This window comes from Pseudophryne corroboree, chromosome 2, assembly GCF_028390025.1.
Source record: "Pseudophryne corroboree isolate aPseCor3 chromosome 2, aPseCor3.hap2, whole genome shotgun sequence".
NCBI classification, from domain to species: domain Eukaryota; kingdom Metazoa; phylum Chordata; class Amphibia; order Anura; family Myobatrachidae; genus Pseudophryne; species Pseudophryne corroboree.
The window spans coordinates 80,174,681-80,460,061 of record NC_086445.1 but is presented as its reverse complement, the minus strand read 5'-3'; the positions used below and the strand labels follow the sequence as shown (position 1 = coordinate 80,460,061).

The window sequence follows — 285,381 nt, the reverse complement described above, 5'->3', positions numbered from 1 at the left end:
TACCCTGGCAAAAGAGGACTTGGAATTCTCTCATTCGGTGCTGCAGAGTCATCCGCACTCTCCCGCCCGTTTGGGAGCTTTGGTATAATCCCCATGGTCCTTTCAGGAACCCCAGCATCCACTTAGGACGATAGAGAAAATAAGAATTTACTTACCGATAATTCTATTTCTCGGAGTCCGTAGTGGATGCTGGGCGCCCATCCCAAGTGCGGATTATCTGCAATACTGTACATAGTTATTGTTAACAAATTCGGGTTATATTGTTAAGGAGCCATCTTTAAGAGGCTCTTTCTGTTATCATACTGTTAACTGGGTTTAGATCACAAGTTGTACGGTGTGATTGGTGTGGCTGGTATGAGTCTTACCCGGGATTCAAATTGCCTCCCTTATTGTGTACGCTCGTCCGGGCACAGTACCTAACTGGAGTCTGGAGGAGGGTCATAGGGGGAGGAGCCAGTGCACACCACCTGATCTGGTAAAAGCTTTACTTTTTTGTGCCCTGTCTCCTGCGGAGCCGCTATTCCCCATGGTCCTTTCAGGAACCCCAGCATCCACTACGGACTCCGAGAAATAGAATTATCGGTAAGTAAATTCTTATTTTCTGCCAGGAGAGTATTATGGACTCGGCAGTGGACAGGTGATGCTGATTCTAAAAGGCACATGGAGGGTTTGACTTATAAGGGTGAGGAATTGTTTGGGGACGGTCTCTCGGACCTCGTATCCACAGCAACAGCTGGGAAGTCGACTTTTTTACCTCAGGTTCCCTCACAGCCTAAGAAAGCACCGTATTATCAAGTACAGTCCTTTCGGCCTCAGAAAGGCAAGCGGGTCAGAGGCGCATCCTTTCTGCCCAGAGGCAGGGGTAGAGGAAAAAAGCTGCACCAGACAGCCAGTTCCCAGGAACAAAAATCCTCCCCTGCTTCCACTAAGTCCACCGCATGACGCTGGGGCTCCACAGGTGGAGCCAGGTGCGGTGGGGGGCGCGTCTCCGGAACTTCAGCGACCAGTGGGTTCGCTCACAGGTGGATCTCTGGGTTCTACAAGTGGTATCTCAGGGATACATGCTGGAGTTCGAGGCGACATCCCCTCGCCGTTACCTCAAATCAGCCTTGCCAGCGGCTCCCAGGGAAAGGGAGGTAGTGCTAACTGCTATTCACAAGCTGTACCTTCAGCAGGTGATAATCAAGGTTCCCCTCCTTCAACAGGGACGGGGTTACTATTCCACAATGTTTGTGGTACCGAAACCAGACGGTTCGGTGAGACCCATTCTAAATTTAAAATCCTTGAACACTTATGTAAGGAAGTTCAAGTTCAAAATGGAATCGCTCAGGGCGGTTATTGCAAGCCTGGAAGAGGGGGATTTTATGGTGTCGCTGGACATCAAGGACGCTTATCTGCATGTCCCCATTTACCCACCTCACCAGTAGTACCTCAGGTTTGTGGTACAGGACTGTCATTACCAATTCCAGACGTTGCCGTTTGGTCTGTCCACGGCACCGAGGGTATTTACCAAGGTAATGGCCGAAATGATGATACTCCTTCGGAAGAAGGGAGTTATAATTATCCCGTACTTGGACGATCTCCTTATAAAGGCGAGGTCCAAGGAGCAGTTGTTAGTCAACGTAGCACTATCTCGGGAAGTGCTGCAACAGCACGGCTGGATTCTGAATATCCCAAAGTCGCAGCTGATTCCTGCGACGCGTCTGCTGTTCTTGGGCATGATTCTGGACACAGAACAGAAGAAGGTGTTTCTCCCGGTGGAGAAGGCCCAGGAATTGTCATCTCTGGTCAGGGACCTCCTGAAACCAAAACAGGTGTCGGTGCATCACTGCACGCGAGTCCTGGGAAAGATGGTAGCTTCTTACGAAGCAATTCCCTTCGGCAGGTTCCATGCAAGGATCTTTCAGTGGGATCTGTTAGACAAGTGGTCCGGATCGCATCTTCAGATGCATCGGCTGATCACCCTGTCCCCGAGGGCCAGGGTGTCTCTGCTGTGGTGGCTGCAGAGTGCTCATCTTCTCGAGGGCCGCAGATTCGGCATACAGGACTGGGTCCTGGTGACCACGGATGCAAGCCTCCGAGGTTGGGGGGCAGTCACTCAGGGAAGGAACTTCCAAGGACAGTGGTCAAGTCAGGAGACTTCCCTTCACATAAATATTCTGGAACTAAGGGCCATTTACAACGCCCTGAGTCAAGCAGAACCCCTGCTTCAAAACCAACCGGTGCTGATTCAGTCAGACATCACGGCGGTCGCCCATGTAAACCGACAGGGCGGCACAAGAAGCAGGATGGCGATGGCAGAAGCCACAAGGATTCTTCGATGGGCGGAGAATCACGTGCTAGCACTGTCAGCAGTGTTCATTCCGGGAGTGGACAACTGGGAAGCAGACTTCCTCAGCAGGCACGACCTCCACCCGGGAGAGTGGGGACTTCATCCAGAAGTCTTCACGCTGATTGTAAATCGTTGGGAACGGCCACAGGTAGACATGATGGCGTCCCGCCTCAACAAAAAGCTAAAAAAATATTGCGCCAGGTCAAGAGACCCTCAGGCGCTAGCTGTGGACGCACTAGTGACACCGTGGGTGTACCAGTCGGTTTATGTGTTCCCTCCTCTTCCTCTCATACCCAAGGTACTGAGGATTGTAAGAAAGAGAGGAGTAAGAACTATACTCATCGTTCCGGATTGGCCAAGAAGAACGTGGTACCCAGAACTACAAGAAATGATCTCAGAGGACCCATGGCCTCTGCCTCTCAGACAGGACCTGTTACAGCAGGGGCCCTGTCTGTTCCAAGACTTACCGCGGCTGCGTTTGACGGCATGGCGGTTGAACGCCGGATCCTAACGGAAAAGGGCATTCCAGATGAAGTGATTCCTACGCTGATAAAGGCTAGGAAAGACGTGACAGCACAACATTATCACCGTATATGGCGAAAATATGTTGCTTGGTGTGAGGCCAGTAAGGCCCCTACAGAGGAATTCCAGCTGGGTCGATTCCTGCACTTCCTACAGTCAGGAGTGACTATGGGCCTAAAATTAGGATCCATAAAGGTCCAGATTTCGGCCCTATCTATTTTCTTTCAAAAAGAACTGGCTTCACTGCCTGAAGTTCAGACGTTTGTTAAGGGAGTGCTGCATATTCAGCCCCCTTTTGTGCCTCCAGTGGCACCTTGGGATCTTAACGTTGTGTTGGATTTCCTGAAATCCCACTGGTTTGAGCCACTTAAGACCGTGGAGCTAAAATATCTCACGTGGAAAGTGGTCATGCTATTGGCCTTAGCTTCGGCTAGGCATGTGTCAGAATTGGCGGCTTTGTCGTGTAAAAGCCCTTATCTGATCTTCCATATGGACAGGGCAGAATTGAGGACTCGTCCCCAATTTCTCCCTAAGGTGGTATCAGCGTTTCATTTGAACCAACCTATTGTGGTGCCTGCGGCTCCTAGGGACTTGGAGGACTCCAAATTACTAGATGTAGTCAGGGCTTTGAAAATATGTAGCCAGGACGGCTGGAGTCAGGAAAACTGACTCGCTGTTTATCCTGCATGCGCCCAACAAGCTGGGTGCTCCTGCTTCAAAGCAAACTATTGCGCGCTGGATCTGTAACACGATTCAGCAAGCTCATTCTGCGGCAGGATTGCCGCATCCTAAATCAGTAAAAGCCCATTCTACAAGGAAGGTGGGCTCTTCTTGGGCGGCTGCCCGAGGGGTCTCGGCTTTACAGCTTTGCCGAGCTGCTACTTGGTCGGGTTCAAACACATTTGCTAAGTTCTACAAGTTTGATACCCTGGCTGAGGAGGACCTTGCCTTTGCTCATTCGGTGCTGCAGAGTCATCCGCACTCTCCCGCCCGTTTGGGAGCTTTGGTATAATCCCCATGGTCCTTACGGAGTTCCCAGCATCCACTAGGACGTCAGAGAAAATAAGAATTTACTCACCGGTAATTCTATTTCTCGTAGTCCGTAGTGGATGCTGGGCGCCCGTCCCATGTGCGGACTCTCTGCAATACATGTATATAGTTATTGCTTAACTAAAGGGTTATTGTTATGAGCCATCTGTTACTGAGGCTCAGTTGTTGTTCATACTGTTAACTGGGTATAATTATCACAAGTTGTACGGTGTGATTGGTGTGGCTGGTATGAGTCTTAAGGGGGGTACACACGGAGAGATCCGTGCTTAAAATCTAAGCAATCTTGCTAGATTGCTTAGATTTTAAGCACGGATCTGCCGTGTGTATGCCCCCCAGCGATAGCGATGCGCGGCCCCGCGCATCGCTATCGCCGGTGCTAGATTGAGCCTGCATGCAGGCTCAATCTAGCGGGTCGCTCACTTCACCGTTGTGTGAAGTGAGCGGCTCCACGTCGGCTTTCCCCCTCGCTCAGCACATCGCGCTGTGCTGAGCGGGGAGAGAGATGTGTGCTGTGCGGTCTGTGTTAAGATCGCTCAGCACACATCTCTCCCGTGAGTACCCCCCTCTACCCTGGATTCCAAATCCTTTCCTAGTAATGTCAGCTCTTCCGGGCACAGTTTCCCTAACTGAGGTCTGGAGGAGGGGCATAGAGGGAGGAGCCAGTGCACACCAGATATAGTACCTAATCTTTCTTTTAAGAGTGCCCAGTCTCCTGCGGAGCCCGTCTATTCCCCATGGTCCTTACGGAGTTCCCAGCATCCACTTCGGACTACGAGAAATAGAATTACCGGTGAGTAAATTCTTATTATTGTGAGCGGTGTACTGATGAGTGTTTCACAGTCAGCCAATAGGGCTCAGGAGACCATACCGACTTGGATGTTAGTCCTAACGGGTTATGTCAGACCTATCTTCGGATCTGGTAGCTGCCAGAAAGGATAGGGAGGTCCTTAAGACCCAGTCTCTGCAGGCTTCTGAACCAGTATGGGTCAGTGGCAAACGCAGGATTTAGCGAGGGGGGTTTCCGTGGGTGTGTATGTATATGTGCATGTATGTGTAATATATATATATATATATATACACAGTGGTCGAAGTGGAAATTTTGAAGTGGGGGTATGCAAAAGTCAAGGACGTAATTATGCGCGCCTTCGGCACGCTCCAGAAAAGGTGGCGTGGTCACCCAAAAGGGGGCATGTCCAGTGTAGTAGAACCCCTTATACTATCTAGTACTGGTGCCCCTTTCACCTTATAGCACACTGAATGAGCCGAAATTCACATTGTAGCACACTGAATGAGCCGAAATTCACATTATAGCACACGGTACGAGCCGAAACTCACATTGCAGCACACTGAATGAGCCGAAATTCACATTGTAGCACACTGAATGAGCCGAAACTCACATTGTAGCACACTGAATGAGCCGAAATTCACATTGTAGCACACTGAATGAGCCGAAATTCACATTGTAGCACACTGAATGAGCCGAAACTCACATTGTAGCACACTGAATGAGCCGAAATTCACATTGTAGCACAGTGAATGAGCCTAAATTAACATTGAAGCACACTGAATGAGCCAAAATTCACATTGTAGCACACTGAATGAGCCGAAACTCACATTGTAGCACACTGAATGAGCTGAAATTTTGACAGCAGGGACAGCCAGAGTGACGACAGGGAGAGAGAGAGTGACAACAGGGAGAGAGAGAGTGACGACAAGGAGAGAGAGTGACGACAGGGAGGGAGAGTGACGACAGGGAGAGAGAGTGACGACAGGGAGAGAGAGTGACGACAGGGAGAGAGAGTGACGACATGGAGAGAGAGTGACGACAGGGAGAGAGGTGACAGCAGGGGAACATTACCTAATTTGTTGCTGGTGGCTGGCAGTGGTGAGCTATGGGCTGCTGGCGGCGGCGGGCGGCTGGTAGCTGGCGGCGAGCAGCGTGCGGTGAGCGGCTGGAGGTGAGCGGTGGGCATCGGCCGCCGGCACAGGGACAGGGAGCACAATGTGCAGCAGGATGGCCACTTCCCTCGCCTCCTGCTGCACTTTCAGTGTATTTCAGCCCCACTTCGACCACTATATATATATATATATATGTGTGTGTATATATATATATATATATATACACACACACGCACACACATACATACATACATATATACCACATGCAAAAATACATACACAAACACACACATATACACAAGTACACATCCATACATACATACATTCTGTACATACACCAGTGCACAAACACACAGGTATACTGTACAAACAAACATACAAATACACACATAAACACTGGCTGCAAACTTACATGATACACCAGGGCCTGGGAGAACAGAAGGACGGCAGAGTGAGGACGGAGCGGAGGGAGCTGCTGTTGCTGAGCATGCGCAGCCAGCAGCTCCCCCGGCACATTCTGCAAGCAGAGAGCTCCACAGCTCTCTCTTGCTACTGCAGCTCCGCGATCGCTGTAGCGGCTTTTGCTGAGACGGAGACAAAGCTGTCTCCGTCTCAAAATAGAAATCTCGGCTCATCAGGGGGGGTTTCCAGGTACTCGGAAACCCCCCCTGCGTGCGCCACTGTGGGTCCAGGCTCTGGCAAAGTCTGTAGAAGGATTATCCCCGGTTATGGGAACTGCAGAGCAGGGTTCTTCACGCAGGGATCCGGAGGCTGTAGAGCAGTGGACACACTAAGGACTCCTTGGACTTTTCAGTCAACATATTCCCTCCTATTCCGCTACTTCCTCTAATATTGAAGCGGATAAAACAAGAGGGAGTACTGGCAATCCTCGTTGCTCCGGATTGGTCTCGCAGGGCGTGATACGCCGACCTCCACTCTTCTAATCGACGGCCTCTGCCGCTTCAGGAGGCTCTTCTTCAGCAGGAGACCTTTGTTTATCCGGCCTTACAGCGGCTACATTTCACGGCGTGGCTGTTGAAAGACAGTACTAGCAAGGAAGGGCATATCTGCTGTGGTGATTCCCACTATGCTCCAGGCCATGAAAGACGTCATTTCCAAGCACTATTATAGGATTTGGAAGGCGTATGTTGGCTGGTGTCAATGCAGGCAGTATCCACCGGCGGTTTTCAGGTTGGGACATCTTTTATGTTTCCTTCAGGCGGGTCTGGAAGTTGGGTTGCGTCTGGGCTCACTGAAGGTGCAAGTCTCAGCCCTGTCTGTGTTTTTCCAGCAATGCTCCCAGATGTTCAAACTTTTTGCAGGGTGTTCTACGTCTCCAACCTCCTTTCGTCCAGCCTACCGCTCCTTGGGATTTGAATCTTGTATTGGAGTTCCTTGAGTCCTCGCTGTTTGAACCATTGGAGACTACAGATTTGGCATCTGCAAGGAGAGTCTCAGAATTGGGGGCTCTGTCGTGCCACCCTCTGAGGATAGGGTCGAGCTTAGATCTCGCCAGGCTTTTTTACCTAAAGTAGTCTTGGCTTTTCACATCAATCAACCAATTGTGATGCCTGTTCTTTGGGAGCACTCTTCAGCTTCACGTTCCTTGGATGTGGTGTGGGCCTGTCGCATCTATGTGAAGAGGACGGCAGAGACCCGGAAGTTGGTCTCCCTTTTTGTGTTGTATGACGCTAACAAGATGGGCTGTCCGGGTTAGCAGACTATAGCCTGCCGGATCAAGTTCACTATTTGACAGTCTTAGGTAACGTCGTCCTGACCTCTGCTTTCTTCCATTATGGCTCATTTCACCTGTCCGGTGGGTTCTTCCTGGGCGGCTGCCTAAGGGGTTTCCGCTTTACAGTTATGTTGTGCTGCTGCTTGGGCGGGTGAAAACACCTTCATCAAGTTTTATCGATTTGATACCTTTGCAGCTTCTCAGTCTTAATTTGGATGTTCTGTCTTGAGGAAGCAGCACACTCCCACCCGTAATGGGAGCTTTGGCACAACCCCACTATAAACAGCATCCCCAGTATCCCCTGTGGAGGAAACTGGATTTTGGTACTCACCAATAAATCCTTTTCTCGGAGTCCATAGGAGATACAGGGCGCCCACCCTGTGTTATTCTTTACCTGCAAAGACGTTTATATTGTGTGTTTGGTTGCTGTGTCAGCTGGCTAATTGTGCCTACAGTTCTGTTCTGGTTTATGTTACTTGTTTCTGTTCTGTTCCTCCTCTCCAGTTCTGTCCGTGTCTCTCCGTGCACAGTTTTCTAAACTGGTCTGATGGGAGGGGGCACAGAGGGGACGAGCCATCCATACACACATTTAAATTTAAACCACTGTAAACAGCATCCCCTATGGACTCCGAGAAAAGGATTTACCGGTGAATACCAAAATCCAGTTTTTAGCCATCAATGAGAATAGGGATGGGCACACTTATAAGGGGGCTGCACATTTTGTTCTCCCTCTTCCCTAAGGAACTCAGCCCTGGTGCCAACTTGACTGGAGATAGTCATGGAGGGATGACCGCCACACTGCAGGTCTCTCCCTTCTATGGTTCCTCCAGCCTTGAAAAAAATCAGAGAGACAAAGACCATGAGGCCCCCATGAATTATTTTTTTTTTACGCATGATATTTTTTTATTGAATGAAAGATGTACAAAGCTATAAACAGGAATCTAGAACACCAAATACATTTTAAGATCCTTGCAGTCGTACAAACAAACAAGTCAACCCGTAAAGACAACACATAAAAAAAGGGGGCAGTACTGACTGGTACCCCCATGAATTTTAATTGTAATAATGCAACCTTTTACACTCTGGGTTGGTTTCACAGTATCACAGGGGAACCCCACGTTACGATAAACATAAGATACATTTAACTGAAAATACACATGTTAGTATGAAATTTTGCTCTTTAAACCTTGTTCTTGATAAGGTCCTTGATACACAATTACTAATTATATATTGAATTTAACAAACAACAGCGAATGCATACCTCCCAACTGTCCCGATTTTCGCGGACAGTCCCGCTTTTTAGGACTGACCCGCTGTCCCACCCACGGGCCGCAGTGTCCCGTGGTGGGGGAGGGGCAGTTGGGAGCAGCGGTGAACAGACGCTGTGCGCATGTGCACAGCGTATATCTAGTAGAGACAGGAGGAGAGGGGTCATGCCAGCAGCTTGCGGAGCGCTGGGCATGCCCCCTCAGTGATGAAAATGGGGCGTGGCTCGTGAGTGTGGGCCCTCCCATGAAGCCACGCCCCATTTTCCATGACCACGCCCCCTTTTCGGGCGGGCCGCGCAGATACCCCTCCTTACACCAAACAGAAGTTGGGAAATATGGCCAATGTGACATGCAAAGATTTGGGCCCCCTGTGAGTAATTACTTAGTAACACCTCCTTACTTCGCATTCTGGTAGACCTTTTCTATAACAATGCTTCTACAGAGAGTTCAAACACTCCCTCCGCAGTGACTGAACCCGATTCAGACCTGATCACTGCTGTGCGTTTTTCGCACAGCGGGCGATTATCGCTAGACTGCGTATGCATCGAAATGCACACGTGTGTCACCAAACAACAACATGCATCACCGACCAGCGATAGGCTGGTGAGAAAATTTCAATCGCACAGCCATTCGCATGCTGACTGACAGGAAGCAGACATTTGTGGGTGGTAACTGACCAGGGGCGGATCTAGACTTCTCATATAGGGGGGGCGGTTATAAAATTAATCCAGACTCCTCCCCCTTCCAGTCCACTAGGCCCTAGTGATACACCATACATATACTACTAACACACACAGACACTAGTGATACACCGTACATACACTATTAACACACATGCACTAGTGATAAACCATACATACAATACTGACACACACACTAGTGATGCACCATACATAAACTACTAACACACACACACACACACACACACACACACACTACTGATGCACCATACATACACTACTAACACACACACTAGTGATACACCATACATACAATGCTGACACACACACACTAGTGATACACCATACATACAACACACAAACACACACACACATTAATGATACACCATAAGTACACTACTAACACACACACTAGTGATATACCATACATACAATACTGACACACACACACACACACTAATGATACATAATGCATACACTGCTAACACACATACACACACACTAGTGATATACCATACATACAATACTGACACACACACACACACACTAATGATACATAATACATACACTACTAACACACATACACACACACTAGTGATACACCATACATACAAAACTGACACACACACTAGTGATACACCATACACACACTACTAACACACACACACACACACCAGTGATGTACTATACAGCACAGACACAATAGGATAGTGTCCCGTCCACCCAGCGCTCCTCCTCCATCTGCCGGGACAGGTCCCCTGGCTCTCCCCAGCACACCGGCCGCTCTCTCCACATCAGCTGCTGCTGCCGCTGGTAGCAGGGGCTAGGGCACACTGGGTGGTCCCACCTGGCTCCCGGCGCCGTCTCAGCTGCCCTGTTAATGCGGCCAGGTCCTCCTCCATCTGCCGGGACAGGTCCCCTGGCTCTCCCCAGCACTCCGGCCGCTCTCGCCACATCAGCTCACCTGTCGGGTGTCACTGTCCTTGAGGCTCCCAGGCTGTTAGACATGGTGGCAGCATCTACTCCGCAGCTGATTCAGCGAACAAGGATGCGCCGCGGAGAGTTGTGCTGCCGCTGGTAGGAGGGGCTAGGGCACACTGGGTGGTTCCACCTGGCTCCCGGTGCCGTCTCAGCTGCCCTGTCAATGCGGCCAGGTCCCGGCCGTCGCACTCAGCTCCCCTGACCTATGCTGCCCGCTGGAACAAGTGGGTGGGGCCGGGTCGCTGTGCTACGGGGGGCGATCGCCCTCATCGCCCCCTGCTGGATCCGCCACTGTAACTGACCGTTTTCTGGGAGTGTCAGAGAAAACGCAGGCGTGCCCAAGCATTTTCAGGGAGGGTGTGTGATGTCAGCTCCGGACCCAATCAGCCTGTTCTCATCGCACTGTAGGAGTAAGTCCTGGGCTGCGCACAGACTGCACACACTGGTAAAAACATTAGATGGTGAGTGAGGTGCGAACGGATTTGCAGCTGTCCGCTGACTGAGGGATATTTTTAGCACGGCGTACACATGCGATCGCACACTTGCTCGGGCGAATTTACACTCCCCTTTGGCGGCGACTAGCTGATCACAGGACAACAAATATAGCAGCTCAGCAATCAGCTCTGAATCCTCCCCTGTGTGCTAAGTAATATGACAACATAATTGTTGTAAAACTTTGTTTACATAAAATAACAGAGCAGGGTCTAAGGTGGCTCTGTGATTCCCCATTGGCTTTGTCTCTCGCTGGCCTCTCATTCTCTGCAGAGGAGATTGGCAGCCAGAGATAGCACTCACTGTGGAGGGACTTATTGAACTCCCCATATAAGTAGTTTTCCATGAATTGCATCTTATTGTATAGATAGCTGCAGCCTCAGATTTGCATTACAGTAGCTATTGTTGTGAAACTATTAAATGACACCAAAAAAGAGTTTCCCTGTAAACTTGTGTTTTTCTTAAATCTGTTGCATCTTTATTAGCTACCACTAGGTGGCATGCGAGGTACATATCAGAGCAGCACTGCAGAAAGTTACTTAAATAGTTTAGTAAAGCAATAGTGAAATATTCAATTGAGATTGATGAGTACAATATAAGCTACGGTATAAGGGCCCTCATTCCGAGTTGTTCGCTCGCAAGCTGCTTTTAGCAGCTTTGCACACGCTAAGCCGCCGCCTACTGGGAGTGAATCTTAGCATAGTAAAATTGCGAACGAAAGATTAGCAGAATTGCGAATAGACACTTCTTAGCAGTTTCTGAGTAGCTCCAGACTTACTCGGCAACTGCGATCAGTTCAGTCAGTTTCGTTCCTGGTTTGACGTCACAAACACTCCCAGCGTTCGCCCAGACACTCCCCCGTTTCTTCAGACACTCCCGCGTTTTTCCCAGAAACGGTAGGGTTTTTTCGCACACACCCATAAAACGGCCAGTTTCCGCCCAGAAACACCCACTTCCTGTCAATCACATTACGATCACCAGAACGAAGAAAAAACCTTGTAATGCCGTGAGTAAAATACCTAACTGCATAGCAAATTTACTTGGCGCAGTCGCACTGCAGACATTGCGCTTGCGCATTAGCGACTAATCGCTCCGTTGCGGAAAAAAATAACGAGCGATCAACTCGGAATGACCACCTAGCTTCATATGCATTTTGTGTAGTATTTTTCCCTTTGTCAAATTATGTAGCTGGCCCTACATTCAGATAACTCATGATGATTAAATAATATAATTGAGGTGTTATATTTTGATGGAATTGCAGCCTGGTAAAAATTATGTAATCACTTATGAATGCGCTTGCATGCCACACCTAATGTGCACGTCAGGTGTGATATGCGTGTGCTGCAGTCACAATGATGGGACACATCACCACCAGGAAAAGAGGAAAGGGGGGGGGTAAGGATGGTGGGAGGGTGTGTGGATGGGGTGGCTGAGATTTGAACAATCTTTATTGAGGCTTTTCGAGATTTACTAAACTTGCCATATTATCTCTTTAAACCATGACACTCATGAATTACACCGATTCTCTATCTCAGTGGTTCTCAAACTCGGTCCTCAGGACCCCACACAGTGCATGTTTTGCAGGTAACCCAGCAAGTGCACAGGTGTTTTAATTACTCACTGACACATTTTAAAAGGTCCACAGGTGGAGCTAATTATGTCACTTGTGATTCTGTGAGGAGACCTGCAAAACATGCACCGTGTGGGGTCCTGAGGACCGAGTTTGAGAACCTGTGCTCTATCTTAATAAATCCAGGTAAAATGCAGGCTGGAAGTCAGCCAGCCACAGAATCTGTGTCATCCAGTCCCAGTATAAAGGAGTAAGAGAGCAGATAAGATACGGTTAACATAAAAAAAAAAAACAAGGAAACAGTCCAGCAAAGAGACGGTTGGACTACTAAAAAGCAGAGGTAGATGGCTAATCCGAGATGGGACTCCAATATAGCGTGGGTTCATCAGTGGTCCTATTGGCGACCATACAAACAAATATAACTGAAAGCAGAAGGAAACTGTTACAATACATAAGTTGAAACGGAGGGAGACGGGGGAGGGAGTCCAGTTGCTTTGTATTGCCATAATCTGTGCATAAGGTATATGTTATAACATATCGGCCTTAAAGTGATTCATACATGGGGGGGATTCAGTCAGGTGTGAGTTGGGTCCTGCGAGCCCAATGCACAGCAAATTTGCATTGCGAATTACATTTACAATTCAATTCCAAACTCACATTGATTTTTCAGAGTCAATTCAGGCGTTATTATTCACACGTCATTATTGGGGTAAAAAAAATAATAATAATAGCCTCAAATTACCCTAGAATAAACGTTTTTGCTCGTCGGGATCCCTGCTGTCACAATACCGACGCCGGGATCCCGACAGGGGCACCATAATGCTGCCGGTATACCAGCGAGGTAGGTGATGCCCCCTCTGTGGGTGTCCACGACACCCATAGAGGGAGAATAGAACCTATAGCGAGCTCGCAAGGGGTTTTGTTGCACTCGCCCCCCCCCCCCCCCCGCCGACATTCTACCGATAATGTCGGTATACTGACAATCGGCATCCCGTGCGGCGGTAAAACATACCGAACCCGTATATGCACCTCAAATGTAATGGAAGTATTCATTCTAATGAAAAATATTTTCTTTTGTATGATATTTCATATTTTTTTTTATTTAATTGGCCTCAAATTGCTCCCAAATCACCTTTCATCTACTTTTCTTTTCTTTCATTTTTCGTTTATTTCCCTTGTATTACACAAAATTCATAAGCTCTGTACATTATTCTACTTTTTTCAAATGCACAGCATCTTCCTTATTATTATTATTATTATTATTATTATCCTTTATTTATATGGCGCCACAAGGGTTCCGCAGCGCCCAATTACAGACTACATAAACAAATAATCAAACAGGAAAACAGCAACTTACAGTTGATGACAATATAGGACAAGTACAGGGTAAATAAACATAGTTACATCAGCAGATGACACTGGAATAAGTATCAGGTGGCAGAAGACTGCTGGAGTTGATGCAGTTGAGGATTATTAAAGTAAGAAAGGATAAGCACATGAGGGAAGAGGGCCCTGCTCGTGAGAGCTTACATTCTAAAGGGGAGGGGTAACAGACAGGGGTCTGATACCCACTAGCAGCCTTCTATATGGTCCTGCTAACAAAGTTATCACTTTTTGGGGGGACCAGGAAGGTCACCCCACTTTTTTTGTGCAGTTTTCCAAGTTCACTTTTTGGACAAAATTTGCACAACCTCGCAACAGGTAGTGCGCATAGGCATTTGAATTGTGCAAATCCCACGTGCGCACATGAAGACCAAGTGTGAGAGTTTGCCCTCTGCAAACTCCCTCCTAATTGAATTTCCCCCATGGAGTCCATTCTTTTTTTATAAAGCTGCTTGGAGTAACTTGTAAGACCGAAGCAATCCTTTCCATTCTATAATTAGCCCAGATCGCATTTATCGTAATAGACAAGGGTGCAGTTGATTTCCATTTGGACGCTCAGTATAGGTTTGATTAGATTCTGTTAACTACTTTCTAGCTTTCTTCTCCAGGAGATGTGGCTGACTACAGGTGGGGACAGGACCCGGCTCTACACGTCATTACACCCTGTCCCCTCATGGGAAGTGCTGTGGGTCACTTGTGAGGGGCTTGGGCCAATATGACATGATTTGCATAGAAACGTCATTGGCACCGCCCCCCTCACGAGCGACCCTTTGAATTGCGGCTTCAGGCATTAAGTAGTGCCCACTTCATTAGAAAGTGAGCAGGTTTCAGGAGGACACCCTAATATTCCGGGGCATGTGACGGACTGGCTAAATTCGTGGGTTTCCCACAACTTCTGGGAAAGTAGGCAAGTGTGTCCTGTAGTATGTGTGGAGTGTGTGGGATAGGCTGGAATAGTAAGGAGTACAAAGGGGAATCCCGCATTTGTAAACCAGTGATAGATTTAAGTAAGCATGATCTTCCAGAAGGGTTGGATCCCTGCTGTCTGGATCCCAGCAGTCAGAATACCGACGCCAGACTCTCGACACTTAGGAATGCCGCCACTGGCATCCTGAATAGGTACACCATCCTGGTGCCGGAATCCCGACAGATGCCGAATGAGAACCCAACGCTGTGCTGGAAAGGTAAGCTGCGGGAAAGGGGGGGAGGTTAGGTTTAGGCTGCGAGGGGAGGGTTAGGCAGTACACCGTGGGGGTTAGGTTTAGGAGGGGGGGGGGGGGGGGTTGGGCTGCGGGGGGGGGGGGGGGGGGGAGCAGGTTAGATTTATATTTAGGCTGCAGAAAGGGGAGGTTAGGGTTAGGCACCACCACTGACGGTTAGGGTTAGGCTGCGGGGAGGGTGAGCTAGGGTTAGGGGGCCAGGGGCGGGAAAGTTATACTTACCTTCTCTTGTCGGGATTTCAAACATCGGGATACCGCGGTGGGTATTCTGACCACCAGCATCCCCATTGCCGGCAAACCAAATCCGATGCAGGGATAGAACCACCAAATGAGCAAAAGGGTTCCTCTCTGACCACACAATCCCCAGCATACAGTAGCTCAGTGGCAGTAGGGTAAATCGAGTGCAGACAGGTGGGTATTAGGTACCAGCGACAGTAACGTTTATAGCAATTCTTCATTCATGTGGAGATAGAGCTCTTGGCGACTGCTAGTCTAATTTGAGACCACTACTCGGGTGTCAGATTCTCCCCCGTATCCTGCTCCCAGGCCAGTTAATGCATTTCCATTGGAGCGTGTCTTATATTTTCATATGTTTAACATTGTAATTTAGCCCTTAAAGAAAACTGGACACATTCACCGGCTGATGCAGAATGAGTACTGCACCTCCGTGCGTAGAGTATTTTGCACTGAGCATGCTCAGAAAGTGAATGAACATGTACCCTATTCCAGACCCGCACATATTTCATACTTATCATACCTAATGACTGACGAGGTGGAAGGGGTGTTCCATGTAGGCACTAAGTCCAATGAGGGGTTCTGATGCACATGCAGCTCATGCAGACCAGTAGTTGTGCACATATACAGTATGTCTGTGCCATAGGGCAGTTGCCCTTACAAGGGCAGCCAGGAGATGAGACGGGACATTAAAAAGATAAGTTCAACAGAGACTCAGGAACCATAAAGACATGGCAAGACCAGGGTGGTATAACTCTTAGCTCGCAGATAGTGACAGGTTTTTGGCTCATGCACTGAGCGGAAACAGAGGCAACGAGGTGACCAGTACAGTGCATCTAGAAAGTATTCACAGCGCTTCACTTTTTCCATATTTTGTTATGTTACAGTCTTATTCCAAAATGGAATAAATTATTTTTTCCCCTCAAAATTCTACACACAATACCCCATAATGACATCGTGAAAAAAGGTTTTTTGAGATTTTTGCAAATTTATTAAAAATAAAAACTAAGAAATCACATGTACATATGTATTCACAGTCTTTGCTCAATACTTTGTTGATGCACCTTTGGCAGCAATTACAGCCTCAAGTCTTTTTGCATATGATGCCACAAGCTTGGCACACCTATCTTTGGGCAGTTTCGCCCATTCCTCTTTGCAGTACCTCTCAAGCTCCATCAGGTTGGATGGGAAACGTCGGTGCACAGCCATTTTCAGATCTCTCCAGAGATGTTCAGTCGGATTCAAGTCTGGGCTCTGGCTGGGCCACTCAAGGACATTCACAGAGTTGTCCTGAAGCCACTCATTTGCTATTTTAGCTTTGTGCTTAGGGTCATTGTCCTGCTGAAAGATTAACCGTCTCCCCAGTCTGAGGTCAAGAGCGCTCTGGAGCAGGTTTTCATCCAGGATGTCTCTGTACATTGCTGCATTAATCTTTCCCTCTATCCTGACTAGTCTCCCAGTTCCTGCCTCTGAAAAACATCCCCACAGCATGATGCTGCCACCACCATGCTGGATGGTATTGGCCTGGTGATGAGCAGTGCCTGGTTTCCTCCAAACATGACGCCTGGCAATCACGCCAAAGAGTTCAATCTTTGCCTCATCAGATCAGAGAATTTTGCTTCTCATGGTCTGAGAGTCCTTCAGGTGCATTTTGGCAAACTCCGGGTGGGCTGCCATGTGCTTTTTCCTAAGGATTGGCTTCTGTCTGGCCACTCTACCATACAGGCCTGATTGGTGGATTGCTGCAAAGATGGTTGTCCTTCTGGAAGGTTCTCCTCTCTCCACAGAGGAATGCTGTAGCTCTGACAGAGTGACCATTGGGTTCTTGGTCACCTCCCTGACTAGGGCCCTTCTCTCCCGGTCGCTCAGGTTAGACAGCCGACCTGCTCTAGGAAGAGCCTGGTGGTTCTGAACTTCTTCCATTTACGGATGATGGAGGCCATTGTGCTCATTGGGACCTTCAAAGCAGCAGATATTTTTCTGTACCCTTCCCCAGATTTGTGCCTCAAGACAATCCGGTCTCGGAGGTCTACAGACAGTTCCTTTGACTTCATGTTTGGTTTGTGCTCAGATATGCACTGTCAAGTGTGGAACCTTATATAGACAGGTTTGTGCCTTTCCAAATCATGTCCAATCAACTGAATTTACCACAGGTGGACTCCAATTAAGCTGTAGGAACATCTCAAGGATGATCAGTGGAAACAGAATGCACCTGAGCTCAATTTTGATCTTCAAAATGTGAATACAGTACTTATGTACAGTACATGTGATTTCTTAGTTTATTTTTAATAAATTTGCAAAAAAACCTTTTTTTCACATTGTCATTATGGGGTATTGTGTGTAGAATTTTGAGGGGAAAAATTAATTTATTCAATTTTGGAATAAGGCTGTAGCATACCAAAATGTGGAAAAAGTGAAGTGCTGTGAATACTCTCCCTATGCACTCTATTAGTCATTGTCCCCACGTAACAGTAAGAAGTCTCCAGACAAAGGGTCTCAAGTCACTCCGAGGCCCTCCACTCAGTCAGTAAGAGTAAGAAGTCCTATCACTGATGGATTTAAGCTCGATGTCTCATGTTTTGTGGTCCCAAAGCAAGGATGGAGTCAATGGTACCTCCATTAGGGGCCCATTTATCAACAATCACATTTGCATTGTGATGTGTACTCGATATTAGCGCCCAAAATGACATTGCGGTATACAGTTATAGTGGCAGCATTTATCAAAGAACACCCTTAGGGACAGGGACTCTGAAAGGAGCCCGTCCCTGCGATATGCTCGGAGTGGAAGCAGAGTCCTGATTGTGTGCGGTCCTTTGGAACCGTCTGCTGGTTATTATGCAAAGTGTAGCACAGATGGCGGTAGCTGTGGGGGCCAAGCACGGGGATATTTCACATTCCGGATGCTTGGTAAACCTGGCAGCATTGCATTGTGGTTGTAGTCAGGAATGGAGGGATTTATTTATTTATTAACAGTCTATTATTTAGCACAGCATATTCCGTTGCGCTTTACAATTAGAGGGATGGCAATATCTGCTCTTGTCCATCAGTCATACATTCTGGTGATACTAAATATTTGCAGTTACCCCTCGAAAATTGGTAATAAGCAACAAATATTTATGTGCAATGTACAGCACCTTGTAGAGTGTAGAGTAAAGCAAGGGGAACATCCAGAAATAATTTTTCTGATATCCCAAAAACAGCCACTTGGTGATAGGTCAGAAAGAAGCAGCAGCAGTATGAGTGTGGGTTGAGTGTATTGGTGAAAGGTAGTAAAGTTTCAATTTAACCTAGTATATAGGAAAGTTTTCTAGAGGGGGGAAATATCGAACCTGGGGAATCTGTTAAATGGTCAACCCCAATATTACTACAGATTGATAAAAAGGACTGTAGTATTGCATATATATTAGCATTGAAGTATTTATTTTCAATTGTGATTACGCCCCATTTAATCTAGAGTCATACGGTACAGTATATATACTATGGGGGTAATTCTGAGTTGATCGCAGCAGGAACTTTGTTAGCAGTTGGGCAAAACCATGTGCACTGCAGGGGAGGCAGATATAACCATACTTGCCTACCTGACCCTCTCCGTGAGGGAGAAAATGCTCTGTTCCTGGACTTTCCTGGTAATGTATGATTGCCATCACCTGTGGTGAAACATCTTTCTTATCAATTAACTAGCTCACCACAGGTGATGGCAATCATACATTACCAGGAAAGTCCAGGAACAGAGCATTTTCTCCCTCATGGAGGGGGTCAGGTAGGCAAGTATGGATATAACATGTGCAGAGAGTAAAGGGGGGTACTCCCAGAGCAATCGCTGCTTAAAATCTAAGCAATCTGACTAGATTGCTTAGATTTTAAGGCTGATCGCTCCGTGTGTACCCCCTACAGCGATAACGATGCGCAGCCCCGCGCATCGCTATCGCTGGTGCTAGATTGGCCTGCCATGCAGGCCAATCTAGCGGGTCGCTCATTTCACCCGCTGGGTGAAATGAGCGGCACTCCCGTCTCCCCCCGCACGCTCAGCACACATCTCTCCCGCATCGGCCAGTGAGTACTGGCCTTAAGATTTGGGTGGGGTGTGTTCAATCTACAATCTAAATTGCAGTGTAAAAATAAAGCAGCCAGTGTTTACCCTGCACAGAAACAAAATAACCCACCCAAATCTAACTCTCTCTGCACATGTTATATCTGCCTCCCCTGCAGTGCACATGGTTTTGCCCAACTACTAACAAAGTTCCTGCTGTGATCAACTCAGAATTACCCCCTGTACCTACTGTAGTATGCAGTAAATTGTTTATTGAACCATTACTTATTAGTCAAAATTGCTTTAACTTGTAACCGCGCTGCTTTTCTCTGACGTCCTAGTGGATGCTGGGAACTCCGTAAGGACCATGGGGAATAGCGGCTCCGCAGGAGACTGGGCACAAAAGTAAAGCTTTAGGACTACCTGGTGTGCACTGGCTCCTCCCCCTATGACCCTCCTCCAAGCCTCAGTTAGATTTTTGTGCCCGGCCGAGAAGGGTGCACACTAGGGGCTCTCCTGAGCTTCTTAGTGAAAGTTTAGTTTTAGGTTTTTTATTTTCAGTGAGACCTGCTGGCAACAGGCTCACTGCATCGAGGGACTAAGGGGAGAAGAAGCGAACCTGCCTGCTTGCAGCCAGCTTGGGCTTCTTGGCTCCTGGACACCATTAGCTCCAGAGGGACCGAACACAGGCCCAGCCTCGGAGTCCGGTCCCAGAGCCGCGCCGCCGGCCCCCTTACAGAGCCAGAAGCAAGAAGAGGTCCGGAAAATCGGCGGCAGAAGACATCAGTCTTCACCAAGGTAGCGCACAGCACTGCAGCTGTGCGCCATTGCTCCTCATACACACCTCACACTGCAGTCACTGAGGGTGCAGGGCGCTGGGGGGGGGGCGCCCTGAGCAGCAATAAAAACACCTTGGCTGGCAAACATACATCACATATAACCCCCAGGGCTATATGGATGTATTTTAACCCCTGCCAGAATCCATAAAAATGCGGGAGAAAAGTCCGCGAAAAAGGGGCGGAGCCTATCTCCTCAGCACACTGGCGCCATTTTCTCTCACAGCTCCGTTGGAGGGAAGCTCCCTGGCTCTCCCCTGCAGTTACTACACTACAGAAAGGGGTTAAAAAAGAGAGAGGGGCACTAATTAGGCGCAGTATTAATAAAACAGCAGCTATAAGGGGAAAAACACTTCTATAAGGTTATCCCTGTATATATATAGCGCTCTGGTGTGTGCTGGCATACTCTCCCTCTGTCTCCCCAAAGGGCTAGTGGGGTCCTGTCCTCTATCAGAGCATTCCCTGTGTGTGTGCTGTGTGTCGGTACGATTGTGTCGACATGTATGAGGAGGAAAATGGTGTGGAGGCGGAGCAATTGCCTGTAATGGAGATGTCACCCCCTAGGGAGTCGACACCTGAGTGGCTGAGCTTATGGAAGGAATTACATGACAGTGTCAGCTCTTTACAAAAGATTGATGACATGAGACAGCCGGCTACTCAGCCTGTGCCTGTCCAGGTGTCTCAAAAGCCATCAGGGGCTCTAAAACGCCCGTTACCTCAGATGGCAGATACAGACGCCGACACGGATACTGACTCCAGTGTCGACGATTAAGAGACGAATGTGACTTCCAGTAGGGCCACACGTTACATGATTGAGGCTATGGAAAATGTTTTACATATTTCTGATAATACCAGTACCACTAAAAAGGGTATTATGTTGGGTGAGAAAAAACTGCCGGTAGTTTTTCCTGCATCTGAGGAATTAAATGAAGTGTGTGATGATGCGTGGGTTTCCCCCGATAAGAACTGTTAATTCCTAAAAAGTTATTAGCATCATACCCCTTCCCGCCAGAGGATAGGGCACGTTGGGAAACACCCCCTAGGGTGGATAAAGCGCTCACACGCTTGTCTAAACAGGTGGCACTACCGTCCCTGGATACGGCCGCCCTTAAGGAACCTGCTGACAGAAAGCAGGAAAATATCCTAAAAATGTATATACACTCACACGGGTGTGATACTGCGACCAGCAATCGCCTCAGCCTGGATGTGCAGTGCTGGGGTGGCTTGGTCGGATTCCCTGACTGACAATATTGATACCCTAGATAGGGACAGTATATTACTGACTATAGAGCATTTAAAAGATGCATTTCTATATATGCGTGATGCACAGAGGGATATTTGCCGACTGGCATCAAGAGTAAGTGCGCTGTCCATTTCTGCCAGAAGAGGGTTATGGACAAGACAGTGGTCAGGTGATGCTGATTCCAAAAGGCATATGGAAGTATTGCCTTATAAAAGGGAGGAGTTATTTGGGGTAGGTCTAACAGACCTGGTGGCCACGGCAACGGCTGGGAAATCCACATTTTTACCCCAGGTAGCCTCTCAACATAAGAAGACGCCGTATTATCAGGCGCAGTCCTTTAGGCCCCATAAGGGCAAGCGGGCAAAAGACTCCTCATTTCTGCCCCGTGGCAGAGGGAGAGGAAAAAGGCTGCAGCAGAAGCCATTCACAAGCTGTATTCCCAGCAGGTGATAATCAAGGTACCCCTCCTACAACAGGGAAAGGGGTATTATTCCACGCTGTTTGTGGTACCGAAGCCGGACGGCTCGGTGAGACTTATTTTAAATCTGAAATCCTTGAACACTTACATACAAAGGTTCAAATTCAAGATGGAGTCACTCAGAGCGGTGATTGCGAACCTGGAAGAAGGGGATTATATGGTGTCTCTGGACATCAAGGATGCTTATCTCCATGTCCCAATTTACCCTTCTCACCAAGGGTACCTCAGGTTTGTGGTACAGAACTGTCACTATCAGTTACGCTGCTGTTTGGTTTGTCCACGGCACCCCGGGTCTTTACCAAAGTAATGGCCGAAATGATGATACTCCTTCGAAGGAAGGGAGTTTTAGTTATCCCTTACTTGGACGATCTCCTGATAAGGGCAAGATCCAGGGAACAGTTGGTAGTCGGGGTAGCACTATCTCAAGTAGTGTTGCGGCAGCACGGTTGGATTCTCAATATTCCAAAATCGCAGCTGATCCCGACGACACGTCTTCTATTCCTAGGGATGATCCTGGACACAGTCCAGAAAAAGGTGTTTCTCCCGGAGGAGAAAGCCAGGGAGTTATCCGAACTAGTCAGAAACCTCCTAAAACCAGGCCAAGTGTCAGTGCATCAGTGCAAGGGTGGCTTCCTACGAAGCAATTCCATTCGGCAGATTCCACGCAAGAACTTTCCAGTGGGACCTGCTGGACAAATGGTCCGGATCGCATCTTCAGATGCATCAGCAGATAACCCTGTCACCAAAGACAAGGGTGTCTCTCCTGTGGTGGTTGCAGAGTGCTCATCTTCCAGAGGGCTGCAGATTCGGCATTCAGGACTGGGTCCTGGTGACCACGGATGCCAGCCTGCGAGGCTGGGGAGCAGTCACACAGGGAAGAAATTTCCAGGGCTTGTGGTCAAGCCTGGAGACATCACTTCACATAAATATTTTGGAGCTAAGGGCCATTTACAATGCCCTAAGCCAAGCAAGACCTCTGCTTCAAGGTCAGCCGGTGCTGATCCAGTCGGACAACATCACGGCAGTCGCCCACGTAAACAGACAGGGCGGCACAAGAAGCAGGAGGGCAATGGCAGAAGCTGCAAGGATTTTTCGCTGGGCGGAAAATCATGTGATAGCATTGTCAGCAGTGTTCATTCCGGGAGTGGACAACTGGGAAGCAGACTTCCTCAGCAGGCACGACCTCCACCCGGGAGAGTGGGGACTTCACCCAGAAGTCTTCCACATGATAGTAAACCGTTGGGAAAAACCAAAGGTGGACATGATGGCGTCCCGCCTAAACAAAAAATTGGACAGGTATTGCGCCAGGTCAAGGGACCCTCAGGCAATAGCTGTAGACGCTCTGGTAACACCGTGGGTGTACCAGTCAGTGTATGTGTTCCCTCCTCTTCCTCTCATACCAAAAGTATTGAGAATAATAAGAAAACGAGGAGTAAGAACGATACTCGTGGCTCCGGATTGGCCAAGAAGGACTTGGTACCCGGAACTTCAAGAGATGCTCACGGAGGACCCGTGGCCTCTACCTCTAAGAAGGGACCTGCTCCAGCAAGGACCCTGTCTATTCCAAGACTTACCGCGGCTGCGTTTGACGGCAGGGCGGTTGAACGCCGGATCCTGAAGGAAAAAGGCATTCCGGATGAAGTCATCCCTACCCTGATCAAAGCCAGGAAGGATGTAACCGCAAAGCATTATCACCGCATTTGGCGAAAATATGTTGCGTGGTGCGAGGCCAGTAAGGCCCCGATGGAGGAATTTCAACTAGGTCGATTCCTGCATTTCCTGTAAACAGGAGTGTCTATGGGCCTAAAATTGGGGTCCATTAAGGTTCAAATTTCGGCCCTGTCAATTTTCTTCCAGAAAGAACTAGCTTCAGTTCCTGAAGTTCAGACGTTTGTAAAAGGGGTACTGCATATACAGCCTCCTTTTGTGCCTCCAGTGGCACTTTGGGATCTCAATGTAGTTTTGGGGTTCCTAAAGTCACATTGGTTTGAACCACTTGAATCTGTGGAGTTAAAATATCTCACATGGAAAGTGGTCATGTTGTTGGCCCTGGCCTCGGCCAGGCGCGTGTCAGAATTGGCGGGCTTTATCCTGTAAAAGCCCTTATCTGATCTTCCATTCAGACAGGGCGGAATTGAGGACTCGTCCTCATTTTCTCCCTAAGGTGGTTTCAGTGTTTCATCTGAACCAACCTATTGTGGTACCTGCGGCTACTAGTGACTTGGAGGACTCCAAGTTGTTGGACGTAGTCAGGGCCTTGAAAATATATGTTTCCAGGACGGCTGGAGTCAGAAAATCTGACTCGCTGTTTATCCTGTATGCACCCAACAAGCTGGGTGCTCCTGCTTCTAAGCAGACTATTGCTCGTTGGATTTGTAATACAATTCAGCTTGCACATTCTGTGGCAGGCCTGCCACAGCCAAAATCTGTAAAAGCCCATTCCACAAGGAAGGTGGGCTCATCTTGGGCGGCTGCCCGAGGGGTCTCGGCTTTACAACTTTGCCGAGCAGCTACTTGGTCAGGGGCAAACACGTTTGCTAAATTCTACAAATTTGATACCCTGGCTGAGGAGGACCTGGAGTTCTCTCATTCGGTGCTGCAGAGTCATCCGCACTCTCCCGCCCGTTTGGGAGCTTTGGTATAATCCCCATGGTCCTTACGGAGTTCCCAGCATCCACTAGGACGTCAGAGAAAATAAGAATTTACTTACCGATAATTCTATTTCTCGTAGTCCGTAGTGGATGCTGGGCGCCCATCCCAAGTGCGGATTGTCTGCAATACTTGTACATAGTTATTGTTAACTAAATCGGGTTATTGTTGTGAGCCATCTATCCAGAGGCTCCTCTGTTATCATGCTGTTAACTGGGTTCAGATCACAAGTTGTACGGTGTGATTGGTGTGGCTGGTGTGAGTCTTACCCGGGATTCATAAATCCTTCCTTATTGTGTACGCTCGTCCGGGCACAGTATCCTAACTGAGGCTTGGAGGAGGGTCATAGGGGGAGGAGCCAGTGCACACCAGGTAGTCCTAAAGCTTTACTTTTGTGCCCAGTCTCCTGCGGAGCCGCTATTCCCCATGGTCCTTACGGAGTTCCCAGCATCCACTACGGACTACGAGAAATAGAATTATCGGTAAGTAAATTCTTATTTTTCTCCTATTCCTTAATAGAATGGCCATGTTGGGTTAGTTATTTACATTCCCTGTACATGGAAAGAAGACCAAGAATCATTAAGTGAAGGAACCAGCAAGCTACAATAAAGATTCCTATTTTATCCTGCCTAGAACTAGTCTCTGACGAGTCAGCAGGGTAGACATCAGGAACAATTTTCTTCTGTACGCTCTACTTCTTGGACCTGGTCTTCTTTTCAATTCCGGCTAAACTTGTCCTCTTAGGCTGTGGTACTGCTCTGAGAATGCAGCTGTTTGCACTGACGCCCCCTGAGACAACCTTTTCTTGCGTTCACTTTAAGCCACCAGCCAGGAATGCCCTTGGTTTTGCCTCGCTGTTCCTAACGCCAGTGATCTCGTACGCGGCAGCAGGGAAACACATGCACCGTGGGGGCTTTCAAGACTATTCGCGCATTAGCAATTCACTCAACTGCACACACATCGGCACTGTGTCCACCTCTCAATCAGGCCCAGAGCCATCATTGGTGGGGGAAACCAACATACCACAGGAACAAAATGAATGATCCTTTCCTGCTTAACCCCACTCACAGTTGTTCTTACATGCACTGGGTCAAATGGTGTTACAGATATTGGCCCTCATTCCGAGTTGTTCGCTCTGTAAAAATCTTCGCATCGCAGCGATTTTCCGCTTAATGCGCAATGTCCGCACTGCGACTGCGCCAAGTAAATTTGCTATGCAGTTAGGAATTTTACTCACGGCTTTTTCATCGTTCTGGCGATCGTAATGTGATTGACAGGAAATGGGTGTTACTGGGCGGAAACAGGCCGTTTTATGGGCGTGTGGGAAAAAACGCTACCGTTTCTGGAAAAAACGCAGGAGTGGCCGGAGAAACGGGGGAGTGTCTGGGCGAACGCTGGGTGTGTTTGTGACGTCAAACCAGGAACGACAAGCACTGAAATGATCGCAGATGCCGAGTAAGTCTGGAGCTACTCAGAAACTGCTACGAGGTGTGTAATCGCAATATTGCGAATACATCGTTCGCAATTTTAAGATGCTAAGATTCACTCCCAGTAGGCGGCGGCTTAGCGTGAGCAAATCTGCTAAAATCCGCTTGCGAGCGAACAACTCGGAATGAGGGCCATTGTTCTGATATGGCAGTGGCCAGCAGTGAACTGACTTCCTGAATGAGCGTGTGTGGGGGAATGTTTATTTAATAAAGGAATTTGTCATGGAGTGTATGTATATCTTGCCTTTTGTTTTATGTTTTTTTCAGGGGCTCTATATGGCCTAGCGAGACTAAGTGCTAGCATGCCTTGGTAACCATGTTAATAGAGCACGACAGAGCTAGCTGATGCCTGTAGTGCACCAGTAATGAACAGTAATAATTATATCTTCAAACAATATTAACCCCACACCTTCATGAGTGGTGTGAGGAATAGCCCTAGTGCTGTCATTGTGCGGCTGGTTCTTCCTTGGGGTGTTGGCTCTTTTTTTTTCTAAGCACAATTCCCCTACAGAGTGCTGACCAGCCTAAGGCTGCTTGGGACTATGTTGGTGGATCACTACTCCACATGACCACCCTTCTATAATGCCAGCAGCCATACAGCAGCTGGTAAAGCCTTGTGACAGAAAATCCACCCTCTGTTTTTACCACTACCAGTCTAAGCATAAAGTTACCAATGCTGGTTATGGATTTGCAGGAAGGGGACCCAAAGCCATTTTCTCTTCATTGTTTGTTTTTTACAAAATAATTTAGAGAATCCTAGGGATTCATGCAGCACTTCTAAACCGTGTGGGGTTTTAGAACCGATAGGCATCAATGGTTGAGCAGAGAAGGTCACCACAACCGTTAGTAAATTCATTGGTTTTGACAATAATAATAATAATTTTATTTATATAGCGCTCTTTCTCCAACAGGACTCAAGGCGCTTTACAGACATCAAAAACAATACACATGATACAGAGGATTTAAGTAATACAGCAACAGATAAGCCACACAGACATAAAAGAAAACCTTAAGCACACAGAAAGCATAATGCAGGTTTGGTGTAGGCATTTTGGGTAATAACTTCCAAGAGTTGTGTATTCCACCCTCACAGGTACCAAGTGCAGCAGCCATCTTGGGCGCTCAGCGTAGGATTACCCAGAGTGGAATAGTCTACCCCTAGAAGAGATGACACAAAATGGGGTTGATTTCAGAGTCCTACAGTTTAGAGTAGGGTTCCAACAAAACCACAAGGTCCATGTATTTTTCATCCCATCCACAAGAGTACCATATGGGGCAGCCATGTTGGGCGCACTTTGGAGGTTACACAGTGGGAGGTGAGCCATACAAGAGCCAAGTTCATATATGGGAAAACTGATGCTTATGTAGTAGTATGTACCCTGCATGTAGGGCACAATGAACCCACTGTTAATCTGCAGCTGGTCCCATTGGTTTCTAATCCCCAGCAAACCCACCACTTAATAACATTAGCCCTTAAATCATCTTCTAAACCCAATGATTCCCCCAAGCCCTCCCATAAGTGCCTGTTTCTGGGTTACCGTGCTGGTTGTCTACTGATTTCCAGAAGGTCCTTCCCCTTTCACATTACAGAATGTGGGCATAAAATGGGGCCATGGCACAGCCCCTGACATCAGACACGGATCTGCACGTGTGTAGTACATATTATGCTCAGATCTGAAAAATCGGAGATGTACACAAACAATCTGGTTTGCGCCTCTGAGTCTAGCCTACTACCAGAGTGCACTGGGACTATTAAAGTACCCTACTTCCTGCATGGCGGGCTTAACTGATGTATATTTGGCTTCAGAGTGATAAGATACGGGGCACCTTGGAAAGTAGTAAATGTTAGAGAAAAAGCGTCAGGAGTCACATCCAACAGACGGAGATCTCAGCTCATGCGGGACATTATTAGAGCGCATTACATAATATTGTGCGTCTTCTTAAATGGAAAGCGCTGTATACATTACGTAACCTAGTGTATCCTGAATACTGTCAGAGAGATCAAGTATTATCTCAAATTTATACAATGTTAGTGTGTTACTTACTGAGCATCTAGGCTACCTGGCTACTACAAAACGTAAGTTTTCTGTGATCTGTAAGTGTGGGTGCAATGTTGCACATGGCTAGCAGGGGCAGTGTGGAGCAGTAAAGTGATCGACTGGTTTCTCTGAATTTGGTTGTGACTGACATCTGCAAAAGGTCACATCTGTTTCCTAATTAATTCAATTAATTATAGTGCTTTACTTTCAATTAGCAGGTCAACAACACAGATACTGCAACTAACTGTTTGCAGGCACAGACTGCACATCTGCTATTGACATGACAACTGAGGCTCCACAGAGTAATAATTATCCATTGGCATGGAGCCGCGCTGTCCAATATTATTATAGCGTATTGAAATATAGTGTTCAGGTCCGTAACTATGTGCATTTGGGACATATATTGTTAAATCAAAGATATTAAACAGTGGAATCTGGAGGAAGTTTTGGTCAGTCCATTGGGGTCTGTGGCCGGCCAGTTAGACACTCCTGGTATATATTATTTCCCTGTATACTTACTGGGAACTCAGAAGGAAATAATGTATGCCAGCAAGATGTTTCAGCCTCCAAGCATGAGAGTGCCTCCTATCTGATAACACCATTTGAATATACTGTATATTTGTTTTTCTGCTGCTTCATTGCCAATAAACATTTGCGCTCATGAGCTTCTCTGCGGAATTAAAGGGTAAGTGAATACGTTATAGGTGAGATTATAACGCAGTTGCACTGACAGCGAAGGGAAGTCTGTCTCCGATGAAGCTCTTGCCCTCAGCATGAGGCAGGTGCAAGTGGCGATACTAATGGTGGGGGTTGCGGCCGTGGACAACAGAACAGTGGGCGGAGAAGCTTCCCGCTTGAAGACGCACAGATCCTCTCATTAGCCCCTATGATGCTGGCATTAGCATAAGGTAGTAAATGTGGCTTCTGGAAGCTGTAACCACTAGGCCCGGCACCGTACGCTGTCTGGAATGAGACTCATCATGTGACCTGCTGTTACCGTGAGAGCGAGCACAGGCCGCAACGTAGAGGAGAAGCAGGAATTTGAAGGCCCTGCGAGGCAGCACAGAGAGTGGCAGGAACAGAGAGGGGGAGATATGGGATACTGCCCTCTCCTAGCAGGATGTGATGTGTTATTCCCAGGTGCCGGACAGGATACTCTTATGGTCCCTACACACTGGGCGATATTACTGAAAGATATGAACAATCTCGTTCATTAATGAACGAGCTACCGATCATATCTTTCAGTGTGGAGGCACGAACGATGCGCGGCCCCGCACTCATTCATCGCTGGTGCCCCGTCGCTTGTGCATGCAGGCCAATATGAACGAGATTGTGCATATTTGCCTGCACTGCTATGGAGCCGGGTGATGGGGGGAGTGAAGAAACCGCTGCCGCCGGGTCGGCCGTATACGCCGTCGGGCAGCATGGCGGCGGATCGCAAAGTGTGTAGGGCCCATAAGAGGAGGTCTAGTGTTTACCCAAATGTACGAACCCTGGAATATTTTGGGCTTTAAATGAGGGCAAATTGCTTCATTCAGAACCCATATTCTAGGGTTGATTGATTTATACACAGGGGTATTGCCACTTACATTGCATAACAGCATTTTCAGCTTTTTGACCTTGTCCCATCATTATCATCCTTTATTTATAGGGGCCTACAGCACCTTACAATGTACAGGAACAGTAACACACTGTCTGAAAGGTGTGGGAACAGCTGTCTGTAAATAAGATTTTACTTACCGGTAAATCTATTTCTCGTAGTCCGTAGAGGATGCTGGGGACTCCGTAAGGACCATGGGGATAGACGGGCTCCGCAGGAGACATGGGCACTTTAAGAAAGAATTTAGTTCCTGTTGTGCACTGGCTACTCCCTCTATGCCCCTCCTCCAGACCTCAGAGAAACTGTGCCCAGAGGAGATGGACAGTACAAGGAAAGGATTTTGTTAATCCAAGGGCAAGATTCATACCAGCCACACCAATCACACCGTATAACTTGTGATAACTACCCAGTTAACAGTATGAAAACAGCATATCATCAGTGCAAGACCGATGCAACTATAACGTAACCCTTATTGAAGCAATAACTATATACAAGTATTGCAGAAGAAGTCCGCACTTGGGACGGGCGCCCAGCATCCTCTACGGACTACGAGAAATAGATTTACCGGTAAGTAAAATCTTATTTTCTCTAACGTCCTAGAGGATGCTGGGGACTCCGTAAGGACCATGGGGATTATACCAAAGCTCCCAAACGGGCGGGAGAGTGCGGATGACTCTGCAGCACCGATTGAGCAAACATGAGGTCCTCCTCAGCCAGGGTATCAAACCTATAGAATTTTGTAAAAGTGTTTGAACCCGACCAAGTAGCAGCTCGACACAGCTGTAGTGCAGAGACACCCCCCTCCCCCCCCCCCCCCCCCGGGCAGCCGCCCAAGAAGAGCCCACCTTCCTAGTGGAATGGGCCTTGACCGATTTTGGTAACGGCATTCCAGCCGTAGAATGCGCTTGCTGACTCGTGTTACAAATCCAGCGAGCAATAGTTTGCTTTGAAGCAGGTGCACCAATCTTGTTGGATGCATACAGGACAAACAGCGCTTCAGTTTTCCTGACTCTAGCCGTTCTGGCCACGTAAATTTTCAAAGCCCTGACCACATCAAGTAACTCGGAATCCTCCAAGTCACGTGTAGCCACAGGCACCACAATAGGTTGGTTCATATGAAAAGATGAAACCACTTTCAGCAGAAATTGCGAACGGGTCCGCAATTCTGCTCTATCCATATGGAAAACCAGATAGGGGCTTTTATGTGACAAAGCCGCTAATTCTGACACACATCTAGCCGAAGCCAAGGCTAATAACATGATCTCCTTCCACGTGAGATATTTTAACTCCGCCGTTCTAAGTGGTTCAAACCAGTGTGACTTTAGGAAACTTAACACCACGTTAAGATCCCAAGGTGCCACCGGAGGCACAAAAAGAGGCTGAATACTCAGCACTCCTTTTACAAACGTCTGAACTTCTGGTAGAGAAGCCAACTCTTTTTGAAAGAAAATGGATAGGGCCGAAATCTGAACCTTAATGGAGCCTAAGTTTTAGGCCCAAATTCACTCCAGTTTGTAGGAAGTGAAGGAAACGGCCCAGATGGAATTCTTCCGTAGGAGCATTCCTGGCCTCACACCAAGAAACATATTTTCGCCAGAGACGGTGATAATGTTAAGATGTCACGTCCTTCCTAGCCTTTATCAGCGTAGGAATGACCTCATCCGGAATGCCTTTTTCCGCTAGGATCCGGCGTTCAACCGCCATGCCGTCAAACGCAGCCGCGGTAAGTCTTGGAACAGACATGGGCCCTGTTGCAACAGGTCCTGCCTTAGAAGAAGAGGCCACGGATTTTCTGTAAGCAGTTCCTGCAGATCCGGATACCAGATCCTTCGTGGCCAATCTGGAACAATGAGGATTGTTCACACTCCTCCTTTTTCTTATTATTCTCAACCGTTGGGTATGAGAGGAAGAGGAGGAAATACATAGACTGACTGGAACACCCACGGTGTCACAAGGGCGTCTACTGCTACTGCCTGAGGGTCTATTGACCAGGTGCAATAACTCTGCAGCTTTTTGTTGAGGCGGGACGCCATCCTGTCTATCTGTGGCAGTCCCCACCGAACTGCAATCTGTGCGAAGACTTCCTGATGAAGTCTCCACTCTCCAGGACGTATGTCTGGTGAGGAAGTCTGCTTCCCAGTTGTTCACTTCCGGAATGAACACTGTTGACAGTGCTCTTACATGATTCTCCGCCCAGCGAATAATTCTGGTGGCTTTCGCCATCGCCACTCTGCTCCTTGTGCCGCCTTGGCGGCTTACATGAGCTACTGCGGTGACGTTGTCTGACTGGATCAGAACAGGTTGGTCGCGAAGAAAGGTCTCCGCTTGACTTAGGGCGCTGTATATGGCCCTTAGTTCCAATATGTTGATGTGAAGAAAAGTCTCTTGACTTGACCAAAGACCTTGGAAATTTCTTCCCTGTGTGACTGCTCCCCAGCCTCGGAGGCTCGCGTCCGTGGTCACCAGGATCTAGTCCTGAATGCCGAATCTGCGGCCCTCTAGAAGGTGAGCACTCTGCAGCCACCACAGGAGAGATACCCTGGCCCTGGGGGATAGGGTGATCAACTGATGAATCTGTAGATGTGACCCGGATTACTTGTCCAGTAGGTCCCATTGGAAAGTCCTCGCATGGAACCTGCTGAAGGGAATGTTTTTCCCAGGACTCGAGTGCAGTGATGCACTGACACCTGTCTTGGTTTCAATAGGTCCTGACCAGCGTCATGAGTTCCTGGGCCTTCTCTATCTGAAGGTAAACCCATTTCTGGTCTGTATCCAGACTCATACCCAAGAAGGGCAGACGAGTTATAGGAACCAACTGTGACCTCGTGAAATTGAGAATCCAGCCGTGTTGCTGTGACACCTTCAGCGAAAGTGACACGCTGTTCAACAACTGCTCTTTTGATCTCGCCCTTATTAGGAGATCGTCCAAGTATGGGACAACTGTGACTCCTTGCTTGCGTAGGAGCACCATTATTTCTGCCAATTACCCTGAAATTGGTAATGACAATCCTGTACCGCAATTGTCAGGTACGCCTGATGGGGTGGATAAATGGGAACATGAAGGTGTGCAGCCTTTATGTTTAGATACACCATCAAATCCCCCCTTCCAGACTGGCGATGATCGCTCTGGGCGATTCCACTTTAAATTTGAACCTTTTCCCATATAGGTTCAGAGATTTTAAGTTTAAAAATAGGTCTGACCGAACCGTATGGTTTCGGGACTACAGCCAAGGTTAAGTCATATCGCCTTCCTTGTTGCAGGAGGGGAACCTTGAGCACCACCTGTTGGAGATACAATGTGTGAATTGTATTTAATATTATCTCCCTTCCTGGGGGAGAAGCCGGTAGGTCCGATAAGGAAAAACCGGCGAGGAGGCACCTTTCGAATCCAGCTTGTAACCCTGAGAAACAATTTTTTATTGCCCCAGGAACCACCTGTGAGTGAACTCAGATGTGGCTGAAGAGTCGAAGACGTGCTCCCACTGGGGCGGACTCCCTTAGCGGAGCTCCAGCGTCATGCGTTGGATGTAGTAGAGGCCGGGGAGGACTTCTGTTCCTGGGAACTAGCTGTGCCCTGTACCCTTACCTCTGGTAAGAAAGGACGCTCCTCGTACTTTCTTGTTATTCTGCGACAGAAAGGACTGCATTTGATAATGTCGTGCTTTCTTAGGCTGTGAGGGAATAGAAGGCAAAAGATCAGAATTACCAGCTATAGCTGTGGAGACCAGGTCCGAGAGCCCTTCTCCACACAATTCCTCAGCCTTGTAAGGTAAACCTTCCATATGCCTCTTTTAGTCGGCATCACCTGTCCATTGCATGTTCTACAGGACACTTCTAGCAGAAATCGACATAGCGTTGACTCTAGGACCCAGTAGACTAATGTCTCTTTGGGCATGTTTTATATATATATAAGACAGCATCTTTTATATATATATATATACATATACTAGGGTCAATACCATGGTATCCTTATCTAGGGTTTCAGTCTCCGCTGATAAGGTATCTGTCCACGCTGCTACAGCGCTATAAACCCATGCCGACACAATCGCCGGTCTGAGTAGTGTACCAGAATGTGTGTAAATGGACTTCAAAGTACTTTTACTGCAAGCTATCTGCAGGATCCCTGAGTATAGCTGTTAAGTCAGCGCTACCTTTTGGGTAAACGTGACAAAGCTTTGCCCACCCTAGGGGAAGATTCCCCTCGTATCCTGGCCCTAGTAGGGAAAGGATACTCCCTGAGAATTCTTTTTGGGAAGCTGCAGCTTCTTGTCTGGAGATTCCCGCTCTTTTTATTCATGAGAGGAGGGAAATTTACCTCAGCTTTCATCCCCTTAACGTGTACCCTCGTGTCAGGGACAGATGAGTCATCAGTGATATGCAAAACATCTTTTATTACAATAATCATATATTGAATACTTTTCTGCCAGTTTTGGCTGTAACTTTGCATTATCATAGTCGACACTGGAGACAGACTCCATGTCGATATCAGTGTCTATTATTTTGGATAGTGAGCATTGTGAGACTCTGAAGGTCTCTGCAACATAGGGACAGACCTGTGTAGATTCACTGTCTGTTCTCTAATCTTTTGTGCAATAAATTTACCTCAGCACTTAATTTCACATATCCAATCAGGTGTCGGCGTTGTCGAGGGAGACACCACTCACACACACATTTGCTCCATCTCCTCCTTAGGAGAACCTTTTACCTCAGACATGTCGACACACACGTACCGACACACCACACACTCAGGGAATGCTCATCTGAAGATAATTCCCCCACAAGGCCCTTTGGAGAGACAGAGAGAGAGAGTATGCCAGCACACACCCCAGCGCTATATGACCCAGGAAAAACACAGCAATAGTAGCCCCATTCCACCCTTTATACTGCAAGTAGTGGCCATTGGCCAAGCTGTGGGGAAAGGTGGTTTCTGGTCAACTGGAAGCCCTCCACGTTTCTCTCCCCCATTGCTCCATGATTATCTCATGTCTCTCTGCTTCCCAAGTGTTTCTTCTACTCCCGTGTCTCTTTCTGCATGTCTGTTTCTCCCTCACCCGTGTCTGTTTCTCTCTAGCATGTCTCTCTCTCCCTCCATCTCTGTCACTCCTGTGTCTCTTTCTCTCCCTTCCCATTATCTTTCCCAAGCCTGTGTCTCTTTCTCTCCCTCCTGCATGTCTCTCCCTCACCATTATGTCTCCCACCCGTGTCTCTTTCTCCCTCCTGCATGTCTCTCACCAGTATCTCTCCCACCGTGTCTCTTTCTCTCCCTCCTGCATGTCTCTCCCTCACCAGTATTTCTCCCACCCGTGTCTCTTTCTCCCTCCTGCATGTCTCTCACCAGTATCTCTCTCACCGTGTCTCTTTCTCTCCCTCCTGCATGTCTCTCCCTCACCAGTATCTCTCCCACTCATGTCTCTCTCTCCCTCCTGCATGTCTCTCCCTCACCATTATGTCTCCCACCCGTGTCTCTTTCTCCCTCCTGCATGTCTCTCACCAGTATCTCTCCCACCGTGTCTCTTTCTCTCCCTCCTGCATGTCTCTCCCTCACCAGTATCTCTCCCACCCGTGTCTCTCTCCCTCCTGCATGTCTCTCCCTCACCAGTATCTCTCCCACCCGTGTCTCTTTTTCTCTCCCTCCGGCATGTCTCTTTCTCTTTTTCTCTCTCTCTGGCTCTCCCATCCCTGTCTTTTTCACTCCCTCCAGTGTCTTTGTGTGACCACTGCCTGCTGTGGAGACACGTGCCTCCCTTCAAGCTTACATAGAGCAGCATAGGAAGGTTTTCGGTAGGGAGGGCGGCTTGGTGAGTGGGGGTAACCCATCCACCCAGTGCAGAACACTCTGCTCCCAGATGTCCTATACGTACTGTACAGATCTCACAATAATGGGGCAGATGTATGAAGCCTTGGAGAGAGCTAAAGTGGAGAGACATAAAGCATCAGCCAATCAGCTACTAGCTGTCATATTTCAAACACAGGGTGGGATATATGACGCATCACATTTTGAAAGTGATGCATCCCGCCACTCATCGCAAGAATAATGGCATGTATTGCTTGAAGAAAATCACAAAGGACTGCTCTCCCGGTAAGAGCTGCCCTTTGCAATGACAGGACTTAAAGGTTTTATGACCCCGAGTGACACGCACCGCAGGGGGTTCGGGGGAAATGGGAAACGAAGCCCGTAGGCTTCTATTGGGCAACGCCATCTAAAGATAGTGTTGCCCACCACATACAAGACCCGGAATGTATCTCATTGTGGAGCTTGATGCATATGCTGTAAGCGGCCAAACCGCAAAAAAAACTGCATTTTCGGAGGTTGGGCCGCAAAATAGTCTTTGCTGTATCCTGCCCTCAGCTTGTAACATGAGTTAGGAGCTGATTGGATGGTACTTTATCTCTCTCCAGCCCTTAGTACATCTGCCCATATTGCACTCAGATGTCCTAATTATTATTAATGCTTACAAATTTGTTTCTCTTCAATGAGTTCAGCCGGGCCGGCACTACCATTAGGTGAACCTAATTTACTATGCATGTAGAGGCCCTTCCTGGCTCAGCAAATGTACAGGAAAACATTTTATCCCTCTAAAACGACATGATTTCTGCTTATCCATGTAGATCCAGCCATTACTCTCTCTGAGATTTTATCTAGGTCGGAGCATGTTACACTGGAGACATCAGTGTCGCTACTAACAATTACTAATTATTACACACACTTTATTGCTACTGTAGCACAAGGGGTGGACTTCAGTATGCCGCTGGCCGGGATCCCGGCGGCCAGCATACCGACACCGGGATCACAACCGACAGCATGTTGACACATATTCTCCCTCTTGGGGGTCCACGACCCCCCTGGAGGGAGACTAAATAGCATGGTGCGCGTAGTGCGCCACTGTGTCCGCAGCGTGGCGAGCGCAGCGAGCCCGCAAGAGGCTCATTAGCGCTTGCCCAGCTGTCGGTATGCCGGCGGTCGGGATCCTGGCCGCCGGCCACTCATACTACACCCGGTCTAAAGACCTTCCCGGTGTCCCCTCATGCTCCTGACTTAATGAAGACATGAGACTGTGATGAACAGTATTTTACAAGAAACATAAAAAGGCCAATCTGTAAACAGGAGGGTGGTCTGGGACAGTAGTTTTACACGGGTCTTTGTAGTTAAGTCTTTACTATTGCCACCTGGTGCATCCATGTGATGGCCCGCAGGCCTGTAAAATGTCATTTAAATGGCACGTGGGATTTTAAATAGGCACATTCACCCAAAAACAGAATGAACGGTGCTTCCGTTTTCCCCCAATTGTTAAACGTAATGGAATATGCTGGCACTGCCACTGGTCATAATATATACAGTATATGGCCTCATTTGTTTCCTATATTTGCAAGTGACAATCCACGTCTCTGGTAATCTGTCATACATACCTATGGAAAATACAATGGATCCTGTTACTGCACCTTTTCCAACATCATGTGGTCAGTGCCATAATACAGCAGTAGCGGATCTTGCCACGGGCAAGCAGGACTTTTGCCCGGGGCGCCGCCTTCCGGAGGGCGCAGGGCGCCATCCGGAGGGCGCCACACCAGGGCAAGATCCGTGGCCGCTGCCCCCCCCCCCCCCCTGCTGCCGCTGGGAAGGGAAACTAGACGCGTACGCGTCTAGTTTCCCTTCGTGGAGAGGTCCTTTACTGTGCGGTGCGCGATGACGTCATCGCGCACCGCACATCATTTCAGTCTGTACAGGGGGCGTAAATGACCACGCCCCCCTGTACGAAGCCACGCCCCCTAATGCCGCCCGGGGCGCCAGAAGCCCCGGAACCGGCCCTGTAATACAGCTATAATGGTATTTACATAGTTGCAGAAAGCTGCATCCAATGGGGGTAATTCCAAGTTGATCGCAGCAGGAATTTTGTTAGCAGTTGGGCAAAGCCATGGGGGTAATTCCAAGTTGATCGCAGCAGGACATTTTTTAGCAGTTGGGCAAAACCATGTGCACTGCAGGGGAGGCAGATATAACATTTGCAGAGAGTTAGATTTGGGTGGGGTGTGTTCAATCTGCAATCTAATTTGCAGTGTAAAAATAAAGCAGCCAGTATTTACCCTGCACAGAAATAAAATAACACACCCAAATCTAACGCTTTCTGCACATGTTATATCTGCCTCCCCTGCAGTGCACATGGTTTTGCCCAACTGCTAAAAAATTTCCTGCTGCGATCAACTTGGAATTACCCCCTATGTGCACTGCAGGGGGAGCAGATATAACGTGCAGAGAGAGTTAGATTTGGGTGGGTTATTTTGTTTCTGTGCAGGGTAAATACTGGCTGCTTTATTTTTACACTGCAAATTAGATTGCAGATTGAACACACCCCACCCAAATCTAACTCTCTCTGCACATGTTATATCTGCCTCCCCTGCAGTGCACATGGTTTTGGCCAACTGCTAACAAAATTCCTCCTCGATCAACTTGGAATTACCCCCAATATTATATGGAAATGAGTACTGAGCAATTGGTCTTTATGACAAATATAGGGTCAAAAATTCAAAAGCTGGGAATGGCCCTAAAGAAATCAGGATGGTTTTACAAAGCACCCGTTCTAGGCATGTGAATATTTACTATACGCAGATGAATAGATTATGAATATTACGCCGCCGTGTTATTGCATCTAGCACCCCTGAGAGAATGGCATAGAAATTATGTTTCATGTATGTCCCAATTTTATGTCCCGATATTTTGGGATCCCTAAATAAGCACGACATACGGACACTTATATGCTAATGACTGGGAGGTCAGGTCAGGATATAGGTCAGGTTTTACAGGAGGTCAAGTGGGTGCAGAGGAGGCGAGATTACTGACTGTGAAAGGTTTCCATATACTGACAAGTGTCCAGCTCTGACATCCATTCTAGCTACAGACAATGGGATCGTCTGTACAAACACTTTATGTAATAGCTGTCTCAGGACTAAAATTAGTTATGTAATAGACTAAACCATATTTAAAACCTAGTGCCTTCAGCCATGACTTTAATCCTGTAAGATTCCTGATTTGCTTGCCTGGGTATATGTCTGCTCACAGTTGCCGAAAACCAAGAAAAATAGCTTTACTGCTTGGAACAGCCCAAGGGCAAAGAGCTTCATCATAACAAGCAGAAAGTTGCATGAAAGTTGCTGAATATACTGTAGCAGTAAATTCTTTTCTGTAGTCAAATATACCATGACCTTTCATATATGTGTGTCTTTCTCCACTGAAGGGTTTTGCTCACCGAGCGTCTGTGTAATGATATAAATACACATAGACTGACATAACAGTGAATAGCGGTAGATGTTTGTTGCACTACCCTAACATATCTCAAAAGAGGAAATTATTACGCTTGAAGCCAAATGACTTGATTTTTTGCTGACTGCAAATTGAGGATTTCAGGAGGGGGGCTTCCAATCTTTCCGCCATACCTGTTCTGTTAGATAAGCTTAGTTTAGAAAATTGCTTTATTCTCTTAATGAATCCTATTGCACAAGCGGAAATACTGAACAAATTCTTTTCATCAGTATTCACCAGTGAAGAACTGATGGTGGGAGTAGAACATAACAATTGTGACAGTAATGATTCATGGTTAGATACTTGTTTAAGCGAAGAAGTAGTCCAGGAGAGACTAAGCAAAAATAAGAATTTACTTACCGATAATTCTATTTCTCATAGTCCGTAGTGGATGCTGGGGACTCCGTAAGGACCATGGGGAATAGCGGCTCCGCAGGAGACTGGGCACATCTAAAGAAAGCTTTAGGACTATCTGGTGTGCACTGGCTCCTCCCCCTATGACCCTCCTCCAAGCCTCAGTTAGGATACTGTGCCCGGACGAGCGTACACAATAAGGAAGGATTTTGAATCCCGGGTAAGACTCATACCAGCCACACCAATCACACCGTATAACCTGTGATCTGAACCCAGTTAACAGCATGATAACAGAGGAGCTTCTGAAAGATGGCTCACAACAATAATAACCCGATTTTTGTAACAATAACTATGTACAAGTATTGCAGACAATCCGCACTTGGGATGGGCGCCCAGCATCCACTACGGACTATGAGAAATAGAATTATCGGTAAGTAAATTCTTATTTTCTCTAACGTCCTAAGTGGATGCTGGGGACTCCGTAAGGACCATGGGGATTATACCAAAGCTCCCAAACGGGCGGGAGAGTGCGGATGACTCTGCAGCACCAAATGAGAGAACTCCAGGTCCTCCTCAGCCAGGATATCAATTTTGTAGAATTTTACAAACGTATTTGCTCCTGACCAAGTAGCTGCTCAGCAAAGTTGTAAAGCCGAGACCCCTCGGGCAGCCGCCCAAGATGAGCCCACCTTCCTTGTGGAGTGGGCATTTACAGATTTTTGGCTGTGGCAGGCCTGCCACAGAATGTGCAAGCTGAATTGTACTACAAATCCAACGAGCAATAGTCTGCTTAGAAGCAGGAGCACCCAGCTTGTTGGGTGCATACAGGATAAACAGCGAGTCAGATTTCCTGACTCCAGCCGTCCTGGAAACATATATTTTCAGGGCACTGACAACGTCTAGCAACTTGGAGGCCTCCAAGTCCCTAGTAGCCGCAGGCACCACAAATAGGTTGGTTCAGGTGAAACGCTGAAACCACCTTGGGGAGAAACTGAGGACGAGTCCTCAATTCCGCCCTGTCCGAATGGAAAATCAGATAAGGGCTTTTTCAGGATAAAGCCGCCAATTCTGACACGCGCCTGGCCCAGGCCAGGGCCAACAGCATGACCACTTTTCATGTGAGATATTTTATTTAAGTGGTTCAAACCAATGTGACTTTTGGAACCCAAAACTACATTGAGATCCCAAAGTGCCACTGGAGGCACAAAAGGAGGCTGTATATGCAGTACCCCTTTTACAAACGTCTGAACTTCAGGGACTGAAGCTAGTTCTTTTTGGAAGAAAATTGACAGGGCCGAAATTTGAACCTTAATGGACCCCAATTTCAGGCCCATAGACACTCCTGTTTGCAGGAAATGTAGGAATCGACCCAGTTGAATTTCCTCCGTCGGCCTTACTGGCCTCGCACCACGCAACATATTTTCGCCAATTGCGGTGATAATGTTTTTGCGGTTACATCCTTCCTGGCTTTGATCAGGATAGGGATGACTTCATCCGGAATGCCTTTTTTCCTTCAGGATCCGGCGTTCAACCGCCATGCCGTCAAACGCAGCCGCGGTAAGTCTTGGAACAGACAGGGTCCTTGCTGGAGCAGGTCCCTTCTTAGAGGTAGAGGCCACGGATCCTCCGTGAGCATCTCTTGAAGTTCCGGTTACCAAGTCCTTCTTGGCCAATCCGGAACCACGAATATAGTGCTTACTCCTCTCCATCTTATCAATCTCAGTACCTTGAGTATGAGAGGCAGAGGAGGGAACACATACCCTGACTGGTACACCCACGGTGTTACCAGAGCGTCTACAGCTTATTGCCTGAGGGTCCCTGGACCTGGCGCAATACCTGTCGAGTTTTTAATCATGTGGAAGACTTCTGGGTGAAGTCCCCACTCTCCCAGGTGGAGGTCGTGCTGAGGAAGTCTGCTTCCCAGTTGTCCACTCCCGGAATGAATACTGCTGACAGTGCTATCACATGATTTTCCGCCCAGCGAAAAATCCTTGCAGCTTCTGTCATTGCCCTCCTGCTTCTTGTGCCACCCTGTCTGTTTACGTGGGTGACTGCCGTGATGTTGTCCGACTGGATCAACACCGGCTGACCTTGAAGCAGAGGTCTTGCTAAGCTTAGAGCATTGTAAATGTCCCTTAGCTTCAGGATATTTATGTGAAGTGATGTCTCCAGGCTTGACCATAAGCCCTGGATATTCCTTCCCTGTGTGACTGCTCCCCAGCCTCGCAGGCTGGCATCCGTGGTCACCAGGACCCAGTCCTGAATGCCTAATCTGCGGCCCTCTAGAAGATGAGCACTCTGCAACCACCACAGGAGGGACACCCTTGTCCTTGGTGACAGGGTTATCCGCTGATGCATCTGAAGATGCGACCCGGACCATTTGTCCAGCAGGTCCCACTGGAAAGTTCTTGCGTGGAATCTGCCGAATGGGATTGCTTCGTAGGAAGCCACCATTTTACCCAGAACCCTTGTGCATTGATGCACTGAGACTTGGCTCGGTTTTAGGAGGTTCCTGACTAGCTCGGATAACTCCCTGGCTTTCTCCTCCGGGAGAAACACCTTTTTCTGGACTGTGTCCAGGATCATCCCTAGGAACAGAAGACACGTCGTCGGAACCAGGTGCGATTTTGGAATATTGAGAATCCAATCGTGCTGCCGCAACACTACCTGAGATAGTGCTACACCGACCTCCAACTGTTCCCTGGATCTTACCCTTATCAGGGAATTGTCCAAGTAAGGGATAACTAAAATTCACTTCCTTCGAAGGAATATCATCATTTCGGCCATTACCTTGGTAAAGACCCGGGGTGCCGTGGACCATCCATACGGCAGCGTCTGAACTGATAGTGACAGTTCTGTACCATAAACCTGAGGTACCCTTGGTGAGAAGGGTAAATTTTGACATGAAGGTAAGCATCCTTGATGTCCCGAGACATCATGTAGTCCCCTTCTTCCAGGTTCGCAATCACTGCTCTGAGTGACTCAATCTTGAATTTGAACCTCTGTATGTAAGTGTTCAAAGATTTTAGATTTAGAATCGGTCTCACCGAGCCGTCCGGCTTCGGTACCACAACAGTGTGGAATAATACCCCGTTCCCTGTTGCAGGAGGGGTATCTTGATTATCACCTGCTGGGAATACAGCTTGTGAATGGCTTCCAAAACTGTCTCCCTGTCAGAAGGAGACATCGGTAAAGCCGACTTTAGGAAACGGCGAGGGGGAGACGTCTCGAATTCTAATTTGTACCCCTGAGATATCACCTGAAGGATCCAGGGGTCTACTTGCGAGTGAGCCCACTGCGCTGAAATTCATTGAGACGGGCCCCCCACCGTGCCTGATTCTGCTTGTAAAGCCCCAGCGTATACTGAGGGCTTGGCAGAGGCGGGAGAGGGTTTCTGTTCCTGGGAACTGGCTGATTTCTGCAGCCTTTTTCCTCTCCCTCTGTCACGGGGCAGAAATGAGGAACCTTTTGCCCGCTTGTCCACGAAAAGACTGCGCCTGATAATACGGCGTCTTCTCATGTTGAGAGGCGACCTGGGGTACAAACGTGGAATTCCCAGCTGTTGCCGTGGCCACCAGTTCTGAAAGACCGACCCCAAATAACTCCTCCCCTTAATAAAGCAATACTTCCAAATGCCGTTTGGAATACGCATCACCTGACCACTGACGTGTCCATAACCCTCTACTGGTAGAAATGGACAACGCACTTAGACTTGATGCCAGTCGGCAAATATTCCGCTGTGCATCACGCATATATAGAAATGCATCTTTTAAATGCTCTATAGGCAAAAATATACTGTCCCTATCTAGGGTATCAATATTTTCAGTCAGGGAATCCGACCACGCCAACCCAGCACTGCACATCCAGGCTGAGGCGATTGCTGGTCGCAGTATAACACCAGTATGTGTGTAAATACCTTTTAGGATACCCTCCTGCTTTCTATCAGCAGGATCCTTAAGGGCGGCCATCTCAGGCGAAGGTAGAGCCCTTACAAGCGTGTGAGCGCTTTATCCACCCTAGGGGGTGTTTCCCAACGCACCCTAACCTCTGGCGGGAAAGGATATAATGCCAATAACATTTTAGTTGTTATCGGGGGAAACCCACGCATCATCACACACCTCATTTAATTTCTCAGATTCAGGAAAACTACAGGTAGTTTTTCCTCACCGAACATAATACCCGTTTTTTGGTGGTACTCGTATTATCAGAAATGTGTAAAACATTTTTCATTGCCTCAATCATGTAACGTGTGGCCCTACTGGAAGTCACATTCGTCTCTTCACCGTCGACACTGGAGTCAGTATCCGTGTCGGCGTCTATATCTGCCATCTGAGGTAACGGGCGCTTTAGAGCCCCTGACGGCCTATGAGACGTCTGGACAGGCACAAGCTGAGTAGCCGGCTGTCTCATGTCAACCACTGTCTTTTATACAGAGCTGACACTGTCACGTAATTCCTTCAAACAGTTCATCCACTCAGGTGTCGACCCCCTAGGGGGTGACATCACTATTACAGGCAATCTGCTCCGTCTCCACATCATTTTTCTCCTCATACATGTCGACACAAAAGTACCGACATACAGCACACACACAGGGAATGCTCTGATACAGGACAGGACCCCACTAGCCCTTTGGGGAGACAGAGGGAGAGTTTGCCAGCACACACCAGAGCGCTATATATATATATATATATAGGGATAACCTTATATAAGTGTTTTTCCCCTTATAGCTGCTGTATAGTTAATACTGCGCCTAATTAGTGCCCCCCTCTCTTTTTTTAACCCTTTCTGTAGTGTAGTGACTGCAGGGGAGAGCCAGGGGAGCTTCCCTCCAACGGAGCTGTGAGGGAAAATGGCGCCAGTGTGCTGAGGAGATAGGCTCCGCCCCTTTTTCGCGGACTTTTCTCCTGCTTTTTTATGGATTCTGGCAGGGGTTAAAATTCATCCATATTGCCCTGGGGGCTATATGTGATGTGTTTTCGCCAGCCAAGGTGTTTTTATTGCGTCTCAGGGCGCCCCCCCCCCAGCGCCCTGCACCCTCAGTGACCGAAGTGTGAAGTGTGCTGAGAGCAATGGCGCACAGCTGCAGTGCTGTGCGCTACCTTGTTGAAGACAGGACGTCTTCTGCCGCCGATTTTCCGGACCTCTTCTGCCTTCTGGCTCTGTAAGGGGGCCGGCGGCGCGGCTCTGGGACCCATCCAAGCTGGGCCTGTGATCGTCCCTCTGGAGCTAATGTCCAGTAGCCTAAGAAGCCCAATCCACTCTGCACGCAGGTGAGTTCGCTTCTTCTCCCCTTAGTCCCTCGATGCAGTGAGCCTGTTGCCAGCAGGTCTCACTGAAAATAAAAAACCTAAACTAAAACTTTCACTAAGAAGCTCAGGAGAGCCCCTAGTGTGCACCCTTCTCGTTCGGGCACAGAGATCTAACTGAGGCTTGGAGGAGGGTCATAGGGGGAGGAGCCAGTGCACACCAGATAGTCCTAAAGCTTTCTTTAGATGTGCCCAGTCTCCTGCGGAGCCGCTATTCCCCATGGTCCTTACGGAGTCCCCAGCATCCACTTAGGACGTTAGAGAAATTAAGATTTATAAATCACCTGGTCCTGATGGACTTCACCTGAGGGTTCTTATGGAGCTTAGTTCACAACTAGCACGGCCGCTATACTTGATTTTCAATAATTCAAATAGATCAGGCATGGTACCGAAGGATTGGCGTATAGCTGAGGTAGTGCCATTATTTAAAAAGGGATCCAAAAATCTTCCGGGGAACTACAGACCAGTTAGTTTAACATCTATAGTCGGGAAAATATTGGAAGGAATTCTAAGGGACGTCATACAGGAGTATCTAAAGTCCGCTAGGATTATTAGCAAGAACTAGCATGGTTTGTGAGGGACAGGTCATGTCAGACTAACTTAATTAGCTTCTACGAGGAAGTGAGCAATAATCTTGATCAAGGAAAAGCAGTGGATGTGGTCTTCCTAGATTTTGCAAAAGCCTTCGATACAGTTCCTCACAGGAGACTGATGATCAAATTAAAGGAGATTGGCCTAGGAAAAACGATTGCACATGGATAAGCAGCTGGTTGGATAGCAGGGTACAGCGAGTAGTGGTCAATGGGAAGTCCTCAACCTGGTCCCCAGTAGTCAGCGGAATACCACAAGGGTCCGTACTCGGACCACTACTGTTCAACATATTTATCAATGACCTAGAAATAAGCCTGGAAAGCACAGTGTCAATCTTTGCAGATGATACTAAACTGTGTAAGGTAATTAATTCAGAATTGGATGTGGAGTCCTTGCAGAATGATCTATCTAAACTTGAACTCTGGGCGTCTAAATGGAAAATGAGGTTCAATACAGACAAATGCAAGGTATGCATTTTGGGACTAAAAACAAACCTGCATCCTACATATTAAATGGGGAACGCCTAGGGGAAACAGGGTTGGAAAAAGACTTGGGGGGTATTCATTGATAATAGGCTTAATAACCGTACACAATGTCAAAACGCAGTAAAGAAGGCAAGTAAAGTGCTAGCATGCATAAAAAGGGGAATTAAGACAAAGCACTCGGATGTAATCATGCCGCTGTATAAGGCATTGGTAAGTCCGCACCTGGAATATTGTGTTCAGTTTTGGGCACCATTGTATAAAAAAGACATCAGTGAACTCAAAAGTGTTCAAAGGCGAGCTACTAAATTGATTAAAGGCCTAGAAGGACTGGACTATAAGGAAAGACTTAAAAGGCTGAATATGTATACACTAGAAAAGAGGCGCCTAAGAGGAGATATTATTAATATCTTCAAATATGTAAAGGGACATCACAAAGAGTTATCAGAGGAAAAAAGAACACAGTTTAGGACACGTGGGCACTCGCTGCGACTGGAGGAGAGAAAGTTCCGAAAGCAACGGAGGAAAGGGTTCTTCACTGTTGGGGCAATCAGGATGTGGAATTCCCTGCCAGGGAAGGTGGTAATGGCGGACTCTGTAATTGGATTTAAAAATGGAATGGATACATTTCTGAATGAAAAAGCTATCAAAGGTTATACTCAAAATATGAACGTGGTTAATCCGGGAGTAACGAGTTATAGTAGCTAACTAGTCATAAAACATTATTCAGCAAGTATGTACAATCATCACAACTTAAAACAGGTTGAACATGATGGGCAATTTGCCTCTATTCAACCTCAAATACTATGCTACTATATGTAAGTATAGGGATGGCGGTCATGAGTTAGGTCGACATACATTGGGTCGACCACGTTTGGTCGACATGTACTAGGTCGACATGGAAAAAGGTCAACATGAGTTTTTCACAATTTTTTTCATTTTTTTACCTTTTTCATACTTAATGATCCACGTGGACTACAATTGGGAACAGTAACCTGTGCCAAGCACTTCGGTAGCGGAGCGAGGCACCGTGTCCGAAGCATGGCGAGCGAAGCAAGGGGTCACGGTGCACTAATTGGGGTTCCCTGTCACTTTTCGAAGAAAACCACCAAAAAAAGTAAAAAAAACCTCATGTTGAGATCTTTTTCCATGTCGACCTAGTACATGTCGACCTAATGACCATGTTGACCTAGTGATCATGTCGACCCAATGTATGTCGACCTAACGCATGTCAACCTAATGAACCACAGCCCAAGTACAGCTACACGTCGGCCTACCTCCAGCATGGGCCATTGTGGACCACTAAAAATGTGATCTACTTGGGGTAGTTATGGGGGGGGGGCAGCTTAAGAACATTATTTTCAATGTATTAATTGGTGGATTATGTCTAGGGGACCTATTTATCAAATAATATTTGTGGATTATCCCCCAAAATCACTCATTTTCGGGGTGTACAGCAAATATTAAGTATCACCCCCAATGTACCATGGAGGGATTGTAGCAGATTTATCGCCGCTCCTCCAGAGTCAGATCTACTGAAGCTGTGTAAGCTGTCAGAGTTATGCCCTTTTCCCACCAAACTCGTGGGCCTAACCCAGGATTTAGAACACGGTTCCATTTTGGGTCAAACTCAGGACAGGCACCTTTCAGACTGTGGCTCTGACCCAAGATATTCCCGAGCTAGCGCTGTTTACACTGCACACGGGTACAGTCTTTCTTTTCTCGATTGGGTAAAAACCGAAATGGAAGGGACCCCGGAACGCCGGACATGCTCCCTGCTGCAAAATCTGCAGAACGCAATGTGGAGCTTGTAATGCGCATCCCTGTCCCTTACTTTCCGGGTGGTGTCCTATCCAGGGGAGTATCTGTGACAGCTGTCACCGGGGAGACGGGGGAGTGAGAGATTACAGCCTCCCCATATGGTCCGGACCTCTCTGATATTTACCCCACCTCCGGACTATACAGGGAGACTCTAATCTCTCCCTCCCCGGTGCCAGCTCTCACAGAGCACCCCCCACCCCAGATGGGGACACGTACCTCAAGCTCCAGAGTGGATAGGTTGATGCAGGTAGCTGGTCCAGTGCGGTTTTTATTCAATCCTTTTCTCTTCTGCTGGTGCTTAATGACATTATCTCCAAGCACCAGGAAATCCAGATCTCCACATGCTGTAAACAGGACACGGGTTGGATGACCTGGGTTACCTGTTTCCATTGCACTGTTACCTGTGTCTAAACCACGGTCACTACCCTGTTTAGATTCCTGGGCCACTACTCAGGTTATTTTTGAGGGAGTAAAAGAATTTCATAGTTTGCAGCAGATTCAAAATCCAGAAACTAGACTGCAGAGGCGTAACTAGGGCAGGGCGAGTGGGGCACATGCCCTGGGCGCCTTGGCAGGCCTAGCAGAGGGGGCGCCGCCGCCGGCCAGGGCATCATGCCCCACTCGCCCCCGTCACGCTGCAATGTGAGGAGAGGAGAGCGCAACATCTCTCCTGCCCCTCAATGTCCTCACTGCCGCGAGGCGCTGCCAGCAGCGCTGCGTGTGCCAATCTCCGGCCGCGTTAGCCAATCAGAGCTTGCGTGCCGGCTCCTGATTGGCTAACAAACTGGCACAACATATCCGCCGCCGCATTGAGGGGCAGGAGAGGCGCTGCGCTCTCCTCCCCTCACATAGCAGAGGCCAGGAAGCGGGGGGGGGGGGGGTCTTATATCTGGTACTGTGGGGCATGCATCTGGCACTGTGGGGCATGTAACTGGCACTGTGGGGCATTGTATCTGGCACTGTGTGGGGCATGTATGCCACTGTGGGGCATGTAACTGGCACTGTCGGGCATGTATCTGGCACTGTCGGGCATGTAACTGGCACTGTGGGGCATTGTAACTGGCACTGTGGGGCAATGTAACTGGCACTGCGGGGCATGTATCTGGCACTGTGGGGCATGTAACTGGCACTGTGGGCATGTATCTGGCACTGTGGGGCATGTATGGCACTGTGGGGCATTGTAACTGGCACTGTGGGGCAATGTAACTGGCACTGCGGGGCAATGTAACTGGCACTGTGGGGCATGTAACTGGCACTGTGGGGCATGTAACTGGCACTGTGGGGCATGTATCTGGCACTGTGGGGCATGTATGCCACTGTGGGGCATGTAACTGGCACTGTGGGGCATTGTAACTGGCACTGTGAGGCAATGTAACTGGCATTGTGGGGCATGTATCTGGCACTGTGGGGCATGTAACTGGCACTGTGGGGCATGTATCTGGCACTGTGGGGCATGTATCTGGCACTGTGGGGCATTGTAACTGGCACTGTGGGGCATTGTAACTGGCACTGTGGGGCATGTATCTGGCACTGTGGGGCATGTATGGCACTGTGGGGCATGTAACTGGCACTGTGGGGCATGTAACTGGCACTGTGGGACATTTTATCTGGCACTGTGGGGTTTTGTATCTGGCACTGTGGGGTGCTGTATCTGGCACTGTGGATCTGACACTGTGGGGCACTGTGTATCTGGCACTGTGGGGCAATTGTGTATCTGGCACTGTGTAAAAAGGGGACTCTGCATGCGTACTGCGCAAAAATTGTGTCGTCTGCGAGACGACACAAGGGGCAGGTGATAGTGTGCTGAGAGGTGACACAAGGGGTAGGTGATAGTGTGCTGAGAGGCGACACAGGGGTTAGGTGATAGTCATGTTGGCACGCCCCATTTTCAGTGGACACACCCCTTCTGGTGTGTGGCCACACCCCTTCTGGTGCGTGTCCACGCCCATTTTTTAACATGCCTCTTTTGGGGGGGGTTTGTTTTTTTTTGTTTTTTGTTTTTTGGGGGGGGGCGCCACTCTTCATCTTGCCCTGGGCTCCGAAAACCCTAGTTATGCCTCTGCCAGACTGTTACCTAACCAGCCCCGTTCCAGCCACATAACCCCCTGATAGAGTCAAATATTTACCTTTGAACATAAGCTATATGCTTATTATGGACTAGTACGCAATCGGCGCACGGAGTACCGTAAGGGTACGCACTTAGCGTAGCAGACGCTAAACCGTGGGCGTGACGCACGAGCGGCACGTACGCTCGCGGGCTTACGCTTGATATCGAGCCCACTATAGGCGGTCCGTGTACCGTACTGCTACGCTGTTGGCGTAGCGGACGCTGTGCCGTGAGAGTGAGACACGAGCGACGCTGACGCTCACTGAATGACACACTGTAAACCTTGTTTAAGAACACACTGTAAGGGTATGCTTATACTGTAAACCTTAGTACTGTAATATTACCACAATGTAACGCTTATTGACCTTGATAATATGAAAGCTGATTGAGACGCTCAGAAACCCTTTACAATAGCTGGTGAAACACACAAGACCTGGTAAGGTTCCAACACCTTCGTAGAAGATACTTTAGTATAAAAAGGGGAAAAACAGTTACAGCTTATACACTACAGACCTAACATCATTACCTAAACAGAATAACAAGAAATAAATGTGAACAATAGCGAATGATAGCAAACAGAATAAACACAAAGAGAATAAAATGGCAAACACTTAAAGGATAACAAAATGAGAACGAATGGCGTACATAAAGAATAACAAAATGGCTACAGAGAAACTTACACACGTGGGAATGATTCGCAAGCGCGTCCTGGACCAGCCCTCAGCCTTCAGTGTTGAAAACCTTTGTAGAGAGAGTGAGTGCTGGTCCAGCAATGGTGGCCTTTATATACACAACATACAGTACGATACAATGGTCCCTACAATCTCATTGTTCATTGGACACAGGAATGTGTCTCTGCATTATAACAAAAGGTCATAGGTGGGTTCAAACAGGTGGGCTGTGTCTATTTCCAACTGCTCAGGTGGGAGGTATCCTCAGGATTTCCGCCGCATGGATAATGAACAGTAAATACAGTGAATGTCTAGAAACTACTTTTAAACATAACTATACGTAGGAGCGAACAATCTCTTCCTAACCAACACCGAAATGTTACATTTAAAATACTCTACAGCTGGATACTAGACATCACCGTTCTACCTTTGTCTGACCCTTCATATCATGCAAAGAGGAATTTCTCTGTCCAAGAACCATTTACACTAAACATACTTTCTGACATTGTTAAGGGAAATACTATCTATAAAACACACTATTTAGGTTAAATATATTGCGATCGAGTCGCTCGCTAGACGCTCACAAACTCCCCCGTAAATACACATCTCCATGCGCAGGAGACGTCGGAGCGTCCCTTACGCAACCTGAGGGGATACGTACGCACGGGGGAGTGGGTGCACGAGCAGCGGGCATGTGCATTGGGGTTAGTACAACGCATTGTGAATCACAATATTTTTCGACTTTGACAGTCCACCCTTTGGCAGTCAACAATAACTGCCACTATCTAAATAATCAAACAGAAAAATATATGTTATCATGAAATACCTCATTATGATTGGGAGTAGGGAGGAGAGGAGGAGGTGGGAAATGTATGACCTAGTGAGATAGTAATAGCATGTGTGTATGAAATCCATGTCTGAGGGGTCATGTATCATCGTGCCGTACGTGTTCTAAATCAAGCTTCGAGGTATTGCGAAGTATACATTGAATCCTTCTTATCCCGTATTAAGGGTCTGTGGATGGGCTGTCAAACTCTACCGAGCTCTTTTCGGCTTTTGGTTACAACAAATGGGGTGCACATTAGTTGATGATACATGAAAGGGGAAAATATGTGAGTGCTAATATATGTGCCTATATTACCTGTCGACTATGTGTGTTACTACCTGAAGATAGTAGAGATGAAGATAAGAAACATGCATTATAAATGCATTCATATGATTATGTATGTGGTCGCCGATTGGAGTCTTGTTGATGTCTTGTCTGATGTCTTGTCTGGTTGTCGTATCTTTACTGTAGCTTTGTGGTAATTGGCAAGCAAAGCTTCTTCAAGTGTCCATAAAAAGAATTACAGTCTCTAAAAGCTCATTAGGTGTCTGTGACACAGTTCATCAGTGGTCTGTATAAAGGGTCATCAAATTCTTCTTCCAGGTGGATGTCTTTGTACCTCGGAGAAAATCAAAGGAGAAACGGGTGAAAGAAACGGACCGTGGAATCACATTTTATCACAACATTGTCTTGATTGACGGGTCATAAATTAAACTAGTTGTTGTTACAATGCCCTCGCTCCTCAAACTCATCAATTTGGTTCTACGCTTGCAATTCATTAAAATCCGAACACATCTGAATACCAGACCAATCTGTATGATAACTCCCAGGATACACAAGAGGAATTTTCCTACATCCATGATAACGCCTTGAGCCCATTCTCCTAAACCTGAAAACCAATTTCGTGGGTTCAACCATGATACCCAGCCGGTCAATTCATTACCCACAGCAGCGAGTGTAAGATTGTGCCTCCTTCGAAACTCCCACTTTAATTGCAAGATATCGTCCATCTTTTGATCTATGACCTCTGTTGGGTCCTCAGTGCTGTTTGTGATATACGTACAACACTTCACTCCATACTGAGTTGCTAGGGTGACACAATACCCTCCTGTCACTGCTGTGAGGTAATTTAGAACCATCCTGTGCTGGATCAGTTCCGTTTTGTAAGCTTGCAATTCTCTCCCAGTATATCTAAAGGTGTCATCATACATCTCGGTGATATTGTCTATCAGGTTCGCTAGCGCGGTAATATACCTATAATTTATAACTCCTCTGGCGGTACGGGTGATATCTAACGCGAGTAGGAATTGAATCCCGGTGGATTTGTGAATCAAATCAGAGGCTGCATGCTCTGTCCTATCTATAAGGTGTCTTTTTACAATGTGTTCGTAATGGGTGTGAGTGTAAGGAGCTTGAGCATTGCGGTGAACACCTTTCATCTTTTCATGGGTAATGGTCATTACTTCCGGTAACACTCTTCCAATGTAACTCAATCCCTCTGAGTTTGGGGCAAGCCACTTATACGCCTTCCTCCCACATATGAAATATGCATAATCGGGGAGGACATATGGGACAGAATATGACATCACCATATTACAAACCTTCCAGGTGAAAACTCCTATCCCTAACTCTCTCATCTGACTAGTACACGTATCAGGTTGTATGATATGCGCACAGTATCCTGGTGATACTTCGCCAACTCGCATGGGCCTACTTCCTAGAGTGTACCTATATTGGAAATATCTTCCACTGTTGGCTATTTGGCGTATAAGCTCTGAGTCGATGGGCATTCTATCGGCTCTGTGTGAAAATGTCATGGTTTCGTTGTTCCATGTCACTTCCCAATTTCCCGGCTTTCGGGGATTGGAAATGTTAAAACATATTAGGGACCTATCTACATGGTATTGGTGGAGCTTCAAACTAGGAGGGAAAGAAATATTAAATTTCTTGTCCACCGGTCTCCCACCCCTTAATTCAAGTACCTCATCTATCGTTAAAGAGTATGGCACTAGTCCTGACTTTCTATGACCTTGAGGTACTTGTGAGCACACCCAGCATTCCGTTTGGTTTAAAACCTTACCCACTAATGAGTGATAGTCACTCAATGGATGACGGTCCATATTGATATTAATGCTGGACTGACATCTCTGAATGCACCCGTCCTCAACTATGTTGTCACAATTTCTACATATGCAGTTCTCTTCAGCTAACAATCCTTCACAATGTCTATTAATGTCATGGCTACCAGATAGTTTTCTGATACTCGCCTTTACTCTGTGATTGTGTTGCTCTTGGAATTCTACGAATCCATCCTGATCATCAGAACCCATTCCAGATCCTTTCTCGACCTCACTGGTACTCTCACCGAAACAGACTGCTCTGGTCAACAACAGGGTCAACAGGAAAACACGAACTGCAGTCTCTTTGGGCGAGTCCATCTTACAGGAGGAGAAAGAGAAAGTTGTAATGGGGGAAAGAAAAACAACTATGAGGGAAAGAAAACTTGGCATGACAACCGCCTCCGATCTTGTAATTCTCTGTGCTCAGGTGCCGTGACAACAGTCCTGCCTCTCAGCCTTCCCGGAACAGACACTCCAATGATATGGTTTCCTCCACACTCTGTTCTATGTCACGGGCTTTCTCTGGGTCAGTGACCTTCTTACAGTGGGACGAGTGGACCCAAGTCTCTCTCTCGGCAACCTTCAATGCTGTTGTGCTGGTCAGTAAGACTTGGTACGGTCCTTCCCAACTGTCAATCAGGCAACCTGAGCGTAGAAAGTTCCGAATCATTACATAATCCCCAGGTTCAATGTCATGACAATTACTGTCTGGCAGATCAGGAATCACCAGCTTTAGATTGCTATTCTGATTCCTCAACTGCTTGCTCATCTTAACCAGATACTTTATGGTTACTTCATTGTTACATTTCAAATCATCCTGGGGGTCAATCATAACATGGGGTTGTCGACCAAAAAGAATTTCAAAGGAGGACAGATTAAGAGGGGACCTGGGAGTGGTTCTGATGCTGTACAATACAAGTGGCAAAGCTTCTGGCCACAACAATCCAGTTTCAGCCATTACTTTGCTCAACTTGTTCTTAATAGTGCTGTTTACTCTTTCCACTTTCGCACTCGCCTGTGGGCGGTACGGAGTATGCAGCTTACTATTAATTCCCATTAATTTGCACATTACCTGAAAGACTTCACCTGTAAAATGGGTACCCCTATCACTTTCAATTATCCTAGGGATACCATACCTGCACACAAATTCCTGCACAATTTTCTTTGCAGTAAACGTAGCGGTATTTGTGGCAGCGGGGAACGCTTCAACCCAATTTGAAAACACATCAATGCAAACCAATACATGCTTCAAATTTCTACAAGGTGGCAATTGTATGAAATCAATCTGTATTACCTGAAAAGGGCCGTCCGTTGGCGGAATATGGGATGGTTCTGTTGGTATTGCCTTTCCAATGTTCTTCCTCAAACAGGTAAGGCATGTCATTGCCCTCTGCTCGCATGAGAAGAAAATCCTGGTGCGCACCAGTAGGCTCTTACCAACTTGCACATACCTTCTTTACCTAGATGAGTCAGCCCATGTGCCGCCTCTACTAAACTCGGAAGGTATGCTCTGGGTGCCACTGGCTTACCCTGTCCATCTGTCCAGAGTCCTGAGGACTCCTGGCCATATCCTTTTGACCTCCAGACTGCCTTTTCCTGTGGCAAACACAAATTTCTCTATCGTCCTAGTGGATGCTGGGGTTCCTGAAAGGACCATGGGGAATAGCGGCTCCGCAGGAGACAGGGCACAAAAGTAAAGCTTTCCGATCAGGTGGTGTGCACTGGCTCCTCCCCCTATGACCCTCCTCCAAGTCAGTTAGATTTTTGTGCCCGGCCGAGAAGGGTGCAATCTAGGTGGCTCTCCTAAAGAGCTGCTTAGAAAAGTTTAGCTTAGGTTTTTTATTTTACAGTGAGTCCTGCTGGCAACAGGATCACTGCAACGAGGGACTTAGGGGAGAAGAAGTGAACTCACCTGCGTGCAGGATGGATTGGCTTCTTGGCTACTGGACATCAGCTCCAGAGGGACGATCACAGGTACAGCCTGGATGGTCACCGGAGCCTTGCCGCCGGCCCCCTTGCAGATGCTGAAGTAAGAAGAGGTCCAGAATCGGCGGCAGAAGACTCCTCAGTCTTCTAAAGGTAGCGCACAGCACTGCAGCTGTGCGCCATTTTCCTCTCAGCACACTTCACACGGCAGTCACTGAGGGTGCAGGGCGCTGGGAGGGGGGCGCCCTGGGAGGCAAATGAATACCTATTTTGGCTAAAAATACCTCACATATAGCCTCCGGAGGCTATATGGAGATATTTAACCCCTGCCAGAATCCGTTAAGAGCGGGAGACGAGGCCGCCGAAAAAGGGGCGGGGCCTATCTCCTCAGCACACAGCGCCATTTTCCCTCACAGAAAGGCTGGAGGGAAGGCTCCCAGGCTCTCCCCTGCACTGCACTACAGAAACAGGGTTAAAACAGAGAGGGGGGGCACTAATTTGGCGTTAGAAATATATAAAAAAGATGCTATAAGGGAAAACACTTATATAAGGTTGTCCCTATATAATTATAGCGTTTTTGGTGTGTGCTGGTAAACTCTCCCTCTGTCTCTCCAAAGGGCTAGTGGGTCCTGTCCTCTATCAGAGCATTCCCTGTGTGTGTGCTGTGTGTCGGTACGTGTGTGTCGACATGTATGAGGACGATGTTGGTGAGGAGGCGGAGCAATTGCCTGTAATGGTGATGTCACTCTCTAGGGAGTCGACACCGGAATGGATGGCTTATTTAGGGAATTACGTGATAATGTCAACACGCTGCAAGGTCGGTTGACGACATGAGACGGCCGACAAACAATTAGTACCGGTCCAGACGTCTCAAAAACACCGTCAGGGGTTTTAAAACGCCCGTTTACTTTAGTCGGTCGACACAGACACAGACAGGGACACTGAATCCAGTGTCGACGGTGAATAAACAAACGTATTCCTTATTAGGGCCACACGTTAAAGGCAATGAAGGAGGTGTTACATATTTCTGATACTACAAGTACCACAAAAGAGGGTATTATGTGGGATGTGAAAAAACTACCGTAGTTTTTCCTGAATCAGATAAATTAAATAAAGTGTGTGATGATGCGTGGGTTCCCCCCGATAGAAAATTATGGGCGGTATACCCTTTCCCGCCAGAAGTTAGGGCGCGTTGGGAAACACCCCTTAGGGTGGATAAGGCGCTCACACGCTTATCAAAACAAGTGGCGGTACCGTCTATAGATAGGGCCGTCCTCAAGGACCAGCTGACAGGAGGCTGGAAAATATCATAAAAAGTATATACACACATACTGGTGTTATACTGCGACCAGCGATCGCCTCAGCCTGGATGTGCAGAGCTGGGGTGGCTTGGTCGGATTCCCTGACTAAAAATATTGATACCCTTGACAGGGACAGTATTTTATTGACTATAGAGCATTTAAAGGATGCATTTCTATATATGCGAGATGCACAGAGGGATATTTGCACTCTGGCATCAAGAGTAAATGCGATGTCCATATCTGCCAGAAGATGTTATGGACACGACAGTGGTCAGGTGATGCAGATTCCAAACGGCACAAAGGTGTATTGCCGTATAAAGGAAGAGGAGTTATTTGGGGTCGGTCCATCGGACCTGGTGGCCACGGCAACTGCTGGAAAATCCGCCGTTTTTACCCTAAGTCACATCTCTGCAGAAAAAGACACCGTCTTTTCAGCCTCAGTCCTTTCGTCCCTATAAGATCATATCTGCCCAGGGATAGAGGAAAGGGAAGAAGACTGCAGCAGGCAGCCCATTCCCAGGAACAGAAGCGTTCCACCGCTTCTGACAAGTTCTCAGCATGGCGCTGAGACCGTACAGGACCCCTGGATCATACAAGTAGTATCCCAGGGGTACAGATTGGAATGTCGAGACGTTTCCCCTTCGCAGGCTCCTGAAGTCTGCTTTACCAAGGTCTCCCTCCGACAAGGAGGCAGTATGGGAAAAAATTCACAAGCTGTATTCCCAGCAGGTGATAATTAAATTACCCCTCCTACTACAAGAAAAGGGGTATTATTCCACACTATATTGTGGTACTGAAGCCAGAAGGCTAGGTGAGACTTATTCTAAAAATTTTTTTGAACACTTACAAAGGTTCAAATCAAGATGGAGTCACTCAGAGCAGTGATAACGAACCAGGAAGAAGGGGACTATATAGTGTCCCGGGACATCAGGGATGCTTACCTCTATGTCCCAAATTTGCCCTTCTCACTAAGGGTACCTCAGGTTCGTGGTGCAGAACTGTCACTATCAGTTTCAGACGCTGCCGTTTGGATTGTCCACGGCACCCCGGGTCTTTACCAAGGTAATGGCCGAAATGATGATTCTTCTTCGAAGAAAAGGCGTCTTAATTATCCCTTACTTGGACGATCTCCTGATAAGGGCATAGTCCAGGGAACAGTTGGAGGTCGGAGTAGCACTATCTCGGATACTGCTACAACAGCACGGGTGGATTCTAAATATTCCAAAATCGCAGCTGATCCCGACGACACGTCTGCTGTGCCTAGGGATGATTCTGGACACAGTCCAGAAAAAGGTGTTTCTCCCGGAAGAGAAAGCCAGGGAGTTATCCGAGCTAGTCAGGAACCTCCTAAAAACAGTGCATCATTGCACAAGGGTCCTGGTAAAAATGGTGGCTTCCTACGAAGCAATTCCATTCGGCAGATTTCACGCAAGAACTTTTCAGTGGGATCTGCTGGACAAATGGTCCGGATCGCATCTTCAGATGCATCAGCGGATAACCCTATATCCAAGGACAAGGGTGTCTCTCCTGTGGTGGTTATAGAGTGCTCATCTTCTAGAGGGCCGCAGATTCGGCATTCAGGATTGGATGCTGGTGACCACGGAGCCCAGCCCGAGAGGCTGGGGAGCAGTCACACAAGGAAAAAATTTCCAGGGAGTGTGATCAAGTCTGGAGACTTTTCTCCACATAAATATACTGGAGCTAAGGGTAAATTTATAATGCTCTAAGCTTAGCAAGACCTCTGCTTCAAGGTCAGCCGGTATTGATCCAGTGGGAAAAACATCACGGCAGTCGCCCACGTAAACAGACAGGGCGACACAAGAAGCAGGAGGGCAATGGCAAAAACTGCAAGGACTTTTCGCTGGGCGGAAAATCATGTGATAGCACTGTCAGCAGTGTTTCATCCCGGGAATGGAAACTGGGAAGCAGACTTCCTCAGCAGGCACGACCTCCACCCGGGAGAGTGGAAACTTCATCGGGAAGTTTTTTCCACATGATTGTAAACCGTTGGGAAATACCAAAGGTGGACATGATGGCGTCCCGTCTGAACAAAAAACGGGACAGGTATTGCGCCAGGTCAAGAGACCCTCAGGCAATAGCTGTGGACGTTCTGGTAACACCGTGGGTGTACCAGTCGGTGTATGTGTTCCCTCCTCTGCTTCTCATACCTAAGGTGCTGAGAATTATAAGACGTAGAGGAGTAAGAACTATACTCATGGCTCCGGATTGGCCAAGAAGGACTTGGTACCCGGAACTTCAAGAGATGCTTACAGAGGTCTTATGGCCTCTGCCGCTAAGAAGGGACTTGCTTCAGCAAGTACCATGTCTGTTCCAAGACTTACCGCAGCTGCGTTTGTCGGCATGGCGGTGGAAAGCCGGATCCTAAGGGAAAAAGGCATTCTGGAAGAGGTCATTCCTACCCTGGTCAAAGCCAGAAAGGAGGTGACCGCACAACATTATCACCACATGTGGCGAAAATATGTTGCGTGGTGTGAGGCCAGGAAGGCCCCACAAAGAAATTTCAACTCGGTCGTTTCCTGCATTTCCTGCAAACAGGAGTGTCTATGGGCCTCAAATTGGGGTCCATTAAGGTTCAAATTTCGGCCCTGTCGATTTTCTTCCAGAAAGAATTGGCTTCAGTTCCTGAAGTCCAGAAGTTTGTCAAGGGAGTATTGCATATACAACCCCCTTTTGTGCCTCCAGTGGCACTGTGGGATCTCAACGTAGTTCTGGGATTCCTCAAATCACATTGGTTTAAAACCAGTCAAATCTGTGGATTTGAAGCATCTCACATGAAAAGTGACCATGCTCTTGGCCCTGGCCTGGACCAGGCGAGTGTCAAATTGGTGTTTTTTTCTCAAAAAAGCCCATATCTGTTTGTCCATTCGGACAGGGCAGAGCTGCGGACTCGTCCCCAGTTCTCTCCCTAAGGTGGTGTCAGTGTTTCACCTGAACCAGCTTATTGTGGTGCCTTGCACCTACTAGGGACTTGGAGGACTCCAAGTTGCTAGATGTTGTCAGGGCCCTGAAAATATGTTCCAGGACGGCTGGAGTCAGGAAAACTGACTTGCTGTTATCCTGTATGCACCCAACAAACTGGGTGCTCTTGCTTCTAAGCAGACTATTGCTAGTTGGATGTGTAATACAATTCAGCTTGCACATTCTGTGGCAGGCCTGCCACAGCCAAAATATGTAAATGCCCATTCCACAAGGAAGGTGGGCTCATCTTGGGCGGCTGCCCGAGGGGTCTCGGCTTTACAACTTTGCCGAGCAGCTACTTGGTCAGGGGCAAACACGTTTGCTAAATTCTACAAATTTGATACCCTGGCTAAGGAGGACCTGGAGTTCTCTCATTCGGTGCTGCAGAGTCATCCGCACTCTCCCGCCCGTTTGGGAGCTTTGGTATAATCCCCATGGTCCTTTCAGGAACCCCAGCATCCACTAGGACGATAGAGAAAATAAGAATTTACTTACCGATAATTCTATTTCTCGGAGTCCGTAGTGGATGCTGGGCGCCCATCCCAAGTGCGGATTATCTGCAATACTTGTACATAGTTACAAAAATCGGGTTATTATTGTTGTGAGCCATCTTTTCAGAGGCTCCGCTGTTATCATACTGTTAACTGGGTTTAGATCACAAGTTGTACGGTGTGATTGGTGTGGCTGGTATGAGTCTTACCCGGGATTCAAAATTCCTCCCTTATTGTGTACGCTCGTCCGGGCACAGTACCTAACTGGCTTGGAGGAGGGTCATAGGGGGAGGAGCCAGTGCACACCACCTGATCGGAAAGCTTTACTTTTGTGCCCTGTCTCCTGCGGAGCCGCTATTCCCCATGGTCCTTTCAGGAACCCCAGCATCCACTACGGACTCCGAGAAATAGAATTATCGGTAAGTAAATTCTTATTTTTGCATTTCACTCAATTTCTGTGTGTTGACGGTATTGAATACCATCAGTTGTGTGATGTCTGTCTGTCTGGGGGTATTGCCTGCTGATTTAGCAGCTTCGTCTGCTCGGCTGTTACCAAGTGACACTGGGTCTTGACTGTACGTGTGGGCTTTACACTTGATAACAGCCACTCTGTCAGGTTCCTGTATCGCTGCTAAAAGTCTTTTGATGTGGGTTGCATGTGCCACAGGTGTGCCAGCTGCCGTCATGAAATTTCTGAGGCGCCATAGGGCCCCGAAATCATGCACTACTCCAAAGGCATACCTAGAATCCATGTAGATATTGGCTGACTTACCTTTAGCCAATTCACACGCTCTGGTTAGGGCAACCAGCTCAGCAACTTGTGCTGAGTGAGGTGGGCCCAGGGGTTCCGCTTCTATGGTGCCTTTGTCATCTACGACTGCGTATGCAGTACACAAGTCTCCCGAGTCCGTCTGTCTGTGGCAACTACCGTCAGTGTAGAAAGTAAAATCTACACCGTCCAGTGGGTTGTCACTGATGTCAGGCCTTGCAGTGAAATTTTGGGTCAAATATTCCATACAATCATGTGTGTCAGTGTCTGTACTAAATCCTCCTTCACCATTACTCTCATCCCCCACCCTTTGTGCCTGTCCAGGCACACCTGGGAGATACGTTGCAGGATTTAGTGCGCTGCATCTCCTTATGGTGATGTTTACAGGGGCCATTAGTGCTAATTCCCACCTTGTAAACCGTGCGGATGAGACGTGTCTGGTTTGGGCAGAATTCAGTAAGGCTGACACTGCATGAGGTATGTGTATGGTCAGGTTGTGTCCTAGCACTACATCTTCGCTTTTACTCACTAGCAATGCTATCGCTGCAACACTTCGCAAGCATGTGGGGAGGGATCGCGCTACCGTGTCTAGCTGAGCGCTATAGTAGGCTACCGGCCTGCTGGCATCACCATGCTTCTGGGTTAAGACACCTGCCGCACATCCAGCACTTTCAGTACCGTACAGTTCAAAGGGTTTCCCATAATCTGGCATACCTAATGCTGGTGCCTGCGTTAGGCACTGTTTTAGTCTCTCAAATGCCAGTTCAGACTCATCTGTGTGCAAAATCCGATCTGGCTTGTTTGATGAGACCATCTCTTGCAAAGGTAAGGCCAGTATGGAAAATCCTGGGATCCAGTTACGACAGTACCCACACATTCCTAGGAACGTGCAAATCTGTTGCTGAGTCTGTGGCAGAGTCATGTTGCGAATTGCCTGTACTCTATCAGTGGTGAGGTGTCTCAGTCCTTGTGTCAAACAATGCCCCAAATATTTTACCTTGATCTGGCATAATTGCAACTTATCCTTTGAAACCTTGTGTCCCGTATCAGAAAGATGAAACAGAAGCTGTTTCGTGTCTCTCAAGGACGATTCGAGTGAATCAGAACACAGTAGTAAGTCGTCTACATACTGTATTAATATTGATCCGCTCTCAGGTTGAAAGGATTGTAAACAATCATGCAAAGCCTGCGAGAAAATACTTGGGCTGTCAATGAAACCTTGTGGTAAGCGAGTCCAGGTGTACTGTACTCCTCTGTATGTGAATGCAAACAAATATTGGCTGTCAGGGTGCAGAGGTACCGAGAAGAAGGCGGAGCAGAGGTCAATTACAGTGAAAAATTTCGCAGTGGGAGGGATTTGCATAAGGATGACAGCTGGATTTGGCACTACGGGGAATTGGCTCTCCACTATTTTGTTGATCCCCCTTAGATCCTACACTAGCCTGTAACCCCTCCCCCCGCTCTTCTTCACAGGGAAGATGGGACTATTGGCAGTGCTGGACGTCCTAACCAGAATGCCCTGTTGTAGCAAGCGCTCTATTACTGGGTAAACTCCTAACTCCACCTCTGGCTTCAGAGGATATTGTGGGATTTTTGGAGCTATCCTACCATCTTTTACTTGGACTACTACAGGAGCTACATTTGCCATTAATCCAGTGTCTTGTCCATCCTTGGTCCAAAGTGACTCCGGTATCTGGGAAATAATTTTCTCTACCTTGGATAGACACCTATCTGTAACAGCAGTATGCGTCATTAACCTTTGTGGGGAATCTAGCATATCCTGCACTTCCTGAGCGTGATTCTCGGGTATATCTAAGAACACACCTTCAGGAGTACAATATATGACACACCCCATCTTGCACAGTAAATCTCTCCCAAGTAGATTAGTCGGAGCCGATGCAGCTAGCAAAAAGGAATGCTTGGTCTGCAAAGGCCCTATCGTAATCTCTGTTGGTTTGCTTAAAGGGTAGTGTTGTACTACTCCTGTTACTCCCATGGCTGGAATTGTTCTACCAGGGGTCTTCATACCCACTGTTGAATTTATCACTGACTTGGCCGCCCCCGTATCTACAAGGAAAGGTAGAGATCTACCAGCTACATCAATTGTGACCTCGGGTTCACTTCCAAGGCTCGCAATTAATTTAACTGGCTGCAGACTACAGGTGTGGCCCCACCCCTATTGTGTGTGGTGACCTCCCCGCAGCGCGCTGGCAGCTACTACATGTGAAGGGGGTAACTGGGAATTATCAGAGACTTGCCAGTCTCTTCTTGGTGGGTACCTTTTTGTTTCCCCTGCATGTGGCTCATAACTCCGTCTCTGCGGTCCCTGATCCCAATTACGTGTGTCTTGTCGTTGTCTAGGGGGTTGGTATACCTTATGTGGGTCGTTAAACATACAATTCCGTGCAATATGTCCTTCTCTGCTACAATTATAACATTTTATCACAGTTGACTTACCCACAGGGGTCTGGGGCTTTGGCTGAGGTGGCTTTGTTGTAAGGGCTTGTATACTTACTGCCATCAGCTTATCGCCCTGTGACTCCCTGTGTCTCATGATGTTCCGATCATGTTCAATAGCGGTCTCTCTCAAAGCAGCCACCGACAGACCTCGCCAACTTGGTTGAGTGGTCTGTACCCTTGTCCTTAACACTTCCTTTAAACCATCCATTAACACAGAAACTGCTACTTCCCTATGATGCACATTTGTCTTAATGTCTTCTATTCCAGTATATTTAGCCATTTCCTGCAGTGCCCGATGGAAATAATCAGAAGCTATTTCACCCTCTTTTTGTCTTATGAAGATTTTGTTCCACTTGGCAACAGCTGGGAAATATACTCCTAATTGCATGTTGATCTGCTTAACATTTTCCTGATTGTATGCATCTGTGAGAGGCATCTCTTCATCTAACCTACAATCAGTGATAAATCTCGCAGAGTCGATATTGCGGGGCAAACATGCCCTCAGCACTGTCCGCCAATCTTTGTTATTGGGTTCTGCAGAGTTACCTAGTTCTCTAACGAACCTTTGGCTTGCAACTAGATCTTTCCTAGGATCAGGGAATTCAGACATAATTGCTCTTAATTCTGTCCGGGAAAAGGGACAATGCATTGCAATGTTCCTGACGGGAGTGACTCCCGAAGTGTCAGTTTTCCCATTTGGGACCGCAATTATCCTGACAGGATTAAGTTCAATGACATCACTCTGGGTTGATTCTACAATATGTGGTGTAATTGTTTCTGCGTAGTGTACAGTGCCGTACTTACCTGCCGACACGACCTCACCTGTCCCTCCACTAGGGGCCTTTGCTACTCCTCTTACTGGTTGGGCCGTGCCCACTGTAGTCTCTGCTATGGTGGCTGCTAGAGAGAGTGCCGATATTGTGGTAGGCTCATCTTCCTGCTCGCAATCCTGGGGAAAGTTTAAGACGGGATACAACTTGCACGGGTAAGTATTAACATCAATACACTTATCTACTTTACTCTTATCACTAATACATTTATTAAGTGCATTTTTATCATATACCAGTGTGCCATTCTCTGCAGCCATTTTCTCTCCTGTTATGTATGGTGGTGGTGGTGGTGCGGTAGCTATCAGTTTCCTGATAGGATTGGAACCAGCTGCTTGAGCTAATCCTCTTTGTATCTCGCCTTCCTGTTGCCATAACTGTAAATAATCATAATGTCTAATCCGTTGCTTGCCGGACTTTATTAGACATATCCTTCTCCTTAAATTTTGCAAAACCTTAGGATTAAAACTGCCTACCCTGGGAAACTTCTCCCCATCGTTCACAGTCATACGTTCCCACTCATTGCATAAAACCTCGGCGTGTGATCCATATTTCTCACACATTATATACCTGGCCGACCCAACTGGTCGCGGTACTGAATCAACCTGAACCTTGGTTGATCGCCCCTTACTTGAGCAACTGGCCCCCATTATTTGCAGGTATTGCTTTCTCAGCGAATTCCTACAAAAAACCAAGTTCCCAGAGGTAAGGCGACGGTGAAAGTTCAACGAGTGCCTTCACTTCACTCTCGCCCACGACGACCAATATGCCCACACACTGCCTTAGCGCTGGCGTACTCAACCCAGGGCACCTGCAACCTGAACCTCTATTTACTGGGGCGTGTGGGAGTATGCTACCCTCCCCAGTAAGTATCAGTTGCTGGAGAATTCCTGAGTGATCAGCGAACCTCCCTTAAAATAAAAAAACCTACACAAATCACGTTAGAATGTACAAATAGCGTTTATGATCCCACAAAAACTGAATGGGTATCAAGGTAGCCAACTAATGCACACAATTACGTGCGGTACAGTCGCAATGCGTATAAGTAACTATTACTTATCTGCAGAACGACCAGCGGAATCGGTTGTTCAGGCTGCGAATCCTTCAGCCGGAGCGTATTCTCAACACGGGCCTATATGGGTTTTGCGCCAACCCCCCTCTGGGTTGCGCTCACTTACCTCTGACTTTTCTTAAGTCAGGGTCTTCAGAACTTCGTATAGGTACTTTTAATGGATTTCTGATTTTAGCGACCTTCTGGTCTGCTGTAACACTACTTGCTCCTTTTATCTTATTTCACTGTTAACGTGAGATGCCTCCCACGCCACCACGTGCTTCACTTCACGGGTGTACTTCTACGAGATCTCGATTTTTCTCAAGGTTCACCCAAAGAAAAATTCACTTGCATACACACGCTTCTTTCACTTCAAATATACTTTGATTTTTCTGTACAGAAAATTTCTTTCATTCAGGTAACACAGGTTAATCCTAGAGATGCAGCAAGAGAAGGATCTTTTTTCCTTTAAACTAGTTTTAGGAAACTGAAAGAAATTGTGCTATTATCTCGTGGCTTCCGTATCGCCTTACTAAAACAATGCTATCGTGTGATTTGTATCTAGTGGGCGTATCTGTACGCACGTTGCGTAATTTACGCCACGTGTGTAGGCCTTTGCGTCGCGTACGCTTGACTCGCACTCGGTGAGAGACACGTGTACACAGGCCGGATACGTCCGCAGTAACACAAATAACACGCTTCTATAAATGTAAGCGATATTTCACTATAAACGCTTACCAAACACCACACAGTATCTTCTATGCTGCGTGCGTGTTTTTACAATTACTCCCTTAAGTATTACTCTTTACTTTTAACTAAAATAGCAACAAATTTCCCTCAGCACGTTATCAATGCAAATGGCAAACAGGAATGTAGATAGGTGAAAATACACAAATGAAAATACAGGTGTGTGTGTGTGTGTGTGTGTGTGTGTGTGTGTGTGTGTGTGTGTGTGTGTGTGTGTGTGTGTGTTGCGTATGCAATTTGCACCAAACAGAAATTAAAACAGTTTAAAAAGACAATAGCTTAACGTTCTTACCTTTCGGTTCCGGATCCCACCAGCATCCCTACAAACCAAGCGAAGCAGACGCAGACGCTTATCTGATCAGCACTGCCGTATCCCCAACCATAAACACGGATACAGGGGATACTACCTTCCCGCCCTTTGCTGATGGATAAAAGTCTGCCTGGTTCCGCTTGACTTCGGGTATGAGGAGGCCCGGACGATGCCCCCAATTGATAGAGTCAAATATTTACCTTTGAACATAAGCTATATACTTATTATGTACTAGTACGCAATCGGCGCACGGAGTACCGTATGGGTACGCACTTAGCGTAGCAGACGCTAAACTGTGGGCGTGACGCACGAGCGGCACGTACGCTCGCGGGCTTACGCTTGATATCGAGCCCGCTATAGGCGGTCCGAGTACCGTACTGCTACGCTGTTGGCGTAGCGGACGCTGTGCCGTGAGAGTGAGACACGAGCGACGCTGACGCTCACTGAATGACATACTGTAAACCTTGTTTAACAACACACTGTAAGGGTATGCTTATACTGTAAACCTTAGTACTGTAATATTACCACAATGTAACGCTTATTGACCTTGATAATATGAAAGCTGTTTGAGCAATTGAGACGCTCAGAAACCCTTTACAATAACTGGTGAAACACACAAGACCTGGTAAGGTTCCAACACCTTCGTAGAAGATACTTTAGTATAAAAAGGGGAAAAACAGTTACAGCTTATACACTACAGACCTAACATCAATACCTAAACAGAATAACAAGAAATAAATGTGAACAATAGCGAACGATAGCAAACAGAATAAACACAAAGAGAATAAAATGGCAAACACTTAAAGGATAACAAAATGAGAACGAATGGCGTACATAAAGAATAACAAAATGGCTACAGAGAAACTTACACACGTGGGAATGATTCGCAAGCGCGTCCTGGACCAGCCCTCAGCCTTCAGTGTTGAAAACCTTTGTAGAGAGAGTGAGTGCTGGTCCAGCAATGGTGGCCTTTATATACACAACATACAGTACGATACAATGGTCCCTACAATCTCATTGTTCATTGGACACAGGAATGTGTCTCTGCATTATAACAAAAGGTCATAGGTGGGTTCAAACAGGTGGGCTGTGTCTATTTCCAACTGCTCAGGTGGGAGGTATCCTCAGGATTCCCGCCGCATGGATAATGAACAGTAAATACAGTGAATGTCTAGAAACTACTTTTAAACATAACTATACGCAGGAGCGAACAATCTCTTCCTAACCAACACCGAAATGTTACATTTTTAAAATACTCTACAGCTGGATACTAGACATCACCGTTCTACCTTTGTCTGACCCTTCATATCATGCAAAGAGGAATTTCTCTGTCCAAGAACCGTTTACACTAAACATACTTTCTGACATTGTTAAGGGAAATACTATCTATAAAACACACTATTTAGGTTAAATATATTGCGATCGAGTTGCTCGCTAGACGCTCACAAACTCCGCCGTAAAATACACATCTCCATGCGCAGGAGACGTCGGAGCGTCCCTTACGCAACCTGAGGGGATGCGTACGCACGGGGGAGTGGGTGCACGAGCAGCAGGCATGTGCATTGGGGTTAGTACAAGGCATTGTGAATCACTATATTTTTCGACTTTGACACCCCATTCTGTGCTCCCTGCACTGGCTGCCTGTGAGCTGGCAAATCCATTTCAATATTGAATTACTGACTTTCAAAGTCCTACATAACCAGGGCCCAAGGAGCTTCTGATTTCCTACATTCTCCTATAATTACTTGTGATGTTCAGATGAAGGACTATTAGCAGTACCTAGAAAATCCCTTAATTCATTTGGGGGTTGAGGTTTCAGCTTTGAAGCTGCACAGTTCGAGAGGCCCCCACTCTATAAACCTTCAGATCCATTACTTGTTTACTCCCGCAGTTCAGCAACGATCCTTTATTTCATATAAAAAAATGCTTAGCTCTCTTCTCTGTAGTCTGCTTACACTTACATTTATTTTGTATCATGTGCTTCCTAATCTGCAAATTTAAAGCACTTTCAGCCCTATTTAGACTAAAGCACTATATAAATAACATCCTCCTTCTTCTTTTTCTTCTTTTTTTTCTTCTTCTTTTTATTCTTATTATTATTATTATATCTGCCACAGAAAAAATAGCAACAATCTAAAAATAAACAACAAATATTAAAATAGACTCTGCTGTCTAATTCCGTGACTCTGCGGCTGTGCGTTACATTGCGGTGAATGGGACACCGGGAGAAATCCTGGCCCAGGGAAAGCAGGCAGAATGTTTGGCATCCACTAGGCTGATGGCATGTTACAGCATGGCGTGCTACTCTTTTCAAAATCAGAGCATTCAGCTTTTATCCAGGCCTTGTGTAGTGAAAACTAAGCAAGTCTGGGCAATGGCTGCATATTTCCCTGCGAGTCGTCATCACCGCTGCATTCATACAGCCCACTGCTGGGCATTCAGCTCTGAGAGAGACACCAACGGTCGGCTGGAATCCACGCATTTCCTGAACAAACAACTCAAAAAGGTAATTAAAAAAACAGCCAAAAGTTTTCCAAGTTAACTCATTTTATTCTGTGGCGGCTGCAATTCATCAGAGACTTCTACGGCTACAGTAATTTGCAGCAGCGTTGGGTTTTGACTTGTACTTTGCAAAGAGGAGGATATTTCAGTAGAAGCAATACGCTTTTCTGTTTTGGAGAAAGGAGGGGACATGTATCAAAGTGTAGAGAGAGATAAAGTACCAACCAATCGGATCCTAACTGCCTTGTTACAGACTGTGAGGCAGATGTGTTAAGCCTGGAGAAGTGATAAAGTACCAGCCAATCAGCTTCTAACTGTCACATTACAGGATGGGTTTGAAAAATGACAATTGGGAGCTGATTACTTGGTACTTTGTTTCTTATATAGCAGTTCTTATAGTGAACCTTTCTTTTATGCACAGTCTAGGCATCCTGTCAGTTCACTAAGAACTAGGGCATTACTGAGGTATTGTGTGCCTCGTGCCTCTGAGGTGTCACCTGCTAGTGAATTGTTAAGCTGCATTCTTATAGTGATTTAGCCTGCAAAATATCTGCTTTCCGTTTTAGGATGATTTTGACCCTCTGCAGCCAGGGGTTGGAGCTGTACAGTACTTCAACTGTTAAATAAGTTGCAAGGGCTTTGCTTGCAAAGTTCCCAGGTTTTGCAGTGGTGTGCGCTGGTTTCCTAATGGATTTGAAATAAGTTTGGTAGAACTCCTGTACCTCCTTGCAAATCCGAAGGCCCATGTGGTCACAAAGATGCCATTTGAAATGCAAGACAGGTGATTTGCACTCCTGCTGTATAATATTGTTTTGTGGCGTTTACAATTGACAATACAATACAATACAATTGACTTTTGCTTTTGGCTCCCCAAAATCTGTTTATTTTAGGGATTGTGGGGTGGGCCTAATTCTGAGTTGATTGCAGCAGCAAATTTGTTAGAAGTTGGGCAAAACCATGTGCACTGCAGGGGGGGGCAGATATAACATGTGCAGAGAGAGTTAGATTTGGGTGGGGTGTGTTCAATCTGCAATCTAAATTGCAGTGTGAAAATAAAGCAGCCAGTATTTACCCTGCACAGAAACAAAATAACCCACCCAAATCTAACTCTCTCTGCACATGTTATATCTGCCCCCCCCCCCCCCCCCCCCTTGCAGTGCACATGGTTTTGCCTATTAGAGATTTTGCTGCTGCAATCAGGTCCGAATTCGTCCCAATGTCAAGTTCATGTTTTATGGAATAAAAAACATGCATTTGGCCTAGCTGCTGTGCAGGTAATCACTTCTGTCATTTTTGCAGCATCTAGGCCAGAGGGTCCTAAACGCATTCCTCAAGGCACCTCAGCGGTCCAGCTTTTAAATGTATCCATGCTTGGCCACAGGTGACTTAATTAGCACTTAAGTCAATTTGATTTAACCATCTGTGCTGTGCCATGGATATACCTAAAACCTGGACTTTTGGGGTGCCTTGAGAACCGCGTTTGGGAACCTCTGATCTAGGCAGAAGGTTTGCGATCAGATTGTCGCTGCCCAGACAGAGTGAACCCGCCCCGCGCAAGTCTGCTTACGCCTTGTGAAAATCCCTGCGAACGACGGTCAGCTGCAAATCCGCTCACAACTCACTCACCACCAAATGATTTTTCCAGTCTGTGTGTAGCCCAGGACTTGCTCCTACAGTGTGATAGAAACAGGCTGATTGGGGCCGGAGCTGACGTCACACACCCTCCCTGAAAACACTTTGGCACGTCTGTATTTTTGTCTGACACTCCAAGAAAACGTCCAGTTACCACCCCCAACTTGCGTATGCAAAAAGTTGCTGGATTGTTTTGCAGTTTGGCCTCATGCGTATGCACTATGATCCGTACACATGCGCCGATGATCGATAATCGGCAGCCTTGTGAATTTGCACAGCAGCAATCAGGTCTGAATCCGGTAACTTTTGTTTGCTTTGATGATAGAGGGGTTAATTGGCCAGTAGCGGAAACACAGGTTAAACACAAGTTAACAAAGGAGATAGCTAGGCATGAAAGCATACCACAACAGGGATAGACAGTGACAAGAAACAGCTATTCTAATAGAGAATTTGTGTTCGTGTGGGAGTTGGTACAGAGGATAATAGACGCAGTTCTTAAATGTGCAGGAGTCTTCCCTTTGGCCAGGTGGCGTCAATCGTGTTTCTTCTCTGCCCAATCTGTGGCACTCAGCCAGTAGACATGAAATAAAGAAATCTAATTTGATCCGGATGAGATAAAGAACAGGCGGCGCGTTTTCCACTGTCACGTTTTTACACCCAGCATTTACAGCCGGTAAAATAAGTATTAAAACACATCAACATTTTTATATATTTGTAATGGGGCTATTGCAACTTCTCCACTGGCTCACTTCTCCACACTTTTCACTGCTTCATGAATAGACCCCACCTTCTTGCTGAAATGTCCACCCTCGTTTCATCTTCAGCATCCTGGTAGATGGCAGCAGATTTTTAGCTAGAATGTCTGGTACATTTTTCCATTCATCCTTCCTTCACACTTATGTAGTATGCCAGTACCGTATGCTGAAAAACAGCCCCACCATGATGTTCCCACCACCTGCACTGTTGGTATAGTGGTTTTGCGCTGATGTGCAGCGTCATCTCTCCTCCAAACGTGCATTATGGCATCCAAAGAGTTAAATTTTGGTCTCATCTGACCAGACTATGGGTGTGATTCAGATCTGATTGCTGCTGTGCGTTTCCACACAGCGGGCGATCAGGTCATAACTGCGCATGTGTATGCACCACAATGCGTACACGCGTAGGACAACAACGGGAATCGCCGGTTAGCGATGGGATGGTGCGAAAAATCCGATCGCACAGGCGTTCACAAGGTGATTGACAGGAGGAGACCGTTTGTGGGTGGTAACTGACCGCTTATTGGGAGTGTCTGGAAAACCGCAGACGTTCGCAAGCATTATCAGGGAGGGTGTGTGACGTCAGCTCCGGCCCCGATCAGCCTGATGTCACTGGATTTTCGCAGCTCGGCGTACACCAGCGGTGCAAGTGGGCGGGTACGGGTGGGTACGGCGTACCCTTAAGAATTTAACCGTGGGTATGCCGTACCCACCGCGGCCGGGCCGCCGCTCCCTCCCTCCGCTGCTGCTCACTGCACTGCTGCCGCATGAGGGGAGGAGAGCACAACGTGTGCCTCTCCTGCCCCTCAATGTCTACCTTCAATTCAGCGCCGTCCCTAGAGTCAAACAGAGCTCGCGAACCGGCAGCCAAGGCTCCTGATTGGCTGCCGGACGGCAAGCTTTGATTGGCTCACGAATCGGCGCCTAATTGATTGTAGAGTGACACCCGCACCGCCGCCGGAAACTGAGGGGCAGGAGAGGCGCACGCTGTGCTCTCCTCCCCTCACACACAGGAACAGGACGACAGCAGCAGCGCAGTAAACAGCAGGGGAAGGGGGGGTGGCATTTGTACCTGACGCTGGGGGCATATCTGTATCTGGCACTGGGGGCATATCTGGCACTGGGGGGACATGTGTATCTGGCACTGGAGGCATTTCTGTATCTGGCACTGGGGACATATCTGGCACTGGGGCATATATGTATCTGGCACTGGGGGCATATCTGGCACTGTGGGGGCATTTCTGTATCTGGCACTGGGGGTCAATGTATATCTGACACAGTGGGGGCATTTGTGTACCTGGCACCGTGGGGCAATGTGTATCTGGCACCGTGGGGCAATGTGTATCTGGCACCGTGGGGCAATGTGTATCTGGCACCGTGGGGCAATGTATATCTGGCACTGTGGGGCAACGTGTATCTGGCACTATTGGGGTCATATGTGTATCTGCCCAACCCCTCCATATGTGTATCATGACCTCATTTTCATTGGCCACGCCCCATGTGGCATTTAGCCACACCCATCTTTTGGCGCGCGCATACAGTACCTGTAAGACATTTTTTTTACTTGCACCACTGGCGTACATATAGCATCACACACTTGCGCAGCGAAAATACACTCCCACTGGAGGTGGCGACTATCTGATCACAGGACCCCCAATATCCTCCCAGTATTTCACAGGCTTGTCCAAATGTTGTGCAGCAAGCAAGCTTCTGTCCTCCGCTGTCTCCTAAAGGGCATCTTTAAAATGTTGCGACGATGCAGAAAAGGGGGTAGATGTATCAAAGCTTGGAGAGGGATAAAGTGCAGATCCTGTCATTTTACAAGCTGTGTTTGAAAAATGACCGGAGCTGATTGATTGGTACTTTATCAGTCTGCACTTTATCTCTTTCCAAGATTTGATACATCTCTCCCTTAAATACACTTGCTCAGTGACATGCCTGTAGGTGGCATAACCCTTTAGCCTGGAGAGCGGCACAAGAGCTGCCTAGCACGTCCTTGGTACATGTCAGATGCTCAGCTACCTGCTCCCAGCCCAACTTTTGGGCAGGGAGAAGACCAGAGGGGCCGGCTCAGGGTACACTAGGATTAAGATGCCATCTCTGCCCCTGGGGAACGATGTATAACAGCACTTGTATTGCCTGACTCTCTGACAGAATCTCTCTACCGGTCTCTTCTGTCTCTTATATGTCGGTGAGGGAATGTTTATAATAACCAGGTGGTGGAATATAGAGATACGGGGGGTAATTCCAAGTTGATCGTAGCAGGAAATTTTTTAGCAGTTGGGCAAAACCATGTGCACTGCAGGGGGGGCAGATATAACATTTGCAGAGAGAGTTAGATTTGGGTGGGTTATTTTGTTTCTGTGCAGGGTAAATACTGGCTGCATTATTTTTACACTGCAATTTAGATTGCAGATTGAACTCACCCCACCCAAATCTAACTCTCTCTGCACATGTTATATCTGCCCCCCCCCCCCTGCAGTGCACATGGTTTTGCCCAACTGCTAAAAAAAATTCCTGCTGCAATCAACTTGGAATTACCCCCACGGCCCTGTATGGAATGTAGAAGTTGCATTGTGTTGCTAATCCTCAGGCGCTACAGGTTTCCCCAGCGCTATGTTTGCCTGCATTGGTCTGACAATATTTTATTACACAACAGGAAATTGTTATCACCCTCAGCGGATACCTGGGCACAGGCAGCTGCCTGTTCCTGCTCTGAGCTTTCAATGCTCATTAAGCCTGACCAGATAAACAGAGAGCAGGTCACGTGACTGTGCTATGTAATGCTTTCCCATACAGCAGGGATAGGCACTCCAGTGCTGCATGGGGTTTGCTATGTTTTGTTGACATCCATAATGTCAACATGAGAATGTCGACAGTGTTATAATGTCAGCATTGATCATGCTAACACTGATAAAATGTTGACAAGATCGGAATGTCGACAAAATGTTACCGGTGAATCTTAGTATACCCACAAATAAGCTGGCCCTTCAAATCCTACATGCAGCACGGCTGCACGGTGCTCCTTGCTAAATGTTGGACAAATTCTGCACCCCCACCTCTGAACATGGTAATCTCTAAAATATGGTTTATTTCCTCAATGGAAAAAATCACTGCTTCCTTACATGATAGATCCGGTAAGTATACCGCAGTTTGGGACCCCTGGTTTACTTATTCCAAGGTCTCTACTTCTAGGATTTAAGAGGTTCTCTGTATTCCATCTACTGTATATTTTTACTAGTTAGCTTCTTTGTGACCCCATATGATCTGGATTGTATTTGATGGACCTCCTTCTTCTTCTTCTTCTCCTCTTCCTCTTCTTCCTTCTTCTCTTTCTTCCTTCTTGTTATCTCTCTTCTTTTTTTATATACCTAATAAGGTTTATATATAACAAAAATTGCATTGAAAGTGTTATGGCCTAGTGGACTGTATGTTTTTGTTCTGGATGTTCATATGTCTTTTCATAATTGTCTGCTCTTTGGATGTATCTCAATAAAAATGTATTCTTTAAAAAAAAATGTTACTGGTGGTCTAGTGGGGATTTACTTGATTTGGTGGGTCCGGCAGCTGCAGCGGTGTCTTCCGGGTCCAGCGATCATCACATTATGCTAGGTAGCCCCATATACACATTACGCCAGGTAGCCCTTATATACACATTACACCAGGTAGCCCCATACACACATTGCACCAGGTAGCCCCATATACACATTGCACCAGGTAGCCCCATATACACATTGCACCAAGTAGCCCCATATACACAATACGCCAGGTAGCCCTTACATACACATTATGCCAGGTAGCCCGATATACACATTGCTCAAGGTAGCCCCATATACACATTGCACCAGGTAGCCCCATAGACACATTGCACCAGGTAGCCCCATATACACATTGCACCAGGTAGCCCTATATACACATTATGCCAGGTAGCCCCATATACACATTGTGCTAGGTAGTCCTTACATACACAGTGCTCCAGGTAGCCCCATATACACATTGCACCAGGTAACCCCATAGACACATTGCACCAGGTAGCCCCATAGACACATTGCACCAGGTAGCCCCATAGACACATTGCACCAGGTAGCTCCATATACACATTGTGCCAGGAAGCCCTTATATACACATTATGCCAGGTAGCCCCCATACACACATTGCACCAGGTAGCCAGGAGGGAGTGAGAGTGTGTGTGCCTCATACTGCCAGCAGCTATGGGACCCAGCATTCTGCTACTCACCCGCTCTGCAATTCCGGGACCCACCGCTTCACTACTTACCCGCTCTGCAGCTCTGGGACCTGCCACTCTGCTACTCACCAGCTCCTCTACTCACCCGCTCTACAGCTCCTGGACCCACCAGTGCCCTCTGATGGTTTTGGCACCTGGAGCTTGAGCTCCGCCAGACTTGCCCTCCTTACGCCCCTGGGTGCAGCAGTATACATGTGTGCATTATACACAGGTGCAGCAGTATATACATGTGGGCATTATACACAGGTGCAGCGGTATATACATGTGGGCATTATACACAGGTGCAGCGGTATATACATGTGGGCGTTAGACACAGGTGCAGCAGTATATACTGCTTAACATTTGGCGCGTTCATATCAGAGATGTGCGGTCAAGGTAGGCGGGGGGGGGGGAGGGGGGTCTCACTGCCTCACCTGTCATAGATAGTTACTCCAGAGTTTAAAGGGGCAATAACTATGCCTTGTAAATGACTGCCCCTTTAAAAAAAAGTGTATGAGTTCTGCATCCCGCATGTCGAGCGAACTTGGACTCCATTACATCCGCCCCCATCATCAAATAAACAGGCATCTATCAGTAATGACACTAAGCAAGCATGATGTTACACAACAAGTGTTACAATCTATAACAAACAACTCTGACAATAAGGCAGGAAGCACCTCAGACTGTAGGTGAACGCCCATCAATACTGACTGAAACCCATTTATTGGGGAGATGTATCAAGCTGTGAAGAGAGATAAAGTGGAGGTTGCCTAAGCAAACAGTCAGATTCTAGAATTTTCTAGGAGTCGATAGAGAAATGATAGCTTGAATCAAATTGGTTGCTATGGGAAACACCACCACTTTTATTTTTCAGAAAATGTAGTAAGTCTACCCAGTGATTGACAGTCTGCTGCTATTTGGGACCGGGAAGGAGGTCCTAGAGCTGTTCAATTGGCCGTGCTGTTATGCCCTACTAGAGCAGTGTGGTATGGAAGGCCGACAGTAACTAGGTCGACAGTGTCTAGGTTGACCACTATTGGTCGACAGTAACTAGGTCGACATGGTCTAGGTCACCAGGTCAAAAGGTCAACATGAGTTTTTTTTTTTTAAATGTGTCGTTTTCTCCGTACAATGACCAGGAACCCCAATTAGTGCACCGTGTCCCCTCGCATGGCTCGCTTCGCTCACTATGCTTCGGGCAGGTTACTATTCCCAATCGTAGTCCACGTGGATAGTTAAGTATGAAAAAGTTTTTAAAAAATTGTGAAAAACGCATGAACATGTCTACCTAGAGACCCTGTCGACCTAGTTACTGTTGAACTAGAGACTTGCAATGCTGTGTTGTTTCTTTAGCGCAGCACAGACAGCATCCTGGCAGGCACTTACAACTAAACTCCCTGCTTAAGGCGCGAGCGGCGAGAACTAGCAACTCCCAACTACTCCCAAGTACAAAGGAATAGCTCGGGGACACCCTTTCATATTAACAGTGCGCAGAATGAAATTGAGCCCTATATATGTGTGTACTGTTATTAGTCATTCATCAGTTATCCTAAGTAAAGCCACAGAAACCTCAATAAAAGCAATAAAAACAGGACACTATTCTTCAATTATTGCATCATCTCATGCAAAAACTTACAGTTAGGCGCCGATTCAACCGACGGCAGCAATTTAATTGTTCTGCCGTTCGGGTGCCCAGCGGCCGCGGAGGACACATTTTTTTCTCGCAGCCTCCTGGGGTGCGAGAAAAAATTTGTGGAAATTCGCCACTTTGGGCGTCCAAACGTTTGTTTGGACGCCTAAAGCAGAAAGTTTAGATGGGTTTAGCCGCTTTAGGCAGACAAACCCAGCTGAGACATTACAGTATACATCAAAATATATAAACAGATGCAGGTGTTGCTATAGGTAATGCACATGGCCATAGAACATCCCAAAACATATTTTATATATATTATATTTTAATACTTATCTATACTATGAGGAAATTACTTGTATTTACTAAACAACATGGCTTTAAATGGTTCTTGTAGATTAGGTCATGCTGCTCCTAAAAATTAACATACTTTGGGCCTAATTCAGACCAGGGGCCTAATTTAGAGTTAAGCGCAGCAGCAAATTTGTTAGCAGTTGGGGAAAAACCATGGGGGTCATTCCGAGTTGATCGCTCGCTAAGTATTTTTTTGCAATGCTGCGAACAGATAGTCGCCGCCTATAGGAGAGTGTATTTTTGCTTTGCAAGCGTGCAATCGCAAGTGCAGCCGAGCACTACAAAAAAAATTTGTGCAGTTTCTGAGTAGCTCAGAACTTAATCAGCCGCTGTGATCACTTCAGCCTGTTCTTGTCCGGAATTGACGTCAGACACCTGCCCTTCAAACGCTTGGACACGCCTGCGTTTTTCCAAACACTCCCAGAAAACGGTCAGTTGCCACCCAAAAACGCCCTCTTCCTGTCATTTTCCTTGCGATCGGCAGTGCGAATGAATTCTTCGTTAAATCCATCGCTCAGCAACGATCTGCTTCGTACCCGTACGACGCGCGTGCGCATTGCGGTGCATATGCATGCACAGTAGTGACCTGATCGCAGCACAGCGAAAAATCCTAGCGTGCGATCAGGTCGGAATGACCCACTATGTGCACTGCAGGAGGGGCAGATGTAACATGTGCAGAGAGAGTTATATTTGGGTGTGGTGTGTTCAAACTGAAATCTAAACTGCAGTGTAAAAATAAAGCAGCCAGTATTTACCCTGCACAGAAACAAAATAACCCACCCAAATCTAACACTCTCTGCCACACCTGCAGTGCACATGGTTTTTCCCAACTCTACAAATTTGCTGCTGCGATCAGGTCTGAATTAGTCCCTTTATTAATATGTGCATTTGTGCAGGGTCAGTGATGTACTGGACAGGGCGACAGACTGTGTCTGTGACGCAGTTACTTACTTTATACAGATGCCACCACCTCCGCCCATGCACCCCGCAGCACAATCAGTGTTGCAGGAGACTGGAGGCGGAGCCGTAAACTGTCACTCACGAGCTCTGCAAAGGTCCATGGGAGGAGCTGCTGCGCCACGCATGCACGCTGTCCTCCCGCAGCCATTTTGACTTAGGTACTAAGGCCCCTTTGCACATGCGCAGCTGACAGCTGTGATCGCGATAGCCGCGGCCCGAAAAACACTGTGTGTGGCCCTGTTCTGTGTCTAATGCACCGGCCGGGCGGGAACTTATCCGCCGTCCCGCCACACCAATACGCCACTAACTTGGGGGCAGGGAGGGGGCGATGATTTCCTTAGTTTCCCAAAACAGAGGCGTGTCGCGTGTGACCTCTGTTGTGGGGGAGGGATGAGGCCAGGATCACAGAGATTGCCACTAGGTAGGAGCTGCAGCGAGCGGCTTGCGCGACCACATGAGTCATGCTACCAGCCGATGGTGTCGCAGGTGATCTAATGCAGCTTGGATCACTAATGCAAACAGGAGGCGTCAAGTTGTACCAGATACCCCCTGCTGCATTATTATAGCAGTGCTATCTAGCAGCATCCTTGTAAGCAGCAGTGCCTGCACCCCCACCCACATCTGAATGCAGCCCAGTGTTGCTGCACAATTCTCAGTAGCCTAATTCAGACCTGATCGCTCGCTAGCTATTTTTTGCAGCGCTGCAATCAGATGGGGGGAGTGTATTTTAGCTTTGCAAGTGTGCGAACGCCTGTGCAGCCGAGCACCACAAAAAAGTTTTGTGCAGTTTCTAAGTAGCCCAGGACTTACTCAGTCGCTGCGATCACTTCAGCCTGTCCGGTCCCGGAATTTTCGTCAGATACCCGCCCTGCAAACGCTTGGACACGCCTGCATTTTTCCAAACACTCCCAGAAAACGGTCAGTTGCCACCCACAAACGCCCTCTTCCTGTCAATCTCCTTGCGATCGGCTGTGCGAATGGATTCTTCGTTAAATCCATCGTTCAGCAACGATCCGCTTTGTACCCGTGCGACGCACCTGCGCATTGCGGTGCATATGCATGCGCAGTCGTGATTTGATCGCAGTGCAGCGAACAAACCTAGCGTGCGATCAGGTCTGAATGACCCCCCTTTATCCAGTAGAATTGTACCAGTCCTTACTCTGTATATCCCCTGATTCTTCCTCTTACCCCACGTTTTTCATGTGACCATTGTTCCTTATTCTAACATGCTGCAAGTGCAGAAAGTGAGGGCTTATGGGTGTTGTGTTACTGTGTGTTTGCCATCATATCGCTGTGCTCACGTATCTTCCTGCGTCCCTTTCTTGTGATGAATGCAGCTCATTGTGTGTAGGAGGTGACCTCAGTGTCGTTGACTTGTTGAACTTGTAGTAATGGGGTCATGCAGACTAATCACTTCCATGAGCAATTAGAGGCAGGTAATTAGCTGTACGAATGTGACCCGCAGGAAGTACACCTCCCGGATAAACACGCGGGCACAAGTCTTTGTTAGGAATACAGTGTTCATAAAGATGAAATGGGTTATGGTTTATCCCTATTGCTGATAGAGATCTGTGACAGAGAAAATGCAGAGCCCCACTATGATCCCACCTGTACTGATAAGACAGTGGGGGTGATTCCGAGTTGTTCGCTCGCTAGCTGCTTTTAGCAGCATTGCACACGCTTTTAGCAGAATTGCGAATAGAAATTTCTTAGCAGTTTCTGAGTAGCTCCAGACTTACTCAGCCATTGCGACCAGCTCAGTCCTTTTCGTTCCTGGTTTGACGTCACAAACACACCCAGCGTTTGCCCAGCTACTCCCCCGTTTCTTCAGCCACTCCTGCGTTTTGCAACTCGAACGCCTGATAGATATAGGTCTATGTGCCTGATTCAGAGTTCGACGCCAGAGTGTGGCAGCATGCAGATTCCCGATTATCAGGAATCTGAGTCTGCGCAGAGTCTGTTCTGCATATGTGCAGAACGTTCCTTGGGAAGTCATCTGCAGTTCCCCTGTGCCGCTTCCTGATTGACAGGCAGTGGCGTTGAGTGGGTGGGCCGGTTGGAGGCTTGTGTTCCTGGAAATAGGAGAGTCCCCCCCCCCCCCAAGTTTTTTAGGATGGGAAAGCCAAGGGTCTGCATGTCACCATGCAGACTTCCTGGCCTCCCAGCCCCCGCTTCATAAGCTGGGGCTTACTCAGCTGACCACCTGCATAGTTGCGATGTTGCATCCCAGCCACAACATGCAGGAGGCGTCTCTTCTACTGAGACGTCTTCTGCATCTTCCGCCTTCATATCATACGGAAATTCACAGCTTCTTACAAGCGGCATTGAATTTCCGTCCATCTCTGAATCAGGCCCTATGTGGGGAGCAGCAGCAGTCTTCTGACCACGTTACCAGCCCGTGTCACAAGAACTGATTTGCCCACAGCTGTGCAGACTCAGTGGTGAAAGTCATCGAAGACTGTGCCATTGATGGATGATGTTTTTTTTAAACCATCAGTAGAAAACCCATCGATAGCTGAGTGCTGCGCATGCACAGACCTCAGACTAGAGCCGTTGATTTTTTTCTCAGCATCAGTCACCACCATCAATGGTATAAAAACCCATCTACCATCATCCATAGACAATCGATGGTTGCAAAGTCATCATGGTCGATGGCCATCCCTACGGCACAGTACTCCAGAGAGGTACTCTGACATGCGGGGGAATGACCAGCACAGGGCAAGTGTGCCCTGCATGCTGGCTCCTGACCCCCCGCAAAAACATGCTCTCACGAAGCGTCTCAGTGCTGCCACATTCAGGCGCACTCCGGTACAGCAGGGGAAGGGCTGATACTGGCATTTTCATATTATTGCTCCCGCGACTCCGCAAACAGACGCAGGAGCATCCAGCTCTGCAACACGCGCATTATGTAAATAAAGCCTTTTCTCATACGTCCTAGAGGATGCTGGGGTCCACTTCAGTACCATGGGGTGTAGACAGTTCCGCAGGAGCCATGGGCACTTTAAGACTTTTCAAGGGTCTGAACTGGCTCCTCCCTCTATGCCCCTCCTCCAGACCTCAGTTTAGAAAATGTGCCCAGGCTGACTGGATGCACTCCAGGGGAGCTCTATTAAGTTTCTCTGAAAGACTTTATATTAGGTTTTTTATTTTCAGGGAGAACTGCTGGCAACAGTCCCCCTGCTTCGTGGGACTTAGGGGGCAGAAGTAGGAACCAACTTCCTGAATAGTTCCATTGCTCTGCTTCTGGCTGACAGGACACCATTAGCTCCTGAAGGGTACTGAACGCTAGCTGCGGCTATGTGCTCACTCCCACAGCCCGCCGTCACCCCCCTTACAGGGCCAGAAGACAGGTGAGTGTTTAAGAAGAAGGATCTTCATCGTGATGGCTGAAAGGTACCGCGCAGCGGGCGGGAACGCTGCGCGCCATGCTACCCGGTAACACAGGCACAGCGGGGGGGGGGGGGGCGCCCTGGGCAGCATGAAACCTACTAATAACTGGCAGACACAGGGACATAAGTTGCTGAGGCACAGTCCTACCCCCGCCAGTATAAATATTACTATTGGAAAATCTGAGGGGAAACGTGCCATTACGGGGGCGGGGCTTCCTCCTCAGGCAGCCAGCACACTGCTCAGCGCCATTTTCTCTCATTCCAGGCTGCAGGGAAGAATGCTAGTCCTCCTCCACTTCAGAACCAAGTATCAGGTTGTAAAACAGGGGGGCACAGTGTAATTTGGTGCTATAGTGTAAAATAATCATAAAAGCGCTACAGGTATGTGGGCATATTGTGTTTCACAAAATATTTATCACTGGCACTGGGTTGTGAACTGGCAAATCCTATATGTGTCCTTCTGACAGATTTTACTGTGGGTCTGTCCCCTAAAAGCCCCGGAGTGTCTGTGGTGTGTTTGTGCACGTGTGTGACATGTCTGAGGCAGGGAGCTCTTCCACTGAGGGAGCCATTTTAGGGACACAGCGTTGTAATGTGGTGGCACTGCCGACACACCATGAGCCTGAATGGGTGAAAGAATTACGTGATAGTGTGAATCATATCAGTAAGAGATTGGATAAGTCTGAGCCTCATGCAGAAAGCTGGAGAAAATCAGTGGAAAATTTGATTTTTAGTGGTTCTGCTTTATCATCTGCAGGCGACCCCTCTGGGTCACATAAAAGACCATTTGCACAAATAGTACAAACTGATACCAACACGGATTCTGATTCCTGTGTCGACACTAGTGATTCCAGGGGAATAGATCCTAAATTGGCAAAAAGCATTCAATACATGATTGTTGCTATATAGGAAGTTTTGGAAGTTACGGAAGCCCCTCCTGTACCTCAGGAGAAGGCTTATTTTTATAAAGAAAAGAAAATTAATGTAACTTTCCCTCCTTCTCACGAGCTAAATACTCTCTTTGAGGGAATTTGGGTAAACCCTGAAAAGAAATTTCAGATTCCCAAAAGGATTCAGGTTGCTTATCCTTTCCCGGCAGAGGACAGGAAAAGGTGGGAGTCACCCCCAGTTTTAGACAGTGCCCTGTCACAGTTAACAAAAAAGGTGATTCTCCCTGCACCTGGGACGGCTTCACTAAAGGAGCCGGCAGACCGCAAGTTGGAGACTACGTTAAAATCTATTTATGTGGCCCACTCAGGCCCACCATTGCTTGCGCGTTGGTGAGTAGTGCTATCGAAAAATGGTCAGATAACTTGTCATCTGAAATTGACACGATAGATAGAGACGTGATTCTCCTAAAGTTAGGTCATATCAAAGACGCTGCTGCATACATGCTAGAAGCCATGAAGGATATTGGGCTTTTAGGATCAAAAGCCGCTACCATGGCGGTCTCGGCTCGGAGGGCAGTGTGGATTCGCCAGTGGAATGCTGATGCAGATTCCAAAAGAAATATGGAGGCTCTCCCGTATAAAGGTGAGGCCTTGTTTGGAGATGGGCTGGATGCGTCGGTCTCTGCGGCTACCGCAGGTAAGTCGACATTCTTGCCTTATGCTCCTGCACCGGCGAAAAAGTCACATCACTCTCAGATGCAGTCCTTTCGGCCCAACAAATACAAAAAGACCAAAGGTTCCCCCTTCTTTGCAGGTAGAGGGAGAGGAAGAGGAAAAAAGTTTGCAGCGTCTCCAGGATCGCAGGAGCAGAAGTCCACCTCTGCTTCTGCCAAATCTGCAGCATGACGCTGGGGCTTCCTTGCGGGAGTCCGCTTGGGTGGGACCACGTCTGAAACTTTTCAGTCAGATCTGGGCTCAATCTGGCCTGGACCCATGGGTTTTGCAAACAGTGTCCCATGGATACAAGCTGGAGTTTCAAGACGTCCCCCCATGCCGATTTTTCAAATCGACAGCAGGGAGGAGGTTTTTATTCAAGCCTCTTCGTAGTTCCGATGCCGGACGGCTCGGTCAGACCAATTCTAAACCTGAAATCTCTGAATTTCTACCTGAAAAGGTTCAAGTTCAAGATGGAATCTCTGAGGGCAGTGATTTCCAGTCTGGAGGAAGAACATGTCATGGTGTCGGTAGACATGAAAGATGCCTACTTACATGTTCCCATTTATCTCCACATCAGGCTTATCTGAGGTTCACAATACAGGATTGCCATTACCAGTTCCAGACGTTGCCGTTCGGACTCTCCATGGCACCGAGGGTGTTCACCAAGGTGATGGCAGAGATGATGGTCCTCCTTCGACAACAAGGAGTCAATATAATTCCTTACCTGGACGATCTCCTGATAAAAGCAAGATCCAAGGAACAGTTGGTGCAGAACATTGCCCTCTCCCTGTCACTGCTCCAACAACATGGTTGGATTTAGAATTTTCCAAAGTCGCAGTTGGAACCGACGACAAGATTGTCTTTTCTGGGGATAATACTGGACACAGAAGTTCAGAGGGTATTTCTTCCAGTAGAAAAAGCTCTGGAGATCCAGAAAATGGTCAAACAAGTTTTGAAACCGACAAGAGTGTCGATACATCAATGCATTCGGTTGTTGGGAAAGATGGTAGCGGCCTACGGGGCCATACAGTTTGGCAGATTCCATGCCAGAGTATTCCAGTGGGATCTGTTGGACAAGTGGTCCGGATCCCACCTACACATGCACCAGAGGATAATCCTGTCCTCCAAAGCCAGGATTTCGCTCCTGTGGTGGCTGCACAGTTCTCACCTATTAGAGGGACGCAGGTTCGGGATTCAGGACTGGGTCCTAGTAACCACGGATGCAAGTCTCCGAGGCTGGGGAGCGGTCACACAGGGAAAAAGTTTCCAAGGAAAATGGTCAAGTGAGGAATCCTGTCTTCACATAAACGTTCTGGCATTGAGAGCCATTTACAATGGCCTTCTACAAGCGGTGCATCTTCTACAAGATCAGCCAGTGCAGATCCAGTCGGACAATGTAACAGTAGTCGCATACATAAACTGTCAGGGCGGAACGAAAAGCAGAGCGGCAATGGCAGAGGTGACAAAGATCCTCCTCTGGGCAGAAAGACATGCAAGAGCTCTGTCGGCAATTTTTCATTCCGGGAGTGGAAAACTGGGAAGCAGACTTCCTCAGCAGACACGATCTCCATCCAGGAGAGTGGGGCCTCCACCAAGAAGTCTTCGCAGAGGGGACAAGTATTTGGGGAGTTCCTCAAGTAGACATGATGGCATCTCGTCTCAACAAGAAGCTTCAGAGATATTGTTCCAGGTCAAGAGACCCTCAAGCAGTAGCAGTGGATGCACGTCGGTATATGTCTTCCCTCCTCTTCCACTAATACCAAAAGTTCTCAAAATAATAAGAAGAACAAGGGTTCGAGCAATCCTCATTGCTCCAGACTGGCCAAGGAGGGCTTGGTGTCCAGATCTTCAGGAGTTGCTTATGGAAGATTCTTGGCCTCTTCCTCCTCGCGAGGACCTGCTGCAGCAGCGGCCATGCGTGTATCAAGACTTACCACGCTACGTTTAACGGCATGGCTGTTGAGCGCCGGATCCTAGCCTGAAAGGGGATTCCCAAGGAAGTCATTCCCACTCTTGTTCAGGCCAGGAAAGGAGTAACGTCTAAACATTATCACCGTATTTGGAGAAAATATGTGTGTTGGTGTGAATCCAAGAAGGCTCCTACGGAAGAGTTTCAGTTGGGACGTTTTCTCCATTTTCTGCAAGCAGGTGTGGATGCGGGCCTAAGATTGGGTTCAATCAAGGTTCAGATTTCGGCCTTGTCAGTTTTCTTTCAAAAACAATTGGCCTCCTTTCCAGAAGTTCAGACGTTTGTGAAAGGGGTGCTGCACATCCAACCTCCATTTGTGCCTCCGGTGGCACCATGGGACCTTAATGTGGTGTTGCAGTTCCTTTAATCAGATTGGTTTGAACCTCTGCAGGAGATAGAATTGAAGTTTCTCACTTGGAAAGTGGTGATGCTCTTGGCCTTGGCATCCGCAAGGCGGGTGTCTGGGTTGGGGGCCTTGTCTCACAAGAGTCCTTACCTGATCTTCCATGAAGATAGGGCGGAGTTGAGAACTCGCCAACAATTTCTTCTGACGGTGGTTTCGTCTTTCCATATAAACCAGCCTATTGTGGTGCCAGTGGCTACTGACACCTTCTCTGCGTCAAAGTCTCTTGAAGTAGTGCTTTGAAGATTTATGTCTCAAGAACAGCTAGGATACGGAAAACTGAGGTGCTGTTTATCCTGTATGCTCCCAACAAGATTGGGTGTCCTGCTTCTAAGCGGACCATTGCGCGCTGGATCAGAGGGACGATTCAGCATGCTCATTCCACGGCAGGATTGCCGATACCGAAGTCGGTAAATGCCCATTCTACTAGAAAGGCAGGCTCATCCTGGGCGGCTGCCCGGGGGGTCTCGGTGTTACAACTTTGTCGAGCAACTACTTGGTCAGGGGCAAACACGTTTGCAAAGTTTTACAAGTTTGACACCTTAGCCGATAAGGATCTCAAGTTTGGTCAATCGGTGCTACAGGGTCATCCGTACTCTCCCGCCCGTACTGGAGCTTTGGTATAACCCCATGGTACTGAAGTGGACCCCAGCATCCTCTAGGACGTATGAGAAAACAGGATTTTAATACCTACCGGTAAATCGCCCGACCCTGGGGGTAATTCCAAGTTGATCGCAGCAGGAAATTTTTTAGCAGTTGTGCAAAACCATGTGCACTGCAGGGGGGGGCAGATATAACATTTGCAGAGAGAGTTAGATTTGGGTGGGTTATTTTGTTTCTGTGCAGGGTAAATACTGTCTGCTTTATTTTTACACTGCAATTTAGATTGCAGATTGAACTCACCACACCCAAATCTATCTCTCTCTGCACATGTTATATTTGCCTCCCCTGCAGTGCACATGGTTTTGCCCAACTGCTAAAAAATTTCCTGCTGCGATCAACTTGGAATTACCCCCCCAGTGCCTACTTTTCCTGCAGTTATTAGTTTGTAGTTACACAAGTGTTGTGTTACGGTTATTTTCAGCATGTTGCTGCAATTGTTCATGCCCGTTAGCATGTGTTATGTTGAATACCATGTTGTGCGGCATGGTTGAGGTGTGAGCTGGTATGAATGGTCTCACCATTAATTTAAAAGTAAATCCTTTCCTCGAAATGTCCATCTCACTGGGCACAGTTCCTATACTGAGGTCTGGAGGAGGGGCATAGAGGGAGGAGCCAGTTCACACCCTTGAAAAGTCTTAAAGTGCCCATGGCTCCGGAGGAACCATCTATACCCCATGGTACTGAAGTGGACCCCAGCATCCTCTACGGACTAGGAGAAAAGGATTTACCGGTAGGTATTAAAATCCTGTTTTTTTATGAATAAAGTTTTTTTTTAATACAATTTACACTTTTAAAATAACTGTAATCTATTTGTAAAGTTTTATTTGATCACTTCCACTGCGCACCCATCTACACATCAGCGAAGTCTGGTCCAGCATACTGATAAGTTACAGTAACCATTAACGATATGGGCTTGAATCGCAGCTTTACACTGTATGATATTTGTTTGTTAAATTACAATGATAAGTGTTTTTTTTATCACCAGGATCAGAGATAAATAGATAGGCCTGTTTTGATGTGGTGTTCACTGGACTCAACTAGGGTGAAGGAGCAGGTCTGTGAAACACCATCATTAACATATCACTGGAACAGTGGCCATGGGACTCGCAATAAACCAATGCTCTAGTCATAAAGGGCTCTGTTGCAGAGAGTTTCCTACAGGGAAACTCCAGTGCTGAGAATATGAGGGTCCCTGGCAATCCCAGAAGGTCCCCGGGTGCAGTGCGGTGTGCTGCTTTCTAGGTTTGCCCAAGCTTTTTTTTATTTGCGGGCTGACTCGCATAGTTTCCTAATCATGGCCAGGGGCAAACACAAGATTTCTGGAGGGGCCCGTTTATGTAATACAGTACTACAGACATACGCAGGTCCAGTAATCATGGTAAGCCACAGATTCTCTCTCTGGTGCGATGACTGAGCACTCAGATCCACAGACATACACAGCAGTCTTGGTAGGAAAATCTGCGGTCACTGGGCATGTGCAGCAACTCCATTCCATCCTTTATACTGCATGTAGTAGCCACTGGCCAGGCTGCAGAAAAAGGAGGGTTTCCGGGTAACTGGAAACCCCCCGTGCATTTGCCCATGATGGCTAAGATTCCTGCTCTTCGTATTTAATATCATTGACTATCACCGTGATTGACAGCCACCATCGTAAACACAGCATTGGCAGTCAAAGGCTTAAAGATCTGGAGTAGGGTGTTGGTGGTGGGGTCCAGTTTTAGGTTCGGGTGAGATTCTCTGTATGTTATCAGGACCTATTTATGTAGGGCCTGTGGGCCTAATTCAGATGTGGTTGTTCTTGCTGCAGCCGTTGCTATCTTTTGGTGTACGCAATTGCGATTATATGCAAATATGGGCAGAAGCTAACCTGAGCATAGGGACGCCCACCTCTATTGCATAATTTCCATCCAACGGTGTACAATTGCTGATACAACGGTACCATCATTGCAAATTGGGTCATGTCGCAGAGTCTGAGTGCCTATATAGATGCGCAGGCTGAGCTGCTCTCCCGGGACGCAGAGGGCTCTCCAGTAGCAAGTAAGATCGCAACTGCTAATTTATGCACGCCCAGAAAACGCCGTCTGACCGGACATGGGCCCTCATTCCGAGTTGATCGGTCGCAAGGCGAATTTAGCAGAGTTACACACGCTAAGCCGCCGCCTACTGGGAGTGAATCTTAGCTTCTTAAAATTGCGACCGATGTATTCGCAATATTGCGATTACTAACTACTTAGCAGTTTCAGAGTAGCTCCAGACTTACTCTGCCTGTGCGATCAGTTCAGTGCTTGTCGTTCCTGTTTGACGTCACAAACACACCCAGCGTTCGCCCAGGCACTCCCACCGTTTCTCCGGCCACTCCTGCGTTTTTTCCGGAAACTGTAGCGTTTTCAGCCACACGCCCCTGAAACGCCGTGTTTCCGCCCAGTAACACCCATTTCCTGTCAATCACATTACGATCGCCGGAGCGATGAAAAAGCCGTGAGTAAAATTACTTTCTACATAGCAAAGTTACTTGGCGCAGTCGCAGTGCGAACATTGCGCATGCGTACTAAGCGGATTTTCACTGCGATGCGATGAAAAATACCGAGCGAACAACTCGGAATGAGGGCCATGATACAGCTGCATTTATCTGACCGCTCCCTGTTGCCACCCCCAAATGCTGTCTACCGGCCACTCACTTTGTGTCTAATTTCTTGGTGCGACCGAAGTCGCAGATCACTTGCTGCACACGCGCACTGCGGCTCACATGCACGCAAGGTAAGAAAACATCGACCGATCTGCGTACAATTGCTGCTCTGTGACCACATCTGTATTAGGCCCTGCAGGAAGATTGCTGTGTTCTGTGGATCTCCAGAGAAATCCAGGATTGACTGTAAGTGGAACAGGGGATTGATGGGGCTCTGACAGTCCAAGTTTACAGGTTCTTATCCTATAGGAAACAAATCTACTTGCGCTTCTGTTTAGCAGTAAGAAAAGTTCATTAAATTGATTGGTTCCTTGTACAGGAACACTGAGTTCTAAGCATTGTCCTTTTATATGTAGCTATGCATTCTGTATTACCCTGAGTGCAGGTTCTGATGCAAGGAACGTACACAGCCCCCTTTAGCTATACATTACCCCAGTCTATCATACAGCAAATCTGTAGCATTCACAGACTGTTCTGGATTATTATACTCTCATTTATTTGTTATAGAGAAGAGCAATGCATATTTTTCTAATAAAATGCAATTAAATTGCCTTATTTATGTGTCAGATTTATGGGCCTACTGTAGTTATTAGCTAGTGCATAACCCTGCCGCTGGCTATAACAGCTGATTTCATTCGTATTTTAATCTTTTGTTATTGAAACTGAAACAGAAAGCCGAAGTCCAGGTTTACAGTTCCACAACCACTTTCAGTCATGCGCAGATCCACCAAGACTGGTCGGGAAGTGGTAAGAGATCTCTCACCACTGTCAGACTGTATCACTGGGGCAGTTGAGTACTCTGCTAGTGGACTTTCATGTCATGTGGGCAGGTTTGGATTGCAATGGAAAACCAGCCTTGGAAATTTATGGAAGCATCCCTAATGAGTGCGGTTTCTGTTGTGGGGATGGGCTTCCTCCTCATAGGGTCTGATTCTGGGTTGGGCGCACTTGCAGCCTTACTTGCGTCTTTTGCTGCAGTTGTGGCTGTGGCTTTATGCTAATGAAGCTACAATGTAATACCCTGTTGTACATTCATGCATCCAAACGTGCAAGGACCGAGATGACCCCTGTCAGTGTCTACAGATGCTGCAGTCATGCTTTGTGCCCCTTTAGACGCCACCATCAGTCGCACCATTGAAACTTTCACCAGCCCTATCAGCCCTATCCTAGGTGCAGATTATCCGTCTGAGTATGGCATCCAGTGTGAACTATTCAACGTCTCTACTGTATATGTAACCACTTTCAGCAACACGCCCACACTACGTTACATCTGCACCTGGTTAGCCAACCCCCTGTAAGCATGCAGGAATGCCCAACACATTTCTAATACACTTCTGCATGTGTCTGACTCTGTACTGCAACTCTGTATAAACACCATCGCGGTGCATGCATGTGCAGTGCAACTCTGATGCAAGGGCAGATGAAAAACATTACACAAGAAAAAAATAAAACACATTGGCCCCCACAGGAAAAAAAACACACATTGGCCCCCACAGAAAACAATAAAACAAATTGTGCCCCACAAAAAAATATTAAAAGTAAAATATAGCTTTTGGTATAACAATTTGTTTAAAAATTCCACTGCTGATTGAAAGGCCCAGTGACACCAAGAAGTTTTATCATTCTTGGCTGTAATGTCTATATATTCATTTATTTATTAACATTTATGTAGCGCTAGCATATTCCATTGCACATTCTTACAAATTCGAGCAGGTGTGGATTGGGAACGGAAAGTGGCCCTGAAAAAATTTGTAGAAGTGGCCTCACATAGGGCGGAATGTACTAATGTACATCGCCGCCCTGCGCCACGATGCTGATCACATATGTACTTACATATGCGATCAGCATTGCGGAGGACAGCTCTTCCGATAAGAGCTGTCCTACGCGATGCACAGCGGCAGCCTGACTTCCGGGATTCGGCCCCAGGAGTCAGTCTGCGCATGCGCAGGGTGACGGGGGTGGCCACAAGGCATGCTGGGAGGGATCCGATCGGATCTCTCACACAGCGCCGCGGAGAGAAGCCCATAGGCTTCTATGGACTATCACCAGCTAAAGCTGGCGAACCCCGCCGCGGCGCTGACCTGGCGGCCGGGGGATAGTACATCAGGAAAATGCGGTAAACGGGGTTTACCGCATTTTCCCATGGTCAGCACCAGAGGTATACCATGTAACCATGGCGGCAGCACCGCCCCTCACATATGAACAAACAAAACAGGCCACACATGCATATCGGGCCATCTGGAATCTTCCCTGTTAGCCATATGACCAATCCACCCCACTCCTGCATATGGGTCAGTTTATCAGTTGCACGTATTTGGAAACACGTTTTGCAACCAAAGGGAAAACCGAAGACGCTAGTTGCGTCCCATTAAAACTGAAGGATAACACCCAATCTCCACCAGCTCGGATCCGGTCCACAAAGTTATATCCTTTTATTGTACCCTTTTTCAACGCTAGGCATGCCACTAAAAAAAATCACAATCTCCAGCCCGTTATTTCCATTCATTAAATTTAGCTTGGGGGTATGGGGGAGGGGGTGGGGGTAGTTGAGGGGTCTCCTATTTGCTCCACAAAACTAGATACAGCATTGCACTTCCTCTGTTTTCAGTGCCATCCCCAGCTACCCAATTTCTTCCACCAACCAAAGTGGATTTTGCACCACACTTGTGCTTAACAAAGGAAGCCTAGACGGGTATGGGTCATTGGATAGACACAACTTAAGTCGACAGTCATTAGGTTGACCATGGAAGGTCTACATGTATTAGGTCAACAGAGACAATAGGTCGACATGGTCATTAGGTCGACATGTAGTAGGTTGACAGGTCAAAAGGTCGACATGGTTTTTTTGACTTTTTGGCGTCATTTTCTTCGTAAAGTGACAGGTAACCCCAATTAGTGCACCGCGCCCCTCGCATGGCTCACTTCGCCTGCCATGCTTCAGGCAAGGTGCTTCGCTCTGCTACTGCTTTGCTCAGCACAGATTACCGTTCCAATCATAGTCCACGTGGATCGTTAAGTATGGGGAAAAAAACACAGAAAACTGTAAAAAACTCATGTCGACCTTTTGGCCTGTCGACCTAGTACACGTCGACCTAATGTCCACTACGACATAATGCACGGCGACCTTCAGTGGTCGACCTAATGACTGTCGGCCTAAGCTGTGTCGACCTAACGACTGTATCCCGTCTAGACTGACAACCTGACAAGCTGTATATTTGCTTTATCCTTTCAGGTGGTGTAACGCTGACCAGGCTGCTGTGGGACCATGGATGAGAGATGGCTGCAGGATGAAATCGGCAGATTAGCCCAGATGACAATGGCTCATCGCATGGGATCAAGACCAGGTATGGTCAATAGTTGGCATACAAGATCCACCAAACCATTTTATCATATAGAATAAAAGCAACAGTGCCACTATTTGCTCATAAATGAGAAAGAGAGAATAAAGATGTCGGCATGCTGGCTGTCGGGATTCCGGCGCCAGTATACTGTGCGCCGGGATCCAGACAGCCGACAAACTGAAGACCACCCATCTTATTATCCTGCTTTCATTTTGGGAGGAGGATCATCACCTTAATGTTCAAGAATTTCTAAAAGTTCAGCTGTAAATTGGAATAGATTACACGTGATTAGATGACAGCAGTATTCCCGTGGTCAGATAGCATGCTGTTTTCGGGGTACAGGAGCACTGGTGTAACTACAGTGGGTGCAAGGGGTGCAGCTGCTACGGGGCCTAGATTACCTCCAGGGCCCACCTTCCCCCCTGCATCCAGTCATGAATGCAGCAATCAGACAGACCCTATAGCAAAGAGTGGGGCCCTCTGCTATAAGGCCCCAAGGGTTTTTGTTATGCCCTGGAAATGAGTATAGCACCAATTGTCATATAGAAAGCAATGCCTTCCGTTACCCTGCCCCTGAGGACCAGCCGCCCCATCACCCCATCCCCCGTTACAAACAATTTCAAAACAAGTAATTTCCTCCTCATGCACAACACAGAGTTCGGTCAAAGTATAGAAACTTTGCATTCATTTTATCTATATGTGATCTGTACTATAACATCAGTTTGTATTCTAGCTGTCATTTTTCTTTAAATATATCTATATGTTAATTAAACAGCCACATATGGAAACGTTTTCCATGTAAACAATCCAGACAGAATAAGTCATATCTGCCTTCTTCGTATCTCTCATCCTAATGATCTGGGCTATATATAAAATGCTGAGGGTGAAGGGGGGGGGGAGCATTCTGACTTTGCTGGGGGGTAAGTGAAGGGCCTGAGGATTTCATTCACAGACTAGGCATCGCCTCCGGTCTTCCCTCTGGTGTTTGCTGAAACATCAATCGCTGCTCACACAATGTAAAAATAGTTCTTGTAATTTACATGAGGACTAGGAAGACAGGAATAGAAGGCGTCAGCATTATACTTCAAAAAGTAACATGAAACATTATCAACTTTTGTATCAGCAACCGATGTGTATGTGTATAACTATATCTATGTACTGCCAGAGGCATGGCAAACAATGGCTATCTATAACGGGATCCAGACTTTAGGTTGACAGCACTTAGAGCGACACTCATTAGGTTGGCCACTATTGATTGATATGCATAAGGCTATAGGTCGACATGGAAAAAGGTCGACATGAGTTTTTCACTATTTTTTTCATACGTAACGATCCACGTGGACTACAATTGGGAACGGTTTCGCTCACCATGCGAGGGGGCACGGTGCACTAATTGGGGTTCCCGGTCACTCTACGAAGAAAACAACATAAAAAACACATAAAAAACTCATGTTGACCTTTTGACCTGTCGACCTAGACCATGTCGATCTAAAGACCCTGTCAACATAGATACTCTGTCGACCTAGTTACTGTCGACCAATAGTGGTCGACCTAGACACTGTCGACCAAGTTATTATCTACCTTCCATTCCACAACCCTAATTCCGATGTGATCGCTGCTGTGCGTTTCACTCAGCAGGCGATCAGGTCTGAACTGCGCATGCGTATGCACCGCAATGCGCAGGTACAACGGTCCACAGCGACGTGGAGTGCCGGGAAGTGACGGGATGGTGCAAAAATCTGATCACACCGGCGATCGCAAGAAGATTGACAGGAAGAGGGTGTTTGTGGGTGGCAACTGACCGTTTTCAGGGAGTGTCCAGAAAAATGCAGGAGGGACCCGGAGTTTTGTGGGAGGAATTGTGACGTCAGCTTCGGCCCCGATCATCGCAGCGGCTGAGTAAGTCCTGGGCTGTGCAGAGACTAGCGCTCCTGCACATGCGATCGCACACCTGCACACAGCTAATACCCTCCCCCTGTAGGCGGCAACTACCTGATCGCAGGGATGCAAAAAATGCACCCTAGCGATCAGGTCTGAATTACCCCCCCATATCGCGGGTGCTAAGCTGCTGTCTCATGGAACTTGTACTAGACTGGTAAAGTGCCTGTAATGGAATCCAGCAGCCTACAGATCCATCAGAGAGAGACGCCCTGCGTGTCTTTAGGACACACTGCAGCTCGGCTTCTGGCTCCATTGGCGTTTCTATAGTGTGTGCGGTGCACACGGGCCCTTGAGTCCAGGGAAGCCCACACCGCACACACTGCACCCATTTCTCCTATACTTACCTTTCCAGAGTCCATCGTTGAATGCGTGTGGGCCCCCTCCTCTCCCGTAGCTGCCGCCCCGCTGCTAGCGCTCTGAGCGCTATAGACTCTGGCACAGTGCCAGAGTCTACAATGCATGCGCAGGACTAAAAAAATGGCGCAGCGGACATTTTTCGGAGTCCTGCGCATGCGCTGTAGACTCTGGCATTGTGCCAGAGCCTACAGCGCTCAGAGCGCTAGCAGCGGCGCGACAGCTACAGGAGATGAGGGGGCCCACACACGGAGCCTGCACACGGGTCCCCTCCTCTCTAGAGATGCCCCTGTCTGGCTCCCTCTCCGTAAAGTCATGACGTCACATTTGTATGTGGCATACCCTCCAACTGTACCTTTTTGGCCAGTACAGTAGTGTTTTCTAATGGTCTGTACCGGCTATAAGGGTACTTGTACCGGTTTTCAGCGTCTCCAATTACTATTGAATCCTATGGGAGCAGCGCTTAGCCATGCCCCATTTACCCATGACACGCCCCCATCCCTTATTTGTACTGATTTTCAGCTCGGCAGTGTTGGAGGGTATGATGTGGTGGTGGTGGGGGATGGCGCCGCACAGGTACCACACAGTGGCATCACAAGGGGGGTGCGACCCATGTGTCACCCGCTGAGGTGTGAAACCAAAGTGACAGCACCTGCTCAGTGACAGGAGCTGGGTACTGCACTGTAAAATTACGTGCAGCAACCCAGCTCCTGTCACCCTATAGAAGCCAGTACTGCCGGATTGACGAAAAACGGGGGTCGGGGCACTTAGCCACGCCCCTCCCATTAACCCACTCCCCCATCCTGAGAAGCCAGGCCCCCTTGCGGTCACTCCAGGTGTCCCTTAGGTGACCCCTCTTGTCACCTAAGGGACAACTCTGGTCCCACATCACCCTGCCACAGCTCTGATGGACACTAGCCACTCTTGAAAGTTTTTTTTTCTTTTTCTAAGGGGTCTATTTATTAACATTATTTCTCATACGTCCTAGAGGATGCTGGTGACACTTCAAGAACCATGGGGTATAGATGGGATCCGCAGGAGACATGGGCACTTTAAGACTTTGAATGGGTGTGAACTGTCTCATTCCTCTATGCCCCTCCTCCAGACTCCAGTTTAGAATTGTGCCCAGGCAGACTGGATGCACACTGAGGAGCTCTACTGAGTTTCTCTAAAAAGACTTTATGTTAGGTTTTTTATTTTCAGGGAGGCTGCTGGCAACGGTCTCCCTGCATCGTGGGACTTAGGGGAGAGAAATCAGACCTACTTCTGAAGAGTTTAAAGGCTCTGATTCTTGGCTACAGGACACCATTAGCTCCTGAGGGTTTGGAACACTAGGTACGCCTAGGGGTTCACTCCCAGAGCCCGCCGTCACCCCGCTTGCAGAGCCAGAAGTCAGAAGACAGGTGAGTAGAAGAAGATCTGAAGACTTCAGTGGCGGCTTTGAGGTACCGCACAGCGATCGCGCTGCGCACCATGCTCCCACTCACACAGCGGCACTGCAAAAAAGGTAGCGTTACCGTCTCCTGACACGGCAGCCATTAAGGAGCCTGCAGATCGTAGACAGGAAAATACGTTAAAATCCATTTACGTCACCACAGGTACTCTGCTCAGACCAACCATTGCATCTGCGTGAGTAGTGCAATCGAAAAGCGGGCAGATAACTTGTCATCTGACATAGATACCCTAGATAGGGATAGTATCCTTTTAACGCTGGGCTATATCAGGGATGCCGCAGCATACCTGAAGGAAGCGGCGAGAGATATTGGCATTGTGGGATCAAAAGCCAATGCTATGGCTATTTCAGCTAGGAGGGCATTGTGGGTTCATCAATGGAATGCTGATACTAACTCAAAGAAAGCTATGGAGTCGCTCCCGTATAAAAGTAGTGTCTTGTTTGGTGACGTATCACTGACTTGGTATCTACGGCTACCGCGGGTAAGTCGTCATTTTTGTCTTATGTTCCTCCACAACAAAAGAAAGCTCACCACTATCAGATGCAGTCCTTTCGGCCAAATAAATACAAAAAAGGCAGAGGTTATTCCTTCCTTGCGAATAGAGGAAGAGGTAAAGGTAAAAGATCTCCGGCCGTGGCAGGGTCCCAGGAGCAGAAGTCCTCCCTGGATTTCTGCCAAATCCACCGCATGACGCTGGGGCTCCTCTGCGGAAGTTCGCACCGGTGGGGGCACGTCTCCAACTCTACAGTCAGTTCTGGATTTGTTCGGGCCTGGACCCATGGGTGTTAGACATAGTGTCCCAAGGGTACAAACTAGAGTTTCAAGACGTTCCCCCTCGACGATTTTTCAAATTGGCCTTACCAGCTTCTCCTCCTGACAGGGAGGTGGTATGCGATGCAATACAAAAGCTGTATCAAAATCAAGTGATTATCAAGGTGCCCCCGTCAAAACAGGGAGAAGGCTTTTATTCGAGCCTGTTCGTGGTCCCGAAACCGGACCACTCGGTCAGACCAATTCTGAACCTAAAATCCCTCAATTTCTATCTAAAAAAGTTCAAATTCAAGATGGAGTCTCTCCGAGCAGTGATCTCCAGTCCGGAGGAAGGGGATTTTATGGTGTCGGTCGACATAAAGGATGTCTACTTACACGTCCCCATATATCCTCCGCATGCGGCTTACCTGAGGTTTGCCATTCAGGATTGTCATTACCAATTTCAGACGTTGCCGTTTGGTCTGTCCACGGCTCCGAGGATTTTCACCAAAGTAATGGCAGAAATGATGGTTCTCCTGCGCAAGCAAGGAGTCACAATTATCCCGTACTTAGACGATCTCCAGATAAAGGCGAGATCCAGGGACCGGTTACTGCAGAGCATTACGATTTCCCTGTCAGTTCTGCAACAACATGGTTGGCTCCCTGTCAGTTCTGCAACAACATGGTTGGCTCCTAAACTTGCCAAAGTCACAGTTGAGTCCGACGAAACGACTGTCGTTTTTGGGAATGATTCTGGACACGGAATTACAGAGAGTTTTTCTTCCAGAAGAGAAGGCTCTGGAAATTCAGAGTCTGGTCAAACAAATTCTGAAGCCAGCGAGAGTGTCAATCCATCAATGCACTCGGTTGCTGGGCAAGATGGTGGCGGCCTACGAGGCCATTCCATTTGGCAGGTTCCATGCCAGAGTGTTTCGGTGGGATCTGTTGGACAAGTGGTCCGGATCCCATCTGCACATGCACCGGAAAATAATCCTGTCCTCTAAGACCAGAATCGGGATCCAGGATTGGATCCTAGTGACCACGGATGCGAGTCTCCGAGGCTGGGGAGCGGTCACACAGGGAAAAACTTTCCAGGGAAGATGGTCAAGCCAGGATGTTTCTCTACACATAAACATGTTGGAGTTAAGGGCCATTTACAACGGCCTTCTTCAAGCCGAATGTCTTCTTCGCAACCTACCCGTTCTGATACAGTCGGACAATATAACAGCAGTAGCGCACTTAAACCGCCAGGGCGGAACAAAGAGTAGAGCGGCAATGGCAGAGGCCACAAAAGCTCTCAGCTGGGTGGAAAGACATACAAGCGCTCTGTCGGCGATATTCATTCCAGGAGTGGACAACTGGGAAGCAGACTTCCTCAGCAGACACGATCTCCATCCAGGAGAGTGGGGTCTTCATCAAGAGGTCTTCGCAGAAGTGACAAGTCTTTGGGGAATTCCTCAAACAGACATGATGGCGTCTCGCCTTAACAAGAAACTTCAGAGATATTGTTCCAGGTCGAGAGACCCTCAAGCAATAGCAGTGGACGCCCTATTGACACCATGGGTGTTTCAGTCGGTGTACGTGTTCCCTCCGCTTCCGCTCATTCCAAAGGTACTGAAGATCATAAGAAGGACAAAGGTTCAGGCGATCCTCATTGTTCCGGACTGGCCAAGATGGGCTTGGTATCCAGATCTTCAGGAGTTACTCATAGGAGATCCTTGGCCTCTCCCTCTACGAGAGGATCTGTTACAGCAGGGGCCGTGCGTGTATCAAGACTTACCGCGGCTACGTTTGACGGCTTGGCGGTTGAACGCCAAATCCTATCCCGAAAGGGTATTCCTAGTGAAGTCATTCCCACACTTCTTCAGGCTAGGAAAGAGGTGACGGCGAAACATTATCACCGTATTTGGAGAAAATATGTGTCTTGGTGTGAATCCAAGAAGGCTCCTACGGAAGAATTTCAGCTAGGCCGGTTTCCCCATTTTCTGCAAGCAGGTGTGGATGCGGGCCTAAAGTTGGGCTCAATTAAAGTACAAATTTTGGCCTTATCAATTTTCTTTCAAAAAGAATTGGCTTCCCTTCCGGAAGTTCAGACTTTCGTGAAAGGTGTGCAGCACATCCAACCTCCCTTTGTGCCCCCGATGGCACAATGGGATCTTAACGTGGTGTTGCAGTTCCTTCAGTCGCATTGGTTTGAACCTTTACAGAAGATAGAGTTAAAATTTCTCACTTGGAAAGCGATCATGCTGTTGGCCTTGGCATCCGCAAGGCGGGTATCTGAGTTAGCGGCCTTGTCTCACAAGAGCCCATATTTAATCTTCCATGAAGATAGAGCAGAGTTGAGGACTTGTCAACAATTTCTACCGAAGGTGGTTTCATCGTTCCACATGAACCAACCTATTGTGGTGCCTGTGGTTACTGCCGCCTTCGCTGAGTCAAAATGCCTCGATGTGGTTAGGGCTTTGAAGATTTATGTCGCCAGGACGGCTCAAATTAGGAAAACAGACGCTCTGTTTGTCCTGTATGCTTCCAACAAGATTGGGAATCCTGCTTCTAAGCAGACTATTGCACGTTGGATCTGTGCTACAATTCAGAATGCTCATTCTACGGCTGGTTTGCCGTTACCTAAATCAGTGAAGGCCCACTCTACCAGAAAGGTGGGCTCATCCTGGGCGGCGCCCGGGGGGTCTCAGCGTTACAACTTTGCCGAGCAGCTACTTGGTCGGGTGCAAACACGTTTGCGAAATTTTACAAATTTGACACCCTGGCTGATGAAGACCTCAGTTTTGGTCAATCGGTGCTGCAGAGTCATCCGCACTCTCCCGCCCGTTCTGGAGCTTTGGTATAACCCCATGGTTCTTGAAGTGTCCCCAGCATCCTCTAGGACGTATTAGAAAATAGGATTTTAATACCTACCAGTAAATCCTTTTCTCTTAGTCCGTAGAGGATGCTGGGCGCCCGTCCCAGTACAGACTCTATCTGCAGTAATTACTTATTAGTTATTGGCTATGTTGCACAAAGGTTGTGTTTCTGTTATAGTCAGCCTGTTGCTGACATTGTACATGCCGTTGATTGGATTTCCGTTGAATGCCATGTTGTACGGCGTGTTTGTGGTGTGAGCTGGTATGTATCTCACCTTTAGTTTAACAATAAATCCTTTTCCTCTAAATGTCCGTCTCGCTGGGCACAGTTCCTATAACTAGAGTCTGGGGGAGGGGCATAGAGGGAGGAGCCAGTTCAATCCATTCAAAGTCTTGAAGTGCCCATGTCTCCTGCGGATCCTGTCTATACCCCATGGTTCTTGAAGTGTCCCCAGCATCCTCTACGGACTAAGAGAAAAGGATTTACCGGTAGGTATTAAAATCCTATTTTTTACTAAAATAATGTGAAAAATTGTGTTTTCTGTTTTCACACCCTTTTCACATTATTTTAGTATCACCTGACTGTATTAAAGGGCATTTGGAGCAGTTTTCATGAAAAACTGCTCCAAACCCTTTCATTCACTTTTTTTTAGTAACCCACATTGCATTCCCCATACTTATAATGGGAAATGTGATGCTGCCAAATTTACTAAAAAAAATTTGAAAAAATACCGCAATGTGCCCTGTGATAATCTCGCCAGCTCAGGCTGGCAAGTTCACAGGGCAGCACTTCGATAATGTGGCATTTGCCCAGCTTTCTCTGGCCCTGGCAGAGTGATCAGCTATGTGTGTCCGATGGGCACACAAGCTGATCACAGTGTAAAAAAACCCAAAAACCATACTCACCTGTCCAGGGAGCCAGTGTCTGCTGCTCCGGTGAGCACTGCCGGGCACTGGGTCTCCCATGTGCTGCAATGAGACCCCTGTGCAGTAAGGTGATGCTGCAAAGCGGCAGCGCACTTTACAGCATCGGGGGTCACCGCAGCGCACACGATCCGGCGCCAGGCAGCCCAGCAGAAGCAGCACGGACCGGCTCCCTGGACTGGTGAGTATATTGATCTTTGGGGGGCTGGGGGGTCCGCAGGGCACGGTGTAGTCACAAGGGGGGGGGTCGACCGGGCGGCGGTAGCGGCAATGTCGGCGGGGGTGGCGCATTTTCCGGAAAATACCAAAATTCCCCGATGAAGCTGCGGAGTATCATCGCAGGGACAGAGCTTGACCGCAAGCTCTTTTCCTGCATGCGATAATTGATATATCCCTGCGATGTAATCAATTATCGCAGTGCGAGTTTGGGCGATTTTATCACCTGTCATCCGCATCCTGGATGCGGATGGTGATAAATAGGCCCCTTAATATTTATATTGAAGCATCATATGAATTGTACAATTGCAGCATAATATATCTGTCCATATGAGTTACAGAGATCAGAATACAGGACGATAATATAGCCACATATATAGAAGTATAGAGGTGAGCAGTATAGCAGATTACTGAGTAATTGTAAGAGAACATACTAAAATAGTTATACAGTATTATTGAAAGGTTTTTAAATGCTTGATTTTCGTTTTTGTGGGTTAAAGGCTCCAGGGTATCTCCAGAAGTCTTTTTACCGCTGTTTTTTACAAGATTTTCTTGGCGGTTTTTAAACTGGATGGAGAATGGAGAACTCATCAGTGCGGCCACAAACTACTGTTACAACAGTTTGTGTATTGCACATGACCACCCGAGGATGGGAGTATAGTGGAGGCCGTTCCAAACCACAGAATCAACGCATTGTCTTGTAGTCACCACTGGTGACTCACCAGACACAATAGGCAGCATAGTGCCAAACCTACATATTTGAAAAACAATCTTGTTCTAACAGGACAGGTGGAGTCTGGACTTTCTGTTTGCCCTGGAGATCATCATCACTTTATCCTTGTGAATCCTCTGTACGGTATGCTGGAGTTTTGGGATGAAGGTATAAATTGTGCCCCGGTGGTTACTTTAGTCTATGCTACAGAATTTTTTTTATTACTTTTGATTGGTAGCAGAGTGAGACCATTTTATTATGGAATATAGACACATTGGGGGGTATTCAATTGTTTGAAAAGTCAGTTGGGTGTCTGTTTTTTCCTATCTAATAGACAGGAAAAAACAGACACTAAACTGACTTTTCAAACAATTGAATCTCCCACTATGAGTGGTATCCTATTAGTTGCAGTAAATTATGCCAAGTAATGTATCCCCCGGGGGCTATTCAATTAGCCTTGACCGCCGTCACTTATCGGGGATTATGCCTTGCCTTCTTCCCAAATAAGCAGCCTTTTACAGACCCAATTTTACAATATATCACATGGGTCTGGAAACGTTCCCATGGTTTGCCATGTGATAAATTAGCGCCAGAAATAGGATACCGCCCTGTGTCATATAGCAAACATAAAGAGGTTGATGTAGGGCTGGACCGGAAGTAATTTGGGTGTATATTGCAAGAAAACAACAACACAGAAACAATACATATAATCGCCCATATGTAGAGTAGATCTGTGTGCCCACATCAGTAAGTCATATGCGCCCAGTTTGCTACAAGCCATCATCTTCAGTGTATACCTGACCTATGCTAGCTGTAACAGATTTGTCTCCAAACAGGCTGATATACACTTAGGGGGTTAATCAGACCCGATTGCTCCTCTGTGAATTTGCAGAGGTCTGCGATCAGATAACTGCCGCCCAGACAGAGTGAAAGCCCGCCCCGTGCAAGTCTGCATACGCCTTGCAAAAATCTTGGCATTTGCCGGTTAGCTGCAAATTTGTTCGCAACTCACAATCAAATTATTTTTCCACTCTGTGCGTAGCCCAGGACCTACTCCTACAGTGCAATAAATTCAGGCTGATCAGGGTTGGAGATGACGTTACACACCCTCCCTGAAAACGCTTGGGCACACCTGCATTTTTCCTGACACTCCCAGAAAATGGGCAGTTACCACCCCCAAATGCCGGCTTCCTGTCAGTACCGATAAAAAAGTGTTGCTGGATTTTTTTGCTGTTTGTCCTCGAGCATGCGTACTATGATCCATATGCATGCGCAGTCGAACGATAATCGCCCAGCTTGCGAATTCACCCCTGATGAAGTTTGGTTAAACTAAACGCATTGGATGACCTCCAGCAGTGTTTCTAACATTTTCATATTTTTACCTGGATTTTATGGACTTTTTCTGGGACTTTAGATCCATTCTATTATGCAATTTTGGAGATCCTTTCGCAGTGGACGGTTCAGATAAGCCTATATTGTGTTTTTGTCTCTTGTGATCATATTTTAATTGGGGACCCCTCTCCTTATGAATAAAAAAAAAGGAGATTGTTTTATGGTATTTTATTTTATATGTTTATTGTAGACTATGCTCCTAGTGACCTGCATTTTCAGACATCTGGATTTGGAAGAATGGAAAGTATTATCAGATAAGCCTATGAACCATTAATAAATGTATACAGGGTTAAGTGGCTGTAGATACTACACTAGGAGTGCTCTCCCCTATTATTTTGAGGGTTTGTTCAACTTTGATCTGGAGCTGTAGCAGGTCGGATGATGAGTAGCTGCTTTTGTGATTTTTTTAGACAATAGGGAGTTTACTAAGCTCTAAAACATATATATATATATATATATATATATATATATATACACACATACATACACTGTATGTATTTATATATATATTTGTATATTTATATTTATAGAGGGAGAGAGAGCAAATCAAGATAGGGGTGCCCTCTCCTGAGGTAGAGGTGCACTTCCTAACACACAGCAGCCAGGTAACAGCACACCAGTCCTGGATTTTCATGCACTCTAGCTGTAGCTAATTTTATTGTGCAGTACATGAAACATTAAAATAAATCCTAGCCCATCTGGGATCTAACTAAACAAACAGATTCCTTTTCTAAGAGTGGTAGGACCTAATGCATATGCACAATACTCATGGTCAGATAATCATAGTGTCTCTTAACAGGCCTGATGCCAGTTCCCAAAGGCAGTGAGACCCTGAGTCAAAACTCTGACACACCTATATTAGCCACTGCAGGTGCAAGTACTAATTAACCTGATCTCAGGCTGAAGATATAAAGACCCAAAATGGGCCTGATGGATGGAGCCAGCCCTCACTCTCCATCCATATCCACAGGAACCCTTAACCAGCTTTTACTAAAGCCCCAAAATCATACCCAGTCTATTTTGCAGAAACAGACATTATCCTGGGGTTCTAAAACATATAGGAACTGTGACAAATATATCTCCTTACCAGTATACACTTAGGTCTAGGTCTACTAAGGACACAGTTGCGTGAAAGTTCCCTTCGGGAACTTTGCCCTAACACACTGTCATTCCGACTCTCCCATCATAAGTGTAAATGCTATGGAAATGCTTATGACTGCATTGCCCATTCTTAGGGTGTGTACACACGGTGAGATATTTTCTTTCGATTTTGACTATATAGTCAAAATCGCAAGAAAAGTTAGTGCAGATCGCAAGGTGAAAGTCACCTTGCGATCCCGATGCGCGGTCCCGCCAGGTCGGCATCGCAAGAAAAGATAGACTGTGCAGGCAAGTCAATCCTTGCTAGATCGGTGTACTGTCTAGTTCATCTCACATGTCAATGACATCTCACATAAGCCAAAATCTCACATAAGCCAAAATCGTAAGCACACATAGTCCATATCTCAAGAAAAGTTAGTCAAAATCTGTCCTATCTGGGCTCCGGGGAGTTCAAGGGAAATCGCAAGTAAAAATCGGCATAGCAAGGATCTCACCGTGTGTACACACCCTAATTAGGGTGTGTACACACGGTGAGATATTTTCTTTCGATTTTGACTATATAGTCAAAATCGCAAGAAAAGTTAGTGCAGATCGCAAGGTGAAAGTCACCTTGTGATCCCGATGCGCGGTCCCGCCAGGTCGGCATCGCAAGAAAAGATAGACTGTGCAGGCAAGTCAATCCTTGCTAGATCGGTGTACTATCTAGTTCATCTCACATGTCAATGACATCTCACATAAGCCAAAATCGTAAGCACACATAGTCCATATCTCAAGAAAAGTTAGTCAAAATCTGTGCTATCTGGGCTCCGGGGAGTTCAAGGGAAATCGCAAGTAAAAATCGGCATAGCAAGGATCTCACCGTGTGTACACACCCTTATATGGGGACATTTTTTAGGCCATATGCAGTGTGAATTCTGAAGAGATACACTTTGCCAGCGGACGTACATACACCTATGCAACAACCACATTTTCTTCATCCCCACACAAACATCCCCTGAATTCTTTATGAATCTGATTAATTACTAAATATACCACTTTACACTATTATGTTGACAGTAATTCATTCAAACCTAAACTACACATTGCAAATAGAATTTTACTGTACATTTATTTTAATATACAAAGAATAAGACCCTTCCTTTTTTTTTTTTTTACTTACTTAAATATGTTTTTAATAGACAATTAAAGCAAATTGCCTATTGTTTTCTATTGTCAGCATGGTACTTTGAGAAGAGTGGTGTAGTATATAGATAGCAGACAGTGCTGGATGATCCAAAATCTCTGGGCACCCAGCTGTGACTACCATGTGCTGCTCAGATTGAATGCTGCCTGTTTCATTACCTCTTCCTGGCAGCCAATTAGGAAACAGACTCATTGCTGTGATTTAGTATTTTACCACCAGACCAAACTGCATCTGCCACCTCAACAGCTATCCACCATAGTGACATTCTCAGCAACTTTATCCACCGTTCTACAGGAGGTCAAGTTTGACCTCACACTCTTGATATATGGGGTCTATTTACTAAGCCTTGGATGGAGATAAAGTACCAGCCAATCAGCCACTTTATCTCAGTCCACTTTATCTATCTATAGTTTGGATGTTTTATTAGTTCTGTTTGTTTATAACTAGTAGTTTCCTTTTCTTCCAAACCACATTGAGACAGCACAGTGTATATTCACTTAGTGTGATAAAGTAATGTGATGCTATTGCTGGATTTACGTTGCGCAGCCGTTGCCAGGCAACCAGTGAGAAAAGTAGAAGAAATATCTCGAACACTCATCCCTCCTTACTGACATGGGGGTGGACAGTTGCCAACTTAAAAGGAAACTGATATCAAAGTACAATTTGAAAGATATTATGTAATAAATAGTAGATTGTTCAATATTGCAATATGTTTCCTTTTATGAGAATTGTTTTATTCTGAATCTCTCTCTCTCTCTCTCTCGCTCGCTCTCTTAAAGAGTAATTTAATAATGGGGAAATCTAAATAAGACAGCACAATAAAATATTATCTCCTATATAATAGCCCAGATCTGTGACTTTGTGACTCATTTGCTAACGCTGGGCGGAGTCACAACACTAGGCGGAGTTAGTCAAATGAGTCACAGATCTGGGCAAATCTATAGGAGACTAGGAGCAGAAGCAGATGGTATGGGCATGGCACAGGCAGGGGTGCATATCTCCCAGCTTTCTTCAGGCAGGAGGGACACACATGCAGCGAAAAGGGGGCGTGTCCAACGAAAATGGGCGTGGCTTCACCGGAGGGCCCCCGTTTTCGTCAGTGAGGGGGCATGCCCAGCGCTCTGTGAGCTGCTGGCATGCACCCAGGGGCGGATTATGAGTCCGGGGGGCCCAGGGCACTTGAGACAGGGGAGCCCTATCTCATTGCTGTGCCTGCTGTGGATTTGGGGGCGTGGCCTAATCGTGGCTGCGTGGCCACACCCCCTTATGCAAATTCCGGATATTTTTTTTCCCATGGGATTTTGGCCCCTCAGCTAGGGGTAAATCCAGAGGGGGTGGTCGCTCCCCCCTACACACCCGCACAGGCAGAAGAAAGCAGGGAGACTGCTGCCTCCCTGCAACACCACAGACCTGCCAACACGCAGCAGCGTGTGCTGGCTGTAGCACAATGTTGCTGCTGTTACTGGCAGGACGGGGAGCTTAAGAGCTGGGACAGAGCTACTCCAGCCGGGGGGGGGGGGGGGGGGCCTAAAACTGTGGGGCCCACGGTATGTACCCCTGGCCCTCCCCCCTTAATCCGGCTCTGCTGCCGGAACCCCCGCTTAATCCGTACCCCCTGATGCCCCCTCTCCTCCTGTCTCCACTAAATAGACGCTGTGCGCATCTATTCACCGCTGTTCTGCTAAGCAGAACAGCGAGTTCAGGAGCTTCCCAACTGCCCCCCCTTCACCACGGGACAATGCGGGCCACGGGTGGGACAGCGGGACAGACCCAAAAAAATGGGACTGTCCCGCAAAAATCGGGACAGTGGGGAGGTATGGGGTTGTGTGAGGGGGTATGCCGTACAGACAGACGGGCACCGGCTCACTGTGTGCTTGACCCCCCACATCAGCAAACTCAGCAGGGGCTCTCTGGCGCGGAGGAGCGTCACTTTCTGGCACACTCCACGCTTCTTAGCTGCAGTTTTGTGGGGCACCTGCCGCTGTGCAGTTTCCGTACTGCCTCTGTTATCTCCAACCCCGGCAACCCCACCGCTAGCTGCAGCGCTGCCGCCCGCAGTGAGGTGCGCCCAGCTCCTTCACACACTTTAGCCGGCGGGTAGCGCTGCAGAAGTCCGCGCTGATTGCAGGCTCCGACCCCCTCCTCCCTCCAGCAGCAGCGTCTCCTGGGAACTAACCAGTCACTCCCAGTCTCCCCTTTCTACAGTGCCCGGCAGCCGCGAGGTCCGCGCCGCGTGAATGCTATGACCCCCTCCTCCCTCCAGCCGCAGCGTCTCCTGGGGGCTAACCAGTCACTCCCAGTCTCCCCTTACCACAGTGCCTGGCAGCTGTGTGAGGTCTGCAGTGTGTGACTGAGGAGGGGGGGAGGGATGCGGACGGGCAGAGGAAGCAGGACTCCAGCCTGAGAGAGTCAGCCATGCCAAGACTCCACCAGCAGCAGATCCCAACAGGTTGGAGTGGAACAGCAGCAGCCAGCAGCAGTGACTCCGGTAAGACACATCTGTCTGTCACCACTGTTCTGTCCCTAATACCAATCTCTCCCGTGCCCTGTGTTCTGTCATGTCCCTGTCACCCCTGGCCTTGCCCTGTCACCCCTGGCCTTGCCCTGTCACCCTTATCCTGGCCCTTTCACCCGTATTCTGGCCATTTCACCCTTATCCTGGCCCTTATCCTGGCCATTTCACCCTTATCCTGGCCCTGTCACCCTTATGCTGGCCCTGTTACCCCTATCCTGGCCCTGTCACCCCTGTGCTTGCCCTGTCAACCCTATAATGGCCCTGTCACCCCTGTCCTGGTCCTGCCGCCCCTACCCTGGCCATGTCACCCCTATCCTGTCCCTGTCATTTCTGTCCCCTGTACTGGCCCCGTCACACCTGTCCTGGCCCCTTCACCCCTGTCCTGGCCCCGTCACCCCTGTCCTGGCCCTGTTACTGCATACCCTCCAACTACCTTTTTGGCAGGTACAGTCCCCGCAGCGCCTCCAGACCCCTCCCCAATGCACCACACCTCCGCACCTTCCCCTCCACCACATGCGGCACCCCACCCCTCCCCCATACGCAGTGCCTCCAGACCCCCTACACCACCCACGGCTCCCACTCTCCCGCCCCTCCACCACCCACAGCACCTCCAGGCCCCCTCCACCATCCACCCCCCATATATGTCTCCCCCCACACCTGCCCCCCCTCCACCCACAGCATCTGCAGACACCCTCCTCAATCCGTGGTTCCCCCCCCCCCACTCCTCTCCCACCCACGGCACCCCTACACCTGCCCCTCCACCACCTGCAGCGCTTCGAGACCCCCTTCCCCATCTGCCGCACCACCTGTACCTGCTCCTCCCCCACCCATGGTGCCTCCAGACCCCCTACCCCACCCCCGCCACCCCCGCCCCTTCCCATCCCACAGCACCTCTGGATCCCTTCACCCATCCGCAACATCCCCACACCTGCCCCTCTCCCACCCATGGCACCCCTGCCCCTCCCCCACCTGCAGTGCCTCTGGACCCCTCCCCCATCTGCAGCCCCCACTCCTCTGCCCCTCCCCCATCCGTAGCACCTCCCGATCCTTCCCCATCCGGGCCCCCCCACGCATCCGCCCCCTCCTCCACCCGCAGCATCTACAGACACCCTCCCCCATCCGCAGTCCCCCCCCGCACCCGCTACATTCTGTACATCATGCCCTGCAGGTGCTGTTCACGCCGTCGCAAGGGGCTGCGCCTCCTTCACCAACGCACGCCCTTTCATTGTGCAATATTTAACCACTAACAAAGGAATGCAGGTAATACTCCATATAATACAAATATTGAACCCAAGAAAGGCATGCAAGGGTTAAGGGGGCGTAGCCCCTTGCGACGGTGTGAAGAGCGCCCGTAGGGCGCGATGAAGCACCTAGTTGTTAAATAATAATGTGCTTTTCTACTTTTTTTTCCTTCAAAAATAATGTGCTTGACTCAAAATAAGGAGTATGAGAAGGGTGTGGAGGTACTGATAACCTGGGCCTAAGATTGTTTGGGAGGGCCTAAGCCACGGGCAGGGCTGCTGCAAGGTTTCTCAGTACCCTAGGCAAAACGCCAGCCTACTGCCCCCAACCAATACCCAGGGCAGTCGAAAGCCGGGCTGGGCCCAGGCACTTTTCAAGGGGCATGGCCTAATCACAGGAGGCGTGGCCATGCACCCTTAGAAAAAAATACTGAAAAAAATTGTATTTTAAGAACCTCCATGGCAACACTGCAGCCCAGTACACAGCAGAGTGTGCTGGGCTGAGGAGAAGAGCTGCAGCTGCTGCTGCTAGTCAAAGGGGAGAATGCCTAGGCTGTTACTGGACCCTCACTGGGCACATCCATTGGACCTGGGCCCGGGTATTTTGTACCCTCTCCCCCCCTCTTTCGGCACCACTGCCAATACCCACTTTCCAGCCCTTCAGATGACAGTGTGGGCGGGATGTACTATATGTCATCGCCGCCCCTCGCCGCCTACCGCAGTGATACTAATCGCATATGTACTAACATATGCGATTAGTATCGCAATGCGGTATAGGAGACCCCCGCGATGATGTGTGCAGGGGTCGGCGGGGGTCAGCACGGATCTCCGTCACCTCCCAGACCCGGGAGGTGACGTGTTCAGGGAGTCCCCGGGCTCCTCCTCCTCCCCCCTGTAGCCTGAAGGAGATAAGGCTGTGCTGCAGGGGAGAAGGAGGAGGGGGGCCGCAGCAGCACAGGTATGCCGGGGGAGAAGGGTCGTCGTGTGCGGCACGGGGGGGAGCGGCGGTAAGAATCCCATAGGCTTTTATAGGGTATCGCCATAAAAAGATGGCGATACCCTATGGGGCGAAAACGTGGCGGTCGGGGGTTAGTACATACGAAAATGCGGTAAAACAGGGTTTTACCGCATTTTCCCTTTGGTACATCCCGCCCTGTGACTTATATGTTCCACAGCCACCACTTGCATTAAGTACAACAAGGGTGTTTTTTTAGAGACACCCGTCATTTCACATCCAGGCACACTAGGCAGCAGCGGTGATTAAATATATTAGTTGTCAGAACAAATTGTTAGATATTAATAAATATGCCTAAAAAAAGATAATCAAGGTAATCTTACCAAACATTTTTCTCTGACAATTGTTCTGGTAAATAAATAATAAAGGGCTTTTGTAAGCATGACAGCCATTAAACCCCAAGACTGAGACAGAAAGTGTGCAAAATTACATTTACATTGTAGTCTCCATTTTGTGATTGTTGTGTGGTCAGATTGATCAGCCTTTAGCTGTGTGGTGGTGGATATTGGGTATGTCTTCAGATTTATATTGGGTTGTTTGAGTTGCGATCTGCCTCTGTTTTCTGAATTTCCCCCCATTTTTGGTATGTAATTTTGACAGCTTTTTGAGTGGTTGGCAGGAAACAGCGGCAGTCCGACAGCCATCTTGCCGCACTAGTGAGGTGCGTACCCCTTCCATACACTGTCTAAGCTGATTTCACCCTACTGGAGGCAGAAGTTCCACCTTCCCCCGATGGACCTTATGTCTACTATCGGAACAGGAGTTGTAGAATTCTCACTGCTCTGCCATTGCGGTTAGGGCAATTGGCCCATGCAAAGATGAAGTCAAGTGGCTGTCATCAGCCGCTCGGGCACTTTTCAGGCATATTAATACACAATCCTGGCAACTAAAAAAAGGCAAAAAGAAAGATGCAATGTCAACCTAAATGTACAAAATCATAGTTTGCTCAGTGGGTTACGTTCATTTCATTGTGACATATGTTACCTGTTGCTTTTGGGACTGTCACCCTCGCTCTGTCTGAGAAACATTCAATAATAAGGGAATTATTTTTTGTCAAATTATTCACCTTTTTTTGTCTCTTTATATTACAGGAAGCAGCAATTCAAACATCATGGCACCAGAGTTTTGGTCTGAGCCTCCAGGTAAGTCAGTATATTTTTCCTGTAACTCACAAGTCTGGCACGGCATTCTGGGATTTGTAGTTTCACACCTGGAAAGCCCGGTCAATGGCTGAGGCACAGAGCGAAATCGTCTATTTGGCATCAAGTTCTCCTGGTGTGTTTAGCTTTCTGCTAAATGTTTGCGGAGCAAAATGGCTGAGCTTGTGGAGGATCAGTAAGGGGCAGTTTAATTTTAGGCATGGGGCAAAGACGTTCCCTGCAAAGACCGCTGTGCCTAGCTCTGTGTGAAAATTGCATTTCATCTTGTGGAGAGGTATTATTAGACTGAGGCTAGAGGATAGGGAAGGGAATATTTTTAGAGGCAATACTTGGTTTACAGAGCGGCACACAGTCTCTGCCACTCTGCCAAAGGGCTTTATTCATCTCAGCTGGTGGAGATCAGGTGATCACCCAATACTAATACATTGTGCACATTGGAGGCAATTTTCTGGGAACATACCATGGCAATATTTGCATTAAAAAAATGTTTAATTTAATATACACAAAAGTATAAACTGAGCGCAACTAATCCCAATACAGTGTAATAAAACAAAATAAAATATACCCTGTGAACTTAAATAACAATATTGCTGATCGTATAAAGTATCTCTGAATACTCTCAATAATTTATTTATTTTTATTAAGGAAAAACTTATTTTTTCCTAAATACAAAAAAAAAAATGCTTTTAATAAAGACAGTCCTGATTTTCCCTCAGTCTCATAATATATTTAAACCATAGCGGCCCTTTAAAACCCATCACAAATGTTCCCCAGTAACTAACTCGCGTCTCCCTCCTGCCACAAATATGTCACTGCCTCGCTGGCACCATGGCAAAGATGGCTAAGACTATGGCACGGCACCAGAATCTTTGTTATCTTCTGCATCTATATTATTGGATATATGGTGCCAGGGGCCATATTTGTGAAGTAATCATCAGAAATATAGCACTAGTGCCTGCTTGTGAATATAGGACCTCATTCAGTAAGGATTGCAGATTCTGATTTTTAGCAGAATCTGTAACCCTTGCAATCGTATACTGGGGCCGCCCACCGCAGGGCAAGCATGCGACCCACCGCCCACCCACGGCGATCATGCTGTAATTGCAATCGCAGCGCATTTACAGTGTGGTCGCAGAAACTGTGGATGCCTCCTGCCGTCTGCAGGAGTCCCGCCGCCATTTTTTCGACCAGAGCGGCTGGCGCCCCAAAAACGCAGCTGACACGCCCTCGTTTCCCATTCGCCACCCCGAAAATGCTTGGTCGCCGCCCCCCGCCTGTCCCGGGCAGGCAGAGGCATTTGCAGTTAATGCAATCCAGTCGCATTCATTGCACGTGCAGGACGGGACCTACGCGTACACAGAGCGCACCATTCTTAAAATTGCGGTTGCATCGCGACTGGGATGCGTCCTGAATTAGTCCCATAATGTGGATTATTTCTCATATGCAGTCTATCGTTCTGTGCATTATGCATTTGTCGACGCCATATTTTTTTTCAAGGGTGAGGGAGCTGACAGACATTTGCACATGGCCTGTCAAATATAAAAACCCTATATGTACCCAAGCCCCCACCAGAAGAAAATGTTAGTTATGTTTCACAGTAAAACAAAATCTTTAACTTATTTATTTTATTAGCAAACTATTATTATAGTCATTTCATACAGTATGAGGAATAAAATGGCCGCTGTGCACATACTGTAAGAGGTTTCTTCTTGTTATGCCCAGTTCAGACGAGTTAACACTTAACAGATGAGAGGTGAGAGGATCAGTCCTGGACTATTATAATTACTACTCTATAAGCTTTTGAAATCTGCTGCTCATTTGCCCTCCATCTGCCAAGTGGCACTGTAAGTGAGCGTGGAAGGGACATGAAATGCATTTGGATGAAAATCCGCCCCAGTCCTCCTTTCTAATGCTCGGGCAGCTGTTTCTCCCTCTTGTAACGTAATCCTGGGCTGGAGAAGCACCAGAGGACCAGTAAGTGTACAGTGGGCAGCCCCTTCCCTGCACAGAGCAGGTCAGAAAATAAACAGGTCACATTATTACAGAGAAACCAACGTTCTTGAAGATATGAAAAACAGATGTGCCGCCCAGACGCCGTAGCTTTTTGTTTTACTTTCCACTCTCTGCCTTATTCCTGTAATTCTGAGGAGGATGGAATAATATGTGCACTTGTCTGCATGGAAAATTGTAGGCAGCCCACAGCTTTCACAGCTATAAAAAAAGAGGGAACACAAAATGTGGGATTTTGATTGACAGATCGTCCGGTTGCTTGCCTTTGTCTGTCTGGTGGAATATATGACAAGTGTTGTACCAAGTTCTGCAGTAAACAGAAGTGTTGTGACTGTGATACATTGCTGGGACCTGTGAGGTAATGTTATGAGTCAGAGTTTTATAGTCAGTTACATCTTATGACTTAATATCAAGCACCGCCAGGATATTCCCTTTTTAAAAGTATAGTGTTTTATTATCCAGAAGAACATCCGTAATAAACATGCAAAATGTTGCTATGGGCCTGATTGAGAGCCACACGCAAATTGGCCACATCAGCTGCCTCATTACGTGTGGCATTGTGTATATCACAAAGAGGTCATTATTATTATTATTATTATCATTATCCTTTATTTATATAGCGCCACAAAGGATCCGCAGCGCCCATTACAGAGTGCATAAACAAATGAGCAAAACAAGATAACAGCACTTATAGTTCAAGACAATATAGGACAAGTAACCACGGGTTAAGTGTCATCGAAGGGAGTATGGGGAAGACAGTGAGCATAGTCAAGAGGGATAGGATGAGATTTGGCTGGGTTTGGTGAAGACGTGGGTCTTGAGAGCCCGTTTGAAGTTTTGTAGAGAGGTGGAGAGTCGGATGGGGAGAGGTAGAGAATTCCAGAGGTAGGGAGTAGCACGTGCAAAACTTTGTAGGTAGGAGTGGGAGGCGGTAATCAATAGGCAGGAGAGGCGGCATGCATTAGTAGAGCAAAGAGGACGGATGGGAGTGCAGAGAGCGATGAGGTCAGAGATGTAAGAGGGAGAAGAGTAGGGGGTTTATTTACTAATATTCATGTTTTAGCCGTTTTTAAGGGTGTTTGATCTCGAATGGTATCGGGTGCATTTTACTGCAACTTTTTGAATCCTGATACGGTCATTTACTAAGCTGCCGAGTTTTCCACATTCGTTTTTTTCCGATGTCGATGTGATTCGTAATGGCAGGCAGTGTTTTATGGGAGTGATGAGTAAAACACTGCCTGACAAAACACAAGGAATCCCGGCCGGATCTGTGAGATCCATGCAGGGCTTCATTGTGTACCTTTAAAAGGTGTTTAAAGTGTTACAAATTCAGAAAAAAATTGTGTGGGGTCCCCCCTCCTAAGCACAACCAGCCTCGGGCTCTTTGAGCCGGTCCGGGTTGAAAAAATATGGGGGGAAAATTGACCGGGGTTCCCCCATATTTCATCAACCAGCACCGGGCTCTGCGCCTGGTGCAAAAAATACGGGGGACAAAAAGCGTATGGGTCCCCCGTATTTTTTGAACCAGCACCGGGCTCCATTAGTCAGAGAGATAATGCCACAGCCGGGGGACACTTTTATATAGGTCCCTGCGGCCCTGGCATTAAATCACTAACTAGTCACCCCTGGCCGGGGTACCCTGGAGGAGTGGGGACCCCTTAAATCAAGGGGTCCCCCCCCTCCAGCCACCCAAGGGCCAGGGGTGAAGCCCGAGGCTGCCCCCCCCCCCCCCATCCAAGGGCGGCGGATGGGGGGCTGATAGCCAAGTATAAAAATAAGAATATTGTTTTTTGTAGCAGTACTACAAGTCCCAGCAAGCCTCCCCCGCAAGCTGGTACTTGGAGAACCACAAGTACCAGCATGCGGTGGAAAAACGGGCCCGCTGGTACCTGTAGTACTACTGCAAAAAAAAAATACCCAACACAAAACAGAACACACACACCGTGACAGTAAAACTTTATTACATACATGCACACCTACATACACACATACTTACTTATGTTCACACGAGGCTCGCTCCACTTCTCCATGTAGAATCCTCGGGGTACCTGTGAATAAAATTATACTCACATAATCCAGTGTAGCTTGTGTCCTGTTTGTAATCCACGTACTTGGCAAAAAAACAAACCGAAAAACCCGATCCACGCACTGAAAGGGGTCCCATGTTTACACATGGGACCACTTTCCCCGACTGGCGGGACCCCCCGTGACTCCTGTCAAAGAGGGTCCCTTCAGCCAATCAGGGAGCGCCACGTCATGGCACTCTCCTGATTGGCTGTGTGCTCCTGAGCTGACAGTCAGGCTGCGCACTGAAGATACAATGTAGCGCATAGGCGCTACATTGTATCCAATGGTGGGAACTTTGCGGTCAGCGGTTGACCGCGAGTAACCTCAACCGCTGACCGCAAAGTTCCCACCATTGGATACAATGATGCGCTACATTGTATCTTCAGTCCACCCCGAGGATTCTACATGGAGAAGTGGAGCGAGCCTCGTGTGAACATAGGTAAGTATGTGTGTATGTAGGTGTGCATGTATGTAATAAAGTTTTACTGTCACGGTGTGTGTGTTCTGTTTTGTGTTGGGTATTTTTTTTGCAGTAGTACTACAGGTACCAGCGGGCCCGTTTTTCCACCGCATGCTGGTACTTGTGGTTCTCCAAGTACCAGCTTGCGGGGGAGGCTTGCTGGGACTTGTAGTACTGCTACAAAAAACAATATTCTTATTTTTACACTTGGCTATCAGCCCCCCATCCGCCGCCCTTGGATGGGGGGGACAGCCTCGGGCTTCACCCCTGGCCCTTGGGTGGCTGGAGGGGGGGACCCCTTGATTTAAGGGGTCCCACTCCTCCAGGGTACCCCGGCCAGGGGTGACTAGTTAGTGATTCAATGCCAGGGCCGCAGGGACCTATATAAAAGTGTCCCCCGGCTGTGGCATTATCTCTCTGACTAGTGGAGCCCGGTGCTGGTTCAAAAAATACGGGGGACCCATACACTTTTTGTCCCCCGTATTTTTTGCACCAGGACCAGGCGCAGAGCCCGGTACTGGTTGATCAAATATGGGGGAACCCCGGTCAATTTTTTCCCCATATTTTTTCAACCAGGACCGGCTCAAAGAGCCCGAGTATGGTTTGGTTTAGGAGGGGGGACCCCACGCAATTTTTTTTTTCAAGTTTTTACAGTAAACAGACCCTTTCCCATAGATAACCATGCACAGATCTCACTGATCCGTGCATGATTATCCAAACTCGCCTGGAAAAAGCAGGTCTATTTTTTTGCAGCTTTTTTTAACGAATCACTAAAAAATACACCCGCACTTGAGCACTCAGAGACTTACACCCAAATACGAATGAATAGTGAATACCCGTGTTGTATGAAATAACAGCCGCGTTTGACCGATGGTCTATTCATTCGTATTTCTGGACTCTGCCGTTCAAACCATTACGAATGGCCCAAACACTGCCGAGATTTGTGCTTAGTGAATTCCCGTGTTGGGACTTAGAAAAAAAAACACAAATCGGGCAAACTCGGATTATTAGTAAATATTGGCCTAGGTGAGAAGCTTGAATTGGATTCTGAATGGGAAGGGGAGCCAGTGAAGGTCCTGGAAGAGAGGAGAGGTGGACGAAGTGCGTTTGGTTAGGAAGATGAGCCGGGCAGCAGCATTGAGGACAGATTGGAGAGGAGAGAGGCATTTGTCTGGGAAGCCAGATAGGATCAGATTACAGTAGTCCAATCTGGAGATTACCAGTGAGTGGATGAGTGTTTTAGTAGCATACTTCACTATCATTATCACTGTTAGCGCTCATTTTCCCCAGCCCTATCTTGGTGCAAAAGATCTGTGACTCTGAATCACTCTGAATAGCCCAAAGTTCGGTCTAGTTGCCCACAACATGCCTGTGCATACTTCCCTACTTTCCCGGAGGCTCCTGTATTTGGGGTGGTGCTCCTGGCCGCTCGGAAAAGCATTTAAGTCTCCTGAAGCTGCACCTTGTCCGGAAGATGAGTAAAGAGGGTTGCACGGGCAGCCAATTATGCAATGCGCGCTGAATCATGTCATCATAGCTATGCTCACCGCTTTACAATGGCAGTATTCTTGCCAGTGCCGTAACTAGGCTTACTTTCGCCCTGTTCTACCAACGTCCTTGAGTATATGGCTGACAGCACTGGTAAGAACAAAACTGCTCAGAGCATCCCCTGCACCGCCCCACTATGCCATGGCATTCCCCCTCATACGCCCTCGACTGTGCCAACCTGGCTGCCCCATCCTGGAGCAAACAGCTCACTTATACTATGGGAGGTTGCTGCCCATGAGGCATTAAGGTTTGTGCGAGCCCCAGGGTAATTAACTTCTGCGGGCCCATGCCAATAAAATTGTCAGTATGGCATACTGGATATGTTATTGAAAAGTATAAAGTGTAAATTCTCCCAGCACCACATGTTTCTGCACACTGTAGTGTCCCCTGTACACATAATGCCACACAGACACCCCAGTTCCCATATGCCCCAGTTCCCCCCACAGTGGTGATGTAGCTATGTGTGGGGGCCCTCTAATATATGGAGCCCCTGGACAACCACCCTGTCACCCCCCCTTCTTGTCAGTCCGACTCTGGCTACCCATTTGCCGCACTGTTATACCCACTAAGCTGCGACTGGGTATGCGGCTGTGATGTGAACATTTCTGATTTGCTCGTAGTTGCTCACAATTGGGTCGGTACCTAAAAATCACGGACTCCGCTCGCAGAATCAGAATGTCAATCAGACCCTGGTGGATGTGTGAGCGGTGGGTGCCCATATAATAAGACCCTTCTGAGGCAGCTATAGCTGGAAATGCATGTAAAGGGTCAGCAAACTGAGCCCCTCCTCTCCAGCAGCAGTAGACTCTGGGATAATGCCAGAGTCTACTCCACATGTGCAGGTCTCCGGGAACATGGCACCTGTGCCTTACTCCCGGGGACACCTCCAGTGCTGCAGCGGCCATTTTCCGAGTGATTTGTACCCACACAGGAGGGCTGCCGCCACTCCAGATGGGTAAGTATAATATATGTGTGCGGTGTGGGCCCTACCTTGACCCAGGCGCCCGTGTGCACCACACACACTGCACCCATAGTAGAAACGCCTATGGGTCTTAGGCTATGTACACATTAGGACGACATCGCAAGCTATATGTCGTCTGCGACGGGAACCAGCATCGGCAAGTGCATACACACTTGCCGATGTCGGGAGGGACAGGGGTGACCATGCTGCATTTGACAGCATGGCCCTCGTCTGAGATATCGCCCGTCGGACCCTCATGTAGGTCCGATGGATGACATTACAGACGGCCTGCGGGAGAGCGCATTGTGTGATATATCGTCTGTACACACCTGACGATGTCGTTATCGGTGTGTACACATCCTAAGTTTAAAAACAAACAAACTATTTTCTTAGTAAATGTATATTTTCTTGTTACATTAGTGAAATTTACCTTGTTCTTAGATTGTGTTTTACAGAACACATTCAGTATAGGTTGTATAAGAAATGAGAGAGACCCATTTCTGTTGTCTGTCAGACATTGGGGGCAAATGTACTAAACCTTGGAGAGCTATAAAGTGGTGAGAGATAAAGTACCAGCCAATCAGCTCCTGACAGCCTGTAACATGGTAGTTAAGAGATGATTGGTTGGTACTTTATCTCTCTCCACTTTATCACTCTTCAAGCCTTAGTACATCTCCCCCCAGGCATGGCCACATAAACCACAGAGGACCCTATTTATCCCAAAGTGTCCAGACGGACGATTATTTATTCACTGGATTAAAAATAACTTATCAATGCAATTTATCAAGAAAATATTGCCAGGACAGTTCTGAGATTTTAATAATTTTAATTGTTACTTATATAAAGCACACATAATATATTAGGCAGCGCTTTACAGAGAATATTCAGCCACTCACAGCAGTCCCTGTCCCAGTGGAGCTCACAATCTATGGGTCTTAGTAAGACCTGATCGCAGTAGCAAAATTGTTCTCTAATGGGCAAAACCATGCGCACTGCAGGGGTGGGGGTGTGGGGGGGGGGGGCAGATATACTGTATCGTAAAGATAAATTTAGATTTGGGTGGGTTATATTGTTTCTGTGCAGGGTAAATACTGCCTGCCCTATTGTTACACTGCAATTTAGATTTATGTTTAAACACACTCCACCCAAATTTAACTCTCTCTGCACATGTTATATCTGCCCCCCTGCACTGCACATGGGGGGTCATTCCAAGTTGATCGCTCGCTAGCTGCCATTGTTCGCAGCGCAGCGATCAGGCTAAAAATGGGCATTTCTGCGCATGCATATGTGCCGCAATGCGCACGCGTGACGTACGGGTACAAAGGCATTTGTTGGTTTGCACAGGTTGTAGCAAAGTTTTCAGTCGCACTTACGGCCGCAAGAAGATTGACAGGAAGGGAGCGTTACGGGGTGTCAACTGACCATTTTCAGGGCGGGTTTGCAAAAACGCAGGCGTGTCTGAAAAAACGCAGGCGTGGCTGGGCGTTCGCTGGGCGGATGTATGACGTCAAATCCGGACACGAATAGGCTGAAGTGATCGCAAGCGCTGAGTAGGTTTTGAGCTACTCTGAAACTGCACAAACTTTTTTTTGTAGAGCTCGGCTGCACAACCGTTCGCACTTCTGCTAAGCTAAAATACACTCCCCAGTAGACGGCGGCATAGCGTTTGCACGGCTGCTAATACTAGCTAGCAAGCGATCAACTCGGAATGACCCCCATGGTTCCTCATTCCGAGTTGATCGCTCGCTAGCTACTTTTTGCAGCCGTGCAAACGCATAGTCGCCGCCCACGGGGGAGTGTATTTTAACTTAGCAAGTGTGCGATCGCATGTGCAGCCGAGCGGAACGACAATTTTTTTTTGCAGTTTCTGAGTAGATCTGAACTTACTCAGCCCTTGTGATCACTTCAGCCTGTCTGAACCCGGAATATACGTCAGATGCTCGCCCTGCAAACGCCTGGACACGCCTGCGGTTTCCCTACCACTCCCAGAAAATGGTCAGTTGACACCCATAAACGCCCTCTTTCTGTCAATCTCCTTGCGATCGGTTGTGCGAATGGATTCGTCGCTAGAAGCAATGCACAGCAACTATGCTGCTTGTACCTGTACGACGCACGTGCGCATTCCGGTGCATACGCATGCGCAGTAGTAATCTGATCGCTGAGCTGCGAAAATCGGCAGCGTGCGATCAACTCAGAATGACCCCCATGGTGTTGCCCATTAGAGAACAATTTTGCTGCTGCGATCAGGTCTGAATTACACCCTATCACATGGACGCAAATACACAATAGTTTTTTTGTTTTGTGTTTTTGTCAGAAGTCATTTGCCCTACCAGTATGTTTTCTGGAGTATCGGAGGAAACAGAAACTCCCGAAGCAAGCGCATGCAAATGATGGGAGAACATACAAAAGCCACACACATAGTGCATTGCTCAGGAATTTCACTCATGACCTCAGGGCTGTGAGGCAGTAATGCTAACCACTACACCAACCATGCTGCACAACTAGAATATATTGCCATGAAGTGGAACTGAAAGCCCAAATTTGGAAGATAACTGAGCAGTTAGGGAATGACTAAAATGGATCTGTTTCCACGCATGCAGACAGCGAGTTTAGCAGGCAGCGTATGTATAGATGTGACTTAATGCATTTTGCGTATCTCTGTCCTACTGACGTGTTCTCATAGGGTGTTTGCACCATATGGTGTGTGGCGATTGGCGAGACTGTGAAGCTCCGCCACGGAAAGTGTCTCATGCTTTCTGCTGCAGGGTACACTGGGCTCCACAGGGAATGACATTGGGGCGTAGAATAGGATCTTGATCCGAGGCACCAACAGGCTCAAAGCTTTGACCTTCTTCCCAAGATGCATAGCGCCGCCACCTCTATAACCCCACCTCCGTGCACAGGAGCTCAGTTTTGTAGTTGGTGCCATGCAGTAAGCAGGAACATAACGGGGGCTGCTCCAGCAGCCCTGAGAGAAGCTTTTAAAGAATATTGAAGACTTCAAGGGCTGCAGCAGAGACACTGTCTGTGTTAGATGTCAGTCAGACATCTCCTGCTGCAGCTCCATCACCTCCCCCAGCGGCGCTGTACACTCCCGCGCCCTGGTTGCCGGATACCTACAGCGGAGGCTCCGGTTTTCTTCAAAGTTAGTCACACAAACGATCGCTGTTCTCCCGGATTGCGTGGCCGCACTCAGGGAGGAGGTAAGGGGTCCCCTCGACGGGACCCGCTGTAAATAGTGATCCTACGCCGCCAGTGGGAGGCGGGCCGCGCGCACTGGCGTGGACACTGCGGTAGTACAGGGACCCCACTAGACCACCAGGGCATGGGCACAGGTCGGTTTTCTCTCATAAAACCGTTTTATTAAGCCCCCAGTACCCGGTGGTGAAGTCCAGCAGGGGATAAGGCTTTGACCTGTAGCCCCTCCCCCAGCCCCAGGGCGCCATTTGGAGTAAATGTTCCCGCCCTGGAGCTGCATATCTCTCTCCCTCACTCCCTGTCAGCATTTGGGCGCCATTATAGCAAGCAGAGCTGATCCTGGGACTGTTTGGGCAAATCCTCCTCTGTAAAGCCACCTGCCTGTCAGCGCTGTGCATTTTACAGGACACTTAAGTATTCTACATGTCTGCTGACAGAAAAAGTGCATTTAGTCAGAGTTATTTTAGTACAAGTAACCTGTGATACACACATACCTCCCAACTTTGAAGGGGGAGGAAGAGGGACTCCTGCGCGGCGAAGCCGCTTGCGACCCGAAAAGGGGGCATGGCTTGCCGTGGAAGGGGCGTGGCATCTGCCGAGTGAGCGTGGCCGAGCGCCACGGACTCATTTTCGGCATTTTGAGGGAGTGCCCAGCGCTCCCGAGCTGCTGGGCAGCCCCCTGCTCCCCTCCCAGCATTGAATAGATGCCGTGCACGTGCGCACGGCATCTATTCAGTGTTCACCGGCTGCTTTGCAGAGCAAAGCAGCAGGTGATCAAAGCCTCCCCCAACTGTCCCCCCAGCCTGCGGCACACTGCGACCCGCGGGAGGGACAGCGGGACAGTGTCCGAATAGCGGGACTGTCCCGCTGAAATCGGGACAGTTGGGAGGTATGTATATATCCAGTCTTTACTGTGCATTGTTATATCTATTAAGTGTATAGCTATACATAGTACTACTCTGTATTGCTAGTCCAGTGCAGTTTTATTGCATGTCATAATTTCTGCATTGTACAAACTGTGACTCTGTGTGTGTGCATATAGCTGCTGTGTGACCTCCATTTTGTGTATCTCACTCAGATTGCTATCCCTATATTCTATAACCTGAGGGGGCTAAGTGTGTCAGGTTTATATTAATATAGGCAGTTCACAGGATATACTCAGTGTGTATTCTCTCTGATTTTTAGTCACCATATACCTCTTGAATTCCCTGTTTGTGCTGATACACTACACAGGGGGTTCTTGTCAGGTATTGTGCTGCTGATATTGTACTGTGTTGCCTTGCATTGATCTTTTGATTATGTCAGCTACAAAGGGCAACGGAGCTGGGGCTGATCCCACATTGCGTGGTGTTGATGCTGCAGACACATTTGAGGATAACATAGCACCTGAGGGTTCACGATCTGGGGATTCCTTACCGCCCAGTGGAACTTTAGCAACGGGGGAGCAAAATGACCCATCTTGGGCTACCTTCTCCACGCTATTGAATACGCTGGTAACTAGACTAACGCCCCCTATGGGACCTCCTGTGCCGGTACAACCGCTTATGGTCCCCGCGGTTTACCCGCCGTAGGCAGATCAACTGTCCAATCAGTTACAGCAATTGAACCAATCACTGACTGCTCAAAAGTCTAACCCTCGCCCGCCTAAGACCAAGTGGTCCTCTATGCGAGCAATTACTTCCTCACAATCCACCAATGTCCCAGACACCTCGTCTGATGAGGATGGCGTTTATATGGACCCCACAGATTCTGATCCTGATGCTTCTGATGGGGAGGTTGTTTTGCAGGTGGATGTTCCTGACTTGTTAGAGGCTATCAGGCTCATTCTTCAGGTTGATGATGACCGGAGCCTGAAGCTGCCCCTAAGAAACCGGACAGGTTTAAACATCAGAAGGTGGTTAAACAAGTTTTACCTCACTCTGAACATTTAGTTGACATACGTCAGGAGTCCTGGGAAAATCCAGGAAAGAAGTTCACGCCTCACAAGAAGATGCTGGCTCGCTACCCCCTCGCTGCGGAGCTTAGTAAAAATTGGGAAACACCCCCGCCAGTGGATTCGCAGGTGGCGAGGCTAGTGGTATCCTCGGCTCTGCCTGTAACTACCATCACATCTCTGAAAGAACTGACGGATAAGCATGTGAAGGGTTGTTTAAAGGCAATTTACACCCTAACTGGTGCTGCGCATAGGCCCACCATTGCAGCGACATGGGCTGCAGAGGTTGTTGAAGCGTGGGCTCAGGAGCTGGAGGTGGAATTGCCTTCCAACGCTTCTGATCATGCTAGACAATGTCTGTCATATATTGTCACAGCGTCTCATTATATTAAGGAGGCGGCTTCTGATGCTGGTATTCTGGCGGCCAAGGCTTCTACTACGTCCATTTTGGCTCGCCAAATTCTCTGGTTACGGTTCTGGTCTGTGGACATGGACTCTAAGAAAACCCTGGAGGTACTCCCCTTCAAAGGAGACATTCTTTTCGGAGAAGACCTCAACAAGATAGTGGCTGACTTAGCGTCTACAAAAACGGCATGTGTTCCTAGTACTGCTCCTTTGGTGTCGAAGGCTAAGAGTACTTCCTTTCGCTCCTTTCATCATTAAGGGAAAGCAAAAGGTCAGGCATACCCAAAACAGGTTAGCACTTCCAAACCCAATAAGCCCAAACCCAAACGGGCCTGGGCTGACTGTCAGCCTGCTTCCAAAACTGACAACCCTGCTGCATGACAGGGCGGGCCTCCCTCTGGGGGATCCCAGAGTGGGGGGCCGACTTCTAGGGTTTACCCAGGAATGGTTGAAGACCACTTCCGATGCCTGGGTATGGGAAGTCGTCACTCGAGGTTACACCGTATCCTTCAAGAATCGTCCCCCTCATTGGTTTTGCCTGACAGATGTCCCTTCGGATCAGGTGAAGGCAAAAACTCTTCATTCGTGGTACAGTCCCTCCTGGACACAGGAGTGGTCGTACAGGTGCCTCTGGCTCAGAGAGGCAAGGGGTACTATTCACCGCTGTTCCTAGTCCTGAAACCGAATGGGTCTTCCCGGCCCATTCTCAACCTCAAGTCCTTGAACAAATTTGTGAAGGTCTCCAAGTTTCGTATGGAAACTCTTCGCTCTATTGTTCTGGCCTTGGAGACTATATGGTCTCCCTGGACATACAGGATGCTTACCTGCATATTCCTATTGCAGTGTCGCATCAGCAGTACCTGAGGTTTGTGGTTGGCAACCTCCATTACCAATTTCGGGCGTTACCTTTTGGTTTGACCATGGCTTTGCGAGTCTTCACCCAGGTCATGGCGGTAATGACGGCTGTACTCCGCCGTCAAGGGGTCAGGATTCTACCGTACTTGGACGACTTGTTGATCCTGGCAAATTCCCCAGAGATTCTCTTATGCCATCTGGATCTAACTATCCAGTTTCTGCAAGCCCACGGGTGGCTCATCAACTGGAAGAAATCCTCCCTGTCCCTGCTCAGAGCATGGTGCACCTGGGGGCATTGTTGGACACTCACAACCAGCGGTTGTTCTCAGGAGAAAGTCCTGAAACTTCAGGACAGGATTCGATGCTTCCTATCTCGTGCGCAAGTGTCGATACATTCTGCAATGCAAGTGCTAGGTCTCATGGTGTCGGCTTTCGACATGGTGGAGTACGCTCAATTCCATTCCCACCCTCTCCAGAGGCTGATTCTTGCCAAGTGGGATGGCCTGCCTCACCGGATCAGGTCTCAAATTATCTCATTGTCTCCGGAGGTCTGTCTGTCACTGAGCTGGTGGATTCAGGAACAATGATTGAGCACGGGTCGTCCCTTCTGGATCTCCAACTGGGTCCTTCTGACGACGGACGCCAGGTTGAGGGGTTGGGGCGCGGTGTTGGAGCAACAATCCCTTCAGGGTCGGTGGACCAAGGAGGAGTCTCTCCTCCTGATAAACATTCTGGAATTGCGGGCGGTGTTCAACTCATTGAACTTGGCCCAACATTTGATACAGAACAGACCTGTTCAAGTACAGTCGGACAATGCCATCACGGTGGCGTACATCAATCATCAAGGCGGCACTTGAAGCTGCATGGCAATGAGGGAAGTATCACGGATTCTTCAGTGGGCGGAACGCCATCTGCCAGCCATATTGGCAGTGTTCATTCTGGGGGTCCTAACCTGGAAAGCGGACTTTCTCAGTCACCAGGACGTACACGCCGGAGAGTGGAGCCTCCATCCAGAAGTGTTTCAACTCCTTGTGGACAAGTGGGGCCTTCAAGATGTGGACCTGATGGCATCTCGACACAATCACAAGGTTCCAGTCTTCGGAGCAAGAACAAGGGATCCTCAAGCAGCGTTTGTGGACGCACTGGCAATTCCATGGAACTTCGGCTGCCATACGTGTTCCCTCTGGTGTCACTCCTGCCCAGAGTAATAAGGAAGTTCAAGCAAGAAGAAGGAATCCTACTTCTGATCGCTCCAGCGTGGCCCAGACGGAATTGGTTCTCAGACCTTCAGGGTCTCTCCATAGAGCGTCCCCTTCTGCTTCTGTAGCGCCCAGATCTACTCATTCAGGGCCCCTGTGTATATCAGGATTTAGGCCGATTGGCTTTGATGGCGTGGCTCTTGAAGCTTCCGTCTTAAGGGCCAAAGGATTTTCTGAGGCGGTCATTCAAACCATGTTGAAGGCCCGGAAACCGTCTTCTGCTCGGATTTATCATAGGGTCTGGAATTTTTACTTTGCTTGCTGCGCATCTAACAATCATGATGCTTACAAGTTTAGTATGGCCAAACTTTTGGCCTTTCTACAACAAGGCCTGGACTTGGGCCTTCGTCTGGCCTCCATCAAGGTTCATATTTCTGCCTTGTCGGTTTAGTTTCAGAGAAAAATTGCGACCTTACCTGATGTGCATATGTTCACTCAGGGTGTGTTGCGGATTCAACCTCCTTATGTCCCGCCGGTGGCTCCTTGGGACTTGTTGGTGGTTCTGGAGGCGTTGCAAGGGTCTCCGTTTGAGCCTCTGAATCTGCAGACCTTAAGTGGCTTTCTCTTAAGGTATTGTTTCTGCTGGCTATTGCCTCTGCTAGACAGGTGTCGGATTTGGGTGCCTTGTCTTGTAGGTCACCTTATCTGATTTTTCATCGTGATCGGGCGGTTCAGAGAACACGTCCCGGGTATTTACCTAAAATGGTGTCTTCTTTCAAGCTTAATCAAGAGATTGTGGTTACGGCCTTTGCCTCTCCTGATTTGTCTTCCAAAGAATGGTCTTTGGATGTGGTACAGGCTCTTCATATATACGTGAAGAGAACTGCCTCCATTAGGAGGTAGGATTCTCTCTTTGTTCTGTTCGGTTTTCACAAATGTGGCTGGGCTGCTCACAGATAGATTAGAATGGTGATTGCACATGCTTATGTACAAGCTGGCCTTCCAGCTCCTGCTACCATCAAGGCCCATTCTACTCGGTCGGTTGGACCTTCTTGGGTGGCCCGCCGTGGTGCGACCCTTGAACAATTGTGCAAGGCGGCTACGTGGTCCTCAGTGAACACCATAGGCGTGCGCAGCACATTTTATTAGGGGGTGCACTGTCGGAGGGACGTGTCTAGCATCACCTATTGGGCGTGTCTCACAACGCCTGTCGGGCGTATCTAGCACCGCCTATTGACATTCCTTTTCATTCCATATGCACCTTACCTATATGGTGGCTTCTCACAACGGGGAACCTCTGAAGAAATGTCCTCCCTGGGCAGACGGCGTCTTCAGTTGGTATTCACTATTCATGTAGGATATCACATGGTACGGAAGATGCCTGTTTGTGTAGATATATGACCAATGTCATCATCATGCAACAGAGATTCAAGCAGACTTGTGTCACCTCCTGCTCCCTGCATCTCTCAGCCATAGCATCATCTCTTCCCTGCATCGTTTCTCAGCCACACCATCATCTCCTGCCTGCATCTCTCAACCACGCCATCATCTCATCCCTGCATTGTTTCTCAGTCACGCCATCATCTCCCGTCTGCATCTCTCACAATCCCCCTTCAATTCACACGTAACACCACATAGTAGTGACCCTTACTTAAATTAAACTGCACAGTAGTGTCCATTGTTCACATTACACCGCACAGTAGCGTCCCTTATACATGTTACCCCTTACCAAATCCCTTCTTACTAGCCGCACTTGCAATAGGTATGGACAATGAACTGTTATAAAACATATTTGGGAAGGTGTAGGGTGCAGAGGTGGGCAGTCAGAGGGTGCAGGGAGGGAAGGAATAGGGTGCAGAGAGGGAAGGTATAGGGTGCAAAGGAGGGCAGTTACAGGGTGCAGGGAGGGAAGGAATAGGGTGCAGGGGTGGGCAGGTACAAGGTGCAGGGAGGGAAGGAATAGGGTGCAGGGAGGGAAGGCATAGGGTGCAGAGGAGGGCAGTTACAGGGTGCAGGGAGGGAAGAAATAGGGTGCAGGGCGGGAAGGCATAGGGTGCAAAGGAGGGCAGTTACAGGGTGCAGGGAGGGAAGGAATAGGGTGCAGAGGTGGGCAGGTACAAGGTGCAGGGAGGGAAGGAATAGGGTGCAGGGAGCGAAGGCATAGGGTGCAGAGGAGGGCAGTTACAGGGTGCAGGGAGGGAAGGAATAGGGTGCAGGGAGGGAAGGTATAGGGTGCAAAGGAGGGCAGTTACAGGGTGCAGGGAGGGAAGGAATAGGGTACAGAGGTGGGCAGGTACAAGGTGCAGGGAGGGAAGGAATAGGGTGCAGGGAGGGAAGGAATAGGGTGCAGAGGTGGGCAGTTACAGGGTGCAGGGAGGGAAGGAATAGGGTGCAGAGTTGGGCAGTTACAGGGTGCAGGGATCGAAGGTGTAGGGTGCAGAGGTGGGCAGTTACAGGGTGCAGGTAGGGAAGGCATAGGGTGCAGAGGAGGGCAATTACAGGGTGCAGGGATCGAAGGCGTAGGGTGCAGAGGTGGGCAGGTACAGGGTGCAGGAAAGGAAGGCGTATGGTGCAGAGGTGGGCAGGTACAGGGTGCAGGGAGGGAAGGCGTATGGTGCAGAGGTGGGCAGGTACAGGGTGCAGGGAGGGAAGGCGTATGGTGCAGAGGTGGGCAGGTACAGGGTGCAGGGAGGGAAGGTGTAGGGTGCTGGTTGAAGGTGCATATTGTTGGTGGGTACATGTAGGGTACAGGGATGTAAGATGCAGGGGTGTCATTTGCAGGCAATGCAGTTTCAAGGTGCAGGAGGACTGGTGCACAATAGGAGAGTGGTTAGAAGTGGGATAAAACAATACCTTTGAGGTGGTGTAGATAACATAAGGGTCTGCCTGCAGCAACAGGAGCATTCCACAGCAGCAGGAAGAAGTCATAAGAAATGGTTCCTGCGCAGGGGCCAGAAGCCAAAGTGTCCATTCACAGCAGCAGCCAGTAGATCAAAGGGGAGACCAGCACTGAACAGACTTAGGCACAGCAGCATAGCCTGCCCTGACAGCGGGAGGCACCCGCGACCCCCCCTCCCTTCACGGCCGCGAGCAGAAGTCTCCGCATGGCAGGTACACTCTGCCGCCTCACAGCTCTCCCCCAACCACGCTGCTGCTAAGCAAGCAGGGGAAAGAGCCAATCTACAGAAAGCACCCGCCCCCCATCCCCTCCCCACACGCCAGCACCGGAGCCCGTCACCTGCTAGACTGGGGATCAGGGAGGACAGGCAATGAACGCCTGATGCTGCACCCCCTCCTCCCCCCGTGAGTGCTGGCGATCACTACAGCAGGCGTGCTTGAGGGGGGTGCCGGACATTAGGGGGTGCCTGTGCGCACCAGGCACCCCCCGTGCGCACGCCTATGGTGAACACATTCATAAGGTTCTATGCCTTCAATACTTCAGCCTCCCAGGATGCTTCCTTTGGACGCCGGGTTCTTGTGCCCGCTACATTGCGTCCCGTCCCATAAGGAACTGCTTTAGGACATCCCAATGTCATTCCCTGTGGAGCCCAGTGTACCCCGCAGCAGAAAACGACATTTATGGTAAGAACTTACCATTGTTAAATCTCTTTCTGCGAGGTACACTGGGCTCCACAGGGCGCCCACCCTGACGCACTTAGCTTCCTTGGGTTGGTATGGCATTAGCCGCTGACACTTTCTCCTGTCGTGAGAATGTGGTGTATGTGGCTACTAACAGTTGTCTCTTTTGCCTGCTACTGCATTGGGCTGGTTAACAAAAACTGAGCTCCTGTGCACGGAGGCAGGGTTATAGATGAGGCAGCGCTATGCATCTTGGGAAGAAGGTCAAAGCTTTGAGCCTGTTGGTGCCTCGGATCAAGATCCTACTCTACACCCCAATGTCATTCCCTGTGGAGCCCAGTGTACCTCGCAGAAAGAGATTTAACAACGGTAAATTCTTACCATAAATCTCATTTTTTACTACATTTTGCATTGTAGCCGCTCACAAAGTTGCTCATGGTGCTCCGGGGACACTAGAATAGTACTGACAAGCATAATGATACGTGGCGAGAGGCATGACGCAGCTGCTCCAATCCAAACTCGCATTTGCCTTTGGTGCCCAGATTTGTTTCTTAGCTGCACACAGATGTACATGTGTTGTCAGCTCAGGGGTCTGTGTACCCTTGCCTTGTACTTTTGCTACATTAGTGATGCCAGTAAAATGTATATTTAAAGAACAAGATGCTTGGCGTGTCTAATAGGCCCTACACACTGGCCGACATCACTCAAAGATATGAACGATCTCGTTCATTAATGAACGAGATACCATTCATATCTGTGAGTGTGGAGGCACCAGCGATGACCTATGTGCTGCCCCGCGCTCGTTCATCGCTGGTGCCCCGTCGGCTGTGCATGCAGGCCAATATGGACGATCTCGTCCATACTTGCATGCACTGCTACGGAGCCGTGTGACGGGGGGAGTGAAGAAACCTCACTCCCCCCGTCACTGCCCCCCCCCCCCCGCCGCCGGGTCACCCGTTGGCCGTATCCGCTGTCGGGCAGCTCGACGGCGGATCGGCCAATGTGTATGGCCCATAAGACGCAAACTAAAAAAAAAAAAGTGCGCCAAACAGGGATATAAGGAGAGATTTGAACAAAGGTGTATGAGGACAGTGCCGTCACTAGGGTAGGGTTGGTGTCACCATTGTTATAACTCATGGTGTCATCCCATCATGGACCTCCTCCCACATCAGACCATACAAAATCTATGTAATGTTTTTTGTACTTACGTTGCTTGTCAATCGTAATTCCCGTATATCACCGAATGTAATGGCAAAAGTCGTAACATAAGCAACTAGCAAAATTTCAATTATACCTTTAAATTACAATATCATTTATATAGAGAGATATGTTCAAGATTTAGGGCTAGATGCTTGGAAAGTGGTAAAATGGAGAGTGAAAAAGTGCCAGCCAATCAGCTCCTAACTTCCATGTCACAGGATGTGTTTGAAAAAATAAGAATTTACTTACAGATAATTCTATTTCTCGTAGTCCGTAGTGGATGCTGGGAACTCCGTAAGGACCATGGGGAATAGCGGCTCCGCAGGAGACTGGGCACAAAAGTAAAGCTTTAGGACTACCTGGTGTGCACTGGCTCCTCCCCCTATGACCCTCCTCCAAGCCTCAGTTAGGATACTGTGCCCGGACGAGCGTACACAATAAGGAAGGATTTTGAATCCCGGGTAAGACTCATACCAGCCACACCAATCACACCGTACAACCTGTGATCTGAACCCAGTTAACAGCATGATAACAGAGGAGCCTCTGAAAAGATGGCTCACAACAATAATAACCCGATTTTTGTAACAATAACTATGTACAAGTATTGCAGACAATCCGCACTTGGGATGGGCGCCCAGCATCCACTACGGACTACGAGAAATAGAATTATCGGTAAGTAAATTCTTATTTTCTCTGACGTCCTAGTGGATGCTGGGAACTCCGTAAGGACCATGGGGATTATACCAAAGCTCCCAAACGAGCGGGAGAGTGCGGATGACTCTGCAGCACCGAATGAGAGAACTCAAGGTCCTCCTCAGCCAGGGTATCAAATTTGTAGAATTTAGCAAACGTGTTTGCCCCTGACCAAGTAGCTGCTCGGCAAAGTTGTAAAGCCGAGACCCCTCGGGCAGCCGCCCAAGATGAGCCCACCTTCCTTGTGGAATGGGCTTTTACAGATTTTGGCTGTGGCAGGCCTGCCACAGAATGTGCAAGCTGAATTGTACTACAAATCCAACGAGCAATAGTCTGCTTAGAAGCAGGAGCACCCAGCTTGTTGGGTGCATACAGGATAAACAGCGAGTCAGATTTCCTGACTCCAGCCGTCCTGGAAACATATATTTTCAGGGCCCTGACTACGTCCAGCAACTTGGAGTTCTCCAAGTCCCTAGTAGCCGCAGGTACCACAATAGGCTGGTTCAAGTGAAACGCTGAAACCACCTTAGGGAGAAATTGAGGACGAGTCCTCAATTCTGCTCTGTCCGTATGAAAAATTAGGTAAGGGCTTTTATAGGATAAAGCCGCCAATTCTGAGACACGCCTGGCTGAAGCCAGGGCTAACAGCATTACCACTTTCCAAGTGAGATATTTTAAGTCCACAGTGGAGAGTGGTTCAAACCAATGTGATTTTAGGAACCCCAAAACTACATTGAGATTCCAAGGTGCCACTGGAGGCACAAAAGGAGGCTGTATATGCAGTACCCCCTTGACAAACGTCTGAACTTCAGGAACTGAAGCCAGTTCTTTCTGGAAGAAAATCGACAGGGCCGAAATTTGAACCTTAATGGACCCTAATTTTAGGCCCATAGACAGTCCTGTTTGCAGGAAATGCAGGAAACGACCCAGTTGAAATTCCTCTGTAGGGGCCTTCCTGGCCTCGCACCACGCAACATATTTACGCCAAATACGGTGATAATGCTGTACGGTTACATCCTTCCTGGCTTTGATCAGGGTAGGGATGACTTCATCCGGAATGCCTTTTTCCTTCAGGATCCGGCGTTCAACCGCCATGCCGTCAAACGCAGCCGCGGTAAGTCTTGGAACAGACAGGGTCCCTGCTGGAGCAGGTCCTTTCTTAGAGGTAGAGGCCACGGGTCCTCTGTGAGCATCTCTTGAAGTTCCGGGTACCAAGTCCTTCTTGGCCAATCCGGAGCCACAAGTATAGTCTTTACTCCTCTCCTTCTTATGATTCTCAGTACCTTGGGTATGAGAGGCAGAGGAGGGAACACATACACTGACTGGTACACCCACGGTGTTACCAGAGCGTCCACAGCTATTGCCTGAGGGTCCCTTGACCTGGCGCAATACCTGCCTAGTTTTTTGTTGAGGCGGGACGCCATCATGTCCACCTTTGGTTTTTCCCAACGGTTCACAATCATGTGGAAGACTTCTGGGTGAAGTCCCCACTCTCCCGGGTGGAGGTCGTGTCTGCTGAGGAAGTCTGCTTCCCAGTTGTCCACTCCCGGAATGAACACTGCTGACAGTGCTATCACATGATTTTCCGCCCAGCGAAGAATCCTTGCAACTTCTGTCATTGCCCTCCTGCTTCTTGTGCCGCCCTGTCTGTTTACGTGGGCGACTGCCGTGAGGTTGTCTGACTGGATCAGCACCGGCTGACCTTGAAGCAGAGGTCTTGCTAGGCTTAGAGCATTGTAGATGGCCCTTAGCTCCAGGATATTTATGTGAAGTAATGTCTCCAGGCTTGACCACAAGTCCTGGAAATTTCTTCCCTGTGTGACTGCTCCCAGCCTCTCAGGCTGGCATCCGTGGTCACCAGGACCCAGTCCTGAATGCCGAATCTGCGGCCCTCTAGAAGATGAGCACTCTGCAACCACCACAGGAGAGACACCCTTGTCCTTGGTGACAAGATTATCCGCTGATGCATCTGAAGATGCGACCCGGACCATTTGTCTAGCAGATCCCACTGGAAGGTTCTTGCGTGGAATCTGCCGAATGTGATTGCTTCGTAAGAAGCCACCATCTTTCCCAGGACCCTTGTGCATTGATGCACTGAGACTTGGCCTGGTTTTAGGAGATTTCTGACTAGTTCGGATAACTCCCTGGCTTTCTCCTCCGGGAGAAACACCTTTTTCTGGACTGTGTCCAGGATCATCCCTAGGAATAGAAGTCGTGTCGTCGGGATCAGCTGTGATTTTGGAATATTGAGAATCCAACCGTGCTGGCGCAGCACTATCTGAGATAGTGCTACCCCGACTTCCAACTGTTCCCTGGATCTTGCCCTTATCAGAAGATCGTCCAAGTAAGGGATAACTAAAACTCCCTTCCTTCGAAGGAGTATCATCATTTCGGCCATAACCTTGGTAAAGACCCGGGGTGCCGTGGACAATCCAAACGGCAGCGTCTGAAACTGATAGTGACAGTTCTGTACCACAAACCTGAGGTACCCTTGGTGAGAAGGGTAAATTGGGACATGTAGGTAAGCATCTTTGATGTCCAGAGACACCATATAGTCCCCTTCTTCCAGGTATGCAATCACTGCTCTGAGTGACTCCATCTTGAATTTGAACCTTTGTATGTAAGTGTTCAAGGATTTTAGGTTTAAAATTGGTCTCACCGAGCCGTCCGGCTTCGGTACCACAAATAGTGTGGAATAGTACCCCTTTCCCTGTTGTAGGAGGGGTACCTTGATTATCACCTGCTGGGAATACAGCTTGTGAATGGCTTCCAATACCGCCTCCCTGTCTGAGGGACACGTCGGTAAAGCAGACTTTTGAAAACGGCGAAGGGGAGACGTCTCGAATTCCAATTTGTACCCCTGAGATACCACTTGAAGGATCCAGGGGTCCACTTGCGAGTGGGCCCACTGCGCACTGAACTTCTTGAGACGGGCCCCCACCGTGCCTGAGTCTGCTTGTAAAGCCCCAGCGTCATGCTGAGGACTTTGCGGAGGCGGGAGAGGGCTTTTGTTCCTGGGAACTGGCTGTTTGTTGCAGCCTTTTTCCTCTCCCTCTGCCACGGGGCAGAAATGAGGCGCCTTTTGCCCGCTTGCCCTTATGGGGCCGAAAGGACTGCGCCTGATAATACGGCGTCTTCTTAGGTTGAGAAGCTACCTGGGGTAAAAATGTGGATTTTCCAGCAGTTGCCGTGGCTACCAGGTCTGATAGACCTACCCCAAATAACTCCTCCCCCTTATAAGGCAATACTTCCATGTGCCTTTTAGAATCCGCATCACCTGACCACTGCCGCGTCCATAAACCTCTTCTTGCAGAAATGGACAGCGCGCTAACTCTTGATGCCAGTCGGCAAATATCCCTCTGTGCATCACGCATATATAGAGAAGCATCCTTCAAATGCTCTATAGTCAGTAATATACTGTCCCTATCTAGGGTATCAATATTTTCAGTCAGGGAATCCGACCACGCCAGGCCCGCACTGCACATCCAGGCTGAGGCGATTGCTGGTCGCAGTATAACACCCGTGTGAGAGTATATACATTTTAGGATATTCTCCAGCTTTCTATCGGCAGGTTCCTTTAGGGCGGCCGTATCAGGAGAGGGTAGTGCTACCTGTTTAGACAAGCGTGTGAGCGCTTTATCCACCCTAGGGGGTGTTTCCCAACGTGCCCTATCCTCTGGCGGGAAAGGGTACGATGCCAATAACCTTTTAGGAATTATCAGTTTTTTATCGGGGGAAACCCACGCCTCATCACACACTTCATTTAATTCCTCGGATACAGGAAAAACTACAGGCAGTTTTTTCTCACCAAACATAATACCCTTTTTAGTGGTACTTGTATTATCAGAGATATGCAATACATTTTTCATTGCTTCAATCATGTAACGTGTGGCCCTAGTGGAAGTCACGTTTGTCTCCTCATCATCGACACTGGAGTCAGTATCCGTGTCTGTGTCTGCCATTTGAGGTAACGGGCGTTTTAAAGCCCCTGATGGCGTTTGAGACCCCTGGACAGGCACAAGCTGAGTAGCCGGCTGTCTCATGTCGTCAACTGTCTGTCGTAAAGAGCTGACACTGTCACGCAATTCCTTCCATAAGGTCATCCACTCAGGTGTCGACTCCCTAGGGGGTGACAACTATATAACAGGCAATTGCTCCGCCTCCATCTCATTTTCCTCCTCAAACATGTCGACACAATCGCACCGACACACCGCACACACACAGGGAATGCTCTGATAGAGGACAGGACCCCACTAGCCCTTTGGGGAGACAGAGGGAGAGTATGCCAGCACACACCAGAGCGCTATATATAGACAGGAATACCACTATAAAATGTGCTTTTCCCTTTATAGCTGCTGTTAGTATCAAAACTGCGCCAAATTAGTGTCCCCCTCTCTTTTTTACCCTTTTCTGTAGTGCAGGACTGCAGGGGAGAGTCAGGGAGACGTCCTTCCAGCGGAGCTGTGATGGAAAATGGCGCCTGTGTGCTGAGGAGATAGGCTCCGCCCCCTTCTCGGCGGCCTTTTCTCCCGCTTTTTTGGTGAGTTCTGGCAGGGGTTAAAATACATCCATATAGTCCTGGGGGTTATATGTGGTGTATTTATGCCAGCCAAGGTGTTTTACATTGCTGCTCAGGGCGCCCCCCCCTTGCGCCCTGCACCCTCAGTGACCGGAGTGTGAAGTGTGCCTGAGTAACAATGGCGCACAGCTGCAGTGCTGTGCGCTACCTTGTTGAAGACTGATGTCTTCTGCCGCCGATTTTTCCGGACCTCTTCTTGCTTCAGGCTCTGTAAGGGGGCCGGCGGCGCGGCTCTGGGACCGAGCTCCGAGGCTGGGCCTGTGTTCGGTCCCTCTGGAGCTAATGGTGTCCAGTAGCCTAAGAAGCCCAATCCACTCTGCACGCAGGTGAGTTCGCTTCTTCTCCCCTTAGTCCCTCGATGCAGTGAGCCTGTTGCCAGCAGGTCTCACTGAAAATAAAAAACCTAAAACTAAACTTTCACTAAGAAGCTCAGGAGAGCCCCTAGTGTGCACCCTTCTCGGCCGGGCACAAAAATCTAACTGAGGCTTGGCGGAGGGTCATAGGGGGAGGAGCCAGTGCACACCAGGTAGTCCTAAAGCTTTTACTTTTGTGCCCAGTCTCCTGCGGAGCCGCTATTCCCCATGGTCCTTACGGAGTTCCCAGCATCCACTAGGACGTCAGAGAAAATAAGAATTTACTTACCGATAATTCTATTTCTCGTAGTCCGTAGTGGATGCTGGGAACTCCGTAAGGACCATGGGGAATAGCGGCTCCGCAGGAGACTGGGCACAAAAGTAAAGCTTTAGGACTACCTGGTGTGCACTGGCTCCTCCCCCTATGACCCTCCTCCAAGCCTCAGTTAGGATACTGTGCCCGGACGAGCGTACACAATAAGGAAGGATTTTGAATCCCGGGTAAGACTCATACCAGCCACACCAATCACACCGTACAACCTGTGATCTGAACCCAGTTAACAGCATGATAACAGAGGAGCCTCTGAAAAGATGGCTCACAACAATAATAACCCGATTTTTGTAACAATAACTATGTACAAGTATTGCAGACAATCCGCACTTGGGATGGGCGCCCAGCATCCACTACGGACTACGAGAAATAGAATTATCGGTAAGTAAATTCTTATTTTCTCTGACGTCCTAGTGGATGCTGGGAACTCCGTAAGGACCATGGGGATTATACCAAAGCTCCCAAACGGGCGGGAGAGTGCGGATGACTCTGCAGCACCGAATGAGAGAACTCCAGGTCCTCCTCAGCCAGGGTATCAAATTTGTAGAATTTAGCAAACGTGTTTGCCCCTGACCAAGTAGCTGCTCGGCAAAGTTGTAAAGCCGAGACCCCTCGGGCAGCCGCCCAAGATGAGCCCACCTTCCTTGTGGAATGGGCTTTTACAGATTTTGGCTGTGGCAGGCCTGCCACAGAATGTGCAAGCTGAATTGTACTACAAATCCAACGAGCAATAGTCTGCTTAGAAGCAGGAGCACCCAGCTTGTTGGGTGCATACAGGATAAACAGCGAGTCAGATTTTCTGACTCCAGCCGTCCTGGAAACATATATTTTCAGGGCCCTGACTACGTCCAGCAACTTGGAGTCCTCCAAGTCCCTAGTAGCCGCAGGTACCACAATAGGCTGGTTCAAGTGAAACGCTGAAACCACCTTAGGGAGAAATTGAGGACGAGTCCTCAATTCTGCCCTGTCCGTATGAAAAATTAGGTAAGGGCTTTTATAGGATAAAGCCGCCAATTCTGAGACACGCCTGGCTGAAGCCAGGGCCAACAGCATTACCACTTTCCATGTGAGATATTTTAAGTCCACAGTGGTGAGTGGTTCAAACCAATGTGATTTTAGGAACCCCAAAACTACATTGAGATCCCAAGGTGCCACTGGAGGCACAAAAGGAGGCTGTATATGCAGTACCCCCTTGACAAACGTCTGAACTTCAGGAACTGAAGCCAGTTCTTTCTGGAAGAAAATCGACAGGGCCGAAATTTGAACCTTAATGGACCCTAATTTTAGGCCCATAGACAGTCCTGTTTGCAGGAAATGCAGGAAACGACCCAGTTGAAATTCCTCTGTAGGGGCCTTCCTGGCCTCGCACCACGCAACATATTTACGCCAAATACGGTGATAATGCTGTACGGTTACTCCTGGCTTTGATCAGGGTAGGGATGACTTCATCCGGAATGCCTTTTTCCTTCAGGATCCGGCGTTCAACCGCCATGCCGTCAAACGCAGCCGCGGTAAGTCTTGGAACAGACAGGGTCCCTGCTGGAGCAGGTCCTTTCTTAGAGGTAGAGGCCACGGGTCCTCTGTGAGCATCTCTTGAAGTTCCGGGTACCAAGTCCTTCTTGGCCAATCCGGAGCCACGAGTATAGTTCTTACTCCTCTCCTTCTTATGATTCTCAGTACCTTGGGTATGAGAGGCAGAGGAGGGAACACATACACTGACTGGTACACCCACGGTGTTACCAGAGCATCCACAGCTATTGCCTGAGGGTCCCTTGACCTGGCGCAATACCTGTCTAGTTTTTTGTTGAGGCGGGACGCCATCATGTCCACCTTTGGTTTTTCCCAACGGTTCACAATCATGTGGAAGACTTCTGGGTGAAGTCCCCACTCTCCCGGGTGGAGGTCGTATCTGCTGAGGAAGTTTGCTTCCCAGTTGTCCACTCCCGGAATGAACACTGCTGACAGTGCTATCACATGATTTTCCGCCCAGCGAAGAATCCTTGCAACTTCTGCCATTGCCCTCCTTCTTCTTGTGCCGCCCTGTCTGTTTACGTGGGCGACTGCCGTGATGTTGTCTGACTGGATCAGCACCGGCTGACCTTGAAGCAGAGGTCTTGCTAGGCTTAGAGCATTGTAGATGGCCCTTAGCTCCAGGATATTTATGTGAAGTGATGTCTCCAGGCTTGACCACAAGCCCTGGAAATTTCTTCCCTGTGTGACTGCTCCCCAGCCTCTCAGGCTGGCATCCGTGGTCACCAGGACCCAGTCCTGAATGCCGAATCTGCGGCCCTCTAGAAGATGAGCACTCTGCAACCACCACAGGAGAGACACCCTTGTCCTTGGTGACAAGATTATCCGCTGATGCATCTGAAGATGCGACCCGGACCATTTGTCTAGCAGATCCCACTGGAAGGTTCTTGCGTGGAATCTGCCGAATGGGATTGCTTCGTAAGAAGCCACCATCTTTCCCAGGACCCTTGTGCATTGATGCACTGAGACTTGGCCTGGTTTTAGGAGATTTCAGACTAGTTCGGATAACTCCCTGGCTTTCTCCTCCGGGAGAAACACCTTTTTCTGGACTGTGTCCAGGATCATCCCTAGGAATAGAAGTCGTGTCGTCGGGATCAGCTGCGATTTTGGAATATTGAGAATCCAACCGTGCTGGCGCAGCACTATCTGAGATAGTGCTACTCCGACTTCCAACTGTTCCCTGGATCTTGCCCTTATCAGGAGATCATCCAAGTAAGGGATAACTAAAACTCCCTTCCTTCGAAGGAGTATCATCATTTCGGCCATTACCTTGGTAAAGACCCGGGGTGCCGTGGACAATCCAAACGGCAGCGTCTGAAACTGATAGTGACAGTTCTGTACCACAAAACTGAGGTACCCTTGGTGAGAAGGGTAAATTGGGACATGTAGGTAAGCATCTTTGATGTCCAGAGACACCATATAGTCCCCTTCTTCCAGGTTTGCAATCACTGCTCTGAGTGACTCCATCTTGAATTTGAACCTTTGTATGTAAGTGTTCAAGGATTTTAGGTTTAAAATTGGTCTCACCGAGCCGTCCGGCTTCGGTACCACAAATAGTGTGGAATAGTACCCCTTTCCCTGTTGTAGGAGGGGTACCTTGATTATCACCTGCTGGGAATATAGCTTGTGAATGGCTTCCAATACTGCCTCCCTGTCTGAGGGAGACGTCGGTAAAGCAGACTTTAGAAAACGGCGAGGGGGAGACGTCTCGAATTCCAATTTGTACCCCTGAGATACCACCTGAAGGATCCAGGGGTCCACTTGCGAGTGAGCCCACTGCGCACTGAACTTCTTGAGACGGGCCCCCACCGTGCCTGAGTCCGCTTGTAAAGCCCCAGCGTCATGCTGAGGACTTTGCGGAGGCGGGAGAGGGCTTTTGTTCCTGGGAACTGGCTGTTTGTTGCAGCCTTTTTCCTCTCCCTCTGCCACGGGGCAGAAATGAGGCGCCTTTTGCCCGCTTGCCCTTATGGGGCCGAAAGGACTGCGCCTGATAATACGGCGTCTTCTTAGGTTGAGAAGCTACCTGGGGTAAAAATGTGGATTTTCTAGCAGTTGCCGTGGCTACCAGGTCTGATAGACCTACCCCAAATAACTCCTCCCCCTTATAAGGCAATACTTCCATGTGCCTTTTAGAATCCGCATCATCTGACCACTGCCGCGTCCATAAACCTCTTCTTGCAGAAATGGACAGCGCGCTAACTCTTGATGCCAGTCTGCAAATATCCCTCTGTGCATCACGCATATATAGAAATGCATCCTTCAAATGCTCTATAGTCAGTAATATACTGTCCCTATCTAGGGTATCAATATTTTCAGTCAGGGAATCCGACCACGCCAGGCCCGCATGCACATCCAGGCTGAGGCGATTGCTGGTCGCAGTATAACACCCGTGTGAGTGTATATACATTTTAGGATATTCTCCAGCTTTCTATCGGCAGGTTCCTTTAGGGCGGCCGTATCAGGAGAGGGTAGTGCTACCTGTTTAGACAAGCGTGTGAGTGCTTTATCCACCCTAGGGGGTGTTTCCCAACGTGCCCTATCCTCTGGCGGGAAAGGGTACGATGCCAATAACCTTTTAGGAATTATCAGTTTTTTATCGGGGGAAACCCACGCCTCATCACACACTTCATTTAATTCCTCGGATACAGGAAAAACTACAGGCAGTTTTTTCTCACCAAACATAATACCCTTTTTAGTGGTACTTGTATTATCAGAGATATGCAATACATTTTTCATTGCTTCAATCATGTAACGTGTGGCCCTAGTGGAAGTCACGTTTGTCTCCTCATCATCGACACTGGAGTCAGTATCCGTGTCTGTGTCTGCCATTTGAGGTAACGGGCGTTTTAAAGCCCCTGATGGCGTTTGAGACCCCTGGACAGGCACAAGCTGAGTAGCCGGCTGTCTCATGTCGTCAACTGTCTGTCGTAAAGAGCTGACACTGTCACGCAATTCCTTCCATAAGGTCATCCACTCAGGTGTCGACTCCCTAGGGGGTGACAACTCTATAATAGGCAATTGCTCCGCCTCCATCTCATTTTCCTCCTCAAACATGTCGACACAATCGTACCGACACACCGCACACACACAGGGAATGCTCTGATAGAGGACAGGACCCCACTAGCCCTTTGGGGAGACAGAGGGAGAGTATGCCAGCACACACCAGAGCGCTATATATAGACAGGAATACCACTATAAAATGTGCTTTTCCCTTTATAGCTGCTGTTAGTATCAAAACTGCGCCAAATTAGTGCCCCCCTCTCTTTTTTACCCTTTTCTGTAGTGCAGGACTGCAGGGGAGAGTCAGGGAGACGTCCTTCCAGCGGAGCTGTGATGGAAAATGGCGCCCGTGTGCTGAGGAGATAGGCTCCGCCCCTTTCTTGGCTGCCTTTTCTCCCGCTTTTTGGTGAGTTCTGGCAGGGGTTAAAATACATCCATATAGCCCTGGGGGTTATATGTGGTGTATTTATGCCAGCCAAGGTGTTTACATTGCTGCTCAGGGCGCCCAACCCCCCCTAGCGCCCTGCACCCATCAGTGACCGGAGTGTGTGGTGTGCATGAGGAGCAATGGCGCATAGCTGCAGTGCTGTGCGCTACCTTGTTGAAGACTGATGTCTTCTGCCGCCGATTTTTCCGGACCTCTTCTTGCTTCTGGCTCTGTAAGGGGGCCGGCGGCGCGGCTCTGGGACCGAGCTCCGAGGCTGGGCCTGTGTTCGGTCCCTCTGGAGCTAATGGTGTCCAGTAGCCTAAGAAGCCCAATCCACTCTGCACGCAGGTGAGTTCGCTTCTTCTCCCCTTAGTCCCTCGATGCAGTGAGCCTGTTGCCAGCAGGTCTCACTGAAAATAAAAAACCTAAAACTAAACTTTCACTAAGAAGCTCAGGAGAGCCCCTAGTGTGCACCCTTCTCGGCCGGGCACAAAAATCTAACTGAGGCTTGGAGGAGGGTCATAGGGGGAGGAGCCAGTGCACACCAGGTAGTCCTAAAGCTTTACTTTTGTGCCCAGTCTCCTGCGGAGCCGCTATTCCCCATGGTCCTTACGGAGTTCCCAGCATCCACTAGGACGTCAGAGAAATGGCAGTTAGGAGCTGATTGGCTGGTACTTTTTCAGTCTCCATTTTACCACTTTTCAAGCGATGAAGCATCTGGCCCTATATATGCAATGATAATGAAGATAATAGTGACCAGGAGCTGGGCGCTGCACTGTGACATAATCATGCAGAGATCTCTCCAGGCTTCTGTCACTTTGGTGTCACCACCTCGGATGTGTCACCTGGTGAGGTCCGCACCCACAGCATCACCCTAGTGACACCGCTGATGTGGACATATCTGCATTCTGAGTCAGACGGACCTTTGCTGAATCTGTCTCCACGGCGTAACGCAAACACAGTCCGTTTGCCTTTGACTCAGATTCAGGCGCTTAATATTTAGGCGTTTACTATTGCCTTTACTAAAATTTTACTAGATGATGCTGGAGACGAAGCTGAACACTGATAGCAACCTATCCTGGCGGAGATGTGGTGATGGTTTTAGTTTTTGTGGCGCAGGGGGGTTGATCTTAGCTCCATTCGCCGTTGAGATGGTCAGTTCCGCACCCTTCTCTGATTGGCCCACCTTTTAATCCTTCATGACATTTAATCCCACACACCCTTCCCTGGGGTTCACTACGGCTGGCCGGCGGTCGGGCTCCCGGCGCCCAGCATACCGGCGCCGGGAGCCCGACCGCCGGCTGACCGACAGTGTGGCGAGCGCAAATGAGCCCCTTGCGGGCTCGCTGCGCTCGCCACGCTACGGGCGCGGTGGCGCGCTACGCGCGCCACACTATTTTATTCTCCCTCTATGGGGGTCGTGGACCCCCACGAGGGAAAATAAGTGTCGGTATGCCGGCGGTCGGGCTCCCGGCGCCGGTATACTGAGCGCCGGGAGCCCGACCGCCGGTATACAGAAGACCACCCCCTTCCCTGATTGGCCCACCACCCACAGTAGGAATGTCCATTGATGGATGAAACCATCAATGTTTCTGGTTTTGCCATAGATGCAAATCACCGATTGCACATTCGATGGTGACCCCTTCATTGGCCATCCCCATGGCTGAATCTCTCTGGGGCATGCCATGTCTCCTAGGTGTGTGTCTAGAGCCTCTGAATCTCATGTAATCCTGTATGTGCTTTGCCTATGTATAGTGTTACAGACCCAATAATAATAGTAGGCTGCCCCCACCTCCTCCCCTTTGTTAATACAGTCCTGACTATCAGAATGAAGGAACAGTCCCATAAAATCGGGACTGTGGCATTTTCCTGTCTGTGACAGAGGGAAGTATGTAAATAAAATGTATTGTTATAAGGATGGACATGGTGACGACAGGGCAGCTGTTCTTAGAGAAGAGAAGGAGGTAGCAAAAACAGCAAAGGGGGGCCCAAAAAAAAGTTACTCCCTGGCCTGCTGCTGTAGGGAAGGAAAGAGGACATACACACCTGCGGGTCATAATAAGCATGCAGTCTCTTGGTACCTTTCTCCTGACAAGGCAGAACTTACTGTGAATGACAAACTCTGCATAATGTAGAAATATACAGACTCAGCATAATGGCAATGTGACCCAGTATGAGGTAGCAGCACGGCATAGCAAGCTCACCCACGGGACAAAACTGGCGTAAAGAAGGAGTAAAAAAAATATGCACCAAATGGGTGAGCAACAAATGCGTTCACTAAAAAGTTGCAATTGCAGTATATTCAAAGTGCCAAAGATGCATGCGGGTCTGCACCAATAGCAAATGCACCAGGTCTCTGGGTCTGATTCATGTTTGTAAGGAACTGCACAGTCGCAAGGAAGCAGCTGTGCAATTGTACCCCATCTGTGTCACCCCTGTCTGTCTACCCCTCCCCTTAGAATGTAAGCTCTCACGAGTAGGGCCCTCTTCCCTCATGTGCTTATACTTTTCTTACTTTAATAATGCTCAACTGCCCAGATCCAGCAGTTTTTTGGACACCTGGAACTTATCTCTATGTTGTTTACTGGTATAGTTATGCTTAGTTACCCTGTACTTGTCCTTTATTGTCTTCAACTGTAAGTGACTGTTTTCCTGTTTTGATTATGTGCATATGTACTCTGTAATTGGGCGCTGCGGAACCCTTGTGGCGCCATATAAATAAAGGATAATAATAATAATAATAATTCCATGTCATTACAATTCTAATGCAGCAGGAGGTGTCTGTAGGAAATAGACGCCTCCTGTTTGCATTAGGAGAGGATCCGAGTGCCTCAGGTTTACGTACAAATATGAATTAGGCCCTCTTTCTGGCATACTTCACATGGCCCAAATGTATTAAGCCTTAAAAAGTGATAAAGTGGAGACTGATAAAGAGAGATAAAGGACCAGCCAACCAGCTCCTAACTGCCATGTGACAGGCATTGGCCCAAATGTATGAAGCCTTAACAAGAGACAAATCTGAGACGCATAAGGAGTGATAAATGACCAGCCAATCAGCTTCCTACCTGCCATGTCACAGGCCGTGTTTGAAAAATTACAGTTAGGTCATTTATCACTCTTAAGGGAAAGATGTATTAGTTTTGGCAAAGGGATAAAGCAGTGATAAGTGGAAGGTGATAACGCACCAGCCAATCATTACGGGTTTGAAAAATGACAGTTAGGAGCTGATTGGCTGGTGCGTTATCACCTTACACTTATCACTGCTTTATCACTTCTCCAGGCTTAATACATCTGCCCCTTTATCCGTCTCAACTTCATCACTTTTTAAAGCTTAATACATTTAGGTCATAGGGTGGGATGTACTTAAGGGAAAATGCGGCCAAAACTTTGAATATTGCTGTGGCCGCATTTCCCATATGTACCAAGCTCCGGAATGGGATGCATTCCAGGGCTAGGATGCAGTGGGTAATGCCATCTGTAGCTGTCTATGGGCTTCTTTCCACATTCTATCCTGAGAGGGCTCTAATCAGACACCTCCCAGCAATCCCCTCACCCGCCGCATTGCAGGGGGACTGCAGGGTTCTATATCTGGAAGTACCAACATTGCAAATAACCGCTCTTACCAGGAGAGCTGTTCTTTGCAGTACTAATCACATATGCAGTTAGTATCTATGCGGTAAGTGTCGGGAAGTACCGCATCAAGGATCCAATGCTAAGTACATCCCTCCCATACACTTACACCCATGTAAAAACTGTCCATGTCATCACTTGTTAATTTCAACTTCTACATTTTCCAGTAAAGTGCTAGGAGGTTTAGCCTTACGTATGTCTTAAATAAATTATTATTATTATTGCAACAGCACCTTGGCACATGTGCAGTGTGATCGCGGCACATGGCAGTCTGCCGATAATTGCTCCGTTGCTTGAACATCGGCATTACATACAGACAGGAATTAGGCCCACTATGCAGAATAATTGATTCATATACAGTGGCAGGCGAGTGACATCACTGCAGCTGAAGTGTCTCCCTTTTCTCCGTTTTGATCTGTGTCCAATGGTATCAGGGCAGGGGCGTTTTAAGAGAGGAGGAGGCCAGTGTGCAGCCCCCCCCTCTCTGACCGATGCACAAGGTTGTAATACTTACCTTGTCGGAGTTCCCCGGCGGTGCCATCCTTCTCCGCAGCGGCAAAGGAGTCTGAGTACAGACTCTATTGCGCAAGCGCAAACCACCGGGAACATGGCGCGGCTGCCATTTTTCTGAATACTTTCCTAATGCGCTTGCGCAAAACTCTGGAAAAATGGCAGCCGTGACACATTTCCGAAGTTTTCAGCAGGCGCAATAGAGTCTGTTCCCCCTAGTGTTCAGACTCTATTGCGCTGCCAAGAAGGGATGGCTCCAATGGGGGACTCCAGAGAGGTAAGTATTAAGTAAATGGGTGCAGTGTGTGCGGGGTGGGCACCCCTGGACCCATGTGCACTGCACACACTGCACCCATTATAGATACGCCAATGTATCAGGGCACTAATACGGGGGGGAGAAGCTTCTGTCCCTACTTTAATCCGAGCTGCAGTGGAGAGCCATAAAAACACGGAACTTTGTGTTTTCATATTCATTGTTTCTATATAAAAAAGTAAGTTTGGGGCTTTTGTGGTGCTTTGAGCTCCCCTGACAAATACGCTGGACCACAGGAACGATGAATGGAGGAAAAGGTCCTTTGTGTAACTTAAGCAGTGTGTGACAGTGGGAGCAGGGGTAATAGTTGTAATTAAAAGAGCAAATCACAGGAGAGCTGGCAGACAGATTCCTCTCTGCAGTTACTCATAATGAGGTGACACTCAGTTTGGCAATGCCGGCACCATTTGTGGTCTGTTATTTAGAGAAATGAGTTTAATCATCATCGCATGAAGAAAGCCTAGCGGACGGCAGAAGTTTCAGGGAACAAGAAGAGGTGACTAACAGGTGTGGTATCATTAACTCTAACTCACCACTTCTTCAGCGTCTGTAAGGGGGTGGCGGCATGCTGCTGGGGGCGAGCGGTCCCCTGTGGCGGAGACCGATCCGACCCCTCTGGAGCTCAGTGTCCAGTCAGCGGAGTCAGTGGCTCAGACCCCGCAGGGCAGACACTGCTTCCCCCTTAGTCCCACGATGCAGGGAGGCTGTTGCTAAGAGCCCCCTGTAAAAAAAACTAACTCTAAAAATAACTTTTAATATAAAAGCTCTGTAGAGCTCCCCTAGCTGTGACCGGCTCCTCCGGGCACATTTTCTAAACTGGTAGGAGGGGCATAGAGGGAGAAGCCAGCCCACACTCTTAAATTAAAGTGCCAATGGCTCCTGGTGGACCCGTCTATACCCCATGGTACTAATGTGGACCCCAGCATCCTCTAGGACGTAAGAGAAATGTGGACTGCATTCTGAGGATGTTACCTGCAGTAGGCATAAGGTTTTATACAGTCTTCAAAAATATGACTTTTTTCTTTTTATTATGTGTTGTCAAATAAAATAAGTTCTCACCTCCACCCATACACTCAACAGATAAACTGCAGTGTCCCTAACAACTCCCCTATATCGGCAGTCAGTGCTGATTGGAGATCTCCGCCCCGCCTTCCCATTTACCTGCATTACCCTGATCCGCTCGCCAGTTGTGGAGGTATGGTCTAGCGATGGCCATCGGAAACTGATGGTTCGCAAACATCATTGTTTTTATTTGCAATGTGCATTGACCATCAGTGATTTTAAATCATTGATGGTCTATGCCTGATGTTGAATACTTTTACTGCCACTGGGGGAGAACCAGATGGTTTCCCACCATCGCTGATAGAGATGTTTTTGTTCTTTTGTCACTCCAAGGTGTCAGGACACTGAGACTAGCTCCGCCCCCAACACTCCCATGAGCCCCACCCACAGGCTCTGACTGAACCGCAGCCCAGTAAATAGTAAAGCAGGGGTGACCATCGGTGAGTGAAACCATTGAAGGTTCCCTTGCAAATGGTTTCACACCACAAAGGTTAACAATCAATTGTACCATTGATGAGGACCATCCATCCTTAACCCACTGATGGACATCCCTACCCGTCACTGATGCTGGGAGGAGGCATGGCTGTGAAGAGCCTGCTGAGAAATCCCTGGATCACGGCCACTTCCAGCATCAGTAAGGAGAGACGGAGCCGCTGCTATCAGTGGAAAAGCTGACCACGGTGCTCAGGAGGTGAACGCCCAGCCTGCTCTGAGTACTGCATGGCTGGGGGCCCATGGAAATTATACGGTGGGGCCCTCATAAGTCTAGCTACGCCCAATGTGATGGTTGTCACCACCGCTTGCTCTTGTTCCCATTGTTTTAACAGTTTTTCTGATTTTTGGCAATTCAGTAGCAGCGCTTATTTGCACATGTGCTAAGTATATTGCTCCTTTGTGCATGTGCACGAGTGTACCATCGATGGCTTAAACCATCGAATGCTTTGCAAATGATGGGTGTATGCCATCACACTGAACATGTAATCAACACGGCAACAGTCTTTTACCCACATATTATCTAAAGCCAGTCCTGGAGAAAGGCCCTCTTGAAAGTAACTAACTGAGCTTGTTAGGATAAATCTGTACTGGGTTGCCCTGACCAGCAGATTCTAGATGATTTAAAGTTGAATGTAAAAGCTTTTGTGCATCGTCATCGCTGTTTATTTGTAAGACAGAACAAGACTCCGGGGAGCCAAATAGGCAGAATTACAAGTCCTATAAAATGCAAAACACACATAATTGCAGAACAATAACTTAGGAGGCTGACAAAGGAGGTTTAGACATGAGATGGGGTAGAGAGGGACCTGCTCGTGAGTGCTTACTTTCTTATGCGTATATGTCTTTGAGTGAAACCATCATATGATCATTGTATCCTTAAATATAGTGCAAATAGCCTATTGAAACTATTCTCTTGTGCAGAATTAGTGCTTTGTACGTAGCACATACTGTATAAAGATACGTGTAGCCCTTACTGACACATCTCAAAGGCTTCACCAAACGTCTTTATAGTTAGCCGCTTGCACAAGATCACTCCTAATACACCTCTCGCAGTGCAATGTGCAGAAATGTGCATCTGATAATATCACCGCAAGCCGTAAATTTGGTTCCATACGTTCAGGTTGCAGTAATGCCTGATCAATTGATGGAACACACTGTACGTGGAAGAGAGCATTATAATGAAGCCAAGGAGGCAGACATTGGTTATAGAGCCAAGTGCCAGAACCCGTGGAGACAGGTATTGATTGCAGTGATAGGTGACTGCACCCTGGGAGGCTGGCATGGGTAAAGGGTGAGATGCTAGGACTCTGCTAATAAGCAGGCATTGATTATACGGATAGACACTATAATAATAGGCAGGTAGACATTGTGGTCAATGATTTTGTCTTACCACTGAATTTCTGACTATTCATTTTAAATAATGAAGTGATTAAAAAAAAAAAGTTGCTTACATTACTTGGATCATTGTGTAATCTCTCAGTCAGTGACAATTGTTTCTCAGAGCAAATGGGACATGTTGTCTTCTATATATAATGCATACTGGATGACTTTTTACCAGGGTCAATTGGGAGGTGCACGATTAATTGCATAACTGGCGAGATTTGCAGTCATTGCAGTGTCTGTCTGGGTACTGCGCCACTGCTCAATATAACAGCATGGCGTTACCTATACTCAGCAATGGGGGGACATTGCGGAATGACTCTACTTGGTCTCCGCTGGGTCAAACTACAGTACATGTGCATTCCACAGTGACACATCGCCAGCAAAGGTGCAGTGTTTTCACATTGTCTCTGATAGGAGCCCCAGATTGGTGAATTGCAGTGCAACTAAAATCTGTATTGCTGCGATACGTGGCGATACAGATGTGTAATTAGCGCCCGTTTTTTAGAAATAGAACCTCTAGTTGGAAATTAGGCAGCATGCTATAATAACTATGGGCCTCATTCCGAGTTGATCGCTAGCTGCTTTCGTTTGCAGCGCAGCGATCAGGCAAAAAAAGGCAATTCTGCGCATGCGTATGGGGCGCAGAGCGCACGCGCGTCGTACTTTCACAAAAGCCATTGCAGTTTCACACAAGGTCTAGCGACGCTTTTCAGTCGCACTGCTGACCGCAGAGTGAGTTGCTGGGGAAACGGGGGAGTGGCTGGCCGAACGCAGGGCGTGTTTGTGACGTCAAAACAGGAACTAAACAGTCTGAAGTGTTCGCTAGCTAGGAGTAAGTCTCGACCTACTCTGAAACTGCACAATCTTTTTTTGTAGCAGCGCTGCGAACCTTTCGTTCACACTTCTGCTAAGCTATGATACACCCCCTGAGGGCGGCGGCTTAGCGTTTAAACTGCTGCTAAAAGCAGCTAGCGAGCGAACAACTCGGAATGAGGGCCCATGTTTGGCTCCAGCTCAATGCTCCCGTTGATCTGCAAATAAGACAGTATTTTTAAATTGTCTTACGTAAACTCCACTTTAAATAGTTATTGAAAATCAACCGTTCAGTGCAACCTGCCAGATGTTTTCCCTCTGAGTTGCTGTGCAGCTCTTTCATTCCCACATGGCTTTACACCTGCCTGATGCAGTGCCCCAGATAGAGTCAGGATCTAAAGCCAGGTACACACAAGAGATATTGGCACAATATGTTGTTTCCAGACGAATCGAAACAACATATCGGGCAGATCGTTCAGAGTGTACACCCAATCTGCGTGCTTAAGCGGACGTTAGCAATATCTTCCGATTGGTCATACGGCATGGCCAACCAGACCATGGGCCTAATTCAGACCTGATCGTAGGAGCACATTTTTTAGCAGTTGGGCAAAACCATGTGCACTGCAGGGGGGCAGATATAACATGTGCAGAGAGCGTTAGATTTGGGTGGGTTATATTGTTTCTGTGCAGGGTAAATACTGGCTGCTTTATTTTTACACTGCAATTTAGATTTCAGTTTGAACACACCCCACCCAAATCTAATCTCTCTGCACATGTTATTTCTGCCTCCCCCCCCCCCTGCAGTGCACATGGTTTTGCCCATCTGCTAACAAATTTACTGCTACCATCAGGTATGAATGAGGCCCTATGTTGCATGCAGTGCCGTGCAGTGTAACGCAAGACGTAACATCGTTCTGATGCGTACTGTGTATACGATATGTCATCCGGGTACATATCATTCTAGTGTGTACCCAGCCTAAGATCAGTGCGACGTGGCGAGGGATGGTGGCGTTACAGGCAACCGATGACTGAATTTGCACTGGGGACATTCTATAATGGAGAGGGATGACCCAGATGACGGGACCCCATTATCATGATCCTAGCAGCTCCCACATCTACTGCGCTGCAACCCATGCAGTGCTATAAAATAATCAGTAGAATCTGATTTGTTGCCATGGGCCACTTCACACCCCACTTGCACTCAACAGAAGGTTTCATACATCTCCACCAGTCCACCTTAAGATCTGTGCAGATAACCAGACACGAGCTCCCGCCAGAACGATCCAGACTCTGCAGAATTTAATTTAAGTCTACGGCATTAGGACCCGGGGCGGCCGGAGTTCGGTTGAGCTTCAAGCACTAGGACCCGGAGCGGCCGGCGTTCAGGTAACCGCCAGGCACTAGGACCCAGCGCGGCAGATGTTAAGTTGAGCGTCAGGCACTAGGACCCGGGGCTGCACACGCATTCCTCTCATTCCAGTGAATGGGGCTGATTGTTGGGGACCAGGACCGTCCTGCGCTGCATGAGGGGACCATGCACAGCCCCCCGGCCGGCTCCTGCCGCCCCTGTGGCACGGAAACTTTCTCCCTGGGACCCGCGTGAGAGGTAAAGGCTTCCTTCCCTTTGTGTGCAGATCAGGCTGCAGACCGCTAGGACTCGTGTGCAGGCTGCTGCTATCCTGCCTGGGGAGAAGCAGCGTGACACTGTGCCAGGATGCATGGGCTGGGGAAGCTGGGGGGCATCTGGGCTGGGGCATGTGTACCATGCATTGCCAACATGGCACCTGGGACTTTGCAATTCTTGGCATGTCTGATGTGGTGCCAGTTCATGTGCTGCACAGTAACTGTGCAGGGTGCATTTCCTCCAAATTACAGACGAATGTTATTATTATTATTCATTTTACCAAGAATGCACATACACTATGCATGTCTCCCAAAATGCATATTAATTCTAATTTGAAATTCTGTCTATCTATCTATCTATCTATCTATCTATCTATCTATCTATCTATCTATCTATCTATCTATCTTTCCATACATACAAACATACATACATATAATTTTTATTTTTTTATTTTTATTTATCTTTGCAGTAAATGTACTTATGTCTTCAGCAATGCTCTTGTGAACCTGGTTGACCTTTATATATATATATATATATATATATATATATATATATATATATATATAAAACCTTTTGCATATTTTGGAGTTCTTTTATAGACACAGTGGAGTGCGTTTCTTCCACCCCATCCATCACACCAGCCAGTAACACGTTTACCAGACCTCTGGGCAATTAATTACCATTACAGCTACCATACTTGGCTCCCGTTATCAGTAAAGTTGGCTATATGGAGGTGCAGAGAGCTATGGGTCCTGATGTGAATTGCAGATCAGCGCGGTGATGCGACGGGATGGTTAGCCTGCTGTTATGGCAGAATATATAATATTAGGTCACTATGGAACGGTGGGAACAATTTTGCATTATGCGTCAGTAGCTGTCATATGTCAGGGGACATATAGGAGCATTAACCCTTTCAAATCTGCCAGACGGCCACAGCATATGGAAAAGTAAGCTGTATCCTTGTCCTTAACGTGAAAAGAACGATTAGCGTTATTTTGTGTGCACTAAAAGGCCTCCCAATCTATTGTTCCTTTAGTGTTTTCTACACACACCTGATCTTGCTCATGGGCTACAGGAAAATGCAGGGCTTTGTAGTACATTGTGTTCTACATGCTTGCCAACTGTCAGAAAATTTACTGACAAGTGGTACAAATAAGTTACGTAGGCCTATTTACCTGTCTGTAAATGAAAAGCAGCACTATACAATAAAAGCAAAAACAAAACACCACAATAACTACTACACTGCACATACACCACAACAAGGATTTAGCACGTGAATAGGGCGACAAACTCCTTATTCTAGTTCCCTGAATGCTTTTTCTCCTTAGATGCTATTATCATTACTAATTGACATGCATACGCTACTTATAATGAGATTTGTCGCTGGAACAAAGCCGTCACGATAACCCTGCCCTAAGACTTCGTTGGGACAATTATGGGAAGATAATAGTGTAGCCAATCAGAAATCTACTTTAATTTTCCAAGTTTTACTAGAAAACTGAAAGCTTGAATCTGATTGATTGGTTTCGGCAGCACCTGAAACCTTTTAAATAAGTTCCTAATGTAATAAAAAAAGTTGGTGCTGCCACAATTAGTTGTCACAGTGGCTGATACTATACAAAAAATGGAATTACCTTGCTCTAGTGTCGGTTGTTTAATTAGGGTAATAAACACGTGCACAAATTAAAAGGGAACCATGGGCCTAATTCAGATTTGATTGCTGGGCTGCGTTTTTTGCAGCCCTGCGATCAGATAGTCGACGCCTACAGGAGGAGGGTAAAAGCTTGTGCAAGTGTGCATTCGCTTGTGTTGCAGAGCTGCACAAAAATAAGTTTGTGCAGTCTCTGCGCAGCCCAGGACTTACTCTTCCAGTGCGATGAAATCCTGCTGATCGGGGGCCGGAGCTGACGTCAGACACCTTCCCTGAAAACACTCGAGCCCGTCTGCGTTTTTCCGGACACTCCCTGAAAACGGTCAGTTGCCACCCACGAACGGCCTCTTCCTGTCAATCTCTTTGTGATCGCCCGTGCAAATGGATCCTTCGCACCATCCCGTCGCTGACTGGAGAAGCCCATTGTAGCTATGCGACACGCCGGCGCGGTGCATACGCATGCGCAGTTCGGATCTGATCGCCCGCTGTGCGAAAACGCACAGCAGCAATCGGATCTGAATTACCCTCAATGTGCAGAGCTGTCAGTCCTGGCATAGTATTGTTTTTTTTAAATCTTTACTCATCCAGTTTAGGAATGTGGGATAGACATTCCCGCGCAATTTGTAAGATATAAAATGGAACATAAAACAGTCGAGTTAACACTGTACTCTTTAAGTGTGAAACCACTGGGATTCATCATAAAACTGTAAGTCACAGCATGGGGAATGCTGGCACCTGTGGTTCCCCAACAGCTGGAGAGCTGCAGGCTGCTGAAGTGGGCTAAGTTAAAACATCATGAAAAGTTGAGGTGGTTCCGTATGGAAGAGCGATGGTAGTTAGAGGGGCAGTGAGGTAAGGGGCTCAATATCTGTGTTATGAGTATAGACAGAAGGAAGGAAGAGAGGGGCAGGAGGGGTGATAAAAAGGAGGGACAGGATATGTGAAAGAGACAGGGGGAAGAGCGAGAAATTAACACTTTGTTGTTGTCATTCTGCACCGAGCAGCCTGCCATAGAGATGAATGAGAATATATGGAATATTGGGCAGATGTATTAAGCCTGAAGAAGGTATAAAGAAGTGATAAGTGCAAGATGATAATGCACCAGCCAGTCAGCTCCTGTCAATTTACGTATTGGAGCTGATTAGCTGGTGCGTTATCACCTTGCACTTATCACTGCTATGTCACTTCTCCAGGCTTAATACATCTTCCCCATAGTGTGATATTTTAGGATCCCTGCACTTACGGTTGTGTTTGCATGCTCACATATACACGTTTGTTACTAGGTTAATCTGTGCCCCTGGCTCCCAAACCATCTGCAGTGTTTAGTTATGTTGTTCGGAATTAACTTCTCTTTTTTTTTTTTTATAATTTAAAAGTACTGTACATAAATGGAGACACCCAGGGACTATTTTTGTGGCTGCGGATGGTGCCCTGAGGGCTTATATATTGAGACATTATTACCTGTGACTCAGGTGTTAGATACTTGGAATAAGGATGGATGGGAAGCATCACCTGTCTGTACATGTCCAATAGACAAATATTCCTAGGGAGAATAGATCTGTTGTTTGCTGTGTATACTGGATTAGTTGTGATCACTTGGAAAGTGCGACTGTATTAATTGTGGCATGACTAATTGTTGCTTCCTGTATGTGTATCCTTCGTGCATTGTTATCTTTCATTTCAAGTTTTTTTTTTTTAGTTAAAACCTCTTTCCTTTGTAATCGCAAGCGGGCGAGTGGTTGGTGTGGGTAGGGATAAGTCCTACTCTCTTGGTCCATGTTTTGCACTGATGAGCCCTAATAAGAGCGGAATGTATGGCTCTGCTATCAGGCTGCATTTATGGCAATGCAGTGACAGATCTGAGTGTTTGGTTAGGTGACGGGACATGCGAGGGGTTGCTTTGTCTTTCTGCAGCCGCAATTTCATGATTATTCGATTCCTTCTATTTTTGGTGTGTGAGGGGATGCTGAGGTTATAGGTGAGATATCTGTACGTTCTGTTCTCGTACACTGATAGCTTTTTATTTGTATCCCATCTCACCCTAATTGCTGCACCATTGCTGACATTGTCTGTGTTTTGCATTGATGAGGCGCAGCAAGGCTAAAACTGCAAGTCACATTTTGTAGTAGTGTCCCAGGGTGTGGGGGGGATTCACCTGACTATAGATAGTAGTCTGCTGTGGTCCTCAGACTAGCCAACAAGCAGCAAGAAGGTCAGAAGTGCTGGCACAGAGGTGCCTTTCCTCACGCAGCAGGAGTGACCTTGGTTGCACTTGACACCGAACACAGCAGCTGACTCTTTCATCACTGCACCCCACTCTCTTTTCACTGCACTGCATCCCACCCTCTCTTCACTGCACCACAGCCTCTCTCTTTACTGCACCCAACTCTCTCCACTGGACCCAACTCTCTCTTCACTGCACACTACTCTATCATCGCTGCACTACAGCTCACTCTTTCTTCAATGTGGCTCACTTTATTCACTGCATTCCACTGTCTCTTCACTGTACCCCACTATCTCTTCACTGCACCCCACTGCCTTTCTGTCTCTTCACTTTACCCCACTCTCTCTTCACTTTACCCCACTCTCTCTTCACTTTACCCCACTCTCTCTTCACTACACCCCACTGTCTCTTCACTGTACCTTACTCTTTCTTTACTGTACCTCAGTCTTTTCACTACACCTTACTCTCTCTTCATTGCGCCTCACTCTCTCTTTAAAGCACCTCATTCTTTTATCACTGTTCATAAATAAATACAATAAATAAATCACTGCACCGCACTCGTTTATTACTGGACCTTTCACCGCACCCCACTCTCTTTTCACTGTGTCTCACACTTTCTTCACTGCACCTCACTCTTTATTGCATCCCACTTTCTTCAGTACACCCACTCTTTCCTTACAGCACCCTCACTCTTTCCTTACATCACCTCACTCTTTCCTTACATTACCTTACAGCACCCTCACTCTTTCCTTACAGCACCCTCACTCTTTCCTTACAGCACCCTGATTCTTTCCTTACAGCACCCTCACTTTTTCCTTACATCACCCTCACTTTTTCCTTACAGCACCCTCACTCTTTCCTTACAGCACCCTCACTCTTTCCTTACAGCACCCTCACTCTTTCCTTACAGCACCCTCACTTTTTCCTTACATCACCCTCACTTTTTCCTTACATCACCTCACTCTTTCCTTACAGCACCCTCACTCTTTCCTTACAGCACCCTCACTTTTTCCTTACATCACCTCACTCTTTCCTTTACAGCACCCTCACTTTTACCTTACAGCACCCTCACTCTTTCCTTTACAGCACCCTCACTCTTTCCTTTCATCACCTCACTCTTTCCTTTCATCACCTCACTCTTTCCTTACAGCACCCTCACTCTTTCCTTACAGCACCCTTACTCTTTCCTTACAGCACCCTCACTCTTTCCTTACAGCACCCTCACTCTTTCCTTACAGCACCCTCACTCTTTCCTTACATCACCCTCACTTTTTCCTTACATCACCTCACTCTTTCCTTACAGCACCCTCACTCTTTCCTTACAGCACCCTCACTTTTTCCTTACATCACCTCACTCTTTCCTTTACAGCACCCTCACTTTTACCTTACAGCACCCTCACTCTTTCCTTTACAGCACCCTCACTCTTTCCTTTCATCACCTCACTCTTTCCTTTCATCACCTCACTCTTTCCTTACAGCACCCTTACTCTTTCCTTACAGCACCCTGATTCTTTCCTTACAGCACCCTCACTTTTTCCTTACATCACCCTCACTTTTTCTTTACAGCACCCTCACTCTTTCCTTACAGCACCCTCACTCTTTCCTTACAGCACCCTCACTCTTTCCTTACAGCACCCTCACTTTTTCCTTACATCACCCTCACTTTTTCCTTACATCACCTCACTCTTTCCTTACAGCACCCTCACTCTTTCCTTACAGCACCCTCACTCTTTCCTTACAGCACCCTCACTCTTTCCTTACAGCACCCTCACTTTTTCCTTACATCACCTCACTCTTTCCTTTACAGCACCCTCACTTTTACCTAACAGCACCCTCACTCTTTCCTTTACAGCACCCTCACTCTTTCCTTTCATCACCTCACTCTTTCCTTTCATCACCTCACTCTTTCCTTTCATCACCTCACTCTTTCCTTACAGCACCCTTACTCTTTCCTTACAGCACCCTCACTCTTTTCTTACAGCACCCTCACTCTTTCCTTACAGCACCCTCACTTTTTCCTTACATCACCCTCACTTTTTCCTTACATCACCTCACTCTTTCCTTACAGCACCCTCACTCTTTCCTTACAGCACCCTCACTTTTTCCTTACATCACCTCACTCTTTCCTTTACAGCACCCTCACTCTTTCCTTACAGCACCCTCACTCTTTCCTTACAGCACCCTTACTCTTTCCTTACAGCACCCTCACTCTTTCCTTACAGCACCCTCACTCTTTCCTTACAGCACCCTCACTCTTTCCTTACAGCACCCTCACTTTTTCCTTACATCACCCTCACTTTTTCCTTACATCACCTCACTCTTTCCTTACAGCACCCTCACTCTTTCCTTACAGCACCCTCACTTTTTCCTTACATCACCTCACTCTTTCCTTTACAGCACCCTCACTTTTACCTTACAGCACCCTCACTCTTTCCTTTACAGCACCCTCACTCTTTCCTTTCATCACCTCACTCTTTCCTTTCATCACCTCACTCTTTCCTTACAGCACCCTCACTCTTTCCTTACAGCACCCTTACTCTTTCCTTACAGCACCCTCACTCTTTCCTTACAGCACCCTCACTCTTTCCTTACAGCACCCTCACTCTTTCCTTACAGCACCCTCACTCTTTTATCAGTGCACCACACTCTTCATAAATAATATAAAGCACTGCACCTCACTCTCTCCACTGCACATCGCTTCCTTTGACTTTCTATATTGGGGATCTGGAAGCTGTTATTAAACACCAGCCGGGAGTCAGGCTCATCACAAAAACTTTATTCACTTGTTTAATTCTAGTCTACATTCGTTATCATCTGTTAAAATTAGCGTTTTACGCGTGACCCCTTTTTTGGCCCTACCCCAAAGATCTAGGAGGGGTAGTGTGACTCTGAGTCTCGCCCCGAAGGTGGGATGGAAGAGTCTTGCCAATGCTGCCGGTTTTTGTTTCGCAGTCTGTAAACTGTATATATTGTTTGTGGATCTGACTGTATCTATTAATACACGTGGCTCCTGGATGCACAGTTTGCTGAGGGACATATAAGGAAGGATTGATTTGCAGGTCTGCTCGCAGCTCCTTAAATGATAATGATGCTCTTTGGTTAGTGGGGGAACATGCTTTCTGTGTTAGGAAACATTTTGCAATATCGATCAATCAAAGATAATTCTCCTTAAGGTTAATTAAGTCAACAATATTTCCCAGGAGTAATGAAGAAGAGTATTGTGATGCCAGTCTGTGTAATGTTCTAACTCCCACCAGGGGCGTTCCTGATCTTCAGTGCAGTGTGTGATTTGTAAACCATTTCTTTTTCTTGTAGAGTAAAATAGGGATGTTGGAATGTCAGGACAGCATTTCAGGCTAATGACACACTAACATTGCAAGTTTCACACTAATTTGACCACTAGGTGTCCCTGTTCTCTTGGATGCATTAATTTGGCTGTACAAAAGTTTTAGGCAGATGTGGAAAAAATGCTGCAAAGTAAGGATGCTTTCAAAAATAGAAGTGTTAATAGATGATTTTTTCATCAATTACCAAAATGCAAAGTGATTGAACAGGTGAAATTTAAATCAAATAAACTTTTGGTGTGACCACCCTTTGCCTTCAAAATAACATCAACTCTTCTAGGTACACTTGCACGCAGTTTTTAAAGGAACTCGGCAGGAAGGTTGTTCCAGACATCTTGGAGAACTAAAACCACAGATCTTCTGTGGATGTAGGCTTGCTTAATTCCTTCTCTCTCTTCATGTAATCCCAGACAGACTCGATGATGTTGAGATCAGGACATTACTTCCGGGGCCCCTTGTTCTACTTTATGCTGAAGATAGTTCTTAATGACATTGGCTGTGTGTTTGGGGTCGTTGTTCTGCTGTAGAATGAATTTGGAGCCAATCAGACGCTTTCCTGATGGATAAGTACCAGTCCTCATTTCCCAGCATTGAAGCACAAAGAAATAGAAATGGGCAGCGTTGCGGACATGTGTATATATATATATATATATATATATATATATACACTGCTCAAAAAAATAAAGGGAACACTTTAACAACACAATGTAACTCCAAGTCAATCACACTTCTATGAAATCAAACTGTCCACTTAGGAAGCAACACTGATTGACAATCAATTTCACATGCTGTTGTGCAAATGGAATAGACAACAGGTGGAAATTATAGGCAATTAGCAAGACACCCCCAATAAAGGAGTTGTTCTGCAGGTGGTGACCACAGACCACTTCTCAGCTCCTATGCTTTCTGGCTGATGTTTTGGTCATGGTAGCATGAGACGGAGTCTACAACCCACACAAGTGGCTCAGGTAGTGCAGCTCATCCAGGATGGCACATCAATGCGAGCTGCGGCAAGAAGGTTTGCTGTGTCTGTCAGCGTAGTGTCCAAAACATGGAGGCGCTACCAGGAGACAGGCCAGTACATCAGGAGACGTGGAGGAGGCCGTAGGAGGGCAACAAGCCAGCAGCAGGGCAGCTACCTCCGCCTTTGTGCAAGGAGGAACAGGAGGAGCACTGCCAGAGCCCTGCAAAATGACCTCCAGCAAGCCACAAATGTGCATGTGTCTACTCAAACGATCAGAAACAGACTTCATGAGGGTGGTATGAGGGCCCGACGTCCACAGGTGGGGGTTGTGCTTACAGCCCAACACCGTGCAGGACGTTTGGCATTTGCCAGAGAACACCAAGATTGGCAAATTCGCCACTGGCGCCCTGTGCTCTTCACAGATGAAAGCAGGTTCTCACTGAGCACATGTGACAGATGTGACAGAGTCTGGAGATGCCAAGGAGAACGTTCTGCTGCCTGTAACATCCTCCAGCATGACCGGTTTGGCAGTGGGTCAGTAATGGTGTGGGGTGGCATTTCTTTGGGGTGCCGCACAGCCCTCCATGTGCTCGCCAGAGGTAGCCTGACTGCCATTAGGTACCAAGATGAGATCCTCAGACCCCTTGTGAGACCATATGCTGGTGCGGTTGGCCCTGGGTTCCTCCTAATGCAAGACAATGCTAGACCTCATGTGGCTGGAGTGTGTCAGCAGTTTCTGCAAGACGAAGGCATTGATGCTATGGACTGGCCCGCCCGTTCCCCAGACCTGAATCCAATTGACCACATCTGGGACATCATGTCTCGCTCAATCCACCAATGCCACGTTGCACCACAGACTGTCCAGGAGTTGGCGGATGCTTTAGTCCAGGTCTGGGAGGAGATCCCTCAGGAGACCATCTGCCACCTCATCAGGAGCATGCCTAGGCATTGTAGGGAGGTCATACAGGCACGTGGAGGCCACACACACTACTGAGCCTCATTTTGACTTGTTTTAAGAACATTACATCAAAGTTGGATCAGCCTGTAGTGTGTTTTTCCACTTTAATTTTGAGTGTGACTCCAAATCCAGACTTCCATGGGTTAATAAATTTGATTTCCATTGATAATTTTTGTGTGATTTTGTTGTCAGCACATTCAACTATGTAAAGAACAAAGTATTTAATAAGAATATTTCATTCATTCAGATCTAGGATGTGTTATTTTAGTGTTCCCTTAATTTTTTTGAGCAGTGTATATATATATATATATATATATATATAATGTATATATATATATATATATATATATATATGTATGTATGTATGTGTGTGTGTGTATATATATATATATATATATATATATATATATATATATATATATATATATATATTACCCCGCAAAAGTTCCTTTTGACAGTGCTGTACAGCTGCAGGAGTAGCTCTGATCTGCAGTCTTCATAGATGATTTATGATAGGTCGAAGCCTTAGTATAATTGATGAGGTTTTTCTTGGGCCAAGAGACACTTTCCAGCATAAAACGTTTGGGAGGTTGCTGATCATAGGGTGTCCAATTCTTCAGTCCGTATGCTATAGTTAATTTCATGCGTGTTCCAGAGTATCTGACTTGATGGGTGTTCTACTAAAACCTTTTCGGTGAGCGTGAATGCAAGAGGGGCTCACATTACCACTGTATTCCAGAGCTTTGTTTAATTAACTCCTGACTGCCAGGCATTCATGTTTCCTGATTCCCTAACAGCCGCAGAGCTCATAGAGTGTATGTGCTTACGTGAGGTGCGGGGGAAGGTCGGCCTGCGTCACAGCATAGCGCATACACACTGCGCTATATTACATGCTGTCTTCCAGGCGAATGGGGGCACCTAGAAGCCCTATTAGTTTAAATACATAAAGCACTTGGCAGTATCTAATACACCTATACAGGGGTATTGTAAAAGGTTCTCGATAATAAAATGTCATTGTGCACATATACCCTGGAATCCATATAGACCAATTAGATGCTTGCATTCATTGGGGTATTTGCAATTGCGGTTGAATTGCCGCGAAAGTCGAAAAACGGGGCATTTTCGACAAAAAAAAACATGTCGAATTGGATTCCACAATGCAATACAGTACTTTTCAACAAAAAAACGGACGTTTCAGATTCAACTTTTTGCAATTCGACATTTTTAAAATTCGACATGTCTGCAGTGGTAAAAATGCGGCTTTTCGATAAAAGTATATTCAATTGAAGAATGTCGATTCGACAACAGTGCTTTTCGACAGTAATTTCGTCAATTTCATTCCGCCTCACTTTGCTGGCGGAATCTAATAAAAAAATTTAAAAACATGTTTTTTTTGTGTGTTTTTTTATTGCTAATAGCATATCTATTTATATTAGAAGGGATTATGTACTTGGTTTGTCTATTAGGAGACACAAGTATTTTTTATATATTTTTTAAAAGATTTTTTTTTTTTTAACTGACTAGCATGGTTTTCAGAGGGAATGGGTTAAAATCCTGAAAAAAAAAGTGCGTGGGGTCCCCCCTCCTAAGCATAACCAGCCTCGGGCTCTTTGAGCCGGTCCTGGTTGTAAAAATACGGGGAAAAAATTGACAGGGGATCCCCCGTATTTTTAGAACCAGCACTGGGCTCTGCGTCCGGTCCTGGTGCAAAAAATACGGGGGACAGAAGACGTAGGGGTCCCTCGTATTTTTAACACCAGCACCGGGCTCCACTAGCTGGAGATATTATGCCACAGCCGGGGGACACTTTTATACCGGTCCCTGCGGCCGTGGCATTAAATCCCCAACTAGTCACCCTTGGCCGGGGTACCCTGGAGGAGTGGGGACCCCTTAAATCAAGGGGTCCCCCCCTCCAGCCACCCAAGGGCCAGGGGTGAAGCCCGAGGCTGTCTCCATCCAAGGGCTGCGGATGGGGGGCTGATAGCCTTGTGTAAAATAAAAGAATATTGTTTTTTGCTGAAGAACTACAAGTCCCAGCAAGCCTCCCCCGCAAGCTGGTACTTGGAGAACCACAAGTACCAGCATGCGGGGGGGAAACGGGCCCGCTGGTACCTGTGACTGTCGAATTTAAAAACGGTCAAATTCCAGCCGGAATTCGACCGCAATTGCATATACCCCATTGTCTGCACTAAAAAAATGACAGCTACAATTTGATTGGCTTTTATAGGTTACAGCACACTTGCGCACGTTATTGTATTAATTAAACTGGTGACGTGGTAAAGAAAAGATTGAATACTAAATAATCATGCCTGTTTGCCTTCATTTTGTATCTGGGCTATAAGTCCCAGGAATGAAATCTGATTGGTTGCGATGGGGACACCTTTTCCACACAGTAAAAATTTGACATAAATGTCACAGGTTTTTCCACCTCTCTACACCTATTTACACATCTAAGGGGAAATGTATCGAACCTTGGTGGTGTAGTTGCCCATAGACAGTGCTAGATAAATTGGTTGCGTCGTGCAATTTCTCTACTTTGGGGTCTATTCAATTGATGTCGGATCCTTTCCGACGGAAAGGATCCGACAATTCAGTATTCAATTTGAGACAAATCCGCCAGGTTTTGACCGTTTCCGTTAATGTCAGTCCGACTTTTTTTAAAGTCAGATTGACATTGTCGAAAAAGGACCAAAAACCTGTCGGATTTAGCCGCAAATCTGACAAAACGTGGATCCGCGGCTATTTTTCCGATCCACGTGTTTTCCGGCAAGTCTGAAAAAAACGGCAGCCCCATTGAATAGGTCGAATCATGATTCGACCTAAAAAAGTCGGAAACTGCCATCTTTCCGACTAGACGGCAATTCTGACTAGAATTGAATAGACCTATTTATCTCTCTCCAAGGCTTTATAAATGTCCCCCATATAGCCTTACCATATAAATTGCATGCAACCAATCCACTTTTATATAAGTCATCCCATATATTAGATGCTAATAGCTCAAAGACTGCTAAAATGGCGATAAGAAAAATGCTTATCGAGTCCCCCTTGACAGGTATATCTCTCTCTCCAAGGCTTGATACATCTCCCCAGAAGTCTGAGAGCTTGATTTGTGAAGGGCGGACTTCTTAAACCAGTGACAGGCAACCTGACACCCTCGGGGGGGGCAGCACTGGGTGGCCCTGTAACCTTCTAAAGGGCTACACATTACTCCTAATCTCAGTAGTAAGTTATAGTAATGCATGTAATCAATGCTACAGACACCTACCTGTAATACTGTATCTGCAGGCCTTTTAAACAAGCAATGTGAGGTATAACAAATAATTCAAATAATACAGCTGTAATTAGCTGGTGACTGTAGGTCACATGTGGCCCCAGGGCTGCCATTTGTCCATCACTGTCCCTAGACTTGCATGAACAATACTGAAGCGTCACTTGATTGAGCTCTGTTGTATTTGTGTTGATTAGTTTAGGCTGTCATTGGCTTTTCCAACTTTTTTTCACCGTAACACACACACACCTTTTCTTTTGGTCAGCCCGGACCTGGCTCTCCTCCCTGGCCAAGCTCTCAGGCTGCTTCACCTTTGTGTCGGCAGCCGCCGCAGGTGCATTAAAAACTCTGGCTGTGTGACATTATATAGAGGAAGATTTATCAAACCTTCTATAAAACACAAGTGGAGGTTAGGAGGTTTGATACACCTCTAGCTCCCTGCCACTCATACATGGGGAGATGTACCAAGCCTTGGAGAGAGAGAGAAAGTGAAGAAGTTGGTCACCTCCACTCCATTCCTTAATGGGGGTCATTCCGAGTTGTTCGCTCGCTAGCAGATTTTAGCAGCATTGCACACGCTAAGCCGCCGCCCTCTGGGAGTGTATCTTAGCATAGCAGAATTGCGAACAGAAAATTCTTAGCAGTTTCTGAGTAGCTCGAGACTTACTCCTACACTGCGATCAGTTCAGCCCATTTCGTTCCTGGTTTGACGTCACAAACACGCCCTGCGTTCGGCCAGCCACTCCCCCGTTTCTCCAGACACTCCCGCGTTTTATCCTGGCACGCCTGCGTTTTTCCGCACACTCCCAGAAAACGGTCAGTTTCCGCCCAGAAACACCCACTTCCTGTCAATCACACTCCGATCACTTCAACGATGAAAATTCTTTGTTCGGACGTGAGTAAATCTAGTAAGTTTTGTGCTAAAATACTTACCGCATGCGCACTGCGTACCATGCGCATGCGCATTTTTGCCTTAATCGCTCCGTTGCGAAAATCGGCAACGAGCGAACAACTCGGAATGACCCCCAATACCTTTCCCCCTCAGAGTTTTAGGTGGCCCTAATCATTGGCACCCTGGACAACCGCCTAGGTTTGGCAAATGGTAGCACTGACACTGTACATGCAATTTCCGTCTACTTTTTGAAGGTTTGCAGGGGAGGGAAATGCTGATGTGGGATCAGTGATAACGTTGACTGAAATCTAGTGCGGCTTTAGGAGCACACTTTCCTTCCAATCTCACACTTTATTACTAACCTCATGGCTTTCATTATAGGAGCGAGGGGACATGGGAACTGTTTTATCATGTTGGTCACAGTTTGCCTAGAAATGTTATGTTCCAGAGAAGTGCAAAATGCATCCTACTGAATGTAAATGAATGGGATCCAAACTCTGGCATTTCTAGAGGTGGCAAAACTTCATCCTTTTGCTGGAATTTATATTCAGTCAGACAATCCAATCCTGCAATCTGATATGTCATATTTGCAGGTGTGTGCAAAAGTAATCACACCAGTGTAACCCAATCTGTATTCAACAACCTGCCATTCTCAGTAGTTTTTTTGATGGGCGTGAGTGCTGCGGGCACCCATTACTCACCTCACTTGTAGTGCCCCAGTGCACCGGGTTTAGGCGTGTAAAGCAGCTAAACCCGTGCGAAGTACGGGCCAGCAGCCGTTTGGGCGCCCAAAAGCCCTACTTTTTGTGGAATTCCACTTTATGAACAATTGAATAGCTCTGTCAGACACCCATTACTCACAGGCGCGCAAAAAAACACAAGTCTCCCCCCCCCCCCCCCCCCAAATGTCACAAAAATCATCTTCCTAGTAGCGCAAGAGTACAGAAAACCGTTACTATGATAGTAGACACAAAGGGATTGAAAATAATTGTGGAGTCTATTCATGAAGTAGTGAAAAGTGTGGAGAAGTGAACATGGCAACCAATCAGCATTGAAATAACATTTGTTTGATAAATCTCCCCCTGATTCTCAAGGTGGGTGCTCAGTGAGCGACATCGCCTTGTGCACGATGCCACGGCCGGCCGGAGCGTGCAGCTTTGGACGACGAGTCGCAATCGAGCTACATGCACTGCTAAGACCGAGGGTCGTTAACGACCTGCGGGGCCACACATCGCTCGTCGTCAGCTGTATACACACTGGGCGATACGCGGCTGAGACCGAGGGTCGTTAACGACCCGCGGGAACGCGCCTCGCTCGTCGTCAGCTGCATACACACTGGCCGATATAGTAAACTATATCGCTCAGGAGGGTAAAAATCAGCTATATATTTTACTGTATCGCTAAGTGTGTATGCGCCTTCAGTCAAAATCATCGGCTCTGTCTGTTTCTTTTGCCTGTCGCTCATCTGCCAATACCTCTACAAGCCCTTGTGTACATCCATGCGTAGTAATCTGCTAGGACTGAGAGGCTCACTATGAGTAATCGCGCTTGGTGGGTGTTTAAATGCCACCATCAGTCGCACAACTGCAGCTGCGGCTCTGTACGAACACAGTCTGCACACATGCGCAGTGAAAAACAAATAAATTGCTCAACTACATCCAACTGCCACATAGCGTGCGACGCAGAATCGGACCCCAAGTCCTTTACTTAATCATGTCTCTACAATCAGTTGGCACCGACCTTAAGAAATGTCTGCGGATCATGAGAAAATATTTGTCCGAGTTTATTTTTAGTATCCTGGGAGTTGCTGGAAGCGTCGAGCCAGCGCAGAGTAATGTCCTGGGCTCCCAGCTTTATACTTGGCGTTGCGCGTTATCACGGCTCAGCAGAAAGGATACCTACAGGAAACGAGAGATGAATGGAACATGTTTATGTTTAGTGCGGTGAAATGTTAGTGGCTCGGGTTACACTTTGCCTGAGAAGTCCTACAGCGCAGGAAGTGTCAGTGGAAACTGTTATCCCAACCAGAGAGCCGCAGCGGTAATATAGCCTAGCAATGGGTTCAGGCTCCTAGGCCGGCCTGTTGGTCTGTTTATAGGAGCTGTTAGATGTTTGGCACGTGTACCTCGTGGGGTCATGTACTAAAAAGTACAAATGTCCAGCTGTCCCTGTTTTAACTAATTATTTCCACATTACTTTTCTATAAATGTTCACGGAAACTTTTCAGTGGAATCTCTTCTGCAGACTATTTGCCTTGTTTTTTTTCTATTGAATAGGAACTTTCCATTATAACAATGGAGGTAACTATTTTATTGGCTGAATCAATTACTGTAACTAGGAACTGGTGACATCACTGAGGCATGAGGCCTATGTGCCTCATGCCTCAATCATGTCCCTGTTACCTAGCTCCTGTCCTTGGGGATCTCTCGGTGAATGTTTTACAGTTCTCCTAATTGGCGCACAGGTGTATTCATTACTGGCTGACACGTGATACTGGGGAAATATGTAAAACATGCACTGTTAGGGGAACGCTCACGTAGTGAATTGATTGACTATGATAGGTTTTCGCAAACTCTGTCCTCAATGCACCATAAAAGTCCAGGTTTTAAGGATATCCGTGCTTGTGCACAGATCGTATAATCAAATTGACTGAGGTACTATGTCAGTCACCTGTGCTTAAGCATGGATTGCCTGAAAACCTGTACTGTTATAGGCCCTACACACTGGCCGATACCACTGAAAGATATGAACGATCTTGTTAATTAATGAACGAGATATTGTTCATATCTTTCAGTGTGTAGGCACCAACGATGAACTATGCGTGGCCCCTTGCTCATTCATCGTTGGTGGCGGCTCGTTTAAACATGCAAGACAATATGGACATTCTCGTCCATATTAGCATGCAGGGCTATGGAGCCGGGTGACATGGGGAGTGAAGAAACTTCACTCCCCCTGTATCGGCTGTCGGGGACCTCGCGGTGCATCGTGCTGTGTGTAGGGACTATCAGACTATGGGGGTCATTCCGAGTTGATCGCTAGCTGCCGTTGTTCGCTGCGCAGCGATCAGTGTAAAAAAAGGCTAATCTGCGCATGCGTAGGCACCGCAATGCGCACGCGCGTCGTACGGGTACAAAGTCCATTGTGGTTTTGCACTGGTTCTAGCGACGATTCCAAACGTACAGCCGATCGCAAGGAGATTGACATGAAGTGGGCGTTTCTGGGTGGCAACTGACCATTTTCAGGGATTGTTTGGTAAAACGCAGGCGTGGCAAAAAAAACGCAGGCGTGGCTGGGCGTTCGCTGGGCGAGTGTGTGACGTCGAAACCCGTCCCTCCGTCGTTAGAATCAACGCACATGAAGAGTAACTACAGGGCTGGTCTTGTTTTGCACAAAAAGTTTTTGCAGACGCTCTGCTGCACAAGTGTTCGCACTCCTGCAAAGCGAAAATACACTCCCCGGTGGGCGGCGGCATAGCGTTTGCACGGCTGCTAAAAACTGCTAGCGAGCGATCAACTCGGAATGACTCCCTATGCATACCTCCCAACATGACCCTCTCCAGGAGGGACACAATGCTCTGCTCCTGGACTTCCCTCTTAATGTATGATTGCCGGCACCTGTGTTGAACAGGTTAATGGATAAGAAAGGTGTTTCACCACAGGTGATGGCCATTATAATTTACGAGGGAAGTCCAGGAGCAGAGCATTCTGTCCCTCCTGGAGAGGGTCATGTTGGGAGGTATGCCCTATGTGCCTTGAGGATGTGGCTGTGAACTCCTGACCTGGACTATTAGGGTGGCTTGAGGGAAGAGATTAGGGTCCACTGGACTATAAAATAACCTGTATGTAGATGATGGGTATGCTTTAGTGTGAAAGCTGCCTTGTTGTTTTCCGTGCTGAGGTAAATATGTGTATAAAATAGACAACTACAGAAATCTGGAAAATGGAGGCTTATAACCCAACTCACCCCTCCCGAGACATAAATGTGAAATACGTATGGTTTTCAAAATCTTTTTTACTCCCATGAAAACATGATGTAGGGAAAAATAATTCCACTTTATGCTTTACAAATCAAATCCAGCTGTTACAGGCAATTAGCTCTGATTGGATTGGAATGAAATGCAGCATTTCTATAGAACTGTCTACTGGGAGTAAAAGCAAAAAAAAACCACTGAGGCCTCCTGTAACCAAAAATCAGGATGTAGCTGACAAAATGGCTGCTTTATGTCTGTGTGTAGTGACAGGTCCACCTTAAAGAATCACTAAACCCAGATTTAATTTCTACACATAGAGCTAGTATTAGTCCATAAATGTATATAAAAAAATATCCAAAGGGGTAGGGACATAAACATGGTATTGGCAGTATTTTCCCTTGAACTCCCAGACAGACGACATAGGGCCTAATTCAGACCTGATCGTTGCAGGAGCTTCGCTGGTAGGGAGCTACTCTTCAAGTACAAAAGCATCGCTACTGTGCTGGGCGTCCCCCTGCATGTCTGTGTGACTGATCGAAGATGTGCTAAATTTAGCACATCTACGATTAAGTCTGAATTAGACCCATAGTGCATACACACTGAACGATATCGCTAACGATATCGTTCAATGACGTCATCCTGCCACAACCCTGAACATGCAGTTTCTAATGATATCGTCAGATTGACCTGCATATTCGGATGATGGGGGATATCGTTAACGACCCACGGGAGCGCGCATCATTAATGATATTGTGCGTATACACTGGACGATTATCTTAACGATGTGTCGTTATCGTCCACACCTTTCAAAAAAATCGTCCAGTGTGTATGGGGCTTTACACATCGATAGCGGCAGCAGACAATACAGGACAAGTTCGGTAGAGAACCTTGTACTATTTGTGATGTATTCAAAATAAGTTGGATACAGCATGTTGTGGTGTTGCTTTTTGTAGAGTTCCTACATGTTTTTTGCTTTGGACTAGGCGGATTTATTTATAAAATAACTGTGCACATGTCTGCATGTGCATGTATTTATATATATATATATATATATATATAGAGCAAAGAAAAGAGGCGGCACTTCCAGATTTGTAAAAGTGAAAAACTTTAAGTCATAGATCGACGTTTCGGGGGGTCTCACCCCATCATCAGGATAACATGTGTACATAAATAATAAAACATTTATACTCACAGTCTGCCTGTTCTCCCACCCACACATGTTATCCTGATGATGGGGTGAGACCCCCCGAAACGTCGATCTATGACTTAAAGTTTTTCACTTTTACAAATCTGGAAGTGCCGCCTCTTTCTTTGCTCTACATGTGGGATTCAATATCTCTGGGAAGGCACTCCAGTAAGTTTTTCTATATGGGGCCACGCTGTCCCTTATGAGTGCCGGGTTTTGCACATGGATATATATATATATATATATATATATACTCACATACTCATTATACACTTTGTTAGGCACACCTGCACACACCTGACCCTTACTCAAAAATATCTAATTAGCTCATCGTGGCTGCAATTCAATGCATAAAAGCAGACAGACATGGTCAAGAGATTCAGTTGTTGTTCAGATTATTGATGTGAGGCTATCAGGTGTATAGTCATCATAATCTTCCCTTTTTTTTCTATGAAGTAGAACTACATTTCCCAATCTCCAAGCACCTGGAATTACACCTTGCGCTTTGACCCCTTCAGACTTTTAACAGGAAATATAAATGAAAAGCAGCTATTTAGGCCGTCTGCAGTCTGTGTCATTGTCCATAACCGCCCCCAGCAGCATTCAGTCTGTCTATTACTCCCTTTGTTTCTTTTCCCTTTCAGTAATGCATGTAAAGAATGGTTCGCCACCCTTTTATCTTTAGTTTTAAGCTAATATCACAGAACTGGCACCACACCGTCTGGCAGACTCCTACCACAAAGTCCTTGAGATACTGACAATAACAAAAACCCTGGAATACTAATGCATGCAGAGGTTTTGTTGTAATTGGCCTTAATTATAAAAACAAACATTGTGACAGCAGATATTTCAGTAACACTGGGAAATGTATTAGTAGCATTTGTGTATATAGCGCCAGCATACTCTGCACAACTTTGCAAATCGGGACCAGTGCGGTAACAAAACAAGACTGAGCATTACCAGACAGGCAAAGGGGTTAAAGGGCGCTGCTTGCTAACGCACGCTCTATAGAATAATAGAAGTTTGGTAGAAGATCTGGAGAGTATGGCTAAATGTGGGTGCCCTCCTTATAGAGGTGATACCAAAACCCAAAAGCTTATTCGTTTTCCTAGAGAAGTGGAATAGATTGACAAGCGCAGATGACGTAGAACCAAGCCTTATTGGTCTCCAGCTGATAGAGGAAGCCAAGAGGAGATGAACAATGTTTGGCAGTGTCCAGAGTTATTAGGCTGGAGTGGTAACTCGCCATATATGTGAGGAGATCATCTACAGTAAAAGACTTTCATCAATGACGTTCTACTGGAATTACAGCTTGCCCAGGGATATACATTGGCTCACTCTTCACGCTTTGTACCTTCCAACTTTCCCATCATGGGACCGACCTATCTGCAAGCGGAACAGTTGGACTGAGCCTTTTAAAATGAGCCTGTTCCACCTAAATTGGGACAGTTGAGCGAGGGATCGGCGGGATCCCAAACGCTGGTCACCCATACCCAACCCATTGAGCGGTATGGGTAAGGATACACATGCAAAGAGTGTCTCCATAACCTTTTTTTTGTGGCATCACCTTTAACTTTAGTGCTGACCTTACTTTGCTATTTAAAATTTGCAGATGCGCCTCACACAAACCTTATATTGCTGGAGTTGTCATTTATCATTCAGGCTTATAACGAAGATGTTCTCTGTCTGAATGTAATTGGGGGGATAAAGTGCATGTTGGTATGATGGCTGTAATCTCCTGCTACGATAATAGACTCATCATCTTTCAGTGCCATAATTCAGTAAAGAGTTCAAGTTACACGACCGTGAGATGACAAAACCGGAGCGTTACATGCCTGCCGGCCCTGACCCTTGCTGGAGGATTAGTCTGGATTCTTGCGACGTCGCTATTTAAAATGAAACAATAATATTTGTATTATTTTGGAAGCGCTTCCATCTTTAATCTCCATTGAAATGTTAAAGAACTTTAATGCTTTGCACATTTTAATGCCTAATATAAGGGCGTTGTGATATTGCTTGACTGAAGTAAAATGAAATATTATCTATACCAGGATTGAACAACCCCAGGCCATACTTGGACATGTATTACATGGTGACTCGTTAATTCGACTAATCTTTGTGACTCCACTTGAACAATGAATGGTTATTTAATGATGTGAGATGTCCGTAGCATTTGTTTCGTGTCTAGATTATGTGTTTCGGGGCAGCATTGTGACACAGTGGTCAGTATTGCTGCATCACAGCATTGAGGTGATGAATTTCAGTCCAATTAGTACCCTATCTGTGGGCCTGATTCTGATTTGGACGTAAAGCAAAAAAGTATCTAGAACAAACCATGTTGCAATGCAAGGGGGTGCAAATACATTTAGATTGTTTCAGTGCAGGGTAAATGCTGGCTGCTTTTGCATGTAGCCCACTAGTGTTAGACAGCTTTATTTTTACACTGCATTTTAGATTTTCTCTCTGCACCTGTTACATCTGCCCCACCTGCAGTGCAATATGGTTGTGCCCAGCTGCATAGTTACAGTACCTGATTTTTTTGCTTTACTTCCAAATCACTATCAGCCCTGTGCCCCATGGTTTCATCTCACACCCCAAAAAAATACTGGTAGGTTCATTGGCTTCTGATTATAGTAACCCTACTGTGTGTGTCTATGTAGTATGGTACATAGATTGTAAGCTCCAGTGGGGCAGGGCTGATGTGAATGATTACATAGTCTCTGTAAAGCTTTCTGGGCTCTCAATATATAACTGTTGTTAAATAAAACATTTGTCTACCTATAGTCCCACAGATATACGTGCTAAAAGTGCTTTGCAGAGTGCCGCATCCCAGCACTCTCTGCATAGATTCCATTGCAGGATGAAATGCTGCAGCTTTCTGCAGACTGTGTGCGGAGCAGCCGAGCAGTATGCATCTTTTATAAGCCTTCCTTTCCAAATGGACGTATAGTGGTTTTAAATGAGGAAAAAATCTCATGCAGCTGAGAATGCAAACTCGGACACATCCAGACACTAGGACGGAGATAGGAAACCAGTCACTCACCATGGGGTTCTAGGACTACAAGTCCCAGCATACCTCAAGGGGTGGGAGAGACCAGTAAAGCCAGAAATGGTCACAGTAGGCCCCCGAACATTATTATTAAGTCTGTATAAAAGTAATTGACTTTATATAACTTCTATAAAGGTGAATGCAACTCCGCTGGCACCTCATACAATTTACTAGAAACCGTTTAGTCTGTAATCTCCTTACCTCCTGCTAAAGCGCTCTAGTCTGGTGTAATGCTATAAGCCTCCAGCAGTACAACAGCTAGGGACATTTGTGGTGGCTGCTCTGACATCACTGATGACATCATGACGTAACTTCTTTTGGGGGGGTGATAGTCAGGTTTAAATCACACTCATCCCTCTTCTGCCGTCACATGATGTGCTGGTATCTTTGAGTCTGTTTGAGTGTGGCAGCCATTGTTGTCTGCTGTCCATTGAGAATTTGAGAAAAAGATAATGATTTGTAGGAGGACGGCAAAAAATAAATAAATAGATGCCTAAAAGCTACAGTACTTAATTTGCTATTTAAAAAAATAAAAAGCCTTCTGTGTGGGATGTTGCTGTAATCCATGACTGGTCACAGGGATTCTGGGGATCTAAGAAGCTGTATCATAGGAACAGTATATTCTACGAGGTCAGGAAACACAGGGTCAGCGGGTTGTCGACCAGATTTCTCTTTTCCTAATCTGTTTTGCCAACTTTGTTTTATGTGCTGATATTTATTCCACCTTGCTGATTTCCTCCAAAAACTCAGAGCTTGCAATGTAGCACTGGTATGAGGGAGACCTAAACCATGTAGCGTCATTATAGACTAATACTTTGCCTTGTTTCAGGTATCCTGTCTGCCTACTACAGCCTGTGTGTCCCCGCACAGTGTGAGGATACAGACTACCTGTATCAGGACTGCCCTCTGTTGGCTGACGGCAATGACCCCTCTTCGGTGCTAGCAGAGCCAGGCAGTGCTTCCAGAGAACACGTCTGTGGTATGTATATAACTTATCTGCTTTCCACTTCTAATGTCTGGCTATGTAGGACTGCAGAACTACGCTTTCAGGTATCTTCGTGTGCACGGTTAGAAAGGGGGTGTCAGCCCTAAATAATATTTGACATGATTCATTTGCACCGAGGCATAAACCCTTATTAAACCGAATGTCATTAATAGTAATAATTGCCATATTAATGATGCAGCTCCTTATGCTGAGTTTTAGTTGGCCACCTCAGACTCCTCCATCTTGAAGATGTCTAGTATGTGGGTGGAGGTGCTCTACACACCTTATTATGAAACATAATAGGAGACATTTATCAAACCTTGAAAAGAGATAGAGAGCGATAACGTACCAACCAATCAGCTCCTGTCATTTTTCAAACACAGCCCGTAACATGAACGTTAGATTGGCTGGTACTTTATCTCTCTGCAAGGCTTGGTGTATCTCCCCCTTCACCTCTCTCCGCTTTATCTCTTCAAACTTTGATAAATCTTCCCCAGTATCTGCTTACCACAGTATCTGCAATTCCATCAAAGTATTACTTTTTCAGTGTTAATGCTGCCTTCCTTGCCATCTTAGACACCAGCAATAATCTGGAGTTTGGTACACCCTGTCCTATATATATATATATATATATATATATATATATATATATATATATATATATATATATATATATATATATATATATATATATATACACACACACACACACACACACACACACACATATATATATATATATATATATATATATATATATATATATATATATATATATACATACAACAGAATTCCAAGTGCGCACAACAACTTTTAAAATATAAATGACTGATTGTCAATTAACATACAACCGACAACCATAAAAAATTCACAATAATTTATTAAAAGCAATTCATTGGACATATATAACCTCTAGCAGAATATCACCAAGGTTTTAAGTGTCCTTTCTATAGAGTTCAGAACCCAACGCGTTTCGTCCTTGTTAGGACTTCATCAGGGGATATCAACAGAAAGCATGACTCCTCAAGGACCTATTAACCGGTTTGTTCTTGGTAGAAGAGACAATCTTTATCACAAGATGAATAGTGTGATCAAATTGTAATTAAATCGGATGACTTATAGACAAGAATAGTCTATGTACGGTGTGAAAATACTCTAATGAAGAATCTTAATCCTTAATGTAATATTGTGACCATGGAATGAATTTCTATCAATTGGTGACTTCAGAAACCAGAAGAATGTCATATCATGACCTCCATAAGTGAATATAAACCCTTGTATACGGGAAACTAATGGTGAATCAATGTCCACTAATACGTGTCATTAAGTGATGATCCAAAGTACAGATTTCCCAGAGATGTGTATAGGTCTCTTCCACAAATGTGAAGAGACCTATACACATCTCTGGGAAATCTGTAATTTGGATCATCACTTAATGACACGTATTAGTAGAAATTAGTAGAAACGTATTAGTAGAAATTAATTAATGACACGTATTAGTGGACATTGATTCACCATTAGTTTCCCGTATACAAGGGTTTATATTCACTTATGGAGGTCATGATATGACATTCTTCTGGTTTCTGAAGTCACCAATTGATAGAAATTCATTCCATGGTCACAACATTACATTAAGGATTAAGATTCTTCATTAGAGTATTTTCACACCGTACATAGACTATTCTTGTCTATAAGTCATCAGATTTAATTACAATGTGATCACACTATTCATCTTGTGATAAAGATTGTCTCTTCTACCAAGAACAAACCTATTAATAGGTCCTTGAGGAGTCATACGTTCTGTTGGTATCCCCTGATGAAGTCCTAACAAGGACGAAACGCATCGGGATCTGAACTCTATTTCAAGGATACTAAAACCTTGGTGATATTCTGCTAGAGGTTATATATGTCCAATGAATTGCTTTTAATAAATTATTGTGAATATTTTATGGTTTTTGGTTGTATGTTAATTGACAATCAGTCATTTATATTTTAAAAGTTGTTGTGCGCACTTGGAATTCTGTTGTATATGTCTATTGTGAACCCTTAACTGGCAAAAGGGGTGGTCTTCTGTATGCCGGCGGTCGGGCTCCCGGCGCTCAGTATACCGGCGCCGGGAGCCCGACAGCCGGTATACCGACAGCCGGTATACCGACACTTATTCTCCCTCGTGGGGGTCCACGACCCCCCTAGAGGGAGAATAAAATAGTGTAGCGCGCCACCGTGCCCGTAGCGTGGCTAGCGCAGCGAGCCCACAAGGGGCTCATTTGCGCTCGCCACACTGTCGGTAAGCCGGCGGTCGGGCTTCTGGCGCCGGTATGCTGGTCGCCGGGAGCCCGACCGCCGGCATATCGTTGTGAACCCGGCAAAAGGGTTATTCTAAAAGTGCAGCCCCCCTGGTAGCGCAGATTTGGGTACATTTGTGTGTAATATATATATATATATTTCGTGGGCGCGTTGGCTGGTGTGTACACCCGATATGTCTGTGAACCATGTCGGTCACAGACATATTGCGTCAGATGTGCAGCACAGCCGATGGCCGATATATCTGCAGATATATTGACGCATCGTGCTGTGTGTACAGGCGGTCTGCCATCCGTATACGTGCTGCAGAGGCCGCTGGTTACTGACATCACAACTGGGCGGGCACATGTAAATACAAAAACCAGAAAGAGAAAATGAAGCATTTTTGTTGGCCGCACCAAACCACGAATCCTTTTCTAAATAAAATAACTGTTCTTTATTAGATATGCATTAAAATCATTTTAGGAATTTGGTGAAATATTAAAATATAGTGTGAATAAGAAAAACAAAGTGTGATATTAAAACTACTTGTTTCCGATCAGTGATCCTTCAAAGTGAAATACACAATAAAAGGCTACTTTGCCTGTAAATAATTCAGTGTCAGTGTCTTATTTGTATTGTCCAGTATACTGCTCTCTTAATTGATGCAACAGACTTATGGGCCCTACACTCTGGACGAGAATAGTGAAAGATATGAACGATCTCGTTCATTAATGAACGAGATACTGTTCATATCTTTCAGTGTGGAGGCATCGGCGATGAACGATGTGCAGCCCCGCGCTCGGTCATCGCTGGTGCCCCGCCGCTTATGCATGCAGGCCAATATGGACGAGATCGTCCATATTTGCCTGCACTGCTATGGAGCCGGGTGACGGGGGGAGTGAAGAAACTTCACTCCCCCCGTCACTGCCCCCCCCCCCCCCCCCGCCGCCGGGTCGCCCGTCGGCCAGCTCGGTGGCGGATCGACAAATGTGTAGGGCCCATTACAGTGCGAGTTATTTTCCTCTTATACTGGGAAGATTATATCACAACACTTGCAAATACCTCAGTAAACTGTAGCCATTTGTACTGTTACCAGCATGTAGTTCAACAATGTATCAATATTTGCTCTCCATACAGAAAGAGGTAATTCACCCACTATCTGCCTTCAGGTACCACACTGGTATTGCTGAAGTTTCAGTTTGAGGATGGGTTTCCCACAGTATCTGTTCTTATATATGTCTTTCTATCTTCTGGGCAGTGATTGATGAAGCACCTAGTATAATAGATTTGTCTGTCATGAGACCCCCCCCCCCACAGGTTGTGTTGGTATACATATTATCACATTGGTAATGGTTCAGATCTCGTCACACAATATACATCTGTATCGGCTGGGCAATCTAGCATAACACTGCCCCTTAATGGCGTTTGTATAGCGCTGTACCACCCAGAATTGTGCACGTTAAGATTAATGCTTTTATTATTATTTATTATTTAAGAGTGCAATCAGAGGGGTGATCTATCATATAGCTGGGCGGCAATATGATGGATCACCCCTCTGATTGCAGTCTTCAATAATAAATAATAATCCCCATTCACCGTAAGAATGGTGAAAAGTCCCTTTTTTCTGACCTAATTGAATACCCCCCAGAGTCAGTTCAGAAAATGGCTGCCTCTGCTGTATAGAGGTGAGTGATGATTGCTGTATTCTTTAGTGTGAAAAGCTAATTTCTCCTTGGACTTCAAGGCGATAGCCTCTTGGTGGTACAGTAAATATGCTTGCATGGCTTCATACAGTTCTCGACCCAAGTAACAATTCTATCAGTAATTCACTGATGTACTGTAGGTACTGTTAGATACACCCCCCGACTAAAAGGTTCATCTAGCCAACAGTTTCAGCTACATAAAGAGATGTACTTGTAAAATATGGGGCAGATGTATTAAGCCTGGAGAAGTGATAAAGTAGTGATAAGTGGAATCAGGCACTCAGCTCCTAACTGTCATTTTTCAAACCCGTAATGATTGGCTGGTGCGTTATCACCTTCCACTTATTGCTTCTCTAGGCTTAATACATCTGCCCCTCTTTCTATCCTTTAATGTTTAAGGTTTTAGGGGAAAAATGCTCATTATATCCTTCTGTTCATTGATCTGATAATGCTTATTTTTCTTAATGTTTACCCCTTTTAATGATCATGGTAAAAAGTCCTTGAATGAGCATTTGGGATACGGTCGTTAGGTCGGCACAGCTTAGGGCGACAGTCATTAGGTCGACCACTGAAGGTCGACATGCATTAGGTCGACATGGTCAAAAGGTCGACATGAGTTTTTCACTTTTTTAATTTTGGTGTATTTTTTCGTACTTAATGATCCACGTGGACTACAAAGCGAAGGGGACACTGTGCATGGAGCCATGCGAGGGGACACGGTGCACTAACTGGGGTTCTCCGTCACTTTACGAAGAAAACGTCACCCAAAACCCCCACACAAAAAACCATGTCGACCTTTTGACCGTCTACCTACTACATGTCGACTCAATGACCATGTCGACCTATTGTCCCTGTCGACCTAATGCATGTCGACCTTCCATGATCGACCTAAGTTGTGTTTACCCAACGACCCATACTCGAGCACTTATTGAATTATCATTGTGTAATATTGATATTATTCAGCAGGGTGTGTGCTTAAACTTGTATATTGTCTGTAAATTTCACATATCTATCATTGTTCTTCCTCGACAGTAATTCTTTTGTTGACTTTCTTATTTATCAGAAGAACAAAGGTCCATTTTCCTGCCCCTGGATTATCTCAGGATATCGGAGGTGGAAATGCAAGGTTCTGAAGATGTTGCAACAGGAACCGTTCTCCAGCGATTGATCCAAGAGCAGCTGAGGTATGGCAATCCCAAGGAGAACATGAACCTCCTGGCTATTCAGCATCAGGCCACAGGAAGTGCAGGACCAGCTACCAGTATCGCCACAAATTCTGCTTCATCCATTGAAAACCTCGCTCAAGAAGACCCACAAATGGTCAACCAGTCAGCTCGTCAGGAACCTCAGGGGCAAGAACATCAGGTGGACAACACCGTGATGGAGAAAACTCTGAGGAACCCTCAGCCCCAACAAAATAATGAGGAGCTACCAACGTATGAGGAAGCAAAGGCCCAGTCCCATTTCTTCAGAGGCCAACCAGGACCAGGATTTTACGTTGCTGGTATTGTGGCAAATCATAAATCCAAGACTGAAGGCCGGCCGACGGTGAGCCGAGCCAACAGCGGTCAGGCCCACCAAGATGAAGCACTTAAAGAACTCAAGCAAGGTCACGTTCGCTCTATGAGTGAGAGGATAATGTTATCACTGGAGAGGAATGGAGTCAAGCAGCACTCCTCTACCTCTGGCAGTATTAAAGGACTAAAACACGGGGGCCCCTCTCCAGCTCCGTCCTCAGCAAACGAACTGGAACCGAGAGGGCCCCCGCCAGACTATCCCCACAGGGTCAAACAGGCCCCAAGTCCTGGGAATAAAATCCAGGAACAAGGACACTTTTACAATGAGCAGCAGCATCTAATGGTTCATGAAATGATCAAACCTTATCCTGCCCTTCAGGCAGCCAGGACTGAGGTGTCCGTTCTCCGATACCAGCCGCCCCCGGAATATAACGTAACCAGGTAATGATGACTTCTGTTGTATTGCTGCTAGATTTAGTGACGTAGGGCCATTCATCTATTCCAAGCATACTTGGTGGAAAAATAACAGGTGTTTGTTGTAAAAGTACAGATGCTGTGCCTGTACAGCAAATGCACTGCAATGTTCTGTTTTGGTCTTCTTAAAGGGATGGTCAACTTTAGGGCAGCCTCTTGGACACCTGTTGCAACACGTGCATTGCCTAGCAGGCAGAAAGAATACCCGATGTACTGAGAATTTGAGCTGTTTCGGGATAATTGTACAATGAATGTGTCATCTTAGCTAACAGGTCCGCAAGCATGCGATAAAGGCTGCCTTCCATTACGCTGAGGTTTGGATTGAATTTATTTGAGCAAAGTCTGTCCTCCAGCTGTGAAATCTTGGGTCTTCAAGTTAATGGCGCTGTACTCAGGGACAGTTGGGTTGTTGTAATACACCCATCATAAATTCCGTAGTTCTCACCATTCACGGTCACATATTGGCTTTCTGAGATAACTTGGTGACTTTTCCCATAAGAGTGATGAATGGGGTGTCCCCTTTCTCATGCTCTGCAGCCGAGGACACGACTGGCTTAGAAAATTATATGAGAAAATGTAAAGGAAATCTGTTCATCCATTATACTGAGATCAGACAAGATCATGGAATTATACCTTTGGGATTATATCATTGGAGTTATTCCGGGAAAGTAATGGCGATGGTTGATATGGCTTCTTTATAATTCGTACTAATATATTTATATACAGGGCTGAGCAAACCCCAGGAGCCAGACTTTCTCCGAGCTTTATGTGTTGCTGGTCATTCATTTCTGTTCACACCCCGGCTCTGACTATTGGGTGTTAGTGACTGATATTATAAACCTTCTGCTATGTCAGTTATTGCATGTTAAAAATAGATTGCAGGAATATGTTTTCATATTGAAGTTATGGGCAGAATACACTATGCATAAATGATTTAAATTGCTGTGATTACATAATTATATGCAACAAGACAATGTTATGCTTTGGTTCTTACCGTATTTATTAAACAGGTGCAAATAGAACTAGTTGGCTGGTTGTAAAGATAATTGTGCAGTCCGTGGGAGCAAATGGTTTTCGGCTAGTTATCAAAAACCCCTCAAAAACGTCTGCATTTAAAGAAAATAAATACATATAATAAATAAATGTATTGTGTGGGGGGAGGGAGCGTCACCGCCAGCATTTAATCAGCTCTGGCGCTTTCAGCCCAGTGCTGGTTACCCTAAGGTCAAAGGGGGAACCTGACATGGGGTCCACCTTGGTTTCAGGATATGGTAGAACCTTAGAGGGGGAACTCACAGCAGTGGGGTCATCCCAGTATGTTCCCGAACCAGCCCCAGGGCTGGTTTCTGTAGGGGGGTGCATGCGGACCGCACCTCCTTGGTAATGCCAGCTAGAATCAGGGCTGTTCATACCCACCAGCCTGGGATATGTGAGATATAAATAGGTCAAAATAGATTAAAAACAGGTTGTTTTTAGTGAATTGCAAGTCCCACCATGGTCTGGTTGCCAAACGTTGTGGCAATCTGGTACGTAGAGAATGATAAAGCTAAATATTTATCTTATAACATTCACTATATATTGGTAAGAGACTCAGTACGCAATGGGCGTATGGGGTACCGTAAGGGTACGCACTTAGCGTAGCAGACGCTAGGCCGTGGTCGAGACGCACGAGCGACACGTTCGCTCACGGCTTACGCTGGGTATCGAGCACGCTATAGGCGGTCCGAGTACCGTAATGCTACGCTACTAGCGTAGCGGACGCTGTGCCCACAAGAGGAACACGAGCGGCGCAGACGCTCACAGGATGACACACAGTAAACCTTGTATGCAACACAATGAAAGGCTGAGCCTATACTGTAAACCTTGGTTTTGTAATGTGAACACAATGCAATGCTAATTAACCTCTATTATATAAAAGCCTCTTGAGCGATTGAGACGCTCTGAATACTCTCAGCAATGTAATAAACACACAATACCTTGCTAAGGTTCCAAAACCTTTACTAACGAGATTTAGTTATGTAAAAAGGGAAAAAATACAGTTAACATTTTATACACTACAGACTAACATCAATATCTAAACATAATAACTACACTTATACAATATACAACAGCGTAACAATAACAGAGAGAGAGAGAGAGAGTATGGCAAATACAAACAGAGAACAAGTTGGTTACAGAGAAAAACTTACACACTGGGGAATGATCGCTGCGCAGTCCTGGTACCAGCTCTCAAGTTAGTCAGTGATGAAAACCTTTTGTGGAGAGTAGACTAAGCTGGCCCAAACTGGCTGCCTTATATACACTGCATACAGTACACTACAAAGGGGCCTACAATCTCATTGTTCATTGGACACAGGAATCTGCCTTCACATTATAACAAAAGGTCATAGGTTGATTCAAACAGGTGGGCTGTGACTATTTCATACTGCTCAGGTGGGAGGGAATCTCAGGATTCCCGCCGCATGGATAATGAACTGCAAATATAGTAAATGTCCATAAACTTCTTATAAACATAACTATTCGCAGGAGCGATTAATTTCTCTCAAACCAATACCGGAATGTTTCTAATAATATACTCTACCGTTGCATACCAAACACCACTGCTCAAAACCTGTCTGACCCTTCGTATCATGTAAAGAGGGATTTCTCTGTCCATGAACCAGTTACACTAAACAAACTTACTGATATTATTAAGGAGACCATAACCTACAAAATACACTATTTGGATTAACTATGTGACAATTGAGTCGCCCGCCAGACGCACACAAATTCTACCGTAAATGCACATACCACGCGCTTGAGCGCATGTCCGTGGAGGCGCCGTCACGCAACTGCGAATATGCGCACGCACGGGAGAGAATGTGCACGTGCAGCGGGCAAGCGCATGGGGTTAGTACAAGGCATGAGAATAACGATATTTTTCGACTTTGACAAGAACCATAAGTACCAGCTTGCCCTGTCGCTTGCCGAAGAAAAATATAAATAAAAACACACGTGCAGTTTAAGAAAGAAGCAAATAATAAATAAAAACAGTTTATGTAAAAAAAAAAAAAAAAATATATATATATATAGTATATTGATTATTTTCTTAGACCAAAGGACCTGTAAAAAAACAAAACAAAACCCCCCCAGAGTTGCCGGTTTGACGGTCCCCCAAAATGTAAAGTGAAGCGGCTGTAACTGCTTTCCTTACTTTGCATTGGCCTATACTTATCATTGGTGTTACTCACTAGTTACTTGAAGGCAACATGTGGGAACCGCCATTGTTAAGAATAGGACTAATGTAAGGTATAGGAGAGTAGTACTTTTTGGGGGGACTGTTAAACGGGCCAGTCCAGTATGTTTTTTTTAGGGTATCTGACAGGTTGCTATGGGAAATACCTCCGCTGGGTCTATTTAGAAGGTTTGATACATCTCCCCCTCACATCTGTACACCCCACTTCTGATGCAGATAATTTACATGTCTATTCATTGCCTCCTGTAAATAATAACTATTGGTGATGTGGGCTGGTTCTTAACACAACCGTGACGACTATCTAGCAACCAATCAGATCTGATCTTAATGGGTCTCTATTTGCTTTATTGAAAGGCCATTTTGTCCTTGCGTACTATGAATGTATGAGGAGATGTATCAAGCCTTGAGAGAGAGAGAGCAGTTGGGACAGTTGTCCAAAGCAATAATTGTAATGTCCATTTATTCCATACAATTAAAGTCCCATCTGATTTGATCACCTGTGAGATTTACCAGAGTGGGGTTTGTTAGGTGGTTTTACCTGACACGCCAGTGGTTTTGGTGTTTTGAAGCCCCCACTTTGGGAGTTTGAAAATGAAAACTGCTGCCGATACGCCGCACAAGCAGTCTCTTAGTAAATCTTGTGTTAAATGAGTTCACTTGGTAAACCCCATTGCACATGCAAGATCACTGTAGGCTGTAGTATTTAGGGTGACCATAATATTAAATATCCTTTTAATCTGGGACACATATGATTTACACAGGTTCTGTGGCTGGCTAAAACCAGGTGAAATTCAGGCTAGAGTTTATTTTCAAACTCCCAAAGTGGGGGCTTCAAAACACCAAAACCACTGGCGTGTCAGGTAAAACCACCTAACAAACTCCACTCTGGTAAATCTCACAGGTGATCAAATCAGATGGGAGTTTAATTGTATGGAATAAATGGACATTACAATTATTGCTTTGGACAACTGTCCCAACTGCTCTCTCTCTCTCTCAAGGCTTGATACATCTCCTCATATATCCATAGTACGCAAGGACAAAATGGCCTTTGAATAAAGTATTCCCCACCTGCCCTGTACTCTATGACTTGGTTGCTTGGTCCCGTGATCTTTGCAGTTAGGTCCCACAATGTAAGTTCCATTTGTCCCCAATCACCCAGCAAATGGGACAAATGATTGGATTGCATAGTGATTGGGCACAATTAGAATTGCAGCTGTTTGATTTCCATCAGGTGAAATGGCCTGTTCATGTTCACTGTGGTACAAAACAATTGGTTGGATTATTACTAATTAACCAGATGTCTGTCACTTAGAGACTCTGCAGTAAAACCTGGGGGAGACTTGCAGCTGTCCAGGGCTCTTGTAGAGACACAGTTGTTGTCAACATGCAGTTTATTTTGTAATACTGATTGCAGGTCACTATCCTATATGTAGTGCTGCAAAAACAGAAGAAAGAAGATGGATAGTGTCACATTAGTTATAATTATTATTTATCTTTGTTTATATACTGTCAACACATTACATTGTGCTTTACAGAGACTGCTTAAACATTTACATCAGTCCCAGCCTCCGTGCTTGCAGTCTAAACGGTGCAGAGCCGGGGCCTTCGACGCAAAGGATCTAAAGAATCTCTGGTCCCCCTCCCGCAGATTTAGCTATGGGGCCCGGGTGTGGTATATTAGGTAGGTAAGACTTAGGTCGACAGTGCCTAGGTCGACCACTATTGGTCCACAGTAAGTAGGTCGACAGGGACTCTAGATCGACATGTAGTAGGTCGACATGAGTTTTTTTTTAACTTTTCTCTTTTACGTCCTAGAGGATACTGGGGTCCATTTAGTACCATGGGATAAAGACGGTTCCACTAATAGCCATGGGTACTTTAAGAATTTGATAATGTGGGCTGGCTCCTCCCTCTATGCCCCTCCTACCAGACTCAGTTTAGAAAATGTGCCCAGAGGAGGCGGTCACGCTGATGGAAGCTCCTGAAGAGTTTTCTGCATTTATTTTGCATATGTTTGTTATTTTCAGGCAGGGCTGGTTGGCACCAGCCTGCCTGCTTTGTGGGACTTAGGGCGGAAAACGGTCCAACCTCTTGAAGGGTTAATGGTCCCGTTCCCCGCTGACAGGACACTACCTCTAACAGAGCCAGAAGAATGAAGATTGGTGAGTACTGAGCCGGCGTCCCGGCTAGCGGGGCGCCGGCCATTATAGCGGCATGAGGGTACGGAGATGCACGGCTTCTACACGGGGCAGAATGCGTCTCCAGACACCGTACACAACTGCGTCCCTGTACACAGTGCCCATACTGGCACAAAAACCTTAAAACAGTTTTCTCCATTTTAAGCACCAGATTCCTCAGCCAGTATAAAAAAAAGCGGGAAGGCTGTGCACCATTGAAGGGTTGGGGCTTCACTATGAGAGGATCCAGCAGCTCACCAGCGCCATTTTCCCTCTGCAGTGAACACAGACCGATACTGGACGCATCAGTCTCTAGGCTGTCACGTAAAATTGTGTTGCCTGTTCCTGGTGCAGCCTTCCTGAAAGACATGGCTGAGTGTAAAATTGAGACTACACTCAAATCATTGTACACAGCTGCTGGGGTGGCCCAAAGACCCACTATTGCATGTGGGTGGATCACTAAAGCCATTGCTAAATGGTCAGGTAACCTAATTGAGGGGTCTGATTCCTTATTTAGGAAGGATGTTGTCTTACTCCTACAGCATATACAGGACTCTGTGAACTTTATGGTGGTAGCCATAAAGGTAATTGGCGTGCTTAACGCACGCACCACCGCTATGGCATTGTCGGCACGCAGGGGATTGTGGCTACACCAGTGGACTGCTGACGCGGACTCCAGGAAAGGCGTGGAAGGCCTACCATTCACAGGAGAAGCCTTGTTTAGAGATGAATTAGACAAATGGATCTCCACGGCTACAGCGGGTAAGTCTACGTATCTTCCTTCTGCAGCCCCCTCAACCAAGAAGACTTATTTAGCTTCTAAGTTTCAGTCCTTCCGGACGGCCAAGTTCAAGGGCAAATCCAGAGGTGCTTCTACGTCCTCTGCAAGAGGTAAACCACGCATACCAGCAACAGCAGGTGCTCAGGAACAGAGCTCAGGCTCTGCTTCCTCAAATTCTTCAGCATGACGGTGGACCCGCAATGCATGTAAGGCTGTCCTGTGGGAGCCTAACTACAATTCTTCAGTCAGATCTTGTCAAATTCGTACCAGGATCCCTGGGTCATAGATCTTATTACCCAGGGCTACAGACTGGACTTCCAAAGGCTCCCACCTCACAGATTCTTCAAATCAGGCTTGCCAGTTTCACAAGAGGCAAGTATAACTTTACAGCATGCCATCCAAAAACTGGTACAGACTCAGGTCATTCTTCTAGTTCCACCTCATCTACTAAACAAGGGATATTATTCCAACTTGTTCGTATTACCGAACCCGGACGGTTCGGTAAGACCACTTCTGAACCTCAAGTCTTTGAACCAGTACTTACGAGTGTTCAAATTCAAGGTGGATTCTCTGAGAGCGGTGATCTCAGGTCTGGAGGAGGGGAGAATTTCTAGTGTCTCTGGATATAAAGGATGCGTACCTTCATATTCCGATCTGGCCGCCTCATCAGGCTTATCTCCGGTTTGCACTGCAGGACTGTCACTACCAGTTCCAGGCCCTGCCATTTGGTTTCTCCACGGCACCGAGACTGTTCACCAAGGTGATGGCAGAGATGATGTTTCTACTCCGCAAACAGGGAGTGAACATAATTCCGTACCCGGACAATCTCCGGATAAAGGCGCCGTCCAGGGAAAGGTTGCTGGACAGCATTGCTCTCTCAACCAAACTCCTCCAGGATCATGGGGGGATTCTGAACCTTCCGAAATCTCACCTAGAGCCAACACGGAGGCTCCCATTCCTGGGAATGATACTGGACACGTAGTCACAAAAGGTGTTCCTTCCGTGGGAAAAGGCATTCGTAATCCAGTCGATGGTTCGGGATGTCCTGAAGCCAACCCGGTGTTGGTGCATCTGTGCATACGCATTCTGGGGAAAATGGTGGCCTCTTATGAGGCACTTCAACACAAAAGATTTCACGCAAGACCCTTCCAGCTCAATCTGTTGGACAAATGGTCCGGATCATATCTTCACATGCACCAGAGGATCTGTCTATAGCCAAAGGCCAGTATCTTCTTTCTGTGGTGGCTACAGTCTTCTCACCTCGTCGCAGGACGGAGGTTCGGAATTCAGAACTGGATTCTGTTAACCACAGAAGCAAGCCTCAGAGGTTGGAGAGCAGTCACTCAGAGGGTGCAGTTTCAGGGAAGATGGTCAAGTCAGGAAGTCATCCTTCCACTCAACATTCTGGAGGTGGCAATAGACGCCCTGACAACTCCATGGGTTTATCAGATGGTGTACGTGTTTCCTCCACTTCCTCTGATCCCAAGAATTCTAAAACGAATAAAAAGGGAAAAGGTTCAAGCAATACTCATTGCTCTGGACTGGCCAAGAAGGGCCTGGTACGCGGACCTTCTGGAGATGCTCCTCGAAGATCCGTGGCCTCTACCTCTTCGCGAGGATCTTCTGCAACAGGGTCCGTTCATATATCAGGACTTACTGCGGCTACGTTTGACGGCATGGAAGTTGAACGGCTGATTATAGCCAGGAGAGGGATCCCTAACAAGGTTATCCAAACTATGATCCAAGCCAGGAAGGGGGTAACGTCTAAGCATTACCATCGTATTTGGTAGAAATACGTCTGTTGGTGTGAGAGCAGAAATTATTCTGCGGTGGAATTTCATCTGGTTCGTTTCCTGCTTTTTCTGCAGGCAGGCGTGGATGTGGGCCTGCGTCTGGGCTCCATAAAAGTCCAGATGTCGGACTTGTCCATTTTCTTTCAGAAACAGTTGGCGTCTCTTCCTGAGGTCCAGACGTTCTTGAAAGGTGTTCTGCACATCCAAACACCCTTTGTGCCTCCCACGGCACCTTGGGATCTCAATTTGGTGCTGCAGTTCCTCCAGTCGGACTGGTTTGAACCGTTACAGGAGGTGGACGTAAAATATCTTACGTGGAAGACGTCACACTGTTGGCCTTGGCTTCAGAAAGACGTGTATCGGAGCTGAGGGCTTTGTCCCACAAAAGTCCCTATTTAATTTTCCATGGGGACAGAGCTGAACTCAGAACTCGTCAGCCATTTCTTCCTAAAGTGATGTCCGCATTTCACATCAACCAACCTATTGTGGTTACAGTTGTCACCGATACCTCTGCTACTTCAAAGTCTTTGGATGTTGTGAGGGCTTTGAAGGTGTATGTGAATAGAACAGCTCGTCACAGAAAGACGGACTCGCTGTTTGTTCTTTATGATCCCAATAAGATTGGGTGTCCTGCTTCAAAGCAGACTATTGCACGCTGGATTATGCTTACTACCCAGCATGCTTATTCCACGGCAGGTTTGTTGTGTCCAAAATCTGTAAGGCCCACTTTACTAGATCGGTGGGTTCTTCCTGGGCGGCTGCCTGGGGTGATTCGGCTTTGCAGCTCTGCCGAGCAGCTACTTGGTCAGGTTCGAACACGTTTGCTAAGTTCTACAAGTTCGATACTTTGGCCTCTGATGACCTTCAGTTTGGTCAATCAGTTTTGCAGGAACCTCAGCACTCTCCCACCCGGTTTGGGAGCTTTGGTACATCCCCATGGTACTAAATAGACCCCAGTATCCTCTAGGACGTAAGAGAAAATAAGATTTTAATTACCTACCGGTAAATCCTTCTCTCGTAGTCCGTAGAGAATACTGGGCGCCCGCCCAGTACTTCGTTCTTCCTGCAGTGTTACTTGGTTGAGTAATGTTGGTTCAGCCGTTGCTGTTCGTGTTTCAAGTTTGGTTAGCTTGGCTTTCCTCTTGTTGTGTGTATCCTTATCTATCCTTCTCTCGAAGTATGTCCATCTCCTCGGGCACAGTTTCCTAGACTGAGTCTGGTAGGAGGGGCATAGAGGGAGGAGCCAGCCCACACTATGAAATTCTTAAAGTGCCCATGGCTCCTAGTGGACCCGTCTATACCCCATGGTACCAAATGGACCCCAGTATCCTCTACGGACTACTAGAAAAAGATTTACCGGAAGGTAATTTAAATCCTATTCTTTTGGTATCGTTTTCTCCGTACAGTGACTGGGAAACCCAATTAGTGCATCGTGTCCACTTGCTGCTTCGGGCTTCGCTAACGCTGCGCTCGGCACAGGTTACCGTTCCCAACTGTAGTCAACGTTGATCGTAAAGTATGAAAAAGTTCTAATAATGATTTTTTTAAAAGAAAAACTCATGTCGACCTTATGTCATGTCGACCTAGAACATGTCGGCCTAGAGTCCCTGTCGACTTACTGTAGACCAATAGTGGTCGACCTAGACAGTGTCGACCTACTTACTGTCGACCTAAAGACCGGATCCCATGGGGCCCAGTGTTCCCCCTGATGTGAGTTTAGAATAAAAAAATAATACTAGTCCTGCAGGACATTTTTGAAAAGATGGTGTTCCTTTAATAAGATGGAAAGGATTCTTCGCAGTCCTGTGAATGTGCTACAAAGCTTATTACTTTTCTACCCACAATTTCCGCCTTTTTTAGTAATGGCTTCATTAAGATACATTTTAGAATACGGGGGTTGTGGACATATAATTTATTTTTATCATCTTGTAATGACTCTTTTTTTTTTACCAGGGATAGGCATCCTGTTAACCTTGTTCTGGTGCTTGTCGTTCCCCTTACAATGGGATGCTGTAGACTAAAATAACTGTATTATGAGTCACTACTGTCACATTTCAATGTCTTACAGAATGGATTAAGCCAATACTATTCAAGGTCATACAATAAAGGAGACAGATTTATGCTATAATTAACTGAAAGTGATGTAATGCAACAACCGATGGGTTAAAAAAAATATCCACACCACAAGCTTTTAATTAGCACGGATAACTAAAATGTGATCAAATATGAAATGAATCAATAGTACAAGATGAAAGGCAGAGGCCAAAAATACTCTGATGTTGTTATTGTCGGTTTACTATCGCCCTGTACAGTAAAACGACAATTTTAAATAGGCTAAGGGGGTATTCAATTAACTGCCGTTTTTTCGACTGGTTGAAAAAACAGCACTAATTCAACACAGGGTATTCAATTGCAGACATTTTCGCCCGTTTTTTAATCCATTTTCGCCCATGCCATTTCACTTGAATAGGTCAAATGTAAATCCGACCTAAAAACGAGCGAGAAGTACTGGTTGAAAAAAACGTCACTAAATGAATACCCCGCTAAATTACCTAAACCAGAGTTATTGCCAGGTTAACCCAGGTTGTGGCTCGGAGTGAAATGGTCCCCAAAAAACCTGGGTCCTGTGACCCGGGAATCCAACCTAGGTAGCGAGCAGGGCTGGACCCCAGAAAGACTCGGGTAATGGGACAGTATGAATGGGGGACCCAGGTCCCGTTTACACCATAGGTACAGCCAGATCCCCGGCACTTGTAGATGATGACAATCTCCATGTGCTGGCAGAACAGGTAACACTGCACTTATGTGCGGTGTGAACGGGGCTGACCTGGGAATAACCTGGGTCGTACCCGTGGTGTAAACGGGGCCTGTCCCGCGTCGGACCTGGGATTTTGGTGTGAAAGGGGTATAAGTCTGCCTGTTGTTCCCTTGCATGCCATAAGGCAGGGCTATTCAATATGCAGCCCTCAAGCTGCTGTGGAACTACACATCGCAGCATGCCCTGACAAAGTTTTAAAATTAGGGCACGCTGAAACTGTGACATGGCATGCTGGGATGTGTAGTTCCACAGCAGCTGGAGGGCCACAAGTTGAATACCCCCGCCGTAAAGGATTGTCGTTATTCAGTTTTGGTTTAGATGCGATGTGAACAGTGCAGCATATATCACAGGGACATACCGGGAGCAGAGAATGAATTGCAGGGACAGATTGCTGCTGCGTGTGCATGCGTCACAGAACAAATGAAATCTGTTCATTCCAGCATTGTCTAAATATACTTTCCTGACACCCGCTGGATTCTGAGCACCCGCCACATAGTAATATATTTCTCTATACACTTTCTGTTTTACAGCTGGCAGCAGCCTCAGAACCCGTTCCCTTCCCTCCCGTTGCAGCACCACAGTCCTATGTCCTCTCAAGCATCCTCCATCAGCGGCTCTTTGCACTCAGCTTCCCTGCCGCTCTTTCCGATGGGTATGACTTCCCACCCTGCGCCGTCTCCGTCCCCGTCTCCCAGCCAGCAGCTCCCGCCGGAAGCCTTTGCCATCGTGGAACGGGCTCACCAGATGGTGGAAATGTTGACCAAGGAGAACGGTGTCTTGCGGCAGCACCTGGAGAGTTGCTATGAAAAGGCAGACAAGCTCCAAAAGGTAGGTTATACGTATGGTGTCTGTATGGCCAGAGTACCAGAGCTCTGCGGGAAACTACAGAACATGTGACTGACTGACTGCAATAAGTGTATTTCCATTGATGACAACTGGGGAGAAACCTGTTATGTAAATATAAAAGGCATAATGCTAGTAACTGTGTAATGCTGCCATTTGCCGACTGTCATGGATTATTGTAATGAAATTTGAGCAAAAAGATAAAAGCAATCATATATAGAATGTTTATTTTTTATTTAATAACAAGCTAAGTAGCTTTTTAAACATACATGTGGTAATCATTTCCCTTACCTGTCCTCCTACAAATCATTATCTCCTTTTCAAAACTTCTCTGGAGGGAAAACAAGTGTGGCTGCCAGGCACAGGCTAATACCTCTGAGCACATGATGTGATACAGTATGCTTTAGAAGGATATATCTTCTATGGTCAGTAAAGATCAGGTAGACTTCATTAAGAAACACCATGGCTCTGGTCTGGAGGCCTTGTGGTTATCTTTATTGGTTGGAAAAAAGCCTTTGGCACCTCAGAATCGGAGGATTGTAATACTTTCCTTGGGACTTCATGGATAAATTAGGTGCATCTAACATGTTGAAAGCAAGGGTTTCCACTCGGATGTCTGGCATGGTTATCGTCATGTATAAAATGCTGGACTGCTTTGGTTGCCTCCCATCAGAGGTGGTAGAGGCTAAGGGGTATATGCAATTGTGGTCGAATTCCCGAAATTGGCGAATTTCGGGTCATTTTCGACCCAAAAAAAAAATTCGCCTATGCAATGCAGTGCTTTCCGACCAAAAAACGGACTTTCAAAATTCGACTTTTTGAAATTCGACTTTTTGCAAATTCGACTTTTCTGCAATGATACAAGTGCTGCAATTCGACCAAAGCATATTCAATTCAAGTTTGGAAATTCGACAGCAGTGCTTTTAGACAGCAAATTCGTCATTTTCAATCCGCCACACTTTGGAGGGTGAAAACAAATAAAAAAAATTTAAACATGTTTTTTTTGGTGTTTTTTTTTTTGGGAATAGCAGATCTATTTACATTAGAAGGGATTAGGTACTTTTTTTTTTGGGGGGGGAGGCACAAATATTATTTATATATTTTTTAAAATATTATTTTTTTTATTTTTATTTTTTTTTATTGCTGGAACGGTAAAATCAGAAAAAAAAATGGCGTGGGGTCCCCCCTCCAAAGCATAACCAGCCTCGGGCTCATTGAGCTGGTCCTGGTTCTAAAAATGCGGGGAAAAAATTGACAGGGGATCCCCCGTATTTTTAAAACCAGCACCGGGCTCTGCGCCTGGTGCTGGTGCCAAAAATACGGGGGACAAAAAGAGTAGGGGTCCCCCGTATTTTTAACACCAGCATCGGGCTCCACTAGCTGGACAGATAATGCCACAGCCGGGGGTCACTTTTATGCCGTGCCCTGCGGCCGTGGCATCTAATATCCAACTAGTCACCCCTGGCCGGGGTACCCTGGGGGAGTGGGGACCCCTTCAATCAAGGGGTCCCCCCCCCCCAGCCACCCAAGGGCCAGGGGTGAAGCCCGAGGCTGTCCCCCCCCATCCAATGGGCTGCGGATGGGGGGGCTGATAGCCTTTGTGATAAAAAAAAGATATTGTTTTTTCCATTAGTACTACAAGTCCCAGCAAGCCTCCCCCGCAAGCTGGTACTTGGAGAACCACAAGTACCAGCATGCGGGAGAAAAGCGGGGCCGCTGGTACCTGTAGTACTACTGGGAAAAAAATACCCAAATAAAAACAGGACACACACACCGTCGACAGTAAAACTTTATTTCACACTACCGACACACACATACTTACCTATGTTCACACGCCGACATCGGTCCTCTTCTCCATGTAGAATCCACGGATACCTGAAAAGCAAAGTTCAATATACTCACCTCAGGGTCCAGAGATAAATCCACGTACTTGGCAAAAAAAGAAAACGCAAATACCCGCTCCAGAACGGACTGAAAGGGGTCCCATGCTGACACATGGGACACCTTTCCACGAATGAGACCTGTCAGTGACAGCTGTCACTGACAGGTCTCTAAGCCAATCTGGAAGCGCAACTTCGTTGCGCTCACCTGATTGGCTGATCGCTGTGACAGCGCATCGCACAGCTCCCTCCATTATATTCAATGGTGGGAACTTAGCGGCTAGCGGTGAGGTCACCCGCCGGTCAGCGGCTGACCGGCGGGTGACCCCACCGCTAGCCGCAAAGTTCCCACCATTGAAAGTAATGGAGCGGCTTTGCGAGGCGCTGTCAGAGTACAGACGGCGTCCAGCCAATCAGGTGAGCGCCACGGCAGTAGCGCTTCCTGATTGGCTGAAGGGACATCAGTGACAGGAGTCACGTGATGTCCCGGCATTCGGGGAAAGGAGTCTAATGTGAAAACATTGGACCCCTTTCATTAGTCCGGTGGATCGTGTTCGGTTTGTTTTTTTACAAAGTACGTGGATTTACCTCTGGACCTGGACCTCTGGACGCTGGAAGGTGAGTATAATTTTTTGACAGGTACCCTCGGATCGTCGGAGATCGTTGCAGTCGGCGTGTCAACACAGGTAAGTATGTGTGTGTCGGCGTATGAAATAAAGTTTTACTATCAAGGTGTGTGTGTCCTGTTTTTATTTGGGTATTTTTTTCCCAGTAGTACTACAGGTACCAGCGGGCCCGTTTTTCTCCCGCATGCTGGTACTTGTGGTTCTCCAAGTACCAGCTTGCGGGGGAGGCTTGCTGGGACTTGTAGTACTAATGGAAAAAACAATATCTTTTTTTTTAACACAAAGGCTATCAGCCCCCCCATCCGCAGCCCATTGGATGGGGGGGGACAGCCTCGGGCTTCACCCCTGGCCCTTGGGTGGCTGGGGGGGGGGACCCCTTGATTGAAGGGGTCCCCACTCCCCCAGGGTACCCCGGCCAGGGGTGACTAGTTGGATATTTGATGCCACGGCCGCAGGGCACGGCATAAAAGTGACCCCCGGCTGTGGCATTATCTGTCCAGCTAGTGGAGCCCGATGCTGGTGTTAAAAATACGGGGGACCCCTACTCTTTTTGTCCCCCGTATTTTTGGCACCAGCATCAGGCGCAGAGCCCGGTGCTGGTTTTAAAAATACGGGGGATCCCTGGCCGATTTTTCCCCTGCATTTTTAGAACCAGGACCAGCTCGATGAGCCCGAGGCTGGTTATGCTTTGGAGGGGGGACCCCACGCCATTTTTTTTTCGGGTTTTTCCCCGTTTTTTCCCGTTTTTTAAAATCGCGGCAAAATCCGCCAAATCGGCCGATTTTCGCCCGCGACTCTGGCGAATCCGTTTTTCATTGCATATGGTGAATTCCGGAAGCCACCTTCCGGAATTCACCTGGCGAATTTGGTCGAATTGAAAAAACGGCGATAATTGCCGCGAATTCGCCCGCTATTGCATATACCCCTAAGACTGTAGGGCAATTTAAACATGCTTGGGACAGGCATATGAATATCCTTACAAAGAATTAAGGTTAAAAAAGGGTTGAGATTGCCTAAAGGATAAAATAAAAAAGGGGCAGACTAGATGGGCCAAGTGGTTCTTATCTGCCGTCAAATTCTATGTTTCTATGTTGCCTATAATTATAGCTAGCATGGCTACAAGAGGAGACTTTAGTTACTTTAAATGGGGTGTCTGTTGGGCTGACTTTGGCTTCAGTGCCCAACTTGTTAATGTTTCACAAGCAACGTCGTCTATGGTGATATCGGCTGTGACCTCAGAATAGAAACACCACCATCATTTAAGGACAATGATAGGTGGAAGCAGATACTCCTGGATGTTAATCAGTTCATTGTAAATGTCCGTTTGTGATGCAAGTTTAACCGAAACGGTCAGACGAGAATAACGCAGAGCAGGGTTTCCTAGTCTGTCTGCTGTGCATTAACACCTGTCAGTGCACGTTATCAAGTTCTGTGGAGCAAAGACCACACACAGTGGATTTCCTAGCAGTGGAGGAAGACAATATGTTTGGATGGATTGTCCCTCACCATGTGCTTTTTACTGCGGTTGCGTGCCATGTGTGGCGCCAATTTGCATAACTCTACAGCACTGTTTGCTGCGCAGTTAAGGGATCCTTTCCTTGCACGATTTGGGTGCAGTCACTTACAAGCTAAGCTCAATGATGTTATCCATAGGTCACGACTGCCTTCATCTCCTGATCTGAATCTAATTAAGCTTTTATGGGGTTTCTGGAATAACATCCGAGATGACAGTTATGTGACTTTCCTGTGGAAAAGTGGGACTGACTCCATCCTGCTTAGTCCCATTGGTAGACTCAATGTTATGGGGCATACAGACCGCAAGTGGCGGCCCAGCGCCCGATACAGTGATTTTACATTGGTTTTTCCCCATTATCCACTCACTTAGGATCTTGCTTAAAGATCATGAGTTCAAAATGCCCGAATATCAACCTGGCAAGGGGTACACTTAGGGGTAGGTCCTTACGAGCACACATATCTGCAGGCAATTCAGAGGGGCATATCCTGTTGTCCATGGGGTGATTGTCCTAATTGTCAGCCCAGACATTTAGATCCTGTATCCCCGCACCAAACAAGTTTTTTTCCTTGCGGGCACGGGCTCTGCAAGGAAAAATCCACGTAGAAACCCATACAATCCCTCATTTATCATGGAATCTTTGGATTACTGTGTGTCACCCGTGGGTTTACTACACAGGGAAAATGCTGAGTAATTGAATAGCTCTGGCCGTTAAACCCGGAGCTTTCCCTGTGCAGTAACCCTGCGTCTAATTCAATATGCCTGAGAATGTTACGTGTCTCCACTGGCCAAATGGTTGTTACTAAGTTGTATCGGGCCGTTTGCACACGTTCTAAGTGATAAATGCAGATATAAACAAGTTCTATGTATGAGTGAGCGTATGGCCTAATAGGTAGAACAAGAGCATTAAGTATGGCTCAGAATAGAGATTGGAAGACTGAGGAATTGGTGTTGTTGAAGTCATGGCTCTTTGCGGAGGGCCAACGGGTTGGACATGTTGAGCATTAAGCAGCCCCTAATGGGCCCTACACACTGGGCGATAATACTGAAATGTGTGAACGATCTCGTTCATTAATGAACGAGATACCGTTCATATCTTTGAGTGTGGAGGCACCAGCGATGAACGATGTGCGGCCCCGCGCTCGTTCATCGCTGGTGCCCCGTCACTTGTGCATGCAGGCCAATATGGACGATCTTGTCCATATTTGCCTGCACTGTGCTATGGAGCCGGGTGACGGGGGGAGTGAAGAAACTTCACTCCTCCTGCCGCCGGGTCACACGTCGGCCGTATCTGCCGTCGGCAGCTTGGCGGCGGATCTGCCAGTGTGTAGGGCCCATAACACCCGTGTACATGTTTCTAAATGTTACAGACGTGTCTGATAAATGTGTGATCAGACATTCTCCCATGGCTGCAGTTCCTGCGTCTTAAAGGTCCCTTTGAGAAGGCTTTTGCAGCCTGGAATAGATAGCTGCTGGGGAGAATACCTGGAATTTGTCTGTGTATAACATTTGCATATCATCTTAGATATCTTACCTTCTGTGGGAGTACATGACATTTACATATCCTGCATGTCTGCTGTACAAGGTCAGTCTCTTGTTGGAGCCTCTGTAGAACCTTAGGGATATTTGCCCACGGGTGGTTTGTTGACACTCTGCAGAACTTAAGGCTTTGATATTCGTTCTCCAGGCCACAAGCCCAAAGGTGCACATAGATATCAGGCTGCTTTACACCTAATCAACGGAAAATCACAGCAGCGTTGTATAGTCCTAACATGACCGCAGATCCTCATCATCTGCTCACATGTGTGTGTGATCTTTTCTCACTTTGTCATTTTCATTTAAATTAGATTGTAATCTCTGTGGGCCAGAAAACTTTGTCAGAATACATCTGTGTATATTACTTATAAAATACGTCTAAATGTGAGAGTCTGCTCTGTGGACTATGGCTCACTCCTAGCGCCTGATTCTGAGTCGGACGTTGCAGCCCCATGTATGCGTCTTCATGCTACAAGCCTTTCCCTGGTGTACAAGCCGTGCGTCCGAATGGCGCCCATATGGATGGACCATCATTATGCATCCACTTCACCACCTCCCTATCTCCTCCAAAAACATTTCTGAGTCCGTGCGTCTCAATTGTAACTGCGACTCTGCACACGGACTCTGGGCACGTGCGCAGTGCGAGTTAGACGCATGCACTATAGAAACACATTGCTCGACTGCGTGTGACATCAACATGGAGTCCAACTCTATACTCCCATGTACAGGTTGAGTATCCCATATCCAAATATTCCAAAATACGGAATATTCCAAAATACGGAATTTTTTGAGAGTGAGATAGTGAAACCTTTGTTTTCTGATGGCTCAATGTACACAAACTTTTTTTAATACACAAAGTTATTAAAAGTATTGTATTAAATGACCTTCAGGCTGTGTGAATAAGATGTATATGAAACATAAATACATTCTGTGCTTAGACTTAGGTCCCATCACCCTGATATCTCATTATTGTATGCAATTATTCCAAAATACGGAATAACCCGATATCCAAAATACTTCTGGTCCCAAGCGTTCTGGATAAGGGATACTCAACCTGTATTATGTATATTAATAAAACTGTTAAGAAATCAGGTACTTGCAACAATACTCTAAAATATGATACGTGGCCACATACAGCACAATGCGATTTAGTAGTTTACGGGCCTGTTTGGTGTAAGGGTGGGTGTACATTAGAACGACAACCAATCAGGCCAATAGTCGGGGACGATTTCTCTCCGTCCCGGGCCTTATACATCAGATGATTTAATGAACGGCGGAACGATATGTTGTTCTTTCCTTCATTAATATGCAAAGCGTTGCATGCGATATCGTCTGGTTGGTCGTGCAGCACGGACAACAGGAAGACGTCTCATGCTACTTGCGGGAGCATCCAATTGAGCGCACACATAAGACGATATGCCCGGTTTGTCGCCACGATACGGCAAATCATACGGATATCGGACCGGTACCTCCCTAAAACAGATAGAGAATGTTGGCTGCACAGTCAGTTTGTTGATGACACTAAATTAGTTTTTAATTTATTTATTTTTAGCACTTGGATTTTTTTTTTTTGTAAGATTATTTGTATGTGAAACTTTTACTAAAAACATTGTTTTATCTTTTTAAGCTTCCACCTGCGTTTTTCACCAATGACTTTTAGCAGTACGAGCGGGGCTAAACTGAGCATTAGGCAGGGCAGGTCGATACTTAACTAGTGGGGGGAAAAAAGTATAATTAATAAAATCGTAAAGAAGGCTAGAAACAAAAGCATTGTGTTATGTAAACGTTGCGGGGAGGCGTGTGCAAACAGGTGAAATAGCACTATTGGTGCAGCTTAGGTATGACATCACCGAGCTCATGGATCATACTGGCTCTTCTTCAGATGTTTGCATTGCGTTGTGCTTGCTCTATAATATACTGGTTATCAGCCCGTCAAAATGACGGAGCAACATAACAGTAATGTCAGCGCCTGTGACTGTGCGCGTCCGAATGGAGCAACAGTTGAATTGCTCCGTCAGGCGCCATGTAGTAGCCGCTAGCGCGCAAACTACTTGAATTCCACCCATAGAGGTGAGGAGCAGAGTTAGCATTTTATTATATAGGATATATGCCCCAACCTGCAACAGATTGGATGGACAGATGTACTAACCTTTGAGAGTAATAAAGTGGAGAGAGAGAGAAACTGCCAGCCAATCCGCTCCTATCTGTCATTTGTCAAACACAGCTGAGTGGCTGGCACTTTATCTCTCTCCAGTCTGTCACTTCCCCAGGCTTTGTACATCTGCCCCTGTTGTGTCTCTTGGTTGGAGAGAACAGAGAATAGTAGGATACTGAAGCGGTTGCTATTACTACTAGTGTGTGAATACGGTTTATGTTTCTGCCTTGGAATACGCCGTCACACAGTGCTTATTTTCATCAGGAAGACAGGCAACATCTGCTCCTGGTTGCTGCAGGGGTTGTGTGTGTAACACGCATGAACACGTGTAAATTCCCTGTAATCAGCACGGTTATCCTGTGAAGTGTAAGCGTGACTTGTATTGCGCAGAGTCCCAGATACGCAGCAGGCCTCTGCTTGGTTTGGCATCTCACCGGTATGGCTCATTGGACTGGAATTGTCAGGGACTTACATGAAATGATGAGATAATTGTCCCAGAAACCGGAAAGCAGAGATGTGTGTAGTCTTTGAGTCATGGACTTGTATTGCAGCTCAAGATAACATCACACAAACAGAGTTTACAAGAATTCTAACTTGGCAAATTATGGTTTAGAGGGAGATTTATCAAAAGGGGACCATTGGAGGTGGGCAACCAATCGGATTTTTGCCATCATTTGTCTAGTACATGCTATAAAATGATAGCTTGCATCTGATTGGTTGCTATAGGAAACATTTTTACTTGTCCTCTGTAGAAGGTTGTTTTTGTTGTTGTTTCTTGTATATATTTATGTATTTTAAGCTTTCGGGTCACCTACACAGCGGAGGCAGTCATTTTGTGGGCTGAACTGATATTACGCATGTCATTTTTATTGGAATACTGCCATCTTGGATGTATGCACAATGTCTGCTCTCATGCAGAGGCTGCAGCTGTGAGCCAGTCATAATGCAGCCTATCACAATCGGTGACAGAAAATCCAGCCTATCACAAAGCATCTCAGTGATGTCGCTGGTTCCTGTGAAATGGCGGGTTCCCTTCTGAAGAATTCTTCTTCAGCCTGTGTATGTGGGCGACAGACACCCTGTAAGGGTATCATGTAGAGGTGGAGGCACGTGTGATCGGAATGTATGTGGGGACCATGGGGCTTATTCTGAGTTAAATGGATCCCTTTTGGTGGGTTTTGCATACAGCACATGCACAGATGCGTGATCATCCTATTGAGTGCACCGTATCGGACTTTGCATGACATTGTGTGTTTTGGGACGACCCTGCCTTGTGGAAGTGTCCTTGGAGTATATGTAATACTATGTGTGAATGGTGCGTACGGGGAAGGGAAGCCTGTGTCTGACCTATTTCTTGGACCTTGCATGGGGCCGATACAGAGACTTCCTGGCCTCTTTGTTGTTGCTGCGACGGCCCAGCTTGCGCCACCCCATAGGTCACACAGCCAGCCAGTGGTGTCAGAGATAATCCGATACTGCGTCCTAGGACAAAGCTCGGATCAGTAATACAAGGAGGCGTGACGCCCCCTGCTGCATTACCATATTAGTGCTGTGGCTGCAGCTTCCATGTTAGCAGCTCCGCCCACATTTGAATGAGGCCCAATGCCATACTTGTACACAGTGCGCTGTAGTGTCATATACATGAGATAATATCCTGACGTTTATTCACAAATGTGAAAGTCACATAAAATGTAATTATATACAAAGTACAAGCAACCAGCGTCTTGAGTCCGTTGGAGAAAGAGTGCTATATAAATATTATTAATTATCAATTAAATGCAAACATCTCTTGTTTTAATAGTCATATGGAAATCTTCATTTTGCAGCATGCAAAATGCAAATGTCAGTTAAGTAATGAGAATAGCCGGCTGCAACTTGATATAATAGTGCCACAAAGCTAATGAATGAATTACTGTCCGCTAGAGAGGGCGATACGCAATCAGCAAATTAGAAGTGTCTAGATAGCGCCGCTGACAGTCATCCTCATCATTGAGCAGCATTGCACCAGCCCCGCTGAGATATGGCTTCTGTATGACGCATGTGCCCACATCTGCTGGTGTTACATGCACACGCCCTGACTTCACATCAGCTACGGATAGAAACTCTGGTTCTAGTTATCTGGCCAAGCCTTTCTATAAAGCACGGCTTTCCTTATGTATGTGCCGCAGAGGGAAATCTCACACCTGGAATCAGCTGCTGAGGTGGGAAACGTGGACATAAATTCTCTGAAAGGTCTTTTCCAGATGGGGGATATAAATAGAGTATTACTGGCCGGATGGAAAAGCTCAAGTTCTAAAGAGAGAGGACCTTATGTAAAGAATCAGGGGTTCCATATTCATGTTTGGTTTTCGGGTAGTTATCTGTGAAAATTGATTTCATTTTTTTTTTATATAGTACCGAGGACTGCTGATTTTACAGTACCCACTGTGGGGGAAGGAGGTATGTGGGTGTGGGGGGGGGGGGGGGGGCAGGGCAACGCACCCCCTCACACCTAATAGGTCTGACCCCTAAGTTTTACATGCCGGCCTGAACAAGTCCACTTTCTGCTTAAAATAGTGAGATCCATTCATAGAGCCGTACATTTGAATATGGCCCTAAATCTATAGGGAATCTACTAGGTTATGGCTCTGAAAAACTAGTGATGAGCGGATTCGGTTTTACTCGGTTTTACTCGGTTCTCAAAACAGAACCTTATTGGCTATCCAAAACACGTGACATCCGTGAGCCAATAAGATGCCGTTTTGAGAACCGAGTAAAACCGAACCCGCTCATCACTACGAAAACCACATGCACATGGACACTTCTAAGCCACTGATAAAGGATAACCATCCCACTGAAGCGTTTCTGCATATGCAGGTGACGATAGTAACACCATGCTAGATAGTGTCTGAAGAACAAACTGGTCACGTACGGCCTAGGTCACTTCCAGACCACATAGGTCTTCATTGTGTGAAGATGAGCGTTACCTTATGGCCAGGCCCAGTAACCATCTGTCCAGCATAGTTTAGTGTAGAACAGAAGACCGCAAAGGTCTTATCCCTTTTTTATTATTACTATTATTAATATAATACTTTATTTATATGGTGCCACAAGGGGTTCGCAGCGCCTTACATAGTACATACACAGCAGCAGTGCAAACAAGACAAGAAAAACTGCAAAAGAGCTATAGTACGAAATATTGCCTTTTTGCAGATGACACAAAGGTATGCAACAGGGTAGACACACCAAGTGGGGTAAAACAAATGATTGAGGATCTAGGTAGACTAGAGGAATGGTCAAGAGTCTGGCAATTACAGTTTAATGCCAAAAAATGCAAAATCATGCACTTGGGTCTCAAAAATCCTAAAGCTAAATACAGTATTAATGGCACTATACTGGAAACTACTGAGGAGGAAAGGGATCTAGGAGTCACTATTTCAGATGACTTAAAGGCAGGTAAGCAATGTAACAAGGCAATGAGGAAGGCTAGTCAGATGCTTGGCTGCATTGGGAGAGGAATCAGCAGCAGAAAGAAAGAAGTAATAATGCCACTGTATAGGTCATTGGTACGGCCTCATCTAGAATACTGTATTCAGTTCTGGAGGCCATATCTTCAAAAGGATATTAATACATTAGAAACTGTACAAAGGAGGGCAACTAAAATGGTGCATGGCCTACATCACAAAACATACCCAGAAAGACTAAGAAATCTCAATATGTATAGTTTGGAGCAGAGAAGAGAAAGGGGCGACATGATAGAAACTTTCAAATATATGAAGGGTTTTAACAAAGTCCAGGAGGGAAACATTCTCCAAATGAAGAGAAGCAATAGGACACGAGGACATGCACTGAGACTGGAGGGGGGGAGGTTCAGGGGAAATTTGCGGAAAAATTATTTCACAGAAAGGGTAGTGGACAAGTGGAATAGCCTCCCATCAGAGGTGGTAGAGGCTAAGACAGTAGAGCAATTTAAACATGCATGGGATAGACATAAGGATATCCTTACAAAGAAATAAGGATCAAATAAGGTTAGTGATAAAAAAAAAAATAATATATAAAAAAAAAAAAAGGGGCAGACTAGATGGGCCAAGTGGTTCTTATCTGCCGACAAATTCTATGTTTCTATGTTTCTATGGTTTACAAGCTATATATAATCAATGCAGAAAACATACAGTATGGCATCCCGGCTGTCATGTGACCAACACCACAATCCCAACACCCCTCAGGAGACAGGTGCTGGAACACCCGACAGCTGACATCCCGAAGGTGAGTATCTGGGTGGGGGTTAGGGTTAGGTCCTGGGGGGAGGATTAGGGTTAGGCACTAGGGGGGTTAGCCCTAGCTGACACCCCCGGAGAGTTAGCCCTAGTAGACACCCCTGGAGTGTTAGGGTAGGGTAGGGGTAAAATACTTACCACCATCCGGTGTCTGGACCCACCATTTCTGCACATGCAGTCATAATACCCACAAAAGCAGCGCCAACTAAACCCAAGATTTGGTGCCATTGTGGCAATGGGGAGGAGACAGTATCCTTATTGGTACTGTGGGCGGGATGTACTAATAGACATCGCTGGCCAACGCCACAATGCTAATCGCATATGTACTTACATATGCGATTAGCATTGCAGAGGACAGCTCTGTCCTCCACGAACCTCAGCGGCTGCCTGACTTCAGTGTTTCAGCCCCGGGAGTCAGTCTGCACATGCGCAAAGTGGCGGGTGCGAGCATGCTGGGACGGATCCGATCGGATCCCTCACACGGCGCTGCGATGAAAAGCCCGCAGGCTTCTATGGGATATTGCCAGCCAAAGCTGGCAATCCCCTCGGCAGCTCTGACCCGGCGGCTGGGGCTTAGTACGTTCCGAAAATGCGGTAAACAGGAGTTTACCGCATTTTCCGTTTAGTCCATCCCACCCTGTAATTGTTTTATCAAGCACCCCTTATTGTATATCCACTTAATCCTTCCATACTACAGATATGAACATTTATGAGTAGGGAAGATGGATGTGTTGGACAGGAGAGCCGGAGAGAGTGAGGAAAGAGAGGACACAACCAAGAGCCTCCTATTGCTGGTACTTATTGGGCCTTGAAAGGATATCAGCCTCTTCTTGTACCCCTCGATTTGATGGCCACTGACGTCAGTGAGAGCAATCCTTAAAATTACAGATTATACACGACACCATGTAATTAAGAATCACTCTCCGTTTATTGTTCATAACAATGGTATATAAGGCATCATTGTCTAGGGAGGGATTGGAATGTCCAGGGAGGGGTAGGCAAAAGTAAATACTTTATTGGTTTAACTTTACTGCATAGGAGGGGTAAAACAGGCTACATGGGGGGAAGTAGGATACAGCCTAGTACTTCATCTAGGGGTGGTGATTTCACACAGTTCCCAACAAACTATGGGTGGAGCTATATTCATTTTATGCAATGCAAGCTAAATCCAAGGCAAAAGAAAAAGAAACAATATTTACACAATGCACAATGACAGAGGAGATTTAACCCTTCAATCCCCTCTTAGAATCATGATTGTTATACGACATGATTCTTCTGTAGAGCCCCCTTTTTGTTTCTCCAATTTTTTAGATATTGAACATAATCATCGGGGCCTTTGCTATCAGAGGAGGTGATGGGGCTAGTGGTAACATCATAATACATCAAGACTGTGTCAATACCTTTAGATGTGAGTTTCTTTCCACAGGGAATCACACAATAAACTATGAGACCTATAAAGATTAAAGTTATTATTATGAATATACTTATTTGCACAAGAGCCTGTTTCCAATTTTCAATCCACCCAAAATATTGGCTCCATGGGTTATCAACACCTGAATTTTTCTTAAGTTCTATGGATAAGGTTTCTAATTTGTTTATGGCTAAAGTAACCTTACCATTGGGACCAGTGTTGTCAGGAATATATGTACAACAGCCTTCCACCTTACTAATGTAAACACATGTACCGCCTTTTTCTGCTAGAATCATGTCAAGGGCCATTCTATTTTGGAAGGTCATTTGGGAAGTGGCTTCTAGCTGTTCAGCTATACCTTTAAGAGCATCTTTGGTATCATTAACAAATCTTTGTTGATTATAATATATATAATTAATCCAGGCTACGTTTTTATTTACAGTTACTATAGGGAACAATGATTCAAAACCCGCAGCCACCTCATCTCTAGCTTTGAACTCATTTGGAACACCTCTTGGGACCCCTATAGCATCAATGTATACGTGGGGGTCAAAGCTACCTCCTGGGAGTGCTCTTTTCTTTCGATTAGCAGGAGTATTAGAGGGAGGAGTGGGGTCATCGGTGATCATTAGGAGTGGCATTATGACTTTGGCCAGGGCACACTCACCATACCATGGTGTGTCTAATTTACTTCTAAGTTTCATATCCCCACATATGTAATAAATGTCGCCTAATGATCTAGTTTGGTTGACTAAAACAGTTGTTCTTTTATTTGCACAATACCCTGGTGGGAAGGTTTTTAAATTTCTACCTGTGGTAGTGTTAGATGTATAACAGGTATAGTTTCCAGGATATATGGTTATGGTGCTTCCTGGGTTGGGATTTTTTGAAAAAACAATTTTCCTGTTCTAGGGGTATATTAAGGGGCACTGTACCTAGGTGGGGCCTAGATTTGCCACAGACATAACAGTTACTTTTATTATGTTTGCTAGCACTATACTTCATCCATTCTAACCAGAAATTGATGTCAGAGAAACCAGTTTCAATAGCTAGGGTGTCTTTAAAGGTGGGATTGTTAACGGCCATCATATCCTTGAAGGTGGTTATATGAGGTTTCAAGAGGTTGGGGCGTGGTTTAGGGGGCTTGAGCTGGGCATACTTTTCATTGTTAAACATATCCTGTAACAAGAATGGTGTAAGGGATGGGTTTAAAAAAAAGGATTCACCTAGGACATAGGTGCCTGCATCAGTAGACTGGGGATGTTTTATGCTTAATATGAATTTACTATCACATCTGTTTTGTCTATGAAGGGTAAGACGGGTAAGCAGGGACTCACCATATTTGTCTTTTCTTGAGAGAGCCTCTTTGGGCTGGTATCCATAACTATGGCCAGAATTCCATCCCACTGATCCCCAATACGCACATTTATTTCCCCAATATTTACTAGTAACACAAATATAGGCTTCAGTGGGGGTATTACGTGTACCATACTGATCACACTGCCAGGCATAATGTTTGTTAAGACAGGGAGCAATGGTACAGAAATCTATTTTATAGGCGGCAACCTCAGTATTGGAGGAGTTATACCAAAATGTGTAGGTGCCGGATTTTTGTGTAATGTCTACTTCAGCTGTAGCTTGGCAAGTGAGGACCATTAGGATTATCAACATAGTCCCCAGGATAGAGGTAGGGGACAGGTTCCTCATCCTCCTCTGTTCTTCTGTCTTCGCTAGGTGGGAGGTCAGGGCTGTCTGCCCCCGTTTGTACCTCGCTGGAATCACTTGCTTCCCTCTCTAGGTCTGGTCTAGGAATCTTTTTCACTCGGGATGCATGGATGCAGGTGGGGCTTTCCTCTGTCAGGACTGCTGTTCTGGTTACTGCTACGACCTCTGTCTCTGGACCGTAGGTAAAGTCTCCTGGGCTCTTGTTCCTGGGGAGCACCTTCACCACGACTCTGTCTCCGACTTTAAAGGGGTGTGTAGGTTCCTGTGGATTCAAAGGGTTTTTACAAACAACCTCATGTTCAATTTCATTCAGTTTTATTATCAGGGACCTGACATACTCTTCTCTGATAAGTTCTAGATCTCCCTCCTGTATTACTAATGGTTTCTTAGCCCAAGGTGTAGGGAAGGGCCTACCCATTAATATTTCAAAGGGGGAGTAACCCAAAGTCTTTTGTGGTGTCATTCTGATCTCTGCTAGGATAATAGGAAGGACCTTCTTCCATTTATGGAAGGTGCCTCCTGTGGCCTTCCTAAGCTTGTCTTTGAGGGTCCTATTCATGCGTTCTACGACCCCTGAACTCTGCGGGTGATACGGGATGTGGAACTTCCATTCCACCTGCAGGGCCTTTACCAGAGCCTGTGTAATTTTTGCTGTAAAGGCGGAGCCTTTATCACTATTGATTTGCAATGGGCACCCCCATCTGGGGATGATTTCCTGAGTTAGGATCCTAGCAACTGTCTTTGCATCCTCAGATTTAGTGGGGAATACCTCTGGCCATCGAGAGAACATGTCTACAATGACCAGGGCATATTCCTGTTTACCAGTACCTGGGATATGGGTGAAGTCAATTTGCAGGTGTGTAAAGGGTGTGGTGGGGTATTCAAGATGCTGATGTTTTGCCTTGTCAGGGTTGTTGGGGTTGTTTCGCAGGCAAGTGATGCATCTACTGACATACTGATCTACTAATGACTTGGCATCCGTGACATAGAAATCATTACGTAAGAGTAAGGTAGTTGTTGCCTTACTGTGGTGTCCTATGCCATGGTAGTGGGCAATAAACAAGGGTGCACTGGACTGGGGTATACAAGGTTTCCCCTCTTTGCAGATTAATCCTGTTTTAGGATTCTTCTGCAAAACTGGGTAAGTCCAGTCAGCTAGGTCGGCATTGGAGGCTGAGGCCTGTAACTGGGTGATCAGGTAATGGTTGTCGAGAGCTGGGGGGGTCATGATGGTCATGTGGGCCTGAGTGATGGGCTGTGAGGCTGCATGTTTGGCAGCAGAGTCAGCAAGGGCATTTCCAAGGGAGACTGCATCCTTCCCCCCGGTGTGTGCCCTGCAATGGAGGATTGCAATGTCAGAGGGTAAGGTTATGGCATGCAGAAGGTCAGAGATGAGTTGGGCATGTGATATGCCTTTTCCATCAGCTCCAAGGAAACCACGGCGTTGCCAAATGACCCCATGGTCATGCACGACGCCGTACCCGTATTTGGAGTCAGTGTAGATGGTGACTGGTTTATTCCGGTAAAGGTGACAAGCCCTTGTGAGAGCAATGAGCTCTGCAGCCTGTGCTGACTGGTAAGGAATGGGCTGTGCTTCCAGAATAATGTCAGGGAGAGTGACAATAGCATAACCCGCTTGGTACGTGGTGTCATTGGGTCTGCTACAGGAACCATCTACAAAAATGACATCCGCGTCGGGGACAGGGACAGGGGACATGTCCAGTCTGGGGGATGTTTCTGACTCAATGGAAGCTGAGCAGTCATGGGGTTCAGGAGGGTGGTCTTCAGGACCTTTGAGCCCCAGGAGAGCGTTGAGAATGGGTGCAGGACCTGAAGAGTTGGTGGCATACTTAATGGTGAGGGAGGGGTTGTTCAAAAGGAGAACCTCATATCCACTGAGGCGCTGAGCTGACATGTGTTGTGTGTGTAACCCTTTTAAAATGGTTAGAACATCATGAGTGGTGTGAAGTATTGTTGTGTGGCCTAGGGTGAGTGTGGTGGCCATTTCAGTTACCATTGCACAGGCTGCAAGTGCCCTGAGGCAAGCAGGCATACCTTGCACAGTGACAGGCATTACTTTGGAAAAAAATGCCACTGGGCGCAACTTTCCTCCATGAAACTGTGTGAGCACCCCCGCCATGGTTTTACAATTGTCCCTTGCAAACAAATGAAAAGGTAGTACATAGTTGGGGAGGCCAAGTGCCGGACTTTTCATTAACATACACTTTAAGCTTTCATATGCAGTTAACATTTCTTGTGACCATTGTACAATATTAGGTTTGTCTTTCAGTGTGGCTTGTCTCAAAATGTTATCATAATAGGAACAATCAGATATCCACTGTCTGCAGTAATTTACCATACCCAGAAAAGACAGCAGTTCTCTCTGGGTAGTTGGGGTGACCAGGCCCAATACAGACTGAATGCGCTGTGGACTGACTTTCCTTTCCCCCTGAGTGAGCACAAAACCTAAGTAATCCACATGCTTCTTACACCATTGCATTTTTGTTTTGGACACCTTGTGTCCACATTCACAGAGCCAGTTTAACAGTGATATACCATCCTCCCGGCAGGCCTCCTCAGTTTGACTACAGAGCAGCAGATCATCTGCATACTGTAGCAGGACTGAACCATGGTGAGGTTGCCAGGGCCCCAATGTGGCCTGGAGTACAATGCTATAGACAACGGGTGCGTCAATATAGCCCTGGGGTAAACGACACCAGGTGAGTTGCTTGCCCTCAAAAGAAAATGCAAAAAGTAACTGTGTCTGTGCATCCACTGGAATGCTAAAAAATGCATTTTTTAAATCAATCACAGAAAAAATTGCAGCATCTGCAGGGATAGCTGAAATGAGTGAGTTAATGTCAGGTACAATGGGTGCTATGGGCACAATGAGTTGGTTAATTGCCCTGAGGTCTTGTACAAACCTTACACTACCATCTGACTTAGCAACAGGGTTGACTGGTGTGCAGTAAGGTGAGATTATGTGTCTGAGAATGCCTTGTTGGAGAAACTGTTGTATCATTGGTCTAAGACCTTCAACCTTCTCTTGTGACAAGGGGTATTGCTTTTGATAGACAGGTTGTGTGTCAGGTTTCAGGGTTGCTCTATATGGTGTGCAAGGAATGAGGCCAGTGTCATAGGGACCCTCCGACCATAGAGCAGGGTTCACTTTGTCAAAATCAGGTGTAATGTCTGTTGCCTCCCACACCGGTAGGTGTGGGGACTCGACCTCCAGGCCACTGCTAGTGGGTGAAGGGAGAATGGAGATTTCGAGTTTGCTAAGAAGATCCCTTCCCAGAAGATTAATTGGACATTCAGGTATTACAGTGAAATTGTGTTTACCCATATACGTGCCTCCCGTGGTTCTGACACTAAGGGCATCTGTCAGGTAAGCATCTGTGGGTATCCCATTGATTCCCATTGAAGGAGCAGTCTTTTCCAAATGACCATCGTACAGGTCGACACACAAAACACTAGTAGTTGCCCCGCTATCTACCAGGAAAGGGATTGCTCTCTTTCCTATAATCAAGGTTAGTAGCGGTGGGTCCTTCCAGTGTCTGGTGAGTTGGGCAAAGGCTGGGATACCCTCCTCCGGGCCCCGTCAGTGGGAGGGATCCTGCCAGTCAACTCGGAATCGGACATGATCCTGAAAGGGGTTGTTGTGTGACTGTCGGGGATGATCCCGGGAGGGAGCCGGAGCTTGGGGCTGTCGGTGGTTTTGTGAGGGACAAGGGCAATCCCTTGCCCAGTGATCGTCCCTTCCACAGTTGAAGCAGGAGGTTTGTTTCCTGCTGGCAGAGTCAGGGGGGTGGGGTGGCCTGGCTTGTGGGTTTTGATATCGGGCTGGATTGCGGGGTGGGCCAGTAAAGTGCTGCTGGCGTCTATCTCCCCGGTTTCTGTGATTTTGGTAATTATGAGTTGGGGCATTCTGCAAGGGTTTTTTAACATCAAAGCATCCTGCAGCTTCCTTTTCATATAAGTGCTTTTCAAATTCCTTAATATTATCAGAGGTCCAGGAAGAAACACCTTGCTTAACAGGGACCATAACAGATGGCAACAAGTTATTTACAAAGGTAGAAATTAGTAAATGGTCTGTATCTACAAGAGTAAGACCTGCATCTTCAGACCAACACTTTTTAAACCTCTTCCAAAACTCAGTGACAGTTTCAGTGGGCTTTTGTTTACATGCTACGGCAATAGGAAGAGAAGCTCGGGTTTTAAAAATCTCTTTCATATGGGTCTCAATTTCCTTCCACATCTCCGTTACACCGTCCCCAGTATTGAGAGGGTAGCGAACGGCATCGTTAAAGGTGGTAGGAGTGTTTATGGTGGGAATCTTTTTCCAATCCCACCCGTTGTAATGGTCTATAACCCCATCTATGATCAGCTTCATATCTTCTTGAGTATAGCTGCGTCCTGTGCAAGCCTTTTTCAAGTAAGCTATGCAGCCGTCAGGTGCAACAGTGGGTTTGGGACAGTTCTTAACAATTCTGTCTAAATCCTCTATTTCAATGGGTTTCTTTAACAACTGATCCCCTACTGTCATAAAGGGCAGGTGCTGGGTGGCGACACTGCTGGCATCAGCACTGTTTTCAAGGAAACCAGTGCCGGATCGCGTTATGGAGGGGGTAAGAGGGTGGTGAATGATAACAGTTGAGTCAGCGTTACGGCGGGAGGTGATTTGTTTGTTAGGAGTAGGGGCACTAGGGGCGGGGGTGGTTACGTCTATGTGGAGGGTACTGTCAGGGGGGGCTATTCCTCCTGAGCCTCCTTCTCCTTCCCCTTCCCCTCCTCCCCCTCCCCTTTGCATCGGCATTCGTGACAAAGCAACTGAGCCTCCTTCTCCTTCCCCTTCCCCTCCTCCCCCTCCCCTTTGCATCGGAATTCGTGACAAAGCAACTGCAGCTAACAGATCTGTGTCTTTTAAGGAGGGGTATAGGGGACTGTAGGGCGGAGGAGAAGAGTTTTTTAGAAACTTGTTGCTTCTAAATTCCTCAGCTTTGTGTAGTCGGGAAGTTACAGATTTTATTCTACGCTGTTTCTGCTTGATATTTTTGTCATACCAATGAGGTGCTATCGTGAGCCATTGCTCTCCTCCAGCGCGCATATATGTCATGTCCCATTGTGGGTCATGATCATACCACGGCCAGGCTTCCTTATCTTCCAGACAAAGACCTTTGACCATGTCCATATAAAAGGGATAATTAATACCGTCACGGGGGAATGGACTGGGGCTGCCAACTTTCTCTGTCCACCCCGCTAAGTTATCTACCCAAGGGTTAACTAAATAATAATCTGTGGTGGAGTTACGGGCAACATATTCCTTACATGTTTCTCCTGGTAAAGGTGGAGGATAAATGACTGTCTTACTCTGACCCCCTCCCATAGTAAAGAATACAATCTACACCAGCTTTCTACGCAATTTCTACAACAACTTATAACAACTGTCTATGCAATATCACAACAAAAATGCAGTTTAAAAAAAAAACCTTCTATACAATTTCACAACAAAAAGACTTTCTATGCATGCATTAGCTAACACCAGTTAATTAGTCATTGACAATATCACAATATTATCTGTATAATGAGAACATGAAATCTTTTGACGGGTACGCTTACCTTCGTACAAGATGTCAGAAAAAATACAGCGTTTTAAACAGGAAGCAAGAAAAGTGTTTGAGTAAGATATCTGGCAGACGAAAACTTACCAGCCGTCTGAACCAAATATAAGAACTTATCACACTACAAACATACAAGAATATATAGGCGATCAAATCGGGGTATTTTCTACGTTACGTATAGACCCCAGGTCTATTTTTTAAGTATCCCAGATACTAACGTCTTTGGAGAATTGCGCTTTTCTCAGACGTATCTTTAAGTCCCAGACATTAAAGATTATATGGTATCCCTGATACCTGTTTTATGGCTTTACATAAAACTACGTAATATTAAGTCCCGGACTTAAATATTACCTTGTCACGTGTTCCCGGAACACGGAGCGAGTTCAAATTCAGTGTTTGAACGCAATCCCTTACGGAAAAGACAGACAATGAATTCTCTATCTTACCGATTCGGGGGCGATCAACTGAATCCAGGACTGAGCCCCCACTTGAAAGGATATCAGCCTCTTCTTGTACCCCTCGATTTGATGGCCACTGACGTCAGTGAGAGCAATCCTTAAAATTACAGATTATACACGACACCATGTAATTAAGAATCACTCTCCGTTTATTGTTCATAACAATGGTATATAAGGCATCATTGTCTAGGGAGGGATTGGAATGTCCAGGGAGGGGTAGGCAAAAGTAAATACTTTATTGGTTTAACTTTACTGCATAGGAGGGGTAAAACAGGCTACATGGGGGGAAGTAGGATACAGCCTAGTACTTCATCTAGGGGTGGTGATTTCACACAGTTCCCAACAAACTATGGGTGGAGCTATATTCATTTTATGCAATGCAAGCTAAATCCAAGGCAAAAGAAAAAGAAACAATATTTACACAATGCACAATGACAGAGGAGATTTAACCCTTCAGGCCTTCATACATATAGGGGGAATTGCAACTGCAGGGCCCGGTTTTGTGTCATATTCTATAAACAGGGCAATGTTATATTTCCCTGTGTCTGCTGGCAGACGTTCCTCTTTGAGTATAATGAATGTGTTGGCCGGGCTTATAGAGTGGGCGGTGGGAGCTGGGCTGGCACTGGGACCCATCAATGAACACAGGGAGTTCAGAAAGGAAATTGCCAAGCTGCTGAGAAATCTGAACATGTTCTAGCTGCGCCCAGTCTCCCTTCACATGCCGCTGCAGACAAAAGCCGCACTCAGCGCCATTCTGCCCTCTAAGCCGTGTGGATGCACTCACGTGCCAGGCTGTTTGTGTCTCGCACATGAAAGGAAAACTCTTTGCTGGATCGAAATTATGTTATTGGGCTGCAGCGTTTACCTCGCAGATCCAGGAAACCACAGGAATTCTGCAAAAGTCGTATTACATTCCGTTACCATAGCTACCACGAGTTAACCAACGCAGTGCCGGAGGAGGTTCTCATTCAGGGCTGGTTACATCCCAGGAGACAGTCTGCTACAAAACTTCAGATGTATTTCTTAATTATGTGTCCACCTCTCTGATCTAATTCTTCTTGGCTGAGTCTGATTTATGAAAAGTTTCCTCCACAAAGTGGAAAGCACATGACTGTGCAAGTTATATATTACAGTCCAAGAGATGCTGCCCCAAAATGGAAAATATGTGACCTCTCTTTTGAACCCATGACTCTTAACTCCATAAACTTTCCTCTTAGACAAACAAACTATATTTTCTTAAAGCTTTCCCCTGTGATTATACTTCTGGGGTTGTAAAGGAATACGTGTAAATAAACAGTAGTTCAGCAAAGCTGTCTGTACATTTAGTGACTGTGCCTGCTGCATGCAGCAGTAACACAACGGCCTGTGCGGCAGTAACACAACGGCCTGTGCAGCAGTAACACAATGGCCTGTGCAGCAGTAACACGACGGCCTGTGCAGCAGTAACACAATGGCCTGTGCAGCAGTAACACGACAGCCTGTGCGACAGTAACACAACGGCCTGTGCAGCAGTAACACGACAGCCTGTGCGACAGTAACACAACGGCCTGTGCAGCAGTAACACGACGGCCTGTGCAGCAGTAACACGACAGCCTGTGCGACAGTAACACAACGGCCTGTGCAGCAGTAACACGACGGCCTGTGCAGCAGTAACACGGCCTGTGCGGCAGTAACATGACGGCCTGTGCAGCAGTAACACAATGGCCTGTGCAGCAGTAACACGGCCTGTGCAGCAGGAACACGACGGCCTGTGCAGCAGGAACACAACGGCCTGTGCAGCAGTAACACGACGGCCTGTGCAGCAGGTACACGACGGCCTGTGCAGCAGGTACACGACGGCCTGTGCAGCAGGTACACGACGGCCTGTGCAGCAGTAACACAACGGCCTGTGCGGCAGTAACACGACGGCCTGTGCAGCAGGTACACGACGGCCTGTGCAGCAGGTACACGACGGCCTGTGCAGCAGTAACACGACGGCCTGTGCGGCAGTAACACGGCGGCCTGTGCAACAGGAACACGACGGTCTGTGCAGCAGTAACACAACGGCCTGTGCGGCAGTAACACGGCGGCCTGTGCAACAGGAACACGACGGTCTGTGCAGCAGTAACACGGCCTGTGCGGCAGTTACACGACGGCCTGTGCGGCAGTAACACGACGGCCTGTGCGGCAGTAACACGACGGCCTGTGCGGCAGTAACACGACGGCCTGTGCGGCAGTAACACGACGGCCTGTGCGGCAGTAACACGACGGCCTGTGCGGCAGTAACACGACGGCCTGTGCGGCAGTAACACGACGGCCTGTGCGGCAGTAACACGACGGCCTGTGCGGCAGTAACACGACGGCCTGTGCGGCAGTAACACGACGGCCTGTGCGGCAGGAACACGACGGCCTGTGCGGCAGTAACACGACGGCCTGTGCGGCAGTAACACGACGGCCTGTGCGGCAGTAACACGACGGCCTGTGCGGCAGTAACACGACGGCCTGTGCGGCAGGAACACGACGGCCTGTGCGGCAGTAACACGACGGCCTGTGCGGCAGTAACACGACGGCCTGTGCGGCAGGAACACGACGGTCTGTGCGGCAGTAACGCGACGGCCTGTGCGGCAGTAACGCGACGGCCTGTGCGGCAATAACGCGACGGCCTGTGCGGCAATAACACAACCTATTTGAGGCACCATCATGGTTTGTTATTGTCTTCCCAGGTGAGACATTCACTTAGAGGTATGTGCTAACAATCCCAGGCCTCTGCACCCTGGCCTTCTGCAAATGGCATATCTATAATGGGTGGAAAGTGTGCACACGGGCCCCTGGGTCCAGGGGGGCCCACATACCGCGCAACCTGCACCCATTTTCTTATACTCACCTCCGTCTGCCTGGTGATAGCTGCACGGCAGCAAAAATCACTATGAAAATGGCCGCTGCGACTATTTTCCGGTGACTTGCGCATGCGCAATAGAGCTCTCCCCGGGAACGCGACGCGGGCGCCATGTTCCCAGAGACCTGCACATATGCAGTAGACTGCCACAATGCCAGAGTCTACTGCGCCGCTGAAGAGGAGGGGGCCCAATCAGAGCCTGCATACAGGCCGCCTCCTCTCTTAAAGCGCCTCTACCCTCCGCACTCCCCTTCCATGCTGCAGGTAGGTACATTTATTCTGAGGGGGAGAAGGATGAGTTGAGAGGAGAGTGAAAGGCATTGAGAAGACAAGAGTCACTGCAATGTGCCACCTATGGCTGCCAGTAGTATGTACAGTGCATCCGGAAAGTATTCACAGCGCTTCACTTTTTCCACATTTTGTTATGTTACAGCCTTATTCTAAACTGGAAAAAATATTTTTTCCCTCAAAATTCTACACACAATACCCCATAATGACAACGTAAAAAAAGTTTTTTTGAGATTTTTTTGCAAATGTATTAAAAATAAAAAAATAAGAAATCACATGTACATAAGTATTCACAGCCTTTGCTTAATACTTTGAATAGGATGCAACAAGCTCGGCACACCTATCTTTGGGCAGTTTCACCCACTCCTCTTTGCAGCACCTCTCAAGCTCCAGGTTGGATGGGAAGCGTCGGTGCACAGCCATTTTCAGATATCTCCAGAGATGTTCAATTGGATTCAAGTCTGGGCTTTGGCTGGGCCACTTAAGGACATTCACAGAGTTGTCCTGAATCCATTCCTTTGATATCTTGGCTGTGTGCTTAGGGTCGTTGTCCTGCTGAAAGATGAACCGTCACACCAGTCTGAGGTCAAGAGCGCTCTGGAGCATGTTTTCATCCAGGATGTCTCTATACATTGCTGCATTCATATTTCCCTCTATCCTGACTAGTCTCCCAGTTCCTGTTGCTGAAAAACATCCCCACAGCATGATGCTGCCACCACCATGCTTCACTGTAGGGATGGTATTGGCCTGGTGATAAGCGGTGCCTGGTTTCTTCCAAACATGACGCCTAGCTTTCACCCCAAAGAGTTCAATCTTTGTCTCATCAGACCAGAGAATTTTGTTTCTCATGGTCTTAGAGTCCGTCAGGTGCATTTTGGCAAACTTTTTACTAAGGAGTGGTTTTGTCTGGCCACTCTACCATACAGGCCTGATTGGTGGATTGCTGCAGAGATGGTTGTCCTTCTGGAAGGTTCTCCTCTCTCCACAGAGGAATGCTGTAGCTCTGACAAAGTGACCATCGGGTTCTTGGTCACCACCCTGACGAGGGCCCTTCTCCCCTGATCGCTCAGTTTAGAGGGCCAGCCAGCTCTAGGAAGAGTCCTGGTGGTTCCAAACGTCTTCCATTTACGGATGATGGAGGCCACTGTGTTCATTGGGACCTTCAAAGCAACAGATATTTTTCTCTGACGTCCTAGTGGATGCTGGGAACTCCGTAAGGACCATGGGGAATAGCGGCTCCGCAGGAGACTGGGCACATCTAAAGAAAGCTTTAGGACTATCTGGTGTGCACTGGCTCCTCCCCCTATGACCCTCCTCCAAGCCTCAGTTAGATTTTTGTGCCCGACCAAGCAGGGTGCAATCTAGGGGGCTCTCCTGAGCTTCTTAGATAAAAGTTAGTTTTAGGTTTTTTATTTTCAGTGAGACCTGCTGGCAACAGGCTCACTGCATCGAGGGACTAAGGGGAGAAGAAGCGAACCTGCCTGCTTGCAGCCAGCTTGGGCTTCTTAGGCTACTGGACACCATTAGCTCCAGAGGGATCGAACACAGGCCCAGCCTCGGAGTCCGGTCCCAGAGCCGCGCCGCCGGCCCCCTTACAGAGCCAGAAGCAAGAAGAGGTCCGGAAAATCGGCGGCAGAAGACATCAGTCTTCATCAAGGTAGCGCACAGCACTGCAGCTGTGCGCCATTGCTCCTCATGCACACCTCACACTGCGGTCACTGATGTGTGCAGGGCGCTGGGGGGGGGCGCCCTGAGCAGCAATATTAACACCTTGGCTGGCAAAAATACATCACATATAACCCTCAGGGCTATATGGATGTACATTAACCCCTGCCAGAATCCATAAAAATGCGGGAGAAAAGTCTGCGAAAAAGGGGCGGAGCTATCTCCTTCAGCACACTGGCGCCATTTTTCCCTCACAGCTCCGTTGGAGGGAAGCTCCCTGGCTCTCCCCTGCAGTTAATACACTACAGAAAGGGTTAAAAAGAGAGGGGGGGGGCACAATTTAGGCGCAGTATACAATATATATGCAGCTATAAGGGAAAACACTTTTTTATAGGTGCTATCCCTGTGATATATAGCGCCATGGTGTGTGCTGACATACTCTCCCTCTGTCTCCCCAAAGGGCTTTGTGGGGTCCTGTCCTCTATCAGAGCATTCCCTGTGTGTGTGCTGTGTGTCGGTACGGCTGTATCGACAGGTATGTGGAGGATAATGAGGTGGAGGCGGAGCGAATGCCTGTAAATATGTTGTCACCCCCTGCGGGGTCGACACCGGTGTGGTTGAACTTATGGAAGGATTACGTGAAAGTGTCAACTCCTTACATAAAAGGTCGACGACACGGAACAGCCGGCTACTCAGCTTGTGCCTGTTCCAGCGTCTCAAATGTCATGGGGGGCTCGAAAATCGCCCGCTACCTCAGATAACAGACACAGATGTCGACACGGATACTGACTCCAGTGTCGATATCGATGAGACTGGTGTACCCTCCAAATAGGTCCACCCGTTACAGGATTGAGGCAATGAAAAATGTATTACACATTTATGATTATACCCCAGGTACCACATAAAAGGGTATTGTGTTTGGTGAGAGAAAACTATTAGTAGTTTTTCCTGCATCTGAGAAATTAAATGAGGTGTGTGAGGAAGAGTGGTCTTCCCCCGGTAAGAAATTGATAATTTCTACAACGGTTATTGGCAGCGTACCCTTTCCCGCCAGAGGATAGGTCACGCGGGGAAACACCCCATAGGGTAGATACAGCGCTTACACGCTTATCAGAAAAGGTGGCACTACCGTCTCCGGGTACGGCCGCCCTGAAGGAACCTGCTGATAGAAAGCAGGAGGTTACCCTATAAGATATGGTCACACACTAGGGCATTATATTGTGACCAGCCGTTGCTTCGGCATGGATGTGCAGTGCTCCCGCTGCGTGGTCAGATTCCCTGTCGGAAAATAACTATGGATAGGGACAATATTTTGCTGAAAATAGAGCATATAAAAGACGTGGTCTTATACATGCGTGATGCACAGAGGGATATTTGCCGGCTGGCATCAAAAATAAGCGCTAGGTCCATTGCCGCCAGACGGGGGTTATGGACTTGGCAATGGTCAGGCGATGCCGACTCGAATCGGCACATGGAAGTTGCCCTATAAGGGGGTAAAACTGTTTGGGGATAGTTTTTCAGACCTCGTTTCCACAGCTACTGCTGGGAAATTGATTTTTTTGCCACAGGCTACCCCACAACAAAAGAAAGCACCGTATCATCAAGTACAGTCCTTTCGGCCCCAGAAAAGCAAGAGGGCTAGAGGCTCATCCTTTCTGCCGAGAGGCAAAGGTAGAGGAAAAAGCTGCAACACACAGCTAGTTCCCAAGAGCAGAAGTCCTCCCTGCGTCCGGTAGGTCCACAGCATGGTGCTGGGGCTGCTCAGGCGGACCCGGGTACGGTGGGGGCCCGTCTCAGATATTTCAGCGGACAGTGGGCTCTCTCACATGGATCCCTGGGTCCTTCAAGTAGTATCTCAGGGGTACAGGCTGGAGTTCGAGACGTTCTTCCCCCCGCCGTTTCCTAAAATCTGCCTTACCGGCATCTCCCTCTGCCAGGGAGACGGTGTTGGTGGATATTCAACACTATAATCACAACAAGTGATTGTCAAGGTGCTCCTCCTTCAGCAAGGAAGGGATTACTATTCCACAGTGGTTGTGGTACCGCAACGGTTCGGTGAGACCCATCTTGAAATTAAAATACTTGAACTTTTATATCAGAAGATTCAAGTTCAAGATGGAATCGCTCAGGGCGGTTATTACGAGCCTGGACGAGGGGGATTACAGGGTCTCCCTGGACATCAAGAATGCGTACCTGCATGTCCCCATTTACCCCCCTCACCAGGAGTACCTCAGATATGTGGTACAGGACTGTCACTATCAGTTCCAGACGCGGCCGTTGGAATTGTCCACGGCACCGAAGGTCTTTACCTAGGTAATGGCCGAAGTGATGATACTCCTTCGCAAGAAGGAAGTTTTTATTATCCCGTACTTGGACGATCTCCTGATAAAGGCGAGGTCCAAAGAACAGTTGGTAGTGGGGGTAGCACTCTCTCGGGAAGTGCTACAACAGCACGACTGGATTCTCAATATTCCAAAGTCACAGCTGGTCCCGACGACACGTCTTCTGTTCCTGGGAATGTTTCTGAACGCAGACCAGAAAAGAGTGTTTCTTCCAGTGGAAAAAGCCGAGGAGTTGTCATCTCTAGTCAGAGACATCCTAAAACCAGGACAGGTGTCGGTACATCAATGCACACGAGTCCTGGGAAAAATGGTAGCTTCGTACGAAGCATAATTCCATTCGGAAGACTCCACGCAAGGACGTTCCAGTGGGACCTGTGGGACTAATGGTCCGGGTCCCATCTACAGATACAACAGCGGATAACCCTGTCAGCAAGAAACAGGGTGTCGCTGCTGTGGTGGCTGCAGAGGGCTCATCTACTAGAGGGCCGCAGATTCGGAATACAGGACTGGGTCCTGGTGACCACGGATGCCAGCCTTCGGGGCTGGGGTGCAGTCACACAGGGAAGAAATTTCCAAGGAGATTTCGCTTCACATAAATATTCTGCAGCTAAGGGCCATTTACAATGCCCTAAGCCAAGCAAGGCCCCTGCTTCAGAACCAGCCAGTACTGATCCAATCAGACGACATCACGGCGGTCGCCCATGTAAACAGACAGGGCGGCACAAGAAGCAGGATGGCGATGGCAGAAGCCACAAGGATTCTCCGATGGACGACCTACACCCAGGAGAATGGGGACTTCATCCAGAAGGTTTCCAAATGCGGGTAAACCGTTGGGAATGACCACGGGTGGACATGATGGCGTCCCGCCTCAACAAGAAGTTGAAAAGATATTGCGCCAGGTCAAGGGACCCTCAGGCGATCGCTGGGGATGCTCTAGTGACACCGTGGGTGTACCAGTCGGTTTATGTGTCTGCTCCTCTACCTCTCATACCCAAGGTACTGAGAATAATAAGAAGGCGAGGAGTGAAAACCATACTCGGGGTTCCGGATTGGCCATGAAGAGCTTGGTACCCGGAACTTCAAGAGATGCTGGCAGAGGACCCTTGGCCTCTGCCGCTCAGACAAGACCTGCTGCAGCAGGGACCCTGTCTGTTCCAAGACTTACCGCGGCTGCGTTTGACGGCATGGCGGCAGAACACCGGATCCTAAAGGAAAAGGGTATTCCGAAGGAAGTCATCCCTACCCTGATCATAGCCAGGAAGGATGTCACCGCAAGACATTATCGCCGCGTTTGGCGAAAATTTGTTGCTTGGCGGGAGGCCATGAAGGCCCCGACGGAGGAATTTCAACTATGTCGATTCCTGCACTTCCTGCAAGCAGGGGTGACGTTTGGGCCTCAAATTGGGGTCCATCAAGGTCCAGATTTCGGCTCTGTCGATTTTCTTCCAGAAAGAACTGGCTTCACTGCCTGAAGTTCAGACTTTGGTTAAAGGAGTACTACATATTCAGCCTCCTTTTGTGCCTCCTGTGGCACTTTTTGGATCTCAACGTGGTGTTGGATTTCCTAAAGTCGCATTGGTTGAGCCACTTAAAACCATGGAGCTAAAGTATCTCGCGTGGAAAGTGGTCATGCTGTTCGCCTTGGCCTTGGCCAGGCGTGTGTCAGAATTGGCGGCTTTGTCATGTAAAAGGCCTTATCTGATTTTCTATATGGATAGGGCAGAGTTGAGGACTCGTCCTCAGTTTCTCCCGAAGGTGGTCTCAGGTTTTCACTTGAACCAACCTATTGTGGTGCCTGCGGCTACTGGGGACTTGGAGGATTCCAAGTTGCTGGACGTAGTCAGGGCCCTGAAAATTTTATTTTTCCAGGACGGCTGGAGTCAGGAAAACTGACTCGCTGTTTATCCTGATGGCACCCAACAAGCTGGGTGCTCCTGCTTCTAAGCAGTCTATTGCGCGCTGGATTTGTAGCACTATTCAGCTGGCGCATTCTGCGGTAGGATTACCGCAGCCTAAATCAATAAAAGCCCATTCCACAAGGACGGTGGGCTCATCTTGGGCGGCTGCCCGAGGGGTCTCGGCTTTACAACTTTGCCGAGCAGCTACTTAGTCAGGGGCAAACACGTTTGCAAAATTCTACAAATTTGATACCCTGGCTGAGGAGGACCTGGAGTTCTCTCATTCGGTGCTGCAGAGTCATCCGCACTCTCCCGCCCATTTGGGAGCTTTGGTATAATCCCCATGGTCCTTACGGAGTCCCAGCATCCACTAGGACGTCAGAGAAAATAAGAATTTACTTACCGATAATTCTATTTCTCGTAGTCCGTAGTGGATGCTGGGCGCCCATCCCAAGTGCGGATTGTCTGCAATACTTGTACATAGTTATTGTTAACTAATCGGGTTCTTGTTGTGAGCCATCTATTCAGAGGCTCCTCTGTTATCATGCTGTTAACTGGGTTTCATATCACAAGTTGTACGGTGTGATTGGTGTGGCTGGTATGAGTCTTACCCAGGATTCAAAATCCTTCCTTATTGTGTGCGCTCGTCCGGGCACAGTATCCTAACTGAGGCTTGGAGGAGGGTCATAGGGGGAGGAGCCAGTGCACACCAGATAGTCCTAAAGCTTTCTTTAGATGTGCCCAGTCTCCTGCGGAGCCGCTATTCCCCATGGTCCTTACGGAGTTCCCAGCATCCACTACGGACTACGAGAAATAGAATTATCGGTAAGTAAATTCTTATTTTCTGTACCCTTCCCCAGATTTGTGCCTTGAGACAATCCTGTCTCTGTGGTCTACAGACAATTCCTTTAACTTCATGCTTGGTTTGTGCTCAGACATGCACTGTCAAGTGTGGGACCTTATATAGACAGGTGTGTGCCTTTTCAAATCATGTCCAATCAACTGAATTTACCACAGGTGGACTCCAATTAAGCTGTAGGAACATCTCAAGGATGATCAGTGGAAACAGGATACACCTGAGCTCAATTTTGAGCTTCATGGCAAAGGCTGTGAATACTTATGTACATACGATTTCTTAGTTTTTTATTTTTAATAAATTTTCAAAAATCTCAAAAAACTTTTTTCACATTGTCATTATGGGGTATTGTGCGTAGAATTTTGAGGGAAACAATGAATTTATTCCAGTTTGGATTTGGAATAAGGCTGTAACATAACAAAATGTGGAAAAAGTGAAACGCTGTGAATACTTTCCGGATGCACTGTATATACAGTATAGCTGGCAGCCATAAGTCTTTAGCAAAAAATATAGATGTAAAAAAAAAGAAGAAAATAAAATAAAAACCGGCAGATTTATTTCCCTGTATAGGACACTAATAACATATACCCAAAGTGGTGCAAATCGTGAGGCGGCCCAGTGCTACCTCTCACCCAGCTGTTGTGGTCACTTACCAATAGAACTTTCCGTCCTGACAAATCAGTGGCCACCGGTTTCCGTGTAATGCTGAATTCTGTATCCTGAAGTCTGCATTACAATTAGTGGGCGATTCTGTTAGGTGTGAGTGGCCTGGTATATTGTTACAGCCTGACGGAGACCTATCCAATTAGAAGAGCTGCGGCGAGTATAGACCCAGACAGGAGTGTATAACTCTGCTCATCTTTGCTCACATCTCCAGAGCGGTGTACAAATGTGAGTAAGTATCTTTGTGTTGTACAGGTCTCCTGCAAGTCACCTGTGTTTAAAATTATGGTGTGTGTTATAGAAGAGCTGCACTGTCTAATTAGACAGTCATTAGGTCAACCCCATATGGCCGACATGCATTAGGTTGACGGGGTCAAAAGAAGGTTGACACTTTTTTTTGGGTGTCATTGTGTACATTTAACCATGTGTATGCACAGTCAGTGTACCCTGGCTGTGCTCGCCACTCTTAGGGCAAGGTTGCTATTCCCATTCGTAGTCCATGTGGATGGTAAATTAAGCAAACAGTTGGAAAAATATAATAATAAAAGAAAGATTTGTGTTGACCATTTGTCTGTCGACCAGTGTCACGTCGACCTTTTGTACTTGTTGACCTTAAGCACTGACTACCTTTTATCTGTCAACCTTGTCTACCTATCGGCCATGTGGAACTAATCAATGTTGACCATACACGGTCGATCTATAGACTGTTGACCTAGACCCTGCATATCTTTATTATCAATGTACAGGTCGACAAAGCAGTTCGTATGGAACTCCCCCCCCTTCCCCCGAGTATATGTTGATTGGAGAGCTTGCACTCTCCCTCTGTTCATGTCCACTGTAGTTACAGCTGGAGCGAGAGTCAGCGCAGGAATTATGTCATTGTGATCATCCCATCACTTGCCTCGTCCTTACACTCCCCTGAGCATTCTGTTTCTGCTTATTAATAATAACAACTTGTAAGATGAAAGGAAGTTGTGTCGATGGAACGGAGCCTTATTGCATACCTACGTTGTAGTCCTCTTCCCCCAGAAGATCCCATTGTGTGTTGGTATCTTTTTCTTGGCACAACAATTAAATGCTGGTGACATTGTCGGATAGAACGTAAGATTGGCGCCTCATTAGTAAGTGATCAGACACTTCTCCCTCCTTGGCGCTCAGTAAGTATTATGAGGGGTTAACGTCTTTCTCTGAAAGGTTAGACTGCTATTGAGTTTCTGTCCCCCTGGTGTGTGAATGATTACTTCTCCTGTCACTGTAGCCTGGGTCTGGACTCTCTGCTGTGTGTTTTACTGAGCCCATCTGTGCCAGTAATGTACTCTGTACTTCCAGAGAATCTAATGAAATCGTAAACTGGAATGATGTTATCTGAAGGTCTGCCATAGTAGCTCTATAATCTCACAATTATGCCACATTGCCGACGTTAGCAGGGCTGTCACACAGATGTGTAGGTGTCTTCTCTCCTGCCAGGTAGGTCATGTTCTGCTATTCAGTGTTACAGGAGCTGTGACTGAAATAGATTACCCAGATTACACCCATTGAAGCTGCAAAGTGTACCTGTGTTATACACAAGGTGGAGGCAACCATTTTGTGATCTGAACCAATATTCAAGTGCAAGTAGCCTATCTATCCTCTGGGAAGTCATGACATCACTAATGATCTGAGGAACAAGTGACATCACTGAGGCTCTGAGGAACTAGTGACATCACTGAAATTCTAAGGAACTAATGACATCGCTGAGGCACTGAGAAACTATTGACATTACATATGAATTAGGGACATCAGTGAGGCTCTGAGGAACGAGTGACATTACATAAGAATTAGGGACATCAGTGAGGCTCTGAGGAACTAGTGACATTACATATGAATTAGGGACATCAGTGAGGCTCTGAGGAACTAATGAGATCACCGTAGCTTACAGAAACTAATGACATCACTGATTCTCGTTAGAACTAGTGACGTCACGGAAGCTCTGAGGAGCTAGTTACATTACTGATGTTTCATACTGATGTTACCAGGGAATCTGGATGATGGATCTACACTGTCTAGTTAAACAGTTAATAGTTCACCCCCATATTGTCTAACATGCCTTTGGATCCACAGGTAAAAGGCCGACAGGTACAATATACAGGATGTGGCCCAAACCCCCCCCCCCCCCCCCCCCAATAAAAAAGTATAAACCATTTTTGTTTCGGCCATTGTTATGTCGACCATTTGTACCTGACGACCATATGGTGTCGACCTATTGACTGTGTATCTAGACAGTGTAGATCTTCTATACTACACCCATTACAAGTTCACAATCAATTGGGGGACTTCATTCTCATCACACTAGTTTAGTGCACAAAATGGCTGCCTTCTCTGTGTATATCTGTCAGATACACTTTAAAGAGCAAGGAAAACACTGAACTTCTTTTTTGAGGTGCAAAAGTCGCTTTGGACTCTTGAACTGCCTTGAGTTGTACAAGCATGTGTTGTTTGTGGTGGAGAAGTTTACTCAGACAGAGAGAAGGAGTTGGGTGGAGAGAAGCATCAGAGCGCCTTGGCGTGTGGTGCACTGCGTAAACTGATGACTGAATTTTCTCCAATGAGAAATAGGAGTGTAGAAGGCTCCTTGTTACATGGCCATTTCCAATTCAGTAAAGCAAGTGAATTTGCAGAAGTTCATTGCTCACAGACCTCAGGTCTCCCCTATGGTATCCGGTTGGTAAGTCAACATGCATTTGGTCAACATGGTCAAAAGGTTAACACATGAAAAAGTTAAATGAGTTTAAATGAGTTTTTCATACTTTTCATACCATCCATGTGAGTTACGATTGGGAATAGTACCCATGTCCGAAGCATGGTGAGCCAAGCGGTACACTAATTGGGGGTTCCACATGCTGAAAGGTAAAGTTTGGCAGCAAAAAATAATCAAAAACTCATGTTGACCTTTTCATGTGTCGGCCATTCCCGTGTTGTCATTTTGTAACCGTCGACCTTTTCACCATGTCGACCTTGTGCTGTCAACCTTTTTGACTGTCGACCCATTGACCCATAAACCTCCCCTATACTTTGGTGTTTTGCTTTTCCATGTTGCACTGTTGTGCACTCTCACCTATATTAAAGTTCCACACATACAATTTCCGTGTGTAATACAGATGGTCACGATATACCATTTCATTTATTTTATTGAATTTTGTGCTGCTAAAGCGGTAGGAGGCCAGATTTCTTTTCCTCACACCTGTCGGCATCCTGAACGTTCAGAAGCTTTGGGGAAAACTTGCATGCTTATGTCCGTGTAAGATGTGAATGACACAGGAATGGGGAAGGAGGGCACAGATGGATAAAGCTTCAAAGCAGAGAAGAGTGAATGTGCGGCAACAGTCAGGCAGATTGAGTTTTGCGGCGGAACGGCTGTTTTGCTAAGGTGTGGTGTTCCGGCGATCAGTGGAGGCTTCAGAGGTGGGGCTGCAGCACAGTCCAAAGTTCAAATAAGGGAGACACACCAACTGCCCGTGAGTCAGTTTGGAGTGACAGTTGGTGGCAGTTGATGCGGCTCCACCATTTGAACTTTGGCTCCACCATTTGAACCTTTGGAGCCGCCACTGCCGGCAGTGCAATATCTGACATTCGCTATTTCTTTGCAGCTCCATAGAAATGCATTCCTCAGTATATTTGTAAATTTAAATTGAAGAAATGACAGCGACGACTGCGCAATACGTTCTTCCGTACAGTATTGCGGGGGCATGACTGGGAAAGGAAGTCCTATAGATCTTACTGCCAGATGTGGAACAGTGCAAATGCTTTATTCTCTAGACAGCTTTGATCATCTTCAAACCATGAAGCTCATTTAATTATCTTGTCCCAGCTTATGTATGCACGTGTGTTCGGAGCTTTGCAAGTACATTAATGATCCTTATTTCCTGGGACCTTTGAACTTTCCTTTTACATAGTTGTCCTGTTAATTTTCTTAGTTTGAATCTGAAATTCAGAAGATTTCGGAAGCTTACGAGAGCCTGGTGAAGTCATCCACAAAGAGGGAAAGCTTGGACAAGGCCATGAAGAATAAGCTGGAGGGGGAGATCCGTAGATTGCATGGCTTCAACCTGGACTTAAGAGGTGAGTACCAGCACTGTAGGTGTGTTACTGCTGGCGTTATTACAGCAGGCAACATTGCTATATACAGTATAAAGGATACATGACAAGTATGGCACCGTTGTCTATTTTATCTAGTTGGGCTGGCAGGTGGTTCGGCGCCATCTTTTTTGTAAAGTGAGAACCACTATGTTGACACTCACAGCTGATTGGTCAGGAAAAAAATGTTGGCCCCCAAAACCCAGAGTGCGAGTTTATTTCTTGGCCTGGAAACATTCTGATCTCTTGGCTTGAATCCTCAGCAGGCGGAGCACATGATTGGCCAAGTTGCCAATGGCTCGTACAGCAACCAGGCCTGTCAACAAGAAAGGGAATCCTGGCACGCTCAGGATACAAAACATCCCCCGTGATCAAACCAGTGCATCAAGCATCCTCAGTTCTGGTAGTTATCTGAATCAGGATGAACGTGATTTATGTCAATATATCAAACAAACGTAAGGTTAGGTATTATAGTCCTTTTAATGGTAATAGCCAGTGGTTGCTTCCATTGCTCAGCCCTGACCTCCCTCACATCACAGCCCATAAACTGGTGGCCGATAGGGAAGCGTATGTCACAACCAAAGTGACGGCACGGTGCAGCGCCCCCCTCTCATGTAACCACCAGGTTGGGGAATCCGCTTTCCAGCACCTGATCTTACAGCCTTGTTTCCTGTCTTTGTGCAGATCGGCTGGAAACGGCCAACAGGCAGCTGGCCAACTGGGAGTATAATAGCCACGAAGACACGTCGGAAGAGGGACACTATGCATTGAAAAGTGAGTGGTGTTATTTTTAGATGTACTGATAAGAGTTTCAGTGGAGACTTTCTCTCAAAGTCTGCTGTATAGATGCAAAGGAAGCAAAACCATTGTTTGGAAATTGGAGGGGGGGGGGGGCGCCTTGTAGCCCTTTTCATGTTGTTTAAAGATGAAGTAAATCATGCTTGGACAGCGTGTGGCTCCCCAGCAGTTGTGGTACTGACATTCTTAAGGAGCCGTGGACAAAGCTGGCTTGGCATGCTGCGACTTGTAGTGCACAGCAGCCGAAGAGCAATTGGTCGCCTATTTGTGCTGAAAAGGAGGAGCTGATTGCACAAGACGGAGAGCTGGCAGATAAAAATATAAAAGTAATTATTTTCCAAAATGTTCCTGGAGCTTGTTGATGTTCCCAAACGTTCCCTGGTGGGTGCGATAAACGGAACATTATCACAAGCTCTAAAATGAAATACATTCCAATCCAAAACACTTGGAGATTACCTCTCGCAGTCATGTCACTAGGGATCGGTGCTTTAAGCGTTCACTGTCGCTTTGCCGATGGCTGCGCGGTAACGGCTCAGACAAGGGACTGATCAGAGTGCCAGGGCTCGGCAGGGATAAAAGAGTAAAATTGTTTTACAGTCTTTTTTAGTGACTCAAAACATGCTTAAATACAGCTATATATTTTTAATTATGATTATTCTAAAAACACATTCATTTGCTAGCGTTGAGGGTCTGGGTGGTTTAAATCTTCACGTTCATATTAATTTTTATTGTAAGGGCTCATAATACTAAGAAATTGTCAATTGGAGCCAAGGGGCCTAATTCAGACCTGATCGTTTCTCAGCAAATTTGTAGAGGTTTGCGATCGGATAGTCACTGCCCAGACAGAGTGAATAACCGCCCCATGCGAAAAGCTTTGCAAACGCCGGTCAGCTGCAAATCCGATCACAACTCGCTCACCATCGAATGATTTTTCCAGTCTGTGTGTAGCCCAGGACTTACTCCTACAGTGCGATATAATCAGGCTGATCGGGGCCGGAGCTGACGTCACGCACCCTCCCTGAAAACGCTTGGGAACGCCTGCGTTTTTTCTGACACTCCCAGAACACGGCCAGTTACCACCCCCAAATGCCCACTTCCTGTCAATCAACCTGCATTCGCCTAGCAATAAATAAAAAACGCAGGTTTTTTTTTTTTTGCCAGTTCGGCCTCACGCCTGCGCATTACGATCCGTACCCATGTGCAGTCGTTCGATAATCGGCCGCTGAGCGATTTCGCACAACGGCGATCAGGGGGTAAATTTACTAAGATGGGAGTTCTATTTAAGATGGGATGTTGCTACAACCAATCAGATTCTACTTCTCATTTGTCTAGCACCTTCTAGAAGGTAATACATAGAATCTGATTGGTTGCTATGGGCAACATCTTATCTTAAATAAAACTCCCATCTTAGTAAATTTACCCCCAGGTGTGAATTAGGCCCAAAATCTTAATCTTGCTGTTATTTTAGGTAACGGTAATTGTTCTCTAGCTAAGATTTAACAGAACATTTTATCGTTATTAACCCCCTGCATCATTTCAATATGCAAATTAGGGGTTCAGAGGAACAGTTTGTCATGGACTACATCACCCAGCTGAATCCTTAAATCTAGACCTTGTTCATTATTTGTTCCTCTCCTTCAGCCTCCGTTCTGCAGCTCTCAGAAGACATACCGTAGGTGCAATTTGTGCTATGTTTCACAGCTTTGCAGAACATTTTCCCTGGCCAGGGACCTTGTAACATTGGGCCTAATTCAGACCTGTTCGCTCGCCAGGGTTTTTTTGCAGTCCTGCGTTCGCATAGTCGCCGCCCATAGGGGAGTGTATTTTCACTGTGCAGGTGTGCGATCGCATGTGTAGCAGAGCTGTACAAACTGATTTTGTGCAGTCTCTGCGCAGCCCAGGACTTACTCAGCCGCTGCGATCACATCAGCCTGTCCAGGACCGGAATTGACGTCAGGAACCTTCCCTGCAAACGCTTGGACACGCCTGCGTTTTTCCAACCACTCCCAGAAAACGGTCAGTTGACACCCACAAGCGCCTTCTTCCTGCCAATCTCCTTGCGAACGCCTGTGCGAATGGATCCTTTGCATAAACCCATCGCCGAGCGGCGATCCGCTTTGTACCCGTGCGACGCACCTGTGCATTGCGGTGCATACGCACGCGCAGTTTAGACCTGATCGCCCACTGTACGAAAACGCAGCCTAGCGATCGGGTCTGAATTAGGCCCAATGTTCCAGTGGGTTCATGTGTTAGTAATCTGCTGTAGGAAATGGCCTGCTACAAAACGTCTACTCTATTCACATATATAGGATCTATATCATCTACGAGATGTCCACTTCTCAGAAATTCCATAAGCGGTCCAAAAATTCCCTATTTAGCTGCAATTGTTTTATCTGCCCAACAAATTGAATTAGTGGGCTGAGTAATGAAAAGAGTGTAGGTCACATGGTGCTGAAGAGAGAATATCGTGATGAAGGTCATAGGAAATGCAGACGCTGCAAGGTATGATACCATCCAGTAACATTCCGGGACTCATTATTTGATAACTTTCAGTGAGTACAGAAATTGCGGCTACAGGCTTGGAGTAGTGACACAGACGTATGACAGTGCTAGCTCCAGCGAAACGCTGCGTCGATATCCCACCGACGGCTGCCGCTGTCAATCAGCTTGCAGCCGCATCGTTCCGGGATGCGGCTGCATGGTGAAGGGATGCGCACGCGCACTATAGCCAGTGCGCATGCGCAGACCCGATGGATGCAGCCACTGCATGCGAACACAGCGGTTGCGGCCATCTCTGAATGAGGAAAGTGACTGATCTGCAGAGGAACCTTTTTGAGGCAGAGATTTTAACGGGATGTGGGGCAGGTTAGACTGTGTGTATATACCACGTATGCCCCTTATCCCCAACTGTTTTCCTTTTCAATTCAAGAGGCTGCAGTTTCCTGTAAGCGTTTGCTTCGCTATGACGGTCAACAAGTCGCAGGAGCAAACGCGCAGGGCTGCAGGCATAAGTGTCAGGACCAGCTGCTTCTCCCATGGGCAGCTTTGCGTGACTTGCTCACGTGTTAGCAGCCTCCAGCAATATCCTGTATAATAAAAGGCTAATGCTGCTCCTCACCTCTTTAGGGGTAATTCAAGTTCAGGCTTTATGTGACTTGCATGAGTTAGTAGCCCCAAGCATCTTTTTCTGTTAATCCCTGAAGGAATAACTGCACATATTTCTCTGACGTCCTAGTGGATGCTGGGAACTCCGTAAGGACCATGGGGAATAGACGGGCTCCGCAGGAGACTGGCCACTCTAAAAGAAAGATTAGGTACTATCTGGTGTGCACTGGCTCCTCCCTCTATGCCCCTCCTCCAGACCTCAGTTAGAATCTGTGCCCGGCCAGAGCTGGGTGCTCCTAGTGGGCTCTCCTGAGCTTGCTAGAAAGAAAGTATTTGTTAGGTTTTTTATTTTCAGTGAGATCTGCTGGCAACAGACTCACTGCTACGTGGGACTGAGGGGAGAGAAGCAAACCTACCTGCTTGCAGCTAGCTTGTGCTTCTTAGGCTACTGGACACCATTAGCTCCAGAGGGTTCGAACACAGGGCCTGACCTCGATCGTCCGTTCCCGGAGCCGCGCCGCCGTCCCCCTTGCAGAGCCAGAAGACAGAAGAAACGACGAAAACGGCGGCTGAAGACTCCTGTCTTCATTAAGGTAGCGCACAGCACCGCAGCTGTGCGCCATTGCTCCCACAGCACACCACACACTCCGGTCACTGTTGGGTGCAGGGCGCTGGGGGGGGGTGCCCTGGGCAGCAATTATAATACCTTTTGGCACTAAATACACATAATACAGTCTGGAATACTGTATATGTGTAAAAAACCCCGCCATTAAGTTATACAAAACGCGGGAGAAGCCCGCCGCTGAGGGGGCGGGGCCTTCTTCCTCAGCACACCAGCGCCATTTTCTCTTCACAGCTCCGCTGGAAGGACGCTCCCCAGGCTCTCCCCTGCAGTATCCTGTACAAGAAGGGTAAAAAAGAGAGGGGGGGCACATAAATTTAGGCGCAAATAGGATAATAAGCAGCTATTGGGAAAAATCACTCATTATAGTGTAAATCCCTGTGTTATATAGCGCTGTGGTGTGTGCTGGCATACTCTCTCTCTGTCTCCCCAAAGGACTTTGTGGGGTCCTGTCCTCAGTCAGAGCATTCCCTGTGTGTGTGTGCGGTGTGTCGGTACGGCTGTGTCGACATGTTTGATGAGGAGGGTTACGTGGAGGCGGAGCAGGGGCAGATAAGTGTGGTGTCGCCCCCGACGGGGCCGACACCGGATTGGATGGATATGTGGAAGGTCTTAACAGACAGTGTCAACTCCTTACATTAAAGGTTCGATGATGCAGCAGCCTTGGGACAGCCGGGATCTCAGCCCGCGCCTGCCCAGGCGTCTCAGAGGCCATCAGGGGCTCATAAACGCCCGCTAGCTCAGATGGTAGACACAGATGTCGACACGGAGTCTGACTCCAGTGTAGATGAGGATGAGACAAATGTACAGTCTACAAAGGCCATCCGATGCATGATTACTGCAATGAAAAATGTATTGCACATTTCTGATGTTAACCCGGTTACTACCAAGAAGGGTATTATGTTTGGGGAGAAAAAGCAGCCAGTGACTTTCCCCCATCTGATGAATTAAATGAATTGTGTGAAGAAGCGTGGAGTTCCCCCGATAAGAAACTAGTGATTTCTAAGAGGTTACTGATGGCGTACCCTTTCCCGCCAACGGACAGGTTACGTTGGGAAACATCCCCTAGGGTGGACAAGGCGCTCACACGCTTATCAAAAAAGGTGGCACTGCCGTCTCAGGATACGGCCGCCCTAAAGGAGCCTGCGGATAGAAAGCAGGAAGCTATCCTGAAGTCTGTGTATACACACTCGGGTACTATACTGAGACCTGCCATTGCTTCAGCATGGATGTGTAGTGCTGCAGCAGCATGGTCTGATACCCTGTCAGACAACATTGATTCCCTCGACAGGGATACTATTTTGCTAACCATAGAACATATAAAAGACATCGTCTTATATATGCGGGATGCACAGAGGGACATTTGCCTGCTGGCATCTAGAATTAATGCAATGTCCATTTCTGCCAGGAGAGTATTATGGACTCGGCAGTGGACAGGTGATGCTGATTCTAAAAAACACATGGAGGTTTTGCCTTATAAGGGTGAGGAATTGTTTGGGGACGGTCTCTCGGACCTCGTATCCACAGCAACAGCTGGGAAGTCAACTTTTTTACCTCAGGTTCCCTCACAGCCTAAGAAAGCACCGTATTATCATGTACAGTCCTTTCGGCCTCAGAAAGGCAAGCGGGTCAGAGGCGCATCCTTTCTGCCCAGAGGCAGGGGTAGAGGAAAGAAGCTGCACCAGGCAGCCAGTTCCCAGGAACAAAAATCCTCCCCCGCTTCCACTAAGTCCACCGCATGACGCTGGGGCTCCACAGGCGGAGCCAGGTGCGGTGGGGGCGCGTCTCCGAAACTTCAGCAACCAGTGGGTTCGCTCACAGGTGGATCTCTGGGCTGTACAAATTGTATCTCAGGGATACAAGCTGGAGTTAGAGGCGACTCCCCCTCGCCGTTACCTCAAATCAGCCTTGCCAGCTGCTCCCAGGGAAAGGGAGGTAGTACTGGCGGCAATTCACAAGCTGTACCTCCAGCAGGTGATAATCAAGGTTCCCCTCCTTCAACAGGGACGGGGTTACTTTTCCACAATGTTTGTGGTACCGAAACCAGACTGTTCGGTGAGACCTATTCTGAATTTAAAATCCTTGAACACTTATATAAGGAAGTTCAAGTTCAAAACGGAATCGCTCACGGCGGTTATTGCAAGCCTGGAAGAGGGGGATTTTATGGTGTCGCTGGACATCAAGGATGCTTACTTGCATGTCCCCATTTACCCACCTCACCAGGAGTACCTCAGGTTTGTGGTACAGGATTGTCATTACCAATTCCAGACGTTGCCGTTTGGTCTGTCCACGGCACCGAGAGTATTTACCAAGGTAATGGCCGAAATGATGATACTCCTTCGGAAGAAGGGAGTTATAATTATCCCGTACTTGGACGATCTCCTTATAAAGGCGAGGTCCAGAGAGCAGTTGTTAGTCAGCGTAGCACTCTCTCGGGTAGTGTTGCAACAGCACGGCTGGATTCTGAATATCCCAAAGTCGCAGCTGATTCCTGCGACGCGTCTGATTTTCCTGGGCATGATTCTGGACACAGAAGAAGGTGTTTCTCCCGGTGGAGAAGGCCCAGGAATTGTCATCTCTGGTCAGGGACCTCCTGAAACCAAAACAGGTGTCGGTGCATCACTGCACGCGAGTCCTGGACGATGGTGGCTTCTTACGAAGCAATTCCCTTCGGCAGGTTCCATGCAAGGATCTTTCAGTGGGATCTGTTAGACAAATGGTCCGGATCGCATCTTCAGATGCATCGGTTGATCACCCTGTCCCCAAGGGCCAGGGTGTCTCTGCTGTGTTGGCTGCAGAGTGCTCATCTTCTCGAGGGCCGCAGATTCGGCATACAGGACTGGGTCCTGGTGACCACGGATGCAAGCCTCCGAGGATGGGGGGCAGTCACTCAGGGAAGGAACTTCCAAGGACAGTGGTCGAGTCAGGAGACTTCACTACACATAAATATACTGGAACTAAGGGCCATTTACAACGCCCTGAGTCAAGCAGAGCCCCTGCTTCAAAACCAACCAGTGCTGATTCAATCAGACAACATTACCGCGGTCGCCCATGTAAACCGCCAGGGCTGCACAAGAAGCAGGATGGCGATGGCAGAAGCCACAAGGATTCTTCGATGGGCGGAGAATCACGTGCTAGCACTGTCAGCAGTGTTCATTCCGGGAGTGGACAACTGGGAAGCAGATTTCCTCAGCAGGCACGACCTCCACCCGGGAGAGTGGGGACTTCATCCAGAAGTCTACACGCAGATTGTAAACCGTTGGGAACGGCCACAGGTGGACATGATGGCGACCCGCCTCAACAAAAAGCTAAAAAAATATTGCGCCAGGTCAAGGGACCCTCAGGCGATAGCTGTGGACGCACTAGTGACACCGTGGGTGTACCAGTCGGTTTATGTGTTCCCTCCTCTTCCTCTCATACCCAAGGTACTGAGGATAGTAAGAAAGAGAGGAGTAAGAACTATACTCATCGTTACGGATTGGCCAAGAAGAACTTGGTACCCAGAACTACAAGAAATGATCTCAGAGGACCCATGGCCTCTGCCTCTCAGACAGGATCTGTTACAGCAGGGGCCCTGTCTGTTCCAAGACTTACCGCGGCTGCGTTTGACGGCATGGCGGTTGAACGCCGGATCCTAGCGGAAAAGGGCATTCCGGATGAAGTTATTCCTACGCTGATAAAGGCTAGGAAAGACGTGACAGCAAAACATTATCACCGTATATGGCGAAAATATGTTGCTTGGTGTGAGGCCAGGAAGGCCCCTACAGAGGAATTCCAGCTGGGTCGATTCCTGCACTTCCTACAGTCAGGAGTGACTATGGGCCTAAAATTAGGATCCATAAAGGTCCAGATTTCGGCCCTATCTATTTTCTTTCAAAAAGAACTGGCTTCACTGCCTGAAGTTCAGACGTTTGTTAAGGGAGTGCTGCATATTCAGCACCCTTTTGTGCCTCCAGTGGCACCTTGGGATCTTAACGTTGTGTTGGATTTCCTGAAATCCCACTGGTTTGAACCACTTAAGACCGTGGAACTAAAGTATCTCACGTGGAAAGTGGTCATGCTGTTGGCCTTGGCTTCAGCTAGGCGTGTGTCAGAATTGGCGGCTTTGTCATGTAAAAGCCCGTATCTGATCTTCCATATGGACAGGGCAGAATTGAGGACTCGTCCCCAATTTCTCCCAAAGGTGGTATCAGCGTTTCATGTGAACCAACCTATTGTGGTGCCTGCGGCTACTCGGGACTTGGAGGCTTCCAAGTTGCTGGACGTAGTCAGGGCTTTGAAAATCTGTGTAGCCAGGACGACTGGAGTCAGGAAAACTGACTCGCTGTTTATCCTGCATGCACCCAACAAACTGGGTGCTCCGGCTTCAAAGCAAACTATTGCGCGCTGGATCTGTAACACGATTCAGCAAGCTCATTCTGCAGCAGGGTTGCCGCATCCAAAATCGGTAAAAGCCCATTCCACAAGGAAGGTGGGCTCTTCTTGGGCGGCTGCCCGAGGGGTCTCGGCTTTACAGCTTTGCCGAGCTGCTACTTGGTCGGGTTCACACACATTTGCTAAGTTCTACAAGTTTGATACCCTGGCTGAGGAGGACCTTGCCTTTGCTCATTCGGTGCTGCAGAGTCATCCGCACTCTCCCGCTCGTTTGGGGGCTTTGGTATAATTCCCATGGTCCTTACAGAGTTCCCAGCATCCACTAGGACGTCAGAGAAAATAAGCATTTACTCACCGGTAATTCTATTTCTCGTAGTCCGTAGTGGATGCTGGGCGCCCGTCCCAAGTGCGGACTCTCTGCAATACATGTATATAGTTATTGCTTAACTAAAGGGTTATTGTTATGAGCCATCTGTTACTGAGGCTCAGTTGTTGTTCATACTGTTAACTGGGTATGGTTATCACAAGTTGTACAGTGTGATTGGTGTGGCTGGTATGAGTCTTACCCTGGATTCCAAATCCTTTCCTTGTTGTGTCAGCTCTTCCGGGCACAGTTTCCTTAACTGAGGTCTGGAGGAGGGGCATAGAGGGAGGAGCCAGTGCACACCAGATAGTACCTAATCTTTCTTTTAGAGTGCCCAGTCTCCTGCGGAGCCCGTCTATTCCCCATGGTCCTTACGGAGTTCCCAGCATCCACTACGGACTACGAGAAATAGAATTACCGGTGAGTAAATTCTTATTTTTTTAGAAATAAATTTTGTGATCAATGTACTGTAGTTCCGCTGAGCAATAACAGACATCTCCACCAGCAAATCCACAGGCAAACGCTAGTGTGTGTGTCTGTATATGTATGTATACATATATATATATATATATATATATATATATTTCTCTTACGTCCTAGAGGATGCTGGGGTCTCCGTAAGGACCATGGGGTATAGACGGGCTCCGCAGGAGATAGAGCACCTAAAAAGAACTTTGACTATGGGTGTGCACTGGCTCCTCCCTCTATGCCCCTCCTCCAGACCTCAGTTAGATCTTGTGCCCAGAGGAGAATGGGTGCACTGCAGAGAGCACTCCAGAGTTTTCTGTTAAAGAAGAATTTTGTTAGGTTTTTTATTTTCAGGGAGTCCTGTTGGCAACAGGCTCCCTGCATCGTGGGACTGAGGAGAGAGAAGCAGAGCTGGCTTGTCAAGTTGGGCACTGTTTCTAAGGCTACTGGACACCATTAGCTCCAGAGGGAGTCGGCACACAGGTCTCACCTGGGGTTCGTCCCGGAGCCGTGCCGCCGTCCTCCTCACAGATGCCGAAGATAGAAGCCGGATGAGAAGGCAGAAGACATCTTAGGCGGCAGAAGACATCAGATCTTCATGAGGTAAGGCGCGCAGCGGTAAGCTGCGCGCCATTGCTCCCAGTCACACACACACAGAGCAGCACTGAAGGGTGCAGGGCGCAGGGGGGGGCGCCCTGGGCAGCAATAAACCTCACATTTGGGCACATACAGATTGATTAGGCTGCGGAGGCAGTAAATCTATGATCCCCCGCCATTTTTAATTGAAAAATCACTGGGACCGAAGCCCGCCGTCGGGTGGGCGGGGCTTGATCCTCAGCACTAACCAGCGCCATTTTCTCCACAGAAGCTGCATGAGGAAAACGCTGGCTCCCTGGTCTCTCCCCTGCTGAACTTCACAGGCTGGAAAAAAGAGGAGGGGGGCATATTAGCGACGCAGTGAGTGGGAATTGGCATATTATATATAGAAAAGCGCTATCTGGTCATATTTTTTCCAGTGTTTTTAAGCGCTGGTGTGTGCTGGCATACTCTCTCTCTGTCTCTCCTTAGGGCCTGGTTGGGGTTTTGTCCCCTTATAGGTTAATCCCTGTGTGTGTGGGGTGTCGGTACGTGTGTGTCGACATGTCTGAGGCGGAAGGCTTCTCCAAGGAGGAGGTGGAGCAAATGAGTGGTGTGTCCCCGTCGGTTGTGCCGACTCCGGTTTGGATGGACATGTGGCATATGTTGAATGCAAGTGTGGCATCTTTACATAAAAGGCTTGATAAGGCTGAATTAGGGGGGACATCAGGGGGTCAATCCTCGGATTGGACCGACTCACAGGGCCCGTCGGGGTCTCAAAAGCGTCCCTTAACACAATACACTACTACCGACACGGATTCTGATTCCAGTGTCGACTACGACGAAGTAAAATTGCACCCTAGGGTGACTAAAACCATTCAGTGTATGATTGTGGCAATAAGGGATCTGTTGCATATTGAGGATGAACCCTCGGTCCCCGACACAAGGGTACACGTGTTTAAGGAAAAGAAACAGATTATTAACTTTCCCACATCTCATCTGAATTAAATGAATTCTTTGGAAAAGCTTGGGACACTCCGGAAAAGAGACCGCAGATCCCCAAAAGAATTTATATGGCATACCCCTTCCCTAAGCAGGACAGGGAGATTTGGGAATCACCCCCCACTGTGGACAAGGCCCTGACGCGCCTGTCCAAGAAAGTGGCGCTACCGTCTCCTGACACAGCGGCCCTTAAGGACCCTGCAGATCGCAGGCAAGAAACTACCGTAAAGTGTATTTATTCTTATACAGGTGCTGTGCTAAGGCCGACAATTGCGTCGGCATGGGTGTGTAGCGCAATTGCAGCTTGGACAGATGAGCTGACAGATCAATTTGATAATATGGATAAGGATACTATATTCTTAACTCTAGCCCATATAAAAGACGCAGTCTTATTTATGAGGGATGCTCAAAGGGACATTGGATTGCTAGCTTCTAGGGCCAATGCCATGTCTATCTCAGCGAGAAGATCCTTATGGACTCGCCAATGGACGGGTGATGCGGATTCCAAAAAACATATGGAAGTACTACCCTATAAGGGTGATGTATTGTTTGGGGATGGGCTGACGGACCTGGTTTCCACAGCTACAGCAGGTAAATCAAATTTTTTACCATATATTCCCCAACAGCAAAAGAAAGTAACACCCTATCAGATGCAGTCCTTTCGGTCGCACAAGTCCAGAAGAGGTCGGGGATCCTCTTTCCTCGCCAGAGATAAGGGCAGAGGCAAAAGAGCACCTGCTTCGGCAGGTGCCCAGGAACAAAAGTCCTCCCCGGCTGCTCCAAAACCCACAGCATGACGCTGGGGCTCCCCTGAGGGAGTCCGCACCGGTGGGGGCACGTCTTCGACTTTTCAGTCAGGCCTGGGTCAGTTCGGACCTGAATCCCTGGGTGTTGGACTTAGTTTCCCAGGGTTACAAATTGGAATTCGAGGAGGTGCCCCCGCGCCGATTTTTCAAATCGGCCCTACCAGCTTCCACATCGGAAAGGGATATAGTGTTAGCTGCAATTCAGACGCTGTGTATACAGCAAGTGATAATCAAGGTTCCCCTGCACCAGCAGGGAAGAGGTTACTACTCAACCCTATTTGTGGTCCCGAAACCGGACGGTTCGGTCAGACCTATTTTGAATCTGAAATCCCTAAACCTGTACATAAAAAGATTCAAATTCAAAATGGAATCTCTCAGAGCGATAATAGCCAATATGGAGGAGGGGGAGTTTATAGTGTCTCTGGACATAAAGGATGCGTACCTTCATGTCCCCATATATGCCCCCCATCAGGAATACCTGAGATTCGCTGTACAGGATTGTCATTACCAATTTCAGACGTTGCCGTTTGGACTCTCCACGGCCCCGAGGATTTTCACCAAGATAATGGCGGAAATGATGGTGGTCCTGCGCAAGCATGGAGTCACAATTATCCCATACTTGGACGATCTCCTGATAAAAGCGAGATCAAGGGAGAAATTGCTGAGCAGTGTGGCGCTCTCTTTGAGAGTGCTCCAGCAACACGGTTGGATTCTATATCTACCGAAGTCACAGTTGATTCCGACAACTCGACTACCGTTCCTAGGTATGATACTGGATACGGAACAAATGAAGGTCTTCCTCCCAATAGAGAAAGCCCAGGACATCCAGAACATGGTCAGAGACCTGCTAAAACTGAAAAGGGTGTCAGTTCACCAATGCACTCGAGTTCTGGGAAAAATGGTGGCGGCCTACGAGGCCATTCCCTTCCGGAAGGTTCCATGCAAGGACTTTTCAATGGGACCTTCTGGACAAGTGGTCCGGGTCCCATCTGCACTTATATCGGAAAATAACTCTGTCCCCAGGGGCCAGAGTGTCCCTCCTGTGGTGGTTGCAAAGTGCTCACCTCCTGGACGGTCGCAGGTTCGGAATTCAGGATTGGATCCTGGTTACCACGGACGCGAGCCTCCGAGGATGGGGAGCGGTCACACAGGGAGAAAATTTTCAGGGTGTTTGGTCAGACCAGGAGTCCTGTCTACACATCAATGTGTTGGAACTCAGGGCCATTTACAACGGCCTTCGACAAGCAGAGAGTCTTCTTCGAAACCTACCGGTTCTGATTCAATCAGACAATGTCACAGCAGTGGCTCATGTGAACTGCCAAGGCGGGACAAGAAGCAGAGTCGCGATGGCGGAAGCCACAAGGATCCTTCGCTGGGCGGAAAATCATGTAAGCGCTCTGTCGGCTGTCTTCATTCCGGGAGTGGACAACTGGGAAGCAGACTTCCTCAGCAGACACGATCTCCATCCAGGAGAGTGGGGACTTCATCAAGAAGTCTTTGCAGACGTAACGCGTCTTTGGGGAACTCCTCAAATAGACATGATGGCGTCACGCCTCAACAAAAGCTTCAAAGGTATTGTGCCAGGTCTCGGGACCCTCAGGCAGTAGCAGTAGACGCGCTGGTAACACCGTGGGTGTTCAAATCGGTCTACATGTTTCCTCCTCTTCCTCTCATCACAAAAGTGTTGAGGATCATAAGACGAAGAAGAGTACAGACGATACTCGTTGTCCCAGACTGGGCTCGAAGGGCCTGGTACTCGGATCTACAAGAGATGCTCACAGGAGATCCCTGGCCTCTTCCTCTCAGGGAAGACCTGTTGCAACAGGGGCCCTGTGTATTTCAAGACTTACCGCGGTTACTTTTGACGGCATGGCGATTGAACGCCGAATCCTAGCGAAAAAGGGGATTCCGGAAGAGGTCATCCCTACTTTAATAAAGGCTAGGAAGGAGGTGACGGTAAAACATTATCACCGTATCTGGCGAAAGTATGTGTCTTGGTGTGAGTCCAAGAATGCGCCTATGGAAGATTTTCATCTGGGTCGTTTTCTCCACTTCCTACAGACAGGAGTGGATATGGGCCTGAAATTAGGCTCTGTTAAGGTACAGATTTCGGCCCTCTCGATTTTCTTTCAGAAGGAATTGGCTTTTCTTCCAGAAGTCCAGACGTTTGTAAAGGGAGTGCTGCACATCCAGCCCCCTTTTGTGCCTCCAGTGGTACCATAGGACCTGAACGTGGTGTTGCAGTTCTTAAAATCACACTGGTTTGAACCGCTTACCAAGGTTGAGTTGAAATTTCTTACCTGGAAGGTGGTCATGCTGTTGGCCTTGGCATCAGCAAGGCGAGTGTCTGAATTGGCGGCTTTGTCACACAAGAGCCCCTACTTGATTTTTCAGGTGGATCGAGCTGAATTGAGGACACGTCCGCAATTTTTGCCTAAAGTGGTTTCTTCATTCCATATGAATCAACCTATTGTGGTGCCTGTGTCTACAAGTGACCTGGAGGATTCCAGATACCTGGATGTAGTCAGGGCCTTAAAGCTTTATGTAGCCAGAACGGCTAAAATTAGGAAAACAGAGGCTCTGTTTGTCCTGTATGCTGCTAATAAGATTGGCGCACCTACTTCGAAGCAGACTATTGCTCGCTGGATCTGTAATACGATTCAGCAGGCTCATTCTACGGCTGGATTGCCGGTACCAAATTCGGTTAAGACCCATTCCACTAGGAAGGTGGGCTCTTCTTGGGCGGCTGCCCGGGGCGTCTCGGCATTACAGCTTTGCCGAGCGGCGACGTGGTCGGGGTCAAATACTTTTGCTAAATTCTACAAGTTTGATACCCTGGCTGATGAGGACCTAGCGTTTGCTCAGTCGGTGCTGCAGAGTCATACGCACTCTCCCGCCCGATTGGATGCTTTGGTATAAACCCCATGGTCCTTACGGAGTCCCCAGCATCCTCTAGGACGTAAGACAAAATAAGATTTTAAACCTACCAGTAAATCTATTTCTCCTAGTCCGTAGAGGATGCTGGGCGCCCGTCCCAGTGCAGAAACTCTGCAAGACTTGTATATAGTTGTTGCTTACATAAGGGTTATGTTACAGTTGGAATAGGTCTTGGACCGTTACTGTCGTTAGTTCATACTGTTAACTGGTTATGTATGTTCCAGGTTACATGGTATGATTGGTGTGGGCTGGTATGAATCTTGCCCTTGGATTGCTAAATCCTGCCTTGTATTGTCCATCTCCTCTGGGCACAGTTCTCTAACTGAGGTCTGGAGGAGGGGCATAGAGGGAGGAGCCAGTGCACACCCATAGTCAACGTTCTTTCTAGGTGCCCTATCTCCTGCGGAGCCCGTCTATACCCCATGGTCCTTACGGAGTCCCCAGCATCCTCTACGGACTAGGAGAAATAGATTTACCGGTAGGTTTAAAATCTTATATATATATATATATATATATATATATACACACACATATATATATATATATATATATATATATATATATATATATATAAACACAATAGGCAAGAACCCACAGCACTCATACATCCGCGGTGCCAGTGTTATTGTGACCACATTATTTAAATTAAAAAAATCATACAAATTCAGCACTCACCTAATATTATCTCTTCAAACTGTAATTCATCTGAATTCAGGGAATGTTAGTTCCAAAATATTGGAATAGTTTGTTAAGCTGACCAGCCCCTCCACGGCCATTCCCATTAGCAGTAATATTTCTGCATTCAAGTGCCACGTGCATCAGTGGTAGGTTCATGGTTGTTTTCAGGGAAAGCAGAGGGCTGTGAGGTCCAACATCTGGATAATTGGAATAAGATCCTTAAAACCGCGGATGGTTTTTTAAAACGGCGACCATGTACAAGGCAAAACCATGTTGTGTAAATGATTGCCGCTTTAAAAAAAACTTTTGAGTTCTGCTTGGAACAAGCACCTCCAGCCAACTCGGACTTCATTACATCAGGTCCGATGCAGCCTCTGACCTCATACCAGGCGATATTTTTGTATATATTGCTAACACTTGCTGTATTAAGGTTTATAAAGGAATCTATGTATAATAAAAGATAAAGCACCGCACACCAGTGTTCTTTGCCAAAACCTTTTCATTCTTGCAAACAAAACCAGTGGCTGTTCTCATTGGGGATCATTCCGAGATGTTCGTAGCTGTGCTAAATTTAGCACAGCTACGATCATTCACACTGACATGCACAGCATGTCAGTTCCATTCCCCCCGCAGAAGTGCAAAGGTTGCACTTCAAGAGTAGCTCCCGACCAGCGCAGCTTTAGCGTGCTGGCCGGGAGCTACTCATTGCTCCCCGGCCCGCAGCGGCTGCGTGTGACGTAACGCAGCCGCTGCGGCCCGCTTCCCGTTCGGTCTGGCCACGCCTGCGTTGGCCGGACCACGCCCACGAAACGGCGGCCAAATGCCGCCGTTCCGCCCCCGCCCAGCGACTGCCTCTGCCTGTCAATCAGGCAGATGCGGCCGTAGCGGCTCACCGGCCTTCCATCGTCTGGCATGCCCCAGCGCATGCGCAGTTCTGACCCGATCACACCGCTGTGATAAACTGCAGCATGCGATCGGGTCAGAATGACTCCCATTGTGCAGTATGCAATGTGTCCATAACACAACACAATAATGATTTTATTGACCAAAGTGGCAGACAGGAAGTCCGCGAACCTTACACCTTTAGGCTGCACTGGCACAGATGCTTTTCAGGGGGTGGTATTCCGTATGCCGGCTGTGGGGATCCCGGCGCTCAGTATACCGGCGCTGGAATCCCGACACCCGGCATACCGATACCTATTCTCCCTCTTGGGGTTCCACGACCCCCCTGGGGGGAGAATAAATAGCGTAGCGCGCCACCGTACCTGCAGCGTGGTGAGCGCAGCGAGCGCGCAAGGGGCTCATTTGCGCTCGCCCAGCTGTCAGTATGCCGGTGATCCGGATCCCGGCGCCGGTATGCCGGCTGCCGGCATGCCATACTACACCCCTTATCAGGATGTACAGCCAGTTTCTGGTTGGTGGATCGCAAAATATGAATTTTACACACTTCACTCCATGCCGATGAAAGAAGTGCCCAAGTGTGCAAAGTCCCGAGGAGTCCACGCTCAGAACTATCCTGTCTTTTGGTCCAAGGTTCCTTAGCCAAATCTGGAGATATCTGTACATTGATCTCTCAGGACATTTGTTCCTTTCACGTCCTGTGTCTGCAATGCCTGCAATTAATTGAATTATTGTGATAGGATCACTATATGGCATTGCAATCATTCCGGCACCATTACTCCCTGGTATAGAATGCACAGACCTCTAAAATATTAAAATGTTCTCTGTGGATGCAATTTACCAATGGTTGCTCCAAACAAGCACCTTCTTCTTTTGTGCAGAGCCCACGTGCAGCAGATGTTCTCCCCCCCCCCCCCCCCCCCCCCCCCATTCCCTGCGAGTAAAAACAGATGAGCCAGCGATGGGCCTCCTTGATGCGGGACAGAGTCTCTCCAGTCTGTAACAGCGCAGAATGAGTAGGAACAGTTTTTCATTAGTGCCTTGATTGAAATTTAGTCTGATCACAATGGAGTCGTCGCCAGCTCAGTTAATTACTTCAGATTTCACAGTGTTGACCGGACAGAATGGACTGGGAGACAATATGCAATGTCAGTGTGTAATTAGAGTTGACAAAACTTGAGTTTAGGCAATAGAAGACTTGTTCTCTCATGTTCAGCCAAAATACTGTCCCTGTGTGTGCTTCATTTGAATACGGGGATCAAGGGTCTGTCTTTTCTATAGCTGAGATGCGGTATAATGCTATGTCGTCATGGCCGCCTTCTGTAGGGAAGGGGGGGGGGGGGGGGGGGGTCACCAGAGATTTACTACCCTTGTCTAGAGATGTGCAGAACATTAGGCAACACTGTTCTGATTCAGGTGCAAATGTCTGATGGTTTTAGTTGTGCGCATGTGCCAGAGCCGCAATGCGCATGTGCCGCAATGGCCTTGAGACTGCAAGCTCAGTGTGCATCTAGATACAGGTTGAATGACAGATTGTCAGCGTTTGGTGTCGGTGGCGTGGAGTGTGGGGGAGAAAACAGGGACGTGTTGCCTCCATGTTGGGAGTGTGCCGAACCAGCAACTGCGTCTTCCAGTACAAATTCACTGGCCTTGGCAGCTTAGTTGTACTGGACATTCTGAGTGACCTTTGGGATGTTTGTAAACAAAACAACAAAAGCAGGGGTAGCAAATACTGTATATTTATTGGTTTTGCATGCAGGGTAAATATTGGCTGCTTTTGCATGTAGCCCGCAAATGTGAGACAGCTTTATTTGTACACTGCAATTTAGATTTCAGTTTGAACAGGCCCCATCAAATTGAACACTCTCTGCACGCGATACATCTGCCCCACCTGCAGTTCACCATGGTTTTGCCCAGTTGCTTGCTTTTTTGCTTTACTTAAAAACATGAATCAGGCCTTATAAATGAACTAAGATGTAACAGTGAGCAAAAAGTAGCACAATGTAGGAAAAAAATATCAAACCTGAGGAAAAAAATGTGCAGTATTGTGTAAAATGGAAAAAAGACGATATGAATGACCCACGCAATGCATTATGCCTTATCTGTGGCTTATTCCAAAGGCTTTATAACAACAAAAAATCTAATCCTAAGTACCTAATACACTATTGGGTGGTGCATCTAACAGCTTGCAGCTTGCATGCTTCGGCCAGATTCCAGCGAGTGCCCAATGATTGTGGCATGCACATGGGGTGTTACAATGCACTGCCAATCATTATGCCCCTCCCCCCACTGCACAATGACACCACGTATTGGGGGTGGGTCTGTGATTAATTTATTTGGCGCAAATCTTGCTATCAAGCCCCCTTTGCGTTATATAGTGAATCGTGGCGTTGCTTAGCAGGGGGCACAGCCATGATGACGCGAGTCTCGTCACCACACTTGCCATTTGGACTTTTAGAGGGAAAAAAACAGTCCACGTGTACTTATATGTAAATCTTTCCTGCAAATGATTTTCTACAGGTACTCCGTTTCCATCTTGTCTGCGTTTCATTCTCTTCACGTTGGTTTTGTCATTTCTACAGCTATGAGTAAGAGAGGTCAGCGCAGTACCAGCGCTAAACTCATGTCGGTCCTTCTCCGTCTGTGAATCATTCCTTACTTCCTTTTCCCCTGCCGAGCCTTCAGCAGGAGTGTAACTTGGATGTAGCTTTTCAGTACCACCTCAGAAAGCTGTGTCCAGCTACCCAGGGGTCTGGCTAAGTGCTGGTTATTGCTGATGTTCACCAGCCGGCGCTCATGGAAAAACAGGGGCCCTGTAGTCACCTACACATCTGCCGCTCTCATTGTTTGTGTATTTCCCTTAGGTTGACGCCTGAAGTGAGCTGGCCCAGGGCCCAGATTCCATGGAAGGATCCTGATAGTAACCGTTCTGTTCTCTATTTTATCCCTTTTCCAGACAAAGAGCACTTGAAGGAGATGGAGGGGCTGGAGCGGGAGCTGGCAGCTCTCCGCACAACCAATGAAGATCAGAGGAGGCACATTGAAATCTTAGACCAGGCTTTGAATAATGCCCAGGCCAAAGTAGTCAAACTGGAAGAAGAGGTGAGTTTGGGACAGACTTTGTTTTCGACACATATGGCTCTAGATCCCTTTGCCCAGGTGCAGGCGGCCATATATAATTTAATATTTTGATGCCACCTTAGTCTGGTCAGCATTTGCCAATATTCCCTAGGGGAATTGGTCCAACAAAAAAGATTATTAGGGCGCCGTTTGTGAGGTTGCTGGTTTAGAGTCCATACAATCATTAATTATGTTTGTGTAAGCCTCAAGGAGACTGAATTATTTCCCAGGATGTCAGTATCTTCTGTCAGTGTTATTCTTATATATAGGTAATGGAGATCATTCTGTAATTCCTTTCCCTGCTCTGTGGCAGCTCCAGCTGACTGCTTGTATCTTGTCTCCTAGCTGCGTAAGAAGCAGGTTTACGTGGAGGAAGTGGAGAAGCTGCAGCAGGCTCTGACCCAGCTGCAGGCGGCCGGCGAGAAGAGAGAACAGCTGGAGCGGCGGCTGCGTACGAGACTAGAGAGTGAACTGGAGTCTCTGAGAATGCAGCAGGTAAGTGGAGGCTGCGTGTTGGGGTAATGTGACATTGCAGTAAGATCTCAGCAGCAAGTTTATCACACAGCTGTAAAATAAAGACCCATTGCTGACAAGTGATCACTACATTCTCCAATGTCCTAAATGAAAATGGCTCTGTGGCCCACTCTTAAAATTGTTTTTTGTTTTTTTTGCCTTGAGATTTGCTGGCTTGTACCTTCATACGACTTTTTCTTTCACTACACGTATTGCACATCTTGGCTTCGTGGTGTATGCCTCAGCCATGTTTTTATATAATCAGTGAGAGTTGGTTATTTCTCCTTCATCCACTAGGGGCCACTGGAGCGTAGTTACAATGGGGAAATAGTAGGCAGTAAATGGGAGCTGGCACTTTAAAATTCTCACACTGTGGCTAGCTCCTCCCCTACTATCTCCCCTCCAAGCCAGTCTTAGCTAGTGCCCGATGTGAGCTGGTTCACTTGGGTTTAGCTGAAGAAATTTTTCTTTTTTCTTTATTATTTTCTTTTTCTTTCTTACACACACAGACTGGCAGCTCTGCCACTGCCAGTCTGCACCGCGGGAGCTGCCGGCGGGGTCCCATCGCAGCTGCGTGCGGCTCGGGATGGGCCCCGGCTGAGGGAGACACTGAGCTCTCCTGAGTTGGCGGACACCGCTACGTGCGGCGCGTGTCGGGACCACTCCATCCAGCAGAAGATTCCGGCAGCATGGCAGCGGTGAGTATAAAGGGCCGGACACCGCTGCGTGCGGCGCGTGTCGGGGCCGCTCTGTCGAGCAGTGTAACACCGCTAAGTGCGGCGTGTATCGGGAAGGACAGCGGTGAGTACAATCTCTCCCCTTCCCCCCCCCCCCCCCTCCTTCCATAATTTATTATTTTACACTGTCTGTTTTCAGGTTTGCATATGTGACCCCCTATACCGGAGCGTATAAAGGGCGCATTTGGGGTTTTAGATGGAAGCTTCAGCCTGCTCTGTAAGCGGGCTCAGCGATCTCCACTCCCCGGCCGCAGTATACAGGCAGTCGGTTATGCAGAGCTTATTTTTACACAAAATAAAAAAAGGTTTGAATTGGGCGCCAATAGTGGAGGGGGCGGAGCTAACTCCCGCTCCGTTCGGCGCTAAGCACTCTCCGCTCCCCGGCCGCAGCATACAGGCGGCCGGGGAGATACAGTCGCTTCCCGCTTCATGTGCAGCGGGTTTCATTTTTTAAATTGGCGCCGGAGCGGGGGGGGGGGGGGGGGGGCGGAGCTAACTCCCGCGCTGTAGGCTCAGCGCTCTCCGTCCCCCGGCCGCGGCAGCTGCAGCAGCGCGTACAAGTCCCCGGCTGCTCCAGCAGTGCGTACTCCGGCCCCGGCCACTCCAGTACCTCCGCTCCCTGGCCGTTTCAGTACCTCCGCTCCCCGGCCACTCCGGCACATTTAAAAGGTGAGGCTGACATTCCCGCTTTGCTCAACGGGCTCCCGGCGGCGGCTCCCAGCGCTAGAGGGGGATTTTAGTTTTCTGTGCAGGGAGATAACACATTCCTTCCTGCATGAGAGTCCTCTGCCCGGCATTCCATACAAAAGGCTGTAGAAGGAAGCTGCTAGGGCTCAGTCAGTAAGTCTCCGGACTATGAGGTGGGGGTTCAGGAGATTGAGACCTGGATAGTATATTTATGAATTGATTTAAATTAAGTGAGAGTTATAACATTAGTCTAAGGAGTTAATGACTTTTAATCAGGGAGCCTGCTATATAACAGGAGCTGGGGATCAGCTCATTAAGGATTTAAATCTAGTGTGCAATAACAGTTTTTTCACACAGTATTTATCTACCCTGTTGGGTGTTTGTTTGTGTATATAGATATTTGTATGTGTGCGGGTGTATGTATATATATATATATATTTCGATATATATGCATACAATGCCAGATATAGGGGGTAAAACAAACCACTTCCGCAATGTTTTATAACGACAAAATGCCCCGCCTTGCCACATAACATTTTCACCCATCTTTTCTCACAGGCTGGCCACCATTTTGAAAAGCCAGCGGAACCTCCGAAAACATCTGGTGCACCTTAATTAGCGGTACACTACATACAGGGCGGGGTGTTGCCTTCCCTTTATTATTCCTTGGTGTCACTGGGTACTAATGCTGTTGGCAATTTGGGGAATGTGTATATATAAAACAGTGTGGCTCAGCACACTAATCCCCTAAACACCCAACCACAGAAGGTACGTTGCAGCTCAGTACGCTAGTAGCGGGTATCTCAACAGGGGGACCGGGGTTTTGAATTCCAACAGAGCACAGATAGCTCAGTCAGTAGAACAGCGCACCACTACGGGTTCACTAGAAAGTTTATATGGAATTGTGTAGGTCTCTACACATTATAGTGCAGACCTTACATAGCGCTGTGTTTATTTAACCCACCTTTTCTCCTTTCGTTTGTCTCACCTGGGATAGTCAAAGAATTCCCTCTTAGGTGTGAAGTATGCGGTGGAGCCATCTGCTTAGCCCTCCACGCACCTGCAGGACACTCCTGTTGGAACAGCTCAGGTTACGCAGGTAATGTCACTATTAACCAGAGACCTTGTACGTCATTTCACCTCTCCAGGTTTCTAAAAGAACCTTGCTAGCCTCCCAGATTACACCACTCGGCAGTGGAAAGGCCCCTCGGGGAGGAGGCGAGAGATGCCCAGGATACAGTGGATGTTTGTTTTCGGTGCAATCTCAACCAGTGTCTCAGAATATCCAGGTGCATTATACAGCAGTTTGTCTGATACTGCAGGTAAAGAAGGCGGACACGTCAGACCCATCAGGGTTCGGCGCCGATGATGAAATGGTCCAGTTTCGGATGAGCTGGACAGGCTCCGGTAGGCGGCTTGCAGACACCCGCATACACAATTTCAGGTAAAAAACAATGTTTGTTTTCCTATCTTTTCCCCGCAGAAGGAGGGAAATGGGATCAGAACCTCTCCAAGGTTTACCCTCAATGTATCACCGGTCCAACAAGCGTCCGTTTTCCTGAGGCAACATTGGTCAGGTATCCATCGAAGACACATATACGGCAGCAGGGTTCTACCTTGTCCGGAGCAGGTAGGTTGTGGACAAATTGTCCTCTAGGTTACATCAGGAAACTGATATTTTGGTACAGGTCAGAATCACGATTCTGCTTTATCTTCTTTGGAGGTCTCCACGTCTGCAGACTCGGAACCTGCATTTTCGCTTGGGCTGTCTTAACCAGACGACCTCTGGGGCTGTGACAGTGACAGGTGAACATGAAATCCTACGGGGCAGATGGTTCAGGGGAAGGAACTATCTGCAGGATTTCTTGAACCATTGGAGGTAAGTCCACTTTTCTTTCTCCTACTGCTGCCCCAGCTTCAGGACAGACCTTTACCGGTTTTTCCTCTAGATCTTTCCGTGCCTTTCAAGCTTTCGACTTCACACACGATATCTATGTCGCCAGGGTGACAGGCTGAAGCAGCGGTTCAACATCCTCGGTCCAGTCCGAGTTTAGGTCATCCTATACACTCACTACAGGTCAAACCTTCCTACCAGCTGGAGGGTCCCAGGGTAGGCACATGTCGGTGGTCCTACGGGGAGTACTGAGAAGGATTGGGCGGTTACAGACTAGATTTTGCTGTACAACCGTTTCAGGAATCAAGAGAGTCATACTGCAGGTGGCACTCCATATGCTTTTAACCGAAAAGGCTGTTGATCCCTGTTTCTCCGATATCCTTTGAATCGGGACAGTACTCAGGCCTTTGTTTTCTGTTCACGTTCCGAAGCCAGTTGACTAGGCCAGACCTATTCTGGCCGTACAATCCTTTCAGTCTATGATTGCTAGTTTTGAACAAGAAAGGGGGTTCTACGTGTCCCTTGTCTTCAGGGATGCCTGTTTACTGATTTCCGTTGGACGGGCTTTTCTCAGAGTCGCATTACAGGATTCTCATTTTCGCTGTCAGTCCTTTCCTTTCGGTCTCTCTCTTCCGCTCCCATAGGGGTCAGGAAGATCACACAATAACTCTTTTTCAGGACAGTAGGTGACGTTGGTTCCCTAAGGAGACAATCTACTGCTACTATCCCACTCTGTACATTAGGTGGCTTCGGAATATCCGGAGGATCCAGGAGCTTCTGGTTCGACACAGATCCTATCTATGGTCCTCGTAGACGTTTGTCAACACTGTTCGTCAGAGGATTTTTCCTTCCTCGGCACCAGGTACTCTATTCCTTAAATCAAGTTGCGACGCAATGAGTGGTCGCCTACATTCCTCTCTGAGCGGGGGACAACACTCTTCTTTCCAGGTCAAGCCACCAGGTCAGACTCCCGGGTGAGGGAACATTCCCCGGAGTTTTGTCAGCAGGTCCGCTGTGGGCGGAGATTTCGGATCGACCTCAGGGCGTTCTGACTGACTCTTTAACCCTTTACTACTCTCGGACGTGAGCTCTGGCGGCAGTAGCCGAGGAGGCCCTCAGGGCTCCGGGGAGTTTTCTGGTTACTCTATCCTGCCTCCTTTTCTATTTCTACCTCATGTTCGGTAACACAGGAGGGAATTAGGTGTGCTAGTCCTCTCGGTGGCGCTGGTTGGGCCACGCATGACTTGAGGATACAGATACACCTGTTGTCAGTAGAGGAGCCTGGGCTCCTACCTCGACTGGACTGTCTACTTCAACAGGGTCCTTTTCTTTGTTCAATTTTACACTTGTTTCGTTTAACCGGGTGACGGTTCACGAGACCTCAGAAGGGAGGAGTTCCCTAGTTCGGTTAGGCCTACTGGGCACCGATTTCAGAAGTCTGTTACCTCTTCTCGCTTTTGCCACTTTTGAAAAACTTTATGGGACATAATAAGGATAAAAGGGGTTTTTCCCCCTTCTTCCAGTTACCATTCATCTGTGGTTTCTCTGGAAGGTTTGGCTCCGCGGCGCTTCAGACCACAATGACCGGAATTTTAGCTCTCTGCCTTTTTCGGTTTTCTTCCAAAAGAGATTAGTCTAGCGGCCGTAAGTTCGGCCTATTTTTCAGGGAGTACTCTATTGGCAATTCCCCCGGCTGAGCTTCGGCCTCAGCAGTCGTTTCTTCCAGAGGGGATATCCAGTTTTCATATAAATCTGACACTAGTGTTTTTCGGTCCTCTTCGAAGGCTTGTCAGGGCTCGCCGACTCTCTCTACAGAGGTCTTCGGCTATTCGACGAAGTGTTTTTCTTCTTTGTCTCTGTACGATGCTCCCATGCTAAATAGCTGGCGTCCCAGCGTACGCTGGGCCGTTGGATACATCTGACCATCAGACAGTCTTCTTGCCAGTTTCTAGGGAGCCTCCGTTTTCCATTTCAGCGCACTTTACGCGCGTTGTGAGACCTTCGTAGGCGGCTGCCCGTGGGGTCTCCATGAATACTTTGTCGGGCTGCTACTTGGTCGGACCGACATTCGCTTTGTCAAATTCTACAAGTTTGACACTTTTGCGGCCTCTGCATCACAGTTTGGCCGAGCAGTTTTTATAGGACTCTCAGCGCTCTCCCACCCGTTTTTGGGAGCTCTGGGACGTCCCCATTGTAACTACGCTCCAGTGGCCCCTAGTGGATGAAGGAGAAATCAGGATTTTGGTACTTACCGATAAATCCCTTTCTCCGATTCCACAGGGGCCACTGGACGCCCGCCCAGCGCTGTTCCTCCTTGTTTTTTGCTTAACGGTTTGCAGATCACCATATGACTGCTTGTTGAGTTCAGGCTAGCCTGGTTTTTTGTCAGGTTCTGTTCCAGGTTTAGTTTGGGTTATCCTGGTTTACAGGGCGTCATTAACCTCCTCTACCTTAAGGTTTGTTTATTCCATCTCTCATCGGGCACAGTTTTACGTAGACTGGCTTGGAGGGGAGATAGTAGGGGAGGAGCTAGCCACAGTGTGAGAATTTTAAAGTGCCAGCTCCCATTTACTGCCTACTATTTCCCCATTGTAACTACGCTCCAGTGGCCCCTGTGGAATCGGAGAAAGGGATTTATCGGTAAGTACCAAAATCCTGATTTCCGTGACCCCTGGACATGACACAACTGTGCTGTGGCCACTGGGTACTTCGGTGTCATATCCTGGGACCAGGAAATGAAACAAATCTCCCTGATGCTGTAGATACAATACTAAAAAGCACAGAAGGAAACAAGAAAGGTAAGCGCTACCTGAGGTGTCATGCAGAACCATAAATTACAGCTATCTGTAGATGGAAAAACGCTTTCCTAGCTATTAGCCCCTCTGGAAGATATAATTGTAATATTGTTTTTTTTTAACTCTTCTGCCAGAAGAGGTTTCGGTGAGGTACATTTATCTGTCCAATTAAAATATAATTTGTGTGTCATCCATCAGTAAAAATATACCCTGAATCCTTGTGCAAGTGTAGCCTACTTGGCGGCAGCATGCTGCAAAGAAATAAGGATCAGATAAGGTTTGAGATACAAATATGGTAAAAAAAAAAAAGAAAAAGGGGCAGACTAGATGGGCCAAGTGGTTCTTATCTGCTATCAAATTCTATGTGTCTATGACTGATATGATGACTGGTAGGTAGAGGGATCTGCTGAGTGTTATCTAGAGGATGGAGGAATCCAGTTTTTGTTCTTAAAGCACCAGTGACTGGGATTGGGCTGCGGCTGCCCTGCTTTCCCCTGTGACACCTGAGACATTCTGCCCAGACATCAGATTTGTCACTTAAGGTGGGTACACACTAATAGATATATCTGCAGATCAATTGATCTGCAGATATATCTATGGACGGATCGAGCAGTGTGTTCAGCATACACACTGTTCGATCCGTCGGGGACTGACGTCATGAACTGGGCGGGCGTGTAAACACGCCCGCCCTGTTCAGCTGTCAATCACCGCCGGCCGCCGCAGCATGTGTACGGGCGGTCGGCCGTACACACACAGCGGCGCGCCAATATATCGGTAGATATATTGGCCGTCGGCTGTGGTGCGCGGCCGACGCGATACGTCTGTGAACGACGGAGTTCACAGACGTATCGGCCGTACACACTGGCCGACGGTCCCGCGATATATCGGCCGTTCAAGAGAACGGCCGATATATCGTCCAGTGTGTACGGGCCTTTAGAAAAGTGGACTTCTCAGGGGATTCCAGAGCATTTGGCCGCCTGGTCCCATCACTTGTTCACTTTGTTGTCCATATTTAGTAGGGACACATAGACTGTGGGTTACGCAGACAATCTCCTTCTCTCTCTCCCCTATAGTCCCTGCTCTGCCCATTTTTCCATCATGCCCTGAATGTTCTACTATTTTATTATACTGAGGAACAGCCTCAGATGCCCCCTGTACTGTGGGGTCCTCCGTTTAGATGGTTAGATTGGCAGCAGCAGAAACAGAAGACACCTGACCTAAATGAACACGTGAGGACCAGGGACAGCGGGTTTATGTAGTGAATGGATGTCATGTGGGGTCATTATTTAATTTGTGATTTAGATGTTGCTTCTCATTTGGTCAGAAATTCACCTAATAAGTTTCAATGTGACTACATAATTTGCATCTTGTTCTGAAGCACTAATCGGCAAAACTGATTTACGCATCTTCAGCTTCAATATTGTAGAAAGAAATTGGAATAGTAAGTCCTGTGTGCGATGACACGTAGACAATATTACAGTTCTTCAAACATCAAATAGTGATTTCTCTGAACCGTTGTGGGGCTGGTGCGGAGTGAGTAGCGTTTGAGTAGTGTATCTGATGTAATTTCCGGTGTGATGCTCAGAAATATATTCACATACTAGTTACCATCCCGTCAAAATGACGGAACAGCATAACATTAATGGCGGCAGCTGTGCGCCTAAATGAAGCAACACTTCAGTTGCTGTGTTGGGCGCCATCTAGTGGCCGCCGACACGCAAAACACCTAAATTCCCCCCATCGAGGTGAGTAACATCGTTAGCCTTTTATTATATAGGATATACACATATATGTACCAATATAAACTCATATAGAGGCATATGCAGATCCTCGCACATTTTACAGCTAGAGACACGGAACAGGGCTGGGAAGGGGCATTCTCACCGTGGCAATGTAAGGGTGCGTTCACCCATTAGTTGGCGTATCTTTAGCACAGCCATCATGATGATGACTTGTAAACCAAGGAGCATATTCTGCCAATATGGAGGCCTGCGTATTACAATATTTTCTTTCTTTCTATTTTTGGAGTAATTTTTCTGACAACCCTGCATCAGGTCCTGTGTGTTTATATCAAAACAAAAAATGAATTTTCCATATTCCTTTTCTTCCTCCTAGTCACACCGCCAGCAGCCATCTTTATTTGTGAATAGTAAGGGACCTGTATGCTCCTTCTATTATACATGCAGTAGGGAGGAGGTTACCTCACAGTGAAGGCAGCCATTTTGTGTATTCACCACTTAACTGACAATTTTTCCCTTCAAACTCTTTCTTTTTGGTTCGGATTACAAAATGGCTGCCGCTTCTGTGTCTAGGTGACAGACTTGCATTCAACTTATGGGCCGTGGTAAAGCATGAGCTTTGTGGTACCATGGGCTGTTGGTGCGTTATGCTGGGCTGTCGGAAAGAAGCTACTCATTGTGTTGTTATGTAGTTTCCATAGTGACATGGATCCGGGGCTTCTCTTGTGCTGTGACAGAAGTTATTTTCAATAATATATACGCAGGAGATTATATTGCAGAATGCCATTGCCTCTCATACGTCCTTACATTTCATATGTCCTCACGCAGCGACAGACAAACTGTCAGGGGCCTAACAATGCGGAGTACAGCGCGCCCGCACTGATGGACATGCTGCGGAAAAAGGAGGAGACCATCCTGGCTCTGGAAGCAGATACCACCAAATGGGAACAGAAGTACTTAGAGGAGAGCGCCATGAGGCACTTCACCATGGACGCTGCTACTGCAGCCGGGGCCCAGACGTAAGATCAGCTCTTCCTAGAAAATGTGATGAAGAAATATAAGAACGCACCTAATGCAATAGTGCAATTAGAACACAGTCCATGCATTCATTAGTGTGACCTGATATCAGGTTGCTATGGGTTACAGCAAATCAAGTAAAGCTGGATACACACTGACTGATCCAACCATATCTGTCAGAGAGACCTACAGACACCGGGACAAGCTACATTAGCTTTAAACCAATGTTCGCATGTAAACCAATATTTTTATGTTTCCTTTCTCTAAAGTGCATATGAGAAGTAGATTTATACAACTATTCTTCTGATAGGACTTTGCCTAGTTTCTACAATGGTTGTCTGATTTCAGAGATCACCATTCAGTAGAGTTGTCATTGTTTCCCTTCTCTTCATCATAGGCTCTACCAAGAGCTCTCCTTTCAATTTTGTTGTATCTAATAAACCTAGCACTAGCTGTGCAGCATGACCCAGTGACGAGGCATATATGTGACATCAGCGTTACAAGTGAATGTTATTTCAGTGGATTGCATAATAAAATCGTTGTCCGGTATAATGTGAAGGGATGGATTGTGGGTGATGTAAATTGTCTGTCATTATAGGGATACAGTCATGAACCACTCCAGGAATGGAAGTCACAATGATAACTCACTGGAGATCTGCATGTGGCATGATGAAGAGGAGATCATACAGGCTAATCGGAAGTTCCAGGACATGGAGCACACGTATGTTTTATGTAACTATAACTGCCTTAAGGCCATTATTAGCCTATAATTAAATATAACACACTACAAATGGGGGGGGGGGGGGGGGGGGATCAAATTGCTGGAAACCACTACAGGCAAGGCAATAGAATTGCAGAACCTTCTATAGCTCTAAAGGTTATATCCCAGCTTATATTTGTTTCATTCATCTGCTAGCATGAGGGGTCAGCTCTTTGGAGGACGGTCCTTCTCCCCACAAAGTAGTCAGCAGAGAGGCTCACAGACTTGGGCTCCATTTCAGTCATTCCCTAGGACATCTGAAAAACTGTATGATGGTCACCAAGCCCACCCATATTCTTATGTGCTGGGAGACCCCGTGTTTCCCATCCTGGGAACAGAGGTTTGATATATTAGAGGTGGTCGAAGATCCCCATCCAGAAAGCTTTTCACCACAGCCCTTCCCGGACACAGTGGGCCTAATTCAAGGTTGATTGCAAAATAACATTTCTCTGACGTCCTAGTGGATGCTGGGGACTCTGTAAGGACCATGGGGAATAGACGGCTCCGCAGGAGACTGGGCACATCTAAAGAAAGATTTAGGACTATCTGGTGTGCACTGGCTCCTCCCCCTATGACCCTCCTCCAAGCCTCAGTTAGATTTCTGTGCCCGGCTGAGCTGGATGCACACTAGGGGCTCTCCTGAGCTCCTAGAAGAAAGTATAGTTTAGGTTTTTTATTTTCAGTGAGACCTGCTGGCAACAGACTCACTGCAACGAGGGACTAAGGGGAGAAGAAGCGAACCTACCTAAGTGGTGGTAGATTGGGCTTCTTAGGCTACTGGACACTATTAGCTCCAGAGGGATCGAACACAGGACCCGACCTCGTCGTCCGTTCCCGGAGCCGCGCCGCCGTCCCCCTTACAGAGCCAGAAACAAGAAGGTGGTCCGGAAAATCGGCGGCTGAAGACTTCTGTCTTCTCCAAGGTAGCGCACAGCACTGCAGCTGTGCGCCATTGCTCCTCATGCACATGTCAAAGTCAGAAAAATGTCTCAATGCACGTTGCCATATTTGCACCGCACACTGGTCCGCGCTGCGCGTGCGTACGCTCTCCCGTGGAGGCGCATACCCGCAATAGCGTGCACACGCAGGCGCGGTATGCGTATTTACGGTAGAGTTTATGTGGTCGTAGCGTGCGACTCATTCGTTACATATTTTCACAATTAATGTAGTTTATAGATCATGGTCCCTTTGATAGATTCTGAAAGTTTGGTTAAAATACAATGTCCCAGAGCTGAGGAATCCCTCTTTATATCGTACGAAGGGTCTAACAGGAATCATACAGCAGTGTTTGGTACCCATCGGAAGAGTATTTAATTAGCAATATTCCGGTGTTGGTTTGGAGCGTATTAATCGCTCGTGCGAATAGTTATGGACATAAGAAGTTTATGTCCATTTCTATTATTTACACATACTCAGGTATGCGGCGGGAAACCCAGTTTCCCACCCACCTGAGCTGTTGGAAATCGTCACAGCCCACCTGTATGAATCACCCTATGACCTTTTGTTATGATGCAGGGCCGAATTCCTTCGGCCAATGGACAATGGGATTGTAGGACCAGGAGATTGCATTGTGTGTGGGGCATAAATAGGCAGGCCGACCACATCCAGCTCTCACTCTCTCATCAACGGTTATCTGCTGATAGCCGGGAGCTGGATATCGAGGCGCAGGCGATCATACCCTTTGTGCGTAAGTTTCTCTCCGTAATCATTGTCTTTCTGTGAGCCAATTTCTCTCTCTCTCTCTATCTCTCTCTCTCCTCTTTTCTCTTATATCTCTCATAGTATTATAGTATTGTACTGTATTGCATTTAGGTCAGTGTAGTATTGTCTTTTTGTATTTATTGTTTAGTTCTGTGGTTAGGAAGTCTCTGTTATATTGTAGTGTATCATTTGTACTGTTATCCCCTTTTACAAGTATATTAGATATAATACAGTTAATAGGCCTTGGAACCTAAACCAGTATCTGTGCATTTTCTATAGTGTTAAGTGTTCACTTGAGCGTCGGTGACGCTCAAGCAGCTTTGTAGTTAGTCAGGTTACACAAGGTTGCACTTACACCCTGTACTCACATTAAGGTATTCAGTGTATTTCATTGGTATAAGGTTTTAACATAAAGGTATAGTGTTGTGAGCGTCTGCATCGCTGGTGACCTCCTCGTGGTCTCGAGCGTACGCTACGCTACAGCGAATCATTCCCCTAGACATAGCCAATAACGTGTCCTGTGATCACTGGGCCGTGAGCGAACGTGACGCTTGAGCGTCTCGCCTACGGCTGAGCGATCGCTACGCCAATAGCGTACCATTACGGTACTTCTTAAGTAAACAGCGTACAGTGTTCTTAGCTTCATAAAGGGTTGTTTATACGACAAGGAATTTAGCATTGTCAATTGGGGACTCGTCCTATACTTCTCACATCTGCACTAGGTAGATCAGCAGACATTATCCCCCAGCAAAGGGTGGGAGGTTGTCTCGCAGTTGCTGACGGGATAAGCGTCTGCTTCGCTTAGACAAAGAGTGCTGAAGGAACCCGGTAACCGGAAGTAAGAACAAAACGCTTGTGTCTTTTTAAAACTGTTTATTTTTCTTTTGTCTTGCGTACGCACGCATATATCTGCATTTCTGCTTCATTTTCGTATATCACTATTCCTGTTTGCCAATTTTATAGTTGATAGAAAGTGCTAAAAAGAGATTTGCTGTTATTTCATAGTAGAGGTAATAGTTAAAGTATAGAACAAACACACGGTTTGTCTGAGATACAAGGCAGTCAGTGTGGATTGCGGTAGATGATCAGGGATCATTTACATTGTTAAAAATATATTGTGTTACGGTGGATCCTTTGCATTGCGTACACGTGTCGCTAACAAAGACTAGCGTACGCAATCCAAAGGCAGACGCACGCAGCGTACATTACGCAACGTAGCGTCCGGTTACGCCCACGTAGCTCAAGTTGTGATAAAGTGAAGTAACGCAAAGGCGATAATTAACGCACAGCGGTAGATAACGCGACGCGGTAAATAACGCAAATCTATTTTTGGAAAAATCTGAAACTTAGTTTAACAGATCCTGCTCCTAATTGGTAACACTTTTGGCCTAAAGACAATTTCTGCGCAGAAATAGATATAGAAACAAAGTGTACATGTGTTGAGTGAGTGTGTTTTGTATACAAAAGTTTATATAACTTTAAGGTGGAACCAAAAGGAAAGCCGGGTACTCGTCAAGGGACATACGTGTAAGTGACATATACGGTGGCTAGGGAGGCATCCCTGGTTAAATAATATTTGAGCATTAGAGTATAGCGGACCATAAGGTAACAAGACCAGGAGGTCATAAGGTAACAAGACCAGGAGGTCATAAGGTAACAAGACCAGGAGGTCATAAGGTAACAGGTAAAATAGACAAAGAGGTCCGCTATAAAAGTCCAGTGGCACAACGCCTGGGGTGTTGGTGCAGAACCCATATAGGCCATAAGCTCTGGCTGAAGGAATCGCAGCCGGAAACATAGATTCCATTGATCTTTCAGTACATGACAAGTAGTGCTCGTATACTGAACGATTGGACCGCACGTTATTGTGTGCAGTAGTTAGTAATCTGACCTAATACCATTAGAGTAAAGTGGTCACAAACGCTATCTGTACATTCTGACGTGATTTGTGTAATTTTTTATTTTTGGAAGGGAAGTTCGCTGGTCACTCAGGAACTATCTAACAACCCCAACTTTACTGGAAAGAGTAAGTGTCCTGCGGGTAACCCTCATATGTTCCAGTAAATAAAGGTTCACAGGGGCCCTAGGTTGGGTACAGCAGCTCTGGTTACAGTGATTGCAGTACTGGCCAACGTGGGCGAGAAGTAAGTGGGGTACTTGATAAACCACCACCGCCGGCCTGCCCAAGGACATCTTGGTTTGTTTGTAAGGGTTCGCTGAAAGCCTTGATATTCAAGGAGGAATAAGCAACGCCTGCAGATTATGGGGGCCATTTGTTCAGGTAGGGGGCGATCAACCCTGGTTCAGGTTGATTCTGTGAACCGACCAGTTGGGTCGGCACGATATGTAATGTGTGAAAAATACGGTAGTCACACAGAGGTTTTATGTGATGAATGGGAGAGAATGACTGTACAAGACAGGGACAAATTCCCAAGAATAGGTAGCTTCAGTCCAGAAGTGTTACAAAATTTAAGGAGGAGGATATGTCTCGTAAAATCAACAAAGAGACGAATTCAGCATCATGATTGTTTACAGTTATGGCACCAGGAAGGTGAGATACAGAGAGGTTTGGCTCTGGCGGCAGGATCTGGGGCAGTCAGGAAGTTGATTGCCACAGCTCCTCCTCCACCATACATTGCAGGAGAGAAGTTGATTGCGGAGAGAAACGCACTGGGTTGTAAAACACAAACTCTTAGTAACACTGTAAATGTTAATGATGTTAACCAAATAACTCATGCAAGTATTAACCCGTGCAAGTTGTACCCTGTTTTGAACCTTCCTCAGGAGTGTGATCAAGAAGACGATTCAGCAACAATTTCAGCTCTCTCTCTTGCAGCCACCATAGCAGAGACCACAGTAGGCACAGCGACACCCACGAGATTAGTGAAAGCCCCTAGCGGAGGGATAGGTGAGGTCGTGTCAACGGGTAAGTACGGCACCATGCACTACACTGAAACAATTGTACCACAACAAGCTGTAGAATCTACACAGGAAGAGGCTGTTAGAATTGCTCCTGTAAGGGTAATAGCAGTTCCCAATGGAAAAACAGATGTGTCTGGAGCCACTCCCATAAGGAACATTGCCATGTACACTCCATTTTCCCGAATGGAATTAAGAACAATAGTGTCCGAATTTCCTGACCCCAGGAAGGATTTAGTTGCTAGCCAAAAATACATCAGGGATTTAGGTAACACTGTAGAACCCAACAACAAGGATTGGCAGATACTGCTAAGAGCTTGTTTACCTTCCAATGTTGATGCAACTCAATTTTTAGCTGATTGTGCATTGGATAAAGATGTACCGCTTACAGACGTGTACAACAAGGATAATGTAAAAAGGATAAATTTACAGCTAAAAGAGTATTTCCCTGCCGTTGTTAAATGGAATAAAATATTTTCCATTAAGCAAAAGGAGTCCGAAACGGCAACAGAATATTTTCACCGGGCACTATTAGAAATGGCAAAGTACACTGGTATAGAAGACATTAAGACCAACCCAAACCATCGAGAAGTAGCAGTATCTGTACTGATGGATGGTTTGAAAGAAACATTAAAAGCTAGGGTACAGACCACGCAGCCATGTTGGCGAGGTCTGTCAGTGTCCACCTTGAGAGAGGCTGCTATTGATCACGACAGAAACATCACTAGGCACAGGGAATCGCAAAGTGATAAGTTGATGTCCGTAAGTATACAGGCGCTGACCACCAGGCAGCCTGCGTATGTACCACCGAATCCTGTGGGTAAGGCAAGTGTAATAACATGTTTTTCTTGTAACAGACCGGGACACTTTGCACGAGAATGTAGAACAAAGAATGTACAAAGATCTTTTCAACCCCCTAGACAACAACACAACACACGACATTGGGAGCAGGGTCCACAGAGGCGGAGTTTTGAGCCACATACAGGGGAAACAAAAAGATATCCCCCGAACAGAGATTGGCATGCCTCTGGTAGTTCCCAGCTAACTCCCTCACAAGTAGTTGCTGCCAGCGGGATTCAGGGAGGTCAGCATACCCAATAGGGGTGTGGCCATACCTGTAATCTGCAGCCAGTTAAGTTGATTGCTAGTCTTGGAAACGAACCAGAAATTGCAATCAATGTGGCTGGTAAAACTTTAAACTTTCTTGTAGACACAGGGGCGGCCAAGTCAGTGATAAATTCGACAGTGGGCATGAGAACCACTGGTAGGACAATTCCAGCCATGGGAGTAACAGGAGTAGTCCAGCACTACCCTGTTAGCAAACCAGCCGAGATCACAATAGGGCCTTTGCATACCAAGCATTCCTTTTTGCTGGCTGCATCTGCACCAACTAATCTCCTGGGAAGAGACTTACTATGTAAAATGGGTTGCGTCATTTATTGTACTCCTGAAGGTGTATTCTTGGACATTCCTGAGAATCACGCTCAGGAAGTACGAGACATGCTAGACTCCCCATCAAAATTAATGTCACATTCCATTATGACAAATAGGAATCCATCCCAAGTAGAAGAGATGATATCTCAGATACCAGAGTCACTTTGGACAAAAGATGGACAGGACACTGGATTAATGGCAAATGTAGCTCCAGTAGTTGTGCAAGTAAAAGATGGTAGGATAGCTCCAAAAATCCCACAGTATCCTCTGAAGCCAGAGGTGGAGTTAGGAGTTTTTCCCGTAATAGAGCGCTTGCTACAACAGGGCATTCTAGTAAGAACGTCCAGCACAGCAAATAGTCCCATCTTCCCTGTTAAAAAGAGTGGGGGGAGGGGTTACAGACTAGTGCAGGATCTAAGGGGGATTAACAAAATAGTTGAGAGTCAGTTCCCCGTAGTGCCTAATCCAGCTGTCATCCTAATGCAAATTCCTCCCACTGCCAAATTTTTCACTGTTATTGACCTCTGCTCCGCTTTCTTTTCGGTACCTCTGCACCCTGACAGCCAATATTTGTTTGCATTCACATACAGAGGAGTCCAATACACGTGGACTCGGTTACCCCAAGGTTTCATAGATAGTCCAAGTATATTTTCTCAGGCTTTGCATGATTGTTTACAGTCTTTCCAACCGGAAAGTGGATCAGTGTTGATACAGTACGTGGATGATCTACTACTGTGTTCTGATTCATTGGAGGCATCCCTGAAGGATACGAAACAGCTCCTGTTTCATCTTTCAGACACAGGTCACAAGGTCTCCAAAGACAAGTTGCAATTATGCCAAGCTAAGGTAAAATACTTGGGACACTGTCTAACACAAGGACTGAGACACCTGACCGCTGATAGAATCCAAGCCATTAGAGACATGACACTGCCACAAACCCAGCAACAGATCAGGACGTTTTTAGGAATGTGTGGATATTGCCGTAATTGGATCCCAGGGTTTTCCATATTGGCGCTACCTTTGCAGGAAATGGTCTCTTCAAACAAACCTGATCGGATTTCGCATACAGACGAATCCGAAACAGCATTTGAGAGACTCAAACAGTGCCTAACGCAGGCACCAGCACTAGGTATGCCAGACTATGGGAAACCCTTTGAACTATACGGAACAGAAAGTGCTGGGTGCGCAGCAGGTGTACTAACACAAAAACACGGTGATGCCAGCAGGCCAATTGCATACTACAGCGCTCAGCTAGACACGGTAGCGCGATCCCTCCCCACATGCTTGCGTAGCGTTGCGGCGATAGCATTGCTAGTGACGAAAAGCGAAGATGTCGTGCTAGGCCACAATCTCACAATCCATACACCGCATGCGGTATCTGCCTTATTGAATTCTGCCCAAACCAGACACGTCTCATCAGCAAGGTTTACAAGATGGGAATTGGCATTAATGGCCCCCGTAAACATCACCATAAGGAGATGCAGTGCATTAAACCCTGCAACATTTCTCCCAAGTGTGCCTGGTCAGGCACAAAGGGTGGGAGGTGAGAGTGATGGGGAAGGAGGATTTAATGCAAAGGAAGATGCACATGATTGTATGGAATATTTGACCCAAAATTTTACCGCAAGGCCTGACATCAGTGACAATCCACTAGAAGATGCAGAACTCACGTTCTACACGGACGGTAGTTGTCACAGACAGTCAGACTCGGGAGACTTGTGTACTGGATACGCAGTCGTAGATGACCAAGACACCATAGAAGCGGAACCGCTAGGCCCACCTCACTCAGCCCAGGTTGCTGAACTGGTCGCCCTAACCAGAGCATGTGAATTGGCTAAGGGTAAGTCTGCCAATATCTACACCGATTCTAGATACGCGTTCGGGGTAGTACATGATTTCGGAGCGCTATGGCGTCTCAGAAATTTCATGACGGCGGCTGGTACACCGATAGCGCATGCAGCTCACATAAAAAGGCTTCTAACAGCGATACAGGAACCCGACAGAGTGGCTGTTATCAAATGTAAAGCACATACATATAGCCAAGACCCAGTATCCCTTGGTAACAGCCGAGCAGACGAAGCCGCAAAGCTTGCAGCTGCTACCCCCACACGGACAGACACCACACAGTTGATGGTATTTAATACCATCAACACACAGAAGTTGTGTGAGATGCAGAATTTGTGTTCCACACAGGAAAGAGCAGTCTGGAAGGCAAAGGGATATGGCCAGGAGTCCTCAGGGCTCTGGACGGATGGACATGGTAAACCAGTGGCCCCCAGGGCATACCTTCCATGTCTGGCTGAAGCAGCTCACGGGCTGACTCATCTAGGCAAGGAGGGGATGTGCAAATTGGTAAGAGCATACTGGTGCGCCCCAGGATTCTCCTCTCATTCGAGTAAAAGAGCAATGTCATGCCTTACCTGTCTGAGAAAGAATATTGGAAAAGCAATACCTACAGAACCATCCCATATCCCACCTGCCGGCGGCCCTTTCCAGGTAATACAAATTGACTTCATTCAATTACCCCCATGTAGAAATTTGAAATATGTACTTGTTTGTATAGATGTTTTCTCGAATTGGGTCGAAGCTTTTCCAGCAGCTACAAATACCGCTATGTTTACAGCTAAGAAAATTGTGCAGGAATTTGTATGTAGATATGGTATCCCTAGAATCATTGAAAGTGATAGGGGTACCCATTTTACAGGTGATGTCTTTCAAGGAATGTGTAAGTTGATGGGAATTGATAGCAAGCTGCACACTCCGTACCGTCCACAGGCGAGTGCGAAGGTCGAAAGAGTGAACAGCACTATTAAAAATAAATTGAGTAAAGTAATGGCAGAGACAGGATTGACGTGGCCAGAAGCTTTACCCATTGTTTTGTATAGCATCAGAACCACTCCCAGGTCCCCTCTTAATCTGTCTCCTTTTGAAATCTTGTTTGGTCGACAACCGCATGTCATGATTAACCCTCAGGATGATTTGAAATGTAACAATGAAGTAACTGTAAAGTACTTGATTAACATGAGTAAACAGTTGAGGAATCAAAATGATAATCTGAAGTTGGTGATTCCTGATTTACCAGATAGTAATTGTCATGACATTGAACCTGGGGATTATGTAATGATACGAAATTTTCTACGCTCAGGTTGTCTTATTGATAGATGGGAAGGACCATACCAGGTCTTATTGACTAGCACCACAGCATTGAAGGTTGCTGAGAGAGAGACTTGGGTCCATTCATCCCACTGCAAGAAGGTTGCTGATCCAGAGAAGTCCCGTGATAAGGAACAGACGGTAAAGGTTGTATCACTAGAGTGTCTGTTCCAGGAGGACTGAGGCGGCACCTGAGCCTTGAAGATCGAAAGCAGCTGTCGACTCCCCTCTCCCTTTTATTGTTTTCTCCACTCCCCATCCCCTCTCCCTTAAAATTTCTTTTTCCCCTTCTCATTCTTCTCTATTTCCTCCTCAAAGATGGACTTGCCCCAAGAGACTGTGATCCGGATTTTGATGTTAACCATGATGTTGACCAGAGCAGTCTGTTCCGGCGAGAGTACCATAGAGGTCGAGAGAGGTTCTGGAATGGGTTCCGATTATGATGATGGAGGCGTAGTTTTCCAAGATCAACCAAACCAACAAGCAAAGGCGAGTATCAGAAAACGATCCGATAGAAGAAATTGTGATGGATTGTTAGCTGAAGAAAATTGTATCTGTAGGCTCTGTGATAATCTGGTTGAAGATGGATGCATAAAGAAATGCCAATCTAGTTTTAATATCCATATGGACCGGCATCCATTGAGTGACTATCACTCTCTAGTGGGTAACGTGTTAAACCAAACAGATTGTTGGGTATGCTCTCAAGTACCTCAGGGTCACAGTAAATCAGGGCTAGTACCATTTCCTTTAACGTTAGGGGAGGTACTTGAGCTAAGTGGTGGGAGACCGGTGGACCGGAGGTTTAACATCTCCAGCCCTCCTAGTTTGAAGCTCCACCAATACCATGTGGATAGGTCCCTCATATGTTTTAACATCTCCAATCCCAGAAAACCGGGAAATTGGGAAGTGTCATGGAGCAACCTTACCATGACCTTTTCACACAGAGCAGATAGAATGCCTACAGATACAGAGCTCGTACGCCACATAGCCAGTAGAGGAAAATCTTTCCGGTATCGATATACCTTAGGAAATAGGATTACTAGAGTTGGAGAGGTATCACCAGGATACTGTGCACATATCGTACAAACCGATACGTGCATTAGGCAGATGGAAGAATTAGGGTCAGGAGATTTCACCTGGAAGGTTTGTAACATGGTCATGTCCTTCTCCGTCCCATATGTTCTCCCCGATGATGCATATTTCATATGCGGGAGAAAGGCGTACAAGTGGCTTGCCCCAAACTCTGAAGGATTGTGTTATATTGGAAAAGTATTGCCTGAAGTGATGACTGTTACACATGACAAAATGAAGGACATACACCGTGGTGCCCAAGCTCCTTATACTCACACTCATTACGAGCACCGAGTTAAAAGACAACTGTCAGAAAGGTTAGAGCATCCGGCCTCTGATCTTATCCATGAATCCACCGGGATTCAGGTTCTGGTAGCGTTAGATTTCACTCGCACCGCTCGAGGTGTGATGAATTATAGATACATTTCCGCACTCGCCAATTTGTTAGATAATATCACTGAAATGTATGATGACACGTTTAGATACACTGGAAGAGAACTTCAAGCTTACAAAACAGAACTAGTTCAGCATAGGATGGTTCTTAATTATCTTACAGCAGTAACAGGCGGATATTGTGTTACATTGGCAACACAGTACGGCATAAAGTGTTGCACGTATATCACAAATAGCACCGAGGATCCGGTAGAGGTCATAGACCAAAAGATGGACGATATTCTGCAATTAAAGTGGGAATTTCGTCGAAAACACAATCTCACCCTTGCTGCTGTAGGTAATGAGCTGACTGGTTGGGTGTCATGGTTGAACCCGCGAAATTGGTTCTCCGGTTTAGGAGACTGGGCTCAAGGAGTCATAATGGATGTTGGAAAGTTTCTACTATGTATCTTGGGTGTCGTTATATCGATTGGATTGATATTTAGATGCGGGCAGGCTTTAATGAGGTGCAAACAAAGTACAAAAGTGATGAGCTTGAGGAGTGAGGAAACTGTAATTAACCTGGATTTGATTTATGACCCAATGATAGAAACCAGAATGTGATGAAAATGCGATTATACGGTCCGTTTCTTTCACCTGTTTTTCTGCTTTTCTCCAAGATACAAAGACCCCCTTGGACGAGGAAGCTGACGAGACGAGATGTATACAGACAACGGATTGACCAAAGAAGAAGATTTGACAACTTTAAATATGGACACTTGATGAACTTTGCCATGGATCCCCAGTTTCCCTAGTACTTTTAAACTCACGCTAGCCCAACATTTTTTGTAAATCTGATGGCTCAGACAAAGCTATTTGCTCATGCCCAAGGAGCAATACAGCGCAAAGAAGACGACTCTCAACAGATACCGAAAACAACTTCGACGACAGATGTACACTTCCCTGACATAGAATATCATTGCATTTTTCGTAAGTGTTCTTTATCTTCATCTCTGCAACCCCCAGGTAACGACACACATAGACGATAGGGAATACAGGCACAGATAGCAGCAACCACATACCTCCCCCATTCATGTATCATCAACTAAAATGTGCATCCCCATTTTGTTACAACCACAGCCGAAATGAGCTCGGTAGAGTTTGACAGCCCATCCACAGACCTGTACCACAGGATAAGAAGGAATTCAAATGTATACTTCGCAATACCTCGAAGCTTGATTTACCACACGTACGGCACGATGATACATGACCCTCCAAACATGGACTCATACACACATGCTTCTACTTTCTCACTAGGTCATACCCTCTTCACACCTACTCCACTCTTCTCCCCTACCCAACCATGGAAATCAATTAACCCCTGACTTACATTTTTCTCCTTAAATGTTTTGTGGCAGTTATTATTGACTGCCAAAGGGTGGACTGTCAAAGTCAGAAAAATGTCTCAATGCACGTTGCCATATTTGCACCGCACACTGGTCCGCGCTGCGCGTGCGTACGCTCTCCCGTGGAGGCGCATACCCGCAATAGCGTGCACACGCAGGCGCGGTATGCGTATTTACGGTAGAGTTTATGTGGTCGTAGCGTGCGACTCATTCGTTACATATTTTCACAATTAATGTAGTTTATAGATCATGGTCCCTTTGATAGATTCTGAAAGTTTGGTTAAAATACAATGTCCCAGAGCTGAGGAATCCCTCTTTATATCGTACGAAGGGTCTAACAGGAATCATACAGCAGTGTTTGGTACCCATCGGAAGAGTATTTAATTAGCAATATTCCGGTGTTGGTTTGGAGCGTATTAATCGCTCGTGCGAATAGTTATGGACATAAGAAGTTTATGTCCATTTCTATTATTTACACATACTCAGGTATGCGGCGGGAAACCCAGTTTCCCACCCACCTGAGCTGTTGGAAATCGTCACAGCCCACCTGTATGAATCACCCTATGACCTTTTGTTATGATGCAGGGCCGAATTCCTTCGGCCAATGGACAATGGGATTGTAGGACCAGGAGATTGCATTGTGTGTGGGGCATAAATAGGCAGGCCGACCACATCCAGCTCTCACTCTCTCATCAACGGTTATCTGCTGATAGCCGGGAGCTGGATATCGAGGCGCAGGCGATCATACCCTTTGTGCGTAAGTTTCTCTCCGTAATCATTGTCTTTCTGTGAGCCAATTTCTCTCTCTCTCTCTATCTCTCTCTCTCCTCTTTTCTCTTATATCTCTCATAGTATTATAGTATTGTACTGTATTGCATTTAGGTCAGTGTAGTATTGTCTTTTTGTATTTATTGTTTAGTTCTGTGGTTAGGAAGTCTCTGTTATATTGTAGTGTATCATTTGTACTGTTATCCCCTTTTACAAGTATATTAGATATAATACAGTTAATAGGCCTTGGAACCTAAACCAGTATCTGTGCATTTTCTATAGTGTTAAGTGTTCACTTGAGCGTCGGTGACGCTCAAGCAGCTTTGTAGTTAGTCAGGTTACACAAGGTTGCACTTACACCCTGTACTCACATTAAGGTATTCAGTGTATTTCATTGGTATAAGGTTTTAACATAAAGGTATAGTGTTGTGAGCGTCTGCATCGCTGGTGACCTCCTCGTGGTCTCGAGCGTACGCTACGCTACAGCGAATCATTCCCCTAGACATAGCCAATAACGTGTCCTGTGATCACTGGGCCGTGAGCGAACGTGACGCTTGAGCGTCTCGCCTACGGCTGAGCGATCGCTACGCCAATAGCGTACCATTACGGTACTTCTTAAGTAAACAGCGTACAGTGTTCTTAGCTTCATAAAGGGTTGTTTATACGACAAGGAATTTAGCATTGTCACACACCACACACTGCGGTCACTGATGGGTGCAGGGCGCTGAAGGGGGGGGGGCGCCCTGAGCAGCAATAATAACACCTTGGCTGGCAAAACTAACACCATATATAGCCACAGAGGCTATATAGGTGTATATTAACCCCTGCCAGAAACGATAAAATAGCGGGAGAAAGCCCGCCGAAAAAGGGGCGGAGCCAACTCCCTCAGCACACTGGCGCCATTATTCCCTCACAGCTTCGCTGGAAGGAAGCTCCCTGGCTCTCCCCTGCAGTCCTGCACTACAGAAAGGGTAAAAAAGACAGGGGGGGCACAATTTAGGCGCAGTATATATAATATTATAGGCAGCTATAGGGGAAAACACTCTGTATAGTGATATCCCTGTGTTATATAGCGCCCTGGTGTGTGCTGGCATACTCTCCCTCTGTCTCCCTAAAGGGCTTTGTGGGGTCCTGTCCTCTGTAAGAGCATTCCCTGTGTGTCTGCTGTGTGTCGGTACTGCTGTGTCGACATGTATGATGAGGATAATGATGTGGAGGCGGAGCAAATGCCTGTGAATGTGATGTCACCCCCTGCGGGGTCGACACCAGTGTGGATGGACTTATGGAAGGAATTACGTGACAGTGTCAGCTCCTTACATAAAAGGTTTGACGACATAAGACAGCCGGCTACTCAGCTTGTGCCTGTCCAAGCGTCTCAAATGTCATCAGGGGCTATAAAACGCCCGCTACCTCAGATGACAGATACAGATGTCGACACGGATACCGACTCCAGTGTCGACGATGATGAGACGAGTGTACCCTCCAATAGATCCACCCGTTATATGATTGAGGCTATGAAAAATGTATTACACATTTCTGATGATACCCCAGGTACCACAAAAAAGGGTATTATGTTTGGTGAGAAAAAACTACCAGTAGTTTTTCCTGCATCTGACGAATTAAATGAGGTGTGTGAGGAAGCGTGGACTTCCCCAGATAAGAAATTGATCATTTCTAAACGGTTAATGGCTGCGTACCCTTTCCCGCCAGAGGATAGGTCACGCTGGGAAACACCCCCTAGGGTAGATAAAGCACTGACACGCTTATCAAAGAAGGTGGCACTACCGTCTCCGGATACGGCCGCCCTAAAAGAACCTGCTGATAGAAAGCTGGAAAGTACCCTAAAAGCTATATACACACACACTGGCATTATATTGAGACCCGCTATTGCATCAGCTTGGATGTGCAGTGCTGCTGCTGCGTGGTCAGACTCCCTGTCGGAAAACATTGATACCATGGATAGGGACAATATTTTGCTAACGATTGACCATATTAAAGACGCGGTCTTATACATGCGTGATGCACAGAGGGATATTTGCCGGCTGGCATCAAAAATAAGCGCTATGTCCATTGCCGCCAGACGGGGGTTATGGACTAGGCAATGGTCAGGTGATGCCGACTCCAAGCGGCACATGGAAGTTTTACCCTATAAAGGGGTGGAACTTTTTGGGGAAGGTCTTTCAGACCTCGTTTCCACAGCTACTGCTGGGAAATCGACTTTTTTGCCACAGGCTACCCCACAGCAAAAGAAAGCACCGTATTATCAGGTACAGTCCTTTCGGCCCCAGAAAAATAAGCGGGCTAGAGGCTCATCCTTTCTGCCGAGGGGCAGAGGAAGGGGGAAAAAGCTGCAGCACACAGCTAGTTCCCAGGAGCAGAAGTCCTCCCCTGCGTCCGGTAAGTCCACAGCATGACGCTGGGGCTGCTCAGGCGTAATCGGGAACGGTGGGGGCACGTCTCAGGTTTTTCAGCACACAGTGGGCTCTCTCACAAGTGGATCCCTGGGTCCTTCAAGTAGTATCTCAGGGGTACAGGCTGGAATTCGAGACGTCTCCCCCCCGCCGTTTCCTAAAATCTGCCTTGCCGGCAACTCCCTCTGCCAGGGAGGCAGTGATGGTGGCTATTCAAAAACTGTATTCACAGAAAGTGATCGTCAAGGTACCCCTCCTTCAGCAAGGAAAGGGTTACTACTCCACAATGTTTGTGGTACCGAAACCGGATGGTTCGGTGAGACCCATCTTAAATTTAAAAGCCTTGAACACTTATATCAAAAGGTTCAAGTTCAAGATGGAATCGCTCAGGGCGGTTATTGCGAGCCTGGAGGAGGGGGATTACATGGTATCCCTGGACATCAAGGATGCGTACCTGCATGTCCCCATTTACCCTCCGCACCAGGAGTACCTCAGATTTGTGGTACAGGACTGTCACTATCAGTTCCAGACGCTGCCGTTTGGGTTATCCACGGCACCGAGGGTCTTTACCAAGGTAATGGCCGAAATGATGATACTCCTTCGCAAGAAGGGAGTTTTAATTATCCCGTACTTGGACGATCTCCTGATAAAGGCGAGGTCCAAAGAACAGTTGATAGTGGGGGTGGCACTTTCTCAGGAAGTGCTACAACAGCACGGCTGGATTCTAAACATTCCAAAGTCACAGCTGGTCCCGACGACACGTCTTCTGTTCCTGGGAATGATTCTGGACACAGACCAGAAAAGAGTGTTTCTTCCACTGGAAAAAGCCGAGGAATTGTCATCTCTGGTCAGAGACATCCTAAAACCAGAAAAAGTGTCGGTACATCAATGCACACGAGTCCTGGGAAAAATGGTAGCTTCGTACGAAGCAATTCCATTCGGAAGGTTCCACGCAAGGACGTTCCAGTGGGACCTGTTGGACAAATGGTCCGGGTCCCATCTCCAGATGCAACAGCGGATAACCCTATCGGCCAGAACCAGGGTGTCGCTGCTGTGGTGGCTGCAGAGGGCTCATCTACTAGAGGGCCGCAGATTCGGAATACAGGACTGGGTCCTGGTGACCACGGATGCCAGCCTTCGGGGCTGGGGGGCAGTCACAAAGGGAAGAAATTTCCAAGGACTGTAGTCAAATCAGGAGATTTCTCTTCACATAAATATCCTGGAGCTAAGGGCCATTTACAATGCCCTAAGCCAGGCAAGACCCCTGCTTCAAAACCAGCCGGTACTGATCCAGTCAGACAACATCACGGCGGTCGCCCATGTAAACAGACAGGGCGGCACGAGAAGCAGGATGGCGATGGCAGAAGCCACAAGGATTCTCAGATGGGCAGAGAATCATGTGTTAGCACTGACGGCAGTGTTCATTCCGGGAGTGGACAACTGGGAAGCAGACTTCCTCAGCAGGCACGACCTCCACCCGGGAGAATGGGGACTTCATCCAGAAGTCTTCCAAATGCTGGTCAACCGGTGGGAAAAACCACAGGTAGACATGATGGCGTCCCGCCTCAACAAGAAGTTGAAAAGATATTGCGCCCGGTCAAGAGACCCTCAGGCGATAGCGGTGGACGCTCTAGTGACACCATGGGTGTACCAGTCGGTTTATGTGTTTCCTCCTCTACCTCTCATACCCAAGGTACTGAGAATAATAAGAAGGCGAGGAGTGAAAACCATACTCGTGGTTCCGGATTGGCCAAGAAGAGCTTGGTACCCGGAACTTCAAGAGATGCTTACAGAGGACCCTTGGCCTCTGCCGCTCAGACAAGACCTGCTGCAGCAGGGACCCTGTCTGTTCCAAGACTTACCCCGGCTGCGTTTGACGGCATGGCGGTTGAACACCGGATCCTGAAGGAAAAGGGTATTCCGGAGGAAGTCATCCCTACCCTGATCAAAGCCAGGAAGGATGTCACCGCAAGACATTATCACCGCATTTGGCGAAAATATGTTGCTTGGTGTGAGGCCATGAAGGCCCCGACGGAGGAATTTCAACTGGGTCGATTCCTGCACTTCCTGCAAGCAGGGGTGACGTTGGGCCTCAAATTGGGGTCCATAAAGGTCCAGATTTCGGCTCTGTCGATTTTCTTCCAAAAAGAACTGGCTTCACTGCCCGAAGTTCAGACTTTTGTCAAAGGAGTACTGCATATTCAGCCTCCTTTTGTGCCCCCAGTGGCACCTTGGGATCTCAATGTGGTTTTGGCATTCCTGAAATCACATTGGTTCGAACCACTTAAGACTGTGGATTTAAAATATCTCACGTGGAAAGTGGTCATGCTGTTGGCCTTGGCGTCGGCCAGGCGGGTTTCAGAATTGGCGGCTTTGTCTTGTAAAAGCCCTTATCTGATTTTCCATAAGGATAGGGCAGAATTGAGGACTCGTCCTCAGTTTCTCCCAAAGGTGGTCTCAGCTTTTCACTTGAACCAACCTATTGTGGTGCCTGCGGCTACTAGGGACTTGGAGGATTCCAAGTTGCTGGACGTAGTCAGGGCCCTAAAAATTTATATTTCCAGGACGGCTGGAGTCAGAAAGACTGACTCGCTGTTTATCCTGTATGCACCCACCAAGCTGGGTGCTCCTGCTTCTAAGCAGTCTATTGCGCGCTGGATTTGTAGCACTATTCAGCTGGCGCATTCTGCGGTAGGCTTACCGCAGCCTAAATCTGTAAAAGCCCATTCCACACGGAAGGTGGGCTCATCTTGGGCGGCGGCCCGAGGGGTCTCGGCTTTACAACTTAGCCGAGCAGCTACTTGGTCGGGGGCAAACACGTTTGCAAAATTCTACAAATTTGAAACCCTGGCTGAGGAGGACCTGGATTTCTCTCATTCGGTGCTGCAGAGTCATCCGCACTCTCCCGCCCGTTTGGGAGCTTTGGTATAATCCCCATGGTCCTTACGGAGTCCCCAGCATCCACTAGGACGTCAGAGAAAATAAGAATTTACTCACCGGTAATTCTATTTCTCGTAGTCCGTAGTGGATGCTGGGCGCCCATCCCAAGTGCGGATTGTCTGCAATACCTGTACATAGTTATTGTTACAAAAATCGGGTTTTGTTGTGAGCCATCTCTTCAGAGGCTCCACTTTTTATCATACTGTTAACCGGGGTTCCTATCACGTGTTATATGGTGTGATTGGTGTGGCTGGTATGAGTCTTACCCGGGATTCAAAAATCCTTCCTTATTGTGTCAGCTCTTCCGGGCACAGTTCCTAACTGAGGCTTGGAGGAGGGTCATAGGGGGAGGAGCCAGTGCACAAAAGATAGTCCTAAATCTTTCTTTAGATGTGCCCAGTCTCCTGCGGAGCCGTCTATTCCCCATGGTCCTTACGGAGTCCCCAGCATCCACTACGGACTACGAGAAATAGAATTACCGGTGAGTAAATTCTTATTTCTCTAACGTCCTAGTGGATGCTGGGGACTCCGTCAGGACCATGGGGAATAGCGGCTCCGCAGGAGACAGGGCACAAAAAGTAAGCTTTTAGGATCACATGGTGTGTACTGGCTCCTCCCCCTATGACCCTCCTCCAAGCCTCAGTTAGGTTTTTGTGCCCGTCCGAGCAGGGTGCAATCTAGGTGGCTCTCATAAAGAGCTGCTTAGAAAAAGTTTTTTAGGTTTCTTATTTTCAGTGAGTCCTGCTGGCAACAGGCTCACTGCTACGAGGGACTTAGGGGAGAGAAGTGAACTCACCTGCGTGCAGGATGGATTTGCTTCTTAGGCTACTGGACACCATTAGCTCCAGAGGGATCGAACACAGGCCCAGCCATGGAGTCCGGTCCCGGAGCCGTGCCGCCGACCCCCCTTGCAGATGCCGAAGTTGAAGAGGTCCAGAAACAGGCGGCAGAAGACTTTCAGTCTTCATAAGGTAGCGCACAGCACTGCAGCTGTGCGCCATTGTTGTCGGCACACTTCACACCAGCGGTCACTGAGGGTGCAGGGCGCTGGGGGGGGCGCCCTGGGCAGCAATGTATAATACCTTTTTCTATGGCTAAAATACATCACATATAGCCCTTGAGGCTATATGGATGTATTTAACCCCTGCCATATATCGCAAACTCCGGGAGAAGAGCCCGCCGTTTTAGGGGGCGGGGCCTATTCTCCTCAGCACACAGCGCCATTTTCCTGCTCAGCTCCGCTGTGAGGAAGGCTCCCAGGACTCTCCCCTGCACTGCACTACAGAAACAGGGTAAAACAGAGAAGGGGGGCATATTTTGGCGATATTTTTATATATTAAGCGCATATAACAAAAACAACACCTTTTAGGGTTGTTTATATACATTTTTATAGCGCTTTGGTGTGTGCTGGCAAACTCTCCCTCTGTCTCCCCAAAGGGCTAGTGGGGTCCTGTCTTCGATAAGAGCATTCCCTGTGTGTCTGCTGTGTGTCGGTACGTGTGTGTCGACATGTATGAGGACGATGTTGGTGTGGAGGCGGAGCAATTGCCGGTAATGGTGATGTCACCCCCTAGGGAGTCGACACCGGAATGGATGGCTTTAATTATGGAATTACGTGATAATGTTAGCACGCTGCAAAAGTCAGTTGACGACATGAGACGGCCGGAAAACCAGTTAGTACCTGTCCAGGCGTCTCAGGCACCGTCAGGGGCTGTAAAACGTCCCTTACCTCAGTCAGTCGACACAGGTGCCGACACAGATGAATCTAGTGTCGACGGTGAAGAAAGAAACGTATTTTCCAATAGGGCCACACGTTATATGATCACGGCAATGAAGGATGCTTTGCATATCTCTGATACTGCAGGTACCTCAAAGGGGGGTATTATGTGGGGTGTGAAAAAACTACCTGTAGCTTTTCCAGAATCAGAGGAATTGAATGACGTGTGTGATGAAGCGTGGGTTAACCCCGATAGAAAACTGCTAATTTCAAAGAAGTTATTGGCATTATACCCTTTCCCACCAGAGGTTAGGGCGCGCTGGGAAACACCCCCTAGGGTGGATAAGGCGCTCACACGCTTATCAAAACAAGTGGCGTTACCGTCTCCTGATACGGCCGCCCTCAAGGATCCAGCTGATAGGAGGCTGGAAACTACACTGAAGAGTATATACACACATACTGGTGTTATACTGCGACCAGCAATAGCCTCAGCCTGGATGTGCAGTGCTGGGGTGGTGTGGTCGGATTCCCTGACTGAAAATATTGATACCCTGGATAGGGACAGTATTTTATTGACTATAGAGCAATTAAAGGATGCTTTTCTTTATATGCAAGATGCTCAGAGGGATATTTGCACTCTGGCATCGAGAGTAAGTGCGATGTCCATATCTGCCAGAAGAAGTTTATGGACGCGACAGTGGTCAGGTGATGCGGATTCCAAACGGCATATGGAAGTATTGCCGTATAAAGGAGAGGAATTATTTGGGGTCGGTCTATCGGATCTGGTGGCCACGGCAACAGACGGAAAATCCACTTTTTTACCTCAGGTCACCTCCCAACAGAAAAAGACACCGTCTTTTCAGCCGCAGTCCTTTCGTTCCTATAAGAACAAGCGGGCAAAAGGACAGTCATATTTGCCCAGAGGCAAAGGAAGGGGTAAGAGGGTGCAGCAAGCAACTACTTCCCACGAACAGAAGCCCTCCCCGGCTTCTGCAAAGCCCTCAGCATGACGCTGGGGCTGTGCAAGCGGACTCAGGGGCGGTGGGGGGTCGACTAAAGATTTTCAGCACACAGTGGGCGCGCTCACAGGTGGACCCTTGGATCCTGCAGGTAGTATCTCAGGGTTACAAGTTGGAATTCGAAAAGTCTCCCCCTCGCCGGTTCCTAAAGTCTGCTTTACCAACGTCTCCCTCAGAAAGGGCGACGGTATTGGAAGCCATTCACAAGCTGTATTCTCAGCAGGTGACAGTCAAGGTACCCCTCCTACAACAGGGAAAGGGGTATTATTCCACACTATTTGTGGTACCGAAGCCGGACGGTTCGGTAAGACCTATTCTAAATCTGAAATCCTTGAACCTGTACATACAGAAATTCAAGTTCAAGATGGAGTCACTCAGAGCAGTGATAGCGAATCTGGAAGAAGGGGACTTCATGGTGTCCCTGGACATGAAAGATGCTTATCTGCATGTCCCAATTTACCCTTCACACCAAGGGTATCTCAGGTTCGTGATACAAAACTGTCATTATCAGTTTCAAACGCTGCCGTTTGGTTTGTCCACGGCACCTCGGGTCTTTACCAAGGTAATGGCCGAAATGATGGTTCTTCTACGAAGAAAAGGCGTATTAATTATCCCTTACTTGGACGATCTCCTGATAAGGGCAAGGTCCAGAGAACAGCTGGAAGTCGGAGTAGCACTAACCCAAGTAGTGCTTCAACAACACGGGTGGATTCTGAATCTTCCAAAGTCTCAATTGACCCCGACGACACGTCTGCTGTTCCTGGGAATGATTCTGGACACTGTTCAGAAAAAGGTGTTTCTCCCGGAGGAGAAAGCAAGGGAGTTATCCGAACTTGTCAGGAACCTCCTAAAACCAGGAAATGTGTCAGTACATTAATGCACAAGAGTCCTGGGAAAGATGGTGGCTTCTTACGAAGCAATTCCATTCGGCAGATTCCACGCACGAATATTTCAGTGGGATCTGCTGGACAAATGGTCCGGATCGCATCTGCACATGCATCAGCGGATAACACTGTCACCAAGAACAAGGGTGTCTCTTCTGTGGTGGTTGCAGAGTGCCCATCTGTTAGAGGGCCGCAGATTCGGCATACAGGACTGGGTCCTGGTGACTACGGATGCCAGCCTACGAGGCTGGGGAGCAGTCACACAGGGAAGAAACTTCCAGGGCGTGTGGTCAAACCTGGAGACGTCTCTTCACATAAATATACTGGAGCTAAGAGCGATTTACAATGCTCTAAGCCTGGCAAAACCGCTGCTTCAGGGTCAGCTGGTGTTGATCCAGTCGGACAACATCACGGCAGTCGCCCACGTAAACAGACAGGGCGGCACGAGAAGCAGAAGAGCAATGACAGAAGCTGCAAGGATTCTTCGCTGGGCGGAAAATCATGTCATAGCACTGTCAGCAGTGTTCATTCCGGGAGTGGACAACTGGGAAGCAGACTTCCTCAGCAGACACGACCTCCACCCGGGAGAGTGGGGACTTCATCCAGAAGTCTTCCACATGATTGTGAACCGTTGGGAAAAACCAAAGGTGGACATGATGGCGTCCCGCCTCAACAAGAAACTGGACAGATATTGCGCCAGGTCAAGAGACCCTCAGGCAATAGCTGTGGACGCTCTGGTAACACCGTGGGTGTACCAGTCCGTGTATGTGTTTCCTCCTCTGCCTCTCATACCAAAGGTACTGAGAATTATACGGCTACGGGGAGTAAGAACAATACTCGTGGCTCCGGATTGGCCGAGAAGGACTTGGTACCCGGAACTTCAAGAGATGCTCACGGAAGAGCCGTGGCCTCTACCGTTAAGAAGGGATCTGCTTCAGCAGGGACCTTGTATGTTCCAAGACTTACCGCGACTGCGTTTGACGGCATGGCGGTTGAACGCCGAATTCTAAAAGAAAAGGGCATTCCAGAGGAAGTTATTCCTACCTTGATTAAAGCCAGGAAGGAAGTGACCGCACAACATTATCACCGCATTTGGAGAAAATATGTTGCGTGGTGTGAGGCCAAGAAGGCCCCAACGGAGGAATTTCAATTGGGTCGATTCCTACATTTCCTGCAGGCAGGATTGTCTATGGGCCTCAAATTGGGGTCTATTAAGGTTCAAATTTCGGCCTTATCGATTTTCTTCCAGAAAGAATTGGCTTCAGTGCCTGAAGTACAAACCTTTGTCAAAGGTGTACTACATATACAGCCCCCGATTGTGCCTCCAGTGGCACCGTGGGATCTCAACGTAGTTTTGGATTTTCTCAAATCCCATTGGTTTGAGCCGCTCAAATCGGTAGATTTGAAGTATCTTACATGGAAAGTAACCATGCTACTGGCCCTGGCTTCAGCCAGGAGAGTATCAGAGTTGGCGGCTTTATCGTACAAAAGCCCATATCTGATTTTCCATTCGGACAGGGCAGAACTGCGGACGCGTCCTCAGTTTCTGCCTAAGGTGGTTTCGGCTTTTCACTTGAACCAGCCTATTGTGGTGCCTGCGGCTACTAGCGACTTGGAGGACTCCAAGTTGCTGGACGTTGTCAGAGCATTGAAAATATATATTTCAAGGACGGCTGGAGTCAGAAAATCTGACTCGCTGTTTATCCTGTATGCACCCAACAAGATGGGTGCTCCTGCGTCTAAGCAGACGATTGCTCGTTGGATCTGTAGCACAATCCAACTTGCACATTCTGTGGCAGGCCTGCCACAGCCTAAATCTGTAAATGCCCACTCCACAAGGAAGGTGGGCTCATCTTGGGCGGCTGCCCGAGGGGTCTCGGCATTACAACTTTGCCGAGCAGCTACGTGGTCAGGGGAGAACACGTTTGTAAAATTTTACAAATTTGATACTCTGGCTAAGGAGGACCTGGAGTTCTCTCATTCGGTGCTGCAGAGTCATCCGCACTCTCCCGCCCGTTTGGGAGCTTTGGTATAATCCCCATGGTCCTGACGGAGTCCCCAGCATCCACTAGGACGTTAGAGAAAATAAGAATTTACTTACCGATAATTCTATTTCTCATAGTCCGTAGTGGATGCTGGGCGCCCATCCCAAGTGCGGATTGTCTGCAATACTTGTACATAGTTATTGTTACAAAAATCGGGTTATTATTGTTGTGAGCCATCTTTTCAGAGGCTTCTTCGTTGTTATCATACTGTTAACTGGGTTCAAATCACATGTTGTACGGTGTGATTGGTGTGGCTGGTATGAGTCTTACCCGGGATTCAAGATCCTTCCTTATTGTGTACGCTCGTCCGGGCACAGTACCTAACTGAGGCTTGGAGGAGGGTCATAGGGGGAGGAGCCAGTACACACCATGTGATCCTAAAAGCTTACTTTTTGTGCCCTGTCTCCTGCGGAGCCGCTATTCCCCATGGTCCTGACGGAGTCCCCAGCATCCACTACGGACTATGAGAAATAGAATTATCGGTAAGTAAATTCTTATTTTTTCCCCCAATGGGCAAAACCATGTGCACTGCAGGGGAGGGACATATATAACATGTGCAGAGAGAGTTAGATTTGGGTGGGTTACATTGTTTCTGTGCAGGGTAAATACTGGCTACTTTATTTTTACACTGCAATTTAGATTTCAGTTTGAACACACCCCACCCAAATCTAACTCTCTCTGCACATGTTACATCTGTACCACCTGCAGTGCACATGGTTTTGCCCATTAGAGGAAAATGTTGTTTTGCAATCAGCATTGAATTAGGCCCAATGTGTGGAGTCTTGCTTTGCTGGTTGTCACTTACTACATACATATAAGAGTAGTCATTCCAATTTTTGGAAGCAAGAAAAAGGTTGTTCTTTTACTTCTGGGTGTAGAAACCAGACGGATCCTCTGTCAGTGATTGTGTGAAAAAAGACAAGTGTGAAAAAAGATGTGTATTTGTATGTCCTTGTATGGGAGGATATTAGAGCCTTCTTGGGACGCAGTCCAGAACCACCATTATCCATCCCAGGCACCACTGTTTGGTCTGATAACAGCACCATGGTGTCTATGAAAATCCTGGCAGCCTCAGAATTAAAATTGTTAGACTCCTCCATAATAGATGTCATCCTTCAGACTCCTCCATATTAGATGTCATCCTTCAGACTCCTCCATAATAGATGTCATCCCTCAGACTCCTCCCTTCTAGATGTCATCCCCAAGACTACTTCTTCCTAGATGTTATCCCCAAGACTCCTTCTTCCTAGATGTTATCCCCAAGGCTCCTCCATAATAGATGTCACCCCCCCTAAACTTTTCTCTTCTAGATGTCACACCAAGACTCCTCCATAATAGATGTCACCCCCCTAGACTTTTCTCTCCTAGATGTCACTCCCAAGTCTCCTTCGTAGATGTAATCCTTCAGAATCTTCTCTAATAGATTTCATCCCTTAGACTCCTTCCTCTAAGATGTTATCCCGAGGCCTCCTCCCTAATAGATGTCAAGCCACCCCCCAGACTCTTCTCTCCTGGATGTCATTCTTCAGATTCCTCCCTCCTTGATGTTATCCTCAAGACACCTCCCTAATAGATGTCACCCCTAAGTTTCCTCCTTCCTAGATGGAATCCTTCAGAATCTTCTCTAATAGTTGTCATTCCTCAAACTCCTCCCTCACTCCTAGATGTTATCCCTAGGCCTCCTCCCTAATAGATGTCACCCCCGCCCCCCAGACTCTTCTCTCCTAGATGTCATCCTTCAGACTCCTCCCTCCTAGCCATGCTTACCCTAATGGCACTCTGCATCTACCTGCAGGACTAAGCTGTGGTTTGGCATATACGTACCCATATTAGGGCAGTGATGGAACAGGGAGATCTTTCTGATACTGGGTGGAGGTTGTTTTGTCACGTGGAGAGAAGTTTGCATATGATTTTAATACATTAAAAACAACTATTTATACCAACAGGATAAAAAATCTCCATGCTAAAATCATTGAGCAGGACGCCATGATAAAGGTTCTTCACCAACGCTCTCGAAAAGATCAGGGGAAGAACGACGGCTCCAGCCTGCGGCCTGCCTGCTCAGTGCCCTCTATATCCGCAGTGGCTGGTGTCAGCGCCGGGTCTCATTCACGGCAGACGTCTCTGACCAACAATCAGGCAGCAAAGGAGAAGATGGAGGAAAAACCCAGAAAAGGGAGTATAGGTGGGATAACAGACATGCTATAGACACTGCTATGTATAACAGATGCTGTGTAAGACCCTGCGTGGTAAGGGGGAGCAAACAGTCCAACATTTCATATGTTAATGATCCCCAAAAGATGCTATGACTTGTACAACTACTGTGGGGGGCGGGGGTATAAAAACTTTTAGGAGATGTATCTAATCTTCTAAAGAGGACAAGCTGAGGTGTTGCCCATCAGCTTCTAGATATCATTCTACAACACAATAGCTACACGCTGATTGGATGCTATGGGCAACTTCTCAATATATATGTATGAAGAAGAACTTGCAGAAACTTTCAAAACTGGAGAGAAAAGGCTGACGGTGGGCGTGTGGTGATGGCAGCACTGGATTGGATGGCTGATGAATCTGTGCAGTCATGTTCTCTTCACACACCTCTTCTGCTGCAGTTTGAATATTCCTCCTACAACCTATGTACTCCAACCTTCTGTATTAAATCTCCCAATAGTTTACATATGTAGTCAAATACAACAGGCACTGGCAGTAAGAATACAGTAACAGCAGAGGAACCGCGGGACCCCCTCTACAGGGTGATGCCTGAATATGGACACCCTTTAAACTCCAATGCATACCAGTAACTGTGGCAAACAATACATACGTGTGTGTGTGTGTGTGTGTGTGTGCGTGTGTGTGTGTAAAGGGTTAATATTGACACTTTTCTCAGTAATGAAAAAAGAATATCCCAGCACTCACTTAGAGATGAAAAAAAAAAGATTATTTATTCTTCATAAAGATTCCATTGCGTATAGACCAATAGCTGCAGCCCAACAGCTGTTTGAACCAGCACAGAGTGGTTTTCTTCAGGGTCCCCTGAAGAAAACCACTCTGTGCTGGTTGAAACATCTGTCGGGCTGCAGCACTCGGTCTGTATGCAGTGGAATCTTTATAAATCTTTTTTTTTTTTTTTCCCCATCTCTAAAAGTGAGTGCTGGTATATTCTTTTTAGACCTTGGATGAATACATTTATTTGGTGCCCTTATTTCCAGGATTAGTAGCTGATGACCTTTGCTTACATAACAGTGGGCACTCTAATTGTGTAACAATGACCCTGGGTTGGATCATGGGATTTGAATTGTTGTCTCACTGCACTTATTATGAAACATAACATTTTCCAATATCATGAAAAAGCAGAGTCCTGCAAATAAATATAAAACTTGTGTTGCCAGAGCAAGAATGAAAATCACTTTCCCCTGTGAATCTGATCTCCTGAACTATAGACACTGTCCAGGTCTTTCAGATGCTTCTGGTTTGCGTCATTGTCATCTTGAGGTTCTACTGTGCTGCAATAAACTTTTTACCAATGCTTACCGAATTGCGTTCTTTGCAGGAGTGCCCCCAGTGAAAGACAATCGTGAAAGCCCCATAGCTTCTTTACTTCTTCCACCACCTAGCTTCTTGCTGCCACCACCGCCTGCTGCAGTTCCGCCTGTGACGGCATCACATGCCAAATCTAGGAGCAAGGACAACAGCACCCAAACAGACAAGAGCTCCAGTCTCTTCTGGCCAAACTGTTCTTCCTTACCTGGTCGGGGGCGGATAAATATGACTCCGTCCAGCAGTCCTCTTTTACGTCACACCACCACTAGCAAGGACAAGTCAGGTTGGTGTATGGACTTTTCCTTTTCTTAGGGTGCTTCAGTTATGTCACACACTATCCATCCATCCGGCCACTTGTTCCTGTATATCTCACTAGTTTATTTTGCCTTGCAGATCATTCCCCTGTCTTTGGCAAGACTCTAGAACCCAAAGGTAGAGCCAGCACTGCAACGCACAAGACTGATCTTTCAGAGCCTGATAATACAATGGAAGTACTTATATAAAGGCAAACTTGGACAATCTCATTCCCGTGGTTTGTAGTCCACATGGATGAAGTATTTGAAGACCAATGTTGGCCTAAGAAGACATTTACGACCGTGCAAAATAAATGGCCAAGACTGTTGACTCCTCCATTGCATTGTTGCGGTTACAGATGGGGGGGGGGGGGGGGGGGGACAGAACACTGATGCGTCTGACCAGCCGTACGATTTGCTTTGTTGATGTGCACTGAAAAGCTGCTGATAGGCAGCCGGTAAGCACAGAATTACTTTTTGTTCCCCGCTGTGTAGAGCAATTTGCAAGGCATTCTGTTATTCCCGACCACCACCAAGAGAGGCGTTACATATTTACCAT

At 47.3% G+C, this 285,381-nt stretch overlaps 1 protein-coding gene across 2 annotated transcripts; it reads left to right on the top strand.

The window, feature by feature from the left end:
* The first annotated feature begins 68,569 nt into the window (after positions 1 to 68,569).
* On the top strand, positions 68,570 to 285,180 carry AMOTL1 (angiomotin like 1). Of its 2 annotated transcripts, XM_063951456.1 has the most exons (15): positions 68,570 to 68,668; positions 92,170 to 92,281; positions 111,029 to 111,079; positions 173,591 to 173,740; positions 178,799 to 179,693; positions 191,061 to 191,358; positions 227,098 to 227,242; positions 227,942 to 228,031; positions 246,844 to 246,989; positions 247,353 to 247,502; positions 256,201 to 256,391; positions 256,988 to 257,110; positions 282,936 to 283,174; positions 284,540 to 284,812; positions 284,923 to 285,180. In XM_063951456.1, exons 2-15 carry the CDS (start codon positions 92,203 to 92,205, stop codon positions 285,030 to 285,032), a joined length of 2,940 nt encoding a protein of 979 aa, XP_063807526.1. In that variant the 5' UTR covers positions 68,570 to 68,668; positions 92,170 to 92,202; the 3' UTR covers positions 285,033 to 285,180. The 2 variants fall into 2 exon arrangements, with proteins under 2 accessions (XP_063807526.1, XP_063807527.1); XM_063951457.1 differs by lacking the exons at positions 68,570 to 68,668; positions 92,170 to 92,281; positions 111,029 to 111,079 and adding an exon at positions 150,989 to 151,237.
* Positions 285,181 to 285,381: the final 201 nt, after the last annotated feature.

What these genes read in the sequence shown, in the direction of transcription:
- AMOTL1 (XM_063951456.1), top strand. Translation starts at nt 92,203, where the DNA reads ATGGATGAGAGATGGCTGCAGGATGAAATCGGCAGATTAGCCCAGATG. An exon ending in CTTCAACCTGGACTTAAGAG is followed by an intron (nt 227,243 to 227,941) that starts GTGAGTACCAGC and finishes GTCTTTGTGCAG; the next exon opens with ATCGGCTGGAAACGGCCAAC. An exon ending in ACTGCAGCCGGGGCCCAGAC is followed by an intron (nt 256,392 to 256,987) that starts GTAAGATCAGCT and finishes CTGTCATTATAG; the next exon opens with GGATACAGTCATGAACCACT.